General features: G+C 36.9%; 5 protein-coding genes across 10 annotated transcripts in view; 3 read left to right on the forward strand and 2 right to left on the reverse strand.

The window, feature by feature from the left end:
* Positions 1-2,375: 2,375 nt before the first annotated feature.
* Positions 2,376-18,043, forward strand: gpx9 (glutathione peroxidase 9). Its single transcript, XM_039772519.1, has 5 exons — positions 2,376-2,679; positions 8,620-8,713; positions 9,593-9,723; positions 14,259-14,389; positions 17,725-18,043. The coding sequence occupies exons 2-5, from the start codon at positions 8,641-8,643 to the stop codon at positions 17,804-17,806; spliced, it is 417 nt and encodes a 138-aa protein (XP_039628453.1). The 5' UTR covers positions 2,376-2,679; positions 8,620-8,640; the 3' UTR covers positions 17,807-18,043.
* Positions 18,044-20,143: 2,100 nt separating this feature from the next.
* Positions 20,144-48,291, reverse strand: hif1an (hypoxia inducible factor 1 subunit alpha inhibitor). The gene is made up of 8 exons (XM_039772533.1): positions 47,917-48,291; positions 30,829-31,079; positions 29,189-29,337; positions 28,067-28,212; positions 27,720-27,826; positions 27,335-27,398; positions 22,575-22,685; positions 20,144-22,212 (listed from the first exon to the last, which is right to left on the reverse strand). The coding sequence occupies exons 1-8, from the start codon at positions 48,073-48,075 to the stop codon at positions 22,156-22,158; spliced, it is 1,044 nt and encodes a 347-aa protein (XP_039628467.1). The 5' UTR covers positions 48,076-48,291; the 3' UTR covers positions 20,144-22,155.
* Positions 48,292-50,532: 2,241 nt separating this feature from the next.
* On the forward strand, positions 50,533-61,476 carry ndufb8 (NADH:ubiquinone oxidoreductase subunit B8). Its single transcript, XM_039772546.1, has 5 exons — positions 50,533-50,660; positions 51,496-51,622; positions 53,808-53,907; positions 54,133-54,288; positions 61,319-61,476. Exons 1-5 carry the CDS (start codon positions 50,573-50,575, stop codon positions 61,409-61,411), a joined length of 564 nt encoding a protein of 187 aa, XP_039628480.1. The 5' UTR covers positions 50,533-50,572; the 3' UTR covers positions 61,412-61,476.
* A 37,805-nt stretch (positions 61,477-99,281) lies between these two features.
* On the forward strand, positions 99,282-226,672 carry sec31b (SEC31 homolog B, COPII coat complex component). 6 transcript variants are annotated; one of them, XM_039772569.1, is made up of 27 exons: positions 99,284-99,417; positions 131,154-131,242; positions 139,554-139,677; positions 139,951-140,146; positions 140,967-141,062; positions 147,725-147,865; positions 150,049-150,191; positions 150,433-150,532; positions 150,638-150,799; positions 153,913-154,065; positions 154,151-154,384; positions 154,640-154,714; positions 154,996-155,088; positions 168,941-169,061; positions 170,852-171,030; positions 171,111-171,237; positions 174,506-174,651; positions 185,128-185,301; positions 185,566-185,724; positions 185,832-186,042; positions 189,626-190,012; positions 203,284-203,319; positions 212,705-212,763; positions 217,508-217,651; positions 217,869-217,988; positions 218,379-218,450; positions 226,400-226,672. In XM_039772569.1, exons 2-27 carry the CDS (start codon positions 131,164-131,166, stop codon positions 226,577-226,579), a joined length of 3,711 nt encoding a protein of 1,236 aa, XP_039628503.1. In that variant the 5' UTR covers positions 99,284-99,417; positions 131,154-131,163; the 3' UTR covers positions 226,580-226,672. The 6 variants fall into 6 exon arrangements, with proteins under 6 accessions (XP_039628536.1, XP_039628503.1, XP_039628494.1 ...); XM_039772560.1 differs by having other exon boundaries at positions 131,157-131,242; XM_039772577.1 differs by having other exon boundaries at positions 99,285-99,417; positions 131,157-131,242; positions 185,844-186,042.
* Positions 226,673-254,339: 27,667 nt separating this feature from the next.
* The window catches only part of wnt8b (wingless-type MMTV integration site family, member 8b), a 34,126-nt gene continuing 8,132 nt past the window's right edge, over positions 254,340-280,333 (reverse strand). Inside the window, exons 4-6 of the mRNA XM_039772615.1 lie at positions 268,227-268,352; positions 267,811-267,953; positions 254,340-255,715 (exon numbers count right to left, since the gene is read on the reverse strand). Coding sequence (XP_039628549.1) covers positions 255,155-255,715; positions 267,811-267,953; positions 268,227-268,352 — 830 coding nt within the window. The 3' untranslated portion in view covers positions 254,340-255,154. The remainder of the gene's footprint in view (positions 255,716-267,810; positions 267,954-268,226; positions 268,353-280,333) is intronic.

The following is a 280,333-nucleotide window of genomic DNA, read 5'->3' on the forward strand; positions in this document are numbered from 1 at the left end:
CATGTTCATAAACTAACATTTTGCATTGTCAGTGAGGCTTTGTGTTCACTTTTGCACTTCAGTGTATTCAGGCTGTATTTCAATGTAAATGTCCCCAACATTTAACGTGTGATGTCTCGCTTAAATATAACGTTTGTCATATAAGACTTGAATGAGAATCTATGCCGAATGCAATAATGTAAAAAATGTTTAAAGGTTGAACATCTACTGGATAAAACGAATTTTTTGTTAGACAACAAATATATAAAGGCCCACACTTTCAACGTTGCATTCATGTTCATAAATAAACATTTTGCATTGCCAGTGAGGCTTTGTGTTCACTTTTGCACTTCAGTGTAATCAGACTGTATTTCAATGTAAACGGGCCCAACATTTAACGGGTGATGTGTCATTTAACGCAAGCTATATAACCCTGATTTTTAAAGTGCATTTTATGGTATCGTTTTGGTGACGTTTGTGATCTAAATCCCGGGCTCACGAATACCCATGATGCAGCTGACATTTATCCTGCTTTAGTTTACTACGCTTACCCGTAAACATAGTAACCAATCACAACTCACAACAGATCTCGTGTAGTTGTTCGACTGTGCTGTACGGAAGTCTGCAATTAGATCGGTGGTCTGCGGCTTAGCCTACATGTCTCAAGGCACGTCTTACACGCATTTAAAATACTACGTGCACAAGTCATTACTCTGCACCCGACATGTTTAAAAGGTGGGAAATTACACCATAAGATAAGGATATGTGAATCACAGACAAATGACAAACGTCTGTATCACAGATGTACTGTACTATTTAATGGCAGGGACCGTCGGCTGACATAGAGCAACGTCACAATTATTGCAGGATCTTTATAGGAGTTCAGACAGGACACTTTATGAAGAAATCACTACTCCAGAAATGAAAGGTTATGTGGCTGGTATGTGAATGATCATGGAGCTGAAGTAGATCATACTGTACAATGGATGTACTGTACACTCATACTGTACAGTGGATGGATTCTGTGCTCTTTACATGGCTTTTTTGAGGTGGATCACTATCCTTAAAAATATTGCTCACCTTTTGAAACTCTAGTTGGAAAAGCACACGACTTTGCCATTTATATTGGCACGCCTGCTGCCACTGGTGATGTAATGGCAGCTGATACTGCATTTGGGTGGTTCATCCTTGGCTGGTAACTTGTCAGTGCCATTACACAGCCCTCCCACTGAAGTCTCTGTCCCCAGTGACTACTTCCGACAATGGTGTGTAAAGTTGTTGAAACAGCAGTGTGGTCTTCTTTCTCTTTGCAGTTGTGCAGCTGGTGACAAGGGCACATCACCAGGGATTGTGAGCGCTGTGTTCTCAAATGGCACATCTGAGATATTGAGTGCTGTGCTGTCATGCAGTGCAGCAGAGGCATTCAACACTGGTCAGGTGCAAGTAACCAGGCAAACCTCCTTGAAAGGCAGTGCGGATATACTGGATATGGAAGAAAAACCTGCATGGACACATAAAGTATACACAATCCATCCAGACTGAGATGTGAGCCAGGGGCCCCCCAGTTGAATTTTTTTCTTGCAGCCTTTCACACTCCATTTTAGCTGTACTGTGTTCACACAAGTCATCTTACAATCTACTCTCATCATATTGACTAAACTGTCTTGTTTTCAAAGAGGCTACAATATTTGGTTATCTCGCTTCTTTCTATCCTTACTAGTTTCACTGTATAAAAATGTAAAGAGCTGAATCACTCAATGATTTGACAAAGTGAATATAAAACATGCCTGATGAGACTTATTTCAAGTGAAACAGTCATAAGAAAATGTGACTTGAAAGACCATCTTAGATGGTGATTTTCTACATCCTGTATATTGTTGTCTTAAAGCAGTTGAAGACCCCTGGAATCATCCATCCTTCCTTTTTCTGGACTGGTTTAAGCAAATTAAATACTTGTGGGCAGGGGTCTAGCCAAGCTAGGTAGGAATCAGTCCAAGAAGGGAAGACACACTTATAATAGCACAGTTTCAAGTCAGCAGTCGACATAACCTGCCTGTCTTTCAGATGTGGAGAGAAAACCAAAGTAAGAGGAAAAAGAAGGCACAAATATAAGTGAAGAATGTGCAAATTCTGCACTGATGTGAACCCAGTTTGCTGCAACAGGAAGGCAGTAATACTAACTATTGCAACTTCTAAAAATTATGCTGTAGGCAACTTACTTTAGGATGTTCTCTATTAGAAGTAGACTGGATAACACAGTGCATCATTTAGTGATAACTGTTCGATTAGCATGTATACTGCCATGATTTTAATGTGCTTTGAATGTGTTGATGTAAATGTAGCAGAACACACTAGGTTTGCATATGCATGCAAAGGCTTATCCTAGAAATGTATAAGCAGCTTTACCTCTTTATAGACGCACAAAGGGAGCAGTGAGGCTGAACAAGTGCTGACCAAACTGCTGCAAATGCAAACATGAGAAAAGTAGCGGGTACAATCATTATCTGCATTGTGCTGGCAGGGATGGCACAGTCATCAGTAGCTCAGGGGCTGTCAGCTTGCTCTGTACCATCTGGGAAAACAATTTACGATTTCAACGTCCAGACTCTTCAAGGCGGCAATATCACTTTAGAAAGTTTCAGAGGCAAAGTGGTGGTCATCAGCAATGTGGCGACATTCTGAGGGTCCACGATCGACCAGGTGAGATCCTTTAGTTCTTATAAAGTAAAAGGAAATGACAGTATCATGTTGTAGTTCCTCACAAAGCAGACCAATTTTAAAATAACAGGCTGCAGCGGTTAAATGATATGCACAATATGTTATTCATAAGTGGAGTAGGCTAAACTAAAATTAGCATGTAAAAAGGAAACCGATCAACTGGAGATTCAACGCAGCCTTTACAGGACTGGATTGGCTTAGTGTTTTGTGGGTACTCTGGCTTTCCTACATCCCAAAGGCATGCATGTTAGGCTCATTAGCAATTCTAAAGTGGCTGAGTGAATGAGTGTGGAAGTGTGATAGACTGGCTTGGTTTTTTTCCTTGAACCTGATGCTACTGTTATTGTTTGACGAAGTGGTGGCTCTGAGGCTAGGGATCTGCACTGGCAATCGGAAGGTTGCTGGTTCGAATCCTGTAAATGCCAGCAGAGACTCTGCTCTGTTGGGCCCTTGAGCAAGTCCCTTAACCCACAATTGCCGAGTGCTTTGAGTAGTGAGAAAAGTGCTATATAAATGCAAAGAATTATTATTGCTACCAGCTCAGGTAAAGTGGCAACCATGATTTGCCTTTGCCCTTAAAGCAGACTGTCGAAGACAGTTTTCATGTTTAGGGAGAGACCTTGCCTTGTACTCATTACTACTGCATTAGATTTAGAGACTGATGGATACATTAGAAACATCCATCCACCAATTTTCAGACCTGCTTAATCCAGTTTAGCACTGTAGGGTCTGGATCATCATACAGAAGCCTCAGCCACAAGACAGGAGCCGGCCGTGGAGGGGGCCGATAGTCCATCAGGGCTCACTTTAATCCACCTGACCACACTCACCCATATGGGTTTAATTTGCCACTTAGGCTAACAAACTCCAGAACACGTTCTGTGTGCCCGCTGTAGCGTCACAAATTTATCTAAAGCGATTCGACAGCTGCCTTACTGCCTAAGCAAAAACAACTGATTATGTTGGGGAAAAGGTGTATTTTAACATGGCTAAACCTTTAAAATAGATATGCTTATTCATAGTGTAGAGATTTGCCACATATTGCTCAGTCAAATGTGATTTTTAAGAGTTGCATTAAAAACAGAAAGTAATTATTTGTTTAGTAAAGTGCTTTGTGATAGTGAGATGTGCTGTGTACAATATTTGTTACCACATGCCAGTTCTTTTGTCATTTTCTGGTGCTACGATTATAATTTTCCTATTTTTCAGAATCATTTAAATATATTTTGTTTATACTGACTTGCTTAAGATTATTAGCATTTGTTTAAATTAATAATTTGCCTGAACTGGGTGTGTATTTTGCAGGTTGTACACTCTGCCTGAGTTTTTTTATTTTTTATTGTAACTTGACTAACTGCCTAATCCTTTCATATTACATAAACATAGCACTTACTGTGGCTTGATGTTTAATGCTGCTTCATCTTTTTGGAACAACAATGGAGGCAGCATGTCAAACAAATAAAAATCTATGGCCCAGCATAACTAAGTTTCTTGCTTAGCTCTTCAGCTGTGTTCAAATGGCTTTGTTCAAAGGAAAAGTTCCAACATCTCAAAAGCTTGATGAATTCCAACAATACAGTTCTCGAGAGTTGAAGCCGCTGTTATAGATGGGTAGAAACGTTGCAAAAATAAGTCCTGTACTGTGGCTTTATGCACCAATTCTTGTTGCTTGTTTTTTTCAGTGACTAAAAACATTTTACCAATTACTGGTTTTGGTTTATATGAAATCATCTTGTGATTGGCATTCATCTTATTTTGCAGTTTGTTTCCAAATGTTTACACTTTAAAAAGGCATTTCAGCTAAAAAAATATGCTTCCTTAAATTATATTTTTTCTAGTAAAATCTAAATACTTGAATGTATGTTCAAATAAATATGTAAATATGGCAAAAACAGAGCATATGCAGTAAGTCAGCACAATCATTTAAAACATACATGACATATTGTATGACAAGGAAGCAAACCCACCTCAGAAATGAGAGCTGCTCTCAGTCAGTAGACCAATTAATCACTTTGGTCACATTAGTCACTTTCAGTGCTCCCTGTAATTTGGTCACATTAGTCACTTTCAGTGCTCCCTGTAATTCTTCTCACAGTGCAGGCCCAAGTTTACGTCCAGAGAGCCCACCTTATGAAGGGAGCACAGCCCAATACCACATATATACACATACATCCATACATACATCACATTCTAAAGCCCACTTAGTCCAGTTCAAGATTACAAGAACCCAAGCTTATCCTGAGAACATCAGATAAAAGTCTGGAAACACCCAATACAAAAAGCTAGTCCATTGTACTTAAGTCAAAAGTCACAAATCATCAGACAAAAAGCAACACAGACAACAACCGGTCATGGGATTTGAACCGAGGACGCAGGATCTGTGAGATAAGAAGGGCAAAATGAGCTAGAGGAGAAACTGTGATACCCCTCAGGGTGTAGAGTTTAGCCCCATCACTTGGTTATTCATAACAATAAAGTGACTGCATGTGTTGCATTTGCACTCATAAATGGTCACCCCCTGGAGCAGCCTGTCCAATTTTGTTCTGGATGAAAGCAGCGTTACTTCAATTCCTTCAGTTTCGCTCCTCCCTGCTTCATTTCTGTTGAGTTGTAGTGATCGCTTCTCCTTGCTCTTTCTCGCTCAAGTCCAACCAAACCAGTCCATTTCAGGTCCATTTTGACATCACCATGGAACACAATCCCTGTATTCTTAGTCGCAGATAACATGCATTCTGCTTCCTCTGCATCAACAGAGCTGGAGAAAACTCCTTTAGGCAGGCATTGTGGTGCAGTGGTTAAGGTGTTAGACTTCTAGCCCTGCAGTTGTGGGTTCAAATCCCACCACTGTGTGACTCTCAGCGAGTCACTTCACCTGCCTGTGCCCAAATTGGAAAAACAAAAGAAATATAACCAGTTGTAAGTCACTTTGGATAAAATTGTTGGCCAAATATGTAAATGAATACAGTACAGTATGTTACAATGTGAATAACACAAATCTTGGTTAGCAGATGATCAAATTACCTTACAGTATAGGTGTCATCAGCTTTTAAAATCAATTTATTTTCACACAGTACTTTATAATGTGGAGGACTGGCTCAGATTGCAGAGCAGATCACAAAGTATTGTGACAAATAGACACACTCGATTTATAAAGAAAACGCTTTTTCTTTTAATACTAGTAGAGTTGTACATTCGAGTAACTCGATCGCTACAAAACAGCAGTGTTCAAATTAAGCCTTCCATTTTTAGACTCATACGCCAAGCAGCATCGGTTACAGGTGGTAGGCAAACTTCACCCCCTTTAAACATTAATAAAACACTCCCATTGCCAAAAGCTATAAGCCAAAATTAAAAACACAACTGTTTGAAACTCAACATGAAATAAATCTTAATTGACAGTTTGATTTTAGGTGCAGCGCCGCAGTGCCTTCTGGGACGTCAGTGTATTCTGTATAATGCAATAAAGGGCATAACTGTTAACTAAGACACTTGCAGAAAATGTGATATAGAAATAAATGTTAAGTACAGTAAAACAAAAAAGTACATTAGGTAAACATCAGACTGACGTCTTTTCCACATGTTTCATTAAAGAATATTTGGGCAACTGCTGTGGGTTGGCACCCTGCCCAGGATTTGCTCCTGCCTTGTGCCCTGGGCTGGCTAGGATTGGCTCCAGCAGACCCCCGTGACCCTGTGTTAGGATATAGCGGGTTGGAGAATGGATGGATGGATGTTCTTAGGTAATTGTTCAAGACTATGGTAGTGATGGGTGAAATGAGAAGTGGTCTGTCTATAACTAATGTAAAGCTTCTCCTCTCTGCATCGATAAGGCGTCATACTGTATCAATCAGTTGTCTTCAGGAGTAGTGTGATAATGCAAATATAGAGCATGTCGTGTTCTTAAATTAAATTCTTGTACCTTGGGCAGGGTGTCAAGGTTAGGCTATCATGGCTCTGGAGAGTAGGAATATGTTGCATGTTGATCTGTCACATGAAAGTAGGAATTTCACTGTACTTTGTACAGGTGAAAATAAGACCCCTATAAACCTTTGTTTACATTTATTCTTGAATAAGCTGCCCGACTATATATCATGCACCATAACTGACCTCCAGGAGAAGATGAATACGGGAGTATATCAGTGAGAACCACTGATTTACTGAAACATTCACAACAACAACAACATTTACTTATATAGCACATTTTCATACAAAAAATGTAGCTCAAAGTGCTTTACAAAATGAAGAATAGAAAAATAAAAGACACAATAAGAAAATAAAATAAGTCAACATATAATTAACATAGAATAAGAGTAAGGTCCAAAGGTCAGGGTGGACAGAAAAAACAAAAAAAACTCCAGACGGCTGGAGAAAAAAATAAAATCTGTAGGGATTCCAGACCATGAGACCGCCCAGTCCCCTCTGGGCATTCTACCTAACATAAATGAAACAGTCCTGTTTGTAGTTAGGGTTCTCACGGAAGGATTTGATGATGATGGTCACGTAGACTTCTGGCTTCACAGGAATTGTAATGCATTTTATTGTTTCATTTTAGATGCTCATATGATTAAAGGAAAACGTAGTTAAATTTACTTTCTACAGTGCACTTCCTGAATAGGGTGGCATTAGGTTTGCCTCCATGCTCAAAGGAATCTGACTTTAAATATGTTACTATTAGTATTGAAGCTTGCATATTTGTTTCCAGTAATATCCCAAAAATGTGCAGGTTGAATTAATTGGATCCTCTAAATTAGTCCGGTGTGAGGAAGTGAGTCCTGTGGTGCCCTGTTCTTGCAGCTACCATGAACCTGTAATGTACAGCATATTGTTAGCAGCCAGCAGACAGAAGCACTTCGAGATCAGTCATTGTGAGACACCTGCAGTGTTTACTCAGGGGGACAGAACTTACAGACGATTACAATACAATATAATACAATACAGTTTATTTTTGTATAGCCCAAAATCACACAGGAAGTGGCGCAATGGGCTTTAATGGGCCCTGCCTCTTGACAGCCCCCCAGCCTTGACTCTCTTAGAAGACAGAGAAAAACTCCCAAAAATGTGTCCGATTGACAGCGGACTCCCTTGAAGCACCCCATCTTTTAAACAGATTTCCAAGAAGCACTGTCCAGGCCAAGGGCTGGGCACTCTGTGGCACGAGTGCTAAAATAGTAATTCTATGATTATCTGCAGGTGGGACAATCCAGAATTTCTGGTGAACGTAAGAAGCAGCCTTGTGAAAAAAAACATAACACAGGGTGGATGCCAGAAGCTGGGTGGAGAAGGCAAAGTTACACAGCTGTAGGAAGTTAGGAGAGAGACTGCGGGCAGCTTAGCGGTACCTGGAGCTGAAGGCAGTATCATGAGCCCCTAGGATTCAAGTGGGAGAGAGAAGACCCTGACGCAATCCGTGAGGTGTGCTATGAAGTCCACCCCACATTCATCACTAGTGTGTGTGTGGAGGGAACAAGAGGCGAATTGTCCCATTGTTTAGGAGTGTGCTTACTTTTTTGGTGGATCTTCATGTAGCTGCTAATACTGGGCAAGTTTGCATAAACAGGTTAGAGTTCAGCAATTTGCCTGTTCTGTTTTGTGAAGCAAAGCAATAAATAACATGAATGGTCTGAGGGCTTGACTTGCTCTTCCTGTGTGGTGACACTCTGTGTATGTGTATGTGTGTCGTTGTCTCTATTGTGCTCGTTACAACATTCAGAAAAGGGATTGTGTTTCAGATAGCAGCAACTCTGTGTGCTTCAATGTCATCTTGCTAGGAATTGTATTTAGATAAATAAACATTCATAGAAGGGTATGAACAATTTTGGTAGATATAGTACTGTATATGCATTAATCGTTTTTCATTTTTTAAGCCATAAGGAATATTTTACGGGTCTGCTTTTACAATTTATGTATTTTTTTAATGTGCAGTACCACAAACTGAATGCACTTATGGATAAGTTTACTGGGACCTCCTTCACTGTCCTTGGCTTCCCATGCAACCAATTTGGCCTTCAAGAGCCTGGTAAGAGTCACATTTCTGGCTATGTCAATGATACCATATGGGTGTTAAGAAAATGCACCAAATAGATATTCTGCACTTCTATATTTCTTATTTCTGTTGCACTCATGTAATGTACTTTGTTGAGAATCATCCACTTATTCATCCATCCATCTGTTTAGCCAGTTATTTAATCTGGTTTTAGGATCACAGGGCATCTTACTGTAGTAACATCAGGTGCAAGGCAAGAATCAGCCCAGGACAGGACAGTGGCATCACTCATGCCACCATTCACAGTGGACCCTTTCAGAGGCAGTCATTAACATAATAGCCATGATGTTTGGGAATTTGGGATACAAACCTACACAGGCTGGAATTTGAACCCAGCTGTGGTGAACTCTCTGGCACTGTGCAGTCCATAATCAACTATTTCAGTCTCACGTCAGGAATATCTTAGTAAGAACTATTCAAAAACACATCCTAACAAACTTTGCAGTATTACCTATCAAGGATTTCTGTGTGCTAAAACGGTGATTAGTGAGACTCCCCAACAGCTCCAGTTACCAGAGTCCAAATCCTTGCCTGTTTGCCTGGATGTTCTCTAATCACTCTGATTTTCTTTTGTGTGTGTATTTTAACCAATAGAAGACTTTAGATTGGCCAGCAGGCATGAGTGTGTTTTGCAAGTGGGGTTGGCATCCTGTCCTCATGCTAGAAGGATAGAATGTACAGTAACTAGAAGATGCCTGTACCTGGTGATGTTAGCAGAAATAGACTCGATTTTGTTGTCATAAACACAGGACACTTGCATCTTTATTGTTCCCACTCTTTCATGCACTACCAATTCTGTATGTTTCGGTTTTGTAATTTTTGATATTTTCCTCTTTTTTTTTTTTTACACAGAGGAAAACTATGAAACTTTAAATGTTCTTAAGTATGTACGACCCGGTGGTGGATTTATCCCTCGATTCCAGGTTTTTGGTAAACTTGAAGTCAATGGAGCAGATGAGCACCCACTCTTCACCTTTTTAAAAGTAAGTTGTTACTTTATACATTTTTAAGGCACATGAAAATTACCAGTTCAATTTGAAATTAAAATTTTGGTTTAAAAAAAAAAAAGCGGCGGAGTGGCTACTACAAGTACTACTGCCTCATATCTAGAGAGTCCTTCATTCATATTCAAGCCTGGTCACTCTCTGTGGGGACATCTGTATGTCCTCATGGTGTTCATGTAAGCATCCTGCCATATCCCAAAAAAGTGCCTGTTAGGGGAATGAGTGACTCTGGACTGGATTCCTGCCTTGTACCAGTACTGCCAGAATAGGCTCTGGCATCCACAACTCTGGGTTCAGGAAATTAATAAATTCATTCATTAAAAAGAAATCTGAAGCAGTGTTTTGGATGACTGGCAAAGTATCTTCATGTTACAGCCCTCAGAAGAATTCTAGATAGCAGTGAAAAGACCAACTTTAACTTTATTCTGATGTTGCGAGAGGTATTATGTTGTCTGGCTATTAACACATTCATGAATTAATGTTAATTATTATCATTTTTGTAAGTCATGTCAACAAAATGAGCATGTATGGCAAATAGCATTTTTTTCATTAACCCATTTGAACATTTCATTAAGCCTTTATAACATTAAGCCACTTTTTTAATGTGTTATTTACCAGGTTCTTAGAAATAACTCTGTCACCAAACCCAGGACATGTCATGGGTAACACTTCAGTTTAGGTACTGCAAAAGTGCAACTATTACTCACTGACTCTTATATAACAAGGCCTTAACAAAGGCTTTTTTTTGGTCCTCATAACACTTATAAAAGATCAGTAGATAGTATACCACACTGCACAGAGATGAAAAACCTGTCATGATGGTAAAATGACTTGTTAATATGAAGGACTCATAGGTCTTATACTAAATCTACTCTCTCTCTCTCTCTCTATATATATATATATATATATATATATACACACTCACCTAAAGGATTATTAGGAACACCTGTTCAATTTCTCATTAATGCAATCATCTAATCAACCAATCACATGGCAGTTGCTTCAATGCATTTAGGGGTGTGGTCCTGGTCAAGACAATCTCCTGAACTCCAAACTGAATGTCAGAATGGGAAAGAAAGGTGATTTAAACAATTTTGAGCGTGGCATGGTTGTTGGTGCCAGACGGGCGGTCTGAGTATTTCACAATCTGCTCAGTTACTGGGATTTTCATGCACAACCATTTCTAGGGTTTACAAAGAATGGTGTGAAAAGGGAAAAACATCCAGTATGCGGCAGTTCTGTGGGCGAAAATGCCTTGTTGATGCTAGAGGTCAGAGGAGAATGGGCCGACTGATTCAAGCTGATAGAAGAGCAACTTTGACTGAAATAACCACTCGTTACAACCGAGGTATGCAGCAAAGCATTTGTGAAGCCACAACACGCACAACTTTGAGGAGGATGGGCTACAACAGCAGAAGACCCCACCGGGTACCACTCATCTCCACTACAAATAGGAAAAAGAGGCTACAATTTGCACAAGCTCACCAAAATTGGACAGTTGAAGACTGGAAAAATGTTGCCTGGTCTGATGAGTCTCGATTTCTGTTGAGACATTCAAATGGTAGAGTCAGAATTTGCTGTAAACAGAATGAGAACATGGATCCATCATGCCTTGTTACCACTGTGCAGGCTGGTGGTGGTGGTGTAATGGTGTGGGGGATGTTTTCTTGGCACACTTTAGGCCCCTTAGTGCCAATTGGGCATCGTTTAAATGCCACGGGCTATCTGAGCATTGTTTCTGACCATGTCCATCCCTTCATGACCACCATGTACCCATCCTCTGATGGCTACTTCCAGCAGGATAATGCACCATGTCACAAAGCTCAAATCATTTCAAATTGGTTTCTTGAACATGACAATGAGTTCACTGTACTAAAACGGCACCCACAGTCACCAGATCTCAACCCAATAGAGCATCTTTGGGATGTGGTGGAACATGAGCTTCGTGCCCTGGATGTGCATCCCACAAATCTCCATCAACTGCAAGATGCTATCCTATCAATATGGGCCAACATTTCTAAAGAATGCTTTCAGCACCTTGTTGAATCAATGCCACGAAGAATTAAGGCAGTTCTGAAGGCGAAAGGGGGTCAAACACCGTATTAGTATGGTGTTCCTAATAATCCTTTAGGTGAGTGTACTGTATATATAAAATCCTAAGCCTAAAAGTGCAATGTTTTTGTGCAACGATTTAATGTGACATTTTTACGTCACGTTTTTTGCCAAGCTTTAAATCAGGCTTATTTTAAAAATGACATACATATGTTTGGTATTATTCTTTTCAGAATTTATTGAACTTTAATGTGATGTTGTTAGATTTTCAGATTTTTATTCTGTTTTTAAATTATAAACTAAAAAATATCAAGAACTTGCGTCCCACGAGACAAGAGTTTGTGCCAAAAGATTTAACCACGCCCAGGGCCGGAAATAAAAGACAAAGAGTAAGACAGCTGCTGTACAGGCTTTTAAATGTTTGAAGTGCCGCATAAGATGCAGATCACACAGCATGGAAGCAGCAGCAGCAAGCCAGAAGCTGATCAAGCAAAGAGGAGGTAAAAAAAAAATTGTTTTCCCATTGTATCACCATTTAAAAGGGGGTTTCGGAGGAGCGACTGCGTCTCCTTGGGGTGTGTTCAACCCCCCCAACACGAGCAGCAGAGACACAAATTGGCTGGCGTATTGTGCAGGCGGGGGTGACCCCCCTAGTATGTAATATTAAGAAAAATGTGTGTTAGTTAAGCCACCTCAGACCAATCCAAAGTGAAGCTTTGTTAGTAAGTCACACTGGACAGCTGAATAAGCACTGTTTGATGCATTGTATGTATAACAACCAGAGCAGTGAACAAGTGACCAATGAATAATAAAGGATTTTTAAAATCATAGCAGAAAAGCAATTTTACTGGTTTAGAAGGGGGCAGGTCTTTAGTATTGGGTAAAATCCCTATTTGGTTATTCTTTGGGAAGTTCTCAGAAGGCATTGAAATCAAGGAGCTATTCCTGTGAGATGGCAGCTGTGTGAAGACTATATTGACCTAATATTGCGTAGTCAAAAACAAGAAGCAGAGGTGGCCAGCCATGAAAGGTGACAGAAGTCATCCAAGGATTTGCTGTTCTGAAGGTGTGCCATTCAGAAATGTTATATGAGTTGCACACCATATTTATGTGTCCATTGAATTGTCATCAGTCTTAAAGAGAAGTGGTATTTATTACTGAAAATGGCTCCATCCCTGTTTAGGCACGAGCCTAATATTAGCAGAAACATAGCTGGCAACAGTGAATTGGTACTGATAGATATCATAAAGGACACCATACCATACCATACCATTTTTATTTGTTGAGCGCTTACAAACACAGCATTACAACTGACCAAAGCGCTGTACAGTTAAAAAGAAGCAAGACTAAAAACAAAATATTAAATACAAAAATTAAGAGAGAAATTAAAACAGATACTAAAAACAGGCCAGAGGACCCAATAAAATAGGGAAATAGGAAGAAACAAGTGGACATGAGACAGGTTAAGAAGTAAAAGCCAATGTGAAGAAGTGTGTTTTTAGGCGTGATTTAAATGAGGCGACTGAGGTGGCCTTTCTAACCACTAAAGGTAGGGAGTTCCGGAGCCTGGGAGCACAGACGGAAAAAGCCCTTTCACCACGAGCTTTAAAACGTGCTTTGGGAACAGTTAGGAGCAACTGATCTGCGGATCTAAGAACACGAAGAGGATTGTGAAGATGGAGCAAGACACTCAAATATGCGGAGGCTAGACCGTTTAGTGCCTTATAGGTTAAGAGGAGTATCTTAAAATAGAAGTTCCTTCTCCATGAGCCAACAATAGTTTAAATGTTCTGACAGCCTGTTCTACAATATGCAGGTCCTCGTGTGGTGTTATTTCCTACCTGACCCATGTTAGAGCAGTTTTTCAACCATTGTAGTCCACATTACCCCACTGTTACTGTACATATGGCCATTATGTACAAGCAGCTGGCAACTTAACTTCTTTCAAACTGCGCTGCCCATATATCTGATAAAGAGGTCAGGGGTATTTTTAATGTGATGCAGTTTTCAGTTGTCTTTTCATGGCAAAACTCGTGCGCTCTAGGGACAGTGGCTAGCATAACAGACACCTTAATTTAGCCATGCTAGTTGTTTTATGGAAGCTGGGCTACCGATTCTGGGTGCTGACATTTTCTATGTTTTCCTCACAGAATACATCTCGAGTCAAAAGATGTTCTTAAAAGCTTAATGTTAATGATGCTCAAAATGGCAGAAGTGGGCACATTAAATTTGTTCTTCCTGTTTTATGAAAATATATTTCAACAGTGAGGATCTCTGCCTTATTTTCACATCTTAAATGATGAAGCCTATTTCTGCTCACATTTTGCCACTGAATAAATGATATAAAAATGGTACTGCTTCTGCTCCTTCATAAGATGCATCTTTCTGAGAATATCTGTGTTTTTTCATTTAAGTTATTTAAACCAACCTCAAGCTAAACACCTTTGTTATGTTTTTTGTAGGAGTCATGTTCATTTGTAAACCCACTTATTGGAGATCCAAAGAGGCTATACTGGTCACCTATGAAAGTCAGCGACATACGGTGGAACTTTGAAAAATTCCTTATCCTGCCCAATGGTGTCCCATTTAAGCGGTAATCTTTATATATAATACGCTACCGTGGCTGTTCGTTTGTCTGTCCAGTATTTTAAATCACCTGTAGCTTGCAAACCGTTTGAACTGTTGACCTGATATTTGGTACACATATACTACGTGACATCTACTATCTACTTTCGAGGTGATGATCGACCTCCAGGGTTATTCCTATTTTGATTTTATTGTAGAATCAACTCTCAGCAGCAGCCAGCAGGGTGGCCGTGCAGAACGTGTGTACGGGCACCGTTCTCATCCCTGCCACCTTTGCTGTAACTTCCTCTACCTCTTCATATCTTAAATCATTGAGGCAGATTGAAGTGAAAAATTAAAGAAAACGTATTAAGCAATTGCAACACAAACACTGACTTAATCAGTTTTAATACGAAAAGATGCTGGCGAAAGAAGAGAAGAAGCGGGTCGCTAGGGTGGAGAAAAGAAGAGCTGCTCAGGAAGCAGCAAGCACATCAACCGCTGAGCAAATGAAGGCTACATGTACAGAGAAAAAGTAGGAAAACTAGGAATGCTCAAGTCAAGTGTAATTACTGCACGTTATATTGTGCAGTGCGGCATTACTGGTTTACTTTATGTTGAGGCAACAAGGCTACAAAACATTTTATAGCTCCTCAAGGAAATGTTTTCGTGGTTATTCAGCTTAAATAGATCCATTCAGAGCTAGAGGTGCACTACAGTGATCTACTAAATTGACTTTAAAAAACCTACTTTTGAGAAAGAAATGACAACATATGACTCTGTATGCAGTTAGTAAACGAAACACAGGCAAAAGATGCAATTAAAACTTTCAGTCAACGGTTTATTTCAAATTTAAAACAGATTGATTCATCTTGAGTTGGGTTTGTCTCATTCTTCACCAAATCCTGAATGGCACACTTTTTTCCAGTTTTCAGATTATACTTTGGTTTTCAAATTGAACATTTTGTCAAACAAAGCTAGACTGTGGCAGTGAGCAAGGAACTGCCATAATTCCAGCATTATTCATCCAATTACAACAACAGATTTTCCTACAACAGCGTACAAAATAAAAATAAGAACTGAATTTGTGCTGGGCATACTTTGACCACAAACCTTTACAGTGACTTAAGCTCAATTGTTTAGCGCCTATTAATTTGTACCCATCAGCTACTGTCTCAGGCTTAAGGCACCAACTAGCAAAGCAGCTATTCATAGGTTCTATTGATTTTCTTTTGGAGAAAGAAGCTAACCAAACACGGTGTCATTTGTGAAGAAGTGCAGAATTCTAAGGTAAAAGTAAATGGGATCAAAATCATTTGAATTATTATCAAACCACTATGATAGCTAGCACAAAAACAACTTCACACAAACTCAGACAACAGATAGCTAGATGTAATCATCTGATAAAATTGTCGTTTTTACTTAAAAATTTTAATTTTATTTGTTCATGTTACCGTCTGCACAATTTTTCTTTACCATATTCTAGTGTTCTGTAAAGCTTGGAACAGTGTCTGTTTTCACCTAGAATATAATTTACATTTTAGAAGGAAAGCATTAAGAGTTCTTCTGCAACTCTTCAAGAACACCACTGATCTCCAAAAAGAAATTTTAGGAAAATACCCAAAACCAGAACCTGAAAAACTACTGTTCAACTTGCAATAATAAAAAGCTTCAGCGTTTACATACATTTTCAGTTGTTGTCCCATACACTCAAAGGGTAAGGACAGAGTAATTAAAACTAATTATGGTATGTGACCTACAGTCCTCTTCAGAACTTGGGATGGGATCATTTAATTGTCTACCTTTGTTCATCCTTTGAAGTTTAGTGGCAGGACAAGTTCACTTCTTGTGGAACACCAAATGAGTAGTTACACAATTCAGTCTGTGGAATTAAAGATAATTTCAATAGAAAATCTGCAAGGGACTTCAGAAGAAGGACCTTATGAGAGAGTGCCAGAAGAAAGAAGCAGTTCTTGCTAAGAAAACAAATTTTTCTTCCAGAGTGTTAACTAGTGAATACAGCAGACACAGAGCAGAAACTCTGTTCTGAAGAGAGAGATTAGGAAACATTTGAAGTGAATGTCAAACACATTAACTACAAACCAACAGCACGTGTAGCTCAAATCAAACAACACCCCACTTCCACTTTAAAGTGGGGTGATAGCAGCAGAATGTAACCTGACCTCAAAAGAATATTAAGCTAGTTCTATAAATGGATAAACTGATGTGCATTCCCGGTATGTCACTGCTTCCCCTGACAGTGATCACAAATAACAGTTGTAAACGAATGCAATTAATGCTAAAGATTTATATTCTTTTATATATTTGTATTGCTCTTAATCCTTACTTTTTATAATGTGGTTTCTGTTTGTGAAGTAGGAAATACTTGTTATAAGCACATCACCTTCTTAAAGGTTTAGGTGTACCTCTCATTGCCAGTGAGTGGTTTTGTTCATCAGTGTGCAGATTGTTCCAGTATTAATATGATTGTTTGCATTAAGCAAGTCCAATCAAGCGGATTTTAAATATTTTTAGTAACAAGGAAGTTTTAGATTTAGTTCAAGAAATGTAGTCAAAAAGTGCAGTGGGATCATTTATCACAATTTCTAAAACTAAAACACTAAGCCCAAATCTGAAGTCCAACACAGGAAAAATAAAAAATAAAGACTGCTGTCCTTATGTGCTGTATTGATCATGTCTGGTCAAGTGGCTTGCCCAATGGTCCTCCTCTAGAGTATCACTAAGCACTCCATCTTTCACCTCCCCATTTCTCTCACACTACCCTGACCCCTGTTCTTTTGACCAATGTATCTTTGACTTAAACTCTATTGCTAACTTGAAACTGCTCTCAATCCACCCCTCTCTGAAGGGGACAGTTCCAGCCAGGCCTTTATAACCATTTTTGAATTTAGGTGTGGCATTGCCCCAGCCCCTTCAATAAACCATAAATGAGCTGGCTCTTCAAGGCAGCAACTCATGACCACACTGTTACCTCTGTTTCCCTGTAGTTGTTGATAGGTTTTCTGGCCAACTGCTAGACCTCCATACTGCCTCTTTCTTTTTGACTTGAAGCACTACTCATCCTATCCTGCATTGGTGCCCCTGCCTATTAACCTGCCAGGGCACCTTGCCTGTTACGGTTTACCATTTATTCTACAGTGGCATATATAGAGTCTCTCCTTTTGTGGAATCTCTCTATCTATCTGTGTCTCCTGGAGGTTTATTGTTGGGGTTTGCCCTTACCCTGTTCTATCCTGGCATCATTCCGTGACATATACAACAATCAGAACACTAATATGACAAAAATCACAACTTTACAGCCAAATTGTTATTTTAATTCAATTTTGTGTTTTACTTTTTCAGATATGACTTGAATTACCCCATTGAGATGCTAGAAAATGATATCTCAACACTGCTGGAAACAGTAGACGTACACGATCATTGAGCTGCTCATTGCCTTTCACACTAAAATGCCAACTGCTTAGCAAGAGAATTGATGAAGAACATTCAGTAAAGGCTGGAAAGCAGCTGAAAAGGTTTCTGATTATGGTGGTGGGAATACTCTGTTTCTTAGTGCATTCCAACAGAGTGATCTATCCATTGCTCTCTATTAAGCAGCTGGCAGACCTTGTGTCACTCTATGTCGTCTTCTCTTGTTTAATAAAGCATTCCAAAAATCTAACATGTGCCTCTGCTGGTTTGATTTTAAGAAGACATTATTCTTCAGTCTACTCCAAGCTTTGTTAATTTGTGCAGACACAATATTAAAGTAAAATTTTGGGTGTGTCAGTGGATCATCACGCACTATTGCTATCTCGGAACCTTGGACTACATTTTAAAATTCCCAGTTGTGTTCTCCTTTTTGTGGAGTTCTCCATTAAACATGGATTTCTTACATTAAAATTTCTTTAAGCTTGCATCACACTACATGTGTTTTTCAAGATTATTTAAACTTAACTTACACTATTTTTAAAGAAAGCTGATGCCTTTAAACAGCAAATAAACAAACATGTCATTCAACATCAATGTATGTGGTTCTTTAATTATAACAGTAAACACCTGCTAAACAAATATACAGTATTTAAATATTAACAACCATGAGTTGGAACAACTACATACTGACTTGATTTGAAGTTTTATTAATAATTTGTATTTTACAATGACCCTTTAACAAAAGGGTGCTTAATTAATAACTCCATTATAAAAATCAGTGCACAGTACAAAAAAAAATGAGAAGCATGAAAGAGAGAAGGAAAAAAAAAACAGACAAAAACACCCATTATTGAATGAGTAGCATGAAAAACTAAAATAAAACTGAAAGAAAATCTCTAGACATTTAAAGTTTTAACAAAAGGTACTCCAAATTCTAGTGGCAACCATCACTGCAATCTTCTTCCTATGTAACTGAAAGTTACCTTTACTTCTCCATACGAATAAAAAAAAAAGAATTAAAAAAAAATACAACTTCTACCTGGAGCAGCATGCTTTCAGAGGTAAATGGTTTGCTTGCTAAATAATTTAAGTTGCAGAAACCTATGGGGCAAGTAAAAAAACTGAAACTCACTGTAAGTTATTGATGAAGATGATACTGAATAACACATAGTACATATTTTAATAAACACAGGCTTTGCTTAGAATTCTGAAGCCTTTTTTTGTTATGCATTAGTTTTTTTTTCCCCCAAAAAATGCTTAAATGTTGACAGGCCTTACAATTCATATTTAAATTGTTTTAGGTACCTTTTTTTTAAAAAAAATCTCTTTCTAGTATCCTGTGCAGGCATTTCAGTCATGTCCACCTGGCCTAAGTACTCTGCAGCCCCCTTTGATGTTTGAAATGATAAGACCTGTAGAACTACAGTGTACACTCTAGAATACTTCATCATATGTACACCTTGTTGACTACTGAATGTCCAGGTGAAGCTGGTAGTCATTTGGCCTTGGAGCCCCTAGAGGTTTTCTTTCCCCTCTTCTCTTCTCCCATCTCTGGTCAACTCATCGTAGCATAAACTTGTCAAAACGGACAAAATTTTCCCCCCATTATAACCACAAGACACCCCAAAATGCCTAAAATTGTGTAATCACTTAAGTATTTTTGCTTTTACTTTTCAAATTGCAAATTCTCTTTTACTGTTCCTATAAAATGTGCTATACAAATAAATGTAGTTATTTGGAACTGCTGCTAAGAGGCCGGATTTGCCTAACATGAAAACACACAAAAGTGTACAGTCTCTATGATTTTTAACATTACATATGATTAACAACCACTGCTAATTCACAAAGTAATTGCATTTATATATGGAGTTCAGCTTTTGCATTCAGTATTGCTATGTTCACTTGCAACATAAAATAATTTCAGTAAGTATACATTTTCACATAAATACTTTGAAGGATGATAAAGATTGGCCAAAATAAATTCTGCCACCATACATTTTAAAAGTTTTGAAACATGTGCCATACAGCAATGAACTTCAAATCATAATGACTTCATCTGAAAATTACAAAAATTCAACACTGGTTGAACGCTCCATTGCCAACATTTTAAATCAGCAACAGACAACAGAATTATTTAACAAATGTTACACCTTAGATCATGAAGAAAAAAAAAAAAAAAAGTTTCCAGATTCTAACACTTCTTCATCACTTACTTACTCGATTTATTTAAAAACAGGTTTAAAGTGTTATTCTCAATTAATATCATTTTGTTTTACCCCCTGCATATAAATGAGCATGAAAGAATACAGCAGGAGAAAGTTGGACAGAATGTCTGCTGATCAACAAATGGTACAAGAAGGCATATAAAACAGCTTATTTTATTAAAAAATGGTGTCCATCAGTTATGTCAAATACAGGCCAACCAAACAGGAAACTGACCTCGACATTCTCACATGTATCTAGTTAGTCGACTTTTTATGGGAAACATAGTGCCATCAGAAATATTATCTGCCTCACAGAACTGTGAAATTAATTAACATGATACTATATCACTACCAGTGGTAAGGTAGTCTTTTTAAGGCTAGTATGTTATCACTGTATACAGAAAAAAATAATGATTTAATATTCTAATTCCTTAAAACAACATGCAATACATCTCCACCTTAATTGACTATTTGTGAACATAGTATTCCAAACACTGCCGCAATAAAAATATGCAGTCCTACATATAATAACACTCAGATAAATAAATTTTAAAACATTAACTTTCAGTTAAGGAGTGCACACTGTTCTTAAAAGCATCCATCCATTATAAATCATTTTCATAAGACAGCATTACAATTCTCAAACTCTTAATCATTTGCATAATGTAACATCCTTTAAGCAGTTGAGAAAAATTATGTACTATTAATTCTAAAATTTAAACAATAAAATTTGAAGCATTTGCTTGGAAATTCAAAACATAACAAACTGATGGGCGTATTTAAATATTTCTCTCTGCATGCTAAACAATATGATCTTTATAGACATAATGATTTAACAAGACTAGTCCTTTAATCCAATAACCTATTTTTGGTTAAAGCAGAGAGGACTAAATCCAGACTTTAAAAGATCACAGTGCCTGCTGGTTTTCATTGCAACTAATCTCTACATTTACTAGTTTGCACCGCCACTAATATGGAGGCTTTGGAAGTTTCCTTTGACACGTGTGTGCAAAGCATAGATGTAAACACTATTTTATCTTTCCCCACTCTTCTTTTTATTTACTAATTACACTTCTAAATAATGCTGACACTTTGTAATTAAAAGACAAGAATACTTAGGGCAAATATACACTGTTCCTGAGAAGAATACATTGTTATTCATAAATAGGTCTGTCTGCATTCAAGGAGGACTGGCTATGGAAGTACCCAAAATGGGCAACAGCTTAAAAATGCAGAAGAATCCTGATGAGATATTGGTACAGCCCTAAATGTTCATGATTTTTAAACGTACACACGCCATTTGTTACAACAGCCATGTAAATATGTAGTAAATAAGTAGTAAGTGTTAGAGCAGTGCATACAAAATGAGCAAGGTGACTAATTAAAGAAAAGGGGGTCTACATAATGCAAGATTAGAGACTGATTTGGAGAATACATTAACAGGAAATGTAGCTCCACTTAGATTTAGATTTGTGGATCTACTACAGTATTATTGTATACTATATACAGTTAACCTTGTCAGTAGCACAACAGAAACACAAATTTAGGGCATAGGGTTTCTCCAACAACAGCTATTCATTCAATGTGGAAAAATATCATCATAAACACATTTAAAGTTATAAAAATGTTTTTTTTTTTGTTTTTCTAATCACCAATATAACAAATCATACTTTAAAAAACACTAGTATATAATAATGGGAAGGAATTCAAAAAGGCAGAAAAAAGCTACAGGCACATGTTCATAAAGAAAAAAAAAATCTGTCATCATTTCATGGGATCAGATCCTTTTCATTATTTAATTTTCTTTATTACATGCAAAAAAATTGGAAAAAAAATCGAATTCATCCACCAAGTCTGTTCAGAGGTCTGAGAGGTAATTAGTAACTTCCCCAGATGTATATTACTTGAGCAAATTCAATGCAGACATGTCGAACATTGTCATCTTTAATGTTCCAAGTGATATAAATATGACAATACATTGTAGCAGTTAATGGATGAAAAGTGTCAAAGTGGAAGGGATGTCCAGGTGCTACCATGCAGAATAATTTTAAAGTTCACATATACACGCACACAGGCTCTCACACCAGTTTTGACCATTAGTTTTGTTTGCATTTCCACTTCATGTAAATGACTGAAAGAAAAAAAAAAATAGCAGCTACTAACTCAAATCTTGGTCATATCTTCCTTTGACCATCACATTTAATAATGGCCCAACCTGTGGAAAATAGTAAGATGAAAGTAGTTAAAAAACATTAGCTTCAAAAAAGAAACATTAGAATCAAAAAAGTTATTATTGTTCAGATTCTTAATAGTTCTAAGAAGTTTTAAACTTGACAATTAGCACACTTTCTCAAGTTTACACTTTAATACATTTCCTTACTGCTCATATAAAAAAACAAAGATGCAGAACAGTAGGAAAGTTGCCCACAGCCAAAACCTACGGCCTTCTTTAAATATTCTTATGAATACAGTATATGAATAAAGATATTCTGTTTAATTTTTTAGTCCTGTGTGTTTTTCTCTATTGCATTTTTATCAGTGGTTAAAAAAAAAAAAAAAAACCAAAACTTCCCATACCTCATGTGGATCACCTAAAGCTTCTCCAAGCATTTTCTCTATATTTCTCATAATAGCAACCTTTTGATGAGCTTTCAGGGGGTATTCTATCCTTTTTGGGGTGGGTGCACCCTGTAAAGCAATAAACAATATTGTATACTATAAATATACATTGTCACAAGTTATCAAGCAGCAGAAAAAAAACACAAAAAAGTGCACAAAACAGTTTAACAATGACTGCAACTCTTCCAAGTGTGCCTGAATAAATCTTGAAGACTTAAAATATAAATAAGTAAACTGCAAATCAATCAAAACTGATTGCAAGGTAAAAATAAATATTTGTTTTGCAAGCTGAAAAATAAATATTTAACCTATTTATAAAACACAGATCCTTTCAAAGTATACTTTTAACTTTTAAAATGTTTTTTTACTTTTGTGTATACAACAAAATGTAATCCATTTTAAACAACAGACATGAAAATGAAATTACATATTAAAACATTAATTGGAAGAGAGAGATGGGCACGTAAGTAAATCTTCTTCTCGGAGACTGTGATAAATGGAAAAACTCAAGACTTTAAGCAGCAACTTTAAATTGACCCTATATGAGCACGTCTGGGTGTGTACAAGAGGTTTTCTTTGTGAGAACATGTTCCAACCTTGCACAAGACACTACAGAGAAAGGCTCTAGCTCTCTTACTCTGAACTGGAATTTAAATTAAAATTTTAAAATATCGTCAGGATATTTATTTACCTTTAGTTGAGCACCATAAACCCAACTGCTGTGGCGAGTGGCTGGGGGTTGTACCCAGCCGGGACACCCAGGAGGACCAGAGGAGGCGCAAACCACAAGGGGGCGACCGTCCTGGTGGCTTTGGGGACCATGGGAACAGAGTTTGAAGCTCAACTCTATAGGGGCCCGTGGTCACCGCCAGGGGGTGCCCCAATGCCTGAGGAGCCCTGGTCCCCAGCACTTCTGCCACACCCGGAAGTGCTGAGGGGAAGAAGACCAGGGACACCCGGAGTGCTGACGGAAGATTATCAGGAGGCACCTGGAGCACATCCAGGTGACTATAAAAGGGGCCGCCTCCCACCGTTCAGGGGCTTGAGTTGGGAGCAGAAAAGGACGGAGCTTGGGAGGCGAGGAAAGGAGCTGGCCTGAAGAGAGTAAGGCATTTTGTGAGGCCTGGACTTTGGGGGAGTTTTGGGGTTGTGTGCACTTTACTGTATATAATATGAATAAACGTGTGTTGGGTGAACCATTGTTGTCCGCCTGTCTGTGTCCGGGCCATCTTCCACACTGCCTACATTGATTATCCTCTTGTCCTTGTTACTATCTGTGTAACATTTTAAGTACTCCTAGACCAATTCCATTCTGTGTGCATATATTCATTCTACCTAGCTGACAACTGTTACCTCTCATGAGGCAGCACAGCCACATAGCGCACTGGCAGTTAGTGAAAAAAGAGAAATTGTCAACGGTAAGTTACTGGCGAGTGGTTTATTTTAAAAAACACATTTTGATTTCCTTACATTTTTAACTTTATTAAAGTAGTTTTCCAGAATACAATTTAACTTTCAGTTTACTTTGCACTTAGACTTTGGTTTTCTTTTTATTTCTATTACTGAAATTCTTTTTTTAGTCATTGTAGTTATACTTTTCATTAGATAGAATAACCTTGATGCAAGCTTGACAGGGGGCTGTATATGAACTAAGGAAACAAAATTCATGAGGCAGCAGTAGGATTAACTACTTCATAGCCATGCTACCAAAAATGTAAATAATTAGAGATAAATTATTGCTACTCAGTGACTCTATAATTCTGTAATTCAGCAAAGCTAATGGGTTCACCAAAAAGGGGCACAAAAGAAAGATAGATTTGGGTTAACATGATTTACTATCACAAACATCATCTCCAGCCTATTTACCTGCCTTTCCTTTGGCAACAATGATTGTCTCATGACACTCCATCGAATGAACCACCATTAGTCAGCTACCACCATTAGTTCTATTAAGAACATCAAGGAACAATTGGAGGACAAGCTGAACTTTTTTCAGCCTCCAAAACAAGGGGTGGATGCAGCTTCAACACATCTAATGAAACGCTGGCAAGGAATGTGTGGGAAAGGCCAACTTCAATAATATCTTCCTTTTGAGCCAATGCACATAACATGATCTTGTCATAACTAATATCCTCTGAACAATATGGATATATCCTGGACTAAGAAAACATTTGTGTACATGAGCCAGGTACAGAACTGTGGATTGTGCAATCAGAAAAGCTAAAAATTCAATGCAGCCAAAGAAAAAATAAAACATCAGAGCCCAAGAAGTTTCCATGAAGAAGGCTGAACTTCAGAGACACCTCTGCTCAACTCAATGGCCTGAATTCCATCGACACTAATGTTAAGGGACTTACACATAAGTTTCAAGAGATTGCTAGCAAAATCTGTAATGATTGTGTGATTCTTATTAGACTGTACAACATGTACTTATGATATTACAGAGTATTAGAAAGGGGAGGGCAACAGGTTGTCCTTGGTCATCAAATGGTGACTTCTCTTTGATAACTGTTGGGGTTATCTTCCTTCCACCACTAGTAATATCTTTGCCCTGGTACTCATTAATAATGGGATTTTCTCAAGAAACAAAGTCCCTTTGTGGCTTTACATCATCCAAAGGCTCGACCAACAGGATAATTTACTGTAGCTAGGCAAATTGAACAAAATCCTGATGTAAATGCCCTTGACTTTATGAGCTGGAAAGTCCCTTAGGCTTAGATATCCTACCAAACTGATTGCTATACTGAAACGTTTACATAACCTGATGACTGAAACAGTCCTATGCAATGCAATGAACATAGACTCCTCCATCCAAGCAGGGATCAAATAGTTTTGTGTCATTATGGAAGCAATTTCCACTGTTTAGCTCCATATTACACTGCCTCTAATCTCAGACAACTCTACCTGTACTTTGAAACAATTTGTCAGTTTGAAGAGAAGCTTTGAAACCTATGAAACAATTACTAAAAAAACTTCAGTATTCAGACGTTTTTGCCCATTCTGCAAAAGAATGCCATAATACTCTTAATATCTTTGCTGAGACCTACAAGTGTCTAGGATTGTTCCCTCAACATTTAGAAAACAAAAGATTCTCTATCAAGGTATCCCTTGCTGGAAATCCACATCTCTGAGGGAAATCTGATTTTTTATTTTACCGTTTTCAAAACCTTGGTAGCCAGCTTTACTTTCCCAAAAGCCAGTCATCAAGGAGGAACACACCACATAATTTGTGTCAGCTTCTCCTTCAGGAGAATGAGTAATCAGGTCTTCAATAATTGTAAGCTTAAGAAGGAAATAAACCTAATGGTCAGTAAAGCCACTTGTGTTGCTACTATTCTTCATGTTAATGACACCTGGATTTCAACTGATATTACCTAAAGTCTCAATGGATTCTATCAGAACTACCTCCAGATGATCCTCTATATCTATAGAACCAACTCCGCTGCACTGCATAAGAATGCCTAATTCTTATCTTCTTAGGTTATCCAGGGTGGCTAGAGGAAATTATTTAAAAGATACTGTTAAGTCCTACCTTAAAAAAATGTCAAACCATCATCAACTGAGATAGCTTTGAAACAGGACCTTCTGCACTTAATAACCTATGACACGTGTTTCTACAACTAAGCTTTTCGGCTAAGGTCAAACATACTGTATAATCTTGATGGGAGTCATATTTATTTTAACCAACTGTTGAGAAAGAATATAGGCCTTCTGCTCTCACCAGTGGTCTACATGTATACTTCTTGGGTATAAACAAGTTATTTAAAATGAACTGGTGCAAGTGAGTCTCTGCTCATAATTGTGTGTGTTTGTGCGTGTGTGCGCACCCCGACTACGGTTTCATCTGGGACTGGGTCTTGCTATCTGTGAATTGTTTCTGTGGTTGATAAATGGATGAAACTTAGACACTACTGTATTTTAAAATACTATGTATTATGGTACCAAGCAGTATCCATATACTTTTGCCAGATACAGCATGAGATTACTACTAAACTGTTTTTTTTATGTAGGTTAAGTGGAAAACATTTGTAACTGCAGTATATATTAATGAAATAAAAACGCCTTGTGAGTGGGATTAAATAGAGCCAGCAGAAAATGAATGTGCCAAAAGCACCCTAATGAGAAAATGATCACAACTGTTTTAGAGGCAGAAAAGAAACACAGAATACGATTTTTCATCTCCTCATCCCAGCAGTGACTACAATATCATCTGCTGCCTAGTATATCCTAAATGTGTGAATCAATCTTCTCCTATCCCTGGTTGTTTAACCAGTTTAAACTCTAGTTTCATAAGTTACCTCTGATGAATGTGACTTCTGAAGTCAGAATTAACCTTTAGTGCAGATCCATATCCAACAATTTCTAAAAGTCAAAGTTTTGTTGTATGCTTTGCATGTGTTTTTGAGCCGTTTGCTTAAAAGAAAAAAATAAATGTTAATTGGTTGGTTTAAAAGGATCTTCCTTTAATGAGGCCATGCAGGCTGTTATTTCTGTTTATACTGTTTTTTCCATAATCTGACATGGGAGGTTTATTTAGTTAATAACTATTGAGATCTACTTCAGCCTTTAAGTAATCTAGTGGTCACACTGGCAAATTTTCAATCATCAGATATTTGCCCAGTCTAATATGGGATATTCTCCAATTATTCTCCATATTCTGTCAATGCTAAATTATCAACTTTAAAATATTTGCAAAAACAGTTTGATCATCAACATACCTTGTACCAAAAGTTTACTGTTATAGTTGTCCCTCCATTTAATAATGACTCAATATGATGCCACCTGTAATACAAAGATAATAAAAATTGTAATAGCAATAATATATACTCTATGTTGTACCACTGTGAAGTCTATAAGATCCATCCATCTAATCACATTTGTTTTCCTATTTGTGTTTCATTTTGGGACAAATCTAATCCAGAGCGGTTCCCTGTCCCTGTTGGCTTCTAGCAACCCGGAGAAGGACAAAGAATATTTAGGAAACTAAATAAGATGACGGCTTACAATGAACCAGAGGTAGTTACTATAATTCATTCCAAAACAAATAACTGAATGGGAAGTATTTTTTTCGTCCCAAAAGCAGAAAGCATTAAAATCTCTTACCAATACATTGGTATGTAAAGTACATCTCCTGGGCCCACTACAGCTTCATACCCAATAACATTTTTAAAATTAGGATATTTTTCATAATCTGGGTTCTCAAAATCAACCTGCAAAATAGAAATTGTAACTTCTTAGAAAAAACAACTTACTAAAAATGTATCAATGTTTATTGCATAAAAAAAAATATCTTCTTCATTAAAAACAAAGTACAATAATATTATACACTATTCAAGCAACCTACAAAAAGTGTGAAATATTAAGATATAATGAAAAGTGTACCATTTGACAAGGTTGCTAAATGTCGGATTGTTATATTCTGATAATTAGCTTTCTTATTAGAGTCTCACCTGGCTTTGCCGATCACAAGGATGATGAACTGGAAATGGATACAATCGGTCAAACTGATCCGGCGGAAAGAGTATGCATCTTTTGTAACCTTTAATTTGTGCAAAAAAATTCTGCTGCTCATCATAGTGAGCAGGTGTTACATTACCTAAAATAAAACATGGCAATAAAATTAATATGGCTAACATCAAGTCCTTAATTACTGCATGTGACTCAAAGCCGGTTTAGTTTTAGTAGATATATGCTAAAGTAATACTCTACCCAAAAATATTTATATGTTTACAGTATATGTTACCAAGTCTATATGTTACTTAACCCACATACTTTGTACTGATGGCTGAGAAAATTTTAAGTCTCACCCTTTTATGCAGAATGAAGTAAAAAGTTTCTAGTATAATGGAACATAATGACGACCCAAGCTGTCCAATGATAAATGTCAAAAATGTCCATGGAAAAAGAGAATCTGTCACTTTACTCATGTCAAAGAATCCACATGTTCGTTATCCAGTCAAATGCTCAAAAGCATGCAAAATGCATGCATTTTTTGCTAAATTACAATCACACCAATACTGGGTACAATGCAGAATTAAAATATGTATGGGCTACCAGTCTATTGCTAATGCACACACACCCATAATCCTACAGTACAACCTGATCAATTTAAGAGTTTTTAAATTAATCTTATATGCATAATGCTGGGAAGCTAAAAGGTCTAAAAGCATCCAGGAAGTACCCATGCAAACATAAGGATAATATGCCAGCTCCGCACAGCTCTACAGCAGTGTACCCCGGAGACAGCGGTAGTCCTGATTGAGAAATCAACTTTAAATATTAAAATAAAACAACATATATTAAGTAAATAAAAAACTGTCTCAGATACACTTAAGTTGTCTTGTAGGTAGACAATCTTTTGGAAAATTGAAATGTAATAGTTTTAACAGGGGATTTTAGGATGGGTAATACTGCATATCATTGTAATTAAACTTTAAACTGAATCAAATGTTGGTATTTCAGTATTTTAACAAAGTGATAAAAATAATTGTGCTCAAAAACACAGAGAAGTAAGCACAAAGTTTCATTTTCCAAGCAAGAAAATATAATGCTTAAAAACAAAACACAAATACCTTCCATGCCTATAAGAAGCAAATTAGATGTTAACTGTCCCCAGTTATGTTTTGCTTGCTGTTTATTAATCCAGTTCCAGTTAAATCCTAGAAAATCCACTACAATTTTTCGACCAACTGTGTCATTCAATGTTTGTTGTAAATATAATCTGAAATCATAGAAAGGACTTTATTAAACATTTACACATATAACCAAATTTTTGAAAATATTCCATACATCATGCATATATTTAATGCTGTGTAAAATAGCCTTTAGCAAAGATGGCACTTGAAATATAGCTCTGAGAGTCCTAAAACAATTAATTAATTGGCGCATTAATGCATACATCATTACAAGAGAAAATGTATTTCTTGAGGGAAAGTACCTGCATAGTTAAACAGTTTAATTAAATAGGATTCAAGTCTTCTACCAACTTAATGGAACTCAACAAGCACCATAATAAGTATTATGAGTTTGCTGTATGTTTCACATTTCAATGCAATTACATGTGGAGTTAAAATGTTTACATAATTTTACATAATACTGTTTTTTTGTTCCTCTCATACTTTGTTATATCTCCAAGATAAAACAGTTAAAATATAACTAATTATTACTGTGGTATGCCTGCATAGACACCTTTTTACAATATAAATGTATACATCTGAATGACACAACCTAATGGATATTCAAAACATGCATAATACCTGAGCTAAAATTTTAATGGCTGATAATAAAATAACAGAAATTATTATTCAAAATACATCAAAAAATGAACACAGGTAAAAAAAAATGTTCCTTCTTTCAAAATGAGCACCTCAAGCCTAACTTCTAATAATAGGAAGAATTTTTGTTTCCTTTTTCACCCCAAAGGCCATTTTGTATGATTAAGGAACCACAATTCTGATGCAAACAATGTAATAAAAACTTTAGACTGGATATTATGAAAATTCCTCAGTATCTGACATGTATCATTATCTGATACAACCATTCATCCCTTTATTTCCTGTACTCATGGAGTCCATTACAGGAATGTTGGAACTAGAAAGGACTGCCACAGTGTTAGGAACCAAGCAGGAATAAACTATGGACGGAGGTCAAATTCATCACAGAGATCACTTATTCAGACTTTCACAGTAGGTGAATCTACACACAACATTAATTAACCTAAAATGCATATATTTCAATTGTGGCTCAAAACCTGTAGTAATAGAAAAATCACTGGACAAGAAAAAAAATATACACACTCCACACAGATCAACACTGGAGCTATGAAGTAGCCATGCTATGCCTGCACCAGTGCAGCCTCACATTCATGATTAGTTATGCAGGTTTACAAGCATAATTTCCTCTTGTCTGCCATTAAAAAAAAGTGCACTGGCCTAGAATATTAACTACACTTCACCTACACTACAATAACAAAACAAAAAATATAGCCACTAAACAAGGTTAGATATTAAACAAACACATTAGGGAAAAAAGAGCCACAAAATACTATACTGTAGATACTTTTTCTTACTACTCTACAAAATGTGTTAAGTATAAACTATATATAGTAGTTCAACAGTTATGAAGTGACAAGGAAGAAAATGCAGCATTATTTTAGATAACATTTATTAAAAAATAAATCTAAAACTATTTAAAATTAGCTCATATAAAATACCTTTCTCCGTGTCCAGTTTCTTCTGCCCTTTGCATCCTTTCCACAAATTCACAAAACTTCATTTCCAGTCTCCGTGACATTGGAGTAAAGTTTTCAAAATTAGACATTTTTTTCTCATCATAGTACAAGAATTTGTGAGTCTTGGCACAATACACAGAAAAGTCCCCACCTCCAATGTTTTCTTGAAGATAGTCAATATCCCATTTTAGAGCTGGATATACAAGGTTGGTGTCTGTCAAAACAACCGGTTCCTGAAATTGAGTGTAAAAAATATTTAGAAATATAAGCAACAATCTTTAAAAGATCTGGGGCCTCATTTAAAATTTCTGTCTGTAGAATTCAAACTAAAACAAGGTGTACTGACAACACTCGAAATGTGCATACACAAAAAAAAAATCAGATGCATAAAACTGTGTGTAAGCAAGTTCCACGCATTCCCCCTTTATAAAACTCAATGAATGCTAATTTTAAAACACAAAATTTTGCATATTTGAATATGCAAATCAATATAAATAGCTACTTCCTTCAGTGTTTTGTTAAAAAAAGAACAGCAAAAGTATGTGGAAAAAAGAAGAATTTAAGAGTGTATGTCCTGCACAGTGAAGTATAAGGAAGGAAAAATGTACTATTGGTGGCTTTAATTTTGAAACCTCCACTTTAATTTCATAGTTTATTTTGTTATTAAAGTAGAACGTTGTTAACTTCATCTTAAAATCAATTTTTAATTAATTAGAGTTTCTCAAATACCACTGTAACTAAAGTAGCTTGTTAAATGCTTCGTATTCCAAGTGCTCCCTGACACAGTCGTTAAATCGGTACATGCTTCTTAAACAGGCTTTCTCTTATGCCAGTAGGAGCACACTGGCAGTATTTGGCACACAGAATACATTACATTCACCGCTCAGAAGAATATCCATTGAATTCTGAGTTTGTGTCCCTGACCACCAGCTCACAAACCCAATATTTACACATTATTTCAATTAAACCAGTGGGATACTCATTCATACAGTTAGCCTCTTGGAGCCTCATCACAACTGCATAAAATATTCTCTCCTTATTGAACGGATTGCTTTTTGCAATTGCTTTTTAGAGATATTTTGGCAAGGTGTCCTGGGAATTTAATGGATGTTCTCTTGATTAGCTTTCTTTATTCTTTATTTTAGCAGTATTGTCTCTGACAAAGACACCTCCCAACCCCCCCCCCAAAATCCTGTCCTTCCATTTTCTTTCTCCAGGCCACCAATCGTCACACAATAAACATCTTAGTATTTGCTACTGCTGGGCTACAGTGTCCCCACTGGTTTGATATATCATAAAAATGTGTACACAACATTTTCATACATGAGGCCCCTGATCAGCATAATCTTCTCTCTCTCTCTCAACATTATCATAATAGGAAACTTTCATCATAAATATCCTTCTACTGTCTCCTTATCTCATGTATTAGGATACATATTTGTAAATAATATAATATTCTCAGCCCAATTCAATCCAAATTAGTATCATGAGGGACCTTAGCCAATCTTGGCTGCATCACACACAAAGCAGTAACTAAATCCTGGAAGGGGCACCAGTTTATTACATGGTTCATTTGCACAAACATCAAACACCCATATGACACCAGTTTAGAATCATTAATTAACGTAACATGTACACATTTGGTACGCAAGACAAAAATGATGCTTGGAAAAAAACATATGTTAAGAGGAAGAACATAAAAACACCTCACAGGCAGCAGCCAAGTATGGGAATTAAACCTAGGATGCTGGATCCATGAGGCAGCACTAACCACTGCAACACCATCCTGCTCAATATAGGCCAAAAAGAAAAAAAATTAATATCACCATGTTTAGGACTATATAAACAAACACCTTATAAATCTTTCACTGCTTGGGATTCAGTAAACAGTTCCGGTCTGTGTTCCCATTCAGTGTTGAAGCCCTTGTTAAATTTACATTGATCAAACATGAATAACCACCCTTTAATATAATGTATAACCCACAGAGCAACATTATAAGAACAAAACTTATTTCACATGAGTGATCTATTTCAACTAAGTTGTGGTAAATGCGGTCGATGGTAGACTTCTTAGGCATGGTGTGCTCTCATGGAGTGCAAATGTGAATATCAGCATCGACTCAGTTGATTGAGCTGCACTGTGGGACATTCTGAGACTTCACAGGATCTCCCCAAAATTGCTGGATATGATGGATGGCCTGTACACTGGTACTGTAAGTGCTGTGCAGAATAATGGCAGAACCTCTGCATATTTCCAAGTTGATTCTGGGGATCGGGAGGGGTGCGTTCTTGCTCCTACTCTGTTCAAGTGTTTGCAAAGACTGGGTGTTGGGCATGCTCATATGGTCCAGCAGCTGTGGGGCATCTGTTGGTGAAGAGAGATTTACTGATATCAACTTTGTCAATGATGCTGTGATGTTCACGGAGTCAATGGAGGCACTGATTGGGGATCAGGAGATTGAGAAGAAGTCTCAGTGTCTGGTCTTGCTAGTTTCCTAGATAAAACCCAGGTCCAAGCCTTTAATGGCCTCTTGGGTGCATCCATCAGCAGCGTGCCTGTCAGCAGAGAGAGTTTCGACCTTTTCGAGAGGCTACTTCCCTTGGTAGTGGCATTAATGTGGTGTCCCTTCCTATGAAGTCAGTAGATGGATTGGAGCTGCATGGGGGGGGTCATGAGGTCGCTGGAAAGGTGTGTGTGTGGCGCTCCAGATATCTTTGCCAAAGGACGAAGGTCCAAGTTTTCAGAGTCCTGGTGCTTCCTGTTTTGCTATATGGTTGCGAGACATGGACGCTATCCAGTGACCTGAGATGAAGACCGGACTCCTTTGGTACTGTGTCTCTTTCAAGAATCCTTGGTTACCGCTGGTTTGACTTTGTGTCATATGAGCAGTTGCTCATGGAGTCCCAAGTGAGGCACATTATCTGCATTGTGAGGGAATGACGGTTACGGCACACTACGACCAAGTGGTGCATTTCCCTGAGGGGGATTCGGCTTGCAGCATCTTCATTGTTGAGGACCTGAGTGGCTGGATCAGGCCAAAGGGACGCCCACGTAACCCCTCTGCGGCAGATAGTTGGTCATTTTCAGGGGGTGGGACTGGACCATGTGTTTGCCTGGGGGGAGCTGTTCTGTTGTGTGGAAGGTGCAGGAATGCACTGTACCCCGCTGCTTCACCCAACCTGACCTAACCTGTGGTAAATAAAGGTTTTTACTAATTAACTCTGAATATAATAAAACAAATGTAATCACCAATGTGAGAATATACAAAAATGTGAAATACAGAGGTACAAATAATAAATCCTTCAGGCTTAAAATGCCAAATGAGGTAACATTCATGTGCCTTAAGTCTTAAAGAATGTTTATACCATCATCATTTTTTTTTTATAAATTTACATCAATACATGCAAGTATACACTAGATTTGGGTTTACTTTGTAAAGCTCATTATGAATACTGACATTTTGCAAGGTATCATATACAGTAAACACTGATGGGTAGATTTATTTTTGCTTTAAAATATACAGCACCAGTGCCTAACAATCATTAAAGAGCAGAGTTAAGTACATCCAATCCTGAAAATTTGATAAAGTTTCACACTTTGCAGTCATTGAATATGAAGAATGTCCAGAAAAGTTCAGAACTACTGGTTTGCAGAGTCTACTAGGAATTGCTGCCCAAGTATTCTACAGCTGGAGACACTGACAGAGAAAGGAGAATTGTGGTAAGACTGATAAACTAAATATGTGTTTATGGTAGCAGTAAAGCCTCAAACCTTTGCTGACTGGCTAGCACTTTAGTGATATGCTTAACAAAGAACATCACAAAGCCATTTACTTAACATCATCAACTCCTAAATTTCAGATGGTAGTATAAAATGATTAGCAAGATTCTTTAGAAGAAACCAAGATGGTACAAAGTACAGACAGTCCCCGGGTTACATTCAAGATAGGGACTGTAGGTTTGTACTTAAGTTGAATTTGTATGTAAGTCGGAACAAGTACATTATTTTAATAAATGCTATTGTTGACCGACTGTAACCAAGTGCTCTTCCAATGACTGATGAAGGTTCACCTCTCTCTGACCTTTTTATTATTTCTACTTTATTTTCAATGGTGATGGTTTTTCTCTTCTTTACTTTATCACCAGCACTTACATCAGATTTGTGTTTCAGAGACATTTTTTAAGGGTGAAGACAAAAGGTTAAGATGAGCTCTTCTGCACAGCACTGTACACGCTATCACAGCAGGAAGGCACCCGTCGTCAGCACTTCTGATATATTGACGAGAGACAACTTTCTGCTATGTATGTAATAGTCAAGCAGACTTGCTATTGAGAATGAATGGGGTCGGCGAGGGGCAGTTCACCACCTGCCCACCACACAGTCACCTCCACTGCAGTATGCTGCCTGCAGCGTCCGCTCACCGAGAATGAACAGGGTGCGGCCAAAGGCGGGTAGTGAATCGCTCACCACTGCCCCCATTCAACAGGTAGCCACCCGAGGCACACTACAATGCTGCCCAGTTCACCCTCAATGGCATCCACTCAGCCACAACCAGGTCACCGCTTACAGTATCACCAGCCGCCCACCAAGAACGAACAAGGCAGCCGTGTGTGGTGGGCGGGCAGTGAAATGCACCATTTCCCCTCCCCATCCAGCTTCCGTCCAGTCAGGAGCAGTAGCTGCGGTGGCATGGTGGGCGGTCAGCCAATTGCCCCATCAAGCCTTTGTCCTGCACACGAGCGGTAGATGTGGCCCCAGGGACTATGGATCCCGGGTCACCACTTGCCACCCACTGAAAATGAATGGGGTGCGGCAAACACCACCCCATACATCAACCGGAGCCGCCCGAGGAACACTACACTGTGCGAGCGGCGAAATCTCACCCCTCCATCCAGCCAATGCTTGCAGCATCCCCAGGCCGAAGATGACGGAGCGGCAGTTACTGAGGCACCTGCGTTGCGTCCCCCAGAAAGGAGCAGCTGCAGCCCCGTTCGTAAGTCCGTAACTTGAGGACAACCTGTACTGCAGAGTTTAAGCACAGAAAGCAAGCTGTCTGTCCCATAGTATTTGGCACCTGTATAATGTCAGATCTGAACTACTGTAAACAAGTTAATTGTCTTGGTAAAGAAACTCTGTTATTCTCCATGTTTTCTGTTCATGCTGGTTAACAAAAATGTTTAATAAATAAAAATCCTACAGGTCAAATTAGAGTAGAGATGAAGATAAGAAAATTAAATTACAGACTGTGAAGGCTACTTTGCCTCCTACTGACAAGTTAAGCACTTTTTCCTCATCGGTTTTGAAAAAGCATTTTTGAGAATGAATGCTTTTGGGTCTTTGAGCAAAATAGATTATTAGATAAACAGCACCTGAATGAACAAACAACATGATTTTTTTTAATATAACTTTTTCTTCTGGCTGCTTCTGTTAGGGATCGCCACAGCGGATCATCTTCTTCCATATCTCTCGGTTCTCTTTTCCTCTTGCTTGGCAGCTCTATCTTTAACATCCTTTTCCCAATATACCCAGAATCTCTCTTCTGCACATGTCCAAACCAATGCAATCTCGCCTTTCTGACTTTGTCTCCCAACTGTTCAACTTGAGCTGACCCACTAATGTACAAATACCAATTTATCCAGTCAAGTTTGAGAAAAAAAAAAATCTGATTGATCCCTTAAAATGAAAGGGACAATTCAAGTTAGCTAATTGAACACTGACAGTTTTGATTGCAGCCAGCCCCACTTAATATAAACCTCACTTTTTTGACCCTTGCCAGTCATGTTGCCAACACGAAGGTTTAATAAGGATATAATGCCATTTTTTAAAGGAAATTCCCAAATAGACTAGGGAAAAAACTGCTGATACCATACAAGATGTACCAATCTGGAAAAAGATAGAAAAACACATTTTTAAGTCTTTGGTACTCCAATTAGCCAATGTAACAGCCATAATCTTCAAATGGATGATGCTTTGAACAGTACTGAAACTGTTGTGGAGGGCACTGCCAAAATAATTGTTTTCAATGTAGATTCACACAAAGATACTTTAAAAAATAAGAAAGCAAGATAGCAAGAACTCCATTCTTCTGTCCTTTCAGTAAAAGTTTTAATTACCCTCCTATCGGGTAGACACTAATCAAAAATTGGCATCACTGGAAAGTAACAAGGCAGGGAACTACTGCTAACCAAAAACAACATAAATGTCCATCTTCCACTGACCAGGGAACACTTGCATAATCCCAATACCTTGTGGGAGAAAGTTTTATGGGTAGAGGAGACGAAAGTGTATATTTTTGTATGACTCATAGTAGAAGCACACATCAGCAGTTAAAATGTTGAGGTAATTTGATGGTGTGGGACACTTTGCATCAAGACAATAACACAACATACAAAAGCAAATTTACATTTAAGAAGGGATTATAAAAAAAAGCATAATTTTGGACTAGCCTAGTCAAAGCCTAGACTTATACATAATAGTGATGCTGTGGCAACACCTGAAAATTAAGCACTTTATGCTCAACAATATTGAGGGGTATTCCTGCCATTCCAAATAAAACAAATTGTGTTATTTTGCAAACATTGATGGAGAAATTAAACACATGGGTAAATTGCAATCAAGTGACAACAAATGAACAAAAATGTATAGGTATACATTTAATTTTAATCATGTTAAAGTTTAGTACAGAAGTTTGAACATTGGCATAGTGATAGTGCAGAGCTACTGTAGCATTCCTGCCACAATGTGCCAGGGTCTGCATCAAATTTGCATGTTCTCACCTTGAAATTCTAGATTAATCAGAATTACTGAGTCTGCTTAACTCCATATAATTATTTGCTTTAGCGATGAATATTAAAAATGTGTCAGTAATATTTCTCAATTAAGAAATTATCTTTAGGCCTTTAGGTTCTGTGAAGTAAATAACATCCACACCCTCCCTCACCCCCCTCACCCAATCCAAGCCACTCAAGAATAGAGGTCTGAACATTAGCTGCTGTGCCACCAGATCACATTGTTTCAAAATACTTGCAAATAACTGGATTAAAACTAAACTTTACTTATGGGTCTCTGACACTTGATCACACACTGCACATATAGAAAAGTATATTCTTAAAGTTGAAGATTTGCAAATATTCAAAGGGAATCGTGAGCATATAAAATAAGCATTATATCTTAGTGCATGTTAGTATATTAAGTGTTAAATCACCAAAGTCTATGCCTGTATATTTTATATATTTTTCTTAGCAAACTAGAAATCACCAATATTTCATAAGTCAAGCTCAGGTATGCAGAGAGGGGCTGAAAGGCAACACCCCCCAGTTAACAGGTGAACCTCAGCAAAGGACTGAAAATAATTTAGGCAGGTACTTGTCGGAAGCAAGGAGAGGAGAGGCTCTGTTAAGTTGGCATGATGGTTAGAATAGAGTGCTACACTCTTTAGGCTGGGAAATACTCGTGGAGCGAATTAGAGACAGAACCAAGGCAATGGAATGTTTGGAGTCAGATGATGGTGACAAATGAGCTAAGTGAGGTAAGCTCTCGATAAGAATTGTATGTGCATTGCACAATAAAGATTGATTCTGCTGCCTATCCTGAGACTCTGAGTGCCTTCTTTGGGTGGGGTCACCAAGTAATCTGTCGAAGCGGAGATGGGTACACTTAGCATGCTCTGGCTGTCTAGAGACAGCTATTGAGGGAGAAGTTAAGCAAATATGTAGCATATAATCAAGAGACAAGGACTGACACAAAGTCAGATATACATTCAATCCAGCATGAGTTGAAGGGTAAATTTAATCTGCCCAGTTTAGGGTCAGAGAGAACCAGTGATTATGACAACAACACTAGGTTGAAGGCAAGGAGCAAATGTGGTGGACAGTATTTATAGGCTGCAAAGGATCGCCATAAAGTATCTATTTAAATTTTAATCCAGCTACTTACAAACAGATATTCTGAAACAATGTGATCTGGTGGCGCAGCAGCTATTGTTCAGACCTTCAATGCTCAGGGGCTAAGGTTGGGGGTGGAAAAAATGAATGGACATTGTCTACCTCTCAAGCACATGAAGGACTAAATGTAATTTGAAAATTGATTAAGTATTACTGACTTATTTCCAGTGTTCCGCATTTAAACAGGTAATCATTTGCTGTAAAGCACACTTACCAATATTGATTAATCCCAAAATTCATGCATACCCTATTCAGACCATTGTGATGTGAGACAGAAATGCTTGATCTATTACTCTGCCTACAGTATTTAAAAATACCTGCACTAAACTTTAATACGATTAAACCTAACTATATGGAAACAGCTTTTGTTCAGTTCTTGTAACTTGATTGCAAACCACACACATACAATAACAGCAGCAACAGGCAATACTTTAGCAAAATAACACCATAGTTATTGATTAATAATCTGACGCTATTGCGGGATAAGAAATTTTTTTTTTGAGTGATGAAAATAGGTTTCTGTACAACAACCTACCATATTTCTAAATATGAGCAGTTTTAATTGGGAAGAATAGGCCAAAATTCTTTTGTAATGGTGTGCAATACCTGTATTGATTTTTTGCAGTAATTGTCACAGTGGTAGGCGCTGCAGCCTCACAGTATTATGGGATCATGGGTTCACGTCCCGGGTCCTCCCTGTATGGAGAGCGCTTTAAGTAGAGAGAAAAGCGCTACACAAATGTTAGGAATTATTATTATTATTATAAAGATGTTTCCACTTGTAACAGCTAGGAAGGGGGCGATTACTTTTTCTAACAGTGCCAGTTGGTGCTGGAATCCTTCATGACTTGTAATCTGGCTGACGGCCTCAAAAAAAGTGTCAAAAATCAGCGTTAAGAAAATCTGCACGCAGGCCAATACTTTTTCAAAGCACTCAATGTACAGTGACTGTACATATTTATACTTTTAGTGGAAAAGCTTTCCGAAATTTGTTCTAATATTATAGTTTATAGTGGTAGAGTTTATACACAGCTCAGGTGCATCAACCATTAATAACACTATCAGCTGTTACTAAAAGCTTAATTCTGTCGTCAGATACACAATGTAGTACAGAGTGAAAGCACTGACAAACGGGATGGATTTCGGGCCACGGATTGGGGCTAATTGTGGACAATCAGCCAACACATCAACAATTTGGATACAAGATGCACGCATTTCCGACTAACTAAACAAATAACCCCAATCTTTAAAAGTAATTAGAACATTGCCCAAAGATAAATGTCAGACGATACACAAAAGCAAGTGTACATTTCCGATATTATAATAGATAACATTCTAAATGACAAAAAGCAGTTATTTAGCTGCATACCATTATATTTTTCAACTAATAACTTTGAACTCTCTCCCAACCTCCTCCTCCAATAACAAAATAACGCTATTCATCTATGACCCCTTTATGTCCAAACAATTGCACAAGATGCTCTCGCAGGAGTTGGACAAGTACGCATGCGCAATCTGGCAAGCAACGCTACGTGACTGTAGCAGCGTACATCACAGTTGACACGTGCGCTAGATCCCCGCTCTCAGCTCTCTTACCGAGACTGAAGTGGATACTGATTAGGCGGAAGGGTGATGTGTGTATGCCCAGCCAACAATATGCTTATAAACGACTCAACTTCCACTTTATGGACGGAAATTCGGAATGTATCACCAGCCGAAAGGAATTGCACAACGTGAGGCAGGTTTCGCTATGCATGCAAATAACTGTTTACGATTTGGATTTCATTTCTAAGAGCAAAACAAAAGCCACTAATTTCATAATCTTTATTTAAAAATATTAATGATCATTTTATAGGAATATAATTTAAAACTAAATTATAAATTCATGTACCATTTCCATTATAAAAAAATATACCAAAAACAGACTAAAGTAAATTTTACGTTGCTAAATAAAATGTTAGGGAAAAATAGGTTAAACCCTTAGGAGGTTAACCCCTTAATTATTCTTGAATTATGAATAAAGTCCATGAGATGAAACGACGCGTTTATACCGTCCCATTAATACATTAAATTATATACATTTGTTGTCTTTTAAGTAACTGCACTCACTGAAAACAATTACCGGGTGCAAGTTACAGAAAATGTGTATGAGAAAAGAGAAAATGACAAAAGAGAGAGAGAGAAAAAAAACAAAGATACAAATAACGCATTATGTGGTGTCATTTTCGATCGGGAATGAAACCAGTAAACTGATAATATCAAACAAAACGTTTAATTTAAAGTAGTAATTTTTTGTTTGTATTTGCACGAAAATAATAATAGGTCCAATAGGAAATTAACGAATTCCAAAATGTCAGTCGTGTTTTTAGCCATTTTACCTACTATCTGTCACCGTGGGTATCAGCAAATTAATTTGATGAGTTAAACTCAAGCAGTTTAATCGCAAGTGTGCATTTTATGCAGGATATAACAAAAAACACATTCTACAAAAATAATCAGTGCTTATCCAAGCATAACCGTTTTAAGGAACATTTTAAAATCGATAAAAATTCAAATGTGAACATGATAATCAGAAGAAAAGCGGTCAATACTCGCTTTTTCATAAAAACTTGGCTAAAATAATTTCTTAAGTTGAAGAAATACATTTATTTAATATAGTGTAGTTTGTCTGCTTGCTGTACTGTATTTTAAGATGTATACTATATAGATAATACAGCATTCTGCATTAATCAATTTTGTCTTAGCTTTGTTGAAAGCAGCCTCACAAAAAATAAATGTAATTTGTTAAAATTTCAAAAATGTAATTTTTAGTAGACATCCTGCATTATCAGAAAATATCTTGAATTCATAAGAAAAATTTGTAAAGACTGGTTTTGAATAATGTTCACACGGTGAAACTTATTTTTTCAAGATATGTGTAACTCGTATTTAAATCATGTTTTAAGACTTTCTCCATTCATTGCACCCACATTAATGCAAGTTCTTTAATGGTCTTTAAATCACGTGTCAGACCTTTGCATATACTTTCTCAGTTTTTTTTTTTTTTTTCGTTTTTGCTCGTAATATACCAGCTTTTCCACCAACAGTCTTCAAGGCCATTCAGGATTGCCGATCTCTAATGCCCTGAATTGTGTGCCATTTTCCGGGCACACATGCTTTTTTCTCTTTGCCTATGCAAACAATATCCAGAATTTACTGAATATCATTAAATGTTTTAGTCCCTAACGAAATGTTGCCTAACCAAAAACGTTGAACACTCACCATTATATGTTATACTTTAATTTCATTCATCACATACTCATTTGCATAGAACACTTTTCATGGAAGCTGGTTCAAAGATAGCCATGGTGGCATCAGAGGTTGAGGGTATCAGGTGCCAAGTAAAACTAAAGTATAACATCAGAATTTAATAGTAAAAGCACTACAGTATAATATAATTTGTTATTGAACCACTTCTTGTAAAACTAGGGTGCTTAGTTATGATCACAGTGGCCCTTCATTTTTAGCCCAAACATTTTATTCTCTTACTTGGATTCCTGTCTCAGTTAAATATGCGGTTTTTGAAAGTTCATACCTTCACTTTAACAAAAATAAATAATTACAACCTTGTATTAAAAATATTGCTTGATAAAGATCAAACAAGTAGAAATAACAGATATAGGTGCTGCTCACAAACTACAGATAAGGTGAATTAGAAAAACAAAAAAGATGATACATACAAAAAATGCATAATGTAGTGTTACTGTAAATAGAGAATGAAAACAGATAAAGGTTATAATAGCAAACAATGTTTTAATTAAAAGTAGTAATGTTTAGTTTTGCACAAATTCATACAGCACAACTGCAGGCAAACAGCATATTAACAAATTCAAAAATGTCAACTGCATGATAATTATCAGGCAAGGGCCTAAATAACCAATATATTAAAAACAAAAACAAAAAAAAAAGTATAAATCGGGGAAACTAAGATATTCTTGTATTAATCTTAAAATATTAAATTCCTATTACGTGAATAAACCCTTTTGAGTTCTTTTGTTGTAGTAGTTGAATCACTAATGGTAGAATTATAAAAAGTGTACATAGTACAGGAAAATTCTTATTTGAAAGTGTATTGGCACTGTAATTGTATAAAGAAAGAACAAACCACATGTAGAATAAAGAATTGGCTGGACATAAAGCCTAAAGCCACTATGGCCATCAACAACCAGGGCTGAACACCTTCTGTAACTCTGAGACTATGCACTTAAGAATTTCCAGTTAATTATCCAGCAGTAGGATAATTAGTAGTAAGTCTGGGCCTCAAGTACCCATGTGGCTACAGGCATTCTTTTAAATCAATTTAATTGCCAAAAGGAAATTCCTGCTGGTAATGCCTAAAAAGGTTAATTCAATATTTAAATGTACTTATCATCGGACTGAACATTTTGTATTATTTGTTTTCATAGCAATTATTTTTATGGATTACATTTATTCTGCAAATATGAATATTCCCATTTTCCTAAACTGCACAACCTTTGGTCATAGTTGCTTCTTATTTTTATAACTAATATTTATATTTGTTTTTAATTTATATATTAAAAGTAATAGTGTTGTAGCTACTGCACTTAAAGAATGTCCTATGCCGTTTTCTAATGACATGAATGAAACTAACAGTAGTGTTTCATTTTTCTGTAAGCTAAACATATATATGGTAGTATATTTAAGGTAACATTCACAATTACAGTCATTTTAATTTATTTAGGGTGTAGGACAACAGTATTAGTGCTGCACATATAACTTACTCTGATACAATCTATTAGATACCATGTCACTTGTCAAAATGTAGCAAAGAAAAACAGCCAGATATCTATTTTCTGCATCAGCTTAAATACAATTAGGATCACTGAATAAGTGTTAAACTAAAAATTTGTTTGTACAGTACCTTTCTTTCACAAGTATTCCAAGTATAATATAAAGAGGAGTCTTTAAAACAGGGCAAAAAAATCATGTTATACAGCATATTTTATATACAGTATTGCCAGAAAACAAGTGAGTATTCCGGGATGATAAACAGCAAATTGTCACATATCTGTAATCAGTTGTTGAAAGAAGGCTGATCTCTACTGTATGTGATGGTAGCACATTAAGAACTTTTATGACTGGTTTTCATCAGTCAGCCCATGTCAAGTGGTTTCTTCCCCACCTAGATTACTCATCTGTTCCATATCAGTTTCGGTTTCATGTATGCCAACGTTTTCATTCTACAATTACAATGAACCAACTGACACATTTACAACATTTAAGTGTATTATAGCATGTGAAAGTAAAGCTAGCTGTAGTTATAACAGTATTCTGACAGGTAATTGAATTAAACAATGTATTAGGAAAATGTGTGCAGTAACTAAAAGTTCTATGCAAAATAAAGACCAACTTGTGGAGTACACAACAAGTAAACAAGATAAAAAAGAAAATAAATAAGAGAAAAGACATGTTTGGTTTAAATTCCAAACTTAAGTTAGTGTAAGGCATACACATAAAGCTACCCACCTGTAACAAAATTTCTGATTATTGTTGTTTATAATGTAATAAAGAAAACAACCATTTAAAGTTTCTTTACAAAAACCGTACTAGTTTTATTAAATGTAAAATTCAAATGAAATTCTAGTTTCTGATGCACTTGTTCTCATAAGATAAAAATATTTCATAAAGATGCACATACAACTACATAATCCACATTCAAGGTAACTGCACAAGGTGGTAAAAACAAAAGAAGCTTGAAGATTGAATAAGTTAATAGTGACATGTATTACATCATTTCTGGAGACTTGGTCATCTTAGGTTTTCTGTGCAGGATGGTACAAGAAGAATAGCTTACAGAACGGGTGTCTCCTTTCCATTTAAAATGCCCGAGCAATGAACAACTCACTGTGCTTTTTAAATTTAGAAATTAAATACAGTTTCCTAAAGACAGTGTACCACTGAGTGACTATATAACATATGACAGGTCAAAACCTGGCCTTGGAACAGAAAATCGTGTTTCTTATTCCAATCTTTATGTTTTAAGGTTAAGCTTGCTGTTACTCTCCTTGCAGTTCCTTTCAGTTTTACATAAACCCAGGACTTAACAATACTGTTTTTAATATCATGGTTGGACTTTAATGTAAAATGAATAAAAAAAATAAGACAAGGAACTACAGTAGTATTACTGGAACCTATTGACATGCCAATGCCACCTTTACACTGTAAGAGAATGGCACATTGTCAAAAATATTAAATACTTGCAAAACTATACTAACATTTTAAAATGAAACTTTAGGCCATATACATCAAAAAGTTTGGTTACATATTGTAAAAATCATTCTTGACAACACCAAGGGAAATTAAGGAGACGTGCGATTAACAGAGAAGACAGGAAGTACTTATTCACAGAGAAGGTAAAGGGAATCTGGAATAAACTAGTTTTCTATATCTATAGCAAAAACACTGACAAAATTTTTAATGTAGAATGGTTTAAAATATAACACAATTACAGACGACAGCCTAATACACGCTTAATTTTTCTTTTACATTTCTAGCAACAATTGTCTTACATCTTCAAAGAGTCAGAGTTTAAGGACAGAAGAATACAATTAATACAAGATAAAAATAAAAAAAAAATACTAAAATGTAATACGTTTCAACAAATTCAAAAAGGATGGGATTTAACATCAGGCGTTGAAATCTAGCTTGCATTGTTAATGTAAACAGAAGCAAATGTTTGGTAGACCATATATAGAAATAATACAGCTAGACAGAATTTAACAATTCTTTATTAAGTCAAGAGAAACTATGCAGAATTTTATAAAATAAAATTATTACTTATTTCAGATTAAAAACACCTTTATTTAATCAACTCAGACTAGTTTATTTGCCACATATGTTCTCTAATAGCATAAATAAATGCATCACCAGTGTTTCTGCAAAAGTCTTCAGCCAAGATCTAAAAGATACATTAGATACACTTGTAAGAGAATATGGATTTGTGCAACACAGTGATGGACTCTGTGTGCCCCTTGCTTAAATTAAGGAAGTATAGAAATTAAGTTATTACCAGTAAAGGTCAATTGTATACACTTTATTAATTTTAGTTACTCATGGAATTTGAGTGCAGAGAACCATGACACCAACAAAAACTAAAGAAGGAAGAACCATCCCTGTACATAATGCCAGTTATGAAACAAAGGACCAAAATGAGAAAACTAAAACAACTTAACAGTCTGTAATCAACACCTAATGAAAAATAAGAATATGACTCTTATTGATAAAAGGTTTATATTTGTTTTAAAGAAGGGTTACCTGACAAGAGATGCTGAGTGAAATTGTACTAAAAATAAAAAAATGACACTTAGCTGTTTTGTATATTACAATAACAAGAAATCTGATTAAGGATCCAGCAGCCATTGACAAAATTAGTTAAAAAAAATACTATAAACGAGAAGTAAAAAAAAAAAAAAAAAGATATTAAATATTGCTTTTAAAGATTTTTCTAGAGGCAGACAAACATTGTTATATGTTAAAGGATAAAAGCTAGTATCATGTGTGTGCCAGATATAATAAAATACCTGTTGAACACATTAATCTTAAAAGGTAATCTAGGAGATAGCAGTTGCAAAGTATTAATGGCTTATGTAGGACTTATAAACTTAAAAAAAACTAACTTTAAATATAACTTAAGTTGAGTCATGTTGAAACATAATTCTTATATCTTATCCACAACACTAAAATTGGCAAATCTCTCTGTCTGAAAGCGAAAGCACAATTCAGAATTTAACTTACATTTTTCTAGTTAGGATTTAATGCACATTTGAGATATCTTTCTACAGTTTAACTGCATTCCGTTTTATAAAAACTACTTATTTTTGGTAATTCCATAGATGTCGATATCTTGAGGCTCAGCAATGTGGCCTTGTGGCAAACACATATGGAATAGAATTATTCTCTGTCCTGAAACATGACCCTCATTAGGATAAACTCTTGAGGAAAATATTTTGGAAAACTTTGTGCCCACAGGGAAGAGAAAAACAGTCACACAAGCAGATCAGTTTTAAATACTAGTATTTGCAATGGAACTGAGTAAAGTGTCATTAGGTCAAGTGGAAATTTCAATCATATTGTATAGAATGCTGTCCAGACGCAGAAAACAATGATCAAATGCTTGTGAAGATGCTGCAAAGTGAACGAATGCATAACACTGACCCGACAGACTTCATTACTGTATTTACTTTTAAACTAACAAAGGAAATCTAAACGACCCTCCATTTAAGCAATCGTTATTTGACAGCGCGTTAGAAACTGTCAACAGGCTAAAATTGTAATACTAGTTACATATCTTGTATAAATACAAATACAAGACATGATTAAAATAATCCCTATTTACCAAAATGCGCGTGAAACAAACAGCAAATATAAAGTTGTGTATAATTAGCTAAACCGCGGCGAACGTTTTCTACTGTTCAATGTTTCAGAAAAACTTCGTTTTTGCTGCTGTTGTCATTAGTTTGTACAGAATCTGTCATATAAAGTATACTTGAAATGGAAAAACTTGCAAAGTGTTCGGACGGTTAAATATGATTAAACGTTTTAACATAAACAGCACATCCACTCAATAACCTTTGGATTGTTACCGACATGCACAGAACGCTAGTCATGCAGTGATCTTTTTTCTTTGATAATTTATCAGAAGAATAATTTACAAAATGCTGCATCCCTTTTGCGCACCAGGATTTTTTTCTGTTCTAGTTCTACTAATGCCAGAGACATACAACAGCTGGTGGGGACGATACAATACATCTGCATGATCAATCGAAACCATTCAGTGGCCGGTAGCCAATGAATAATCAAAAGTTTGATTCACAAATGTAAACACACTAGAAACAGTCACGGATATCATCCCAGATCCTAAACTGTCCGTTTACGTTTCCAAAGCAGCGCATCTAACAAACTTTGGAAATTCCATATGGAAATTTATATTTTAATAAAACTTACCCAAAAATCAAACTAATATTATGTTGTGACACTTTTAACACAAGCTATACTTTTCTAAAGTGCACATTCAGGGAAACCAATGCATATTAAACTCATAGAAGGGATACGTAATTAATCACTCACCTCATTATCTATTAACATCTCTGCCCGAGGGTCTGTATAAGACAGCCTGGGGATTTGTTTGGTGTGAAAGGGGTACTTGCGAAGCTGAGATTCTGTCCAACCCGAACACTGACTCTCTGAGAAATCGCCACTCGCTCCATCATTTACTGCGGCTGCCATAGCAATGCAGACAGGTGCTTCTTCGTACTCAAAACAATAAAGCAAAAAGAAGGCCTGCTGAAATGAAGTTCCGCGTAAGTTACTGTACACAGAACGAAACCATACTGCAACTACAAATATAAAAAAACGATATGCGCTCTACTGCAATCCTGATGTGGAAGCTAGACTGTCAACACAACCCAAAACAGAGGAAAGTGTTTATGCCATAAGAGTAAGGTCGCAAAATCCGTGCCCTGCGCTCTTTAAAAAACAGTACCACCTAGCGATGAGGAGGAGCACTAGTTGATACTGAAATCTCAGAATTGCTTTATTAAAGTATACTTTGTGATAGATTTTTATGAATCTTGAAATCTGTTATAAGTCTCGAATGCAATACACTAAAACACACAGAAAAGTGCAAAAATAAACTGAAAGGCCGGTTGATTTTTACGAAAAAACTGGCAATTGGTGTATTGATACCTGTTACCCGTGGACTTTTTACCCCTTTGATTTGACGCAGGCGCATAACGCATTTATTTATTTTTAATTTAACTTGATCCATTTGTCAGACGTCGCGATGCCCGTCAGTAACGCGTGCTCGATTTCACTTGTTTCTTTCTTTTACTCGACTGATCGATTGATGGATCTGAAAAAGACTGTTAAATCAAACTGCGGGTTAATTCTTCTTTTAAGGTTTTACATGTATGCAATTAATTCTTACATTATGTATTTACTAATTTGATATTATTTGATTATAACTCAATATGATCTTAAAGGTTTTGATGCAATAATCCATACACCCAAGGTTCTACCGCGACCACTAATCTTGTTCAGGGTAACCATGACGAGAACCTTTCTTATATTATTTATATTGTAAAAAATACTTCATCTGTTATATAACCACTTGGAGGGCATCATGACTCACTTTAATCTATTAAGTTTTTAACATCATCAAGACCCACCTTCTTGAGGAGGAGACTCTTATAAAGGATTTTAATTTGGAATTCAATTTGATACGATGACTGATTTGATTTTTCTTAACAGACAGGACTCGAAGAGTGAAAGTTAACGTTTTTTGTTTGATATGCTGTGCTCATTCACAGGATCCCAACAAGGCGGTATTCTTTCACCACTTTTGTACATCTACTATACAAATAGTTGTCACAGTAAATTTGAAAATAGGTTAATTTAAAAATTTGCTGATGACGCATTGATTGTTAGCCTACTAAATGAGAATGAAACCAGTTATGATTCTGTGGTAGATTATTTTGTTAACTGGTGTGATAAGTCTTTTCCATACCTGAACTTTACAAAAACTAAAAACTTATAATTGATTTCAGAAGAAACACCATTCACCCACAAAACAATATCGTCATTTTATGCGGGCCCTACCATTATGTCACTCTATTATAAATCTTGTATTGAGTCTTTCTTTACTTAAGTTTTGCAGACAAGGTTTGGAAATTTTAATGTCTTCAACAAAACAAATTAAATCAACTTGTAAAATGGAGCAAAACAAAGTAACAACATCTCAACAGCCCAATCTAACAAACCTGTTTAACAACAAAGTATTATGGAAAGCAGAGTGTATTCTGTGAGACAGGATTCACCCACTACATTTCCACTTTCATTTGTTGCAATTAGGTCACAGGTTCCAAGCATACAAAGTAACCGGTACTGTTTTATTCCAACAGCTGATAGTCTTCTAAATAAGTTAAATTTTAATAAACATCCGCTGGGTTAAATCACAAGATGAACAATTAGTATTTGTGCCACTCATCAGTCAAATCTAAATGTTGGTTTAATTTTCACGTCTACTTTGTTTGATGTAATGTTTGACCATAACTATTATGCTCATTGTGTATTTATTTGCTCTAAGTTTATTTTTAATGGAGGTGTTCTTTGTGTTGTGTTTTAATGTTATGACATGGTGTATCTGTAAAGCCTGTTGACCAACCAGACTTACCTTCTTGGGACAACAAAACTGAACTGAAATTAAATTGAAATGAAATCTGAAAAATACTCGGGATAGCCTGATTAAGTGCATTACTCCACGAGAGGTGGTTAATAGCATAAATCCATTGATGGTGGCCTACATCAATGTTTTGCAAGATAATCCCTCCTATAAAGCTATAAAGTTATATGTATAAGTAGAAAGATTTGTTTATCCTGTAATGAGAAAATATTTTAATCATAAAAATGAATATCACGCATGTGAAAATTAGTTCTAGTTTTGTGAGTAAATCTTTATAAAATTAATGCTTTTAGTGTTTTATATTTGGGATATCAAGAAAATATGATCGCCCAGCGACAGACTGGTGCTCTATGCTTGCTGGGATAGGCTCCGACGACCCTTCGACCATTTTCACAATGAAGCGAAATTAGAAAACGGATGGATGATAGCCTGCGTTCTTTCTTTCTTTCATATAAATTTTGGCCTTAGGCCGACCCGTAAATCACCTCGCAATTACTTTTGCACATGCGCGTCCTTTAGTCCCGCCCATCAATCACTACCAGTATGGCGGCCCTCAGAAACAGACTGTTTCAGACGTTTTTACGCAAGAATGTCACTGGGGTTACATCGTTCTTGTCAAGGGCTAGAGCAGGTCAGTTATCATTCAAAGTATTTATAATTCTTAAATCGTTCAGTATAACTAAATTTTCATTAGAACCACAATTTATGCATAGATGATATTGTTTGCTTTAACCTTGGAAAGGTTTGCATTACGGAAAGGAAAATAACAAAATAACATTGTTAAAAAAACCAATACAAAACAGCAAGTTGATAACTTTAGTCTTATTAATGTGGTGGTTACTATTTATAAATACTATTTGATCTGAAAATAATAGAAAATTGGAATTCGTGTTTGTTGTTGATTTCAAACATGTACGATGGGTAATGCAATTGACATTTCTGGTCTATTATATTATACTGTTTATTATCTTGACTGGGATTGGAAATTTTAAAGATTTTGAAATGTGCATGCTGAAAAAGAGAATGTCTATCATTTTTGTTTGTAAGAACATTTGTTAGTGTAAATAGTCTAGATTAGTGTAACCCTCTGTTATTTGTGTTGATAAGAAATGTAGTGAGTAAAAGTACATAACCGATAAGAATAGTTGAAATGGCATAAAACGACACTCCACATGCCCTCAATACAGATCGCCATTTTTTCGAAGTTGTGTGAAAAGGAGTAACTTTGACCCCTCGTATGCCGTTGGGGGGTGAACCTCTGGGGTTAGTTGATGTGGCTTGCAGTTATTTCTGATCAGGTTTGCTAAATAGACCTATTTACGATATCTTGTATAACTAGACATCAAGACGCAATTAACAGTATATCATATATGGGGTTTTTCCTCGTAGCAGTGGAAATGATTTCAGAGTGTTCGTGTGAGTCTTATGAGCGTATAATGTCGTTTTTCAATGTTTATTTTTTCCAGCCTCTGGTGTGTCCAAGAGTATGCTCCCTGGACCATACCCCAAAACGCCGGAGGAGAGAGCAGCTGCTGCTAAAAAGTACAATATGAGGGTGGAAGACTATGAGCCTTATCCAGATGATGGAATGGGGTATGTGTTTTTTAATGCAGTCATTGTGCCATTGTAGAAAATTTTCGATTGGAAGGTAATAGTTAATCAGATAAAACAATTTGACACTGCCTTTAATTTGAAAGGTGTAATATTTAGTAAATTAAGTGTACTATTATTTTGTGCTACAATGTCTGCCTTATCATAAAATGTATTTTAAATGTGTATATGTTTATTTGTAGTTACCCAATATCATTTATTATTTAAATACAATTATCTGCTTTAATGATTAGTACTACATATTGCAGGAAATGTTTTACTTTCAGTGCAGCTCACTGAAAAGTCGTCAGTTAGTAATTCAGTTTCTTTGTTTATTGTCCTAATACTGTTTTTAAAAAGTGTCTGTATTATAATGAGATAGTGTTCAGCCCTGCCAGTCTCATACACTGTACTTTTGAATATGACAAAACCATAATGAAAGTAGACATTGTAAATAAATAGCACAGAGCATAAAAACTTAAAGCCATTTCTAAAAAAAGTTGAGCAGTTAAAGTTATTGCAAGTACATTATGCAAATAAAAGTGCAAAACCCTATTTCATAATGATTAGAAGACTTCTGTTTAGTATTTTTTCAATTCTATATCTCATTTTTATGCATTTCACTGTCCTTATTCATGTAATTATTTTATAATTCCTATTTTATTTATTTAATTTGGCCAAGACTGTATTCCATTGCCCACATCCTCCTTCAGTCTTACATTTTAGCTTTGTTCTCAAGTCTTTCCTTATTTGCATCAAGTTTTAATTCCACTTGGCCAAATAACAAAAAGTATAAACCGTTCTTTTTTTTGTAAGCCTTAAATTGGGAAATTTTAGCTGTTTTAATTGCATATATACCTTACAAATGTGAAACCTTAGAATAATGTCATAGTACATTTTTGATAATTTAAGTACGCCTCGCTTTGATAGCTGTGGTGACTTGATTGTTACACTGAGCACTTAGGAAAACTAGGATAAATATTCATAAGTGGTTCTTATGTGGATTTATTCATTTGAATTACCAGGAATACTTTGGTAAATATTCAGACAACAAAAATGGACACCCATAAGTATTGCTTAAAATTTTTCAGTTTATTAAGTAACCCTGCCATTTCTGTAGAAGGGACAAACTGGGTGACATATGCAGTTAATACATTATACATCCACTGTCATAAATAGTTATAATATCCTTTAAGAAAGTTTGTGTTTAGCTGTAGATAAAATAGTCTTCATTAATTTGTGTTGAGCAGGGTGAAGTCATCTCAGAATTGCATGTTACACACATTTCTCTTCAAAATATTCCTGAACCAAGACTGTATGATGAGGCACCTGTCTCACTCAGTCAGATTTTTTGGGGATCTATCACACTCAGACTATAATGGAATACATTTTTTCTCTTAGTTATAAGATGACAGGTTTGGATTCACAATAATCCCTAATTCTCTAACATTACACCCCATTACTGCTTAATAAACAATCTGTTGTGGTAACTTGCGTTTATAGCACGTTGCCTTATTTTACTCAGCTAGAAGAATTTAACCCACCTAACTTAACAAAGTGGGAAATGATTACAAGAAAGGAAATTCACTTTATGAGGAACAGTTCAAAACATATTCAGAATTTGCCAGACATTTTATTAACAATGGCTTAAATTAAGTATGCTGAACCTCTGGTAAACTTCAAGATGCATCATTGTTTAGTCAATGATTAGTTTCTATTCAATCTCATTATTTATTTGCTTTCTATATGGTAAGGAGTAGGAATGTCATATTTAATTTAAACAAGAATTAACATATATCTGCATGTCTCATAACATATTGATTGTGATTTAACCTACTGTATCTATAAAACCAGTTCAAAAAATTAAAAGAGTTAAAATGAAAATTAGTCTACAGTATGTTTGTTGTTGCTGTTAAATTTCTTGAATTATGCTGTTTTTTTAATCAGGTCATGTTGAACTTTAATCTTTGGTGAAGGGGATCTGAATTGAAGAATCTTTATATGTGTTCTGTAATTGGACAATAAGTGGGACCACCATTGGTTTTATACTTCTACCACTTTCGTTTTTTTCTGTAATACTTTAAATCAGTAAATAATAGTTGATGAAACCTGTATAATGTGTTATTTTTTATGCAGGATGCTAGTATTTAAGCAACACATATGGATAAGATATGTATTTATTTCCAAGGTATGGAGACTACCCAAAACTTCCAGATAAATCACAGCAAGAAAGAGATCCATGGTATTCGTGGGATCATCCAGATCTAAGGAGAAACTGGGGAGAACCGGTATTTATTTGAGAGCTTAATATTAATATAATTAAAAACTCGCATATAAAACTTTTAATTTTGTGATTAGTTTAATACCATGCATTAGAACTGTCCATTAAAGTTACTTAGAAGGATATTCATATGCGGCCCCCTTTTATATCTACAGGTTGGTTTAAAATTTTATATTAGTATTTAAGTCTTTTTCACAAGCTTAGCTAAAAAAGTATTCTATTTTATTTACAGATGCATTGGCATTTTGACATGTACATTAGAAACAGAGTTGATACATCACCTAGTCCTGTCCCTTGGAACAAAATGTGTATGCAGTTATTTGGATTCATTGGGATTATGCTCTTCATGTTCTGGCTTGGTGAAAAATTTCCAGCATATCAGCCTGTGGTAAGTATTTATTATGTAAATATATAAAATTTTAATATGATATGCTATCTGCTGTCTTTTCACGTGTCATTTTCTATTGGAATAATTTGCAAAAACAACTTGAGTAAAACATTTTGAAATTGAAATCTTAAATAATTAACAAAGCATATACATATGGTTTTATTAATAATAGTCAGGAGGTGGGTATAATTGTTTACCATATTTTGTTAAAGAGATAGGCTCACCCCTTAACATCAAAGGGACTAACTCAATACAAAGACTGGAGAACTGCTCATAAAAAATAAATAATTTGGGTGCTGAAAGAAAATAATTTAGTCAGAACCACAGGACTGAAAGTAGGCATAGTAAAATTAACTATTTGGATTGACTTCAGAAAGGTGTAAATCTCGGGTATCCTTGGCAAATGGTAAAAACTTAGTTGACTACAGCAAAAAATATTGCAGTTGATGATAAATGATAAAAAGAGAATGGTCTGAATCAAATTTGCTTTACAGTGCTGAGCTAGTAGAATTCATTAACAGAGTGTTGTGAACAGAGGATAAACATACTGTAAACCTTTACCAAAGTGATGGTAAGATATAAGTGTGAAGAAAGGAGCAAAGTACAGATGATCTAAAATATGGGTGTCTGATCTACTTGTTTTAAATTGTCATTAAGATGCAACGAAGGGGGAAAAACTGCACAGAGAAAGGGCAAAGTATAATCAAAAAAAGACAGTTAAGCATTTAAATCTATAGCAGAAGAAGATAAATATCTTATAAATGTAAAAATCATGCTGCTATGCTTTTCTGAATGTCAAATAAAAGAAAAAAAATACTTGCTAATTAAATGAGATCAGTGCTATCAGATGTTGTCACTGATTAGGAATGTGGTTGGAACAAAAACCTGCTGCCACAGTGTTCCCCCCAGGAGTTTGGGAAAGACTGGTATAAAGACATAGAGTTTCATATTAGATATATTTGTGTTTTATTATTTCATTCATCTGAGAAGAATTTATTTTAGTATTCTTTACGTAAAGGACTATAAATTTGTGTTTTTATGAAGTATGTTCTAAAACTGCAGTGTATAACTGTGTCTTTGTTCAAATGTATTCTTCTTTAACCAATAGATAGAGAATTCCTGAAATGATTACTTTCTTTTGTATTGAGAAAGCGTTCCATTTTTTAAAGGATAACTCCACCCAAAAGTTATATACTGTGTGTGTGTGTGTATATATATATATATATATATATATATATATATATATATATATATATATATATATATATATATATATATATATATATATATATAATACTTACTAATAAAAGGCAAAGCCCTCACTGACTCAACACTAATTCTCCAAGTTCCCGTGTAGGTAGAAGGCTGAAGTGTGGCAGGCTCATTCCTTACAAAAGTTGGGCAGGTTTCATTTCGAAATTCTACGCATGATGGTCATAACTGGAAGCTATTTTTCTCCATTTACTGTAATGGAGTTGAGCTTGAAAGCCATGGAGGGCAGAGTTTCGTGTGACATCATCACGCCTCCCACGTAATCACGTGAACTGACTATCAACGCAGTGCGTAGAAAACCAGGAAGAGCTCCAAAAAGCACTGAAGAAAACATGCATTATACAATTGAGAAGGCAGTGAAACAATAAGAAGCGAGCGAATAACATATACAACCATATTCATGACTGCTGCTACCTCGGAAAGAAAGCAAGGTGTAAACCTAAAGTTTAAATTAAGTTCATAGACAGGCTGCCGCTGGCGTTTGTCATGCCCACGGGTAATGTGGGATACAAGTTTAATGAGAGGACGCAGGATATAAACGAGAGTTTTGATCACTTTGTAACTAAGTTAAAATTGCACGTGAAGGGCTGTGCTTATGCAAATTCCGAGACTGTGTTCGTGGGGGATTGACAGTTAAGGCGGGTGGGGGAGTCACGTCATCATCTCCCCTCCCTTTCACCTCATTTTGCTCTGAGCTGAGCTCTGCAGCTAACGCACGCAGTGTTAGGGAAGCAACTTTGTGACGCTGCCACCAAATACTCACAGAAAAATCCACAGGTTAATACACACGCTGTCTCTAGAGTTTCTCCACACTGAATCCTCCAGGCACTACTTACAAAAGGTTACATTGACAATCGTGTTACGTTATTTTTAAAATGTTTCCTTTTCTTAGCACAAGCACAGCTGAGAAGCTTTGATGCATGTGTTCCATTACGCGTTAAAAAATCACGCATTTAATCACACTTTGCATTCCAAGCAAAGGGGAACTTCTCTCAATGCACGATTTCCTAGTACACCGATTACATTGATCAGCGCTTCCCGATTCATTTTAACCTCGCACTCCCTTGGTTTGAGAAGAAGTATGAAAAAATATGAGGTTAACACAGAAAAACAGATCACCAATTGAAGCTTTTTGAATAATCGATTCGCCATCAATAATTGTTTTGATAAAGTGATACTCAGTGTAATCCTCCTTCCATCTTATAATTTTTCCGCCACTAGCCATGATTAAATGAACGGTAAAAAAGTAAGAGCGAAGCGAGGGTGACTTATTCAGGCAGGCAGGCACGGCTCAATAGCTCGAATTTGGATATAAGTAGGTTCTATTTAGTCGCCAGAAATATCTTTGTTAGGAATGGAAGTTGAATTTAGTCTTTAAATTTCTATGGTAAAGAAAAAGTTATGCAATGATGACTACATTTAACTATATAAAGTCAGCGTCGGAATATATAAAGTAAGCGCTGCAATATATAAAGTCAAAACTTCAATATATAAAGTCAGTGTCGGAATATATAAAGTAAGCGCTGGAATATCCATCCATTTCCCAACCCGTTGAATCCGACCACAGGGTCACGGGGGTCTGCTGGAGCCAATCCCAGCCAACACTGGGCGCAAGCCAGGAACCAATCCTGGGCAGGGCACATGCATCATTTTCAAAACATTAACAGAACAGTGTTTTTTTAATTTATTTTTCTGAATACATTTTTGTTCACTTAATTCAGTTCAAAATCATTTCAATCAATAGATTTTGACTTTGACTTTATATATTCAGGAATGAGTTTATATACTCCGATGTTGACTTTATATAATCAGGAATGACTTTATAAATTCCGACGCTGACTTTATATATTCAGTTTTTGACTTTATATATTCCAGCAATGACTTTATATATTCAACTTTTGACTTTATATATTCAGAAACAAGTTTGACTTTATATATACCGACGCTGACTTTCTATATTCTGACGCCGACTTTATATATTCACAAAATCCATTTATTTGCCTGTTTGCCACCCCATAGTATATATGTGTGTGCATATATGTACACGTGTGTGTATATATATGTACACGTGTGTATATATATGTGTGTGTGTGTGTGTGTGTGTCTATATATATATATATATATGCCAGCAACACTAATGACAAAACAATTACATTGTCAATCATGTTACGTTATTATTAAAATGTTTCCTTTTCTTTTTACTTCTCCGCTGCCAAGCACGGGTATTTTGCTAGATATATATATATTGTCAGGGATGCCAGGGGCAACGACCCGGCCGGGACGCTGTGAGGGACCGGATGTGGGTCTGTGCCCACCCTGGATCCATGAGGGCATGGAAGCCCCACCCTGCAGGGGCCCGTGGTCATCGCCTGGAGGCGCCCCAATGCCTTGGGGACCTATTACCTCAGCACTTCCGCCACACCAGGAAGTGCTGGGGGGAAGATTAAGGAGCACACCCGGTGAGCTGCCAGGAGAACAGCCGGCACTTCCGCCACGCTGGGGCGTGGCCAACGAAGGAGTGTCGGGAATCACCTGGAGCTCATCTGGGAGGATATAAAAGGGGCCGTCTCCCTTCATTCAGGGCTAGAGTCAGGTGGAAGTAGGACGAGGCACGAGGAGAGTGTGGAGGCGGCCCGAAGAGAAGGCATTTGTGGCCAGGACTGAGTATTGGGGTGTTTTTGTGCACAAGTGACTGGGGTGACCACTACTTTGTATATATATGAAAAACATATCCGCCTGTTTCTTTATCATATATATATCTTTATACACATCTTTCCTTTTCTTTTCATAATTTCTTTAACACACTCTTCTCGCTGCGCTGGTATTCTGCTAGTGTGTGTGTATATATATATATATATATATATATATATATATATATATATATATATATATATATAGTGCAGACTTGCCCGTACACCACCAGTCGGACACCACAACTTTATAAAAGTCACACGTTTATTATTCATTAAATAAACACAGTCCACAAACACCACACAATGTACAAATCAATAATTACCCCAATATTCCTCTTCCTGTCAGTCCTTGGCCGGCAATCTCCTCCTGGGAGCTTCGTCCTGCTCCCTCACCCGACTCTAGCTCCCCGATTGCTGGAAGGCGGCCCCTTTTATTCCTGCCCGGATGTGCTCCAGGTGGCTGATGACGTCCATCCGGCAGCACTTCCTGGTGTGGTGGAAGTGCTGCCTTTTGCACCGGAAGCACTCCGGCCGTCCCTGGAAGGTTCCTCCGCCGTCTTGCAGAGTGTGGCAGAAGTAACTATTTCCAGGTCCCACAAGGTTTAAGGTGCCCTCTGGCGATGGCCACAGGTCCCAACGAGTTATAATCTTTTCTCTCTTTTCCCGTGGTCCTTTTCTGTTCCAGGGCGGTTGCCCCCTCATGGCCCGGAAGCTATTCTTACCCCCTTCCGGTCCTTTTAGGCGTCCCGGCCGGGTAAGAACCCCAGCCGTCTGTGACAAAATATATATTATACACTTTTTAACTTGTGCCACATTTAGTTTGTATTGGTGGTTGAGAATTTTTTAAACCAATGTTTTCATGCAAAACACGAGAAAACATGACAAAGGCAAACAGTGTAAAAAGTGTCCATGGAGGGAAAAAAAAATTCTCGCAGCTAATGTTGCCTAATCCATATGTCTGTTGTCCATGCTCAAAATGCATGATGCATGAATTTTTTTTTTTTTTTGCCGTACTCCTAATACTATCTGTTTGAATTAAAGACTGGAGTCTTGACCAGTGAATGATTGGGAGAGCCGGATCTTCAGTTCAAATGCACAGTATTATGGGAATGTCTTTACTGTTTATATTGTATGATGAACTTGGCAAAAGTAAATATTATGTTAGAAAAATAATGCATTAATTTTGCACATTTTGAGCATATAAGGGGATAACAGGCATTGTTTGTTACACGAGTTACGTAAGGATTTATTTTATTTTATGTTTTTCACATCTTTTGATCATTTGCCTTTGGACAGAACAGTGTCACCATTGCATTATCTTATACTAGCCAACCCGCGGCGTAGCATATGCCGCATAATTATGTATTGATGGGTGAACATTTCCTGAAAGACACAGTTGTCCAAATGGGGGTGGTTTTGAGGATACGATTGTAGGTGAATGAAAAGATGTAACTCTGGAGAGGGCAACATACAATACAGCATTTTACACGCTGCATACAGCTATTCACATTTGCGACAAATATGATTCTTCTTAGATGATGCTGTCGTGTCCACCCATGCTCTCGAAGCATACACACTGCCTGGTCATGTGCCCGCTTGCAAGTGCAACTGACAGAGACCCACCCGCCCACCAACTCTAAGACCATGGGAAACCCCTCGGAAACTGTTTTACACGCTGCATACAGCGATTCACATCCGTGACAAACATGCCTGTTTTTAGATAGTCCTGCCGTGTCCACCCTCGTTCTCAAAGCATACACACCGCCTGGTCATGTGCCCGCCTGCAAGAGAAAATCACGGAGACCTGCCCATCAGCTGCCTGTGTGTGTGCCTCTGTCTGTGGCGCTGCCTGTGTGTGTGTGCGGCTTTCTCTCGCGCCACCTCTGTGTGAACCGGTCAAGCACAGAGAAGGTCAGCTGCTGAGAGAGCATCTTGACTGTTGCAGGGCCTGCATTGGTGAAGCAGGTGAGACGGTAACGAAACAGAGGCACAGGGCTTATTGGTTTTTAAAGACTGCTTCCTTCATTGTGTTCTAACCTCCGTTTTTAAAGGATTGTTTTAAGGAACCCTTGGGATACCCCTCGCAAACTGTTTTACACGCTGCATATAGCGATTCACTTCCGCGAGAAACATGCCTCTAAGAACAGTCAATGTGGCTCAGAGGTGCATGTGGACTCTACGACAGACGAACATAAATGACACCATTTTTCCTGTGTCATCGCATCTGAGTTGCTAGGCATGGTTCTGCGAGTTGTCGTCATATCCAATGGTGTTAGAGTTGGTGGGCGTGGCTCCTTCCTGTGTGCGCCATGGGCGTCTTACTTGTCGGTGGCTTAGTGAATCCTCTCCCCTTCCGGCGTGCTTTCCATGGGTGTCTTGCCTTAGTGAATTTAATTTTATTTATATATATATATATATATTTAATATATATATATTTATCTATCTATCTATTTATTTATTTATTTATTATTTATTTATATATTTATTTATTTATTTATATATATATATTTATTTATTTATATATATATATATTTATTTATATATATATATTTATATATATTTATTTTTATATATATATATATATATATATATATATATATATATAAACTGCTTTATCTTGTTTTGCATGGAAAATATGAAATTGAAATTTTTTTCTTAACACTACAAACTACGTGAATTAAGTAACATATAAAAATATTTTTGGGTGGAGTATTCTTTTACATAAGGATTACAGGGTCCTATTTCTCTATTCCCATTGTCATTGGAAGTAAGCTGTGTTTTATGTTTATGTGTATAGCTTTCTCTCTATTTTATACTAATTTTTTTCTCTTTGTATATTTCACAAATACTGTAAATACTGTATTGTGTCTCTTAACTCCTGATTTGCCATTGTATAAATGCAATAAACATTTAGGTTTGAAGACAGCAATGGAAATGAAAAACTAAATGCAATAGTTTGATCCAGAATAAAACCGCACTGTTGCAATTTTAATTTTTTCTTTTAGCTCTTTGGGGTTTTTTTTTCTCCTCTCTTTGTAATACTATTTTTCTTTGTTTCTTCATAGGCTCCCAAACAGTATCCTTATAATAATCTGTATCTTGAAAGAGGTGGCGACCCAAACAAAGAGCCAGAAGAAGTGAAACATTATGAAATCTGATATGACAGATCATTAGTTGTATTACTCTGTATTAAAAAATAAATTATTAGAATGAAGATAAATCATGACTGTTGTATGGATATGTTTATGGATGACATCAGAAAAAAACTTTTATAAGTGCATTTAATCTCATATTGAGTAAACTAAGCAGGATCATTCTTCTTTGAATATGAATTCCTTCACTTAACCAGAAACAAAACCAAATAAGCCAAATGAAACCTACTGTGTCCCTGCGTTACCACTGAGTACATATTAGAGCTCTTTTTAGCACACTACTACTACTGCACGTGCTATACAGTACTAGCAGTATGACTGACACATTATTGACTTGTTTCTTGAGAGTTTTGCAATTCCTTACAAGCTGACCTAACGATATACAATATAGCTACTGCAAAATTGGTTCTTCTGCGTTTTATATCAGTGTGCTGAAGATTAAAAAACATCCAAGAAATGCCATTGTTCAAGTAGTACTGCAGAAGAGTTTCAGTGTCTGCTGTTTTTGGAATGTTAAAGGGGTTTCATATTTTTTCTCAGGAATGTCATAATTAGTACATTCCTTCTGCTATGGTGAATTTTGTCATCTATTGTTTGTTATTATTTAACATTCATTGTTTTGTTGGTTATGGAATGTATCTTTGTATTGAAGCAAACTAAAAACTGCGTTTTGCATAACGCTACAATGTAAGGTATGCAGTGCAATTGTGTGGCTTTTTCATTTGGCATGTAAGATGTCTTATTAAGCAATGTCTTGTTTTATTGAAATGATCTGTTGCATAAAGAAGCAATATGCTGTACAATAGGTGACCTATAAATAATCAAAAAAAGAAGTAGTTCATACAGGAAAATTACAATATATACAGCGTGTGTGTGTATATGTATGTATGTATACTGCTCAAAAGAATTAAAGAAACACTTTTTAATCAGAGTATAGCATAAAGTCAATGAAACTTATGGAATATTAATCTGGTCAGTTAAGTAGCAGAGGGGGTTGTTAATCAGTTTCAGCTGCTGTGGTGTTAATGAAATTAACAACAGATGCACTAGAGGGGCAACAATGAGATGACCCCCAAAACAGGAATGGTTTAACAGGTGGAGGCCACTGACATTTTTCCCTCCTCATCTTTTCTGACTGTTTCTTCACTAGTTTTGCATTTGGCTACAGTCAGTGTCACTACTGGTAGCATGAGGCGATACCTGGACCCTACAGAGGTTGTACAGGTAGTCCAACTTCTCCAGGATGGCACATCAATACGTGTCATTGCCAGAAGGTTTGCTGTCTCCCTGCACAGTCTCAAGGGCATGGAGGAGATTCTAGGAGACAAGCAGTTACTCTAGGAGAGCTGGAGAGGGCCATAGAAGGTCCATAACCCATCAGCAGGACCAGTATCTGCTCCTTTGGGCAAGGAGGAACAGGATGAGCACTGCCAGAGCCCTACAAAATGACCTCCAGCAGGCCACTGGTGTGAATGTCTCTGACCAAACAACCAGAAAGACTTCATGAGGGTGACCCAAGGGCCCCATGTCCTCTAATGGGCCCTGAGCTCACTGCCCAGCAGCATGCAGCTCGATTGGCATTCGCCATAGAATACCAGAATTGGCAGATGCACCACTGGTGCCCTGTGCTTTTTACAGATGAGAGCAGGCTCACCTTGAGCACGTGACAGAAGTGAAAGGGTCTGGAGAAGCCATGGAGAACATTATGCTGCCTGTAACATCATTCAACATGAGCAGTTTGGTGGTGGGTTAATGATTGTCTGGGGAGGCATATCCATGGAGGGTCACACAGACCGCTACAGGCTTGACAAAGGTACCTTGCCTGCCATTAGGTATCAGGATGAAATCCTTGGACCCATTGTCAGACCCTATCTGGTACAGTGGCTCCTGGTGCACGACAATTCCTGGCCTCATGTGGTGAGAGTATGCAGGCAGTTCCTGGAGGATGAAGGAATTGATACCATTGACTGGCCACCACACTTTCCTGACCTAAATCCAATAGAACATCTCTGGGACATTGTTTTGGTCCATCCAATGCCACCAGGTTGCACCTCAGACTGTCCATTAGCTCAGTGATGCCCTGGTCCAGATCTGGGAGGAGATCCCCCACAGCACCATCTGTCATCTCATTAGAAGCATGCACCGATGTTGTCAGGCATGTATACAAGAACACAAAGTGCTGCGTACAATTTTGAGTTGCTGCAATTAAATTTTGGCAAAATGGACTAGCCTGCCACATAATTTTTTCACTCTGATTTTTGGGCGTCTTTGAATTCAGGGCTCTGTAGGTTGATCATTTTCATTTCCATCAAACGATGTGGCATCCTTTCATTCCTAACACATTACCCAGTCTATATCAGTATAGATATCCAGGAGGATTTCTTTTTTCCCATTGAGATCTGATGTGTTTTCAAAGTGTTCCTTTAATTTTTTGAGCAGTATATATATATATATATATATATATATATATATATATATATATATATATGAGAGAGATATGTACAGTGGGTACGGAAAGTGTTGCTGTGGGGGTGTTTTTCAGCTGCAGGGACAGGACGACTGGTTGCAATCGAGGGAAAGATGAAGGCGCCCAAGTACAGGGATATCCTGGACAAAAACCTTCTCCAGAGTACTAAGGACCTCAGACTGGGCCGAAGGTTTACCTTCCAACAAGACAATGACCCCAATTACACAGCTAAAATAATGAAGGAGTGGCTTCACAACAACTCTGTGACTGTTCTTGAATGGCCGGGTGTGAAAAACTTGTTGAATCTTTCCCAAGAAGACTCATGGCTGTATTAGGTCAAAAGGTCAAAGAAAAAAACGCTTTTAGTACACCCAGTGGACATTGGCAATACAGGGTCCTTCCTTTTGGCTTGCACGGGGCACCAGCTACCTTCCAACGTCTGGTAGACACACTGCTAAGGCCCCACAATTCATATAGTGCTGCCTACTTAGATGATGTGGTCATTTATTCCAGCACGTGGAAGGATCATGTATGGCAGGGTAAAACAATACTCTCAAGCTAGCGTCTGCTGGTCTTCGAATTAATCCGAAGAAATGTTTTTTTGGATTAAGAGAAGCCAAATATTTGGGCTACCTAGTAGGAGGGGGTGTTGTTAAACCACAATGTTCCAAAATTGATGCCATTCTAAATTGGCCCCGTCCGATTAATAAGCGGCAGGTACAAGCATTTTTGGGATTGGCAGGTTACTATCGTCGTTTTGTACCGCATTTCTCAGAAGTTGCTGCGCCCTTATCTAATTTAACAAGGAAACGAGCACCTTTAAAAGTGGCATGGGATATTTCGGTTGAGAAAGCATTCAGTGACTTAAAATTGGCCCTTACTTCAGCACCTGTTTTAAGATCTCCTGATTTTTCTGTTCCTTTCATCCTCCAGACCGACACATCGGCCACAGGTTTGGGTGACGTGCTGAGCCAATGCGTTGATGGTGCTGAACACCCTGTTATGTACCTGAGCCAGAAACTGCTGGACCGGGAGACCAAGCATGCTGCGGTGGAGCGAGAAGCCTTGGCGATTAAGTGGGCTGTCACGTCTTTGAGGTACTACCTACTGGGGCGTGAGTTTACTCTGGTCACGGATCATGCTGCTTTACAGTGGATGTCCCTTCATCGGGAGTCTAACCCTCGCATCACTAGGTGGTTTTTGAATCTTCAGCCTTATCGTTTCAGTGTCATTTATCGTAAGGGTTCCTTGCAGGCCAACGCAGATGCTCTCTCTCGTGTCCACGACCTCTCGGTGCAGGTCGCCCGACCCGAGGGGTCTGGGCTGAGGAGGGGGGGTTCATGTCACACATGTGCAATTAGGAGGCTAAATAAATAAAGGGTCTGAATACTTAGGACCATGTGATATTTCAGTTTTTCTTTTTTAATAAATCTACAACAATTTCAAAAATTATTTTTTTTTGTCTGTCAATATGGGGTGCTGTGTGTACATTAATGAGGGAAAAAATTAATTTAAATGATTTTAGCAAATGGCTGCAATATAACAAAGAGTGAAAAATTGAAGGGGGTCTGAATACTTTCCATACCCACTGTAGAAATATAGATATAGATAGATATATATAGATATAGATATACTGTATATAGATATAGATAGATATAGATATATACATAAAGATATTTGCTAAAGTAAAAATAACAAAAAGGAACAATAAGAGGAAATATGATTTAATTAGGATTTACAAACAGAATGGAAAAGCCTGAACTATGTAGTTGTTAAATTTGTTTTTTATGGTCTGTGAAACAGTCTGGCAAATTTTAAATTGCCTCAGCATTTATAATAACAGTTTGATATTAGTTGTTTGCCAGATGTGTTTAACCACAGTCACTTTGTACTTCAAGTTGGGCTACATCTGATAGTTACAATAATCAAAGAAGTGTAATTGGTCCCACATATTGGACTAAACTGTCCTACCAGAAACAAGAGTTCTTTCATGTAAATATTCAGTGGTCATCGTTTAATCAGATCCTGCTATATTCAAATGATACAATTATCCAATAGTTTACTTATGTATTAACTAGTTTTGCCACCGATCTAAAATAAATTGAAATCTAAAGAATACAGTAGTACTGTAAAGAGTACAGTTTTACACTGCAAAAGGTTTTGGCAGTGACACAAATGTTGTGTTTTGCAAAACTTACGGCTTCTGTGTTTGTGGTGGCAATTCAAATTCTTTTTATTATATTGTGCAGAATGATCAGATGCATTTTAATTAATTGCGAAGAGCTTTATTAACATAAGTTAACTTTATCACAAAAACCCATTTTCACTTATTTTGGCCCTAGCAGAAAATGATCAGCTAAAAGTGTCCAGCAAGCGCCAGGACTGTCTCCTCCTGAGGAGTCAGTAACAGAATTGTGTTGCCACTAGAGCAGAGCTTGCTCAGTATTGGTAGTAGGTGGGTGTGAATCTATCTGCACGCACAGTGAAGCAAAGACTTCTGGGCAATGGCCTTGTGTCAGAAAAGGGCAGCAAAGAAGCCACTTCTTTCCAAGTAAACCATCAAGGTCAGACTGAAATTCTGCAGGAAGAGCAAGGATTGGACAGCAGAAGACTGGTGCAGAGTTATTTTTTCTGATGAATCCTCCTTCCAAATGTTTGGGACGTCTGGAAAATTGATTGTCTAGAGAAGGAAAAGTTCTGTGTCATACCATCAATCAATGTATGGGATTACTTCTCAATCAAGGGAGTGGGCCCACTCATTATTCTGCCCAAGAACACTGCCATAAATAAAAGAATGGTATCAAAATGTCCTCCAAGGCCAACTTCTCCCAACAATGCAGGCACAATTTGGTGATGATCTGTGTATTTTTCATTATGATGGAGCACCATGTCACAAGACAAAAGTGATAACAAAGTGGCCCGGATATCATTACATTGAAAGTTTGGACCCATAGCCAGGAAACCTCCCAGATCTTAATCCCATTGAGAACATGCAGTCATTCCCCAAAAAGTGGGTGGACAAGCAGAAGCCCACAAATTATGATCAACTCCAAGCACTAAAAATACAAGAATGGATCACCATTCAGGATTTGCCCCAGGAGCTGATATCCATCATGCCAAAGTAAATTGCAGAATGTATGAAGAAGGGTTAATACTGTAAATATTGACTCTTTACATTAATTTGATATATTTACTAATAAAAGCCTTTCAAACTTGTGAAATGTTTATAATTGTTCTTCAGTATACCATAGAAACGTAAAAAAAATAATCTGAAAATGCTGAAGCAGCAAAATTTGCAAAACATATTTGTGTCACTACCAAAACGTTTGGCTACTACTGTAGACCACAGCGTTAACATTTGCAGTGCACCATGCAATGCATATTTCTTTGTTATATGCCATTTGGCGTGGGATTTGATGTGCCATCTTTTGGAATGCCAGAGACATAACAACCAGTTGAACATACAGACAGATACACAGACACTTGCCTTTTATTAAGGTGGATAAACATGGAACAACCAAATTGTGGCTTCTAATGCATATTATTATCTACCGCATTGTCTTTAAAAAATATGTATGCTTTCACATGCAATGTAAAAGTGTTTAGGAGACAACATACAGTATTACATTGAGCAGTCCAGTGATGTTCCTTTTGTGATGATTATTCTTCTTCAAAAGAATGCTACACAATACAAAACAAAGTTTTGGGGACCGTCCCCATATATTGTCGTCCAGACAATTAAAGAAAAGAATGATTCAAAGTCTCAAAACAAAAACAATGAACAGTTTTCTTGAGTCAAAATGGCGAATTTATACAGGAAAGGATTATGGGACAGGAAATGGTTGGCAAGAAGTGACGTTGAAAACAGGAACCGGAAACAACGTCATCATGATGGGACGGAAGTGAGGTGGATTGATGGAGCCGGAAGTGACGTCATCATGGTGGGCCGGAAGTGGCGTCGTCGCAGCCATTTTGGAATCCTGGAAGTGGAGGAATTATTTTTCTTCAAGTTTTCTGTTGAGCAAAAGAGATTCAGGTAAGTACCACGTGACAACCCTCTATCTCGCGATGTTTCACTCACCTTTAGGCTCTTTGACTGCCTCCTAATCGCACATGTGTGACATGACCCCCTCAGCCCAGACCCTCGGGTCGGGCGACCTGCACCGAGAGGTCGTGGACACGAGAGAGAGCATCTGCGTTGGCCTGCAAGGAACCTTACGATAAATGACACTGAAACGATAAGGCTGAAGATTCAAAAACCACCTAGTGATGCGAGGTTAGACTCCCGATGAAGGGACATCCACTGTAAAGCAGCATGATCCGTCACCAGAGTAAACTCACGCCCCAGTAGGTAGTACCTCAAAGACGTGACAGCCCACTTAATCGCCAAGGCTTCTCGCTCCACCGCAGCATACTTGGTCTCCCGGTCCAGCAGTTTCCGGCTCAGGTACATAACAGGGTGTTCAGCACCATCAACGCATTGGCTCAGCACGGCACCCAAACCTGTGGCCGATGCGTCGGTCTGGAGGATGAAAGGAACAGAAAAATCAGGAGATCTTAAAACAGGTGCTGAAGTAAGGGCCAATTTTAAGTCACTGAATGCTTTCTCAACCGAAATATCCCATACCACTTTTAAAGGTGCTCGTTTCCTTGTTAAATTAGATAAGGCGCAGCAATTTCTGAGAAATGCGGTACAAAGCGACGATAGTAACCTGCCAATCCCAAAATGCTTGTACCTGCCGCTTATTCATCGGACGGGCCAATTAAGAATGGCATCAATTTTGGAACATTGTGGTTTAACAACCCCCCTCCTACTAGGTAGCCTAAATATTTGGCTTCTCTTAATCCAAAAAAACATTTTTTAGGATTAATTCGAAGACCAGCAGACGCTAGCTTGGAGAGTATTGTTTTAACCTGCCATACATGATCCTTCCACGTGCTGGAATAAATGACGTCATCTAAGTAGGCAGCACTATATGAATTGTGGGGCCTTAGCAGTGTGTCTACCAGGCGTTGGAAGGTAGCTGGTGCCCGTGCAAGCCAAAAGGAAGGACCCTGTATTGCCAATGTCCACTGGGTGTACTAAAAGCGTTTTTTTCTTTGGCGGAGTCCGCTAAGGGAATTTGCCAATACCCTTCGTCATGTCAAGAGTAGTTAGGAATTGAGCGTTCCCCAACCGATCAAGTAAATCATCCACCCGGCATGGGATACGCATCAAATTTAGAGACCTGATTAAGTCGAAAGTCATTACAAAACCTCCACGACCCATCAGGTTTAGAAACTAAGACAATTGGACTAGACCAAGGGCTATGACTCTCCTCAATAACCCCTAATTCTAGCATTGTCTAATTTCCAACTCTACTTCCGCTTTCTTTGCCTCCGGGAGCCTATAAGGTCTCTCTCTGACAATCACTCCAGGGTTAGTAATAATATCGTGAACAATCAACGCAGTACGTCCCGGTATCTCATCCACAACTTTAGGGACAGACAAGATAGCCGCCTCGAGATCTTGTCGTTGTTTGGATGTCAAATCGGGCCAAAATTAAGATGGGCACATGACATAAAAGAGAACGAGGCTGATTGGACGAGGGATCAGGTTCCCTGTCCTTCCATGGTTTCAGCAAATTAATATGATATACTCGTTCAGTAGGTCGCCGATTAGGTTGTTTAACCAAATAATCAACGAGACCTTTTCTTTCTTTAATTTCATAAGGGCCTTGCCAATGTGCTAACAACTTTGAATGAGAAGTTGGGACGAGTACCATCACACGATCACCCGGGACAAATTCCCGAATGGTGGTGTTTCGGTTATAATAACGGGACTGCGCTGCTTGTGCCTTTTCCAAATTTTCTTTTAGAATAGGTCTGATTTTCTCTAGTCTATCGCGTAATTGCGCGATATATTCAAGAATATTTGAAGTTGGGAGGACCTCCTCTTCCCATCCTTCTTTAACATATCCAAAAGCCCTCTGGGTTGTCTTCCATATAATAATTCAAAGGAGAGAAACCAGTAGAGGTCTGAGGACTTCCGATAAGCAAACAAAACGAGAGGAAGCAACTGATCCCAGTTTCTTCCATCCTCGTTAACTACCTTGCGTAACATCTGTTTCAAAGTTTGATTGAAACGCTCCACCAACCCGTCAGTTTGGGGATGATAGACAGACGTTTTCAGATGTTTTATTCGGAGTAATTTGGCTACTTCCCTGAACGTCTCCAAGTGAAAGGAGTCCCTTGGTCCGTTAAAACCTCTTTGGGATCCCAACACGGCGAATATCCCTACTAATTCCGTGCGATGTTTTTGTATTAGCTGAGCGCAATGGAACAGCTTCCAAAGCGAGTGGCATAATCTACTAGCACCAAAATATATTTAAAACCTTTTAACGAGGGTTCCAATGGTCCCTACGAGATCGATACCGACTCGTTCAAAAGGGATATCAATAAGGGGAAGGGGAACGAGAGGAGCTCGCGTCCTTCTAGGAATCTGGCGAAGTTGACACTCAGGACAGGAAGAGCAAAATCGCCGGACCTCCTCGTTAATTCCCGGCCAATAGAATCGGAGCTTTATTCTCTCTAACGTTTTTTCGGAGCCTAAGTGGGCTCCTAGAAGGTGAGCGTGTGCTAATTCACACACCTTTCGCCGAAAAGTGCGTGGAATTAACAACAACGTTCGCACTTCTCCCTCGTGTTCTGCCACTCTATATAATAATTCATTTTTAAGTACAAAGAACGGCATCGGTGGCATGGGATCCAGAGTTGTATAACCCTCAGTAGATACTACTGCATTCCTAATATTTTTTAAGGAATCATCGTTCCATTGTTCTCTTTTAAAAGACGATGGTGTTAATAGAAATTGGGCAGTTAAATCTTGTATTGGGTCTTGTGCGACCTTAAGGGGTGTGGTTTCTGTCTCCACGTCTTCTACGTTAACTGCACTAGTTCCGAGAGGTCGATGGGACATCAATTTCTTCACATTGGGTACCCGTATGGGTCCGTGCTACTGTGGGACATGGCGTGGAGGCAGTCGGAGCAGTATTCTCCATTACTAAGCCTAAATGTTTCTTAGGTACAGTTACGTTATTACCGCTGGTAATTTTATTCCAGTCTCTACCCAATATAACTGGAAAAGGGGGATCCGGTAATACAGCCATGGCCATGCTTGTTAGGTGATGATTCACTGATATCACACATCTGGCCGTTTTATAATACCAGATATCCCCATGAATACATTTTAGACTAGTTTTTATCCTAGTCCACTGTTGCGGTAAAACGAAACGGGTGGCAACAATGGAAATGTTACTCCCGGAATCAAACATTGCTCTTACCTTCCTGCCATTTATAATAACTGCACCTGTATATGGAAGAGATAAAGGATTAGTCACAGTGGCACAATACCTTTCTCCCTTAACTAATGAGCAATCCATGGGCTCGATGGTACAGTTGGGGGACAGATGTCCAATCTCCCCACACTTGAAACAGCGGGGAAGACTAGCACCTCTGTCCCGTTTACGGACGGCAGGCTCGGGAGCTTGTCGGGTGGGCTCAGGAGTTGCCCCACGTGCCTGTTGGGTTCGGCGGGAGAACCGTTCTGATTTCCCTGATTTGCAAGCCGCCCAGTGACGCTCTGTGATCTGGATTAAGGAGTCCATGTCCTCAAAATTATGTTTCCGTACTTGCTGGGCGATATGGTCAGGGAGGGCATGCACAAAAGTTTCACACGCTAGTAGCTCGGCCATACGAATGATTTAGCACCGGGTTCCCCACGAACGTGCGGTGCGAAAGAGGAAGAGGGCGGCTACTCATCGGGCAGCTCCCGGCCCGTCTCGGAATGGCACTCCGCGCTGGTCCGCCCCCACAGGGAGGGCGGCCTCCGGCTATCCCTGGCCCACCGAGGGTTCAGAGTCAGGTCGTCTACGAATCTGTTAATGTAGCGGTAGCAATAGGTGGTGGCCGAGCGACCTCCGTCCGTACACCTGCAGCAGCAGCAGCAGCACAAGCGTTGGCTTCTGCTACTTGGGTCCTTGTCTCACCCATCTGTATTTTCAGGGTTTGCAGATCGCCCATGATGGTGCTCAGAACGTTGTTAAGGTCCTGTTCCTCCGACATCTTTAAACAGACGAAAAACAATCCTGCTGATTACGCCAATTGTGATGATTATTCTTCTTCAAAAGAATGCTACACAATACAAAACAAAGTTTTGGGGACCGTCCCCATATATTGTCGTCCAGACAATTAAAGAAAAGAATGATTCAAAGTCTCAAAACAAAAACAGTGAACAGTTTTCTTGAGTCAAAATGGTGAATTTATACAGGAAAGGATTATGGGACAGGAAATGGTTGGCAAGAAGTGACATTGAAAACAGGAACCGGAAACAATGTCATCATGATGGGACGGAAGTGAGGTGGATTGATGGAGCCGGAAGTGACGTCATCATGGTGGGCCGGAAGTGGCGTCGTCGCAGCCATTTTGGAATCTGCAAGTGGAGGAATTATTTTTCTTCAAGTTTTCTGTTGAGCAAAAGAGATTCAGGTAAGTACCACGTGACAACCCTCTATCTCTCGATGTTTCACTCACCTTTAGGCTCTTTGACTGCCTCCTAATCGCACATGTGTGACACTTTCTATAGTACTGAAGAAGAGTGATGGTAGCTTTAATGGGCTAGCAAAGTTTCACTTTCTGCAGGGAAAGTTACTTGCATTTCTACCTTAAGTCTAGTTTATAAGACAAAGTTCTGCAAGGGACCCATCACTTTGGTAGCAATGCACAAACCTTTTACACTAAATATATTGTACATATAAATGGCAAACAGGACTAAATATTTTTTTCCACAATTAGAATCTAAATAATCACAATAATTATTTCAATGTTTTCTTTATTTGTGTACTTTATTTGTATAAAATATATACACATGGATATATATTTGTGAATGAGTATTATACTGCTGTAAAAGGATGGACCTGATTAGCAGTCAATTCCCCAAGAGCCATTTGAATGTTGCTATACTGTCATGAAAGGACAAAGCAAATCATTGCACTGCAATTTTCAGATTCCATTGTTGCCACCTAAAATGATATGAGGATTTCATCATGTAATGGTCCTCAACAGGTATTTGTTTGAACCTTTACCAATGTTATGTTTCTGCTGTGATACCAATGCACTTCTTTGTTGTCCTCTGAGGGGACAGGAACTTGTCTCATCAATTAGTATAATTCATTCAAGACAAGTGCAGTATATGGTATTTTCTCTTATGCCTTCTTTGGCATCCTAAATTGATGTATTGAGTAGTTAGTCCTACTATAAATGATCAATCAGCCCTGTTCATCAGTGGTGTGCTTCTGACCACTGGATTGTCATTGTTTGCATTTTTTAAGTAGTGGCCAATTCTCAGATATATATGTGCATTAAATAGATGTGTGTAAATTAAAAATCCAGAACAGATGCTGTTCCTTGTATTGTTACTGCATCCAGTGCTCATTTCCATGTCTCGGTCTAGTAACATTAAGTCTTTAGTCTTTGAACACTTCTAAACAGTCAACCAATCCATGCCCACTTTAAAAACAAAGTTGGCAACTCTTAATTGCGTTTCTGGCATATGCGTATTACCCAAAGAGACTTAAGAGGTGGGTCCTCCCTGCATGGAGTTTGCATGTTCTCCCCGTGTCTGCATGGGTTTCCTCCGGGTGCTCCGATTTCCTCCCACAGTCCAAAGACATGCAGGTTAGGTGCACTGGCGATCCTAAATTGTCCCGTGTGTGTGTGTGTGTGTCTGTCCTGTGGTGGACTGGTGCCCAGCCTGGGATTTTTTCCTGCCTAGTGCCCTGTGTTGGCTGGGATTGGCTCCAGTAGATCTGCGTGACCCTGTGTTAGGATATAGCGGGTTCGACAATGGGTGGATGGATGGACTTGAGAGATTTTGGAGTATAGGCAGATTAGATTGTCAGGGTCATAAAGTCAGATGTGGGAATTATCTGTCATCCTTGTGATTTAATTTCCCATCCCTTAGCCACTAGCCAACTGCACCACCCTATGTATAATTGGAAAATCTATTCAAGTTCTAGCCAGGCAAACCTTGATCTTGCTCTTTTTTATTTCCATCTTTTTTTTTTATTGAAAAACATGTTAACTGTTATAGTGAAGTGCAGAATAGTATAGTTGATGTAGGCACAAGGCAGGAAACCATTGGTAGAAGTGATGCCAGTCAATCTATCACAGGCCAGTCTCATACATAAACACTCTAGACCAGTTTGTATTTTTCAGTTAAATTTGAGCATTCAGGCCTATAGGAGGAAATGGGAATGCTCAGTGGAAACCTGTAGTAACAGCAAAAGAAAATAAATCCCCAATACAATACAATACAGTTTATTTTTGTATAGCCCAAAATCACACAGGAAGTGCCACAATGGGCTTTAACAGGCCCTGCCTTTTGACAGCCCCCCAGCCTTGACTCTCTGAGAAGACAAGGAAAAACTCCCAATAAAACCTTGTAGGAAAATGGAAGAAACCTCGGGAAAGGCAGTTCAAAGAGAGACCCCTTTCCAGGTAGGTTGGGCGTGCAGTGGGTGTCAAAAGTAGGGGGTCAATACAATACAATATACAGAACAGAACAATTCCTTAAGACAGCATAATAATAAAAATTTTAGAATTACGGTTTAACAGTAGATGATATGACATAATTAGGATCTTGATATTTTTAGAGTCCTGGAGACCTCATCCATCTAGCTGCCTCCCCATTTGGCCATGCCACGGCTGAAACGTTGCTCCGATGAAAGGACCCCTCTTTCCCATGATTCCTGTGATCCTCCATCAGGGATGACTTTACCATAGGCAGGCAAACAACTTGGCAATACAAAAAAGGAAACCTGTCCAAAACCACCCCCACAAGATTAATAAGCTATAATGTTGTCACAAAGGTGAGATTAGAGCCCAAAATGCCTCTTTTCCAAATCAGCCCAAGACATGCATGCACCTATGTAATACTTCTGCTTCAGGTAAGCAACAGCCATACTCAACTATGCCACATTTCCTTTCCTTTGACTTAGGCTGGTTTACATGTAACAGCCCAATCAGTTTAGATTCAGGGCCCTTATTTAGAGAACCAAGGATAGTTAGTTATTTAAAATCAATTAAGCAAGAACATGAAGATCTTAAAATTAAAAAAGAAAATTAAAACTATGAGAATTGAGTATAAATATAGCATTTGTTCAGCACTAGCGTTCACCAGATTTGATCCGGAAATTGTCCAAATAACAAAGTGTCCGACAGAAGAGCTGTTAATTTACTTTAGCAGCGGTAGCGATACTGCCTTGCAGTAAAGAGAACATAGGGTCACGTCCCGGGTCCCCCCTGCGTGGTAGTGCTTTGAGTAGTGAGAAAATTATTATTATTATTATTTTATTATTATTATTGCTATTTATTAAGTTCTCATCTGTGTGCTCATCATCAAATTGTGACTTTAATAAAAAAGGCAAAGTGAAAAAAAATCAGTGCGGCTTCTTTTAGTGAAAAACTTATTTTTATATTTCTGTCATTGAATATTTGAAGAGTTCACAGCATATGGACAAGTTTGACAATGTACGCACGGCGTAATGTTCAGGTGCGTTCGGCAAACAAGTTAACTGATACAAAATTCGAAGTATTTCCCATCTTTTTTTTACTTTATCCAAGAGTCAGTCATTACATTCATGATTATTAAATAGTTTTGTAATAATGGGTCATATTCAAAAATAATAAACGGTAACAGAATGCAATTACGTATATGTGTTGGTTGATTATATACTGTAAAAAAAAAGTAAAATTTATGGTAAAAAACCGGCAGCTGGGGTTGCCAGTATTTTACCGTAAAAAAGAAGGTAACAATGTTTTCTGGTCTACGGTACACTTTAAAAAATGTTAAATTTACGGTAAAATACTGGCAGCTGGATTGCCAAAATTTTACTGTAATAAATAAGGTGACAATATTTTTAGATCTACAGTATAATTTTGTAGTAAAAACTATTTGGTCTTTGCAACAAATTCCAACAGAAGAAAATGTTTAACCATAACCAGAAATTCATGTTGTGTAATAAATATGACAAAAAATAAATAATATGCACTAGCAGGGTCAAACCCCAGTACATAGTTTGCATCAGTTTGTTAACAACAACCAATAGCAAGCATATGCCATTTAATTATACACATTGAAAACAATTCAACATTTAAGGAAGTTATGGTACTTGCCTGGTATAGGGAAGTAAAGTTTTTTCTTTTGTGGTGTATGGTGTCCTACTTATCGAATACAAGCCACCATAAATCAGCTTCCATAACCTCAAAAAACCTTCAGCACGTGGGGAAAAATAAGTCTGCTAGCTTAGGTTAAGTTTTTTTCCCTACTATTCAAAGGTATGCGGTTCACCAGGAACAATATTGTAAAAAGGGGCGTGTCGTTAAGCAAATATCGTAACCAGTTTTACTGAAACAGTGATTTACCGTTTTACATTTTACGGTTGTTTACCTTCGTTATTTAACAGTTTTACACTGTAAAATTAACAGATTTTTTCAGTATAACTGTAATGCATCAATAAACGGTATTTAGCATATTTTGAAGGTAGAAAAATATTGATTTTACAGAACTTGGCTGTAAAAAATAATGAAATTTATTGTTTAAGATATACAGGTAATTTTCGGTAGAACATAATGTAACTTTCCTTTTTTTCAGAAAAGGTCTTTTACCTTCACCATTTACAGTATTTGTAACGTTAAATTTATTGACATTTTTTACAGTGCATTTAAACACGTGCTTTTTTAGCAGCACTTTACTATGGAGTTACAAACGGAGTTCAACGGGCTTGTGGTGGCTCAATAGCATTCATACACAGCAGGAATTACAAACAGCATTGAATGATATATGTTAGTGCTGGAGGGTCTGTGTCTTGTTCAATTTTCTTAAACATAATTTTTGAAAGTATACCCAACAGAGTACTATCCAATTTCCACCAATTGAAAAATATCTATTAATACAAAATGACCAGTACCAGCATAAAATTAGAATCAGTTATTACCCTATGAAAGGAAAACGATGAACTGAAATCATTTCCCCATCTAGCTGTTATTATTAGTTAAAACAAAGGAATTTGTTAAAATTATATATAAAAAGCAAGAACTTGGAGAGGAACTGATTTACTGTATAACGGTAATACGAATAGGACACCCTGGGCAAGATATGGGGCTTGCCCCGATCGTTATTGTGTATCTGAGACAAAAAGATCAGGAGCTGGGCGCTAGAAATCAGGGTCTTAAGTAACTGGAAAGTAACTGGAATCTCCCACCTCCCGACTCCAATGTCCATGTTTAAATCAGTCCTTTATCAGTTAGGACAGCGACGCCTTTGCCGTGTTATTAATTAGCTCAAACACCATTTAACTGCAGGCTAATAACGTCGGTTCTTCACAATAATAATCTGCAGTTAACATTCTCCCATTAATTCAGTCTTATATATACTTACCTAATTACTTTTCCTTCTTCCATCTATTTCTAGAAAAGTGGTTTTGTCGCCTATTAGTGAACTTATCTGAAGCAGCAGACGGCGCTGCTGTGCCTGCGGATTGCGCACGCGCAAAATTCCGGGCGTTTCATTGACTTGTATTGGGCATCCGAAACTAGCAATACAGGAAAATATACAAAATATAGAATTTCAAGGAAGCAGTTTCACGGTAAAACTGATACAAGGAAACGAATTCCTGAGTTGAAGTCGCACAGAACATTTCTCTGGTTTAAAATTGTCAAGCTGTTAAATTCACCATTGCTTTCCAATTGAAATTTTTGAAATTTCAAGCCTTCTTAAAGTGCGATCTGTCAGTGATATCTGAACAAAAATTAAACAATCTAGACACATTTCTCTGATAAACAAATGTGCCACATTTCAACAAAATTAGTCCACAAAGGGGTCGGGATTTGTTGGCGGAGAGACGGTAAGAGACAGGCTTTTGCAATAGATGCTAAACCTAAAAAGGGTTGTGACAAGTCAAGTATAATGACACCTTTTATTGGGTAACTAAAAAGATTACAATATGCAAGCTTTCGAGACAACTCAGGCCCTTCTTCAGGCAAGATGTAATGAAATTAATGAAAATGAAAAATTAATGAAAATTAAATCCTAAAAAGGGTCTAAATCCAGCATGGATATTTACTCTGATACTTTATCTTTCTATGAGGCACTTGCTTTTTATAATTTAGGAAGCTCCCATTATTGCTGGGTTATCTTTGTTAAAACATTTAAGTCATATTCCTTAATAAAATTATCACCATACTTTTAGATTTGTTATATATACCAATCACAGATTTAATATGAAAACAAAATGTCAGTTAAGGCAGTCCTGTTACCATTGAACATCTTCAGTGGTTGATTAGACCACTTCCGGAAAAAGTTCAGGGTTTGAGCTATATAGAAAGGGTGAAGGAGTTGAATTAAGGTGATACAATGGAAGTATTTAAAATTATGAATAGTAAGCAATCATTCCATACAAATCAATCAATTTTACAAAAAGTAGAATTGAGAACAAGTTGAGAGAGAGAGCAAGGCAACGAGTAAAATTTAAGGCTTGTAAACATCCTAATTTGAAGATAGTGAAAGAAATTGCTTCCTCTGTGCTTTAAGAGCTTATTTTAAAATATTACTGATTAGATCCTGCCATGTTAAATTTGGAATGTAATTGTTTTCATAGGATGCAAAGACGTTGTCTATATAAAGATCTCTAAGCAAGTTAATTTGGTGCAGGCCCAGAACATGTCCAAATTTTTCCAGATATTGGAGAAAACTGCATATGTTTGCATATGGAAGTGGTTGAAAGAGGTGGTTCTCTTGCAGAGAGGTGCTACAGATAAAAGCTTCTCCATCTTAAAATGCTTTCATAGGATACATTGGTTCCATATTCTAAGTGAGTGATAAAAGCACAATTGCTTTCTACATTGGTTCCATATTCTATTAGCACAATTGGGTTATTAGATATTGCCGATAACTTGATTTATTGGGGCACAGAGCAGGGAATATAAAGAAGTACTGCAGGATTTTACTTCTATTGTGGACCAAGTCTGTGTATGTTATTCTATTTGTGTCCAGGTTTTTATAGCTTGTATACTTGCTGCCCAGTAATAAAACTGGAAGTTAGGTAGAGCCATGCCACCTTCTGCCTTTTGTCTTTGTAGGGTCGCTCTTTGATCGTGGATGTTTTGAGTTCCAAATAAATGAGGTTATTGTTGAATCTAATTGCTTAAAAATGATTTATTGATGTATATTGGAATGTTTTGAAATAAAAAGGAGCTTAGGAAGAATATTCATCTTAACAGTGTTAATTCTTCCAGCTAGAGTGAGATGAAGGGTTGACCATCTATGCAAGTCTTGCTTAATTTTTTCCATGCAGGCGAAATTTTGTTGATAAAGAGCTTTATGTTTACTTGTGATGTTTACCCAGGTATTTAAACTGTTCTGCAATGATAAAAGGTAGGGTGTCTAATCTAATATTATATGCTTGAGAATTCACTGGAAAGAGTACACTTTTATTCAGATTAATTCTGAGACCAGAGATCTTTTGAAATTCTGTGAGTGCTGTTAAGACTGCAGGCACAGAATTTTCTGGGTCTGATATATACAGTACCATATCATCTGCATATAGAGAATTTTCTGTTCCAGTCCTTCTCTGATAATCCCCTTTATCTGATCAGTATTTCGACAATGTATTGCCAGTGGTTCAATGGTAATTGCAAACAGTAGCGGTGACAAGGGCATCCTTGTCTGGTACCACGTTCTAGTTTAAAGTAGTCTGAACAAATGTTGTTGATACAAACTGAAGCTTCTGGATTGGTATACAGTAATTTGATCCATGCACAAATGTTCGGGCCAAACCCAAATTTCTCCAATGTAGTAAAAAGGTATTTCCATTCAATCATGTCAAATGCTTTTTCTGCATCCAATGATAATAATATTTCTGGGGTGTTTGATTTAGTTGGTGAGTATATTACATTAAACAGGTCGAAGATTTGAAGATAAGTGTCGCCCCTGATAAATCCAGTTTGGTCTTGTGATATACCGAGGGAGCACTTTCTCCATCCTTCTAGCTATGATTTTTGAGAGTATTTTAACGTCATTATTCAAAGTGAAATTGGTCTGTATGAAGCACATTGTAATAAGTCCTTATTTTGTTTTGGAAAAACGGTGATTAATGCTTGGTGAAAAGTTTGAGGAAGAGTTTGATTGTCTCTGGCTTCTGTAAATGTTGCTAATAGGAGGGGAGCTAGCTGAGTGGAGAATTTCTTATAAAATTCTGCAGGGTAGCCATCAGGGCCTGCTGCTTTCCCGCCTTGAAGTGACTTTATAGCATCTAGTAATTCTGATAATGCCAGAGGTTTATCGAGTTCCTCCACACTAAAAGTGTCTATTTGTGGTATCTGTAATGTATCCAGAAATGCATTAGATTGTGTATTGTCTTCTTTAAACTCAGTAGAATATAAGGATTTATAGTAGTCTCTGAATGTGTGCATTATATTTTTGTGGTCGATGATTTTGTCTCCTTTCAAGTTGGTGATTACTGGGATTGCATTGCAGACTTCTTGCTTGTGAATTTGTTGAGCTAAAAGCTTATTAGCTTTCTCTCCATGTTCATAGTAATGATGTCTGGATTTATAAATTAGTTGTTCAGTTTCTTTAGTTGTCAAGAGGTTTAGTTCTGAATGCAGAGCCTGCCTTTTCCTATGTAGAGCCTCGCTTGGAAGCCTGGCATGTTCTTCATCTATTCTAGTAATTTTGCTTTTTAGCTCTGCTACTTTCTTGGTTTCTAATTTATTTCTGTGGGAAAGATATGAGATAATCTGTCCTCTTAAGAAGGCCTTAAGAGTTTCCCAGAGTATTCCTGCAGAAATCTCTGAGGATGTATTTGTCTCTAGGAAGAAACTTATTTGTTTGGATATAAATTCTGTACAATTCTCATCTGCTAATAGAAGCGGGTTGAGACGCCATCTGCGAGGTGAGTGTGTGGGGCATAGTAACTTTAGCTCCAAGATCAGAGGTGCATGGTCAGAAATAACAATAGCATTGTATTTGCAAGATTTATTCAAAGGCAAGAAATTATCTATAAAGAAATAATCAATTCTTGAGTAGCAATGATGTACTGGTGAGTAGAAAGAATATGTTCTTGAGTTTGGGTTTAAAAACCTCCAGGGGTTTGATAAGTTGTGATCAGTTATAAACTTTGTAATTATCTTTGCAGTGTTAGATGTCGTCCCCCCCAACATTAGGTGCATAAGCATTTATCAAAATCACTTTACAGTTAGACAAGTCTCCCATGACCATCACATATCTCCCTTCAGGATCCAATACTACATCTGATGCTACAAATGAGACTGTTCTATGTATGAGAATTCCCACACCTCTAGTTTTCTTTGTAAAGCTAGAATGGAACATTTGGCCAATCCAGTCCTTTTGCAGCCGGAACTGATCCTTGCTTAGTAAGTGGGTCTCCTGTAAAAATACTATTTTAGCATTTAAACCTGTTAGGTGAGAGAGTACTTTCTTTCTCTTTGATTCGTGATTCAGGCCTTTAACATTCCAGCTCACCAAGTTAACTGTCCCATCATGGAGACATTGATTCTGAATTTTTGATGTCATTTTATAGTCTTATCTGGAAGTGAGACAGCTTCAGCCTTAATTTCCTATTTCCCCAAGAGTTATTGCCATGCAGCTTATTATTATGTTCGTAGTTATAAAGATTAAAAGGATAGATTAGGTGTAGATATAGCCTGCTCTCTTTCTCTTTCTCTCTTTGCTCCCCACCCTCCCATTTTGCCTCCCCACATGAGGCTAGACCCCACTTCACACAGTCCCGGTACTCTGACATACCCAGAGACAGAGCACGTCCAAAGCAAAACAAGCCCCTAAGCAGCGGCGTTTTAGGATTAAAAAATAGAGATATCTATTACCAATATAGTTTAAATACTATATGCCTGAAATTTAATCATTAACAAACTATGAACTTAAAATATATATAATCTTCAGCAATCTTAATGTATTAAGATAATACACCCGGATAATAAACCCGGGGAATGGTGTTAGGAAGTGGTCCAGAATAAGCATAATAAGTCTTAATGCAATAATAGCCATAACGATAAACCAAGGGTATGGTGTTGAACAGTCTTGTTTAGGGTAGAGAAAAAATAATTAGATAAGAGAAAAAGAAAAAAAAAGTAATTAACCACAAACGTCTATAACTGTAATTAAAACATAAACAGATAGCGTCCGAGTAATAATGAGTAATAATGAGGATATATAATGATAAAAACCCGTATCTTAACAAAAAGATCAGACAGTAGGTTATTTATCCTTGCCACATCATGAACGGCTATGACTCACTATTATGTTTCAGAATGGTGCCGGGATCAGCTTTCTTAATTCCTTTTCTGTTTCTTCCTTGCTAGCGAAGACATAGAATTGACCATGAAATTCCACTTTCAGTTTGGCAGGATACAAGAGGCTGTATTTGATATTGGCTTGCCGTAACCGCTGTTTAATGTTGTAGAAGGCTGCGTGTTAATAGATGTTGCTGGAGAAAAATCAGGGAAGATACGAATGTGGTTATTTTCATATATAATCTCTTGCTTGTGTCTGAAGAGTGCCATCACCTCTAGCTTAAATAATAATTTCTCAAAGCGAATAATAAAACATCTAGGTCTAACGGTATTTGATCCGCGTAAGCGATAAGCCGCTGCTATCTCAGAATCTTCTTTAAAGTCCTCTCCTATTATTTAGAAAATAGTTCGGCTGCGAATTTCACTGGGTTTGGACTTTCTCAATTCTCAGGAAAACCTTCAGTTCTGATATTATTCCTTCAGTTTCCATCTTCCAAAGCAGCAAATCTTTCTCTGAGTTTTTTGCATTCAGAGTTGGCTGCTGTTGCTTTTTCTTCAGCAGTGGCAGCTAGATTTTTGGCTGTTTCAGTTCAAGTCGTGAATGTCTCCTTGACATCCTCCAGTTGATCAGCCAGTGTGCTCAGTTTAAATAAGGTTTCCTGAATGTGCTCTTCAATTTTACCCAGCATATCTTTAAAGACTTTATTGTCCTGCTGCCGCTCCTGTCGCAGCTCTTGTCGCAGCTTCTCATTTGCCTTTTCCCTTACCTTCTCATTTGCCTTCTCGCTTTTCTTTAGATCTTTCTTTATCTCTTGCACGAGCTCAGCGATCATCACCTTCAGTTCAGACAGATCAGTTCTTCTTTCGTGCACCGTAGGTGAGGCGGCAGGCTCTATTGTAGTTGGTGTTCCCGATGTTATCGGCTCGCGTGCAGTACTTGAAACCGCGGACTGCAAGGCCTTTTCCACTTTCAGGTGATCTTCTCCAATCGCAGAGCTATTGAGACCTGCTTCACTCACGCTCGTACATTTGCTCCCCATTTCGCTCTTAGCCGTAAACAATGTGGCGAACCACGGTCCCGAGGAGTCTGGGCTTTCGCCCATCTGATCCAGGTCAGTCTTTGAACATGGGCTTACCGATCTTAGCTTGGATGTAGCTTTATTTTTCGTTTCTTTCAGTCCCCCTTTCTTGTTGGCCATGCTTATACATGCTTGCATATACTGTAGTAGTACCCCTCAGGTTGGATAAATACAGGATATCTCAGGATAATAAGCAATAATATGAAAAATAACACCGCTGCTAGTGGAGCTCTGCTTCAGACGTCCATCTCTCTCAACGGACGAGACCAAAATTTGTTTTAAAGTGTATAAGACGACGGCTAAATGCAAACTTTACACAAATGTTAGGAAAAATTCTTTGACAGAGAGGACCGTGTGTATGCTGAACAAATTACAAAGCAATATAGTTGAAATTTATTAATTTGGGACATTTCATATCTTGATATAATGTAATTATATACATCCATCCATCCATTCATTATCCAACCCGCTATATCCTAACTACAGGGTCACGGGGGTCTGCTGGAGTCAATCCCAGCCAACACAGGGCACAAGCCAGGAAACAAACCCTGGGCAGGGCGCCAGCCCACCGCAGTAAATATATACATGTTAGGTGGATAACAAATGTCATTTGGGTAGAATAATCTGGGGTTCTTTTGTACACGAATATCTTGTTTTATACCTTTTGGTATAGGTAATTATATATTATGCTTAAACCGGCCTGCTAGACTGTTTCAATAAAAGTGTTGTTAAGTGGTACTTGCTACCCAAGCCCTATTCAGCGAAGAAACTATTAGCACTACACTCAACATTTTGAACTTTGTTGTGGCATTTAACACACTTTGCAGACAATTGTTGACCCATCCATCATTTTTTAAGTCCTCTATTTCCAAATAAGAGCAGCTACAGCTTATCCCAGCAGCATCAGACACAAAGCAGGATTCAGCTCCATGTGGGACAAAATATAATTGCATGTCAGCACACCTATTCACTTGTAAAAGCCCAATTTAGATTTATCTATTAATTTAGCACAAACAACAGGAGAGGGTAAGTGGAATACATAAAGAACACGGACATTTGCTGACAGAAGATTGATAGCCACCCCCACAAGATTAATATGTTATAATGTTGTCACAAAGGTGAGATTAGAGCTCAAAATGCTCCTCTTCCAAATCAGCCCAAGACATGAATGCACCTATGTAATACTTCTGCTTCAGGTAAGCAACAGAAAAGTGTATGGAGGGAATATAATTTAATTAAAAAAATGTCAGACAGAAGCTGAAACTATATATATATACTTTATATATATTTGTCATGTTGTATTAGGGTGCTGTACCGTGTTAGCCATTATGGAAGTAGTGAGAAGTTAAGACGGAAAGACCTGAATTGCCTCGAAAGCTTGCATAAAAGGTGTCATTTTGCTTAACTTCTCACTATATGTACATCATTTAAGTATACCTGAATTATTTCTTCAGGTTATCAACAGTGCAGGGTCACAGCTCTCCTATTTTGTCGATTTGGCTATGCTGCCCTCTATTGCCAAACATAGTGTATTACACCAGCGATTTTCAAGTTTGGTTACATTTCTTATTTTGCATTCAGAAAACCTCAGAAGTGGGAGATTTACAATTACATATTCAAATTCTGGAATAAATAACTTTTTCAGAGCCCTGTCAAGGGTTTGTTCCTGTTCCTTATGGCAGCCTGGATATGCTCTCACACACCCTGCGAACCTGTTCAGGAATCAGGACAAAGCTGTTTAGAAAATGACTGACCGTCTGATTGACAAAATACCTTTTTTCTTTTCCACCAAAAATCAGTCAAATGGGCCAGAATGGATAAGTAGCATTGAGTATAGTGTTGTTTCTTCAGTTACTTTTTGCTTATTTTAGTAAATATCACCTTCAAGTAAACAACTAAAAACCAGCCCTAGCTGTCACCTTATTTGCACCTCATTGTTAATGAGCTGATGGTTAACAAAATAAAAGGCTATATCTCAGAAACTGTTCAAGAGTATGAGCTAAACAAAAGCAAACAAGCACATGCTTAATGCTGTTTTAGAGCCAAAGGTAGCTGAAACCTATTCTGGCAGCACTGGGTACAAGGCAAGAAGTAACCCTGCTTGAGATTGTCACAGAGCAGGTTCACAGTCACCATACACACATCTTGGGCAGAAAACCTAACCAGACAGAGTGATGCCATCAGGCATCACACAGATAGTCAAAGTGCCAGAATTTGATCCCTGGTCTTGAGATTTGTGAGGTAGCATCAGTAACCTGATTCTTTTTATTTCAAAATCAGTGCAAATCATACATTTAGAGAAAGAGACCTAGGTTCATGTCCTGGGTCCTCTCTGTGGTTTCCTGTGGGTGCTCTGGTTTCCTCTCACTGTCCAAACACAGTCAGTTTAGGTAAATTGGCAATGCTAAATTGGCCCTGGTATGTGTGTGTGTGTTCACCCTGCGATAGACTGGCACCCTGACTGGGGTTTGTCCTTGTCTTGCACCGTTTCCTAGCTCTAATCGACTCCATTTCCAATGACCTTGGACTGAACTAAGCAAGTTAGAAAACAACCTGATATGTTAAAATCCTCCTTTAACACATAGTTCTTTATATATACTGCATATATGTGTGTGTGTATACACCGTCCACATAGTAGTGAAACAGGACAAACTTTAAAAATCAATAAACAAAATTAAAACAATGTAATAATTTGTAATAACAAGAATTTATATTGATAGCTTTCATATCTGAGGGCCTCTTGATATACAATATATTTGGTTTTGCTATCAGGGGTGAGAATGTAGCTGTGATTTCTTTGCCAAAAATGTAAAAAGTTGGCAAGGTATCTCTGGCCATGCGGAAGGTAGGTACACTCCAACGTCAAACATTGCCACTGTATCTGATCGTGTTCAGCTCTGATGGGAAAGCATCCCCCGTGTGGGGAGAAGAGCATGTGACCGTGATATCTCTGCCAATGAGCAGGTACCCTCTAAAACACACATAGCTGTGATCTCTCTCTCAAAAATATCAAACATTACTCTTTAACAATCTCTAGATGATGATGTCTGTTGAACAAACAGGTGTTGCTAGCTAAGCAGAGGCAAGGTGCATTCCAACATGTGTCGAGAGGTAGTGCGACTTGAATGTAAGCTGGCGCATGAGTGAGGATGGCACCACCCAGCTCCCTACTGAGGTCCCGCCTCTCCCTCCCCTTGGCCCTGTCTCTCAGATTGGCACAAATACATCAGTGCTGCAAACAAACTATAATACTTAGTACGATGAGAGAAGTCAGAAAATCAGCTGGAATGTTGAAGCAAATTATAGAAAAAAACCCGATCTAAATCCGTTAAGTAGTTCTCTTGTGAAAAGCGGACAGACATACACATTGGATTTTATATATATATATATATATAGATACACACACACATATATATATATATATATATATATATATATATATAGATACACACACACATATATATATATATATATATATATATATGCAGTATGCAGTATATATATAAATAGATATTTGTCATGAATTTAACAAAGTGCAGGAAATATTTTGGACTATGCTAACTTGATATCATCAAGCACTTTTTGCAGATTTTTAAGGCACATGCTGTACTTCTTATTACAAATTTCCTGTCTGGCCTCATTCCAAAGATTCTTCATTGAATTCACATTGGAGGGGTGTGGTGTACAGTCCATTGGACAATGAAGTTGCCCAAGAAGATGTGTACATGTTGCACTATTCTGTTAAAAGTATTCTTTTGAAAAAGTTGACAACAATGCACAAGTACACTGAGGCATTTAAATGATGCCCAGCTGGTGTTAAGAAGGCTAATGTATCTAAGAAAGCATTCCCCACACTATTTCATTAAGAAAACCAGCCTCTGCTGTTGAAAGACTGGAGCAATAAATTTGTGCTTTCTGTGTCAAATTCAGACCCTCCATCTGCTTGTCACAGCAAAAACTGAGATTCAGCACACCAGGAGACTTTTTTCCAATCTTCTGTCATACAGTTTTGGAAATTACATGCCGAGTGTAATGACAATAGGAGTTAATCCCAGAGTAGACATTTGCTGCTGTAGTCCATCCACTCTAAGGATTGACATGATGTACTGGACTGTTGTATTTGTATGTTTGTGGACTTTCTGTTAGGTTGAAAAACTCTGGTCATTAACAAGGCTTGTAGGAAGAGCAAAGGGTTGAGGACTATAGGAGAGATCTTTGTATGCCTAGAATGCTTTTGTTGACTTTTTGAGAAGGACTACCTTTTTTATGTTTTTTTGTCACTCCTAACATCCGCCAATTGTCTGAATTAAAGTCATTTCTTGTTCATCCTAATATATATTCTAAGTTGTGATGCATTAAATAATTAGATTAATTAAAAAGATGAGCAGTCAGGTCACAATGAAATTTAGGAGGCTGTGCTCCTAAGGTCTGAAAGACTTCATTGTGCTTCATTTCAGTCATGATCTGAAATTACAGTCCTTCATCAAATTAACTTGTGTTTTAAATAATTAAGAAAAAATATTCTTATTCTCTGCGGTGGGCTGGCGACCTACGCAGGGTTTGTTTCCTGCCTTGCGCCCTGTGTTGGCTGGGATTGGCTCCAGCAGACCCCGTGACCCTGTAGTTAGGATATAGTGGGTTGGATAATGGATGGATGAATGGATATTCTTACTCTGCAGGCAAAGCAAGTTTTAATAGTTTTTTAATGTTTACTGTTTAAAGGTCAGGATAAAGAAAGTTAATTTTAAAGTTTGCAGCTGGTCAAACATTATATAATTTTATATAACACAAATATGTCTCTGTAAAGATCATGTGAGTATGTGTGAATATGTTCTATGATGAACTGGTTCCTGCCTTGTATGAAGTACTACTAGGATAGGCTTCAGCCTCCATATTCTGAATTTTATAAGTGGTTACGGAGAATGAATAGATGATTGGAACTTTTATAACATTTCAAGAATTTAATTAATAGCATTATAGGACAAGAAGTCAGATGTTCACACCTCAGCTAAGACATAGTGAGATGAATATGGCATAGAAATTGCATGATAGCATGCATAATAGGAATTGTAAGGGGCATATAGGGAAAGGCAATAGCAAACCTTTTCTCTCATTCAAGTGTGAATGATAAGGGTGGACCTCTTGTGTTGTTCCCAAACAATTCATGTGCTGATTCCTATTTACAATGTGCCCACCACGGTACCACATAAATGGATAGCCATCTCACCTCCCATACATCTGTGTAGAATCAAGTTTCTCTTCTTTTAGCCAATCAAGTGCCTCCTATCAGTTCAGGTCCCACCTCTTCACTTTCTGGACTTCTGACCAGGTAGTGGCTTTGAACCACTTTGCTGTGTCACTTCTATTTTAGCACACCAGTGTCACTGGTGGTTGTATATTTGCAATAGGCACACTGAGCTAGAGATCTGCCTTGCAACCCCTGGTGTTTGGTGAAAATGGCTAAGACCCCAGGAAAGCTTTGCTACCTATGTTGTCTGGAGGACGTTATAGTCTATTCCATGTGTTCTGTCACTGTTAAGATGTGTGGCCAGGTCTGGTATTTTGTCTCTTTTTATCCTGACAGTTTCCCCGTCTAAAATAATTCCAGGATACTCAGCACAAATGTGAGGCTTATTGTCCCTTGATAGTTTACATGCTACTATTCTGGCATGCATGTGTGTGCTTATCTAAAACCTTGTATATCTCTGCCCTATCCTGCCTGCAGTCCCAGTTGTGACTACATCCCTTTCTGTACTAGCAACAAGCTTGTATCTGTGTTTACAGTATATGCAACAGGATTTATGCATTCCCCAGACTACTTAGTGAAATACCAATGTACATGCTATAGAAATCTCCCTAAATCCACCAATATATGATGAACACACACATATTTTACAAGTATCTTTTAATGCTACTGACTTCTGATGCCATTGTATACTGACATGATATACTGACATATGCAGTAGGTAGGTAGAACAACTTGTGTACACATGAAAAGGCCTACAGAGTGATCTTCCTGTCTACAAGTAGTGAACAGCCAACACCTGTCTGACAACAATGGGCACAACATACCTTGGACGGGGTACCCATCAGTCACGGGAAACACACACTCATCTACCTTCTTCTATATTAAGCCAATTTAGAGTCACCAGTTAACCCAACCTGAGTTAATTTCAAAAATAAAACACAAGATGCTCCAAAAACTGAGAAATTTCAAGGAAACAAACATAGAAGGTTCAACATACAGGGGTCCTCAATTTCATTCCCAAGGGTTCTGCAGGTTTCTGTTCCTACACAATTTTATAAATCCCATTTATTGCGGCTGAAGCAATTGTTGCACAAGTAACACTTTCTGCTCCAAATTAGTTTGATTGTTTGCTAAGTTTGCCAACACTTAATTGCTTCATTTCATTATAAGCAGCTGCATGCTCTGTTTATAATTGCTTCTTGTTTTCCTATCCAGATGCCAATTAACAATGAGATAAAAAATGATAAAGGAACCAAAAGTGCAACATTTACCTAAGTCCCATGACAGATTTGTGTGTTCATGGCAAAGTATCTGTCATAAAAATATTTGGAAAGAATTTGAAGACACAACTGAGAATTACTAATATGTTCCAGCCCACAAATCATTTGGATGATATTCTTGAAAAATAAAAATCTACAATATAAAAATGAGTTGAAATAACAAGCCATAAAGCTAACAAAGAAATTATGTTATCCAAAAGGACTGGGTTCTAATTTAGCAAATGGATTGGAATAGAAACCTGCAATTATTGCGTCCTTCCAGGACTGAACTTCAGGACTCAGAACTATATAGGTCTGGATGAACTGATTGCAACTGGAACTTGGGGTAAATTTAAAATATAAGTTAACAATATACTAGAACCTAAATCAATTAAGTTGATATATAAAGTTCAAATTAGAAAATATACTAAGGGACAATCTACTAACATGGAAGCAAAAAGAGGTATATTTTAAGGAATGAGACCACTGATGGAGCTTCATAAATAGACCTAGGTAGAGAATGTAACTAATTGAATGTTGTGGCTTTTGATTGATACAGATAATTAATGGAATTCCAGTCTGGCTATCTGAACTTTTTTCTTGTTCTAGCTCTCTCTGTGCATTCTTAGAAAATAATGTGACTTCTTTTTGAAATAAATAAAGATGATTACTGCTGCTTGATTTTAATGCCATTAATCTCATAATTGTTTACCTCTTTTGCTTAATGTGAAGAATTCAAACGTCTTTATTGTTTCTTTCAATTTATCAGAAAATAACCATAACTTGGACAATAACTAATCAGGTAAATTGCTATCATTCTAGCAATCTATCATTCATCTTAGTTGTATTAATTGTTAAGTCACTACTCAAAAAGAGTAAAAAAAAGAATACAAAATTAAAGGGTTAAGAGATTCTAATCCTGCCAGGTCCATTTTGTTGATTTTACGCAGAAAAATTAATTTCAGACACAGCATAACAACAAGTATAAGGAGTGAAATGTCTGCTTAAACAGCATGCTGCATAACCTAAAAGCAGCAGCTATTTAATTAAGGAAGTAGATGTTACAAAATCCTTCAGCCAATGTTTTCTTACTTGAGCTGAACCCACAACCCTTATTTATTTAAACAGTAGTACTAGGGTGTTGTACCGTGTTAGCCATTATGGATATAGTGAGAAGTCAAGCAAAATGACACCTTTTTAGTTAGCCAATAAAAGGTGTAATTTTGCTCGACTTATTTAAACAGTGTAATACAGTAGATGTTTTTACTCTGCCCTATAGTGGTAGCGTAATGTAATTAGTTTGATTCTGGCATGAGAACATTCCATTTAGTGAAACAGACTTGGTCAATCCTATTTACCTGGGGCCTCATGTATAACGCCGTGCGTAGAACTCGCACTATAACATGGCGTAAGCACAAAAGCCGAAATGTGCTTACGCACAGAAAAATCCAGATGCAGGAATCTGTGCGTACTCCAACTTCCACGTTCTTCCGTTACATAAATCCCGATCAGCGTGAAAACTAACGCTCGTGCACGCGCATTTTGTAACGCCCCAAATCCTCCCAGAATTACGCCTATTTGAATATGCAAATCAATATAAATCGCCCTTAAGCGCAGCCTTCTGTGAAAAGACAATGGGAAAAGCACGGGAAAATATAAGAATTTCAGCGAATACCAAGTGGAGGCAAAGGAAAAACATACTATTTGTTCAAATAAACCGTGGTATAATCAACAAAATGAAGTTGATCGAGTGACATAGCGTGTTGGAGAAACTTGAAAGCTCACATTCACAAAATCGCACAGTGCCGGAAATAAAAAAGAAGTCACATATCAAAGTTGCCGTGAAAAGAAGAGTTGTAAGCCCACTGTTTGAGTGTCATATGAAAGTTTATTAGGGTACAGAGAAAAAGGCACACGGTGGGGAAAAAGCACGAAATGTCAACTTCAATCTCGACATTTCCACTTTAATCACGTAGTTTATTTTGTCATTTAGTAGAACATTATAAACTTCATCTTAAAATCGTTTAATTAACCAGTTTCTCAAATCACATCGTAATTAAAGTAGCACGTTAAATGCTTTGTTTTGTATTTGATCTTCTACTCGTATGTGATCTATGTGTGTGAATCACTACTTGCTTCTTAAACTGGCTCTCTTCCTCCAACTGGACACAGAGTCCATTACATTCGTGATATTACAGCTCTCTGAATAACTAAAATACTGAGATGTATACGTGATGTCATTTTCATGATGATAGGAGCTAAAGCACATTATTAAACATGTGTTTCATGAGCCTCGTGCTCATGACAAGCATTATCTTTTGTCGAAATGTGTCGCTGCGTTTTTAGCTGTGTTGTTATTTTCTCTTTCTGTTTTATATTCAATATATATTGGCGTAGCCGTCACTGCAGTCAGTGCTTTTCTTTCCCCAAGTAACCGATCGCCACACAATCAGCTCTGTAATAGACGTTAAGCCATCTGTAAGCTTAGCGCCGATTCTTCAAAACGTTTAAGGAACATTGAAATATCTTCGTAGTACATGTTTAATTATTCTATCCTTCACGACACTCCCAGTGAAGAATATAGATTATTTAAATGAAGTTAAAGTTTTATGTGTATAATTTAACAAACATATTTTGCTGCATTTCACCTTAAAAATGATATCGTCATCATATGTAAATACGAGCTTTATAAAGTGTCTCAGGTTGTGAGATATTATAACTGTAGTGCAAGTTTACAGTGGGGTGATTGTACTTATAAATACAAACAGTTCTACAAGGAGCAATTGATTGAGTGCATTTAAAGTTCTTGGGATTAAACTGTTTCTGAACCGCGAGGTCCGTACAGGAAAGGCTTTAAAACGTTTTGCAGTGGCTGACACAGCGTGTCCTTAAAGCTGTATACCGATAATTCTCTTTCCGATCAGCTGCTGTGATTCACACTCAGATACAGTGATATAAATACTCCGAGTCGTGCAGTGAGAGTAATATGGAAAAAGATGATCCGCTGTGGCAACTCCTAACGGGAGGAGCTGAAAGAAGAAGAAGAAGAAGAAGGTGCAGTGAGAGTAACAACGCTAAAGCAGTTATGGTATTTGGAATACTACTATGGCTGTTCCTGGACCATTATATTGTTACGAGTTAATTACAATCAGATGCATTACACTAATAAACAATATGCGGTTAGTTTCAGTGTATTTATAAAGCCGCGTCATGAAAATAATGAGTAATCACACAGGAACAGTAGCATTGCTTTGACGCTGGGTGCCGCCAGTTTGCAAAACCGAGCGGAGAACTTGCGTACGACAAGGCATGAGGTACCGTGGAAAAGTGCGTGGCTTTACGCCAAGTGTAGGTTTTATACATCGCGATTTGAACGTGGAAAAGTTCTTACGCAACATTTCTGTGCGTACGCACCGTTTATACATGAGGCCCTGGTCTTTCCGAAACAACACTAAATTGAGTTTTGAAGGTCCCTAAAATCCTATTCCCTACCACCATACTATGTAATGTGTAACATTTATGCATATTTGACCCATAAAGTCACTGTGGCCTTGTTGAACAATTCATTTTAAAATAACAGTTTGGATACACTGTACTAATTTCATTTGTGTTTTTCCTTACATATATATAGGGTTATGTCTGTGTGTGTGTGTGTCTACTGTTTAAAAAATTAAGGGAGCACTTAATCATTACAATCTAACACCAAGTCAATTAAGCTCCAGGGATATCAATTTGTCCAGTTATATATATATATATATATATATATATATATATATATATATATATATATATATATATATATATATATATATATATATATATATATATATATGCATATATATATGCATATATATGCATATATGCATATATATATGCATATACGTGTTTGAATAAATCGGTTTAGATACATACATTGGTTCTGATATCCATTCCATTCAGATACTGTGCATATATATTGGTTGAGAAACATCACTTTGGTTAAACAGTATAGGTCGGTTTAGATACTGTAAATACACTGGTTTGAATAGAACGACTGGTATTTACGGGCAGGCTTGGCGCAGCCACCTAGGTTTTTATTATTGTGCATATTTTATACAGTTAGCATATGCCTGTCGGTCGCGTTTTATTTCCTAACTGTTTGGGGCTCCTCCATACCAAGGCACTTTTCTTTCTTTCATTATTTAAAACAGTCGCACAGATACTTGCCTCCTTGCCCCGCTACGTCCCGCCCCGCCTCGTTGCGCCCACCTTACTCGCTCCCTCAGTCACTCTCACGACAGATTTTTTTTCAAAAGCTGAGTTATCAGAAAGGATCCAAACGCAGTATGCCCCATTTTTGTACCTAATGAAATGTTTGTCTATCATTGACCGAAAGCCGGTGATTTCTGATATTCCGTAAGGGCAGCTTTCATTGAAGGGCAGTCTACGTCAGGAAGGGTAAGAGTGATTTTTGCTGAAAGGACGATCATCATTATAGAAGAAAACCATGGAGCTGCGCGGTGCTGATCAAGGATCAGAATATTATTCCTTCACAAATAACTGATGTTTAACTCTGTTTATAGTAAAATTGACAAAACCACAAGCTCAAACTCACTTATATGGTCTGTCGCACATACTACTGATTAATCGTTACTGTCAGGGGCGATATTTTTTTCACCCATCAGATGTTAGTTTATCATTGACAGAAAGCACCACGGTGATTTCTGTTATTCCTTATTGGCATCATTTCAAGGGCGATCTGCGTCAGGAAGGAAAACAGTCCCATTTGCTGAAAGGATATTAAGACATGCAGGTTAGGTGGATTGGCGATTCTAAATTGGCCCTAGTGTGTGCTTGGTGTGTGGGTGTGTTTGTGTGTGTCCTGCGGTGGGTTGGCACCCTGCCCAGGATTGGTTCCTGCCTTGTGCCCTGTGTTGGCTGGGATTGGCTCCAGCAGACCCCCGTGACCCTGTGTTCGGATTCAGCGGGTTGGAAAATGGATGGATGGATGGATATTATGGGGGAAAACACTGGAATTCCGCTGTTTTTTTCTGAATGGTGATCAGGGACCAGAATAACCAGAATATTCCTGCTTCACAAATAACTTAAGTTTAACTCTTTTTTTATAGTAAAACAGACAAAACCACATACACAAACACACACCCTCAAAGTCACAAATCATTGGTTGTACATACTACTGATTAAGTGTATCTGTCGGAACGATCATTTTTTTCGCCCCATAAAACATGCAGATGCGATTCTTTGCACACCGTTGATCTCCTAGCCTTTGCGATATTTGCACAAAATACCATACTGTGATTTAACGCATATTCTGCGCAAAATACCACTCCCTAATGTTTCCTCACGCATAACAATGTCATGATGTCTGTATTCTAAGGTTGCAGGTGTATTACATGCTATTTTCGTTTTACCGGAGTGCTCTGTGATTAACGGTGGACAGTAAACTTTATTAAAATGGTATCAAAAAATGCCATTCGTTTCAGTCATTTTGACGTGCTTACTACATGTTCTGTTACCAATAAATTAAACAAGGAGAGCTCATCAACAAAGAAAAATGGAAAATAAGATTTAGTAAAATATTATTATTCATCACCCAATTAGTCTGTACAAAGACATTCAAAAGAGAAATTGTTAAAATAAATGTAGTAACCCTTTGTCACGCTATAAATTATAGTTTGCTCTTAAACATTTACACAGGTAGCTGTTCCTAGGGATACAAAAAGGAAAACAAAATCCATGGCAAAGGCTTTATTGTTGAATGCAAATGTAGCCTCTGCCATATGAGTGATTAAAACCATTTGAATGAAATACTTTAATTTCTATCAAACTTATGTATCTTCCAGTAGCAGGGGACACTCACTTCCATGGCTGGAGCAGAGCAGTATGTGTACCCTCTGACTGTTGATTACTAAATGAACACTGATTTTAAAAGATGTTAAAAGATTGTTGATAGTCTTCTATATAATTTCCTTCTCCACTATGCTACTGCATCTTATCCACTGGAGTGAACACTCATTTCCACATCTTGAGCAGAGCCAATGGCTTGTGTGCACTCTGTCTGTTGCTTTCAAAATTAACCCTGGATAAGCAACATTGTCTAAAATCCATTTTAAAAGATTGATGACAATTTCCTACATCACTGTCAAGTCTAATGTGCCCCATTGTCCTCTCCACTTGAATGGACACTCATTTCTACAGGTGAGCCTCAAAGTTGTGCGCCCCTTATTGATGCTTACAAAATGAATACTAGACAGCTAAAATTGTTGTTGTTGTTTTTCATTATATAATAACATTAATTTATTTATTCATTGTGCTTCTGTAAAAAAGCAAAATTTCCCTTTGAGGACACATAAACTATCTATCTATTATCTATCTATCTATCTGAAATATGTGAGGCTTTGAAACATTCATTTCATTTGTCAAATGATGTACCAAACATTTACTGATGCACATTTGTATAACAAGTCAAGTAAAGGTCCAATAGACAAACAGACACCCAGATGTTAAACATTTAATTGAATCTGTTTTGACAATTATAATCTTTAAAAAAATAAAAAATGATTACAATTACCAGAAAACTTAACCATTTTCATGTCAACATAAAAATCAGGACAGAAATGCCAGTCTAGTGCTTTCCACACTGACACTCACTCACAGTACTACAGTTTAAACGTGCCACCCAACCTGATGCCAAGTCTTTCAGATGAGTAGTAAAACCCAGGAAATGAGTTAATGGAAACAGGAAAAAGGTAAAAAGACTTACTCTTACAGTGACCAAGTTAGGAATTGATGTTAGCTCCTTAATTCTATGAAGTGGCAGTAAAAATCCAAAATTATTTTTAAAATTTAATTATAAAAAAATATTAAGAAACCTCAAAAGATGTAATGAGTAATTTATGAGAACTCCATAGAATAGATTGTTTTTCCTTCTACAGTCTTGCTAATTTCAGAATTTGTGTTTTATTTCAAACTGTGGACATATTGGAGTTGTTGGATGAAAAACGCAAGCACCTGGGTAAATAAATAATTGTCAGCAGTTACAATGTAAATGTATATTTGCAATATACACTGTATCTTGTAATGCAAAATTAGAAATGAGAGGATGATGAAAAAATATATTTTCCTTAATATACTTTACGCAAACTGATCGCAAAATCTCCTAATCAGTTTTACTTCTTTGGTACCCTACAGAGGCACATATCTTGCAAGAAGTCTTGTCAGCTTTATTTGGATTTAAGAAAATCTGACATAAAATAATATTAATAATGCTTACATTTATATAACATTTTTCTCGCTACTCAAAGCGCTTTTCAGAAACATAGTTAAAAAAGACTGTGGAAGTGCTTGTTTTTTTTTTTATTAAAATTGTTCAATATTGTTTTACTTTTCAGAACAGAAATAGAATTCTAAAGGTTAGCTCCGGTCATGGTAATGAGTATCCCTCCCAGCTGACACAAAAATGGAGCACAATGGAAAGGTAAGCGATACTAAAGAGTGCCTGTGAACATTTAAAAGGGATTTTGAACAATTTTGCAATTCTAGTGTTCATTTTAAAAGCAGCACATTTGTACAGCTCTGCTCCGGCTATGGAAATGAGTGTCACCTCCATTAGAAGGTACAGAGCACCACCATGAAAGTGATATAAAATTGTTCAAATACATGCTGAACAATTTTAGAAGCCTAGTGTTTTATTTTGTCAGCAGCAGTCAAGGGGCACATATTTCTATGGCTAAGGCTCAGTCAAGGAAATGAATGTCCCTGCCAGTGGATGAGACATAAAGGCACAGAAGACAGGAAAGTGATATAGAAGACTTCCTTCAATTTTTTAATAAAATCTTGGACAATTTTATAATTACAATATTCATTTTGCAAACAGAAGACAGGGAGCACACATTTCTACAGCAAAGACCAAGCTGTGAAAATGAGTGTCTCCTCTGGTGGAAGGACACACTAGATATGAAAGTGCTATAGAAGACTGCCTGATAGACTTATTAAAGAAACTGTACATAATTTAACTACCCAGTGTTCATTTTGCAAGAGACCACAGTAGATAAGAAGAAGCATTTCTGGTGGTGTTAGTTCAATTGATGTTATCACCTGAGTCTTCCAGATGCTCCCTTTTAAGTAACAAAAGCACAGTAATTAAAAAGGTCATATCTTCTAAAACAAATGTCAGAGTTTTCCTCTCTGCAGCTCAGACTTGATACTTTCATCCACCACTACAAATTCCAAATGAATGGCAGCCATCCTGAAGCTTATAAATATTTCTGTGCTGACTTTTCCCACTCCTCAAGCAACTGAATCCATTGTGTGATTACTTTTTACACATGTCTTTTTAATGACAGTCAATTTTTAATTGCTGAGGACCACTTCATTGTTAGTTTGTCAAAAGTACTTCACAGTGTCCCTAATTTTATTCTCTGTGGCCCCAATACTGTTCCATTCCAGCTTGAAGGTGGATGGATGTGCTTTCTTTTTTCACAAGACTCTTTATCTAAATGGCATTTTTGTAGCTCTTAGAAAGCTCCAACTCCTTGCCTGCCAGAAAAAGAATGTACTAGATCAGTGGTTCTCAAGCTCAGTCCCGGGGTCCCAATGTGGCTGCAGGTTTGTGGTCAGACCACTTTCAGAATCAGTTCTCTAATTGAAAATATTATTACATGGGCTTTAATTCTCTTCTTTCATCCTACATTCAAGAAAAGCAACACAGTATGATTTTTGAATTTATAAATATTTAGATTTTTGATTTATCGTTGAATGCTTAACTCTCTTTGTTGTTTTCCTGTTAATATGCCTTCTGAGTAGTTTTCTCCCTTGATTGTATTCTAATAATGACAATAACGAGCAGATCAGACACCCGAGCAAAGTTCACTGAATGATAAAAGACTGAAACTGCTTCAGTAAATAATGGACTAACCCTTGGAAAAGCAGAATGAAAATCATGATGATGATGAAAATATGAAAAACCAAGTTAAAAAAAACAAACAGTAAACTGACTCCACGTAACATACATTAAATGTCGAGTGCATTCTAATAAAAAATTCAATGTAATGTCTACATTGACCCCAAAACACAAAATTAGGGAAATAACGAGTTGCTTAATTAGGCTAAGAGTCCAATTGAAAACAGCATTTGGTTGGAACACAAACCTTCAGCCACATGGAGTCCCCAGGACTGCGTCCGAGAACCACTGTTCTAGATTCGAAAGGCAAGCCATCCGATCTGCTTCAGGTGGCAGGAGACGCCTGCTCTAAAGTGCAGCTCCCAGTGCTTGGCTGGCACGTTCGAGAATATTATGATGTTTCACTGTTATTTATTATCGCATGTCTGATGTTTCTTTAGTGGCAGGCGGATTGTTAGTGGAATGTAGTTGTATGGCAAAAAAAATCGCCCCCTCGCAGAACTGTGATTTTTTTTTTTATCTGCGTTTTTATTGCAGTGGTTCAAGAACATGTTTGGACTACGGCGGCCACCGTAGCGGTGAAGTTAAAAAAAGGAAAAAAAACACAAGCCTGTGCAGTGGCTGGGAGTGTCACTTTTTCAGACTTAATATTAAAAGAAAAACGCCACAAACTCCAACGGTAAATACGGTAAGGGCCGAATTGTTAATTTTGAATTTAATGGAAACAAAATACGAGCCGGAGTTTAGCGCGGTTGGGGGAGAAGAAGGGCCTGCGTGAGCTCTCACTTTTGCAGCATGGAAGAGTGCTGATTCGACCTAAATGGTTCTCAGTACCTAAAACGGCTGTTAGAGCCAAAACAAAGTGTTCACAAGGATGCCAAGGCGTCTTCTTCATGCCCTGTATATAGCGCATAAGTATCCTTTTGGATATTAGGTTGACAGCGTTCAATATGAGTTGCTTGGGTATCTTTTGTTAAACTGCACGCTGTACAGCATATTCCACACAAGGCTCAAAATACGTAAAAAGGCAACATGCTGTTGATAGAACGAGACCAGTAAAACAAGGCAAAGATAGTTTATTTAGAGTTTCTCACGTTTCAGCTTCCGATCACAATAAGTAAGTAGTAATTCTAGTTACTGTATAGCGCAGCTTAGTGTAAGAAGTGACCTTAAAGTTTGCTTTATGATTTAAAGTTTCATCTTGCTGATTGATCAATAACAATGTGGTGCAAAGGACTTTAAATGTCGTTACTGTCGGTAGCTTTTAAAATATTTGGTATTGATTAAAGAGTTAACATAATTATACATTATGAAGCATAACAGAAGGTAAAATTAGCACATCTTAACATTTGAAATTTAACCTGATTGATTTTGGAGACTTAAAATAATATGAAAAAACATACAATTTACATTTTAGTAGAATGATAAAGTTTTGATATTCTGTATTAAAAGAAACATGCCACAAAAGTTCTATTCAGTTCTTCAGAGAAAATGAGGTGTGGCAACAGTAGTTTTATTGCCACGATCGGGCATATATATTAAATGAAATGCAAGGAGTGCCTACTATACATTTAATACGTTGTGAAAAGAGTGTCAGGCAGAGTAAAGATCATGAATCTGGAAATTGGAGGTGTGATGATGAGTGTTATTAGTGCATATGCACCGTAAGTTGGGTGTGCAATAGGTGAGAGAGAAGATTTTTGGAGTGAGTTGGATGAAGTGATGAACAGTGTACCCAAGGGACAGAAAGTGGTGATTTGAGCGGATTTCAATGGACATGTTGGTGAAGGGAACAGAGGAGACGAGGAGGTGATGGGTAGGTATGGTGTCAAGGAGAGGAAAGAAGGACAGAGGATAGTGGATTTTGCCAAAAGGATGGACATGGCTGTGGTGAATACGTATTTTAAGAAGAGGGAGGAACAGAGGGTGACGTACAAGAGTGGAGGAAGATGCACACAGGTAGATTACATCCTATGCAGAAGAGTCAACCAGAAGGAGATTGAAGACTGCAAAGTGGTGGCAGGGGAAAGTGTAGTTAAGCAGCATAGGGTGGTGGTCTGTAGGATGACGTTGGAGATCAGGAAGAGAGTGAGGGCAGAGCCAAGGATCAAATGGTGGAAGTTGAAAAAGGAAGACTGCAAGGTTGAGTTTAGGGAGGAGGTGAGACAGGCACTGGGTGGTAGCGAAGAGTTACCAGATAGCTAGGAAACTACAGCAGATGTAGTAAGGGTGACAGCAAGAAAGGTGCTTGGCGTGACATCTGGAAAGAGAAGGGAGGAAAAGGAAACCAGGTGGTGGAATAAGGAAATACAGGAGAGTATACGGAGGAAGAGGATGGCAGAGAGATGCAGAAAGTAGACAAGAGTACAAGGAGATAAGGCGCAAGGTGAAGAGAGAGGTGGTGAAGGCTAAAGAAAAGGCATATGATGAGTTGTATGAGAGGTTGGACACTAAGGAGGGAGAAAAGGACGTGTACTGATTGGCTAGACAGAGGGACCGAGCTGTGAAAGATGTGCAGCAGGTTAGGGTGATAAAGGACAATGATGGAAACATACTCACAAGCGAGGAGAGTGTGTTGAGCTGATGGAAAGAGTACTTTGAGAGGCTGATCAAAGAAAAGAACAAGAGAGAGAGAAGGTTGGATGATGTGGAAATAGCGAATCAGGAAGTGCAACGGATTAGCAAGGAGGAAGTAAGGACAGCTATGAAAAGGATTAAAAATGGAAAGGCTGTTGGTCCAGATGACATAGTTGTGGAAGCATGGAGGTGTTTAGGAGAGATGGAAGTGGAGTTTTTAACCAGATTGTTTAATGGAATCTTGGAAAGTAAGAGGATGCTTGAGGAATGGAGAAGAAGTGTACTCGTGCCGATATTTAAGAATAAGGGGATGTGCAGGACTACAGTAACTACAGGGGAATAAAATTGATGAGCCATAGTATGAGGTTATGGGAATGAGTAGTGGAAGCTAGGTTAAGAAGTGAGGTGACGATTAGTGAGCAGCAGTATGGTTTCATGCCAAGAAAGAGCACCACCGATGCAATGTTTGCTCTGAGGATCAGAGGTGGGTAGTAACGAGTTATATTTACTCCGTTACATTTATTTAAGTAACTTTTTAAAAAAATTGTACTTCTAAGAGTAGTTTTACTGCACCATACTTTTTACTTTTACTTGAGTACATTTGTGAAGAAGAAACGCTACTCTTACTTTGGGCAACATTGGGCAACACTCATCGTTACTTTTTTTCCATTTGATAGTGTGCTATATTTTTGCCAGAGAGAATCCGCCAGTGGATCTACTGCATGACTTTCACCAATCAGACGTAGCAACAATAATCACATGGCTCCGTTTCACAAATCAGTTGTAGCCATGCAGTCACATGACCCCAAACAAACTGTTGTGTCCTAGCGGCACAAATTCCTCACAGACAGCGGACAGGGAAAGAAAGAATACTGTACATGAAAAATGAGACAGCTCCTGCTGAAGCTTAACTATCACTTCACTGAGTGAAGAACAAACACGTTTTAACCAAATGTGCACAGACACAGACAGTCAAGGTGAAGTGAGACTTCTTGTACGTGCACAAGCTTCCTTGTTCTAATGTTATTTTCTATCAGCTGTGCTATTTGGAGGGTAAGTGAATATGCAGTATTATACTGTCAATGTACAGCAGTGGTGCCCACACTGTTTTCAGCTTGCGAGTTACTTTTGAAATGACCAGGTTGAAATTAACTACCTACATTAAAAATTATATATATATATATATATATACATATACACACACACACACACACATAGGTGCCGGTCATAAAATTAGAATATCATGACAAAGTTGATTTATTTCAGTAATTCCATTCAAAAAGTGAAACTTGTATAATATATTCATTCATTACACACAGACTGATGTATTTCAAATGTTTATTTCTTTTAATTTTGATGATTATAACTGACAACTAATGAAAGTCCCAAATTCAGTATCTCGGGAAAATTAGAATATTGTGAAAAGGTTCAATATTGAAGACACCTGGTGACACACTCTAATCAGCTAATTAACTCAAAACACCTGCAAAAGTCTTTAAATGGTCTCTCAGTCTAGTTCTGTAGGCTACACAATCATGGGGAAGACTGCTGACTTGACAGTTGTCCAAAAGACGACCATTGACACCTTGCACAAGGAGGGCAAGACACAAAAGGTCATTGCTAAAGAGGCTGACTATTCACAGAGCTCTGTGTCCAAGCACATTAATAGAGAGGCGAAGGGAAGGACAAGATGTGGTAGAAAAAAGTGTACAAGCAATAGGGATAACCGCACCCTGGAGAGGATTGTGAAACAAAACCCATTCAAAACTGTGGGGGGGATTCACAAAGAGTGGACTGCAGCTGGAGTCAGTGCTTCAAGAACCACCACGCACAGACGTATGCAAGACATGGGTTTCAGCTGTCACATTCCTTGTGTCAAGCCACTCTTGAACAAGAGACAGCGTCAGAAGTGTCTTGCCTGGGCTAAAGACAAAGCTGCTGCTGAGTGGTCCAAAGTAATGTTCTCTGATGAAAGTAAATTTTGCATTTCCTTTGGAAATCAAGGTCCCAGGGTCTGGAGGAAGAGAGGAGAGGCACAGAATCCACGCTGCTTGAGGTCCAGTGTAAAGTTTCCACAGTCAGTGATGGTTTGAGGTGCCATGTCATCTGCTGGTGTTGGTCCATTGTGTTTTCTGAGGTCCAAGGTCAACGCAGCCATCTACCAGGAAGTTTTAGAGCACTTCATGCTTCCTGCTGCTGAAGAACTTTGTGGAGATGCAGATTTCATTTTCCAACGGGACCTGGCACCTGCACAAAGTGCCATACCTACCAGTACCTGGTTTAAGGACCATGGTATCCCTGTTCTTGTTTGGCCAGCAAACTCACCTGACCTTAACCCCATAGAAAATCTATGGGGTATTGTGAAGAGGAAGATGCAATACGCCAGACCCAACAATTCAGAAGAGCTGAAGGCCACAATCAGAGCAACATGGGCTCTCATAACACCTGAGCAGTGCCACAGACTGATCGACTCCATGCCACGCCACATTGCTGCAGTAATCCAGGCCAAAGGAGCCCCAACTAAATATTGAGTGCTGTACATGCTTATACTTTTCATGTTCATACCTTTCATTTGGCCAACATTTCTAAAAATCCTTTTTTTGCATTGGTCTTAATTGATATTCTAATTTTCCGAGATACTGAATTTGGGACTTTCATTAGTTGTCAGTTATAATCATCAAAATTAAAAAAAATAAACATTTGAAATACATCAGTCTGTGTGTAATGAATGAATCTAATATACAAGTTTCACTTTTTGAATGGAATTACTGAAATAAATCAACTTTGTCATGGTATTCTAATTTTATGATGGGCGCATATATATATACACACTGAGTATACTTTATACATAAAATATATGTTGTCGTACCTTGCATAACTGAATAACCCTTATGGCACAATAACAATTCAATATATTTATGGTCACTACAGTATTTGGATTTAATAATCTTCATGTGGGAAAAGGCTGACTTAGTAGAGCCGAATAATGCAGTCAAGGAGGTAGCACATTTCCTCATGTTTGGGTACTGTTCCTCTGTGAGTAAGTTCCAAAACTGTCCATGAGACCCATACTTCAGCTGAATGTCATCCTGTAGTGTCAAAATCTCATCCTCCACTGTAGAGGAGTTTTAGGTAAAACAGTGTTGCAATTTTTGATGCGGGTGAATCACCCTCAACATCTTCCCTAAATGGATAGCACTTAAATGTAACAATTGGCACAAGTAAAGCTGAGTCTTGAAACTGTCTATCAAAGTCTGACAGGCAATTTTCAATCTGCTCTGTGTAGTGTATGCTGTCAAGTTGCGGACACGTCTTCCATTGCGTTTCCAGCTCTGACGAGAGGTTTTGGATGTTCCCCAAATCAAGGCGCTGCAGCTTTGAGGACAGATGTTGCATTTTTTGTTTGAAAGCATTAACTAAGCTAATCATATTGAACATGGTTTTCTCTTTTCCTTGCAGCTGTAAATTAAGCTCATTCAACATGTTGGTCAGATTGGAAAAAAAATGCCAAGTCTAGAGGCCATTGATTGTTATTAAGTTGCTTGTATTCTGCATGTTTAATGACAAGGAGAAACTCCTTCTTCTCCTGCCAGGGGTCTTGAAATCTCAGCAGTAATTTCTCCCTAGTCAGCTGCCTCAACAAAGGCATCTTTTATCGTCTCTCCATCTTGGAAGAACTTCTTATGCTTAATGATTGAGTGACTCACCCGGAACGATGCTTCGGTGTGTCTGCCTTTGCTTTTGAATTCAGCCGAGTGAAAAATTACGGCTGTCCGATTAACTGCGATTTTAGTTCCCTCTCCTCTCTCTTTCTCGGATCGCTTTTCGGAAGGAAGTCAGTTTGGTAGTTTTTATGAACAGTTCGAAGTGCCCTTCCACATTTTCCTTCTTTGGAATAGCAATAATAGATTGACAGTTCGGACAAACGCACATCGATTGTGACATTGTGAGAGAAAAAAAATTCTCTTCCAATTCCACATCCAGCCCATAACCAACAAATTTTTTTTAAATCCCTTCTGGATTGGAAATTGGAAAGCTAACTAGATCACTTAGATAGCCGGAATTTTGCAGTAGCTCACGCGTTTGATTGTGCATGTGGGATGACCAGTGTGTTAGAAGAAAAGAGATCTCAGACTGGCCGCCCTGTATGTCAATCAAGTGGGATGACCAGTGTGTTAGAAGAAAAGAGATCTCAAACTGGCCGCCCTGTATGTCAATCAAGTGGTAAATGCCATAGGGAAGATATATGATAGACTAACATTTAAAAAAAAAACAAAACATTTTTTTTGAATGCAATGCGATCTACCTGCGCTACCTTTTCCGATCGCGATCGACGTATTGGGCACCCCTAGTGTACAGTATATCTTTTCACTGTAAGTAGTTTGCACTGTTCACTCATACATGTTACCTACTGTAGGTATTGGCTTCAAAAGCGTTGTTGTGAAGAACTGATTTAGAACTTTGTGTTATTTGTGCATCTTTATTTTGTAAATATATTGTTATTTATTTTTACTCATTTTTTATTTTATTATTTGGAAATAACAGAATTTGCACATTATTTTATATTTCTGTCTGTCTTATTACAACATTTCTAAAAAATAATTTAGTATGATCAAACAGTCACTCAGTACTTGAGTAGTCCTTTCACCAAGTACTTTTTTACTCTTACTTAAGTAATTTTTTTGGATGACTACTTTTTACTTCTACTTGAGTAATATTATTTTGAAGTAGCACTACTCTTCCGTGAGTACAATTTTTGGCTACTCTATGCACCTCTGCTGAGGATGTTGATGGAGAAGTTTAGAGTAGGCCAGAAGGAGTTGCATTGCGTCTTTGTGGGCCTGGAGAAAGCATATGACAGGGTGTCTCGAGAGTAGCTGTGGTATTGTATGAGGAAGTCGGGAGTGGCAGAGAAGGATGTAAGAGTTGTACGGGATATGTGCGAGGGAAGTATGACAGTGGTGAGGTCTGCAGTAGGAGCGATGGATGCATTCAACGTGGAGGTGGGATTATATCAGGGATCATCTCTGAGCCCTTCTTTACAATGGTGATGGACAGGTTGACAGACGAGATTAGACAGGAATCCCCATGGACTATGATGTTTGCTGATGACATTGATCTGTTGCGATAGTAGGGAGCAGGTTGAGGATACCCTGGAGAGGTGGAGATATGCTGTAGAGAGGAGAGGAATGAAGGTCAGTAGGAACAAGACAGAATACGTGTGTGTAAATGAGAGGGAGGTCAGTGGAATGGTGAGGATGCAGGGAGTAGAGTTGGCGAAGGTGGAGTACTGAGTAATGGGGATTGTGGAAGAGAGGTAAAGAAGAGAGTGTTGACAGGGTGGAATGGGTGGAGAAGTGTGTCAGGAGTAATTTGTGACAACGGGTATCAGCAAGAGTGAAAGGGAAGGTCTACAGGACAATAGTGAGACCAGCTATGTTATATGGGTTGGAGACGGTGGCACTAACCAGAATGCAGGAGAAAGAGCTGAAGGTGGCAGCGTTAAAGATGCTAAGATTTGCATTGGGTGTGACGAGGATGGATAGGATTAGAAATGAGTACATTAGAGGGTCAGTTCAAGATGGACGGTTGGGAGACAAAGTCAGGGAGGCGAGATTGCGTTGGTTTGGACATGTGCAGAGGAGAGATGCTGGTTATATTGGGAGAAGGATGCTAAGGATAGAGCTGCCTGGGAAGAGGAAAAGAGGAAGGCCTAAGAGAAGGTTTATGGATGTGATAAGAGAGGGTATGCAGGTGGTGGATGTGACAGAGCAGGATGCAGAAGACAGGAAGATATGGAAGAAGATGATCCGCTGTGGCAACCCCTAACAGGAGCAGCCGAAAGAAAAAGAATACATACATATCTTCGGGGTAATAGTGAAGAATAAAATGTAATAAAACTGAATGCAGTTATGAACAGTGCTGCACATCATCTCTCTGACACAGTAACAGTAACCCAGAGTGCTTTCCTCTAACAAATTAAGAAACACCACTGGGGTTCCTTTACACCAACCGCAATACGCCTGCATAGTGCCTTACTGTGACTATGACTGCCAAGTCAGAAGTTTTCTTTCTCTTGTAATTCAGATGTATATTTGAGAAGGATCTGTTGTTAATCAAAATATAATATAACTAGCCAACCCGCGGCATACCATACGCCGCATATTTAGGCCGGTTTTTTAATTATCTTTAAGCACAGGGAGAAAATTAACATTTGAAAATTCGGTAATGTAATAAATCAGCAAGAAAAGCAACATTGTAACAATGCATGGAACGAACCAACACACAAATGTCCGTGACTGAAAACTGGCGGACCACCATCGCTCATGTGCCCACCTCCAATTCGTCACTTGAGTCGTTGTTGTCTTTGCACAGTCCAGATGCACCTTTGACTCACATGGACTTTCCGTGTTACTGCAGGAGCATCTAAGAAGACGCACGTTTGTCGCGGATGCGAATTGCTGTATGTAGTGTGTAAAAAAAGTTTGCTATGGTGCACACGGTCATGCGTCGTAACCAAAAACTCGTTTTTTTAAAGACTGCTTACTTCATTGTGTTTTAACCTCAGTTGTAAAGGATTGTTTTAAGGATCCCATGAGATACCCCTCGGAAACCGTTTTACACGCTACATATGGCGATTCACCTCCGCGAGAAACATGCCTCTATGAACAGTCAACGTGGCTCGGAGGTGCCAGGAGTTGGTGGGCGTGGCTCCTTCCTGCGTGCGCCATAGGTGTCTTCTTACTTGTCCAATTGTATCTGGCTGCTCAGTGAATCCACGCCCCTTCCAGTGTGCTTTCCATGGTTGTCTTGCCTTAGTGAATTATATATATAGATGTATGTATTTGTTTATTGTTGAACTATTGTATTGTAATCTTTTCACAGATGCGTTCTCAAAGTTTTTTTTATTTTTGCTTATGAATTTGTTTTACTAGATACTAGTCTTGATTAGATTTGATTAGGCTTCTGGTTTGTCACTAATATTAGCCACTAAATGTATTTTAGAATTGTTGCAAAATTTCCTCCTGGGGACAAATAAAGATCTACCTACCTACCTACCTACCTAAATGACTGGTTCTGTCAAGCAAGTAACATTCATCTTGCTGTGTTTAACATTAATTTATTTCTTCCCTTGCTTATTCTGTTATACGGTTTTTGGTGGTTGAGCATTTTGTGCAAGGCATCAACCAACCTTGCCCTGGTGCCAGCAAATTACAGAATACACTTGCACATGCAGGGCGAGTTTTTGTGTGGCTAATCCACCCTTGTGAAGTGGGAGGATATTTTCATGTACACAGGGAGAATGTGCTACCTGAGATATCATTTAAAACCAGAATCCTACATCTTTAAGGTTGCACCTTTAATCATTATACTACCTAGCTGCCAACTTTTCAATAAAATGGTTGAATATTTTAGAAGTGCATATCTTTAAAAATGAAGAACCACTCAGCTAGTGATGCTAAGTTTATTTTTAAAAATAAGTTGCTTTAAATCTTTTTGTCATAATTTTTTGTTTAGCTTTAGATCTCAGCAGTGGAGTTGTTTTGCTTAGTTGCGTCAGTTACTTAGTTAACTTAATGAAAATAGAAGCATGTGCAGCTATGAAGGTGGTAAGCAAGGATGGAATGTGTGTGAAAGTACTTTTGGGAGTTGTAAAGGAAATTCTCAAAGTCACTGGGGAAAAATAAAGCTTTCTTAGGGATTTTATAAAGTGTAGTAAAATATGGACTTTAAAATTGAAATAAGAATGATCAGATGGATGGTTGTATGAAGCTTCGAGAAAGAAAGACAAGTTCACAGTTGAAGAGACTGGCACATGGGGGATAAGGCATATACAGTGGAACCTCGGTTCATGAATGTCTGTGAACACGTACAAATCGGGTTACGACCAAAAACTTGGCCAAACATTTGCATCTGTTCACGACCACACGCTCGGTTGACGAACAAGCAAGTTTCCCTTCTGGTTCGTACGCGCCAATGATTTCCGCACATGTTCAGTCTCTCCCTGTGCATTTGCTGTGAACTCTTTGTGTTCTGTTTGGTTTCCGTTCTGGTTCATACTCGCCGATGATTTCTGCATGCGTTCAGTCTCTCCCTGTACTGTACATTGTTCTCTGTGCATCACACAGAGGGACTCTCCCTCAAAACTGTAACCTCCTCTTAACCCAGCTTCTTCCTGTGGTATAGTGGTTCCACAGCTCCTGTCAAAAAGGTCTGTTTTAATAAATAATCACTGCACTCGCGGCGTGGTGGTGTGTGGCCGATGCGGTTCCTGAGGAGTTTGTGATGTGGGTGTTTCTCACGTAAGTGCACAGGTGAGAAGCGGTCTGCATCTGTAATTGTTCCCAGGAGCTGCTGATTGCCACGACTACCACGCCTCTTCATAAGTAGAAGCGTGAGTCGGCTAAAGGAAAAATGAAGAGAACAGGAAAGAACGGGAGGTTGCAGGAGAAGGCAGGAAGCAGGAGGAGAAAGCTGGTGCAGGAGAGAGCGAGCGCAGGCTCGCGTGCAGCTGAGAGCGAGCGAGCTGCTGAGCAGGGAGCCTGGGTGTTTTGTCTCAGTGTTATTCAATGTTTTTACATTTAATTTACTATTACACTGTGCATTCTATGGTATAATTAACTATTTTTGTGCTTAAAAATCTTTAAAGAAAATATATTTACATACAGTTCGTACGGTCTGGAACGGATTAATTTTATTTACATACTGTACATTCCTATAGGGGAAATTACTTCGAGGTTCCACTGTATAGGCATAGAAAAATAGACTGATATTCTTTGGCCACATGGCACAAAGCACACAAATTGACCAAGTAAAGAGGTGCAGAGTTGATGGAGGTAGGGGTTGTATGTATGGGGTGACGACCTTATTCGTGATAGGAAAATCTACTTTCTTACATTAAGTGATATGTGGTTTACCTCTGGTGGTGCTGCAGTTTTAGTTGAAATTGCACTTCCAATTTACAGCTTTACTCATGTGTTTCGCCAAGGCAAAAAAAGGTGGCATTTTAGCAAATATTTACTCAACCTGATTAAAGTGTAAAGGTGTCGACTTTGATACCTTCACATTTTTTGAGTATCTTGCCATTGTTATTCAAGGTGTGTCCCAGTCACTCGTATTGTCCTTCTATAGACCTCCTAAATATAATCCATCTTTCACTGAGGAATTCTCAGAGTTCGTATCTATAATATTTAACATTGATAGGTTCCTAATTATTGGCGATTTTAACTTTCCTGTTTATTGCCAGTGTGACTGGAAAGTAAGAGATTTCATGAACCTCCTGCACTCATTTAATGTCAGCCAGCACATCAACCAGCCCACACATAAGGGAGGACCCACACTGGATTTAGGCATTGCAAAAGGTTTAACAGTTGACGTGAGGAAGGTCGTGGATATTGATACATCAGACCACTTTTTCATATTATTTAATGTAGAAATACTGAAAACAACAACTAATGAGAGGCATATTGTAAAAAAATGTTACTTTGATACATCTGCAGCTTTAAAGTTTGCTAATATTCTAAACAATTAGTCCATTTGTAGTGAATATATCAAAAATGCTAATAATGTTAATAGCAAGGTGGAATATTTTTATGCTAATGTAAGTGCTGCAGCTGTCACCCCTGAAAAGACAGTTAAGAAATCATCCCTTAACTATTATACCCAGGAAAACCCAAAGATTATCTGATTTAAAGAGAACACGTCAGCGAGTTAAGCATGGAGAAAAACTAAATTGATAGTCCATTATGAAATATTGAAGGCTAAAGTAACTGAATATAACAACCTAGTCTGCCTTGAGAGGCAGTCCTATATCTCTAAAATTATAAATGAAAATGCTAGCAGTCCAAGAGTTTTATTCTCAACTATTGATGGTCTTCTAAACCCATCTCACTCAATTGAATGCTTCTTAAAAACTACTAACACAACTTGTGAGGCTTTCACTATATTTTTTAAACACAAATTAATGACATTGGAGGAATGTACTATATTATCTCTAATGTTAATCCAGCTGAATCCTAGTATTCCATTTACAGCAAGTTAAATTTATTTCATCAGAATAGATCTATCCAAAATAAGTAGAATAATTTCTCAACTGAAATCCTCCACCTATGTCCTTAAACCAATCCCAACAGGCTTTATCAAAAAAGTCTCTGTTGTGCTAATTGACAGTATGCTTAATATGGTGAAGTCATCATTAGATATGGTGGGGGTCTTCCCTAATTGTGTTAAGACTGCAGTTGTCAAACCCCTGCTCAAGAAAAAATAATCTCAGCTCCTCTGTTTTTGACAATTTTAGACCAATATCTAACCTGATATTTTTAAGTAAAGTTCTAAAAAAAGGCAGTCATTACACAGCTAAATGATTACTTGAATAAAAATTCTGTTCTTGACAAGTTTCAGTCAGTTTTTATAACAAATCACAGTACAGAAACTGCACTGGTTAAAATAGTAAATGATTTGCAGGTTAATGATGACAGGAGAGAGGTGGTGTATGTGTTGCTGTTCTCTTAGACTTGAGTGCAGAATTTAACACCATTGATCACAGTATTCTTATTAACCACCTTAGTCAATCTGTGGGCCTTTCACTTAAGAAATATAGCTGAAGTTAGACCTCTTATAACTTTATAAGATGCTGAAAAATTAGTTAATGCTTTTGTTTTCAGTTAACTATATTACTGTAACGCACTCCTTACAGGACTACCTAAGAAAAACATCAATCGGTTTCAGTTAGTGCAGAATACAGCAGCAGGAATCTTAACTAGAAAAATAAAATCTGAGTATATTTTACCAGGTTTTGCATCGCTACTTTGGTTACTTGTGTTATTTAGAATTGACTTTAAAATACTACTAATAGTTTACAAAGCCTTAAATCTCACCCTGTCATGCATTTTGGAAAGTCTGTCCCTTTACACTCTTAAGTCATAACCTCAGATCTTCAAATGATGGTCGGTTTATAAATCCAAGATCCAATCTGAAAGAAGTGGTGAGGTGGCCTTTTGCTGTTATGTACCTAAAATTTTGAATACTTTACCAGTAAAAATTTGCCAGGCTAATACTGTAGAACAATTTAAAAACATGCTAAAAACCCATTATTTTAAAAATGGCTTTTTCATAGCTACATTTTAGTTGTATCCCTATTAGTCTATATGGGCATTGAATTATCATTTTCCTCTGTGTTCTGCAATTCCATACCATTCTGTACTATTCTTTGCTGTCTTTTCCGGTTCTTCTGTGATGGCGATCTGTGGCACCACCACCTCATCATCAAAGTACCATGCTGCCCCCTGCATTTATGGATTGAATGGCGGGTGTCCCAGATGTCCACATGACCATCATCATCAAATTCTTTCGTGTAAAGCCTGTAAACCATGAGGACTGATTTAGGCCATTTGTGTTAGGTAAACTTTTTGGTCGTGTCATCGGACTTGCGGCCACATGTCTTGGACACTCGGGTGAAGAGAGGGGCGGAGCTGTCAACTGATCACCACCTGGTGGTGAGTTGGCTTCGATGGTGGGGGAGGATGCCGGTTAGGCCTGGTAGGCCCAAATGTGTTGTGAGGGTCTGCTGGGAACGGCTGGCAGAGTCCTATGTCAGAAGTAGCTTCAACTCCCACCTTCGGCAGAACTTCGACCACATCCCGAGGGAGGTGGGGTACATTGAGTCCGAATGGGTCATGTTTCGTGCCTCTAATGTTGAGGCGGCTGACCGGAGCAGTGGCTGTAAAGTGGTCGGTGCCTGTCGTGGCGGCAATCCCCGAACCCGTTAGTGGACACTGGCGGTGAGGGATGCTGTGAAGCTGAAGAAGGAGTCCTATAGGACCTTTTTGTCCTGTGGGCCTCTGGAGGCAGCTGATAGGTACCGGTAGTCCAAGCGGAATGCAGCTTCGGTGGTTGCTGAGGCAAAAACTCGGGCGTGGGAGGAGTTTGGGGAGACCATGGAGAACGACTTTCTGATGGCTTCGAGGAGATTCTGGTCCACCGTCCGGCGTCTCAGGAGGGGGAAGCAGTGCAGTGTCAACACCGTGATATGGTGGAGATGGTGCTCTGCTGACCTCACTCGGACGTGTGGGTCGGTGGGGAGTACTTCAAGACCTCCTCAATCCCACTAACATGCCTTCCAATGAGGAAGCAGAGCCTGGGGACTCTGAGGTGGGCTGTCCCATCTCTGGGACTGAGGTCACCGAGGTGGTCAAAAAACTCCTTGGTGGCAGGGCCCCGGGGGTGGATGAGATACCGAGTTCCTCAAGGCTCTGGATGTTGTAGGACTGTCTTGGTTGACACGTCTCTGCAACATCGCATGGACATCGGGGACAGTGCCTCTGGATTGGCAGACCGAGGTGGTGGTCCCCCTCTTTAAAAAGGGGGACCGGAGGGTGTGTTCCAACTACTGAGGGATCACTCTCCTCAGCCTCCCTGGAAAAGTCTATTCGGGGGATCTGGAGAGGAGGGTCCGTCGGATAGTCAAACCTCGGATTCAGGGGGAACAGTGTGGTTTTCGTCCTGGTCGCGGAACAGTGGACCAGCTCTACACCCTTGGCAGAGTCCTGGGGCCTCATGTATAACGTTGTGCGTAGAACTCGCACTATAACATGGCGTAAGCATAAAGCGAAATGTGCTTACGCACAGAAAAATCCAGATGCAGGAATCTGTGTGTACTCCAACTTCCACGCTCTTCCGCTACATAAATCCCGACCTGCGCGGAAAACTAACGCTCGTGCACGCGCATTATGTAACGCCCCAAATCCTCCCAGAATTACGCCTATTTGAATATGCAAATCAATATAAATCGCCCTTAAGCGCAGCCTTCTGTGAAAAGACAATGGAAAAAGCACGGGGAAAATATAAGAATTTCAGCGAATACAAAGTGGAGGCAAAGGAAAAACATACTATTTGTTCAAATAAACCGTGGTATAATCAACAAAATGAAGTTGATCGAGTGACATAGCGTGTTGGAGAAACTTGAAAGCTCACATTCACAAAATCGCACAGTGCCGGAAATAAAAAGAAGTCACATATCAAAGTTGCCTTGAAAAGAAGAGTTGTAAGCCCACTGTCTGAGTGTCATATGAAAGTTTATTAGGGTACAGAGAAAAAAGGCACACGGTGGAGAAAAGCACTAAATGTCAACTTCAATCTCGACATTTCCACTTTAATCACGTAGTTTATTTTGTCATTTAGTAGAACATTATAAACTTCATCTTAAAATCGTTTAATCAACCAGTTTCTCAAATCACATCGTAATTAAAGTAGCACGCTAAACGCTTTGTTTTGTATTTGATCTTCTACTCAGATGTGATCTATGTGTGTGAATCACTACTTGCTTCTTAAACTGGCTCTCTTCCTCCAACTGGACACAGAGTCCATTACATTTGTGATATTACAGCTCTCTGAATAACTAAAATACTGAGATGTATACTTGATGTCATTTTCATGATGATAGGAGCTAAAGCACATTATTAAACATGTGTTTCATGAGCCTCGTGCTCATGACAAGCATTTATCTTTTGTCGAAATTTGTCGCATGCGTTTTTAGCTGTGTTGTTATTTTCTTTCTGTTTTATATTCAGTATATATTGCGTGGCCGCCCAAGAGTGCTTTTCTTTCCCAAGTAACCGATCGCCATACAATCAGCTCTGTAATAGACGTTAAGCCATCTGTAAGCTTAGCTACCGATTCTTCAAAACGCTTAAAGAACATTGAAATATCTTCGTAGTACATGTTTAATTATTCTATCCTTCACGACACTCCCAGTGAAGAATATAGATTATTTAAATGAAGTTAAAGTTTTATGTGTATAATTTAACAAACATATTTTGCTGCATTTCACCTTAAAAATATGTAAATACGCGCTTTATAAAGTGGCCCAGGTTGTGAGATATTATAACTGTAGTACAAGTTTACAGTGGGGTGATTGTACTTATAAGTACAAACCGTTCTACAAGGAGCAATTGATTGAGTGCATTTAAAGTTCTTGGGATTAAACTGTTTCTGAACCGCGAGGTCTGTACAGGAAAGGCTTTAAAACGCGTTTTGCAGTGGCTGAGACAGCGTGTCCTTAAAGCTGTATACCGATAATTTCTTCCGATCAGCTGCTGCTGTGATTTACACTCAGATACAGTGATATAAATACTCCGAGTCGTGCAGTGAGAGTAATATGGAAAAAGATGATCCGCTGTGGCAACTCCTAACGGGAGGAGCTGAAAGAAGAAGAAGAAGAAGAGGAAGGTGCAGTGAGAGTAACAACGCTAAAGCAGTTATGGTATTTAGAATACTATGGCTATTCCCTGGACCATTATATTGTTACAAGTTAATTACAATCAGATGCATTACACTAATAAACAATATGCGGTTAGTTTCTGTGTATTTATAAAGCCGTCATGAAAATAATGAGTAATCACACAAGAACAGTACCATTGCTTTGACGCTGGGTGCCGCCAGTTTGCAAAACCGAGCGTAGAACTTGCATTTACAAGGCATGAGGTACCGTGGAAAAGTGCGTGGCTTTACGCCAAGTGTAGGTTTTATACATCGCGATTTGAACGTGGAAAAGTTCTTACGCAACATTTCTGTGCGTACGCACCGTTTATTCATGAGGCCCCTGGAGGGTGCATGGGAGTTTGCCCAACCAGTCTACATGTGTTTTGTGGACTTGGAAAAGGCGTTCGACTGTGACCCTCCGGGAAGCCTGTGGGGGGTGCTCCGGAAGTATGGGGTACCGGACCCCCTGATAAGAGCTGTTTGGTCCCTGTACAACTGGTGTCAGAGCTTGGTCCGCATTGCCGGCAGTAAGTCGAGACCGTTTCCAGTGAGAGTTGGACTCCGCCAGGGCTGCCCTTTGTCACTGATTCTGTTCATAACTTTTATGGACCGAATTTCTAGTTGCACCCAGGGTGTTGAAGGGGTCCGGTTTGGTGGACTCAGGGTTGGGTCACTGCTTTTTGCAGATGATGTTGTCCTGTTTGCTTAATCAGGCCGTGATTTTCAGCTCTCTCTGGATCGGTTCGCAGCGGAGTGTGAAGCGGCTGGGATGAGAATCAGCACCTCCAAATCTGAGACTATGGTCCTCAGCCGGAAAAGGGTGGAGTGCCCTCTCAGGGTTGGGGGAGAGATCCTGCCCCAAGTGGAGGAGTTCAAGTATTTCGGGGTCTTGTTCACGAGTGAGGGAAGAATGGACCGTGAGATCGACGGGCGGATCGGTGCGGCATCCACAGTGATGCGGGCTTTACATCGGTCTGTCGTGGTGAAAAAAGAGCTGAGCTGTAAGGCAAAGCTCTCAATTTACCAGTCGATCTACATTCCTACCCTCACCTATGGTCATGAGCTATGGGTAGTGACCGAAAGAACGAGATCGTGAATACAAGCGGCTGAAATGAGTTTTCTCTGCAGGGTGTCTGGGCTTTTCCTTATAGATAGGGTGAGAAGCTCAGTTATCCGGGAGGGGTTCAGAGTAGAGCCACTACTCCTCCGCATCGAGAGGAGTCAGATGAGGTGGCTCGGGCATCTGATGAGGATGCCTCCTGGGCGCGTCCCTGGTGAGGTGTTTTGGGCACATCCAACCGGGAGGAGGCCCTGGGGAAGACCCAGGACACGCTGGAGGGACTATGTCTCCAGGCTGGCCTGGGAACGCCTTGGGATTCTCCCGGAAGTGCTGGAAGAAGTGGCTGGGGAGAGGGAAGTCTGGGCCTCACTGCTCAAGCTGCTGCCCCCGCGACCTGATCCCGGATAAGTGGAAGAGGATGGATGGATGGATGAATGGGTGTTAGGTAGAATGCCCAGTGGAGGCTGGGTGGTCTTTTGGCCTTGGAACCCCTGCAGTTTTTTCCCTCTAGCCTAACTAGAGGTGTGTTACCCCCCCCTTCACCCAACCCCGTCCTCATGGCCATTATTATTGCCTAAACTTGTTTGTTTATGTTTTATATATTCCTTTTTATTTCATCTTGTAAAACACCTTGAACTACAGTGTTTGTATTAAAATGTGCTATATAAATTAATGTTACTGTTGAAAAAACATTAATTCCAAACTGGTGAAATTTCTAAGTTAAACACACAAATAATCCTCACCCTGTTATTCTCGATGCAATTTACTGTATATGGCTATAAGTAGCTTAGGTCAGTGATTTTGTTTTTTAATGCAGCTTGTGAACTTTACTCCTTTCGTGTAATACAATTTAACAAAGATGTTAACAGGTTGTCTTCATAAATGTAAATGGTCAAATCCTACTAAATTCTTGAGATGTTTAACTGAATGATATTTCAATTCTGTTTATGAAAGTTCTTATGGTAGGCTTGGTAGCTATTAAAACAAATATTTTCTTTAGAAAAGTCTACATAAGGTGTTTTTGTAACTTCAATTATTAATCCAAAATTAAAACTATAGAAGCAAGTTCATAGCACTTTTGAATTCCTTGTCAAATTCCATGGCTTTTATAAACTCTGTTTGTTGAACTGTATAGTACTGTGTATGTGCAGTTTCCAACTTTAAATAGAAACAAACACACACTAAATACAACTTTACATTCAAATTAAAAGTTAAAACATGCATTTATTTATGCTTTAATGCATTTATAAAACAAATAAACAAATTAATTCTCTTGGGGATATTCTTGCATTGATATTTGTATTATAACAGGGATGACTCTGGTGTCTGACTGAATGTAGCTAGTGAATTTACAACATGATTGTTTGAAATGTTAGTAAATATTCAAGGGAAATCTGTTTGGAGAAAAAAAATACATTTTTTGAATAATTAGTAAAAGCTGTGCAGACTTGTTGAAATATAGTACGGTAAATCAGATCTTTCATTCCATCATGTAGATCTGGGAGGGTGAGTAATTTTGATTTAAAACCTTACACTAAACTAGTAATATAACTTGGGCCTACTGTACATTTTGCTTTCTATACATTAGTGTAATATACATTTCCCTTTCTAAACTCCCTAATTATCTGATAAAAATACCTTAGAACAGCAAGCTTTATGTTGCACTGGTGAGCATTGTTTTATTGAATTGTAAGGAGGGGGAGCAAAAACCCTTTGAACACATTTTAAAAAAAATAAGTATTTGCACTTGGTTTTATTATTTATCACACAAATTAAAGTATGCTGTATTGTTTTCCATATGGTTTTATATGCTGTTACTCGGTGTTACCCCTAAGCTGTGGGATGATCATTTTACAAAATACTATTGGATCACAAATATTTTAAATACAATGAAATAGTATGACATTTTTAAAGGTTTAATTTTGTAATGAGTAATGGTGCAGTTTTTTTATTGGAATGTTTATTGGAATTGTTAACATATCATGTCATTAACATATTAATATGAGAAGAAAGTTTTATTACTTATCGTTGTGAATTGATCCTCTCTTTGTTCTCAGGGCAGCATGGGTATTAACTTGACAAGGATTTGGAACTATGAAGCCCATGCAATTTCCACTGTGTTTTAGATTAGCTGAACTGTTATTTCTGTTCTTTGCCACAGGTTGTTATATGGTGACTGAGTAAATAACTGACTAGCGGAATTTTCAGTCATGTTATCCAAGCCATTGCAGAGCTTTTGTTATTGTGTAGATGCATCACATTATTTTCTTGAAAAATCCAATTTAAAGATGGCTGCATGATCAAAGTGATATTTCAATATCCTATGACATTCAAAAGTTAAACTACTTCTATTACGAAAAATGGGTTGGGTAAACGCATCTTATATGATTGTGCTGCCACCACCTACATTATATTGTTAAAGACTAAAGAGATCATCAATCAGTGTAAATTGCCAGGGACTAGATACTCATCAGATCAGGAAATATTTTTATATTCTTTAGGGTTTGAGTACCTTGGACTCAATTGCAAATTGTACCCAATTCTTTCTACTGACAAAATATAAATAATTAAAAATGTAAATATTTTAGACTGTTAGTTACCACTTTAAATCTTTTAAAAGTATGGTGAGTTATGGGTTCTTTTATGACTTGCGTCACATTACTTTTGTACTGTATAAGTTAACTGACTGTAGCCCTAGCACATGTTCTTTTGCCATCTCCTTTTGACAACAATGAAATTCTTAATAAAATGTCACCACTTGCTGAGCGTTTTTTGGATTATGGCCTAGTCTTGATATGACATTAACATAACATTTAATATTCTTGATAGCTGCATGCCTGTGCATGGGACTCCCAGTACAATATCTTTTTCATAGCCACTTTAGTCTCCACCACTTTTCCCTTGAATTGCACACATTCAAAGTTTGTTGATGCCTGCCAATCTGGAATGAACTGAATTTTCTGTATATATGATGTCTCTGAATGAGCAGTGTCTTACACTGTGTCAGAAAGGATGATGTAGCTGTTAAAGTTTCCACTTAGTACATACTGCATTACAGGAGTCATCTGTAAACTGTAGTTGCATGGTTTGTTTAGAAAGTATTGTTTTTTTTTTTTATTTATTATTTATTAATTTTATTACAATCAATACATAGCAATCAAGTTTTTACAAAAAAAAAGAATTATGCTAAGAACAGATCGATCCCCACCCCTGAGAGAGAGAGCAAGCCAAACGGTGTAAAATTTAAGGCTTGTAAAAATACCTAAATCAACAAATTCTCTGTGCTTTATAAAATCATTTCAAAATATTACTGATTAGATCCTGCCATGTTTTGAAAAAAGTCTGCACAGATCCTCTAACTGAGTATTTGATTTTTTCCAATTTTAAATAATATAACACATCAGTTTCCCACTGACTTAAAAGAGGAGAGTTTGGGTTCTTCCAGTTTATCAGAATAAGTCTGCGTGCCAACAGTGTAGTGAATGCAATCACAATTTGTTTGTCTTTCTCCACCTTAACACTAGAATTACCAGAGCCTACGAAAAAACTCATAATTCCGTCCCACCTTAAACTGCTTCTTAAATCCCTTCACACCTCTCCAGCGCCCTTTGTCTTCTAAATGTGCTGATAAGAGAAGTCGGCTATTCCATCCCCCCACCAATTTAGAACGTGTACGAACTTCTCTCAGCTCATGCCTTGATTGAGTATCTGGGAGTGAAGTGGAGTTTTAGAGTGGAAATAATAGATCATTGTTTGGAACACACGCATTTCATGTCTGTTCCGTTTCTACAGTAATCTGTGTCAACACATTGTTAAAACAGAAACTTTTTTATATTCTAGTAGTAGATGACAAAATGTAGGCATAAACTATATAATGTATACAATACAATACAGTTTATTTTTGTATAGCCCAAAATCACACAGGAAGTGCCGCAATGGGCTTTAACAGGCCCTGCCTTTTGACAGCCCCCAGCCTTGACTCTCTGAGAAGACAAGGAAAAACTCCCAATAAAACCTTGTAGGGAAAATGGAAGAAACCTCGGGAAAGGCAGTTCAAAGAGAGACCCCTTTCCAGGTAGGTTGGGTGCAGTAGGTGTCAAAAGTAGGGGTCAATACAATACAATATACACAACAGAACAATTCCTTAAGACAGCATAATAAAAATTTTAGAATTACGGTTTAACAGTAGATGATATGACATAATTAGGTTTCGATATTTTAGAGTCCTGGAGACCTCATCCATCTAGCTGCATCTCCATTTGGCCATGCCACGGCTGAAACATTGCTCCGATGAAAGGACCTCTCTTTCCCATGATTCCTGTGATCCTCCATCAGGGATGACTTTACCATAGGCAGGCAAACAACTTGGCAGGTGGGCGTGGCACCAATGGCCACATTTGGGTACCGAGAAAAGAAACAGAATAGGTGAGGGTTAGTATTCAAATATAATTATCATGTTACTTATGTTATAGTGCTAATGACTAACAACAGAGATGCAGTATGTACAGTTAATCAGCAGCTCTAGTCAGGATATGCTAAACTGAAGTAGTGAGTCTTCAGCCGGGATTTAAAGGCTGAGACCGAGGGGGCATCTCTTATGGAAGCAGGAAGACCATTCCACAGTTTAGGGGCCCTGTAACTAAAAGCTCGACCTCCCACTGTTATTTTATTAATCCTTGGAATCCTAAGCAGACCGGCATCTTGAGATCTTAATGTGCGCTCAGGTTTGTAAGTCATGATAAGTTCAGACAAGTAAGCGGACCTTGGCGTTTAATGCTTTATATGTTAAAAGGAGGATTTTGAAATCTGCCTAAATTTAACTGGGAGCCAGTGTAAAGATTTAAGAACTGGGGTTATGTGTTCATATTTTCTTGTTCTTGTAATAATTCTTGCAGCGGCATTTTGGATTAACTGGAGGCTGTATAGAGAACAGTTTGAACAGCCAGTGAACACCGCATGTATGAAGCCTGAAGTCCAAAGAGCAAAGAAACATTTTCACAAGAATAACACAATTGCACTTTTATTCAAACATATAACTGCAGAAACAAAAAGCCGCCTTAACATGCGACATTGACAACAGTTTACCGTAACTGACACCGTGGCTCAATAGACTCAGCCCCCGCTTGGGAATCAAGGGGTCGCGGGTTCGATCCTGCGCCCCTCCGTTTGAGAAGTAAACTGCTCTTGTCTTACTGTTTTAGAATAAAAGCATACATTTGATTTCAGTCTGTAACAGCCGGTGCAGTTTATGATCCTTGTAAAGGTTAGCTTTTTTTTTTTATTCACTTTTCATTCGCGTTCAGAATCAATCCATACAACCCCATCTGACACGGCTGTTTTCACTAAAGACGCGCTATAGCTCTGCAGTGTACCACGATGCATACTAACGCACAATCACAACCCCGCCGGTTCTGACACACAACGCTGGTGAAGCTGCCTCTTCAGTATCTCACCGTCACTTGCTTTTCGTTTTATTGAGTGTTCCTGCCAGTCCCCGCATGTTGCTGTATGCTTTTTCTTTTGTACTACAGGACATGCAGAGGAAAGAATGGTAAAGACCAGTAACTTCGGCTATATGCAATCATCAGACACTCCCCATCTGCCCGTGTCGTTCAAACACAGGAACATATATTGGTGTAAAAGTATAACAAAAGTGCACTTTTATTCAAGTGCACTTTTTCCATCGCCTTTTCCTGTAAGAAGCAGTGTACACACTTCTCTCTATCCAGCATACAGCAACATGCAGGGACTGGCAGGAACACTCAATAAAACTGAATAAAAAGAAAATCAAGTGGACGGTGAGATACGAAGAAGGCAGCTTCGCCAGCGCCTGTGTCAGAACCGGTGGGGGCGTTAGTATGCATCGTGGTACAGCACAGAGCTATAGCGCCTGTATTCTGTTTCTTTTGTACTCCAGGGCACGCAGAGGAGAGAATAGTAAAGGGCAGTAAGTTTGGCGCTATATGCAATCATCAGACACTCCCCATCTGCCCGTTGTTTTGTTATACTTTTCAATACTTTTTATACTGCTCAAACTGGCATGCTCAAAAATACACGTGTAATGCCACGAAAAGTGCACGCAGACACTTCATTTTCTAAACAAAACAAGTGCACTTTTATTCAAAACTACCTGTATAACTGAAGAAAAAAGAAAGCAAGTTACAGTAGGCGATTGATAACGACAGCTTGCATGGTGCAATGCTAAGAAGTGCAGATTTTCATTCCGTGCTATATGAAATCATCACATTCAAATATTAACAGTTCCACACACCCAAGGACCGCCCTTCCTACATCTACGACACGTGTACTTGTTGCCGTGTACACACCTCTCTGTGCTATGGTTTCTATTACACTGAATGAGCTCCTGACACTGTACTTTCTTCCCTGGGGGAAGGTCCCGCATCAGAGAATTTCCAGTTCCTGCATAAATTGACACCCGATCTGACGCTGTTCGTTTTCAAATAATATTGCATTAGTGCGATTATATTTTCACATGTATTGTCTCTTTCTTTCAGGTGTGTAATAGAAACCACAGCATAGAGAAGTGTGTACACTGCTTCTTACAGGAAAAGCGATGGAAAAAGTGCACTTGAATAAAAGTGCACTTTTGTTATACTTTACACCAATATATGTTCCTGTGTTTGAACGACACGGGCAGATGGGGAGTGTCTGATGATTGCATATAGTGCCGAAGTTACTGGTCTTTACCATTCTTTCCTCTGCATGTCCTGTAGTACAAAAGAAAAAGCATACAGCAACATGCGGGGACTGGCAGGAACACTCAATAAAACGAAAAGCAAGTGACGGTGAGATACGAAGAAGGCAGCTTCGCCAGCGTTTGTGTGTTAGAACCGGGGGGGGGGGGGTGTGATTGTGCTAGTATGCATCGTGGTACACTGCAGAGCTATAGCGTCTTTAGTGAAACAGCCGTGTCAGATGGGGTTGTATGGATTGATTCTGAACGCCACTGAGAGAGTGAAAAGTGAATAAAAAAAGCTAACCTTTACAAGGATCATAAACTGCACCGCTGTTACAGACTGAAATCAAATGTATGCTTTTATTCTAAAACAGTAAGACAAGAGCAGTTTACTTCTCAAAACGGAGGGGCGCAGGATCGAACCCGCGACCCCTTAATTCCCAAGCATGGGCTGAGTCTATTGAGCCACGGTGTCAGTTACGGTAAACTAGTGTCAATGTCGCATGTTAAGGCGGCTTTTTGTTTCTGCAGTTATATGTTTGAATAAAAGTGCAATTGTGTTATTCTTGTGAAAATGTTTCTTTGCTCTTTGGACTTCAGGCTTCATACATTATATAGTTTATGCCTACATTTTGTCATCTACTACTAGAATATAAAAAGTTTCTGTTTTAACAATGTGTTGACACAGATTACTGTAGAAACGGAACAGACATGAAATGCGTGTGTTCCAAACAACGATCTATTATTTCCACTCTAAAACTCCACTTCACTCCCAGATACTCAATCAAGGCATGAGCTGAGAGAAGTTCGTGCACGTTCTAAATTGGTGGGGGGATGGAATAGCCGACTTCTCTTTATCAGCACATTTAGAAGACAAAGGGCGCTGGCGGAGAGGTGTGAAGGGATTTAAGAAGCAGTTTAAGGTGGGACGGAATTACGAGTTTTTTCGTAGGCTCTGGTAATTCTAGTGTTAAGGTGGAGAAAGACAAACAAATTGTGATTGCATTCACTACACTGTTGGCACGTAGACTTATTCTGATAAACTGGAAGAACCCAAACTCTCCTCTTTAAGTCAGTGGAAACTGACGTGTTATATTATTTAAAAATTGGAAAAAATCAAATACTCAGTTAGAGGATCTGTGCAGACTTTTTTCAAAACATGGCAGGATCTAATCAGTAATATTTTGAAATGATTTTATAAAGCACAGAGAATTTGTTGATTTAGGTATTTTTACAAGCCTTAAATTTTACACCGTTTGGCTTGCTCTCTCTCTCAGGGGTGGGGATCGATCTGTTCTTAGCATAATTATTTTTTTTTGTAAAAACTTGATTGCTATGTATTGATTGTAATAAAATTAATAAATAATAAATAAAAAAAAAAAACAATACTTTCTAAACAAACCATGCAACTACAGTTTACTGGTAATTCTAGTGTTAAGACCCTCTGGAAGAACCTCAAACACAGCTGTTAATGGGTTAGGAGGGATTGTGAGTCCAAGACTGTCTGAGAGGTAATTAAAATTTTTTGTCCAGAATAATGTTAATTTGGAGCAGGCCCAGAACATGTGACCTAGTGAGGCTGGGGCTTGGTTGCAACGTTCGCAGGTTGGATCATGCCCTGGAAACATTTTGAGAGTTTTAGTCGAGACAGATGTGCTCGATATATAATTTTGAGTTGTATAATTGTATGCTTTGCGCATATGGAGCTTGAGTGAATTCTCTGCATTGCTACTTTCCACTCCTTTTCTGATATATTAATTGAGAGGTCATTTTCCCAGTGTCCTCTTGGATCTTTGAAAGGAAGGGATTGTAAAAGGATTTTATATATTGTAGAGATGGAGTCTAACTCCTTGAAATTGAGCAATAATTTTTCCAGCGTGGATGAGGGTGCAAGATGAGGAAAATCTGGAAGGTTCTGTTTAACAAAGTTCCTGATTTGAAGATAGTGAAAGAAATTTGTAGCTGGAATGTTAAATTTGGAATGTAATTGTTCATAGGATGCAAAGACGTTGTCTATATAAAGATCTCTAAGCAAGTTAATTCCAAATTTTTTCCAGATATTAAAACTGCATATGTTTGTGAGGGTTGAAAGAGGTGGTTCTTTTGCAGGGTGCCACAGAAAGAAGCTTCTCCGTCTTAAAATGCTTTCTACATTGGTTCCAGATTCTAAGTGAGTGGAGCACAATTGGGTTATTAGTGTATTGCCGATAGCGTGTGTTTATTGGAGCACAAAGCAAGGAATACAAAGAAGTACTGCAGGATTTTACTTCTATTGCGGTCCATGCCTGTGTATGTTCTTCTATTTGTGTCCAGGTTCTTATCGACTGTATATTTGCCCAGTAATAAAACTGGAAGTTAGGTAGAGCCATGCCGCCTTCTGCCTTTTGTCTTTGTAGGGTCGCTCTTTTGATGCGTGGATGTTTAGAATTCCAAATAAATGAGGTTATTGTTGAATCTAATTGCTTAAAGAACGATTTATTAATGTATATTGGTATGTTTTGAAATAAAAAGGAGCTTAGGAAGAATATTCATCTTAACAGTGTTAATTCTTCCAGCTAGTGTGAGATGAAGGGTTGACCATCTATGCAAGTCTTGTTTAATTTTTTCCATGCAGACACGAAATTTTGTTGATAAAGAGCTTTATGTTTACTTGTGATGTTTACCCGAGGTATTTAAACTGTTCTGCAATGATAAAAGGAAGGGTGTCTAATCTAATATTATATGCTTGCGAATTCACCGGAAAGAGTACACTTTTATTCAGATTAATTCTGAGACCAGAGAGCTTTTGAAATTCTGTGAGTGCTGCTAAGACTGCAGGCACAGAATTTTCTGGGTCCGATATATACAGTACCATGTCATCTGCATATAATGAGATTTTCTGTTCCAGTCCTTCTCTGCTAATCCCCTTTATCTGATCAGTATTTCGACAATGTATTGCCAGTGGTTCAATGGCAATTGCAAACAGCAGTGGTGACAAAGGGCATCCTTGTCTTGTGCCACGTTCTAGTTTAAAGTAGTCTGAGCAAATGTTATTGATGCAAACTGAAGCTTCTGGGTTAGTATACAGTAATTTAATCCATGCACAAATGTTGGGCCAAACCCAAACTTCTCCAAAATAGTAAAAAGGTATTTCCATTCAATCATGTCGAATGCTTTTTCTGCATCCAATGATAATAATATTTCTGGGGTGTTTGATTTAGTTGGTGAGTATATTACATTAAACAGGTCGAAGATTTGAAGATAAGTGTCGGCCCCTAATAAATCCAGTTTGGTCTTGTGATATTACTGAGGGAGCACTTTCTCCATCCTTCTAGCTATGATTTTAGAGAGTATTTTAACGTCGTTATTCAGAAGTGAAATTGGTCTGTATGATGCACATTGTAATAAGTCCTTATTTTGTTTTGGAAAGACAGTGATTAGTGCTTGGCGAAAGGTTTGTGGAAGAGATTGGTTATCTCTGGCTTCTGTAAATGTTGCTAATAGGAGGGAGCTAGCTGAGCGGAGAATTTCTTGTAAAACTCTGCAGGGTAGCCATCAGGGCCTGCTGCTTTTCCACCTTGGAGTGACTTTATAGCATCCAGTAATTCTGATAATGACAGAGGTTTATCGAGCTCCTCCACACTAAAAGCGCCAATTTGTGGTATCTGTAATTTATCCAGAAATGCATTAGATTGTATATTGTCTTCTTTAAACTCAGTAGTATATAGGGATTTATAGTAGTCTCTAAAAGTGTACATTATATTTTTGTGTTCGATGATTTTATCTCCATTCGTGTTAGTAATTACGAGATTGCTTGCACATCTTGCTTGTGAATTTGTTGCGCTAAAAGCTTATTAGCTTTCTCTCCATGTTCATAATAATGATGTCTGGATTTGTAAATTAGTTGTTCGGTTTCTTTAGTTGTCAAGAGGTTTAATTCTGAATGTAGAGCCTGCCTCCTCTTATGTAGAGTCTCGCTTGGTAGTCTGGCATGTTCTTCATCTATTTTAGTAATTTCGCTTTTTATCTCTGCTACTTTCTTCGCGGATTTATTTCTGTGGGAAAGATATGAGATAATCTGTCCTCTTAAGAAGGCCTTAAGAGTTTCCCAGAGTATTCCTGCAGAGATCTCAGGGGATGTATTTGTCTCTAGAAAGAATTCAATTTGTTTGGATATAAATTCAGTACAATTCTCGTCAGCTAATAGAAGCGGATTGAGACGCCATCTGCGGGTGAGTGTATGGGGCTTAGTAATTTCAGCTCCAAGATCATCGGAGCATGGTCTGAAATAACAATAGCATCGTATTTACAAGATTTAATCTTAGGCAAGAAGTTATTATCTATAAAGAAGTAATCAATCCTTGAGTAGCAATGATGTACTGGTGAGTAGAAAGAATATGTTCTTGAATTTGGGTTTAAAACCTCCAGGGATCTGATAAGTTGTGATCAGTTATAAACTTTGTAATTATCTTTGCGGTGTTAGTTGCGTTCCCCTGTGGAGGAAGTCTTATCTAAAAGTGGATTTAGAACACAATTAAAGTCCCCAGCCATTATAAGTTTATGAGTGTTCAGATTGGGAATGGATGCAAATAAATTTTGTATAAATTCCTTATCATCAACATTAGGTGCATAAACATTTATCAAAATCATTTTACAGTTAGATAAGTCTCCCATGACCATCACATATCTCCCTTCAGGATCCAATACTACATCTGATGCTACAAATGGTACTGTTCTATGTATGAGAATTCCCACCCCTCTAGTTTTCTTTGTAAAACTAGAATGGAACATTTGGCCAGTCCAGTCTTTTGCAGCGGAACTGATCCTTACTTAGTAAGTGGGTTTCCTGTAAAAAATACTATTTTAGCATTTAGACCTGTTAGGTGAGAAAGTACTTTCTTTCTCTTTAATTCGTGATTCAGGCCTTTAACATTCCAGCTTACGAAGTTAACTGTCCCATCATGGAGACACTGATTCTGAGTTTTTGGTGTCATATTATAGTCTTAACTGGAAGTGAAATAGTTTAGGTCTTAATTTCCTATTCCCCCAAGAGTTGTTGCCATGCAGCTTATTATTACGTTGATAGTTATAATTATAAAGATTGAGATGATAGATTAGATATAGATCAAGCCTGCTCTCTTTCTCTTCCCCCCTTAACCCCCCACCCTCCCTTTTTGCCTCCCCAGGTGAGGCTAAAACCCACTTCATGCAGTCCCAGTCCTCTGACATACCCAGAGACAGAGCACGCCCAAAGCACATCAAGCCCCCATGCAGTGGCGCTTTAAGGTTAAAAGATAGAGATATCTGTTACCAATATAGTCTTTAAAAGAGGAAAAAAAAAAAAGAAAAGAATTTTGCACTATATATATATATATATATATATATATATATATATATATATATATATATATATATATATATATATATATATATATATACATATAATCTTCATCAATTTTAGTGCATTAAGATGATATCCCCAGATAATAAACCCAGGTGATGGTGTTAAAGATGTGTCCAAAACAAGCATAACAAGTCTTAATGCAGTAATAGCAATAACAGCAAACCAAGGGTATGATATTGAACAGTCTCATTTAGGGTACACATGAAATAATTAGAAAAGAAAAAAGAGGAGGAAAACGTAATTAAGCACAATAAAACATAAACATTTAGCCCTAGTAATACTAAGTAATGATAAGTAATAAGTAAGTAATAATAATATAAGAATATGAGAATATATGCTGATAAAAACCCGTATTTTAAAACAAATAGATCAGACAGTAGATTATTAATCCTAGCTTTATCATTTACCGCCATGACTCACAATTATGTATCAGAATAGTCCCGGATCAGCTTTCTTAACTCATTTTCTGCCTCCTCCTTGCTAGCGAAAACATAGAAATGACCCTGCCATTCCACTTTCAGTTTTGCCGGATACAGGAGGCCGATTTGACATTGGCTTGCCGTAGCGCTGTTTAATATTATAGAAGGCGGCGTTTGATAGCTGTTGCTGGAGAGAAGTCAGGGAAGACGCGAATGTGGCAATCTTCATATATAATATCTTCCTTTTTTCCTGAGGAGTTCCATCACCTCTAACTTAAATGATAATCGTTCAAAACGAACTATAAAAGATCTTGGTCGGGTCTGACGGTGTTTGATCAGCGTGACGCGTAAGCCGCTGCTATCTCAGATTCTGCTTTAAAGTCGCCCCGATTATTTTAGAAAAAGTTCAGTTGCGAATTTCACGGGTTTAAACTTTCTCGATTCTCCGCAGGCCTTCAATTCTGACATTATACCTTCTATTCCCATCTTCTAAAGCAGCCAGTCTGTCTCCAAGTTTTTCTCCGAGTTTTTTACATTCCGAACTGACATTTACTGCTCTTTCCTCGGCACTGGCAGCTAGATGTTCGCTATTTCGATCCGATTCGTGAATGTCTCACTAAGATGCTCCAATCGATCAGCAAGCGTGCTCAGTTTAGCGAGTTTTTCTCAATGCGCTCTTCAATTTTACCCAGCACCTGTCGAAGTTCAAGTTGTACTTCTTGACGCAGCCTTTCATTTGCCTGTTGGATTTCCTGTTGGATTTCCTGTCGCAGACATTCATTGGCCTGTTTCATCTCCTGTTTTAATTCCTGTTTCAGTCTCTCAAGTGCCTTTGCCGTTGCTTTCTCATTAGCCTTCTCGCTTTTCTTTATATCTTGCCTGAGCTCAGCGAGCAACACTTTCAGTTCAGATAGCTCAAATGTGCCTTCTTGTACCGTAGATGAAGCAGCAGACTCTGCTGAAGCCGGTGTCCCGCTGCTCCAGTCCCGCGATTGCGTAACTGAAGCCGCGGACCTCCCGGCCTTTTCCAGTTTCAGGTAATCCTCTCCAATCGGCGAGCTATCCACATCTGCACTCATGCTCGCACCTTCGCTCCCCTTTTCGCTCTCAGCCGGCGACGATGTAGCGGACCATGGTCCCGAGGAGTCTGTACTTTCGCCCATCTGATCCAGGTCTGTCTCTGAGAGGCCGTATCTCGAACTAGGGCTTGCTGATCGCAGCTTGGATGTAGCTTTAGTCTTCGATTCTTTCGGACCCTCCTTCTTGTTGGCCATGTTTATATGTGTTTACATATACTGTAGCGGTCCCTCTCGGGTTGAATAAATACAGGATATCTCAGAATAATAAGCAAATAATATGAAAAATAGCACCACTGCTAGCGGAGCTCCACTTCAGACGTCCATCTCTCGCATCGGACAAGACCAACTCGTATTGTAAGTACGTAAGTATTGTTACAGTAAAAAGAACTAGCACCGTTTATGTGATACATCTCACATATGAAATTACAAAATGATCCAGGCTATTGTGAAAATGAGGTAAATGAGATGTTGCCGATAACTGCAGTTTGCATACCAGGAGAAGGTGGGAGCGGAGGATGCCATCATCTATATGCTACACCGAACCCTCTCCCACTTGGTCAGAGGCAGTGAGGCAGTGGTGCTGTAAGAATTATGTTTTTGGACTTCTCTAGCGCCTTCAACACCATCCATCCTCTGCTCCTTTTGTCCCTGTCCTTCTCCCCCACACTATGCGACTCTTCAATTCCACCTGGGGGAGTAAATGCTAACATTATTCAAAGCTATTGTCTGCTTTTTTATTTTTTTTAATTTTTCATTTTTATTACTATTTAATTTAATATATTTTTTTTTGTATCAGTATACTGCTGCTGGATTATGTGAATTTCCCCTTGGGATTAATAAAGTATCTATCTGTCTGTCTGTCTGGAATAACAGTGATTTTTTTTTTTTTTTGTTAGTAAATCAAGTCATCTGCACCACCTGCTTTTATAGCATTTATCTTATTTTTTTAGCAGATTCACAATGAAGCTTAAAGAAATCCTGAGGACAGCCAATCAAGCATGGAGTTCTTCATTACAACATCCAGTATATTTGGCAACAGGTATTTTTGGCAAATTAATGAACAAATTTAAGTTGTTGCTTTACTATTTGATGGTGACGTGAAAGCATAAATGTATTATAAAATTAGTTAGCATGCATAATTGTATGTAGAATACATGAGTGGCTATATTTGCAATTTAAACAAGCATTAATTTTTAACACATTTGCAGGCTACACTTTATTAGTATCATTAAGTATTTAAGCGGCCCCCCACACGACCATAATCATGGCATGGTGGACAGACTTACTATATATGTTCTAGTAATGCTCCTTTAATCCTTGGAGGTATGGTTTTGGGAGTCTTGCGTGCCTAGTTGTTCAATGTAGTTTTCTCAGGGCAGAGGCAGTGGAGGGTTTTAAGTGGTTCTGGGCACTGACACAGTAGGAAAGTGGAAGAGAGAGACAAGCAGTGGTTGGTGGGTTTATGTGTTTCTTCAGATCCCTTGGTGCTGTTCACCCATATTTTCTAAAAAAAAAACATTAGCTGGAGACTTTGGTTTTCAGCTGGCCCCATGACTTTGGTCATCATGCTTACCTTCTTTACTCTGCTCGTTTGGATATTTAAGTTATTTCTCACTTAGAAATGATTGCTGTTTTGAATGTGTTTATTGTTTAGTTTGTTTAAATAAATTAAAGGCAAATAACATTTAGTTAAGGTACTGTACAAAATAGATACTGTACTATAATTTTGAATCTGAAATGCTGAAAGGGAATGTGTGCCAGCTGATGTCCTTGCACCAAGCCCAGTGCAAATTATCAGCAGTGCCCAGGAAACACTCGATGCTTACACCCACAATAGCCAGTTTGGGATTACGAATGAACATAGTGGGAATTTGGTTAAAAATCTGTCATTATTTTTCATATAAGACATACAGTATTAGATAATAATCACTTGTAATGTAATACAGCAATGAAGTTAACTCAAAGACATTTAAAATCAGAAACTTGCATTTAAAATGGGGATTTAAAAAGCACAGTAACACAGTAGGAAAGGGGTGCATCAAGAACCCATAAATTTAGTGCATATGCTTGTCACTTTGCAAGTGGGTGGGCAGCCAGCATAGGCACATGAAGAATGTTGCTAACTTATGCAGACAATGGGTAGATGAGGCAGATGATTTAAAATGGAATTAAAAAGTCCAGGATTGAAACGGCATTTAAATTTCCTTTCAAAACAGTGATTTTTGGGTGAGTTCTTACTTTAACAGCCCATGTGTATTTTGTGAATCCTTTTTTTCACTTGTAACAACCGGTTTTCATAATATTTATTTCATAATATTTATAGTTTTCAAATATTTCTTTTCTTTGCATCCTAATAAAGTTATGAGGACTGCTGTTTTAAATTTGTTCACGAGCCTATGTTGATGTATGTGTGAGTGAGGTTTGTGATTGTAGTATTACATGTTACAGGCTTTTTGGGATATATTTTATGATTTATTTTATTTTCAGGCCATTTGTTTGCACGATACAGAGTCCCATCAGGTGTCTGACATATTGGTGCCTTTAGCAGACGTTCCACTTTAAATATGATGAAGACTCTGTGTGGTGTTATTCCCTAGTTGGATAAAATTCAATCTTTAGAGAGAGTTACTTTGCTTACCAAGTAGGCCAAATGCTATATTTCATTTTGGGCTTTTGATCCACTTTTTGTCTTGCCCAATACTTTGTTCACTCATGTATCTTTTTGATCTTCTGTGTTTTGACCCTGCCTGACCTGTGTTTGATTTGCATCTTGTGTTATTGTCTCTTGATTCTTTTAGTCACAGTAATTGCAGCAGACCTTGTCTCATAACAATTACCTTGTGCCCAATACAGCCAACGTCAAGTCTGCCCCTCAACTCTTGATTGGAATAAGCATTGTGGAATTGTTCAACTCTCAATCTATGCATATGTCAGTGTGTGTTAACTAGGCTAAGAAGAGACAAAATGTGTGTTGTTATTTACTGTATCAGGTGGAGTGGGGAGTTCTGGGTGGATTCCATTTACTTCAGAGTATTAGTAATAACACTTTGCAGATGAGGAGGCCTGGGGATTCTCTTTCCTCCTGTGATTGAACTACTGTATTGTTTAGGCCCCACCTAGCTGTACTGAGGGAACTTTGGAGAACTATTATATAATATCAAAGCTTAGGGCTAGCTTAGATTTGAGTAGCCCATACACAAGATCAAGATAGATGATCAGCAAAGTATGAGTATATTCAATAGATGTGTGGGTATTGACTGGGAAGGGCGAGATGTCCGAGTGGCGACAATCTAGGTACGTTATTTAAATTAGGAGGGTTTGAGAAATAGGATGGAGACTTTCTTAGGAAATGTATAAATCAGAAACAGGTAGGTGCTAGTGCTTGACTTTATGGGGCATTGTCTGAGTAATGATGAAGAATGTAATGGCAATTGCTGATCCCATGATACCAGCAGTGTTCTGGTTTGGAACACCAATAGGCTGGCCATTATTCAAAATAGTTCTATTGAGTTCATATCCTTTGTAGTGGCATTTCCTGTGACCCCAAAAAAGTAGTAAAGTAAAATCATCTATGTAAAAAACATTTTTGTAAACATTATTGAGATGAAAAAGCAAAACTTTCAAGATAGCTAAAAAGGCTTAACTGAAATAAAACTAAAATTATTTTAAATTAGCAACAGATGGTGTGTCCAACTCCAGTTCTGGTGGGCCACGGTGGCTGCAAGTTTTTATTCTAACCATCTTCTTAATTAGTGAGCTATTTTGATGCTGATTAACTTGTTTTGCCTTAGTTTTAATTGACATGACTCGGACACATTATTTCTTTCCCTAATGAGCAGCCAAACAATAATGAGACACAAAACAAAGCCAACCCATGACCAGCTAACTTGAAAATCAACAATTGTGTTGGTCTCTACAGTGCAAATAAAACACTTCATGATAAAAATATGTAATTAGTCACTAGCTTAAACATTCATTTTTTTATGTAGCAGAAAAGGCATGTTGCTGTGGTGGAATATTGTAGTGGTCAGATATTTTCATGATGCTTTGTCAGTAAATCATTACTTTCATAGAAAAAAAAAATTTAAATATAATTATAATTGTTATTTATCATCAAAACCTAATATTTTGTTCAAAATATCTACAAGTAGTTAATTTTTTAAAAATAGTTTTCTGAAAATTTTATACAAACCTGTTTTTTGGTGAAAAGTTCCATTTCATGCACTTAAATCATTTAATTTCAAATGAAAATAAGAAATCTTTTTAATTTTTATTTTTTTTTGCAGTCTAACTAATCGATTAATCAACAAAATAACTAATAATAGATTATCAAAATATTTGTTAGTTGTAGTCCTAATCCCAGGGCCCCCTCCCATGCTTCACCCCAAGTGTTTATCATTGTGTATGCCAGAACGCTGTAGAATCAATTTTTCTTTAGTTTTTCTTTGTACTGAAAATGACAAAGCCTTTGAAAGTGTCAATAATAAATGCATTCTCTTAGAATGTGGCATGTTGTGTACTGTACAGATTAATGGTTAAAATGCCACAAACTGTAAAGTTTACCTACAGAGTTGTTACACATTGGCTTAGGGCCTGTTTCTGAGCAAAGAAAAAGAAGGTTTGAAAAGCGGCACTAATCTGAGTGCACATCAAGTTCACATAATACAAGAGAGCTAATGTTAGCATCATGTTTGTAAAGGGGAGAAGCTTAGGTGACAGACTAACATAAAAAACAAGGGAAAGCACATGATAATATAAAAAGTTTATTGAAACTGGTGTGTCTACAAGGATATGTAACATGCTGTCATATTTCTTCTTCTTTTGACCCCACATTTAACATTCTACGTGCTACATGAGTGAATATTAAGATGGGAATGTAGAAAAGTGAATTGTACAATGGAGAAAAACATTCTTCTCTTTTCTGTTTTTACAATACTTTGGCCTTTGTTTTTTGCTTTACTCTAGTTAAATTGGAATTGATAACTTTCTTCCAAAAGTACATTTTATTCACCATGAATGATCAAACAATAGAATCATCTTAAAATAGTTCATTTTCAGTATCTGGTTTTGTTTTTGCTTGTTTTTATTGAGGCATACTTCTAGGTCTCTACTAACATTAATTGGTTTGAATGTAATATTTGTTTTAAGTCTACAGCTTTGTTTGCTTGCAACACAAAACTTGACTCTGTAATATCTTGTTCACCATGCTTTAGTTTCAATTTAGTTGTTCAAATATGCGGTTGGAAACACAAGGTGCATTTTTGATTGTACTGATAATTGAAATTAATAATCGCAATTATATCAAAGGCAATTATCAATTATTTTCTTTGTCATAACTGTGTGTCCCAATTAAAACATTCAGTTGATTGTATACATCATGTAAATGTGCAGCCTGTAATTGTCAATGATTCAATGTGTATTGCTTTTGATCTAACCCTCCAAAACTTTGTAATGGTACAAGACTACAGATCAAAACGTTAAATTCATATTTGATTGAAGCTACCATTAGGGTGATATTACATTTATACCTGAAATTCCCGTTATTCCTCCTAATTATGTGTTTCAGTTCAAAATAATACATTGTCATGTAAAATTTTTTTTTTGCAGTGACCATTAACAAAAGCAAAGATCAGCCTCTAAGAAAAGTAGGAACTGATCTGCGGCAGAAGTGTTTACTCATGGCCAGTTGTATCTAGCATATCCCAGAGCTCCAATTGACTAACAATATATATAATGGTGTGCTGGGCTGGCCCACTGAATCAACAAGATAATTAAAAGGGCAAGCTCAGTTATAGGATGCACTCTGGACCCCATGGAGGTAGTAGCGAAGGATAGATAAAACAAAACTGAATGTCAATATGAACAATGCTACACATTCTCTCTCTGACACACTTTCAGCCAACAAATTATTCATCAGAAGTGTGTCAAGAAACGCTACTGTGGCTCCTTTATACCAACAGCTATACATCTGCATAATGTCTCACTGTGACTGTGACAGCTAAGTCAAAACTTTTCTTTCCAGTTTGTATTCAGAACAAAGTGTGTGTGTGTGTACATATCTATCTGATTTATTTATTTATTTATTTATTTATTTATTACTTCTCCATCTATTTATGTATTCATTTAAACTAACCTGATTTCCTTCTGGGAGATCTAATGTTCTGTCTGTCTCCATCCATCCAAACATACTGCAAGTTATTTAGCGCTGCTCGATCACCATTTTTATATAATGGGGTAATATTAGCTATTTTCCAGTCGTTAGGAATTTCCGAAGTACACAATAACTTGAAAAATGTGTCAATTTTTTATATATGCACTCCTTAAGTACTCTAGGATAAAAGTCATCTGGTCCTTTTTTGTTTGATTTTGTATTTGTTCTGAGCAGTACTTATACAATTTGAAAATTATTAAGTTCCTCCTTAGTAGTCCCTAAATGCGGGTCACCAGGGATTGAACCAGGAAAACGTCTTGTTTACGAAGCAGCAGTTCTGACCTCTGCACCAGGCAAGCAGATATTTCTGAGACGGATGCATTTCCACTGTGAAACATGCAAAAGTATGCATGCAGATGTCTTTACTTTGTATCGATTGATATTTGGGTTTCAGTTTTCACACTTTGACAGCAACATGTAAATTGAACAATCTCTTTTTCTTTGGTTTTATTCTTGAATTAAAGCACACTTGTTTTGTTATACCTTTTGTGAAAGTGTTAATTTGATATTTGGATTTCAGACACATTATGCACTTCTCATCAACATTTTGTTGTTATTACTATAACATATGAAGAAGTTTTCTGTTTTATTTGTGTTCAGTGCTTCTTGCCTCACATTTACTGTTGTCCCACATTTACAAAGTGTTGTAGACACGGATCACACGTGAAATGTATGTATTTCAAATAACTGTTATTTTCCTATACAATTCCAGGCTCCTCTGTCCCAGATAAACAGACTTTAGCCGTGAGAATTTTGTGTTTGACTTCAGCTGATTCAGTGGGGGATAGGATAGCAGGCTGCCTGCTTGAGGCCAACTGACACATTTGTAAAACAAAAGTGCATATTGGTGTACAGTTGGCAGAGCTACAGATGTAAAGTCCTTGGTGCCTGTCGCGTTGGTAATCTCCAAACTTGGTGATGGACTGTATTGGTAAAGGGAGGTTTCAGACTAAAGAAGGATGCCTTTCGAGCTTGGTTAGCTTGTGGGAGTCCTGAGCCAGTTGACAGGTACCAATAGGTGAAGTGGAGCATGACAGTGTGGTAGTTGCGGATGCAAAAATTTTGGACAAGGGAGGAGTTTTGGCAGGGCAATAGAAAATTATGGATTGCTGCTAATGTCACCTGGGGATATAGTCAGGCAGTGGAAAGAGAACTTCAGGGACCTACTAAATCCCACAGACACACCTTCCTTTGAGGAAATAGGGTCAGGGGACTTGGAGGAGGACATGCCCATCACTGGAGCAGAGGTCACTTGAGGTAGTGATGTTTCATATCTTGGTATTTTAAAAAAACACATACACACAAAATAATATTTAAACTTACAATAATTAAACTTCTGGGAAGAATTGCAATGTATGTTCCAATATTCATCATGCTTGTACTGATTCATTTTATACCTGCAGTACATTCATATAATCCAGAATTAGGTTAACTATACTGTATGCCCATGTAGCAGCCAGTCAGAACACAGACAAAAGAGCAGTTTCCTGTCATTCAGAAAGTTACATGTAGCTTGCTATGAAGCTGCATGTTGGTGGTGACAGTACAAAGAGGTACATTAAATGAAAAAGTACTTTACTTTAAAAGGCATTTTTAAACCCATTAAAAGGCCAGGTAAATGCCAGTTATTTTGTTGATAAGAAATCAACTGCTGTTTGTTTGCTTCAATGGATGCTTCAGTTTTAGCATATAATAGCATCAAGTCCAGCATCTCAAGACTTAGAATGTTACTCATTAATCGTTATCAAAGGACAAACTAAACTGACATTTATAACCCAAAAGTGTCAAGTGACTAAATATCAAAAAAGTATGGATTGTATGTGTTAGAATATTCAGCAATATAACCTGGCCTCTGGCAAAGGTTTTATTCAGTTTATTTTGGACTTGATTGACAGTATGTGCCAGGGATGAAACCGGAGTTCTTTGGGAGTTGTAGAGCTTGACTTGAAAGTGTGTGGCATGGGAATTAAGTTGTAGCTCTTCAGGTTGGGTATGGTAGCCTTGAAGTACAATGCACAAAAAAAACTTAAATAATGCTAAATCATGCCAAAATGAATCAGAAAACACAAAACCATATTGAAAGTACAAACACAATTTTAAAAATGTGAGAACAAATTGAATATACAAAAACACATTGAATGTGTAAAAGCAAATAAGAATGTGCAAAAAATATTGGAAATGCAAAAAAAACCCAAATTGAATATGATATAATCAAAAGCAAATGAGAGAACAGAAAAACAAATGAGAAAGCACAGAAACATTTCAGAAAAGCAAAAACAAATTAAAATATGCAAAAAAAAATCAAACGGCAAATGGAACAGCATGCAAATAAAATGGTGACTGTGCAAACAAATTGAGAAGCATGAAAACTAAAGAGCAGCGAATAACCAATTGAGGTGGAAAAAACAGTGAAAGCTAAACATACATCATGATCAAATCCCAGCTATTCAGTGAGTGGTGTAATGGAAGCGAAAACGTTGAAAGGTAAAAGAGATCTTGTATATGTATTTTTAAATACAGAAATGATAACATTTGCTTAAAATCAAACGGTCTCATCCAAAGCAGTGCAGAGCCAACCGGGGTTTCATCAGTTTTTTTTTTTTTGTTTGTGTGCTGCTTAATTTGTATTTGTTGTTTCTGATTTGTTTTTGTGTATTCAATATGTTTTTGCATTTTCTGATTTGTTTTTGCATATTAAATTTGTTTTTCTGTTTTATGATTTGTGTTTGTGTTTCCAATTAGTTTTTGCATGATTTGTTTTTGTGCATTGCACTGTTGGACTGAAATAAGTTTTATGTTCAAGTGGGTGAAGGCAGAATTAAACCATCAGAACACTGGTGAGAGCGGTATTAAAATATCAGTTTTGTGCAGGCCAGTAGTTTTTATAATATGTTCAGTGTGTGTATATATTGTACAGTATATATTACTATTTAAATCACTCTTTGATAAAGAAACCAGAGCGAAGTTTTATTTTATTTCCACAAAATGCATAACATTGCTTGCTGTTTTGTTTTTTTTTCCCATCTACAATATTATGTTAAAAGTAAAAATATAATACTTAATACTTATTTAGGCATTACTATTTGGGATTTTTGTAGTATGTGTCTTTTATGGCTTCTTATTTTATTGTTTTGTATAGGTACTTCAGCACAGCAGCTAGATGCCTCTTTCAGCACAACTTCAGCCCTGGAGATTTTTGAGTTGGATTTTTCAGACCCATCACTTGACATGAAGCCCAGAGGATCCCTTTCCATTACAAATAGGTATGAAAAATGCTGTAACTAATAAAGTTCTTGTAGAGGTAGAATATAACTGATTTTTTGTCCTATTAACGATGGAAAAAATAAATCTGACATATAGTGCTTTTCATTCATTTATCTCCAGCAATTTTTTTATTCTATGTTTTTTTGAACACTAACCAAGCATTTTCGAAAAACACAAATTTACTCTTATGATTATTTAAACTGAAATCCACAGGTGTTAAATATTATTTCTTTAAAATTTTAACACATGATATGTATGCTTTCTGTTTGTAGGTTTCACAGTCTGATCTGGGTTAATTATGACATGGACAAAGCTGAAGCTCCTGGATTGCTTATAGGTGGAGGAGATAATGGTGTAGTCACTGTGTACAACCCCTCAAAAATTTTGGCAACAGAAAAGGACACCATTGTAGGGCAATGCGAAAAACACAAAGGACCTGTAAGGGCTCTTGACTTTAATCCCTTTCAGGTGAGAATACTGGAATTAATTTGAACAACATGAAAGAGTTCCTTATTTGCTTTAAAAAGCAATTGAAGAACATGTCTTTACCATCTAAGATATGAAACCTCTTATGTTATGGATAAACTAGTATACCAATAACATCTTTGCACTACTTGAGCAGTTCTGTTCTATAAATCTTTTGCAAGATGCAAAACTTTTAGAGCCTATTCCTTGAACTGTTTTGCACCAAAACTATAGTGTTCTTTGCCTCCTTTACTTCATCAAATTTAGTTATTTGACTTATTTAAATGTAAATTAAAGATTTCATTTTTTGATCAAGCATTTTGCTTGTTTCCACCAATATATATTTATGATCTATTTACAAATATATATTTAGTATATTTAATATAATGTTGTTTTATGTAATTAAATGTAAAACATTATTATCTATATTTGTTTTTATGTACTTCATTGTAATAGTTTTTATTTATTGTTTTATTTAAGTATAATATATGTAAAGAGCTATGATACCATTATGTAAATAGGCACTTAAATAAAATCCTTGAGTTCCTTGTATTTCAGTCGGCAGTTACTAGTAGTAGTAGTTACTAGTAATCGCTTCATTTATTGTTAATCAAACTAACTGTTTCACAAACTTTTTATCCATTTTATTAATCCTGGATTATCAATTTATTGTTATTAATAATAAAAATCTTCATTTTTTTTTCTAATCTATTGTACCACAGTTCTGAATTAGCATAAGAAGTAGGAGATAAACAAACATTGAGGGAAAATTTGTGAATTAGCCAAGTTGTGTAAAATCAAATACATTTTTTTTTTTAAACAGAATAACCTTTTGGCTTCTGGAGCAAATGATTCTGAGATCTACATTTGGGATTTAAACAATTTCTGCAACCCAATGACACCTGGAGCAAAATCACAGGTGGATATACTTTGATTATATTTCCTCAAAAAAAAAAAAAGTTCCTACAACAGACTGTTTTCTTTTGTGTGTATTTCATCTGAATAAGAATAACTAGTAAGTAGTTATTACTTGGCTTGTAACAATACCAGTTTTCTAGAATGTAAAATACTGATAACAATATGTTATGTTCCATAACAATTTTGTCTTACCTGCTACGTAGTATTGTACATAATAAGTCTTTGAGAAAAGTCTATGAATTAGTCCAAATCTTCTGTTTTATGTAAGATTGTAGTTTCTCTTTGTATGCTTGCATATATTTTCAGTTTGAGGAGAAAAAAATTAATTTTCAATAATATATTTTAAAATTCAAATAACTTTTTAAGAAATTATTTTTCTCTGACTTCCAATGAATCTGTACTTGAGAGGCCGGTTCAGAAAATGGATGAGTGAATGGATAAGGAAATATGTCGGGTCAGATTATGTTAATTTTTGTTTAGCTTTTTTTGGATAAAGTAGTAGACAGACTTTATTTAGACACTGAGAATATAGACTAACCAATGTTGCAGATAATTGTAATTTGAACTGATAGCTCCCAACTGTTTTTATGCCTTTTGTGTTCTATTTTTTTGATTTAAGAATTGTGGCGGACGGTCGGGAACCATGCCTGGCCGGGATGCCCCTTTTTCACTAGATCCAGGGGAGTAGCCATGGGAGCCATGCTACGTCCCTCGGAAACCTTTGTTGGCAGCCCCCCTGGGTTGCGTTGGGCCAGCTTTCATGGAACACCGGAGCTCATCTTGGTTGGGCTCCGTGGCCTCCACCAGGGGGAGCTGCATAGAGCTGCACGGCTTAACAAGCCCGTCTGGGCGGGAGTGCAGCCAGAAGTAGGTCAACGAGCACCTGCAGCACTTCCGGGTGGGCTGTAAGAGGAGCCTGCAGCCACTAGTCAGGGTGCCAGAGTTGGGAGGAGGTGGACGAAGCTGCCCTGGGAGGAGTGGAAGAAGAGTGTGATTTGGGGTGATTTTTCTTTGCATTTTGGGACTGTGTTGTGCCTGTGGGGTTCATGGGGAAGACGTGCCCCACAGGTGAAGAAGAAAAATTTAATCTTTTTGTTTGTTTTGCCTGTGCCTCTGGTGTCAGTCTGTCTGGTCGGCACCAACCAAGCGCCTATCTCACAGAATACATTACTCTATTAAAGGGAATGTGTTTTAAAGATCTGGCTAAGCTATGCACAGCTATATTTCTTCTGTTTGGCTTATATACTTGGCCATCTCGATTTTCACATTTTGTCATTTTAAGGTGATGGGTTTTTCTTAAATTACTACAATATGACATAAAACAGTGAATTTCTAATGTGGCTCCTCTTGCCAGCTTTTCTGTTTTAACTAAGTTAAAGTTTGCTTGCTTACACTGATATTTTGCTGAAATATTTTTCTTTACAAATCATCCTATGCAAAATGAAAACAAGATTTTTAACATTTTCAACTTTACAACTTTTTGAAAAGTTTAATTTTATTTAGAGGTAATTTTGTTCCATTTGAAATATGTTATCTTAATTCAAACAGCCTGTAGCTTTTATTTATATTTTATTTCTTTTTTTGTATTTTAACTGTATTAGAACATTATATTTTAAAATACAAATATATATAAGAATATTCTGTAACATAATCTTTAATTGATGTTAATCTTTTAATAAAATGTCTAAACTTTTCCGATTCATGGCAAAAAGTCCTGCATTACTCAAAATATTAAGTTATAGCTGGAAAATGTTTACTAATTCTCTGTCTGTAACATGAAGATATATAATGTACATTTTTACATGAATAATAACATTTCTAAATTACATATTGCCTGATCCTATTTTAAAAATATAGTCTCATGCTCTGTTTCTTGCACAATGCTAAGATAGTGGCAGGAAACATGGTTCTGATGTCTGAGTGGCTGAAGTTTTTATTTCAACAGATCAGATAAATAGAAGGTAAATTATGTAGAGTAAATTAACCTTTTACTTATGCCATGTTTACTATCTAGATTATTATTAAAGACCCAAAAATGTGCACAAGGTGTAGATACGTGTATCCGTCACAAGATTAAAGTGCGCTGTATGCTGGGAAAACTTCACTTTTCCATTGAATTGGACAATCTATTCATTTACAGCAGTGGCATAGTTTTATACTGTTTTCTGCATTCATTTGAGCCCTGTAAAAAGCTGGCAGGAACTCCTCTTCCCTGGCCGGTCTATCCTTAGCAACCTTCTCCCAATATACCCAGCATCTCTCCTCTGCGCATGTCCAAACCAACGCAATCTCGCTTCTCTGACTTTGTCTCCCAACCGTCCAATTTGAGCTGACCCTCTAATGTACTCATTTCTAATCCTATCCATCCTCATCACACCCTCTACAACTCTTACCATCTTTAACTCTGCCACCTCCAGCTCTGTCTCCTGCTTTTTGGTCAGTGCCACCGTCCCCAACCCATATAACATAGCTGGTCTCACTATTGTCCTGTAGACCTTCCCTTTCACTCTTGCTGATACTCGTCTGTCACAAATTACTCTTGACACTCTTCTCCACCCATTCCACCCTGCCTGCACTCTTTTTCACCTCTCTTCCACAATCCCCATTACTCTGTACTGTTGATCCCAAATATTTAAACTCATCCACCTTTGCCAACTGTACTCCCTGCATCCTCACCATTCCACTGACCTCTCTCTCATTTACACACATGTATTCTGTCTGACCTGACCTTCATTCCTCTCCTCTCTAGAGCATATCTCCACCTCTCCAGGGTCTCCTCAACCCGCTCCCTACTATTGCTACAGACCACAATGTCATCAGCAAACATCATAGTCCACGGGGACCTCTGTCTAATTTTGTCTGTAAACCTGTCCATCACCATTGCAAATAAGAAAGGGCTCAGAGCCGATCCCTGATGTAATCCCACCTCCAACTTGAATGCATTTGTCGCTCCTACCGCAGACCTCACCACTGTCACACTTCCCTCGTACATATCCTGTACAACTCTTATGTACTTCTCTGCCACTTCCAACTTCCTCATACAATACCACAACTCTTTTTGAGGCACCCTATCATATGCTTTCTCCAGGTCCACAAAGACGCAATGCAACTCCTTCTGGCCTTCTCTTAACTTCTCCATCAACATCCTCAGAGCAAACATTGCATCTGTGGTGCTTTTTCTTGGCATGAAACCATACTGCTGCTCACTAATCATCACCTCACTTCTTAACCTAGCTTCCACTACTCTTTCCCATAACTTCATGCTGTGGCTCATCAATTTTATTCCCCTGTAGTTACTGCAGTCCTGCACATACCCCTTATTCTTAAATATCGCCACCAGTAAACTTCTCCACTCCTCAAGCATCCTCTCACTTTCCAATATTCCATTAAACAATGTGGTTAAAAACGCCACTGCCATCTCTACTAGTCACCTCCATGCTTCCATAGGTATGTCATCTGGACCAACGGCCTTTCCATTTTTCATCCTCTTCGTAGCTGTCCTTACTTCCTCCTTGCTAATTTGTTGCATTTCCTGATTCAATATCTCCTCATCATCCAATCTCTTCTCTCTCTCGTTCTCTTCATTCATCAGCCTCTCAAAGTACTCCTTTCATCTGCTCAACACACTCTCCTTGCTTGTGAGTACGTTTCCATCTTTAACCTTTATCACCCTAACCTGCTGCACATCTTTCCCAGCTTGGTCCCTCTGTCTAGCCAATCAGTACAGGTCCTTTTCTCCCTTCTTAGTGTCCAACCTCTCATACAACTCATAATACACCTTTTCTTTAGCCTTCGCCACCTCTCTCTTCACCTTGCACCCTATCTTCTTGTACTCTTGTCTGCTTTCTGCATCTCTCCGACTATCCCACTTCTTGTTTGCCATCCTCTTCCTCTGTATACTCTCCTGTATTTCCTCATTCCACCACCAGGTTTCCTTTTCCTACTTCCTTTTTCCAGATGTCATGCCAAACACCCTTTTTGCTGTCACCCTTGCTACATCTGCTGTAGTTTCCCAGCTGTCAGGTAACTTTTAAATGTATCCATTTAAAAATTAAATTTACATTACAATGAAGTGGGCAGAAAATGTAGGGGTCTGAATCCACTGTATGTCCCATACATTTGCTTTGATTTACTGTCAGGACTCATAAGTGGAAAATAAATTGAGCTAGTGCAAGGGGACAGTATAATCTCGCCTCTCTCTCATTAAAATATTTCTTTATATTGAAATAGGGACCCTTGAGTATGGAGCTGTTGTAGATTGTTATAGTTACGGTTTTTAAGTCAAATAAATAATGTTTAGAAAGTGATATAGCTGGCTGACATCAGAGGAGTAAGGAAAGGACTTGTCCCTCATAGATGACAAATGTGAATTAGTGCAAACAAGCACAATTATTTTTATAGCTCTGTTCTGCATTTTGTGTATAGAAAGATATTGCAGTGAATTTATTATTTAAAGAATTGTTAAATAATTTTGCTAGAGGGTAGGAATGTCAGCTGTAACCAACTGTGCGATAGCTGTTCTCCCTAGTTCTTATTTATTGAATTTTCTGTTAGAAATGCCTTCTGCATGTTGGTAGTCTTTGGATTTTTTTTATTAGTCAGCATGGAAAATGCAAGCAATCAACAATCACGTCAGCCTCTGTTTAGCTGAATGATAATACTGGTAGATATATCTGAGATCGGCAGATATCTGCCATGAACTGTCTAAAGGAACAAATAACTTCACTTTTGAGTTTTTTTTATTTACTAAATCATAATTTTAACTTTCCAGGCTATAATAAAGCACATTTTCAAGATGATAATGACACAATCTCTTATAGTCATGCATTAAATAGTTAAAAAAAAAACAAAAAAAAACATTTAAGTATCTTTTAATCATGGGCCATTGTTAATTATTTTAGATTTGTAGGGACAGTTCCTAGATTACATTTACTTGCTGTGAAGCATTCGGGAAGAGACTGATCTATGTGGTTAGTTGCAGTAGATATTTGGACATCTACTTAACAAATGTAATACTACCCAAGTTGTAATACAAAGTGGCAGATGCATTACACAGATATATTGTCTCATGAATGAACACAAAGTAAAAATAGATTGGCTATTATATTCCAAGAATGAGATGCATCATAGTTTACCCCATTTGTGATGCAGAAAATCCCTTATTACATAGCTCCAGCTGAAAGACATCAGAGTAGATTACGCTGCATTTTGATCCCCAGTGTGCTGTCTATGTTATAAAGATAAAATTTAACGATAACAACAGATTCAAGATTTTCCAAGTTCTCTTTTAGGACAACATTATCGCCAAAACAAAAAACAAATTTCCACAAATGTTGACAGAATTTTGTCTTAGTCTATTTTATGTTATTTTGTTCATTATTGATTGCATTGGTCAGAGAAAAAAAAATACTAGGTGTTAGAAGGACAGTAAGGGCATTTGTATACAGTAATGATTCTGGTAAACACATAAGGTCATCAGACAGATGTTCATCTCATTGGCAGAATGGGTGCAGAGTATAGTGTTATACAGATCCTTTTTTTCCCCACATGAACCTCTGATTTCATAAAGCTATGCACTAAACGTTAAGTACTTACTATGTGAGGGAAAAGTGAGTGCATATAAACCCCATGCAGTTAATATACATTCCCACATATGTTCCATTAACTAACACATGCACTGCAGAGATATTGTTCATCTTCCACATATTGGTGACACACTATAGTGTAGACATACCACAGTCTCACTTTGCATTGTCAGTATTGACTGCACAAACAAAGAAAGGAATTCTTTATACTAGGTAAAGTGATAAACAGATCCATTGTTTATTGTGTGCTGTCATGATAGATACTATAGGTTTATGCACCAATAAGAAAATGTCCTACTTGTTGGATCAACCTTATGCTCACTTAGTTGACGTCCTGGAAGAGATAGTATCAAGATAAGGGAATTGTACGTTATATAGTAGATGACTGCAAGAGAGCATAAGAATACTGAACTATAAACATGTTTGTGTTAAGGATCTCCAGTCAGCTATCTGAAAACTTATCTTTGTTTGTATTAGCTAAACCTTTCCTGTTATTTTACTCTGTGGTGTTTTTTCTATAAATCAAAGTCATCCTAATATTTTTACTTTGGATTATTCCTGTATCAGCCATATGATGAAGACCGTTTTTTTCCGCAAATTGGTAAAACTGGAGTTACATCAATCTTCAGATTAGAATGAACATTAATAGATAATTCCCCAGAGCTGGATGATATTTTTCCTGCTATGTTTCAGGGGGAAGTTGAAATAAAAATAAAAGTACTGAAGAAAAATTAAGGTTGATGTCTTTTTTTAATATTATGTTTTAGCAGCTTTGTATCAAATCTTTGCAGGATTAGAGAATATGAACTTCCCATTTAAGCAATAGTCTCAATTTGTCACTTTGCCATTTGCCTGGTTAGTTAATTTTTCCACTGTATGGTTTTTCTACTACCCTTCTGCATTGATCATTGTTTCAGTTCTTCATATATGGTGATGTACATCCCTTTCTAATTCAATATACTATGAAAGCAAAATGCAGAAAATATGTTAAATAAATAAAATAGTTATGTATGCCTGTGTTGTTAAATTTCATATTATATTACTGTAAAAATAACATTTTTGTGTATCTTTATACTAGCCTTATGAAGATGTCAGTGTTGTTGCCTGGAACAGGCAGGTGCAGCACATCTTGGCATCAGCCCATCCTAGTGGTAAGGCTGTTGTTTGGGACCTCAGAAAAAATGAACCAATAATTAAAATCAGTGACCACAGCAACAAAGTAAGTGGCTGAACTGAAGTTTCAAATTAACATTTTTTTAAGTAATTATCAATAAAGTTTGTGTCATGTACAAAAATCTGTAGCAAATTAAATATGCGCATAAAATGTGGCATGTGCAAAAATTTGGGTCCAGTTGAAATAAGTCCAGTTATTGCAAAGTATTGGGAATCTAATGGGGGTTTATTTTGTGCAGGAATGCTGTTAAGAGGAGTTCTTGTTGGTTTGTCAGCTGGACTATTTTTTCCTGGTGGCTGGATTTTCTGTTGGCATGATGTATGTTTCATTTAACCCTGAGTTAATTGAACTCTGTATTATTAGTTCATGTTTATCAGTCCTTTTGTTTCCAAATGGACTGATTTTTCCACTAAAAAATATTTCTTGTACCATAGTTTCATGTCCTTTTTTTATTCAAGAGTTAATGCATCTCTCTGAAACTATTCACCTAAATCTGAAATATTTATTAATGTTAATCTTGCCTCATTATGTATGTTTGAGTTCCAGGTTTGTATTTGCAAGTAAAGTGTTATGTGTATTGTCACTAATAACAATTCACTAAATCAGAATGTTTTAATACAGAATTAATTTATCGAATAACTGATTTTATGTACTTGGCAAGGGCTTGTCATCTAAAACAGTGATAGAAAAAAAAAATTCTTCATAGTACATAGCAGAAGCATTAAACAAATTACAGTTGTTGAGCAAAGTGTCTTTGTGATCATCCAATTTCTTTGAATAATTAGGTGATAAGATACATTTCCAAAGTTATTTTTTATACATTTGCTTAATGACAAAAGTACAGTAGTTATATTTACTGTATATAGAACAAATGCCTAAATCAGCCACCTATTTAAAAAATGTTTATGTACCAGGCACCTAGACCTTACTAACTGCAGTTGTTGAATTGGAAATAACGGCTTCCTCTTTAACTCTTGAACACTATTTTACTGATTCTTGAATCAATATATTTTTTATCAATAATATTTATAGGGATAAACAAACACAACTGAGTTTGCTTCACCGTGAGTTTGGCAGAAGCACTGAAGTGTTCAGGAACTTCACAAAACTATATATACGGTATACTATATTGCACTCACAGAGTTCCAGCTTTGGGTCACACATTAGACATGCCACGAAGCGACCACATAGGACTGGCTCATTCAATTGTTTAAAGTCAGGGCTCTGGGCATAGCTCTAATGTCTTCTTTGTTTTCAATCTATCAGTGCAAGTACTTTGCACATTTTTCTTCCATTAAGAAGTTAGAAATTCCTTGTAAACTGTAATCCACCCTTATCCACATTATTATTATTTCACAGGACCTCGTTTCGACTGGAGGAGGGAGATAAGGAGGGTTTCTTTAAGTCTTGTTTTAACTTACAAGGGCAGAACGAGGCTAGTTATACATGCAAATCAGCCATGTGGTGCTGACAAGAATCAGTGTCATTGTGGCAGTAGTCATCATAATCTCATTATTGTCAGCTATTGTACCCTTCAAAAAAATATATTGCAAGTCCCATGTGGGTTCAAATCTAGCTGGATAGGGTTGTGACATCATGCATGCCTAAAGCAGATCAGGCAGGTATCATACCATAAGCATGCGTGAAAGTTTGTGCATAACTGATACAGCTCTATGATGTCATGCTGGCCTCACCAAGCATCATGGTGGTTCTTGTCTAAGCTGCCTGCATAGTGAATATCCAGTAATGCTTTGGCGAATTTTACTGATCAATGCAAAATATTTGTTTGTTGTATATTCAGGTGTCCTTTACTTTTTAAGTAATTGTTTGTTACAATATATAAAGATTTAAAACACTGGGAAAGAAAACAAATCATTACTTTTAAGAAAAACAAAAACACAATTTATTCAAATATCAGTACAGCATGGAGAACAGTCAGACTGCGGTCTGATCATTAGGAATGTATATTTGATGCTTGCGTTACATCTTAAATTTAAACGTTTTGTTATTTTGGCTAAATCAAAGTATCCTGAATATATGAAAGCAGTAATTATAATGAGGTATTGTTCAGAAGAATTTATATAATAAATATTTTAGAAAAAATATTACTTCATAGTGTTAAATCAAGCCCAATACCTTAAGTTCCTGGTGAAATTTGCATTTATTATATATTTAGTTTTGTATTATTTCTTTGTAAGTCGTAAAAAGTGTAAAATTGCACATTGTAGATGCATTGTTCAGGAATGTTATGGCACCCTGAAGTTGCAACACAATTGGTCTTAGCATCTGAAGATGATCGGTTGCCAGTTATTCAGATATGGGATCTGAGATTTGCCACTTCACCTCTCAAAGTGTTGGAAAACCACACTAGGTAATAAAACATTTTTATTAAGCTTAAATGGCATAATTTTCCTTCTTTTAGGTAAAACTAGAAGTAGTTTCATCAGTATGTATCTCTGAAAAAGGCTTCAGTTTGAAAGGGGTATATAAACATTGATTGATTAAATGAGCATAAATTATTGTTATTCAATAAATATTTTTCCTATTTAATTTTACTTGCGGCATTAATATGTTTGCATTTTATAATTTTTTTTTTGGCTGTTTTTTTGAAGGGGAATCCTTTCTATTTCTTGGAGCAATGCTGATCCAGAATTACTCCTAAGCAGTGCAAAAGACAACAGAATATTATGTTGGAATCCAAACACAGGAGAGGTTAGATAACTAATCATTTATGGATTTCAATATGAGATGTGTAATATCTAATTTATACATAACTGTCTTACTTTTATTCTCATCAAAGTATGTATATATTAACAGGTTATTTATGAGCTTCCAACAAGTAGCCAGTGGTGTTTTGATGTCCAGTGGTGTCCTAGGAATCCTGCCATTCTTTCTGCTGCTTCATTTGATGGTCGGATCAGCATTTATTCTGTAATGGGTGGCTGTCTTATGGCCCAAGAACAAAGCAGTTCAGATAAGGTGTCTGTAATAATGTTTCTGTTTATTCCTAATTTGATCAATTTCAATTGTAACATTATTTAATGTAGTATAATTATGAATTTCATTATTGTAATAATCATTTTAGCAATGTTGAACTTATACAGTGTTAAAATCCTTTCTGTGTTTTGCTCATTTCAATATTAGTTTTGGCTAGTTTATGAAGAGGCCATTTAATATTTTATTTATCATAAGTACTGCCAACTGACCTATCTTTTTTTTTTTGTATAGTTTCTTTTCCAGTAGCAGTTATAATTGCATGTAATAGAGACAAGTAAAAAAGAAAGAAAAAAAAATGCTGACAGCAAATGAACTTGGAGACTGAAGAAAGCAAAAGACACCGCTTTGTTTTGAAATCATTTTTTGTGGAAGAAGGATTACAAGAGATTACTGAATGCATACATACCATGGCAAATGTTCGTATGTTTAGTTCTAAGGCTAAAAAGTAGGCGTGAGAGATGTTTTCGAGCAGAATATAGCTATAGCCTCTAATTTACCCTCAGATATGAATTTGTACAGTGGGCCAGTTTACTAAGACATCAGTGTCTTGTAGCGTAATAGGTTGTGAGTACATTCATTTTTTAACTATTAGCCTTTAAAGTTAAAATTGCTGCATGTAATTTGAAAATACCTATATGCTAGAGTATAATGTAAATGATGGAGAACAAGCACATAGTAAAAATATGCAAAATAAGCTACTACTACTACTACTACTACAGATTTATAGTGTTCCATATGAAAATAAGACTTAATCATATGATACCACTCCAATTTGATGTTTCCTTAAAAGTATACTCTCAGTCATTGATCAGTAAGTGAGAGATTTCCAAAGCAGCAGTGAACATGGGAGGATAAAGCTTAACTGCTTTTAAAACCAGTTAATTCAGCTTAATGTCATATATAACCTTCCCTGACAGTCCATTCAGCTCCTAACCCACTTCCATTACATGGGCAAATTGGAGCATATGGTTTACCCTGAACAAGATACCAATCTATGATGGAGAAAACTTATCCATAAACCCTTACTCACTTTTACTGAATCAGTTAAATTAACTTGCATATATTGGAGTACATTTTGTAAACCCTTGATGCTATAGTGAGGATATGTGCACTCTACAGTGATGATGACCAGTCCCGTAGTCAAACCCTGCAGTATCAGGACAGTGCACCGTGATAGATATTTGATTAATTGATAATGTAAAATCTGAATGTTTCTATTTTATATTCAAGCCTCAGCTATTTTCCTAGTACATAACAGGTTATGCTTCATTACAACCAAAAACAATCAGCATCTGTCATTTTAAACACTCATTAATTTATTCTGTATCCTGAATGAAAAAGGGTTTGTTGTTTTTAAACTAATTCACAGTCACAATTTTTTTGAACATTTAGTTGTTTTGATGGTGTGACAGCTAATGTAATTTATGTTGTGCACTATGATATGGTAATGACATACAGTACCCAATAAAAAGTACATTATGAGCAAAAGGCATATTGGCTCTCCAGTCTCGGGAGTTTTGTGTTTTTTATTTTTCCTCTTCTAAACTTTGTTCAGTTTTGTAAATTCTACAGTTTATCTTAAACTAGTCGTCACCCAGCTTTGACTGGGAATTTTTTTAAAGTCTGTGGGCCTAAGTTATGATGCCATTGGTTACTTAGATGTATCAGAAGTAGTGTGTAATTCAGTACTTTTCTGTGTACAATACTTGTGTTTTTCTTTGTACTGGGGCTAATATTATTAGTTCACTTAAGCTACTGTTGAGCATGCTACACACAGTCCTTGGTGGTGTTTGTGTGAAAGAGATTGCACCAGATCTCCCTGTTAAAGTGGTATTCAGTAATGTTATAAAGGTGATTTAAAGTTGAGCCATTTAAACTGCTAAAAATCTTGACTCTTCTTTAGCATCTAAGCCTAAAATTAGTACAGTAGATATGAATAAATACTGTATATACCAACCAAAAAAAACAAACGTTACTAATTACTTTAACTCACTCAAAAGCACTGTCTTGTTCACTTCTTATCACATTCTAAAGAACAGTATTTCCATCAGTATAAAACAAGTCATGCTTCATTCTTTTCAGTGCATGATGGAAATTGTAGTCCCCACTTCGGTATTTGCACAAGGTTCTACATAAGATGGTGTTGGGGTGGGTTATATATATTAAATACCTTTCCTACTGGTTCAGTTGAGTGAAATTGACTGTACTCACAACAAACACGTATTCTTTGTACTTTGCCTAGCGTAGTTCCTTTTACTTTGCTTTTATAGATGGCTTTTATTTGCATATACCAGCACACCCCCTTTCTCTGTGTGATTGCTGCCATGCTGTGGCGATAAGCGGGACATGGTGTTTTAGAATTTCCCACTTGCTACAGCATTAATAACAACAAATATAAAAAGTGTCATTTTTTTTTTAATTCAATGCCAGAAAATTTATATCAAATTTATTAAGGCTTTTTTTGAAATTTTGGTGTGTTTAGTTTTTCTATTGATGTGGTGTGGGTAGGGGCGGCATTGGTTACCCCTTAAATACCTACTGCCCTTGATGTTCCATCCTGCCAGATTTCAGCTTTTTAGCTAAACAGGACATAGTGTTGTTGATAAGATAGTCAGTCAACATTTAATTGTATTTATATAAATTATTAATATTACAAATTTGAAAATGTTGTAAAATAGATCAGCTGTACACTTGCATCGAAAATACAAACACTTTAATTTGCTACCTTTATATCTAATCTATACATTTTTGTTTGCTAGATAGACATCATAAGACAGTTAATTTTGCATTTTTAACATACAACTATTTAATTATTATTTAAATTATTTATGAATTATGGTCTAAATTAGTTAATTTAATGTATACATTAAATAAATAAATTTCAATATTCTTATGGAAGCTTTTGTTTATTCTTAAACTTAAAATTCTTAAACAGTGAAATGTTGGTTCCAATACTTAAAATTATTACTTTCAGCATACAGTATTAGTTTAATTTTTTTTTTTTGGTTTTTCTCCTGTTGCATTCTTATATTGTCTGTACCAAGTGATGTTTTTGTTAAAAATATATATATATATATATATATTTTTTTTTTCAGATTTCTTCATCTTTTAGTACAACAGATCACCTTGGAACTGGCCTCTCTCTGCCACCATTACAGATTCCACAGAAGGTGACACATTCAACAGTTATCCCACCATTGAAGAAACCTCCAAAATGGATTAGAAGGCCAGTTGGAGCTGTTTTTGCTGTATGTTTGTTACTTGGAACAATAAAGTTAGTAGGGCATTATTAATACTTTTTCTAAGATGTATTTTTATACTGTGTTGTTTCAGTTTGGTGGGAAGCTGATAACCTTTGAAAATCCTAAAGTTTTACAGCACCAGCAGGCCCAGACTTCTGTTCCACATCATGTGTGCATTAGCCAGATCACAACAGAAACTGAGTTTCTTCAACAAGCCAGTGACTTGCAAACTGCACTTCGTACTGGCAGCTTCTCAAGTTTTTGCCAAGGCAAGATTCATAGTGCAACAACCGATTCCGAACAAAGCGTTTGGAGTTTCCTAAAGGTAGAAACACAAAAATTATTTAAATATAATGACCCCTTGTTAAAAGCAAAAAATTAAGCATAATTGAGATACTTTGTTTCCATGCAAATCTTCTTTCAGATAAAATATGTATTTTTGTTTATATGTGGACTAAGTAAGAGACACAATTTTGATTTTAATAGGAATTTACCATATACAGAAAGTTTTTAATTGGACAAAACTTTTCAAACCTAATGTTATGTAGACAATTCTTTTTTTTTTCCTTTCTTAAAATAGGTCAATTTTGAAGATAATCCTAGAACTAAATTCTTGAAGCTTTTAGGCTACAGCAGAGAAGAACTTGATAAAAAGGTGAATAGTTTTAATCAACATTATTTGATTTTTAACAGTTTAAATATATATATATATATATATATATATATATATATATATATATATATATATATATATATATATATATATATATATATATATAGTATGAAATAGGGAAAATCTGAAAATCTTCTTAATAATTTTTGGGATATTTAAGTTCCTTAAAACATGTTCAATTAACATTCCATTTTAAAACTGATGCAATTTAAAAAGGAAAATGTTTATTCAAGAGAAAAATAAACTGTGTTTTTTTTCTTGAGATTTCAATGTGTTTAGGAAAATCTTTGCATCTAACTAGTCATGGAATTGATGCGAATGACTTGGCTGAAAAGATCCAGGTTTTATCTGCCCAGGTATGTAATTTTTATGAGTTGCTAAATTTAGCTTATTTTTGTGTTTTCCTTTCTCCACCAATAATTCATATAAAGCACTAACTTAAAAAGTTTTAATTATTAAATTTCCAGCTGTTTCTTTTATTAGAAAACAAAAATACATTTTTAATTTATCCAAGTAATTAATAAAAATAAACCTGCATAACTGAGTAAGATTAAAGTACAGTCCATAAGAGTTCAGGGTGGTCCAGATTTCATTATGCAGATCCAGATCGTCTGGATGACTTTGATTTATGCGGGGACAATTCCAGTTCGGCACGAAGAAAATTGCATAATTAGATCTGGACCACCCTATATTAATATTTACAAAGAGAAGCTTGCAGTATTCCAAAATAGGTGTAGTGGTACTGACTTTCAGATGACAAAAGAGCTTTTAATCATGTTGACATTTGGCAAGTATAATCTGCACAGCATCAGCAAACTGAAGCAAATTTTCAGAAACTGGAAATCTTGTGGTTGTGCTGCGCTCCCTCAGATCTCTCTATTATAAAAAAAAAAAAAGAAACTTGCAATGAGGCTTTTTCCCGGGGATGAGACGTGATCTTTTGAAGAGAGACAGAGACACTTTCACTTGCCGCGAGACAGACAAGTCCTGTCATACTTGCAACCTTCCAAAGCAAGTCCGGTGATACGCATGCAGAGCAGGTTAGAGATAATGGAAGTAGGAAAATTCGAAAGTCTCAAAAAATAAGAGTAAAGATTGCATTACCGCAAACAAACTGAAAATATTACTCTGGAATAACGGAACAGCCAAAAGAGAGATTCAGGTGCTGTACAAGCTTTTAAACATTCAAAGCGATGCACAAAATGCAGATCATGTGGCACACAGCAGCAGCAGCAGCAAGCCAGCAGCTGCTCGAGCAAAGAGGAGGTAAAAAAAACACCTGTTACTTGTTTCCCAATGTATCCCCGTTTAAGAGGAGTTTTGGAGGAGCAGCCACGTCTCCTTGAGGAACGTTCAGCCACCCTCTAAAACAATGGCGCCTACCACTGGCAATGGGGGGGAAGGGGTAGGCAAGCAAATTACAGATCACACGTGGCGGCAGCAGCACGCAAGCAGCTGCTCAAACAAAGAGGAGTTAAGCCAAAAAAAAAAAAGTATTTGTTTCTCATTGTATCACCGTTTAAGAGGGGTTTCGGAGAAGTAGCCGCTGGCGTGGTGGGGTGGAGGGTTTGGCGAGTGAAGCGAGCAGGGAACGATTCCCCGTAGTACTTACTAAAAAATAAAAAATGCAGGTGCAGTTGGAACAGGTATGTTTTCAAACAAAAAGTGTTGTTGATTATTGTTGATCTGAAGTTCTTATAGTGTACAAGTACTGTTAGGTGCATACAGCACTATGTCAGCTGCTGGTTGTGTGCCATCAATATAAAGTCATTGTAAGAGAATGCAACACCAGGTTTTAGGAGCCATATGAGTACGGCAGTGAGGCGAATTACACTCGCCATCACAATTTTCAGTAAGAAGCTTTTTGCGGCTGTCAAGGAAATTAATGCATTACTCAGAAGGTGAGGCCAAAAACCTTCCAGTCGTCAATATTCTTGTACAGAAAATAACTGCTAAATACACCAAATATACCAATATATATTAACAAATATGCAGAGATTTTAGAAATGGTTGTGTGCTAAATGCACTTCTCTTATGCATCATACATTGAAGAGAACATCTTTTTTAAAATAATACTGCGTTTAATCATAGCTTATCCTTTTGGACAACTTTGCATTGCTTCTTCTGCAGCAATATGTGGCTATCAGCATTTTACTGTGGTAATTTTCAGCTATGATTTTTATCATTTATGCTGTATTATTTTAAAAACCCTGCTAGTTTAAAAAATTAGCTTACTTCCATGTGTATGCAGGTAACTCTACCAAATATATAATAATACTGATCCTGCTGCGTGCTGATTTTATATGCTGGCTGAATGCATACGCAGTTAACCATGCAGCCAAAAAAACAAACCTTAAAGGAGCCCTTCCTGTCCCGCTCCCTGTGTCAGAAAACACTTAGGAACCTGTGAAATAATAATTATAACACAAGATTAACTATTTACTTGGCATTTCCATCTTCTGGATGGAAGAAAAAACTATGAAACATCTGTACAGATAGAACAGAAAGAAAAAGGATATGCCAGGTGCATGGACAGTCCCTCACCATGTGGCTAATGCTGGCTGAAGTGCAACTTCAAACAATGCAGTATGCCGTAGCCAGTCAATGTCAGGAAGATTCAAATTCTATATTTTTGCACTTCTTCTTGCATTGTTTGTTGCTTAAGGAGTGGTGATGCAGTGGTTAGCACTGTTACCTCACAGCTCATGTCACATTTTTGTCCACAGTAATCTTTCCAGCATAGTTGGCAGACATTTCCCTAGCCCACTGCACCATTATAATCCACTAGAAACTAGTTATTTTCCTCCATCCCCATTGACTTTAGTGTATTTCACCAAGTTTGCCAACATTCCCAAACATTTCCAGAATGTCTCTGGAATGTATCTGAACTCACGGTGAAGCAAACTCCGCAGGGTTTGCTCCCCATTAGTACTCATCCACCTTGAAAAAGTAAGAGTAGAAGTTATATAATTTTTTTAAACAGTTTACATTTAAAAGTACTTTTATAATCATATAATCATTAATTATATAATATATAATAATTATAATAATTAATTCCCTGTATAATTACTTAAGTGGAGCAACAAAAGTAAATTTTGTTACTTTACACTACTGCTTTTAATACTATGCCTTCAAAATTTAAAGTACAGTACTTACTCTATTCTATTAGTAGTCATTTTGTCATTTATTTTGAATTTTAGAATACTGGTTTATGGCATTTCAAGACTATATAGATATATAGCCAGGATTCTCATACTTTTGAAATGTTAACCTTGAAAAATTGGTTCAAAAGGAGAGATGATAGTGCTCTTTGGTCCTCATCAGACTATGTTTTGGTGTGCTGTGGAAAGTTTGCAATGCAGTGTCATGCAGTAAAGAAGATAATAAATACCTTCAGACTTATGGTCATCATTCAGTTCTAGAAAAGAGTGGATTGCTCTCTGCATGTCTTGAAAATAGGTGACGTAACAACATCTTTAGAAACATTCTACTCCACGCTGATGTAAAGTGGGAATCACTGCAAGTCCTCAGATGACTGACTGAACAGCAAAGTCATTATGTCTCCTTTTATATATTAAAAAAATATTATTGCTTCTGTGATGGTGACTCTCAAGGGTATTATAGTTTTGCCTTTTAATATTAGTTTTTATTTCTGTATTTTTTTTTTTCTGATCTTGGAAATTCAGTTTAATTTTCACAATGTATGTTTAGTTTTAATTTAGTTTTTATTTCGCAAAGACTGTTTTTTTCTGTTTTTATATATATATTATATATATATATATATATATATATATATATATATATATATATATATATATATATATATATTGTGACAGATTAGGGTTTTCTCGCACCCTTGTACCCTCAGACACCAGATGAAAAGTCCAGTTATTATTTATTATTATAATAATGTGCACAAAGCACACTCCACAATACTCAATTAACAATACAATTCTCAAATAAACCAATCCTCCACTTTCAGACGCTTAGCCACCCTGCCTCCCAACTCAGCTCGTCCGTCTGGGATTTCCCACAGTCCTTTATACTCCTTGACCCGGAAGCGTTTCACCCTCTCTGTCCATGTGACCTGGAACACTTCCGGGACAGATAAAAATCCTTCTTTTCTTCACCCAGGAAGCACATCGTTCCCTTTGTCCACGTGACTATGACGTACTTCCTGGGCGTAAGGCAAATAGTCTCTGGGCCTCCATGCAGTGACTCCTGGCGGCCCCCATGATATCCAGCAGGGCTGTGCATTAAAAGTTCATAGTCCAGAATTCCCTGCTGGCATTCGGGGCACCTCTATGCTGAAAGGAAGGCTCCATCTGGTGGCCTGGGGGTATTGGCCGGGATGAACAGCTGGCCATGTACCACAATATATATATATATACTAGCAAAATACCAGCTTGCATGAGAAGTAGTGTTAAAGAAGCAATGAAAAAGAAAAGGAAACAGTTTGAAAATAACGTAACATGATTGTCAATGTAATTGTTTTGTCACTGTTGTGAGCGATGAGTGTTGTTGTCATATATATATATATATTTACACACACACATAAACATAAATATATATATATATATATATATATATATATATATATATATATATATATCTATACATATACACATATATACATATATATATCTACATATATACACATACATATACACACACACATAAATACATACACACATACATACATACACACACAAATACATATATATATACATACATACACACACATATATAAACATATATATACATATACATACATATCTACATATATACACACACAGCTATTTCGTATCAGTGCAATACGCTGCTTGTTAAAACGGATAACTCCGCTCTTACGTGCAAGTCTGCGTGGATATTATGAACTATCGTATTTGTTCAAGTTCTATTTAAATTTTAAATAGAAGGAATTTTTATTTAGTCGACAGAAATATCTTTGGTAGGAATGGTAAAACAGACAGGAATATTATTCGTGAATAAATCAACTCAAACCTTAAACAACTTATAATATTTTGCTCTCCATAAAAATTTATCCTGTCTAAATTATACAAGTTAGAAATAAAGTAAACGTTAAAAGAACAAACATTCACATTTCTTTACTCTTATGTAATTTTATATAAAAATAAACTTAGATTTTAAATATCCCAAAAGATTTTGCTCTCCATAAAAATATATCCTGTCAAAATTATACAAATTCAAATATGAACATGCTGCATAACAAAACCTGAAATATAAATAAAATGTGCTCCTTTCAGCAATAACAAATCAAATCATTCAGTTGTCTTTGCTCATATGTCATTTTAGAGCTGGGCGCCTGGCATCTTTTTGGCCACAGGTTCGTTTATGTTTGGTGTGAGGTTCTGTGTTGTGGAGATTCTCAGGATGGATTGCAGGTGCTCATCAGTGAGGCGACTCCTGTGTGCTGTTTTGTTAGTCTTTATCACTGAGAAGAGCTTCTCACACAGATATGTGCTACCAAACATGCACAAGGTTCGAGCCGCATGTAGACGGACTTTTTTTGTTCTTCAAAGTCACCAAAGCGCCGTGCGCTCAGTTTATCAGCAAAGTGCGTATTTGGGAACACCGTAGTGACGACTTGGTTTAACATTACTTGGCAACAGGGAAAGTGGGGCAAATTGCACTGGTGCATTTGTGTCTCCCATAAAAGCAGCTTCACTTGAAATCACTTTGTGATTGTGCACGGTTAAAACGTCCGCTGAAGTGTCAGATTCTTATTTAATTATGCTGCTTTCTGTATCTTCTGCATTGCATTCAGGTTAACCTGATGTTTTGTCTCATAGTGCCGTCTTAGATTAAATTCTGTAATTACAGCCACATTAGCTCCACAAATGAGACACACGGGTTCAGTAAACATATACTCAGCCTCCCATCGGTTTTAAAGGCTCTATTTTCAGAATCAACTTTTCTCTTCAGCATCGTGTGAGCTAGCTTCGCAATAACTTGCAGCATCATAAGGTAGACTTGATTAACGCGGTAAGTGTTCGGCAAGGCAGCTGAAGCGCTGCATTATGGGATCTGTAGTTTATTGTGTTACCAGCGCTTCATATACCGGGCTTTAATAACAATAATACAGTATATAAAATGATCTGCGGGCGGATATAATTACGCCGGGCGGATGTGGCCCGCTGCCCTTGAGTTTGACACATATGGACTAAATAGAACTTGAAAAGATATATTTTTCAAATGTGATCGCGCAATTCAGATAGAGTTGGCGCACTACAGCCTGCATGCCTCAATAAGTCATCCTCCCTCACTCTTACTTTTTACCGTTCATCTAATGAATACACTGAGTATGGCTTTACCAAAACAATCATTGATGGCGAATAAAGTATCCATTATTCGAGTATGTAGATCGGGTTATATATATATACCGCGTATCGCAGCGGAGAAGTAGTGTGTTAAAAAGCTATGAAAAAGAAAAGGGAACATTTTAAAAATACCGTAACATGACTGTCAATATACAGTATTTGTTTTGTGAGTGTTACTGAGTGTTGCTGTCATCAAGGATTTGATTATCATTATTTCTTTCAATCAGGTTCGTATTTGTAGGATGTGTTGTGTTCAAGTTACATTCCGTGTTTGTCAATCGTTGTAAAGATGACAGGTTTCATTCATCGATTCGTTTCTTACTGCATCAATAAACAGCTCGTCTTCTTCTTTATCTGAGACCTGACACACTGCATGCACGGGTTTTTTTACACTGTCTTCCTTTAGCGGGACATTGACTTTTCCAACGTGTGCTTTGTTTTGGATTTATGAATATGCTTGTATGTATCAGCGCTTCATATTTTTGCTGCCTTTTCAATTGTGTAATTCGGTTTTGTTCAGCTCTTTGGAACTGTTGCTTTTTATCTGTGCACTGCGTCAGTTCACGTGAGCCGCTCGGTGTACATGCATGAAGGTTCCCAGCTGTGCTGGTGCCATCTCGTGCTATGTCCATGGCTGTATTTAATGTTACCTTAGTCCTGACACTTAAAACTTTCTCGCGTTTAGCTGAGTTTGTACCAAACACCACCCTGACCATCTCATCTTCCTCTGCATAAGCACAGTCCTTAACCCGTGAATATTTAGTGGGAGTTTGCTATTGGATTGCCGCTGACGGACGGCCTTATATGGGCAGGCACTAAATTACAAACGCCAGCGGCAGCCTGTCTATGAACTTAATTTAAAGTGTAGGTTTACATCGTGCTTTTTTCCGAAGTAGCAGAACTCATGAATATGGTTGTATATGTCACTCGCTCGCTTCTTATTGTTTCGCTGCCTTCTCAATTATATAATGCATGTTTTCTTCAGCGCTTTTTGAGGTCTTCCTGGTTTTCTATGTACTGCGTGATTACGTGGGAGGCGTGATGATGTCACACGAAACTCCGCCCCCACGGCGTTGAAGCTCATCTCCATTACAGTAAATGGAGAAAAACTGCTTCCAGTTATGACCATTACGCGTAGAATTTCGATATAAAACCTGCCCAACTTTTGTAAGGAAGCTGTAAGGAATGAACCTGCCAAATTTCAGCCTTCCACCCACACGGGAAGTTGGAGAATTAGTGATGAGTCAGTGAGTGAGTGAGTGAGGGAGGGCTTTGCCTTTTATTAGTATAGATTTATATTATTTTTAGTAATTGTGATGTGGTTAAAGTGTTACTGTGGAGTTTAGCTTTGTGTCACAATCAGAACTGTATACTTAACGGGTTTGAATATGATATGAGTTTAATGTTAGTGTAAGCTTACTGCACTACATTTACATGGTTTGCTATCTAGTCTTGTTTTTGTCTGATAAAAACATGCATAATAAAAAACAGATTCTGAATATGAATGGTTTTATTCAATTGTATAAAAATGTTTAAAATATTTTCTATGTCATTTATGCTGAATGAATGTGTACTGACTTTGACACTTTTCATCTTTTTGTTTTATTGTCCAGAATTAGCCAATTTATAATGACATTTAGGTGAATTTTAAGGCGTGAGAGTTTTTTTTACTCTAAATGTCTACAGCACACAACATATCCTGCATCAAAACAATGTGCTTAAAATGAGTGTCTTCAATATTGCATTCAAAAATCTCCTATACTGTTCTTTGTTATTTTCTACCAGCCATATTGATCTCTGATTCCATCTCACCCATCTCTGATTTGCAACCTGCAAGCCTGAAAAGATATCTAAAAGCAGAAAATAGATTATACTGTGTTCTGACAGTTATGATCATGAAAATCATGGGGGCTTAGGAAAAACAGGGCTCTTAGGCTTGAATCAGTGTGCAGACCCCACCTGCCTCTACTGAGGGAAACAAAGAAAAACAATCATGTAATGCCAAGGGTAGTGGCAGTGAGACTTAAATAGTCTACACACAAGAACAGTAAACCCTTAATGAGCAGAGTAATAGCAGGTAATAGGAGAATGGACAGCATCTGAGATTAGGAACAATATATACATTTTCTAAACCCATATATCCAGAGCAGGATCACAGGAAACCTGGAGCCTACCCCAGCAGCTTTGGATGCAAGCCAGGAAAAATCCCTGGTATTTAACATGTATGATATGGCTGATGTTAACAACAAAAAGAATATGATATTTCAATTATCCCTTTTGAGAGGGTATAATTGAAGAAAGGGGTCATATATTTTAAAAACTAATTCTACTACTGGATTATTTTCACAATATCTGGTATTTTGAGAAAAATTTATAAATACAGAAGAAATACAGAAACACATTGGTATGTTTAGTTTTTCAGCAGGTAGCAGACTTTCTTCACCTTACGTACCTGTAGTTCAGTAGAGACATTGCCAACTCAGGGATTTTAGAAGGTTTGTATCTCTTCATTTTTTAAATGACCTTTTTAAAGCAAAAGTGACAGGTCAGCAACAATATGCTGATCTTGTATGTTGACATCATTCTCTCAATCAGTGCCATTTTATTTTCAAAATGGATTTCTCCTGTGCAAAGTTGCAGGTGAATTATTGTCAACAAAATGTCCATATGGTAAACATTGAATCAAAAGGAAAATGATACTTAATAAGAAGGATAGGGTTATTTATTTTAACAGCAGGTCTTTAATCATACATTGAGCAAACCAGCCAGTGGGGTCACTAGGGGAGGATTTCTGGAGTTTTAACTCCTGATCTACAAGAGCCCTTCCATCCATCTTTTCAATGGTACACTTTGTGCTCACTCCTGTTTAAATAACAAGCAAAATGTACTACAGTAATAGGTTTGCCTGTGGATAAACCTGACCTGTATGGAAGTATCTGTGGTACGTTTTAGCATTCGTTTTGCAATTTAATATATTTAATAAATTACATTTCAGAAAGTTATTTGTGTTGTATTAAATGACTAGTGATGCAAAGGGCATATTTAGAGAACTTGGATCATGCAGAATTTATTTCTTTTTAGGTTGCAAGTGTAGTACTTCATGACTTGTTAAGAAATAATATACTGCTGCACATGGATTTATGCAGTATCTGTAGACCTCCATTAGAAATACAAACTGGCTGCGATCAAGTAACTTGAACCCTTCATATAAGGGGGCAAGTAAATGTTTTTCATAAAAAAAGATTGCTTTTTTGCCAGTTTTTAGTTGTTAAAGTAGTGGAGTGTTTTAGTTGCAGCTTAAAAAAGTACATAAGAGAATAAAAAAAATAAATAAATCCTACTTTAGTTAGAAGGTGCATGTGTTTTGCTCCATAATGAAAAATAATGCAATATCTGACCTATATGCTGTAAAAATATAAAAGTATATGATGAAAAAAAAAATTAATTTACAGAGGTTTTACAATGGTCTATGTGATACCAAACACTGTAACTTAGAAACATAATTAACATGATTGTCTGCAGACTTACATTTTTACAATTTAATTAAAAAAAAAAAAAGTTTTCAAATGCATTTGTGCCAGTCATACAATTCATAAAGTTCATGCAAAATGTTCATGTTGCATTATAGTATATTGAAAAAGGAATTCACCTTTTGAACAAATGCAAACATGCACAATAATTGACCTTATCAGCAGTATATGTATTATTTACTTATTTTATTCGATCATATGAAAATATAAAATATATTGTAATATATAACATTTCTTCAGTGTTTTCATCTATTAAATTCATATCCTTAAATTATTCTCCGGCCTTCCTTGGAAGTAACTACTCTCGCAGACATTATAAAGTTAAAGAAAACATAGAGACCAACTGAAGAGAAGCCTCCTTTACACCACACTCAGTGCAATTATAAAAAGCTGTTGTTTGCTGTTAAGTACTGTATGAACAAATGCAGTGTCAATGTGTTAATTCGATCATAATGATAGTATAGGGCTACAATCTCAAATCATTCATACAAACTCACTCAACATTCAAGCTACCCACATTTTTTTTGTATTTTATTTTCAAATGTTAAATATCCCCTATTCCATATTGGTTTTTATACAGTATCTTTAATCTGCAAAGCACTGGAAAACCAGTTGCCTTCAATCTGCTGTACCCACTTTTCATAGCATTCACCGTTCTTTTAAGAATATGAACCGAAACACTTTGTAATAAACATTAGGTGTAGATGATGATGTGATCCAATCCCCAAATTTTGTGGACCACCCCATGGTGATACAGAGTATGGCAATGTTCACACCATTGCCATCAATAAATTGAGTTCACAGTCACATGCACTTTGTGAAGTGTTCTTCCTGCATGGTAGTTAAGGGAGTTTGAGCTTGATCTTCTTCACAAAGCTTTATGGTCCCTTTGTGAAATTGTTACTGAGATGCATGCAGTGCATCAGTTTTGGTGATTTTGGGAAGAGAAGAGTATTCACTGATGGAGGCATAGTTCGGGGTAGCTCAGAGTTGTTAGTGCTTATCTGTATCAGAATAAATGCCCTCAGTCAAACTTTAGAACCACTATCACATCAGAACTGTCCACTCAGAACATATGTAGTCATCTGCTTGAAGCAGAATTGTGGCCATGTATTTCTTTGGCATGAATGATATTCACTCATAGTCACCACAAGGCATGATGCGGGGGTGCCTCAAATGAAGCTGATTCGAGCAAGGAGCAACAGACTGTTGTCTTCAGTGATTTAGCTGTGATTGAATGATAGTCGCATACATGTCCGATGAATACATCATAAGTGGTTGTATCTATTCTGTATACTCCTGACACACAAGGCCCACAGTGAGTGTCATGGTTTGGGGTGTTTTCAGGTAGTGTTTTGTTCAGATCGGATGTTTGTGTTGGGGGACATGGACCAAGCACTACTTAAGTCAGTGACATCATCCTGTCAGTCCTGATCACATTTCAGCAAGGCCATGCCCACCCACATTCCACTTGTAGAATCTATTGTGCTCTGAAGGCTGTCCTGACCAGCACACTCATCAGATCTCTCCCTGATTTAGCATGTATGGGACTAGATTAGATGTTGTGTTTCCTTTACCCAGACACCAGAGATGAACAATGACCAATTATTTGCATACCAGGGTACAGAAATGCATTAGGAGGTTACACCCAATATTAATATAAGTATGCAGTGACAGTTCACACTTTGCAAGAAAGAATGGGCAAAAATCACCCAGTCCAGATATGTCAAACTGATAGACTCTTACCCAAAAAGACTGAGTGTTGTAATACAATCAAAAGGCCCTTCCCCAAAGTATTAGTTAAAGGAGGTATGCACACTAATGCAATCTGTTTTTTGTTGGATTTTTTTTCCTTTTTTCACTAAACAGTTTGTGATCTGTTTTCTTCCTCTTTGCATAGATTGCAATTTTGCAGTAAAGGTGCAATAAGTTCTGACAGGATTTATCTTGGTTTCATTTTTTTATTTTACAAAATCTGCGATTTTGGCAGAGTTGTGTAGATTTTTTTACTACTACTGCATCATAGCATGAGCAGCAGCTGCTTTATCCAATGCATAGATGGCAGAACTGATTTTGCATCTACAGTGGGAGAAAATGACCCGTATGCATTGTATGAGGAAATAATTCTACACAAATTGCAACACTGAGAATAGATATTGTACAATTACTAATGTTTCTAATGTTGCTGAAGCATAAGCAGCACACAAAGGTTATCATAGTTTAATAAAGAAAGCAGATGTATTGGATTCAGATGATCTCTTCATTATTTAAACCTGTTCATAACTGACTGCATGCAAGACATAATTGTGACTGAGAGCAACAACCATGGAACCATAACTCTTACAAAACCCCTTACTGAAACCCAGTTACAAGGTGAATGTGCACACTTAAGTCAGACTTAACTAGCCACTAGCTTGGAAGCTCTAAAAAGAAATGTGGTTAACAACAACATGACACATCTTATCTTAGCATATTTTTGTTTTTTTTTATCTTGTCACTAAAGTTTTTTTCCCCCTTTTCTTCACAAGTTGGGACATATTTGATTTTGTTAAAAATAAATGGTTTCAGAAAACCTTTTATCTGTCAGTGGTGTAGGGGTTAAAGGCATACCTTCATACCCCTTCATTGTTATGCTCTGGGAATTTTAAACACAATGTAATGCATATTTAATAATGCAGATCAGACTAATTGGCAGCAAGATAAAAGTTGTGCATTTGGGGCAGATGAAGCCAGAGGTAACATGGGTACATCAGGTTGAATAGGTACACTGAGGAGGATCTCATATCTCAGTCTTACACTTTAGAAGTAGTCCTTGATTTCCCCTCAAGCTTGAGCTACAATAAAAAGTCATGACTATTGAAGGTATGAAGGAAAGTCCATTGGGAAGTGGAAATCTTCAGAAATTCACACAATTCACTGAAATAGAACTACATACCCAAAGTGAGTATATTGTTCAGGAGGGTGAGGCACAGGAAGTGGACAGATAGACAGACAACTGAAATATTTGGCTAAACAGTGAATGGTAGCTACAGCTGCATTGCATGACATTTCAGAATACCCAGTTCAAGGGAAGGGCTGTCTGAGTCAGCTAAGATTTAGAGATGACCTTGATCAACAAACTGAAAAAACAGTGGAAGAACAGTTCCAGAAATAGAAAAAAAAATATGTAAGTATGGTATGTGATGAACAATAAGGTAGTTCAGGAGAGGAAGAGATCATTTGACATTTCTCTCTGATTCTGTTGTTATTAATGGGAAGAGAGGGTGAGATTGACGCCAGTAAAGTGGTACAAAACCTTCATATTAAACAATGGGTGTAATACAGAAGTTGTCCACACAGAACATACAGAAGTTTATGGAGGTTATCCTGTAAAAACAGCCTGACTGCACAGATTTCAGGAATGTTTTGCATTTGGTTGAGCTCATGTGTGTGCTACCCATATTAGCTACACAATGTCAACAAGGCTTTTTCTGCAAAAAAACAGAATAAAATCAAAACTACACAATTCACTTAATGTCTTAGCATTGAAGGATTTAATCAGGATATCCTCAGAAGGTCCTTCATCTTTTTTTGAGCCGAGCCAAGTTCAAATGAACAGGTGTATATTTTTTGCTCTGTGATACAGGCTGAGATTCTGATGAATAGACTGTCAGTTTTTGACTGTACTTAGTTTTGGTGTTCCAGCAAAAGAGTACTTAATTTCAAAGTCTGAACAAAAGACCAATCAGCATTTAGCCATGATGGAGGATTGCAAGAATCTGACAATAAAAGGGCATAGAGCTCTACAGTTACAGAATAGTGGACACAGTCTTTTTTTATGTTAATACAAGCTATTTTGTTTCTAATATATGTAGACTAAAAAAGTTATTGGGCTTCTAAATGTTTTAATTTTAGAAGCCAATGGTTCCCAAGTAATTTTTTTAGTGGATGTGGTGTGGATGGCATCTTAGTGCACTCATTAGTGTAGCTGCCTCACAACTTCAGACAACGGAGTACAGATATAAGGCTTTTATCTGGGTACCCCATTAATTTTCATAAGAGTGCACCTGGCTATTCAGTGGCACCCTGCTCAAGATTGTGTCCTCCCTGGCGCCTGATTCTGTCTGGATAGGCCCTTGCTCCAGCATCCAAAATATTAGATTGCACAATTAAAAAAAAATAAGGTAGATACAATATTGTTTCAGCTCTGATATGAGAACAATTTAGTATGTTGTTTACAACTCCTCTGTGTGTTTTAGTATTAAAGAAAGCAGCTTTCATAGAAATCTGAAAGAGCCAATGATAATAAACTTTACTCAAACATACATCGTTGGTAATTTTTTTTTTGTTTAATGCAGCAATTAGATGAATCAAGTTCAACAGGAGATACCCTGTCTTCCCCTGCATCATCATCACCTTCAGATTTTTATGGAAGTTTTCCCAATGATAAGACAAAGTTTCAAATTCCCATTACTTCAGGTACCCCATACTGTGTTTTATCAAATTTAACATAAGATGTGCAATACTGCTTTTAAATATGTCACCCACTACTAATTATTGGACTAATAGTAAAAATTGTCTCATAATTTTGTAGTACAACATTTGTTGATGGCTGCAATTGGCATAAATTATGTAGCTTTTATCAGATATTTAAAATAAATTTATTAGCACTTGTTTTATTTAGCTTTTTCTTTACTTCTTTACCATATACAGTGCATTCAGAAAGTTTTCAGACCCCTTCAATGTAATTTATTGTGCTGCAGATATAAATATAAGTGAATAAATTTGCTTTTTTCCATCAATCTATACTCAACAACCCATATAATAAGTAATTGAAAACATGTTTACAGAAATGTTTTCAGATTTGTTAAAAATGAAAAACAAAAATCTCTCATTCATATAAGTATTTAGACCCTTAATTCAGCACTTTGTTAAAGCCTCTTTGAGTGCAGTTGAGGTTTCTGGTCTTCTTGGGTAAGTCTCTTCCAGTCTTGCACACTTGTATTTAGGTTTAACCTATTCTTCATGGCAGATCCTCTCTAGCTTTTTTAGATTGGGTAGTAAGATTGTATACTTTGGGTCATTGTTGTGCTGAAAGGTGAATCATAGCCCTAGTCTTAAGCTGCATGGACTCTGGACCAGGTTTTCTACAAGGACCACCTATTATTTCTCTTAATTCGTCCTTCCATCAATTCTCAATCTCCCTGTCTCTGATGCTGAAAAGCACTCACATAGCTTAATATTGCCTTCACCACTCTTCACCACAGGGAATGTATTAGGTAGATGTTAAGAATTGCCAGGCATAGTACTTGGAGTATTGCCTAATGAGTTGAATTTTTATCTCATCAGACCAGAGAATCTTTTTCCTCATACACTTAGAGTAATTTAAATAACAATTAGTAAAGTCTAAGTGGGAATTAGCTGCTGTACCCTAAACACCTGATTGATGGACTGCTGCTGATACAATCCTTCTTCCGACAGATTCTCCCATCTTCAGCAGAGGTTTTCTTAAGCTCTATTGAGAGTGAAAATTGGGCTCTTGGTCACCTCCCTGACCAAGGCTCTTCTTCCACATTTACTCAGTTTGGCTGGACTGGCAACTCTAGAAAGAGTCCTGGTGGTTCTAGACTTATTCAGCTTGTTCTTGGGAACACTCAAAGCTTTAAAATTGTTTTATGCCCTTGCCCTGATCTGTGCCACACCACACTTTGAACGTAGATGTCTTTGGAGAGTGCCTAGGACTTCATGGCTTCGTATATTTTTCTCACATGCAGTGTGAATTGAAGGACCTTATTTAAACAAATGTGTGCCTTTTTAAACTATGTCCAATCAATTCAATTTGCCAGATGTGGATTCCAGTCAAGTTCTAGACACACATCTCTAGGATAATTAAACCAAACAGGATGCACCTCCCCACAATTTCGAATGCCATAGCAAAGGCACTGATTATTTGAATAAATGAAAGATTTCAGTTTTTGATTTTTAGTAAATTTGCAAATCTTTCTAAAAGCATGTTTTCACTTTGTCATTATAGGTTATTGAATGTAGACTGTTGGGGAACAATGGCAAATTCATCAATTTAAATTAAATCTACAGCAAAGTATGCTGAAAGTTAAGGAGTCTGAATACTTTCTTAATTCACTGTATGTTCTTAATACATACTTTTTGTTTATTAATATTACCCAGAACATGCCAAAATGCTATTTTTAATGAATTTTAATAATAAATACATTTTGGAAATGTACTTAATTTTAACTGTTTTTCTATAGATACAGATGGGTTAATCAGCCAAGCCCTTTTGATTGGTAACTTTGAAGGAGCAGTGGAGCTCTGCTTGAATGATGGCAGATATGCAGATGCAATCATCTTGGCAATAAGTGGAGGGGAAGAACTGCTGAGGAAGACACAAAAGAGATACTTAGCCAAGCAGAAGAACAGCATTTCAATGGTAACCAAAGACATTACAAGTCACACTTTGATCTGATTGTTTTGTTTATTTTTGAATTAATATATATTGTGTTTTTGAAGCTCATGTCTACTGTAGTTAATCAGAACTGGACAGACATAGTACAGTTATGTGACTTACAGAACTGGAAAGAAGCTTTGGCTGCATTGCTAACCTATGCTCGTCCAGATGAATTCTCGAAACTGTGTGGTAAGAATACGCATCAGAATCAATTTTTAATCTTCATTTACTCTACTAACAGTATAACTATTCCTTTAACATATTGATATTTCTTTCTTAAAATAGTAAAGATTATATTTTGAGTAAGATTCTTGTATGTCATATATTTATAGTATAGTATTTATTTATAGTATAGTATTTATCAATTACTTTATGAAGACTGTGATTGGTATACCCATTCCACAACTTCCCAGTAACTGATGAAATTCCATGTAATCTATGGTATATTCATTATCTGCATATGCTGTCTGTATGCATTCCCATGACCTCCTTAATCCCACTAACTCAACTAACCTCAACATGCTTAACTCTGTACTCCATAAACACAACACAAATGCTGTTTGTATTTATTTTTGTTATACAGTAGTCTTTTTTGCTTGCAATTTTGGTCATATGTTAAAGTGACAATTTGTATGTGCTTGTTCTTATAGTTGTTTTTCAAGAATGCACTATATTCTTACAGAAATAGTATAGTTTACTGATGTAGTGGAAGAATTTGTTTACATTCTTCATAGCAATTGATATATTACTTTGGTATGTTTCTAGACATGTATGGAACAAGTTTGTTTTATCTAAATATTACACATTTCTCAGAATGCATTACTCGGATATATTCTATGCTAGAAGTCTGAAATTGGACCAATATAAAGTTGAATTACAGTTCAGAGATGAAAATGCAGGGGTGGTCACTATGGAAAATGTCAGAACTGCACTGTAGTATATAATGCGTTTTGCAGCCCTTTTGTTTAACTGTGGCTTTCAGAGAAGCTTGACTGATTGGAGAAGATATATCCTTATAAGACAAATTTGGATATTCTGTATTTTCTTAGTAATTTGCATCGTGGACAACGTAATATGAAATACGGCCCCGTTTGCAAAAACCTTAGGTCAGATAAAATATAAATAAAGAAGAATACAATGATTTGCAAATCATTTAAACCCATATTTAACTGAAATAGAACAAACATAATATAGCAGATGATGAATCTGTGAAAGTGTAGCGTTTTGTGAAAAAATATGTGCTCATTTTGAGTTTGATGCCAGCAAGGTGTTTAAAAAATGACAGGGTCAACAAAAGACTGGAAAAGTTGTATGGTGCTAAAAAACACCTGGTGAAATATCTAACAGTTAATTAGGTTAATTGGAACATAATTGATTATAAAAAGATGTGTTTTTGTGGAAAGGTCTTGCTTGTTTCAAAGAGATAGTGCCAAGGCACATTCTGCACGTATTACAACAGCATGGCCCCGTAGTAAGAGTCTGGATGCTAAACTGCCCTGTCTGCAGTCCAGACTTGTCACCCATTGAAAACATTTGTTGCATTATAAAAGGAAAAATACAACAAAGGAGATCCTGAACCGCTGAACAGCTGAAGTTTTATATCGTGCACAGATGGGTCAACATTTCACTTTCAAAACTAAAGAACTTGGTCTCCTCAGAGTGTTGTTAAAAGAAATGGCGTAGTAAAGAGTGTAGTAAAGTACAGTGGTAACCATGACCATTCTTTACTTTTTTGAAATGTGTTGATGGCATCAAATTCCCAATGAGCATATATTAAAAAATACATTTCTCAGTTTCATTATTTGATATGTTGTCTTTGTACTGTTTTCATTTAAATATATTGTTTCCATGTTTTGCAAATCATCTCAAATTAAAAAAAAAAAAAAAAGTACAGTACTCCATAATAATGTCCCCTCGTTCCTTTCAGGGCGTGTCAATCTAATGACTCTTCAACTTAGATAGTTTATTTGTCTCAAATTTAAACACATTTTAAATATTTAAAATGTCTGGTTTTGAACCTCCCCCCAACCCGCTGCTTGTTTTGAACTGTCATAGATAAAATTTCCTCTTGTTTTTAAGAGTTTCTGTGAAAAAAAAAATGTTCTATATAACATTTTACACAGGAAACTTACAAACCCAGGTGAGATTTGTGCAACTCAAGCCAAATGCATTAAAGATGAGTACTTTTTAAAACCTAACTAAAAACTAAATTAGCATTAGAAATCTATTAAAATTTATTGGCATTACTGAACGTTTATTATTAGACATGAGAAGAATATTGTGTATATTACTTCATGGATTCTGTTTATTTTAATTGAACAAGAAATCAAGAAATTCAGTGTTAGGTAATTTTAAAAGTAAAAAGGCATTTTTATTAATATTTGCAAGCTGAAGTTATAAATCAGGTTTAAATGTAATAATATAAGAATAGCAACAATCACCTTGCTTTATTAAAGCTTCCCTACCAAAAAATAAGTCGCAACTATGTATTCTTCATGAATTTCTTTGAAAGTGTATGTGAAGTTTCAAATGGTGGTTATGCTTAATACTTACAGAAGTTTAGATTGCTCATGTAAAAACAATTTAGTTGCTAATTATCAATAGTTGTATACTGTAAATTAAAGTAAAAGTTTCATTGATATAACCAGATTCTTAGATCTAACTATATGTGTTTGAAACAAACACAAGCCCAGTTGTTTTTTGGGTAGAATTTATGCTGATATGAATATTAGTCTGTCTTTTTCTTTCTTTTTTATTTTTTCCTGAATTTCTCATGTAGGTCTCAAAGTTTAGCATGGGGATGACACCTCCATCATGTCCAGTCCTTTCTAATAGCTATCACAGGGGATCTTGTGATGCATCTTTAGTTGGAATAGATTTTTCCCTCTTATCATCTTGTATGTCATTACTTTGTCATCCTAGTTGTGCATTTTTGAAACCTTGAAGAATGGATGACTAGACTGATTGATTGAGTTGTGTTTTTTTTTTTTTTTTTCGTTTTTTTAATCTCTTCAGTATCTACTTAAATAGCATATACTGCAGTGGTGGATATCATTTGGAATGTCAGCTGCCATACACCATATATGACAATGATTGATAAGCTGTGCATTATGATATAGTGTACCTCTTTTTGCTCTACTTTTTATTGATTTCCCATGGCCCATCTGTTGCTATACATATGCCATCCCTTGCTTCATTACTACTTTTCAACATTGGTCTGTCTCTGACTATAGGACCATCATTCATGCTTGCTTGCTTTGTACACAGCATTCTGTCACTAAGTGAACAGTCACTAGTATGGAAAGATGAGTATCTGATAAAATGGCTACTGATTAAATAATATTCCTAATAGGTGTCCTCTGTTATATTAAATTAACATACAGTTAGCTTAAATTTTCTGATACACTTTCTTTAAATTTTTAGTAAACAATTAGATGTGTGCTCTGTATATTTACAGATACCTTGGGATCTCGCTTGGAATTTGAGGGAGAAAATTCAATGTGCCTTGAGGCATGTTTGTGCTATATCTGCTCTGGAAATGTTGAGAAACTAGTTGAATGCTGGGTTCAGAAACAAGAATGTTTGTCACCACTTGCTTTAGAGGTAAGTGGAGACTCGTTTCTTGGCTTGGAAATACACAAAACATTTCAAATATTTAATGTTTTTGTTGGCAAGTTAATTGTAGGAATATTGGCTTTGTATATTCCATATGACAAAGCTTGGGTTAAGAAGTTGTCTGGTGATACCAATAAGTAACAGTGATAGCAAGTGTTTAAAGCATCATGTCATGAATCTTTCACGAGGCACCAGACATTTTTCTTAATCTTACTAAATTAAAATGATATAATTAACATATCAACAGACTTAGTCAGTCAGTCATTGTCCAACCTGCTATATCCTAACACAGGGTCATGGTTAGCAGCCTTAGCTAATAAATAAAAATATTCACTGATCTATATACGTTTAATTGTGTTTTTGATCAGATTTGTCCTGTAGTTGTAAAACTCACGATTAAGTTTATTTTTATCTGTGATTTGCCTCTTGCATGTGTGAGTAGCTGTGGTTGATTAACAGTTTGCACGTGCACCTTCTGGTTCTCATTACTGAAGGGTTTGCCTCCAGTGCAGTGTTTTTGACATTTTGTTCAGGTGTTTATTTTTTCTGCCTTTGGGGTAGTGTTTTGGACACTGGAGCTTCATGGTTCTGTATTTTTCTAGTGTTTTAGACATATGCTTACATGTTCTTGCTTTCTCATGCATTGAACTCCTGCTTCCATTTTAATTATTCTTTTTGGATTTTTTTTTTTAAAAAACTTAGCTTCTCTTGACAGAGCTGCACAATCTTTTTCCATCTGCATAGACCAGGGGTGCCCAATACGTCGATCGCAAAGGTAGTGCAGGTAGATCGCGTTGCATTCAAAAAAAATTTTTTTTAAATGTTAGTCTATCATATATCCTCCCTATGGCATTTGCCACTTGATTGACATACAGGGCGGCCAGTCTGAGATCTCTTTTCTTCTAACACACTGGTCATCCTGCACGCACAATCAAACGCGAAAGCTACTTCAAAACTCCGGCTATCTAAGTGATCTAGTTAGCCTTCCAATTTATATCGACTAAAGAAGGGATTAAAAAAAATTTGTTGGGTATGGGCTCTATGTGGAATTGGAAGAGGATTTTTTTCTCTCACAATGTCACAATCGAAGTGCGTTTGTCTGATCTGTCAATCTATCATTGCTATTCCAAAGAAGGAAAATGTGGAAAGGCACTTTCGAACTGTTCATAAAAACTGCGAAACTGACTTCCTTCTGAGAAAGGAGAGCGAACTAAAATCGCAGTTAATCGGACAGCCGTCATTTTTTACTCGGCTGAATTCAAAAGCAAAGGCAGACACACCGAAGCATCGTTCCAGGTGAGTCACTCAATCATTAAGCATAAGAAGTCCTTCCAAGATGGAGAGATGATAAAAGATGCCTTTGTTGAGGCAGATGGCTAGGGAGAAATTCCTGCTAAGATTTCAAGACCCCTTGCCAGAGAAAAAGGCGTTTCTCCTTGTCATTAAACATGCAGAATACAAGTAACTTAATAACGATCAATGGCCGCTAGACTTGGCATTTTTTTCCGATCTGACCAACATGTTGAATGAGCTTAATTTACAGCTGCAAGGAAAAGAGAAAACCATGGTCAATATGATTAGCTTATTTAATGCTTTCAAATGAAAAATGCAACATCTGTCCTCAAAGCTGCAGCGCCTTGATTTGGGGAACATCCAAAACCTTGCGTGATAGCTGGAGACGCAATGGAAGGTGTGTGTGCAACTTGACAGCATACACTACACAGAGCAGATTGAAAATTGTCTGTCAGACTTTATCTAATGGGGAAAAAAAGTAACAATTTGAGTGTTGGCCAATGTAGTGGAGTAAGCGTAGCGTTTCTTCTTCACAAATGTACTCAAGTAAAAGTAAAAAGTATGGTGCAGTAAAACTACTCTTAGAAGTACAATTTTTTTAAAAAGTTACTGAAGTTAATGTAACAGAGTAAATGTAACTTGTTACAACCCACCTCTGATACTCAGTATGTGTGTATATATATATATATATATATATATATATATATATACTAGCAGAATACCAAGCCAGAGGAGAAGTAGTGTTTTAAGGAAGGTACGAAAAAGAAAAGGAAAAATTTTAAAAATAACGTAACATGATTGTTAATGTAATTGTTTTGTCATTGATATGAGTGTTGTTCACCTATCTATCTATCTATCTATCTATCTATCTATCTCTATCTATCTATCTATCTAGCAAAATACCCGCGCTTGGCAGCGGAGAAGTAGTGTATTAAAGAAGGAAAGAGAAAGAAAAGGAAACATTTTGAAAATAACGTAACATGATTGTCAATGTAATTGTTTTGTCACTGTTATGAGTGTCGCTGTGATATATATATATAGCAAAATACCCGCGCTTCGCAGCGATGTCATGCGTTAAAGAAGTTATGAAAAAAAAAGGAAACATTTTAAAAATAATGTAACATGATTGTCAAAGTAATTGTTTTGTGTATTTGGTGGCAGCGTCACAAAGTTGTTTTCGTAGCTGCATCAGAAAATGTACCACGACGTCTGACACGCCTCCTTTTTACTGTTTTCTCACAGCTTGGATTGCTGCTGTCATATATATACACACACACATACATACATACATATATATATAATATACATATATATATATATACACATACATATCTACATATCTATATACATATCTACACACACAAATTATATGTATGTATGTATGTGTGTGTGTGTGTGTGTGTGTGTGTATATATACATATACATACATATACTTGTGTGTATGTTTGTATGTATATGTCTATATGTGTGTGTATAGCTTTGGTCACTGAGTGCAAGGGAAAAATAATGAAATATAGTCTATAAGTTATTAAACAGTAAAACATTAACGTTTTAAGAAGTACAGGTACATTGAGCACTACTGGAGTGGTTATGGGTAAACTACATTTTAAAGACTGTGTAACAAAACAGGTAAGTAACTAACAGCAGCTAAAATGTATATGGATCATCTCTCGGTAGTAGATCCCTTTTGAAAGGCGCTACACGACGGCTGTGGTATAGAAATTACATTTTCTATGTGAACGTTCAAATTTGTGCCTCTGGTAATGTGCCTTACCGGCAATTAAAGAAAATTATTTTTGTGTCCTCTGCCGTGTTAAGAGAGAAAGGCTTTGGTTTGGGATAAAAGGAAAAAAGGTGTAAAGAAAGGAAAGTTGCCTTTTTCTTTTATATAGTATAGAGAGATGTGTTCGCTGACGTTATGATCGCCTTTTGGGGACAGTCGCGGTGGGTCTTTTGTAGACTGGTGAGACGTCCCCGCCATTATTCGGCTGTGATGGCACTGTGAGTCCTCCACTCGTATGCGTGTGTTCATAATCCGAGCTGAGGACCTGATAATCGTATATCGTGCAAAAGAAAGTGTGAATCGCCTTAATATTATTTTGCCGTGGTGTAGAAAAGGGGTCCCGTGTTTGCACTTGTCTGGGCTATAGGTCAGGGGGCGGATGAAAAAAATTAAAAGTGCTCACTTTGACTTAAGGCAGAAGCGCAGTCAGTGTCTCAAAGGCCGGCACAGCTATGCACGCGCTGGCTGCTCGACTTTTGCTGGGCAGGAGACCCCTTTGTACACACGCTCATGATATCAAAAGTCTCAGCGCTCTTTGGAGGTAATTCATATATCTATACTAATAAAAGGCAAAGCCCTCACTCACTCACTCACTGACTATTATTATGCATGTTTTTATCAGACAAAAACAAGACTAGATAGCAAACCATGTAAATGTAGTGCAGTAAGCTTACACTAACATTAAACTCATATCATATTCAAACCCGTTAAGTATACAGTTCTGATTGTGACACAAAGCTAAACTCCACAGTAACACTTTAACCACATCACAATTACTAAAAATAATATAAATCTATACTAATAAAAGGCAAAGCCCTCCCTCACTCACTCACTGACTCATCACTAATTCTCCAACTTCCCGTGTGGGTGGAAGGCTGAAATTTGGCAGGTTCATTCCTTACAGCTTCCTTACAAAAGTTGGGCAGGTTTTATATCGAAATTCTACGCGTAATGGTCATAACTGGAAGCAGTTTTTCTCCATTTACTGTAATGGAGATGAGCTTCAACGCCGTGGGGGCGGAGTTTCGTGTGACATCATCACGCCTCCCACGTAATCACGCAGTACATAGAAAACCAGGAAGACCTCATAAAAGCGCTGAAGGAAACATGCATTATATAATTGAGAAGGCAGCGAAACAATAAGAAGCGAGCGAGTGACATATACAACCATATTCATGAGTTCTGCTACTTCGGAAACAAAGCACGATGTAAACCTACACTTTAAATTAAGTTCATAGACAGGCTGCGCTGGCGTTGTAATTTAGTGCCTGCCCATATAAGGCCGTCCGTCAGCGGCAATCCAATAGCAAACTGCCACGGGTAAATATTCACGGGTGAAGGACTGTGCTTATGGAGAGGAAGATGAGATGGTCAGGGTGGTGTTTGACGCAAACTCAGCGAAACTGCGAGAGAAAGTTTTAAGTGCCTGGACTAAGGTAACATTAAATACAGCCATGGACATAGCACGAGATGGCACCAGCACAGCTGGGAACCTTCGATGCATGTACACCGAGCGGCTCACGTGAACTGACGCTGTGCACAGATAAAAAGCAAAAGTTCCAAATAGCGCTGAACAAAAACCGAATTACACAATTCAAAAGGCAGCAAAAAATATGAAGCGTCTGATACATACAAGCATATTCATAAATCCAACTACTGCGGAAACAAAGCACACGTTGGAAAAAGTCAATGTCCCGCTAAAGGAAGACAGTGTAAAAAAAACCCGTGCATGCAGTGTGTCAGGTCTCGGATAAAGAAGAAGACGAGCTGTCATCTTTACAACGATTGACAAACACGGAATGTAACTTGAACACAACACATCCTACAAATACGAACCTGATTGAAAGAAATAATGATAATCAAATCCTTGATGACAGCAACACTCAGTAACACTCACAAAACAAATACTGTATATTGACAGTCATGTTACGTTATTTTTAAAATGTTCCCTTTTCTTTTTCTAGCTTTTTTAACACACTACTTCTCCGATGCGATATATATATATATATATATATATATATATATATATATATATATATATATATATATATATATCCCGATTTACATACTCGAATAATGGATACTTTATTCGCCATCAATGATTGTTTTGGTAAAGCCATACTCGGTGTATTCATTAGATGAACGGTAAAAAAGTAAGAGCGAGGGAGGATGACTTATTGAGGCATGCAGGCTGTAGTGCGCCAACTCTATCTGAATTGCGATCACATTTGAAAAATATATCTTTTCAAGTTCTATTTAGTCCATATGTGTCAAACTCAAGGGCGCGGGCCACATCCGCCCGCGTGTAATTATATTCGCCCCGAGATCATTTTATATACTGTATTATTGTTATTAAAGCCCGGGTATATGAAGCGCTGGTAACACAATAAACTACATATCCCATAATGCAGCGCTTCAGCTGCCTTGCCGAACACTTACCGTGTTAATCAAGTCTACCTTCTGATGCTGCAAGTTATTGCGGCTAGCTCACACGATGCTGAAGAGAAAAGTTAATTCTGAAAATAGAGCCTTTAAAAACCGATGGGAGGCGGAGTATATGTTTACTGAACCCGTGTGTCTCATTTGTGGAGCTAATGTGGCTGTAATTACAGAATTTAATCTAAGACGGCACTATGAGACAAAACATCACGGTAACCTGAATGCAATGCAGAAGATACAGAAAGCAGCATAATTAAATAAGAATCTGACACTTCAGCAGACGTTTTAACCCGTGCACAATCACAAAGTGTTTTCAAGTGAAGCTGCTTTTATGGGAGACACAAATGCACCAGTGCACCTTGCCTCACTTTCCCTGTTGCCAAGTAATGTTAAACCAAGTCGTCACTACGGTGTTCCCAAATACGCACTTTGCTGATAAACTGAGCGCACTGCGCACTGAGTTTGCACGGAGCTTTGGTGACTTTGAAGAACAAAAAAAGTCCGTCTACATGCGGCTCGAACCTTGTGCATGTTTGGTAGCACATATCTGTGTGAGAAGCTCTTCTCAGTGATAAAGACTAACAAAACAGCACACAGGAGTCGCCTCACTGATGAGCACCTGCAATCCATCCTGAGAATCTCCACAACACAGAACCTCACACCAAACATAAACGAACCTGTGGCCAAAAAAAGATGCCAGGCGTCCAGCTCTAAAATGACATATGAGCAAAGAAAACTGAATGATTTGATTTGTTATTGCTGAAAGGAACACATTTCATTTATATTTCTAGGTTTTGTTATGCAGCATGTTCATATTTGAATTTGTATCATTTTGACAGGATATATTTTTATGGAGAGCAAAATCTTTTGGGATATTTAAAATCTAAGTTTATTTTTTATATAAAATTACATAAGAGTATAGAAATGTGAATGTTTGTTCTTTTAACGTTTACTTTATTTCTAACTTGTATAATTTAGACAGGATAAATTTTTATGGAGAGCAAAATATTATAAGTTGTTTAAGGTTTGAGTTGATTTATTCACGAATAATATTCCTGTCTGTTTTTACCATTCCTACCAAAGATATTTCTGTCGACTAAATAAAAATTCCTTCTATTTAAAATTTAAATAGAACTTGAACAAATACGATAGTTCATAATATCCACGCAGACTTGCACGTAAGAGCGGAGTTATCCGTTTTAACAAGCAGCGTATTGCACTGATACGAAATAGCTGTGTGTGTATATATGTAGATATGTATGTATATGTATATATATGTTTATATATATATGTGTGTGTGTATGTATGTATATATATATATATGTGTGTGTGTATGTATGTATATATATATGTATTTGTGTGTGTGTGTATGTATGTGTGTATGTATTTATTTGTGTGTGTATATGTATGTGTATATATGTAGATATATATATATGTGTATATGTATAGATATGTATATATATGTGTTTGTGTGTGTGTGTAAATATATATATATATATATATATATGACAACAACACTCATCACTCACAACAGTGACAAAACAATTACATTGACAATCATGTTACGTTATTTTCAAAATGTTTCCTTTTCTTTTTCATTGCTTCTTTAACACACTACTTCTCCGCTGTAAGCTGGTATTTTTTAGTATATATATATATATATATATATATATATATATATATATATATATATATATATATATATATAATACAGTATATATAATGATATATATATATATAATGATATATATATATATATATATATATATATATATATATATATATATATATATATATATATATATATATAATGATATATATAATGAAGCATTTTTAATGTAGGTAGATAATTTTGAACTAGTCATTTTAAAAGTAGCTTGCAAGCCGAAAAATTGTGGGCACCCCGGCATAGACCATGTTCCTCAATTTCAAAGCTGATACCAGATCTAGTTCGAGTCAGTCGGTGGAAGCGTGAAACAAAAAAGCTAAAAAGCAAATTAACAATTTATGAAATTGTAGGGATTGATTTTTTTTTTATCACTATTTTACTACAATATTTTTTTCTTTTTTTGGTGTATATACAAAAGTGTACCTTTCATCTGCTATTTAAATCTTGTTTATTAGTAATGGAGAACAGTTATTATTCATTCATTTTGTTACTTTTGAAAGAGAAAGCTGAATCTTCTTTTGTTAAAATTAAATGTTTTACACATCAAAGTAGCATGTACAGAATAAATGTGATTATTTAAAGGAAACATTTAAAATGTTTTCATTTTTACCATGCAAGACCAATTGTAGTATTGGTTGTTATAATTGACATTTTTTGTTTTTTTACTTTGTTTTACAAAGACACTTAACTACTTAATTATCAAATTGATGTTTTTAGGACCTTGGTTTTACAGCTTGCTACTAGTTTTCATTGCAAATGTGCTGTTTATGTTACAAGGCACAAACAAAAGGTCTTCATAAATAACAGATAAACACTCTTGGCAATTTTTGGCTTTTGTGACAGTGAATCAAAATACAAATAAACAGATAAAGGTTTCAGTTGGAGTAAATGCTAGAGCCATATCTTTTCTTTAATTCATAAGTGTGTGGCAGCATAGATTTTTTTTGTCTGTTTTACATGTACTTATTGTATACTGGACTGATACCATTACAAGTTACATTCCAGTATATAACCCTTACAATACTTGCTTTATTAAGTTAGGCTGCGTTTAGTAATTTTTATTAATCTTGCACCCTCGCAAGTGGTTTTCATATGCATCAAGTAGAGCATTAGTCCAGACCAACAACACAAGCTTTAAAATATACTTAATGTGCTTACTTTAAAGCAGTATAGCACTTGATTTCATAAAACATGTCACCTGCAAATGCATATCAATAACAACAAAACAAAGTTGCTAATAACTTTATTTTTTGCAGTGTATTTTGCAAGGAAGTAGTACTTACTGTCAATTCACAGTGTCTAGATCGGGTGAACTTTTCATATGAACAAAATCACACAAAAGGGATTCTAGAGAGCAAATTCAGTGTCTAGGGTAATGGATTACAAATAATTCAGAAGTGGAATGCTAGCCTATAGTCTTATGGTTTGAAATTTCCCCGAAATGGTATGAATGTGGGAGTGTGCCTTGCAGTCAACTGGCTCAGTGTCTTGGCTTTGGTTGAGCCATCCAATTGATTGGGCCAGGATAGGTTTTGTTTCCTATACCACAGTTGTATTTGTTGACTTCAGTAAAGTAATAAATAGATTAATGTGATTTTATGCAGTATGTTTAACTTTCAAAATAGCATAATTGTGCCGGTAACAAGCACGTGTACAGTATGTGCATGAAAATGCTGTCTGATGGATTGGCATTCTTTGCACGGTTATCTCTTGTGGGTTCATTGAAACACTGTAAATATACAGTTTTGGAGAAGATGGTAGTCATTTTTCTTTTTTTATAAAATGCTGAATAATTATGTATGTATGGATTTGGACATTTGCATTAAAGTAGTTTTGGAGAAAGTAAAGTTTTGCGACTTAGTCAGATATGTTGAATGAACATGGAGTTCCTGACTCTTCAGTGCTTGTAAGGAGAAATCAATGCATGAAGGAAGTTCTTGAATCTGTTTTTTGTTCATATTCATAAAGGAGTCTCGCTTTCACTAAAGGAAAAAAGCTATACAAGCTATAATAGGACAGTTTTGAGTGATATGTAGCCAGTAGTGTTGAGCTGAATTTGCTTTGCTGTGAGTTTAGAGAAACGATGGAAATATTTGGGAACTTCGTCACACTCAGCAAAATGCATTCAAGTAAATGGAAAAGGAGATGCTGAACTTAGTGTTCAGTGGTATAAAATGGTGCAATGTGTCCCTGATGGCTAGGGAAACACCTGCTAACTATACCATAGAGCTTATTGTGGCAAGTACATAGCTTTAGCTGTTTAGTAGAAGTGCTAAACATTTCTCTACTGTGGCTCACAGGGATAAAATAAATAGAAATATCAGAACAGTAAAGTTACTTGTAGACAGGAAGAATGAACTCATTAAGGCTTGACCTTCACAAATTCAATTGCAGGTATTCAACTCTCAAACCAAAAATTACATTAACCCTTTTGCTTACCTCTATTACCAAATATGTGTAAAACGAAAGCACATGGATTTTTGACTCCTTTATGTTTGCATCAACTGCACAGTGCTAATGCTATTCGCAGAGTAGCCTGGCATATTACACACTTGTCACATATAGTACAAGTCCATGCAAAAAGTCATTACTAACACATTTTCAGTTTCCTTCTGCATGTGTCTTTTGTGTTTAAATGTATTTGTAAGTTTTATGCTATTTTGGGCCAATTGATTGAGCCAGCTTTTTTTTATTTTGGAGGCTGTCCCATCTAACATTAGCTGCTACTGTGGTGTCATGCTGATCTCACAAAGCATCCTGGGGCACTTGGGAGAAAAAAGTTCAACTAAGACAGCTGCAGGGCAAATTTCCAGGAAAATATTTAACAAACAAGGCCATCTGGTGAATACAGCAGATTTATGATGAAAAATGTTTTTACAAATTTCGTCAATCAACACTAGTAGCTACTAGCCAACAATAGTGGAGATATGAAATAAATTTAGAAGGAATAGTACCAGTAATGAGTAAGTACTTAACTGAAGAGAGACTGGTATAGGTGGTTTTTCGGTATAAGCAGAGAAAGGTAGGTAATGATTATGTGATAAGGTGCACTGGGTAATGCCATATAAAGGGTGTTGAACTAGTTGAAGCTGTATGATTTTCAATAAAATTCATTTAAAATTTCCCATAGTATGAATGTGTGATGCTGACACATGTTTAGAATTTGTCATGTTACTCCTCCTCATAGTAGCTTGAAAATGTTATCTTTAAGTATTTGTACTAGTTCTGCTGACTCTACTTACATACTTAAAACATATTCCTTCCCCTGTTTAATTTGCAGGGTGTGGTAGAGATGATGACAATTTTGCGCAAGTCTATAGAAAAGCTTCAAGGTAGTGATGTACCATTTCAAGGTCCAGTTCTTGCAGAGAAATTGACTCAGTATGCTCATCTTCTAGCAGCTCAGGGTAATCTTGCAGCAGCCTTGACCTTCCTGCCTACAGACTCAAGTTTAGTAAGTAAAAATTATAGTTTCAGAATGTTCAGTATACCATACTAATGACTTCATTGATTAAATGCACCTTTAAAGATTAAGATTAGCCTAATTCTATAAATTTGGATATGCTAATACTGTAAATCTTTTAGTCTAAAACACTGTATGTACTCTGGGTATGTGCAGTTAGTATTTTTTATTTTCCTACCTGTTTTAAAATATTGTATATTTAATTTTGCAGTTTAAATTATTCAGCATTCATAAAAAAATGTATTTTTTCCACAGATCTCAATAATGCAGTTGAGGGACAGGCTTTTTTATGCTCAGGGAGAGGCAGTTGCAGGACAGCAGCCACCTCCTTTCCCTTATAACCGAATCAATGTTACTGCAGTTAAACAGCCTGTAGATTCCACACAGAATACAAATCCAAAGACCAATATGCCGGTAAGATTTTTTTAAGACTTCAAAACAGTTACTATACCTTTTTAAGCAATTTTATATATAATATAAACATTTTAATTAGTTATTAGTTTGTTTGTTAAAATATTAAGGTGTCATTTCAGCCAACACCGATTTCTTTGGTGCCTGCGACCAGCCAGCCTTCACACCCTAAAGGTTTTAGTCAACAGTCAGTACAATCCCCTGTGGTACAGACTTTTCCACCAGTTGGAATACCTGCTGCTTCCCAGAGAGCTCCATCTGGCATGTATATAAAGCCTACAGCTTGCCCTATGTATCCACAACCTTCAATGTCCGCTTCAGGTAACATTTTGTGCTGTTCTTAACTTTATTCTAACATTTAGGTAATACTTTAGTGGGAGTTCAGAGTGATGCTTTTAGATAGGTGCAGAATTGGCTCAGATACAGGAAGCAGAAGATGATGGTGCGTGGAACCTTATCAGATTTGGCCAATGTTAAGAGTGATGTTCCACAGACGTCTGTGCTAGGGCTGCTGCTATTTTTAATATATATAAATGATTTAGATAGGAATATAAGTAACAAGCTGGTTAAGTTTGCTAATGATACCAAGATAGGTGGATTAGCAGATAATATGGAATCCATTATATCATTCCAGAAGAACTTGGATAACATACAGGTTTGGACAGATTTGTGGCAGATGAAATTTAATGTCAGTAAATGTAAAGAGTTGCACATAGGAAGTAAAAATGTTAGGTTTGAATACACAATAGGCAGTCTGAAAATCGAGAGTACACCTTATGAAAAGGACTTAGGAGTCATAGTGGACTCTAAGCTTCCCAACAGTCTTCAGAAGCCATTAAGAAGGCAAACAGAATTTTACGTTATATAGTGTGATGTGTGGAATACAAGTCCAAAGAAGTTATGCTCAAGCTTTATAACACCGTTGCATTGCTGCAATCAGGTCCTAATCTGGAATCTTGAGTTGGTTTGTCATGTGGTAGATGTGGCAATGCGCTGTATCAACGCATGCTCCTAACCTCTCCTCCTGTCTCCTTTATAACACACTGGTGTGGCCTCATTTTGAGTACTGTGTGCAGTTTTGGTCTCCAGGCTACAAAAAGGACATAGCAGTGCTAGAAAAAGTCCAGAGAAGAGCAACTGGGCTGATTCCAGGGCTACAAGGGATGGATTATGAGGAAAGATTTAAAGAGCTGAGCCTTCTCAGTTTAAGCGATTAAGAGGTGACATGTGTGAAGTGTTTAAAATTATGAAGGAAATTAGTACGGTGGATTGAGACTGTTATTTTAAAATGAGTTTATCAAGAACATGGGGGACACAGTTGGAAACTTGTTAAGGGTTGATTTCCCACAAACACAATTTTTCTTTTACAAAGAATGATAGACACTTGGAATAAGCTACCATGTAGTGTGGTAGACAGTAAGACTTTAGGGACTTTCAAAACTCAATTTGATGTTTTTTCGGAAGAAATAAGTGGATAGGACTGGCGAGCTTTGTTGGGCTGAATGTCATGTTCTCGTCTAAATTGTTTTAATGTTCTAATTAGTGAGAACAAAAATGTGCATCTTATTAATGCAAGCACTGAGCTCCTATAAATAATTGAGTTGATAATTTTGCAGCTTGTTACCATAGAAATTATATCATCATTTTCAACATATTGTACTGATAAACCTGCATCAGCACTGCATATGTTTATCCGTGTTTACACATTAAGGTCAACAACTTGTGTCTTTAATGCTTAAAAGCTGATTTTACAAACATAATTTTACCTTCCGAGTATTTCTTTGGGCACTTATGTATTTTCCACTACCATTTAAAATTTGATTTTATAATATGCATGGGGCTTCAAATTTTCTAAACTAGATTCATAAAAATATTCACTGATGGTTGCGCTTTTTCATTAAAGCAGCAACTTGTGCTTCTAAAACTAAAACATTTTAACCAGTTCTGTTTCTCACAATTACCAGTGGCAGGATAGGCTATTAAACAATCATCAACAACCTCCTTTCTGTATTTGATAAGGAATTGATGTTGGTTAAGGCTAAGGAAGACACAGGTCTTTTAGAATGAGGTATTAAAAATAAACGGCAGAAGGATTGATAGGCGGAAAAGATCCATATACAATTTCACCATTGAAAAGTAATTTCTGATTGACCTTTTTTATTATATTATTGAAAGAGATGAAGGGTTGATCTTATACAACCCAATGAATTCAGAAAGTGTGGTTTTAGCCAAGTTGTTTTACTAGAAGCCCTAAATTTTTAAAGGTAGTTCTAATAAAAATGGTCCATTTGGAAGCTCTCATTTCCCAACTGTTTGATAGCATGTGAATGCAGATCTGAACCAACAGTTCTGCGCGAGGAGAAAAAATATGCAGTACTATTACAGTATAAAGGAGATCTCATGCACATGTTGCAGGTACTGTTCATACTTTCCAGTTAATATCCACAGTGTCTGAAGTACTACATCAATAACAGTCCATGTTTGTAACCAAAAAGCAGGGTCTGGCATGTTTATTGCGGAGAATGACTATGTACCTTCTTTGTTGTTTTTGAGGTAATTATCATTGCTTGATTTGGTTATTCACTGCCAGTAATTTGTGGTAAAATTCTTTTCTTCATTTATATTACACAATCTTTTTTCTTATGGCTGTGTTATGACAATGTTAGGACAATTTTGGGAGCTTCATGAAAATATAGCTTTCTGACATGTTGGGCTGTTGTCTGACAGTGATTTGAAATGTTCTAACATTTGATAACAAAAATCAAGTATATCCCTTAGACTGAATACCTACTGCACAGTTATTCATGATGTGTCCTTTTTCTATACTGGGTGTAAATGCATCTATATTTGTATTGAGTTCAGTAACAAGCAGATTACCTAAATTGCATTTCAGTAGTTCTCCTCAAGGTGTCCCTATAAGCATCCCATATTCTCTGTGAAGATTTCATGATAAACTCATACATAAGACTAATTATTTAACTTGAAAGTAGTTAAAAGTTACCAGTTCAAAGAGTAAGAGATTAAAGAGTTGCAGGAAATTTAATTTATCACTTATTAGTTATATACAGTATTGCTTATTGCATATATATGCCAAATTTACTCTTAGGGGGCATCAATTCAAAGTAACTTATATCTCTTTCACTTGGTGACAAAGTGAACGAACCTTAAATTCAAGTCTATCTCAGACTTAATATTTACTTCATACTGTACCATAAGAAAAAAAAAACAAAATTAATAAGTTTAAAATGTAATTTTAATAATAATGTTTACTTATATTGGATATGCATATTGATCATCCAGAGAAAAATTCACAGTATGAGGGGTGGATTTAAGCAAAGTGGAAGCACCCTACAGAATATGAGGATTCTGACTTTTTTTCAGAAGAACCCTAATTCAGGTTTTATTTATTTAGCAAGAGTGTATTATCACATTATTCTCAGTATTAGCTTAATAAAAATAAGGGTTGCTGGGTATGCAACATTTCAGCCAGAGCTGTTTGCAGCTGCCTCCTCATACTTGAGCTTTTATACAAAAATCCCATTGGACTCCACATCCCTTCCAAGGTCCAGGAGGAGATGTTATGAAACTGAGAGTTGCATTCATATTGAACAGAGGCATTTGCTAATTATTCCCTGCACATCCTCAACACATTGACCCAATTTAAATTAAAAAATTTGCATTGAAGGAAAATATATTAAGAAGTGTACTAAATTGATGTTTAAAGGCACTGATGTTTTAAATGTGACACATTACACTACTTCTTAGTAAGAATTAGCAGTTTTCAGCTAAGTTTGATCAGACCTTAAAAAGTACCAGGAAAATTATATGGCTTAGGTGTGGATAACCACATTCAATCAAGATTTGTTTTTTTACATTTAAGCTGTTGTGTGATTTTATTTTGCAGGACTACCTCAGCCACCACCTTTCAGCCAGCCTAGAGATTTTCCAAGTGGACAACCGACCATTCCTGCTCAGCATCCATTAATGCCATCTGCTGTGCCTGCAGCTCCCTCGGGTAGCCTCATAGGATTGCCTAGCTCCAGTTTATCTGGACCAAGCTTCATTCCCCCATCATCTCTTCCTTCTTATCAGTTGTCTGGCCCTACGTTTCATTCATCCCAACTCCCTTGCACACAGCCTGTATTCCCAGGAAGTATCCATACCCCTGCCTCCATGGCAGCATCAGAGCCATCAGTCACTTATCCAGTTGGACCTGGCTTCCCATATGGTGGCCCTGGAGCTCCTGCTGCAAGTCCATTAGTACCAGCAACTCTTCCTCCACCACCTACAGGTACTCTGGGGTTGGGATTGATGTTGATTTCCGTTAATCTTTTTTCAGAAAAGAAATCCTATTATACTTAAAAATTATTGCAGAAAGAGGAGTATCTTTATGTCACAGTATGATAATTTAGAGTTTAGTTTCCCTGACTTATAACACTACAGCCTAGTCAACACTAGATTCATTATGTCATTTTATTTTCTTTTAAAACAACTGAAGGTAATTGTTTCAAAATGATGCAGCTTTTGTTTTAGTTTAGATTTGGTTAATTTAAAAGAGGATAAAGATGCCTGGTACTTGTAGCAATTTTGTACTTTGTAATTTATACTTACTTTATTGAATGTAACAAAGAAAAACTATTTTTGTGAGATGTACAGTAATTTCTCAACAGAGTAGTGGGGCATGATGAAGTGAAGAACAAACAAAAATATGTTGAACCAGTAAGTATTACCAATTTGCAGTATTTTCCATTTAATTTTAGACCAAATGCTTTACACAAGGAGTCTACATGTTCTCTTTGTGGTTTTATGGGTCTCCTCTCAGCCTTGTTGTTTCTACAAAAAAGAAATTGTCAGGTCATTTTGCAGATCTTAGTTGTCCTGCTCTGTCTGTGTGTATTATTTTGCTGTCTTTGCTCTTTTTTGGAAATGGCGCTGTATCCAGATTGTGGTTCTACCTTAAGCCTTTTTATTTGGTTTCAGCTTTGGTTTCCTGTATTGCTAGTTTAAATAAACTGGTCAGAAAGCAAATAAAAAATTTTGAAAAGGGTTTATAAACACACACAATTAAGATTTGAAAGAGAAATGTTATTTTTGAGCCATCTATGTGGCATGCAGTTTTGCAAAGAAAAGAACACAGCTCCTACAGGGGTGTTTAAAAATGCGGTGTTTACAACTTATTACTAATAGATGTAATCTGAGAGCCATTTTCAGCTTTTGGTAAAGCAGTGTGGACTAAAATGGTTACTTAAGTTGTGATTTCTCCACCTGTTCACATCACTCATTTATTTTGGGATCAGTTTTAAACAATTAAGGCAATAGAAATACTCCTGGTTATTTCAAGTGTTAAAAAAAAAAACTGTACTTGTTCTAGGGCAGTACCATAAATAAAATGTTCACTGTATTTAAATTAAGTAAAATTCATTCTCTTTACATGTTTCTGTTTTTAATTGTTTCATATATAATATTTATATCAGCATTGTTGCTCTCTCTTTGCCGCTCTCTCTTTGCCTATTATTTGAATATATTTGTTAAATATTCTGCCTTCACTCTATCTTTTCCAAATGTTTCATTTTATTTTTATATTTATTACAAAAGCATTTCAGAAGGACAAATAGCTAAATAGAATATTTTTTTTTTTACTTCCCTGCATGCTTATTTAATTTTTAAATCATTCTAGACAATGATTTGCTTTTATGTGTTAAAAAGAAAAAAGTAATGTTTTCTCTAATATTAATACATTAATTTAGAGGAGAAGTTTCAAAGTCATTTAAATGTGCAAGATTAATATTTTTTATTTGCTGTCAGGCTTCTTTCTTATTGAACTTACTCCTTCATCACCACATTAAAAATGTTTTTTTCTTTAACCAATCAAAAAGGGAATCTTCCTTCTGTGGTTAAAACCAAAGTTATCCTGGAGGAATTCTTTGCCAAACAGGTGGTTCTTGCCATCCATTCTTTGCATTTTCAAAAAAGGCAATGTTTTTGTTGTTCTTTACTAGCCATCCAAGTTTTTTCTGATTTTCTCTCTTTCTGCTTCATCATCTCCTTTTGAAGGATTTGTTTTCTATCTCTGCAGCTTTCATGCTGTCGTATTCTGGACACCATACTTAAATTGTAAAAGCCAAGTACATTGATAATCCTATATTGTGTGCAGAAAACCTTTACCTTTTGATCTCAAAAATTTTGTGGATTTATTCAACCTACTTGATCTTATCAAAGTCAAAAGCAAGATATGGTAGCTTAACATTTATTTGTGTTGCCAGTTTATGGTGTGTAGTTAAAGTTGTGGTTCCCAATCAAGGCATAGTTGTTGTTTCCCTTCTTCATATATCCATTTATGTTTTAATGTAACTTTCAGTTTAATAAGATATGTTGCTGTTTCTGTGCCTGAAATTTCTACTCAAGCATATTTTACTTTTTAAAGAAATTGAGTACGAAGATGTCTGTTTTAGATTATCATTTGTATTATAAAGCATTTGCTTCATTATAAACATGCACAAATACAAATACTGTAGTAGCAATATTATTTATTGCCTACTATGTAGTACAGTGTTTCTCAAACTCGGTCCTGGGGACTCCCTGTGGCTGCAGGTTTTTATTCCAACGAGATTCCCAATCAGTGACAATACCTGATAACACTGAGCTCATTTAATTATCTGGGTTTTTTTTCTTTTATTTGACATTCAGAAAAGCATAGCAGCATGATTTTACATTTATAAGACATTTAGAAATATTTCTGGTTTTGCTATATAAATGCATAACTTTCTTTTGTTGATTTCATTGTACAGTACTTTGGCCTTTCTCTGTGCAGTTTTTCCCCCTTCATTGTATCTTAATAATGACAATTAAAAATGAACAGAGCAGGCACGCTGGCAAACAGCACTGAATAATCAAAGGCTGCAACTACTTTAGCGTCAGACCCACTAATTAGTAAATAATGGATTAATTAAACAATTAGAACACCTAGAAAAGTAGAATGAAAATCAAGATGAAAATACTGTTAAAAAGAAAAAAAAATACATTATTCCTATATAACTGCTTGGTACATTTTAATATTTTGTTTTTTAAGCAAACTTAGTTTTCTAATTAATATGTTGTTCCCCAAACACAGAACTTGGGAAATATCAGTTCACTTAATTAGCCCAGGAGTTCAATTAAAAACAGAAGCTGGTTGGAACAAAAACCTGCAGCGGCAGGGGGTCCCCAGGACCGACGTTGAGAACGCCAGATGTAGAACAAGGAAGCAAATAACTTTAACAAGCAAATTTAATGTATTTTAAAGTTAAAAATATACACATACACAGTGGAGACTAAAGCAAAGCTACTATATAAATATTATTAGGAAATTAAAGCAAACACAACCTTATGTTTGTGGAACTACAAAAAGAAAGCTGAAACAGGCCATCTTGTTAAATGATTAAACCAGTTAACAGAAGAACTTACCTTTCTAGTTAATACATTATTTGGGGATAAAAAGACAGCAGTAAAAGAAGGCCCTCAGGCAAATGTTAAATAATGTTAAATTATATAGTGCAAATAAATAAGCAATATTTGAAAAAAATTTTTGTTGGCAAAATTTATTACTTGAGTTGATTCATGTGTAATAACTGTATTTTCAATTTAATATATTCTAACCACCCAGAGAACATACTTTTATTTTTAAATTGCCAAATATTATATAGTCTCTCTACAAATTGTCAAGTCAACATTATATTATTAAACCAGCATTCACCGGTAAAGGAAGGTGCAACAAAAATTTGAACCTTTACAATTAATAAAACTAATTGGGGCATATCACTGTAATAAAAATGTAAAGGATTTTCTTGTTCATGCCTCATGTAGTTTAAAAACTAAAAATTAGTTTGCATGGGATGTTCCTTTCAAAATTAAGACTGTCATTTATAATAAATGGTCCCATAAAGAACGGGCAAATAATATAATTCATTAGTTTTCCTTGAGAAATGTTTTTTCAGCACATTTTTACATTTTAATAATTCACATAAGCATTAATTTTAAAAAGTATTTATTGTTTTTTGCTATTTTTATTAATTTCCTATATTTAAGAGCCCAATTCTAAATTCTGAAGATGTTCTCTGGATTGAGGAGATCTCTCTCAGACCTGCAGCCTTATGAGGAATTTTCTCTGCACAGAGGCCTCTGAACATGCCAGCAGTGGATTTAATATGAATATATTTTAAGAAACTTAGCAGTTGGTAGTTGACCAACTCATCACCATTTCATTTAGCACAGTTCTCAGATTATGTTGGTACTCTCTAAAGTGATGTGCAGGAAGTTAAAGTTCATTAGAAAAAGATGACATCAGAGTTTAAAATCCTAATGGAATCAATAGGTTAGTAGATTAAGAGGCTGGAGGAATGGGCAGCATCACTCGGGACCAAACCTGCAGAGGTTTTTAATGTTTTAATTATGGGGTTATTGAAAATGCTGGAAATGTTATTAATTTTCTGAAGAAGCTATAGATAGTGATATTCTCATCATTGCACAAATTTTCTCCTATTGTGGAAATGTGCCACATGAGCTAGGAGGTGCACATCTCATGGCAATCCTTCCCATCCAAGGCCTTCAATATTCAAGTTTTTCAGTTGCATTGACTATCATACTGTTCTCTGTGAGAAATGGATAACTTATTTTTTTCAGTGATGGTTATTGAATGTTTTTCTTTTCTGATTATAGTTCAGCAATGCCCAGAGGGGACTGGGCGGTCTCATGGTCTGGAATCCCTACAGATTTTATTTTTTCTCCAGCCGTCTGGAGTTTTTTTGTTTTTTCTGTCCCCCCTGGCCATTGAACCTTACTCTTATTCGATGTTAATTAATGTTGATTTGTTTTGTTTTATAATTGTGTCTTTCATTTTTCTATTCTTTAATATGTAAAGCACTTTGAGCTACTGTTTGTATGAAAATGTGCTATATAAATAAATGTTGTTGTTGTTGTAGCAATAGATTAAAAAAGAAAGGTTATGGTAGCCACATGAAAAAGCTCTCGAAGAGGATTGCCATTATTTTTTCTTTATTCCAGCCTGTTTTATATTATTTTGTCTCTCTTTAAAATAGATGCTGCCAGATTTCTTTCTTTAATTACATTGTATTAGTTTAAGGAGTGGTTAGGGTTAGGAACTAGTTAAATCCTTCATTTATTTATATGATGAGGTCTGATATCTCCTTTACCAAACTGAACCTTCATTTATTTCAGACATGACTGCCCTCCTTGTAAAACAAGGTCAGGATTGTTCTATTGATCACTCAGTTTCTCTGATAAGTGCTGATATGAAACTTCTGGCAATGTTTCTTGCACAGTGTTCACAGATGATCATTCACAAATCATCCCAATAAGACACATTTCATTTGTTTGCGTCTTGCAGCAGATTACATCTGTTGTCTTCTACGTTTTAAAAGTATAGCCCCCCACTTTTTGCCAGCATTTTCTATTGTAATTTGATGCAAGTAAATCTTTTGATTGCTTGAACTGGCATTTTCTTTAATAGCTTTAGAACTCGCTGGTCTTTGTGAGGTTTGCATTAACATAACTAGACCATGACAGGATCACTGCTGTTGTTTGATGACTTTTTGTTACTTACAGTGCTCAGCATAAATGAGTACACCCCCTTTAAAAAGTATGAATTTAATCAGTAGCTCAATGAACAAAAGAACAATTTCCAAAATGTTCACAAGGCTGAGTTTTATTGAACACTTGTTTAACTCCATAACATGAAATTAAGGTTAATAATATAACTTAGAACACATAATCTTCAGTTTTACACAAATTGGTTGAAGCAAAAATGAATACACCCCATAACAGCACCGAGTCTTCTAGGCATGGAATGAACAAGTTGGCGACATATTGCAACATCTATCTTTTTCCATTCTTCAAGAATAACCTCTTTTAGAGCCTGGATGCTGGATGGAGAGTGATGCTCAACTTGTCGCTTCAGAATTCCCCACAGGTGTTCGATTGGGTTCAGATCAGGAGGCATACTTGGCCATTCAATCACCTTCACCCTGTTCTTCTTCAGAAATGCAACAGTAGCTTTAGATGTGTGTTTTGGATCATTGTCGTGTTGGAAAAGTGCACGACGACCAAGTGCACGGAGTGATGGCAGCATCTTCTCCTTCAGTATAGAGCTACTAGTACATTGTTGAGTTCATGATACCATCAATGAAATGCAGCTCCCCAACACCAGCAGCACTCATGCAGCCCCACATAAGGACACTGCCACCACCATGTTTCACTGTAGGCACCATGCATTTTTCTTTGAAATCCTCACCTTTACGACGTCATACAGTTTTGAAACCATTAATTCCAAAAACGGTGATCTTTGTCTCATCACTCCAGAGTATAGAGTCCCAGTAGTCTTCATCTTTTTCAGCATGGGCCCTAGCAAATTCTATGCGTGCTTTTTTGTGCATGGGCTTTAGGAGAGGCTTCCTTCGTGGACGATACCCATGCATGCCATTCCTCTGCAGTGTGCGCCGTATGGTGTCATGGGAAATGGTCACTCCAGTTTGGCTTTTTACTGCTTTTGCCAACTGCAGTAAACTTGCATGCCGATTTTTTCTTCAACCCTTCTCATCAGAAGACGCTCCTGTCGAGATGTTAACATCTGTGTACGGCCTGGACGTCTCTGTAAGATGGTTGCAATTCCATCTTTCTTAAACTTTTATATCACTTATGCTACAGTATTTTGACTGATATGTAAAGCTTTGCTGATCTTCTTGTAGCCCTCACCTTTTTTGTGTAATGATTTCCTATCTCAGATTTTTTGACATTTCTCTTCCATGTGGAGCCATTGCTGACAGCATGAAATGGGAAGGGCTTTTCTTTGTTAAGCAATGCCCTTTTATAGTCGCCTGTCTGCTGGACACCTCTTAAATGAATCATTAAACTCACCTGTGGTTGAATGCCTGTTAATTAGAATTTTGTAGTCTCAAGTTTGGCTTTTCTCCTAAGACTATAATTGGGGTGTACTCATTTTTTCAGCATGGGCTTGAATGAATTTGTTAGGAAAATCACTTTTTTCTGTGTGCAAATTAACAAATCTTGTTTACAATCAATGGCCCACATTTGTGGAAGTATTTTGTAGTACAGTATCTCATAGAAAATGTTGATAATGAAAGGAAACTAAAGGTTTTCTGACAAATGTAGTGGGTTGTACTCATTTATGCTGAGCACTGTATTTTGATGTTCTTGTTTGTGGTTTTTTTTTCTCTCTACATCAATTCACAAATGGATCCCAGGAAAATTTGCTACAATATATTGGCCCTTTGTCATGTTTCTCAGTCAGTGTATTTTTTCTAGTTGGCATAAAATGTTTTTTTTTTTTTATATATATGTATTCTTGTGTATGCACACAAACTGTGAATGCTTTTTAGTTATGGTTTTAACATTTTTCATCAACCAGATAAGCTTAAGCTTCCTTCCACATAAAGTATAAGTTCAGTATCTTGGGAGTTTGAGTTGCTATTTTCATATCAAAAGGAATGTGTTATAAGACGAATGGAAAGACAGTGAATGTCTAAAGATACTTTCTGGTGACAAGCAAGCACATAAACAGTGCGATTCAAAAAAACTTACCGTTAATGTGTGGTGAGAATAGTAAAGGTGACACTTATCAATTTATGCTGCATTGCAGAGGTTATATTAGGTTCTTTCAGTCAGACCCTTCATTATCAACGTATATGCACCATTTCCCCTATTTTTGATGTGTTTAATTGTTTTTGTATTTATTTTATCTGTGCACAAAGAATTGATACTTTTCCATCACAACTTTGGGTCCTGGATAAGAAGTGCATCAGTTTTACTGGTAATTGTTTTGAGCTTATGTTTAGTATCAGCTAATGTTTAGTAGTTATTGTTTATTCTGTTTATAGCTGCAGTTATGAGAATACAGTCAACATTTGACACTGCCTTGGTAAATCTACTTTTGTGTACCCTTAGTCAGTACTAATCTGCTGATAAAAACTCTGTAGAAACTAATTTATTTTAGCAATTTGTTGTCCTGCAATATGTTCTGAATTTAATTTTTATTTTATTTAAGCTGTAAAATAAGCTCATTGTAATTTTTGTGTTGTTTCAGCATCCTAAAGACCTTCCTAATGCAGTACAAAGTATAGGAATTAATCACCTTTTAGTTTGGTTGTTCTTTGCTCAGTTTGAGTCCTTCTGCCCCTGTTTCTGTCAGTTAATCAGTTTAGTTCAATAAAATTATAAATGTAGATTAGCAAATTGCAAATTCGTTTTTCACAGCTACTTTGTCGGGTTTGCCAGTGAACTTGTTTGCTATATTTTTTTCCTGAAAGTTCACCCTGTGGCCGAACTTTTTCTCCCAATCCCCCATAATGCTTTGCAAGGCCATCATAACATCACAGAGCTCTAGCAGCCAATGCTGGACCAGCCCCCTGACTAATATAACTCTGTTCTCTAACATCACAGGCTCACAGTCTGCCAATTGAAGCCATTCCTCATCTGCAGAATAGAGAGCAGAGGTTCACGCCTAGAAGAGGCTGGTGTATACCTCTTCCTCTTCTAAGTCCTCCTGTACTCCTCCTGTTAGCATACATCAGTGGTTCTCAAAAGTTTTTGTTCACAGTACCTCTATAAATAAGGAATAGACCACCGTACCCCTCTAGATACTTTGTTGAATATGGGTTTTATAGATTCTAGAAGAAACTGAAATAACATCTTTTGGAAAGATATTTCAGAGGAATGGAAATCAAAATAAAAAACTAAATAAACAAGATAAAAGGTTTTTTTTTTTTTAAACATAGAATAATTATTTTTTATTTAAATATGGACCACTGCATAGCGTCATTGCCAAAAGAATTAAAAAAAAAGAAATTGTCGTCTTTGTTTACAGTTGGGTACAGTACATCTCTTTTGAGTAAGTATCTTAATTGCCTCGAAAGGTGGTTTGAAAATATTGTCAGCAGTGACCTTTCTCACCTTATTTATTAAACCTCACAAGTGAGACCTTTCTCCAAATAAATAGTTATATAATATATTATGTAATGGTTGGAAAACTCTGCTCTACCTATACCTAGAGCTTCTGGCATGATAAAAAATATCTCTGTAGCTGTGCTCTTACTTAAAAACTGACACTGTGCATTACTTACTAGGTTATGTTGCGTTCTTTGCATAAATTAGTTAAGATACTGCAAACTTGAATCATGGGCATGGGTAGTCATTACACTTCTGTTTTGTAGATTTTTGTCATTATATCAGCACTGTAATCTGGCTGGCAGACTGGCGAGTTAAATACAGACATACTAGCAACTTATTTTGGTTATAGTGCCGCTGAAAAATAACTTATTTGGCACTTATGTGATATGACATTGATTTGATCTTCTTACAGAAACATGACATGAAATAAAAGAGAGATCGTAATTTGTACCTTTGCAACTTTTCTCTTGCATTGTACCAGGACTGCCATGAAGCCCCCCTGCCCCCCCCTTTCCTCCCTCTCTCCTGCTCCTATTCAGTTTATATAAATCAAGAAAATGAACACCAGTGCTATGTATTAACATGTAGTGTATCATTGTGAACCATGTAATACAAAATGTTAAACCTTTAAATGACAGTATTTCGTAATCTTTTTAAATGTAGTATATAAATACAGTACTGGATATAATTCTTTAAGTACACTTATTTGTATTATTGTGGCATAATTAAAAAAAAAAAAAATAGATGAAAATGCCACCCTGACCAAAGCACTACCTAAGTAGTTTGCCTTGTTGCCGGCCCTGCATGTGACAGTATATTTTTAATGCGTGTCACAATAATTGCAAAAATTAACTTGTTAACTTTCCCAAATCTTATGTACTGTTTATATGTGTGTGTGTATGTATGTACAGTATATATATAATATATAACGTGTGTGTGGGTGTGTAGTTTGGGAGCATACGCTGATTTTTACACCACACTGCCACAATATGTATATAATATATAGTACTGTATGTGTGTGTTTGTTGCGCATTTTAGCAGCTATCCAAAATTTGATTCCAGACTTGCTAGGTTTTGTTTCACTGCAAGAGAATGCAGATGATTTGCCATGTTTTCAGTGCCACAGCAGACATAACAATATATACAACCTCGTCATTTCAAAACATCGAATGTTTATGATATTATCGTGAGGGGGTGGGGTTTGAGAGATGGAAAGATACTTATGGATTACAAATAAAGTAGTGTCTACATTGGATGGTAAGGGGGTGATGCAGAGGTATTTTAGCTCAGAAAGCAGTAGTTTTGTTTTCTCATAAATAGCTGCAACACAGTACACACAGAGGTATTCGGTAATGTTATTAGGGTGATTCAAAGGATATTCATTCCAAGTTCATTCAACATTGCTACATATCACAATCCCATATTGGCATGAAACTCTAGAATTATATCTGCTTCATCATAAAATGGATTTGAAAAAAATGTCTACCAACAGGAATCTAGAAGTAACTAATTACTTTTACTAAATGAAACACAATGTCCTCAGTTGTTCTCCTTCTAGCATTGTCTAATCAAAAAAGTGTTTTGGTATGCATTATAAAGAAAAATGTACTTCACTGTGGCTTGGCTGTAGCACATATTTTGCCTTTTCTTATCGTGCTAGCAAATTAAATGCCGCCTAAAGGTGAGAGTTGGTTGGTATTGTGAGCTTGCAATATATGATGTGTACGCAGGAAGACAATGGTACTGGCTTTTTAAAAAAATATATAAGGCACTGCTTATACAGTATAATGTAATCAGTTTATTTCAGATGTATCATCTCATGTACACAGTACAGTTATATTGTATTGTCTCTGTGTGGACAGAGGAGAAAGATAGCTATACTGAAATCATATTTATTTTCTACTAAAAGACACATCATTTATGATCAAGTACCATGTTGCATTGGCCTTTTCATTTCTCAAATAAAACCCACCATTTATTCTCACATTTGCATTTATTCTCCAGTCGGCTGCATCTGTGAAAACATTGAAAGTGAGCTGCTGTCCTCCGCTGCGCTATTTGCTTGTGGCTCATTCACTCTGTCCAGTATGTGCCACTTCACATCTTCTCCCTTCCTCACATCAAATTTCATGCTGGCAGTGTATATCCTACTCCACAGTGTGTAAATAAATAAATAATTGCAATTGTATTTTTTTAACCTAGCTAAAATAACTGGAACACCAACTGTTTTCAGATTTTTTTCCCCTTCGTCTTGCATAGCGAAATGATTGATGAGTGATTGTTAAGTTTTTTTGTTGATTATTTCATAGTCTTAAGCCAGACAGCAATTCACTTCTGGGAATCAATGTTCAGTAATGCCGATAACATAGGAAGAAGTGGGTTTGTTGAGGTTAAAGGATATATAAATGCTCTCAGGTGCAAGCTAGAGAAGAGACACAGCAATTCACACCTAGAAACCAATGTTCAGTGGGTGTTGATTGTGGTGGGTCTTTTGTGTAAGGAGAAAAAAAATATCAATCATGCTTTCTGAATAGAATTTCACTATTGCAACAACATGGGCATTTGAAATGCAGCAATTTAGGAAAAGTTGAGGAAGGAAAAACGTGACATCCACACTGATGAAATAAAGATTTAAAGACACAGTGCCAATTAGAGTTGGCTATGGTGCTTCTGGTGTTAAATTATTTTGTCTCTACTTCTCAAGGCCCCTCAATGCACAGTTTGAGAGAATAGTTAGTTTAAAGAGCTGTCCCTATGCAGAGGAACAGAACTGCATGATGCACAAGGGTGGAATCTCCGACAGGGTAAGCAGATTGCATTACTGTGAGATATGAGATGTGTGAGTGAACACAGTTGATGTCAATGTCAAAAATATTTATACAGCACATTTAAAACAACATAGGAATGCTGTGGCCAAAGTGCTTTATAATAATAGAACATACAATTAACATGAATAACATAAATAGAAATAAATAATAAATAGAAGTAATGTTACATAATCACAATAAGGAAATCATCAATATTACTGAAGGTCACAGAATGCAAGTGAATAGAAATGAGTCTTTAATCTTGTTTTGAACAGTTCAATTGTAGACGACTCCTTTATGTAATGAGTTGATCCAGCATTACTGGATCTAGATGTGGACAACGCTGCCTGTCGTAATTTTATCTCTGGGAGGCACGGTGGTGCATTGGTTAGCACTGCTGCCTTACAGCTCAGGTTACATTTTTGGGCACAATAGTCAGTTCAGCACAGTTAGCAAGCTATTCACTGTCCCTGAGGGACACTTTAAGACATTGCACCATTATAATCCATTCACCACTAGTTAATTTTTCCCTTGCCATTGATCTAACTCTCTCCCTCATTCAGTGATTAAGAGATTTGTCTATAATTCATATCCATACCATTATAGGAATGACATCTTTCCTGCTTGCTTTGAATGCTGCTTTTCCAGAAAGTAACTTGTTACAAATGATTAGCAAAACATGCACATATTTAGCATGTTTTGGCCATACAAATGGGTTTTAGAAATGTGGATTTTACGACATATGAGTTATATGAGATTTCTATTTCTTTTCTCCATGCATATTTTTCGCACCATTTGCCTTTGTCATAGAATTGGTCACTGCAGAGCCCCTGGTATGTTTGAATACATAGTATGCAATTTCTCTCTCAAAATATGAGATATATAATTTTTCTCAGCCACCACTACAAACTACATGGGGGTAAGTAACATTTTAAAAAAAAAATGTAATTTTTGGGCAAAGTATTCCTTTAAGATCAATATGATGTTTGCAGGCTTTTGGTCATGGCGCCATTACATTATACTAAAAGGTAATTTAGTGTTTTGTAATAAAGTTCAATCAGTTATTCTTAGCACTTTACTTTGAGAGTGTTCAAGCAAACATATTAATGCAGTGCAGCAACATTTACAAGAATAAGCCCACATATCTATATAAATGAACATTAAAAAAGAGACCCATACATTTTATATGAAATGTTAGGCTGAAAATAAGCAATTTTTTTTTTTATTCCTAATAAACATTCTTGGACACCACCTTGATTAAGGGAACATACAGTATTTGGTAATAAACGTTGTTTTAGACTATCAATCACAGCTGCCTAAGCCCTCTTTATTCTTCAGTTTTTGTAATGTTGATTTACCTAGTAGTAGGTTGTGTGAAGCCAGAATCTATCTTAGCTGTAAAAGGATGTCTGTCAGTCCCTTCATTTTATTGTCCAACTTTGGAGACAAAGGGGCAGGTGATTAAGCATCTCCTGATTTCTCTTTGTGCATCCTGTAAGCAATTACCGTATTTCTGGATTTTAGTATATTTTTCATAGCATTTGGTGACCAGGTTAATTATACTTTCACATAGTAAAATGTATAATATGTGTTGTTGGTGGCAGACCTTTAAACAAAGTTTTTGTCATTTTTTTTTTTTATATATTTCTGTTCAATTATAGATTCTTTATTTACACATAAAATTTGCATTATGCAGTATTGGAAAAATGTTTGTTTGTGATTCTTGACAAAATCTTATTTCCACGTTTCATGGTAACTTTCTACGGATATGCTTTCTGTTTCTTTTTTTTTTTTTTAGGCTACTTCCCTTGGTTACAAAATCGTGATGAAGAAGGTGAAAGTGCTCAGAGCAACCTTATTATTTAAGAATTTAAACTTTGAGCTGACATTTTAATGCTAACTTAATTTGGTTTCTCCACGTTTTTCAAATTGGAAATATTTGATCTAGCAAAAATTTGTTGGTTAACATTATGACCATGGTTAACACTGGTTCCAAAACTCAGCTCTTAAAAATTAATGATTGTTGTATTAATTGCATAATGGATGTCTCAGATTTTTTTAGTGCTTTGTTTCTTGTAAAATGTGGAGAAAATCAGAATTTCAAACTGGTATGTTTTGAAACTAACAGTTTTCAAAGCTTTGCTTTATTAAGCAACAAGTCATTATTTCATATTATTGTATGTGATGTATTTAAGACAGATTTTTACTGTTACAAAAGCCGTGTTCATCCTGTTTTGCAGTAATTTATTATACTGTACAGTATGTGGCAGTGTTATGTGGAGACTTTATTAGGTGGCAGTGTAGACCATCTGAAAAAGTTTTTGAATTTTCAGCCAAAAAAGACAATATGTGAAACAAAAACAAGCCTTAGTTCTTCTGGTCAAAGCTAAAAGAGAAAATCACTCATTAAGTCTTTTATTTCAAAATCATGCAGCAGCATTCTCATGTATAAAAACAAAAAAGATCATCATCTTTATTAACTAGGAAAAGAGAGATGAGTGTTTAGTTTTAAATAAAGATAGCATTTATTAGATTAGCTGCAGTACAACACTAAACCCTTATATTTTCCTGCTAACACACAGTGTAAAATTCCATTATAAAGACAGCTTACTACTACTGTTGCAGCATTTAATGTAAATATACAGTAACTTTAGCTTATACTTCAGTTAATATCTGGTCTGTTTTTGTCCCTTAAAGAAATACACTGCTTTATGAATTTTCGAGGTCAAGTCATATTCCCTTAAAAAATTAATTAATAAAAGCCTTGAAGTCCGGAGTAGTTTGGCACTGAATGGAAGTAATACAGGAAGCAAAAACCTGAACAGCAGACTACTACTTCTTTCGGCTGCTCCTGTTAGGGGTTGCCGCATTGCATCATCTTCTTCCATAACGTCCTACCTTCTGCATGTTGCATGTCCTCTCTCACCACATCCATAAACCTCCTCTTAGGCCTTCCTCTTTTCCTTTTGCCTGGCAGCTCTATCGTTAACATCCTTTTCCCAATATACCCAGCATCTCTTCTCTGCACATGTCCAAACCAACGCAATCTCGCCTGTCTGAATTTGTCTCCCAACCATCCAACTTGAGCTGACCCTCTAATGTACTAATTTCTATTCCTATCCACCCAATGCAAATCTTAACATGTTTAACTCTGCTGTGTCTCCTGCTTTATGGTCAGTGCCACTGTCTCCCACCCATATAACATAGCTGGTTTCACTACTGTCCCGTAGACCTTCCCTTTCACCCTTGCTGATACCTGTCTGTCACAAATAACTCCTGACACTCTTCTCCACCCATTCCACCCTGCCTGCACTCTCTTTTTCACCTCTCTTCCACACTCCCCATTACTCTGTACTGTCGATCCCAAGTATTTAAACTCATCTACCTTCACCAACTGTACTCCCTGCATCCTCACCATTGCTCTGACCTTTCTCTTATTCACACACATGTATCCTGTCTTGTTCGTACTGACCTTCATTCTTCTCCTCTCCAGAGCATATCTCCACCTCTTGAGGGTCTCCTCAACCTGCTCCCTACTATCGCTACAGATCACAATGTCATCAGCAAACATCATCCGTCACTCCTACCGCAGACCTTACCACTGTCACGCTTCCCTCGTACATATCCTGTACAACTCTTACGTACTTAACTACCACTCCCGACTTCTTCATACAATACCACAACGTCTCTCAAGGCACCCTGTCATATGCTTTCTTCAGGTCCACAAAAATGTAATGCAGCTCCTTCTACCCTCTATTACTTGTCCATCTACATCCTTAGAGCAAACCACAGCAATGGAATATTTCTTGACATGAAACCATACTGCTACTCACTAATCGTAACCTCATTTCTTAACCTAGCTTCCACTACTCTTTCCCATAACTTCATGCTGTGGCTCATCAATTTTATTCCCCTGTAGTTACTGCAGTCGTGCACATACCCCTTATTCTTAAATATCGGCACCAGTACACTTCTTCTTCACTCCTCAAGCATCCTGTTACTTTTCAAGATTCCATTAAACAATCTGGTTAAAAAACTCCACTTCCATCTCTCCTAAACACCTCCATGCTTCCACAAGTATGTCATCTGGACCAACAGCCTTTCCATTTTTAATCCTTTTCATAGCTGTCCTTACTTCCTCCTTGCTAATCCGTTGCACTTCCTGATTCGCTATTTCCACATCATCCAACCTTCTCTCTCTCTTGTTCTTTTCTTTGATCAGCCTCTCAAAGTACTCTTTCCATCAGCTCAACACACTCTCCTCGCTTGTGAGTATGTTTCCATCATTATCCTTTATCACCCTAACCTGCTGCACATCTTTCACAGCTCGGTCCCTCTGTCTAGCCAGTCGGTACAGGTCCTTTTCTCCCTCTTTAGTGTCCAACCTCTCCTCCAACTCATCATACACCTTTTCTTTAGCCTTCGCCACCTCTCTCCTCACCTTGTGCCTTATCTCCTTGTACTCTTGTCTACTTTCTGCATCTCTAACTGTCCCAGTTCTTCTTTGACATCCTCTTCCTCTGTATACTCTCCTGTAGTTCCCCATTCCACCACCAACTGTCTGGTAACTCTTCACTGCCACCCAGTGCCTGTTTCATCTTCTCCCTAAACTCAACCTTGCCTTGCGTCTTCCTTTTTTCAGCTTCCACCATTTTGAACCTTGGCTCTGGCCTCATTTTCTTCCTCTTCTTGATCTCTAATATCATCATCCTATGCTGCTTAACTACACTTTCCCCTGCCACCACTTTGCAGTCTTCAATCTCCTTCAGATTGACTCTTCTGCATAGGATGTAATCTACCTGTGTGCATCTTCCTCCACTGTTGTACGTCACCCTATGTTCCTCCCTCTTCTTAAACTACGTATTCACCACAGCCATGTCTATCCTTTTCACAAAATCCACTATCATCTGACCTTCTTCATTCCTCTCCTTGACATATGCACGAACAACATTTATTGTCACCCCTCCAATTTCCCGCTTCCTAATCATTACTCTGTCTGACACTCTTTTCACCCTCAAAACTCTCTTGACATACTGCTCCTTCAGAAAAACCCTACCCCATTTCTCCTCCTATCCACACCATGATAGAATAATTTGAATCCACCTCCAAGCCTCTTGCCTTATGACCTGAACAGCAGACATTTACTTTATTTAGGGACTTGTATGTATGTGGGTTTCCAATGAACATACGTAACTTCACTCTTTGTAGTCAACCAGGTACCAAACACTAAGAAAATAAGTGCCAATTATACTTTTATATTGACACTTACACAAAGTCATTTTCCCATGGTATCTTAAGCCAGTGCTTTCTCTCCTTACAGTACCATTAAGATTATGTGTGTTTTAACTTTACCTGTAATTTTTTGCTAGTTTTGTGTTCTGTTTGTGAAACATTTTCTTAGGATATTTTTTTCTGTTTTAGCCAGTTACATGTATTCTGCATCTGTTTGTCCTCCTTTAACTTATATATAATAATTTAGTGGACAAATTTATTAAAAGCAGCCTTGATGTCTCAATGTGCTATTGTTTAAATATATCTTCAACTTGAACACTAGCTGGTTAAGTGATTTGATCAGTGTCGTACATTGAGTTATCAGTGGGAATTGAGCTGATTTTCACAATATTTAAAGCCAAGAGCATTAATTACCAGGCCATATTGTTTGTTCTTTCAGTTCTGGTTACATTAATCCACAAGCTACTGTAGTAGAGCACCATTTACTAGTATGTTTCTTTTTGAAGTACTTTTGATTGATGTTAATCTGGGCATGAATAAACAAGGTTGTACTGTATTTATTGTGCTTGATTACATTTAATTAAATCTTTTTAGTTATGATTAATACTGCTTATTGAGCATGTCCTTGTTAGCTTAGCTGTGAAAACATACATTGTATATACTGTACTTGAAAAATCAATTTTGTTCATAATGCACAGAAATGTGAGAGGAGATACTGGAGTAACTGGAGAAAACTCATGGTGACTGTCAACTAGCTAGGATACTAGATCCATGATAAATTGGTGTAACAGAAACAAAGTTAAGTGAAAGTTAAGCATAGTACAGCATTATTATTCTTTGAGAAATTAGATGTTTTCAAATTTTTTACATTGTATTAAACATATTCGATCATTGGGCATCAATGTTGAAGTGACTGTTTTTGTTTATAGTTTCATATCAGTTTGCATATCATTCAAGAGCATGTTTTTGTTATGGTTAATAGTCGTGCTACATGCTTAAAATACTGTATGTATATGCATGTATATGTATATATATATGTGTGTGTGTGTGTGTATATATATATATATATATATATATATATATATAATATGTATGTATGTATGTATGTATATCTATACTAATAAAAGGCAAAGCCCTCACTGACTCATCACTAATTCTCCAAGTTCCCGTATAGGTAGAAGGCTGATATTTGGCAGGCTCATTCCTTACAGCTTACTTACAAAAGTTGGGCAGGTTTCATTTTGAAATTCTACATGTAATGGTCATAACTGGAAGCTATTTTTCTCCATATACTGTAATGGAGTTGAGCTGGATTGCCGTGGGGGGCGGAGTTTCGTGTGACGTAATCACGTGAACTGACTATCAACGCAGTACATAGAAAACCAGGAAGAGCTCAAAAAAGCACTAAAGAAAACATGAATTATATAATTGAGAAGGCAGCGAAACAATAAGAAGCGAGCGGTTGACATATACAGGGAGTACAGAATTATTAGGCAAATGAGTATTTTGTCCACATCATCCTCTTTATGCATGTTGTCTTACTCCAAGCTGTATAGGCTCGAAAGCCTACTACCAATTAAGCATATTAGGTGATGTGCATCTCTGTAATGAGAAGGGGTGTGGTCTAATGACATCAACACCCTATATCAGGTGTGCATAATTATTAGGCAACTTCCATTCCTTTTGGCAAAATGGGTCAAAAGAAGGACTTGACAGGCTCAGAAAAGTCAAAAATAGTAAGATATCTTGCAGAGGGATGCAGCACTCTTAAAATTGCAAAGCTTCTGAAGCGTGATCATCGAACAATCAAGCGTTTCCATTCAAAACAGTCAACAGGGTCACAAGAAGCGTGTGGAAAAACCAAGGCGCAAAATAACTGCCCATGAACTGAGAAAAGTCAAGCGTGCAGCTGCCAAGATGCCACTTGCCACCAGTTTGGCCATATTTCAGAGCTGCAACATCACTGGAGTGCCCAAAAGCACAAGGTGTGCAATACTCAGAGACATGGCCAAGGTAAGAAAGGCTGAAAGATGACCACCACTGAACAAGACAAGACTGGGCCAAGAAATATCTCAAGACTGATTTTTCTAAGGTTTTATGGACTGATGAAATGAGAGTGAGTCTTGATGGGCCAGATGGATGGGCCCGTGGCTGGATTGGTAAAGGGCAGAGAGCTCCAGTCCGACTCAGACGCCAGCAAGGTGGAGGTGGAGTACTGGTTTGTGCTGGTATCATCAAAGATGAGCTTGTGGGGCCTTTTCGGGTTGAGGATGGAGTCAAGCTCAACTTCCAGTCCTATTGCCAGTTTCTGGAAGACACCTTCTTCAAGCAGTGGTACAGGAAGAAGTCTACATCCTTCAAGAAAAACCATGATTTTCATGCAGGACAATGCTCCATCACACGCGTCAAAGTACTCAACAGCGTGGCTGGCAAGAAAGGGTATAAAAGAAGAAAAACTAATGACATGGCCTCCTTGTTCACCTGATCTGAACCCCATTGAGAACCTGTTGTCCATCATCAAATGTGAGATTTACAAGGAGGGAAAACAGTACACCTCTCTGAACAGTGTCTGGGAGGCTGTGGTTGCTGCTGCACGCAATGTTGATGGTGAACAGATCAAAACACTGACAGAATCCATGGATGGCAGGCTTTTGAGTGTCCTTGCAAAGAAAGGTGGCTATATTGGTCACTGATTTGTTTTTGTTTTGTTTTTGAATGTCAGAAATGTATATTTGTGAATGTGGAGATGTTATATTGGTTTCACTGGTAAAAATAAATAATTGAAATTGGTATATATTTGTTTTTTGTTAAGTTGCCCAATAATTATGCACAGTAATAGTCACCTGCACACACAGATATCCCCCTAAAATAGCTAAAACTAAAAACAAACTAAAAACTACTTCCAAAAATATTCAGCTTTGATATTAATGAGTTTTTTGGGTTCATTGAGAACATGGTTGTTGTTCAATAATAAAATTATTCCTCAAAAATACAATTTGCCTAATAATTCTGCACTCCCTGTACAACCATATTCATGAGTGCTGCTACTTTGGAAACAAAGCACGGTGTAAACCTAAAGTTTAAATTAAGTTCATAGACAGGCTGCCGCTGATGATTGTAATTTAGTGCCTGCCCATATAAGGCCGTCCGTCAGCGGCAACCCAATAGAAACACTGCTGCTAAATATTCACGGGTGAAGGACTGTGCTTATGCAGAGGAAGATGAGATGGTCAGGGTGGTGTTTGGCACAAACTCAGGGAAACTGCGAGAGAAACTTTTAAGTGCCGGGTCTTAGCTGACATTACATACAGCCATGGACATCACACGAGATGGCACCAGCACAGCTGGGAACCTTCGATGCAAGAACACCAAACGGCTCACGTGAACTGACGCAGTGCACAGACAAAAAGCAACAGTTCCAAAGAGTGCTGAACAAAAGCCGAATTACACAATTGAGAAGGCAGCAAAAAAATATGAAGCGTCTGATACATACAAGCATATTCATAAGTTCAGCTACTGTGGAAACAAACCACACGGTGGAAAAAGTGAATGTCCCGCTAAAGGAAGACAGTGTAAAAAAAAAAACCCCGTGCATGCAGTGTGTCACATCTCAGATAAAGAGGAAGACGAGCTGTTTATTGATGCAGTAAGAAACGAATCGATGAATCGTACAAATACGACTCTGATTGAAACAAATAATGATAATCAAATCCTTGATGACAGCAACACTCAATAACACTCACAAAACAATTACTGTATATTGACAATCATGTTACGTTATTTTTAAAATGTTCCCTTTTCTTTTTCATAAGTTCTTTAACACACTACTTCTCCGCTGCGAATATATATATATATATACCCCGATCTACATACTCTCAAATAGACAAGCCACACGCTGTGGCGCAATTGTAGAGGCTTCGCCTCTAGCGCCGACATCCGAGGTTCGATTCCCGAGAGTGGATGTACTGAGTATGAATCGGGAAGCGCGCATACATTTTAACCTCGCATCTCCTTAGTTTGGGACGTATGAAAAAATATGCGGTTAATGCAGAATCATGTTACGTTATTTTTAAAATCTTTCCTTTTCTTAGCACAAGCACAGCTGAGAAGCTTCGATGCATTTAATCACACTTTCAATTCCAAGCAAAGGGGAACTTTTGTCAATGCATTATTTCCTGGTACATCGATTACACTGATGAGCGCATCACAGCTACAAAAATGTTAGAGTCGGAATGAAGCGCGTTCCTACGACTGATCGGAGGAAAATTTCATTTCAAAAACTACCCGAGCTAAGCCTTGATAAAAGCATGGTTTTGTGCACACTGAAAAGCAAGCAAAATTGGATGCATTACAGAAAGTGGACTTTGTGACTCTTACTGGGGATCATTGGACTTCCGTGACCGTTAGTAATTCTAATTACATCTAATTACAAAATGTTCAATGATTACACTGTTTAGCCTAATGTACAAAATAATTTTGGCTAAGGTTACTCAGAGTTTAAAGATTATGTTGGTCAAATTACCTTTTATGTTTCTGACTTATTTTTAAGAAGAAAAACTGCTCTTTATGTTGAAATTTTGGTTATTATTATTTAAAGACAATACCATTCTGAAAATGTACTTAAAGTACTTAAACTACCACATTATTTTTAAGTCTGCCCAATTTTAACCAGGGATGATATTTTTGTTTCTGTTTTGAATTCAAATGCAGTTTAAAAGCTTTTTTTTTTTTTTCAGAAATTAAAAGCGCTTGAGTTTACAGTATTCATGTCCATGTCTATTATTTGATTCTGTCGCCCACTAAAACCCTTTTAAACACCAGGTGAAAGTATAATAATTATTATTTTTAATATTATACCGTGCACCAAGCACCCTCCACTCCACACTCATAAATAACAAATAATAACCAATACTCTTTCCTCCTCGCCCAAACACTTCGCCCTCCTACCTCCCAGCTCAGCTCACTGTCTGGGCCTTCCCACAATCCTTTTATACACCCTGACCCAGAGGTGTTCCTGTCCAATCAGTCCACAATTCCTTATTCCTTCCGGGTCAGGGCAAACAGTCCTTTTCTTCACCCCGGGAGCACGCGCTTCTTCCGTCACATGACTATGACGTACTCCCGGGTTATAGGGCACATGCGAGCCTATGAGCCCCCCTACAGCGACGCCTGGTGGCCCCAAACACTACAAAGGCCATGATGCCCTGCTGGAACTTGGGGCATGATCATGTTGTGGTGAGGGCTGGAGTAACATGCTGGCAATCCACCACTATATATATATATATATATATATATATATATAGATATATAGATATAGATATATATATAGATATATATAGAGATATATATATATATATATATATAGATATATATATATATATATATATAGATATATATATAGATAGATATCTTACGTTATTTTTAAAATATTTCCTTTTCTTTTTCATAACTTCTTTAACACACTTCTTCTCCGCTGCGAAGCGCGGGTATTCTGCTAGTATTGTAATATGTAAAACCATTTAATTGACAGAAGGTGTACAAGTTTTAATTTGAATGCAGATATTACTGTTTCATAAAATACTAGTTTTAATATTTTTTTTGTATTTAAAACTTTAACAACTGCATGGTATGAACAAGTCATGTACATATTCTTATTGGTTGCCGTAATCAAAATTACAGTATCTCAATACCACATTGAGTATCAGAATTGCTTTTTAATGGCTCACATATGACATACTTATGAGACATGATGTATACCATAAAACATTTTCATGTTTTGGATATTCACTTCACAGTTCATTTCCCACTGGTTCCACATAATATATTTCCAAACTGTATAAAGCATTTTATAACATTTGTGTGTATTTTTATTCTGTTTTACAGAAAATATTGCTTTTGCTTTGGCATTTGCATCTTGTTTATTAGGAACCATATCTAATTAGATTTTTGCAAAAAATATTTATATTTATTTCATTTCGATATTGTAGGTTCTCAAGATGGATGGAATGATCCCCCGTCTGTGCACGGAGTGACAAGGAAAAAGAAGGTAATTTAAAATTTTTGAGGTTGTAGCTTTTATTCTATTCTTATAGACTTGAACGCATAATTTAATATTGATAAACAGTTTTAATAAATACACTTTGAAAACAACATACAAGATAAATGAAGTTTCAGCTATAGATTAGAAAAGGTGGTGTAAAATAGGTTATACTCACTTTAACTAATAATAATTAATAATAAATTAATAGTGGCTTGGATTTTTCAGTTGTGCACAAAGCTAACTGTAAGACAGGATCATCTTTCCAGTCTTAACACTGCATTGTGGCATATGTTAGTTGGGTTTCGTTGCATTCATTAGAACGTAAGTATACAATTACTGTAAATACATTGAGCTCTAACATTTGTTAAATTACTTAATAACTACAGTTACAAGTTTATTCTTTAAATTCATAAACTAGTAATTACAAGTATTAAATTGTTTTCATATCATAGTCATTAGCACCTAGCTGTTTGAACTTTCAGTAAGAATACATTAGAATATAAAGTGGGTAACATGATGAGAGTAAATGTGTAAGTGCGAAAAAATAACTAATGCATTTTAGTTACTCTCTTCTGTTCACATTTTGATCAAAAAAGTTGATTTAAATTTTAACCCATCTTGCCGTTACATTTAGGTACAGTTCTTAGCACTCCTGCCTGAATTTTGTGAGACCAGATTCCAATGCACGTTCTTGTCACTGTCTTTGTAGAGTTTGCTGCATGGGTATTACCCTGGGTGTTCTGGTCTTCCTCCCATATCCCAAAAGTGTATTTCAGATTAATTTAACCTATTAGTGAAAATGGATATTTGCGTTGGTGTCCTCTGCGCAGTGCACTAGTGCCTTAAACAGGGCTGGTTTCTGCTTTGTATATGCTTATGCTGGAATAGTCTCTTCCCGCAAACCTATAATCCCATTTACCATGTACAGTAAATTGTAGGATGGATATATTATCTGTAAACCAAATTACCCTATACTGAAACTGTAGTAAACTTGAATGCTTAGAATTTCTTACTTTATAAAGCATAAGTTCAGTACTTTTCAAGTTATTTCTTCACAATCTTGGTATATATTAATATGCCACATGAAACTAACTATTCTGAAGTGCAGCTTTTTTTTTTTTTTAAGAAAATTTAAAAAATACCTAGCCTGTTCTTGTACGTTATAAATATAAGTCATGGGGCTGGCATCTAAACATGAAAAAAGAAAGCTTTGAAATATACCAAATACATCAGTTTTTTAAGCAAAGAGTGTTGTTTTGAGTATTGATCCACATATTGAGATTGCAAGCATACTGCTCACATTTTAATTGGGACATATACATACTCAGATCAGATGATTTCAGGGCATACTGCGAGCATCATTTGTTACAAGTCATAGCAAAATATAACCATTAAAGAGTCACAGTGTTGTTTTCACATTTTGATCCTTGCCTAATGACTTTCATTTTAAAACACAAGAACAGGCTTCATGTATTTTTTCAATGTATGAAAAATAAAATGCTTCACTTTGTAAGATACATTTTTATGTGGCAAATAAATATGCGGGTCAAATTATATTAGAACAAGCTCGGTTTTAATGAAATCCTCTTTTTAACAATAATGTAAAAAAAAGTACATTTTATCTGCAAGGTTCATTACAACAAATTCACTTTCCATGGAAAAAGTAGCAAAACAAGCACATTTCCTCTGGCATTGGTCCATAAATTGCGACTCAGGGGCTCTGTTGAACAGTAAATTGGATTTCACGTCTATATCACTTAGTTTACTTGAAATTTGTCACACTCTTCCAACAAAGTGGCATGTGAGAAGATCATTGCAGCAGACTTGAGGACATTGTGGGTGGATCTAAGGGTAGGATAATGATCAAACAAATTTCACTTCAATGCAGTGGTCAGGGTGGAGGGTGGTCGTCATCAGCCAACCTGCAGTGCCGCCGCAGCAACCATGACCATGAAACCCACAAAAGTACAGATTTTCTAAAAACTTAATTGAATGATGAAAATTAGCATAAACTGCCGTGATTTAGGGTGTTTATAAGAAATGTAATGATATACTTCATAATGTAGAAGTACATAATATTTATAATTGTGTCAGTAGTACTAGGGTGTTGTATCCGTGTTAGCCATTATAAATGTAGAGACAAACCAAGCAAAATCAAACCTTTTATTGGCTAAGTAAATTTTAGTTAGCCAATAAAAGGTGTCATTTTGCTTGGCTTTTCTCTATAATTGTGTCAGATATTTGAAATGTTAAATTATTTCTCAGTTTAAATGTTTATGGTTTAAATACTATTGATTGTAAAATAAATGTTTAATTTTTCATCTTCTGATACAGATATATAAAGGGCTAGATCCCTACTAAAGGATGAAGATATAAAAAAAAAGTCTAAAACGATACCTCACATGCTTATGTGTAAAATTTGTCATTTTTAACCTTCTAGGAGTGGATCTTAGATTGCTAAAACCACTGGTAAAAACATCAAATATCAAAAAATATTATTTTTGTGACCAGTGGCTAAAAATAGCATAAAGCAATACTGCACATACCTATATTACCAATCACTTTTTTTTTTTTTTTTTTTTTTTTGATTTGGCCCTTTATATCCCATTTGGGTTTGAACCTCTGAGGTTGGCATGTACACCTTCAAGTCTTTTTTATCATTTTTGTTTGTGGCACCTATTGGTTTACTCTTTATTGTAAGGGTTGTAATTTAATTTCCTGCACAAGATAAGTTCAAAAAGTTGCCTAAATCCCCATGAAGTGGATTTTTTGAATGCTTTTTTTCTTCTAATAATGTGATATACAGTACTATGTTTTATATTAACCTGTTTTATAATATCTCCTGATACTTCAGTACATTTAATTGTTCGGTACCATCTCGGTCTAGGGGATTACAGATTATTTATAATTTTATTTTGAGTAATTAAAACTTTTCTTTGACATTTTTTCTCTTTTTTGTCTAACTTTTATTAAATTAGTTTCAGCGATAGAGATTTTTAATTAGAATAAAACTGAAAAATGTGTTTTATTTTAATCCTGAATGTTTAGCATTATATAAATCTATACACTTTAAACTTGTAGTTATTTCATTTTCAGAGTCATTTTTACCAAGATATATTTGAATGCATGTTTCTAAATATCAGATTAATTTTACATTTAAAATTTAAATGAAATATTAATACTACATTTTTTTAAATGATGACTGGTATTTAGCTGTTTTATCTGCCATTCTTGGTTTAATCTTGTGGTTTACCAGACCCCTGCTGCTGTAGTGTACCCAGAAGGCTTAAGCCTCAAATCCAATTAGCCAAGGGTTCTTGGAAGCATTATTTGTGTATGTATGCGTGTGTTTTCTTTATCATAAACCTTTGTCATTACCACATTTGAATTTTTTTTCCACAAGACAGGTTTGATTGGTTTTTAGCCTTTCATCACATTTATTCATGAATGTGTCATGGTTATATACTGTCAATGAAATAATCTTAATATTGTAATTATTTTCACGTTTTGTATTTTATGATGTAATATCTTAGTTGTCTTCAACGGTCTATATTTGGATCCTTATCTAAACAGACTTGATTGTACCAGTCAATTTATTATAGCAAATGAAAGCCCAATTTAAATGTCTGTGGTTCTGTTCAGAGTATATTCTTAGACCATTTTTACATACTTGTTATTTGTTGGATTATAGGTTTTTTTTTCTTTTCCTGGTCAAATGTCCTTTCACATATTTTATTATTAAATATTATGATATAGACTTAAAATTATTAAATCTCATTCCAAAGCTATATGTGCTTTTTATAGTAATTATTTTATCATGCTTTATGTGTTGTATTGGAAAATAATGTGCTTATGTGTTTGTCTTTTGATGATGAACTATTTTAAACTTCTTGTTTATTATTGTTAGGTGTAGCTCTGATCTGGTTTCATTCATTAACATTAAAGAACTGGTTTGACATTGCCTAATTAAGCTTTATTAGCATTCAATACTAGTGTTAAAGTTTTTCAGACACGTATATCTGTTGTCAGCATTGTTGCATCATTTCAGCAACTTGCTGTAATATATTGAATTTCTTTAAACACAAAGAACATTTAGGTTATTTTGCTTTACTTAATCTTTAAATAAACATTAAACTTAACAACAGAAAATTCATTTTTTAACTGTGACAAATGTGTTCAGAAGTGTGTGACATTCAGTGTCTGTACATGATGAACAGCAAGTCTGATGTTCCTGAAAGTACCCAAAGATCAAAACGTAAAAACAGTTTCTAAGATTTTCGACTAAGCAAGGAATTAGCTGTAGATCCTCCTTACAAGAATCGGATTAGTTTATTGTTAAAATCACTGTCTTTTATCTTTTCTTGCCTAATGAAATTAGTCCTGACTAAACAGTTAATGGTGTCACAGCAAAGTTTTTAAAAATAGCATCATGCGCTCTTTGAGTAAAACTCCCAGGTTCTTTAGTTTTTTTTTTTTTGTAGGGGCCTGACTATATTTGGAAGTTTGTCTATACTTTTTAAATATTTTAAACAATTTATTCTTGTGTTACAGCAAGGGTCAGATAGCATTGTAAATTGACATGTTTTCTTTTTTTATCTGTAGGTGACAATGATATGCCTGTTTTTTTTTTTATTACTGTTTAAAAGATTATATTAAGCAAGAGAGAAGCTCTTTTGTAATTTGTTTCTCATTTAAATAAAGTATATTGTATGCAGTTTTTTTATTTAAAAAGAAAAAAATATCTTTATAGCTACCTGAGAATTACACTCCACCAATGCCTATCACAGCACCTGTCATGAACCCTTCTGTGGAGCATCAGCCACTGCAGCCCAATACTTCATTACCTAGAGAAAGTCAAGCACCACCTGGAGCCCCTAAAGAATCTAATATCCAGGTACTGTATAATTTAAATTGATCAGTAAGTTTATAATGCTTAACTAGACTTCAATAAATTATCAGATTTAGATTTATTTTTGCTATATGAAGTTTATATTTTCACAAATGCATAACAGATGTTTCAAGGATAGCAGACATTTTTTTACTGAGAATTAGCCCAAATTATAATTTTGTATCCACATAAAATTGGTTGTTTTCTTTGCTTCTTGTTTCAGCCATTATTTCAGTTGCCTTCAGAAAAAATTGAGAGGAAGGACATTCCACAAGAACATATACTGTTGCAAACAAGTTTTGATAGTTTAGTTCAACGGTGTCTTCTAGCAGCTGGTGATCCGGTAATTGTTGTCTTTTTCAGCTATATAAGAGCAAAGTAATACATAAAAGTCAACAACATATGAGAAGCTCTTGATTAGTGAAAATTGCATAATCACAATTATTGGTTTAAAATATAATTAATAAAATATTAGTGCTTTAAACAGAAAAAAGTGTGAAGCTATTAGTTCAACTCATTTACTTCTGTTGCCATCCATGCATTTCCAATTTCACTTAGTCAAATATATGCACAAAAAACTTGCCTGTACTGACAGTGTTGTGATACTTTTTTTTTTTTTTGTGCTGGTATATTTTTTTTTTTTCTCCATTGCTAGAATTTTTAATGAGTTATATCAGTAGTGAATACTTTATTTTAAGGAAATGTTTTAATTTTAATTGCAAATATTTTGCAGCAAACCAAACGTAAACTTGATGATGCTTCCAAGCGACTGGAATTCCTTTATGACAAACTTAGAGAACAGTCGGTAAGTTCATAGAGCAAATCCCACTGATATATTCAGTTTGCATAGTTTTTCATTTTTATATCTCTCATTCAAAAAAGTAAGTGAAAGCAGACAACGGTGTAGACATAGGCAGCATACGGCCCAAAGTTGCTAGAGGCTTGATCAGAAGGCCAGTTCATGTACAATGGCCTAAATGTGAAGTTATGAATCAAACTGATATCTGTAGAATATGAGAAGAAACTGAGGTACCCACGGACAATTCACATAGAAAAAGGGAGCCGATACTAGTTCCACACAGAAAGATTCTGTGGAGGAGAGATTTGACTCATGAAGTCTGGAGCTGTGAGGTAACAGTGTAAAGCACTTTCCATGGTGTTGCCCTATTTAAAAACAATCAAAGAATATCAATTATTACTTTTAACTTTGGTAAAGTTCCAAGCTTTATTTATCAACACTTCAAGAAAAATTACTACAAGGATAGAAGAAGTTCACATACATTTAAATGTTAAAAACTGTATTCTTACCACTTCTCTTTCTGCACACTTTATTGTGTTGTAGATTAAATTTTAAATGGATTTGCCATTTTTACTTAACTGTCCATACTCAGTAAATCACAATGACAAAGTGAAAACATGTTTTCAGAAAGGTTTACAAATGTATTAAAAATCAAAAACTCAAATGTTTTATTTATATAAATATTCAGACCCTTTACTGTGGAACTCCAAATTGTGCCAAGGGCATTTTTTTTGGTGTACGTATCCTTGAGATGTGTCTAGAACTTCACTGGAGACTACCTGAATTGACTGGGCAAAGTTTAGTAAGACACATACCAATGTATATAAGATCTCACAATTAACACTGCAGGTCAGGACAAAGATCAAGTCATGAAGTCCAAGGAATTGTGGTGAAGCATAGATCAGGGCAAGGGTATAAAACCATTTCTAATGCCTTGAGTGTTTACGTGAGCACAGTGGTTCCATTAATTGTGCAATGGAAGGTGTTTGGGAACTCCCAAGAACTGGTCATCTAAACTAAGTAATGGGGAAAGAAGAGCCTTGGTCATGGAGGTAACCACATGGAGGTCCTCTGCTGAGATGGGAAAAACTTTTGGAAGGATGACCACCTCAGCTGTACCCCATTAATCAGGTATTTATGGTAGAGTGACTAGATGAAATCATTCTTGAGTAAAAGGCATACAAGAACTTCCTTGGAATTTGCCAAAAGGCATTTACAGAACTCTGAATACATAAGGAAAAAGATTCTCTGATCTGATGAAACAAAAATGTAACTCTTTGGGCAAATCTCCAAGCACTACATATGTCTAGTGAAGACCAGGCACTGCTTATCAGCTGCCTAATACCGTCCCTATGATGAAGCATGGTGGTAGCAGCATTATGCTGTGGGGTTTTTTCTCAGTGGCAGGGACAGGGCAACTGGTCAAAAATGAGAGAGGGGTAAGTGCAACCAAATACAGGAAGGACTGTCTATTAAACACAAACTGATGATAAGAAATGGCAAATGTATCCATTTAAAATGAAATCTACAACACAATAAAGTACACAGAAAGTGAAGGGGTCTGAATGCTTTCTGAATCAACTGTATGTGCTTGGTTGTTAGTCTGATGCAATTAAAAAAAGAATAATACATTTTTCACTTTAGTAGTGTGGTGATTGGTGTGGCATACCGAGAATAAATGTAGAAAAGGACAAAAAGTATGCAAAATGGTGAATTTATACTATACTAGCAAAATACCCGCGCTTCGCAGCGGAGAAGTAGTGTGTTAAAGAAGTTATGAAAAAGAAAAGGAAACATTTTAAAAATAACGTAACATGATTGTCAATGTAATTTTTTTGTCACTGTTATGAGTGTTATATATATATATATATATATATATATATATATATATATATATATATATATATATATATATATACACATACACATACACATATATATGCATATATGCATAGGAGAAAAGCAATGATGGCTCAAATCAATGGCAACCTTTAGTAGGGTCTGTCCCTGAGACTTATTAATTGTCATCGTGAAGCAGAGCCTTACTGGAAATTTGAGGCATTTGAATTGAAATGGGAGATCAGAAGGTATAACGGTGATGCGAGGAATACATTCAGAGTGTGGCGCTCTGCTGTTTTTTTGTGTAGCTGCCTTCACATAGCTTCTCCGCTGCTTTATAAACGAATGCCATATAAGGCCGTCGTTTCTCTTTGCTTCGTGGTTCTGTACTGTTTTATTGTTTGTTTATTACGATTGTTATAGTTATTGTGTAGCTATTTCAGACTTACTTTACTGTTCAGGTATCCATTTCCTTTATTTAATCAGCGGCTTGTATGCTATTTTTTGTACCTTTATTACGATTATAGATATTTATTGATTCCCTTCTTTAGCTGACTGTCTGCTCATATAAAGCGCTCTGCTGGTTTTTAGTGAAGCAGCCTTTACACAGCTGCTCCGCTGTTTTATAAAAGAACAACATATAAGGCCATCCTTTTTCCTTGCTTCGCCAAGGATACTACCTTTTTATTTAATCCACGGGTTCTCTGCTGTTTTATTGTTCGTTTATTACGATTGTTGTAGTTCTCTTTATATACCACATTGTCAGTTCAGCACTTCAGTTGTAATATGATTAAGCTGCACGAGCTCACTCTTGAGAGTGCAACGTATAGTTGTCCAGGAGAAAAGCAATCTTGCCTGAAATCAATGGCAACCTTTTGTATGGTCTGTCTCTGAGACTTATTACTTGTTATCACGAAGCAGAGCCTTACTGGAAATTGGAGGCATTTGAATTGAAATGGGAGATCAGAGGGTATAATGGGGATGCGAGGAATACATTGAGTGTGGAGAAACTCTAGAGACCGCGTGTGTATTAACTTGTGAATTTTTCTGTGAGTATTTGGTGGCAGCGTGACGAAGTTGCTTCCGCAAGACTGCGTTAGCTGTGGAGCTCAGCTCGGAGCATATTCTTTTCCTACCTTGTCCATTGTGTAATGCGTTTTTTGAACAGGTTTGATGCATGGAAGTGATCACTCGTACTGCATTCAGTCAGTTAACGTGTGCTGCTCTCTTGTGTGATGTTGCGATGTCCACAACTTTATTTAATGTTAGCTAAGACCCGGCACTTAAAAGTTTCTTGCTACAGCAATTTTAACTCCGTTACAAAGTGATCCAAAGTCTTGTTTATACCTTGTGTCTTCTCATTAAACTTTTATCTTGTGAATAAAGTATTCGACGAAGACATGACAAACGGCAGCGGGAGCATGTCCATAAACTTAATTTAAACTTACGCTTTACACCGTGCTTTGTTTCCGCAGTAGCTGCACTTATGAATACGTTTGTATGCGTTTTTTTTGGAGCTCTTCCTTGTTTTCTACGTACTGCGTTCACAGTCCGTTCACGTGATTACGTGGGAGGCGTGATGATGTGACATGCAACTCTGCCCCCCATGGCCATCTAGCTAAAGTCCATTACAGTATATGGAGAAAAATAGGTTCCAGTTATGACCATTACGCGTAGAATTACGAAATGAAACCTGCCCATCTTTTGTAAGTAAGCTGTAAGTAATGAACCTGCCAAATTTCAGCCTTCTACCTACACGGGAAGTTGGAGAATTAGTGATGAGTGAGTGAGTGAGTCAGTCAGTGAGGACTTTGCTTTTTATTAGTATAGATAATTCACAATGGATGGTTCAATGCCAAGGTAACAATAGAGTCCAAATTTAGCAAAAGGAAAACTTTATTTCATGCCTGAGCCTTACAAAATAAATCCTTAAGCATTGTGTACTATTGGAATGGCTTACCTACTTGCATTGTCTTGCTTTCTCCTATCTCTCTCTCTGTGGTGCTCTGTTTGTTGCATCATCCTGCAAGGGTTCATTTGACCCAGCTAACGCACTGTCTTACAGTAGTCTTACGGAGCCAAAGGCTTTGTGGTGTTTTTAAATTCATTCACTGTTCCATTTTTGGCCGAGTCTGGGATCGCTTCCATGGTCAGAGGTGGGTCTTTTAAGTCTTAGGAGCATCACAGTATATCCTTTGGTGTTTCCTGAGGCAAATACATTCCTGATCCTTCTGTAGCCTGAATCCCTAGCACCTGCTGGGTGGGCAGCCTTTTACCATTCTGGATAAACATTGCAGTGTTTTCTTTCCCAATCACACTTTTCTCCCTTGTCTACCATGTAACCAGTCATGACACATTGTGGCTTGATGCACAAGAATGTGTACTTCTCATTCTCCCAAGAAGCTTACTATTATGCAAAAGCTTCTTATTAGCAGCACAAAACTAATTTAATGCTTCACTTGATCAAATATGCAGAAAGATTGTTGCTGTACAGTTATTCTGTTTCACTGACGTATGTTTTACTGGTTAATGGTTAAATAAAACACTTTGCCTGTTATACAACTTGAAGGATTTGTCCAAAATTCTGAATTAAAAGAGCAAACACTTTGCATTAAAAGCACATAGTTTTAGTGTTTTATTTTCTTTTTCTTGGTTATTCCTTTTTGCTACAGATCTCTTTGGGATCTAATGAAAGTGCCATATTTGCTGTTTAGAATGAATTTTTTAAATACATTAAGAACAAATTATAAGTAGTTTATGTATAATTTTTTGAGCACCTTTTATATACAACTAGACACACTGCCTGTCAAAGACTGGTAATAGTAGAATTTTAGAAATATTTACTGTCCTCCTCTTTGTGTACTTCTAAACATCTCTTCACAGGTGTGCCCTCTCTCAAGCTCGTTCCTGTAATGCATGCTTTTGTGGCTGTCATTATTTTTGAGACATCTTTTCCACCTCTTGTCCACATTTACAGTACCCTGTACTTCCTTACTTTTATACTAGACTCTCTCAGCATTTCTCCCATGCTGTTTCTATTCCTCCCATATGTCTCTTAACACTCACACTTCCTCTTTCAAATGCATCACCAAAGCCATATTGATCATATTTCACAGGACACACAAACAGACTGTGGTGTTTTATTATGTAGTAACAGACATTTTTAACCTGTTGTAGTCTCATAAAGTAAAAATACCCCAACGTACAGTGGGAGAAGGCAGCTATGTACTTTAACAGAATTTACTCTAGCGCCATATTCACAAAGCATTCGATTATTCAACTTGAAATTTCTTATCTAGCTTCACTAGGCCACATGTTTTGGGCATGTGCCAAATTAACATCATTCTGGACAAAAATTTTAAATGCCAATGAGACAGCCTTGGTGTCACAAGCACTCCTAATCCATTAATGGCTGTGTTTGTTGGACTCCCAAATGGCATTAAAGTGGAGAAGAACAAACAAACTATAGTTGCCTTTACTTCACTATCAGACTTATCTTGCTCAACTGGAAGAATCCTATCCCACCTCTGTAAAGTCAGTGGGTAACTGATGTCATGAAATTGATGAAAAAATCAAATTCTCTCCTAGAGAATCTGTTCAAAACTTTTCTAAAAGCTGATGGGATCTAATCAATAATATTTTAAAATAAGCACTTGTATTGGGGGAGAAAGACTCCTTTCCCTCTATACTACTCTTAAAAGTTTTAATCTGGCTCTTGGGTTTTCTCTGTTTCTCATGGGTGGGGGTTGAATTGAATTTATTTTTGTTAAGTTTGACTTGATTGTATGGAATGTTGCTTTAAATAAATTCAATAAAAACAGTTTATACGTACAGAATGGAGCAAAATTTGAGTCCTCTAGGATTTGTTGCACTCCTGATTTAAAATTACTTATTTAATCAGAATCCTAATAATCGTGCTGAGCAAATCATTCAAACTTGTCTACTTTGTCATGTTTACCTCCTTGTTTCAGTAGTTATTGTCTTCGTTGATAAAAATGTGAAAATATTAAATTTACAGGTATCAGCTGAAGACATTTTTATATGAATGTATTTATCAAACATTTCCTTTAACTATCAATTCATTCCGCTTTGCAGAACTGCTTTAACTTGGACATTTTTGGTTATCTTGCATAAACATACTACAATATCCCAGTTAGACTTAAACCTTGGCTTAAAAATATTCAGTCCATTTTACTTCAGTCATTAAGATCTGAACTGAGCTATCTGGCCATTCTTCTTGCATGCTTCCACTAATATGAATGCACTGATATTTTCCTGTAGAATTTTTTTTATAAAATCTAAATGTTATTCTTCCTGTAGTAAATCTTAGCTATTTGAGTCCTACTGCCATGCTTTACATTTTTTTTTGCTGGAATATATTGTTGAAGTTGTTTTTTCAAAATCATGGTATATGTTAACTTGGTACATTAAATTGTATTCTAAAGTGAAGTGTTTTTATTTATTTTTTTTAATACATTTTAAAAATGTTTTGTCTGTTCTTGTTTCTTACAATGAGGCTGAAGGGTGCGTGGGTCCATAGGTGATAGAAAAAACTTTAAAACTTACCAAATATTCCCAGTGTAAAGTGGCAAAAGTTTAAGTTTAAAAAAACATGCCTTCTGTTTTTATGGGGCATTCTTGTGATAATGAAAGGAAACTAGATCACAGATTAAGTCCCATTTTTCTAGAGGTGGGAATAAATTTCCAGTTGACTTGTCTGCCAGCTGATGCCACTTTCAGTGTGGTTTTAACAGTCCTTCACCAAGGTATATTAAACTTTCTATCCTACTATTGCTTCTGCTGTTCTGTTTCTTCAGCGGTTATGTTCTGCCGTGGCTTGTAAAAACATGATTATTAGTGGTGCTGTACTGCTGTTTTACATAGCCTACAGAGCAAGAATCACACCAAGAGGTGGCACTGTGAAAAGACTACATAGGAGTTTCATTGTAATGATTACACAGCACTGTGTAACAAATTAACTAAAGAGCAATACCTTATCTAATACTTCTTTTCATTTGTTTAATGTGGTAATTTCAGTTTTAGACTTGTGGGGAGCTGGTAGACCAGGCAGGGACCAATCCTCGATGATGTTCATTCCATTGCAAACAAACTAACCAGTCCAACTATACAAGTAGAATAATTAATAGTTTTAAAGCTGTACCTAAATTTAAATGCACATTGATGTATAATTGAAGTTGATGACTTTTAAGAGTGTAATTTACAGCATGAAATATTTTTCTGGCCAAAACAGAATACATGCTGGATTTCTTTTTAAGAAATGTGTTATTTTAAATAAGATCTAAGCAGACAACAGTTTTCTGTAAAATTTTGCTAACTAATTTTATGTTTAAAATCCTCCTAAAATTGTCAATAACTTTCAGATTTTTTCTATCAAATCCTTCCTATTAATTACATAATGGTATTGCCTAGGCAAATACTGCTGGTGAGCTTTTCAAAAATGTATTTTAAATAGGACCTAATGGACTGAGGAAGCAAGATGTTAATGATCTTGAATTTGACAGGAAATATTGTATCACATATAGTATTCTTAATTATTATTTACTAATTATGATGTGCTTACTGTAATGTATTCTTAATAAACTAATAAAGGGGATAAAAGAAGCTGTTAAATTTTATGTCAATGTCATTCTGGGAAGGCTGACAGCATTATTCGGTTAAGGACTAAAAACATTGTTTCATGAAACTCAAAACATATTTTAAGTTAAATTAATGTATGAATGCAGATAATTCTAGAGGATTGAGAAATGTTTTTCCACCAATAATTCAATGTATTTTGGTTGCTGATACCATCATATTTACACTCTAGCATAACTGATGGTTTTTATACAACTATCTTCCATTTAAGCAGCATCTTTTGAGAAGTTTGAAGGAAAAATTCAACACCTTTATACCTTCAGAAGAAATTAAATTTATATGAGGAGTAATTTTTCAAACTGGCATTTTAGAATAAAAATGTGTATCACTCATTAACAGTTATTTTAGAGGTTTAACTGAATGGCTATAATCCACAATAATATATATTTTGTAGAAAGTGTATCTGCTGAAATAAGATTTTTGTAAAAGGCTTTCATTCTTTGTTTTTCTTCTATCCATAGCTTTCTCCTAATATCCTTGGAGGACTTCATGAGATTAGACGTTGTATTGAAGTTCGCAACTATCAGCAAGCACTCTTAGTCCACACTCAGGTTGTCAGCAGCAACAACTTTAGTGAAATTTCTGCCTTCATGCCTGTTCTTAAAGTGGTAATGACAATTGCAAACAAACTTGCTGTCTAAGAATTTAGAAGCTCAGCAAACATGAATTGTAAAGCCCTCTTTCCTTTGAAAATGTCAGTGTTAAACATGGTTAAATTATATTTTTGAACCGGATGAAATTTGTTTTTGTGTCTGAATTATTTACTGTTGCACAATATTCAAGGTACACAATTGGAGTTGTTCTATAAATCACATTTTTTTCTTGCCACATCTTTTTTCCTTAAACATGGTTATTTTTTCAATTTATGAAAGGTTTGTATAGTACAAATGTTTATATACTGTTTATTTTGCAGAAAATACCCAGTCTTTATGAAGTTTATGGTAATATTTGAGATACTTTTTTTTGTTTTTTAGTGTTAGTTATTCAAGGAAATTCTTATGCTTTTTTTTAACACAAGACAGAAGATGCCTTATTGGAATTTGCTTCTAATATCAAAATATATACTACTTTTATTTTGACAAGTAGTCAGTAAATCACATGATGCTGAATTTGTGTTTGAAATACAAAGATTTATAATGGTTAGGCCATCTCAGCTAATTCCTTTAAGAGCAGTATTAACTGCATTATTGAGTTAGAACTAATTGTATTGTACAAATAAAAATGTATTTATTTAAGATACTTTTAATGCCTTCACAGTACGTATTTTTTTGTTGTTAAGCTAAATAATTATCCACTCAAAGTAATTTTTAAAAATTGACAATTAACAGTTACAAGCGAGCATTTTCAACTACATGTATCTGCAAATACAATAAATAAATTTTTTCCAAAAAAAAAAAACAAACAACAAATATGTGATGGGCTATTGTACATTCTTAGTTTTAGGCATATTTGTTTGAAGTGGTATTTTCATTTGTACCTAAAAAATGCAATTGAAAAAGATTTTGAAGTAAAGTCATGTGAAGTAGCTATATTGTCGTACCATCCATTGCAGCATACATTGTATCATACAGTGGCACGAAATAAGATTCCCCTGGAATGTGGTGCAACATACATACAGTATAAACACAGGAAAAGTGCAAGAAAGGTAAAAACTAAACTATAGACAAATAAATAAATAGGTAAGTGAATAGACAGTAATAATTTGAAATAAATAGTAATACATGACGACAACAACTAATAATAAAAAACAGTAGTAGTAACAACTGTAACAAATGTAGGTCATATAAATAAGCTACTAGGACCACATCTCAGGGCAGTGGGAAGCACAAGGTTTAGAGTCTGGACAGCTAATGGATATTAGCTGTTGCAGAACTAGTTCAGATGCTGCAGAACTTTCTGCCAGATGGAACTGGGACAAAGAGACCATGGGTAGTCCTTCACGATTGTATAGGCTTTGCAGAGGCATCGCTTTATAAAGATGTCATTAATGGAGGGCAGAGAGGTCAAAATGATCTTTTGTATCGTAGGACCTTATGGTGAGAGACACTGCAGTTCCCGAACCAGGCAGTGATGCAGCTGGTCAGAATGTGCTCAGTGATGCCCCTCTAGCGTGTGGTGAAAATGGGTGGAAGTAGGCTTGCCTCCTTCAGCCACCGAAGGTAGTGGAGATGCTGCTGAGCCTTTTTAGCTATGGAGGTGGTTTTTAAATAATTAAGTAAGGTCACCTATCAGGTGCACACCAATGAATTTGGTGCTTTTAAGTAATTCCACCGCAGACCCCCAATGTGAAATGTGGTGTGCATTTTTAAGATCCAGGTAAAGTTATTTTAAATATACCTCTGTGCATATTCCTGGACAATACAATAAGAAGTCATTCTTCAGATGCTCTAAAACATTTACTGCTTACAATATTTTAAAAAGGTTTTAGAGCACCTCAGTTTTTCTTCAGATGTAATCATTTGAAATGCAATGAATGAACTAAAGTGGTGAAAAGGTAAGCAGTAAACTGCCAGAGGTTTAAATTTAAAGTTTTGGATAGCAAAAATGAAAAAAGTAAATATCAGAATATTACAAATGGGCCTTCTTCCTGGAACAACTAGTAAGGTACAACCTACAGATGTTCAGCAGCAATTAAAGTAAATTAAGCCTTGTAAGATGTAGAAAACAATTTGCACAGATGCCTAACTTCTCTTGATAACTTAAAAACCCTCTGTCTGTCTCAAGGCAGAGTTGGAACAGACTGTTGCTACACCCTCTGAAGTACTTCTTGGACAATATTCCAGTGATAATAACAAGAAAACTGCAATTAACAAATGAAATGAGACAGAGCATTTTTACCCTTTGAAGTGTAGGCCTTTCATTTAGAGAAAAATAAAAAAAAATCAAAGTGTCAGTGAGTATAGTGTTCTGTACAGGGTGGTCCAGAAGTAATTATGCAATTATGAAAAGGCAAACGCATCGCACCCGCTGTTCGACTGACAACCGTCTCCCCACTATTTTGGAATGCAGGGCAGATGTTGCCATCTATTGGCAACAAAAAGATTTTTTTGTGAATTCTCTATGTAATAAACCTAATAAGTTATAGCGTAATGAAAATTGCATAATTAGATCTGGACCACCCTTATACAATTTAAATGCAACTTGAAACTGGAAGAAACTCTGATGGCAAGAGATCTGGCAGACCTAAAGTCACAAGCCAATCAGAAGACACGTTTCTGAGGGTCACCAGCTTGAGTGATAGGCACCTCACAGCACAACAGCTTCAAGCACAGCTTAACAGTGGTCGAAAAAACAAGTCTTAGTTTCTACTGTGAAGAGAAGACTGTCCAGCCGACCGTAGTCCACAACTGATTTTTCAAGGCCCAATTTTGTCCTTTAAGGAATGGCATTCTTACTGTCACACACCCTATCAGACCTGCACCACAAAGTCTCCTTTTCACTTGCTTTTTTCGACCACTTAAGCTGTGCTTGAAGCTGTCATCAATCCCAGCATTTCCCACTGGTGGCTTAAAAATCCTAGTAGTTCTCCACAGTGTATTAAATATATATCACAACAAAAAAATTGCAATTCTTTTTTGTATCAAACCTTTCCTCCTCACCTATAGCCATTACAATATCTGACTTGCCACTACTGTGTTTGTATTCTGTATCAAGAGTATATTGAATGGCATTCATTTTGGACAGTCCACCTCCAGCTCAGAGACACAGTCGCTAAGTATATCCTTAGTGAACACCTCTTTAGCTTCTTCCATTGGTAACACGTGTATGCAATCTCTGTTGACAGACATTGGCAGTAGAATGGGTTTTACTGATGAGATCAGTGACTTTAAATGTGACCCTTTCATAGCATGTAAATACTGTCTTATTCTCTTGCATCACTTACAACCAAGTTCCAAACTTCCTCTGGAAGAAACGTCAACATAAGATCTTTGTATTAGGATTTCCATGGCTGAGCAGCTGCCCATAAGCCCAAGATCACAATGCATAATATAAAGCATTGACTGGAGTGGTGTAAAGCACAGAACCATTGGACTGTGCAGCAGTGGAGACATGTTGTATGTAGTGATGAATCATGCTTTACTATTGGGCAGTCTGATGTACAAACCAGGCTTGGGCATACTGTATGTCAGGAGGACACTGCCTTCAGGACTTCGTAGTGCCTACAGTAAAGTTTGGTGAAGGAGGGATAATGGTTGTGGGCTGTTTTTCAGGGTCAGGGCTAGGCCTCTTGGTTACAGTCAAGAGCACTGTTAGTGCTAAGCATAAAAATGGGGAAGTGTGTGATTCCACAGTTGTGGCAACTGTTTGGGGAAGTTCCTTTTCTGTTCTAGTATGACTGTGTCCCTGTGCACACAACAGGGACACAGTCATTGAGTAACTCAAATGGCCTGCATGGAGCACTAACATCAACCCTATTAAACATCTTTGGTGTTATTGTAAACGCAAATGGCCAGAAGAGTGGAAGCTGTTAAGCTGCAAAGGGGGGCCAACTCCATTTTAAGACATATGATTTTAGAAATGGATGTATAATTTTTGACTGCTCATTCAAACTCAATAAATAGATACACTTTGCAGTTAAAAGCAGATTGTTACAGCTGAGACTTTTAGCTAAGGTAAAGGTTTTTCTTTCTTTTATTGATCTTGAAAATGCCAACTGTGCTTTTATAACATCTCGCTTGAACAATTCTTTGTATGTAGGTGTTGAGCAGGCCTTGTTACGACACCTACTATTCTAGAAAACTGCTAGTCGCTTGTCAACTCGCTCATGTAAGCGTGACCATATTTCACCAATGCTGACCTCGCTTCATTGGCTTCTGGTTCGTTTCAAAATAGATTTTAAAATTCTGTTTGAGTGGAGCAGCCCCATCTTACCTCTTAAAATTTCTTCACTTGTATGTGACAACAACAGCAATGCAGTCTACTAGCCAGATGCTTGTAGTTGTGCTGAGATTGAGGGTGAAGCAAAGGGGAATCGGGCTTTTGCGGTGGCTGCACCTATTCTCTGGAATGGCTTGCCTTATTATATTAGGTCTGCTCCAACACTGGCCATTTTTAAGTCATCATTAAAGTCTTACACCTTCCTGATGGTTATTTAACCCTGCAAGAGGATGACATTATGTTTGTATATGTTGGCTCATGTGCATTCTTGATTATAAACACTGTATATATGGGTGTTGGTATTTTCAGTTTATCATTTATGTAATTGTTGATTATGTTTGCAGTTTTGTGATATGTACCTATATATTTTATCTGCTTGTTTTACCCTTTCTTGGACAACACTTTAGTTCAGTTTTGAGTATTGTAAATGTGCTTTATAAGTAAAGCTTGCCTTGCCTTATAAAACATTATTTTAATGCATAACACTAAGAAGTGCAGATCTGAGACAATGAATTGCAAAGATGAAGTTGGACAATATTTAAAATGTAGAACTGGCATTGTATGTTGTATGTATGTATGTATGTATGTTGTGACATATGGCCAGGGCCCATTCCCGGCCGGGACACCCCTGCAGCATATTTTCCAGGGGGGCAAGCATGGGAAACGCAATATCTCTCCATGGATGCTAGATGGCAGCCTCCCTGAGTTGCAACGATGCCTTGGAGTCCCCCAGGGCTTCATAGGGGTTGGAGTGTTGTGCAGCTCTGTTGGGTTCCGCAGGCGCCACCAGGGGGAGCTGCAGCAGAAGCTGCTGGACCCTTCTGGGCACTGGTTTCGCCACACCCAGAAGTGCAGCCGGATGTCGGCAATCAAGCACCTGGAACACTTCTGGGTGCCCAATAAAAGGAGCAAGCATCCACCACTCAGCGGCCAGAGTCAGGTGGAGGAGGACAAGGTTGCCTGGGTGGAGTGTTGGTGCAGAGGAAGAGTGTGTTACTTTTGTGTGTTGGTGCTTTGGGGCTGTGTTGTGGCTGGGTGACACAGGGAAGATGTGCCCTCCACCTGAAGAAAAATAAAAGTTTATTTATTTTATACGTTTGCCTCTGTGTTGGGTGGGATATATATATATAATTTGCAGCTGGAGATCCAGAGAGGAAGAAAATGAATCACGTATCATAAAGTAGTTTTTATTCCTGAGCTTTCAACCCCTGCCAGGGGTCTTCATCAGAGGATAATGCTTAGACTTACAAGAATCAAAGTTAATATATAGCAACAGATTACGTGGGGGCAAAGTGGCTAAGTCACTGTGATCAGAAAGGGTATTGGTTGTAAAGTTTTATTTATTATGAACATGTTCTTCTTAAGTTTGCATATGCTGGATTTATGTCCAAGTGTCTGTTGATGGCATTCTCATTTGATAGCCAAGATTCAGCCAGCTCTCTTGCACTTTTAGTACTGGCTTTAAATGAAATATATAAATAAATATACCGGAAAATAACTTGTGGGATGCTGGGTAAAGCGTGACACATTGTGGTAGGCCGACGTCATCAATGGGGAAGCAGAGGGAAGAAAGAAACCCGGAAGTGTCCTCTTTGAGTTGTCCAGGTTGTTTTACGGTGGCAGACTGTATGTCTTTCTGAAGAAACAAAGAGAGAAAGGTTAGTACGCCGTCGTTGTCCCCCGACCAGACATGTCGCGATGCAAATCGGGTCCTTAAGCTGCTCCACAAGCGCTTGTGCATGACTATATATATAGTCCGGGTCCCAGCCCTTCGATGATGTCACTTCCGGGTCCCGCCTCTTCGATGACATAACTTCCTTTAAAGCTGCCATTTTCCACCAAAGAATCCGTTCTGTTTTGGACTCAGTATTGTGAACATCTGTCAATTTCAAAACTTTTTGTAGCCTGGGATATTATACGGGTGGCTGCCCCACACCTTTATATGAAGTCTGGTCTGTGTTTTTATCTCAGAGGCGTAGCCGGCATGATTTCATCCCAGAAGAAACCGGGACAGGACCTAAACTTCAGCCAGGTAGGAAAGTATTGGGGCCGAGTTTCTGGGTGGGGAGTTCATCCGGTAGTCAGGAAAGGCTTGGTACAGGCTCCGCTCCTTAAGTGCAATCCCAGGCTAGTATCTTACCAGAAGGAGAGTGTAAAGGAGACATACTGACAGGCTGGTTTTTGGGGATGAAACAAAAAGGGCTTATTATGTTCTCTCGGACGAGATAGCTGAGCCGCCCATTGGGACCAAGGACCCAGCTAAATAGGGAATAGCCCCAGACTAGCAGCCAAGGTGAATAAAAATTTGGAAATTCGATCCTAAGGGATCAGTTCGGGAGCAAGCTATGGCCCTCTGGGAACAGGTGTCATTATGGCTAAGGCCATTTGAATTAACCCATTTCAAATAGTGCAGCAAATAGCCTGCTTTATATTTTACAACGGCTTCCCCTGCACTTTGCCCAGCCGGTCTGGGAAGAATTCCATTCAATGGAAGAGCTGATATGGTGCTCAAAAAATACTAAGCCAGCCTCGAAATCTGGGAGAGCAGAACGGTCTTCTAGTGGATTCCCTAGAGATTACGTCCTACACCATAAGTCTCTTCCACATAAACCGGAGCCTTTTCCGAAGTCCACGGACCACTTGGTGGACAACTTCCATTTTTTCCCTATGTGGAGCCGTCCCGGACACAGACAGGCGGACATGTTGTTTTTCACCACCACACGTATTTATTATATACAATATTTACAAATATTGGTCACTCAGACCCAGTCCAAAATAGTGCATAAACCCCAACACAGTCCTGACCACTCAATGCCTTTCTTCGGGCTGCCTCCACTCTCCTCTCTCGTGCCTTGTCCTTCTTCCACCCGACTCCAGCACTCCTCCCAGACAAGCATCGTCTTCTTCCTCCCAACTCTGGCTCCTCGAGTAGTGGTGGCTGGGCCCTTTTATAGCCCACCCGGAAGTGTTCCAGGTGATTAACCACCTGGTCCTAATTGCACTTCTGGGTGGGACTGAAGACTCATGGCCGGGCTGTGAGAAACAGACAGCCCCCCCCTAGCAGCCACCCCGGGCCTCATCCAAGCTGTGGAGGACTCCATCTCCCATGGAGCCCTGCGGGCAGTTGAGGAATCACCGTCGGCCAGGGAGGCTGCCACCAAGTGTCCCGGGGGAGGTATTGGACTGCCCATGGTGGCTCCCCCGGAACATAAGCAGCAGGGGCGTCCCTGCCGGGCATGGGACCCGGCTGTCCTTCACACCTACAAGAGTTTTTTTGGGAGTTTTTCCTTGTCTTCTTAGGGAATCAAGGCTGTGGGGCTGTCAAGAGGCAGGGCCTGTTAAAGCCCAATGCGGCACTTCTTGTATGATTTTGTGCTATTCAAAAATAAATTGTATTGTACCATCAAAATGAAAAATCCACTGTCATGGCTATTCATCTGACTTGGAAGGCCCTAATACAAGGCATAAAAAACGTAATTGAAGAAAAACATTAAATACTGATATACAGTAATCTGTTGATAATGACTTAAAAAAAACAACAACAGAAATGGCAACACCCTGTGTTACATTTATAGATGGTAAAACCTGCCAATCAATAGAAAATGCAGGATTAACTCCGCTATTGAAATTTTATTTGAAAAGTTCTAACTCTAACAATCAGTATTCTTTGCAAGTTAAGTAGCCTAGTATCATTATTTTTAAATAAAACACACACACACATACACTACTGGCATAATTACCTGCATACTTTACAACATGAGGTTCATGGCTCTGAAGGTGAGGCTGCAGGACACTGTGGTCTCTCAGCTTTTGGCAAAGAGGGCGCTTAGACTCATTTGGATTTGTAATCAATGTTGGTTTTATATTCTCTGTGTATATGGAGAATTGTAGCTGTGGAAATCAAGACACATGTAATAAGAATTCAGCAGAAAGCACTATCATACTTTTATAAATATATAGCTGACTTAACTCTCCAACTACTGGAAAATTAAGTTAAATAAGATATCTAACAAATGTTAATAATGACATAAATGTCTTTTTATATTGTACACTAACATTGCAGATACACATCACATAGACAAGTCAAAAGGTTAATATAGATTAAGTAATAAGTCATTACTATTAAAATTAAATAATACAAGAAGTGAAAAAGAATCCATTTAAATGATACGTTTACAAATAAGATATCTAGCCAATGTCAGTGCTATATGTAATCATACATCTAATTAGTTTTGCTTAATGGCTCCATAGTTTCTTTAAATATAGAGCTTTTTATTCCGTTAATCCATACCTGATTCTGTTGTTCCCTTGTTCCGTATCAGAAAACATTTTCTGCTCCTTTTGTTTGTCAAATTGGGAAAAAAAGTACAACTTCTCTTTCTATTTCTATGGATTGTGGGAGGCTCTGGGGTGGAGTGTGGATGGCCGAGACTTCAACCTGCAGCCGAACCCTTCTCCCCTGCGTGGAGTTTATATGTTCTCCATGTGTTTGCATGGGTTTTCTCCAGATGTTTTGGTTTGCTATCACAGCCCAAAGACTTACAGGACAGGTGACTTGGTGTTGCTGAATTGGCTTGTATGTATCTGTTGTGTACATGTATCCCCTGTGATGGACTTGCGCCCTGTCCAGATGTTGTTCCTACCTTGTGCCCAATAATTGTTGCAATAGGGTCCACCTGCGTCGTGACCCAACCCAGGATAAGTGAATGGATGTATGGGTGCCAACTCGTTATATACATTACAGGGTGTGAGGCAAAAAAAATTAGGCTGCAGCTTTCTATAGGTTATAAGCCAGCAAAAAGAGCAATAATCATCTTCAAACTGGTGGAGCACTGGAGGCACAGACATGACAAATGAAAGTTAAATAATCAACTACAACTGCAGACTTTGAATGCATTGCTGATCTGATTCAAAGTAAAACCATGTCTCAAATGGAATTATATTAAAACTTGAATTCAAAGGCAGCAGATCCCATCCTCTGTTGTTCACCATCATCAATATCTTAATGATTATAATCTTCACAATTGCTGTGGCTCCCGGCATTTTAAAAAGTTCTCCATATCTGGAAAAACTGACACTGTGCATTGATTGGATGGTGATATTGCATTATTTGAATGTATTAATGAAGATACAGTAAACACAAGTCATGGCTGAATGTTTTGAGATAGTCATTATACTTTGATGTCATTGAATTTTGTGATTATGTTAATCAGTTTAGTTTAGTTACCTAAATATAATTCATATGGTTACAGTTTGCCAAAGCAAAAATTATAGTGATATTGTCCCCTTCACTGTAAGCTAACTGGTAGGCTGGTGGGTTAAATACAGAGCTATAACAATCAATTGCTGTTTTTACTGCTACTCGAATATAATTTATTTTTCGATCCTGTTAGAAAGATTCAGCATTTTCACAGAAATATGAAGTACCAAAGAAAGAAAGAAAGCTTGTCAGTACAGCCCAGAAGGTACATGTTTTCTGCAATGTCGTAACATATTTTTACAAGAGAGTCTTCAAAACAGATTTGGCAATAATGATTCCACTCGGAGCACCTTTGAGCATTTGCCATCGCAAGGTGAACAATTTACAGATGTTCTGCCCTGTAAATAATTTAAAGCAGTATGTACCTGGTGTTCATGTTTGTATAGTAGGTTCCATCTGTTTGATGAAATAATCTTTATTGATTTTGAAGATTCTGGATAGATATCGACATAAAGTCAACAGATCTGAATCACTTATAAGACCGAACTGTGACAATTTAAACTGCAGTCTGAGTGTAGCCTTAGTAGGCTGTAGTGTCCAACACTGACTGTGTGAATTTTTTCAACACATTTTTACCATTTCAACTTTTCTCCAGCATCCTTCCAAGATTGTCCACCTTCTTGATGGCATCTAAATGGATCTTTTAAATTTAGGAAAATCAACGAGTGGCTTTAAAAATATGTATACACTCAAACTGCTTTATGTAAAATTAGACATTTTTAAAATTATTTCACGCATTTTTAAAAAGTATTATTACCTTATTATAAGAATAAGGCACTGGATATTTGTGAAATTCTTAAGGTTCACACTTTTATATATTGTTATTTCATAATTTTGGAAAAAAATAACTAAAAATTTGCTATCCAGCCAATTATCTAAAATACAGGCTTCCCTGTTTTACAGAAATTCCTATGTACAGTGAATCTGGGATTATATTCAGATGTGCACCCTTATCTCTAGCACCCAACCATCTGTGGAAATGTTCCAAATGCACCTGACTACAGTCTGTAGAAGGGGGTGCTGCTGGATGCTGATGATACACAATCCCAGTCTCTGTTATTTCCAAGATAGCCTACTGAGTGGGGAAGGCCAGGATTTTTGTGGTAGGCAGTCCCAGAGTCTGTGCGTTTATGTGCTGAGGTTCATTCATCTTGTCATGTGTGTTGCTCGCATATCTTCTTACGTTATCCTGGGTAGCACAGGCCCAAACCGGATCATGAGCTAGTTGGAAAAGCCCAGGAAAAACAAAAAGGTCATTACATTCGATGTTCAACTAGAATTGATTAAGTCTTTTTTAAAGTGCTTTATTAAACATTAAATGATGAACAATGTCTTATTAGGGTTTATTTTGATAACTGTTATTAAGATAATACCATCAATTCCCATGTAGTTCGGTACTGTTTGAACAAGAATGGGGTCAGGAAACACTTTAAAATGTTTTCTATTTAAATCAATTGAAATTAGGTTATGAAAATTCAAGCGATTTGCAGCAATGGATTATAGATAGATAGATAGATACTTTATTAATCCCAAGGGGAAATTCACATAATCCAGCAGCAGTATACTGATACAAAGAAACAATATTAAATTAAATAATAATAAAAATGAAAAGAATTAAAATAAAATTAATGTTCGCATTTACTCCCCCGGGTGGAATTGAAGAGTCGCATAGTGTGGGGGAGGAACGATCTCCTCAGTCTGTCAGTGGAGCAAGACAGAGACAAAAGTCTGTCACTGAAGCTACTCCTCTGCCTGGAGATGACACTGTTAAGTGGATGCAGTGGATTATTCATGATTGACAGGAGTTTGCTTAGTGCCCGTCGCTCTGCCACAGATGTTAAACTGTCCAACTTTAATCCTACAATGGAGCCTGCCTTCTTAACAAGTTTGTCCAGGCGTGAGGCGTCTTTCATCTTTATGCTGCCACCCCAGCACACCACCGCGTAGAAGAGGGCACTCGCCACAACCATCTGGTAGAACATCTGCAGCATCTTACTGCAGATGTTGAAGGATGCCAACCTTCTCAGAAAGTATATTCTGCTCTGAGCTTTCTTACATAGAGCATCAGTATTGGCAGTCCAGTCCAATTTGTCATCCAGCTGCACTCCCAGATATTTATAGGTATGCACCCTCTGCACACAGTCACCTCTGATGATCACAGGGTCCATGAGGGGCCTAGGCCTCCTAAAATCCACCACCAGCTCCTTGGTCTTGCTGGTGTTAAGGTGTAAGTGGTTTGAGTCGCACCATTTAACAAAGTCCTTGATTAGGTTCCTGTACTCCTCCTCCTGCCCACTCCTGATGCAGCCCACGATAGCAGTGTCATCTGCGAACTTTTGCACGTGGCAGGACTCCGAGTCATATTGGAAGTCTGATGTATATAGATTGAACAGGACCGGAGAAAGTACAGTCCCTGCGGCGCCCTGTATTGCTGCACACAATGTCAGACCTGCAGTTCCCAAGACGCACATATTGAGGTCTGTCTGTAAGATAGTCCACAATCCATGCCACAAGGTGTGAATCTACTCCCATCTCAGTCAGCTTATCCCTATTAGCTCCTTCTTAAAGTGAGGGGATCTTCTACGCCCTTCCTATTAATATCCTGCCTAGGGAATTAGGACACAATTATTAAGATGTCTGCCCACGCTGAAAGTCACTGCTTCAAGTTGCAGTTACTTGGCTCCTACTTTAGTGATTGTAATACAAATCATACGCAAAAAGAAAGGTGCCTGAATTATTTTAAGTTTGTGAGAACTTTTTCTCACTGTATATAAAATACACAGTACAGTGGTTACGCACCAAGATTTAAGTTCTGGGTACCCCCTATGTGGAGTTTGCATGTTTTCCACATGTCTGTGTGGGTTTCCTCTGAGTGCTCCAATTTCTTCCCACAGTTCAAAGACATGTTGGTTTGTTGGACTGTCAATGCTAAATTGTCCCACTGTGTGTGATCAACTTACGATGGATGGCCACCCTGCCCAGGGATTGCTCTTGCTTTGCATCTGATGATTGCTGAAGATAGGATTCAGCTTCCCAGCAACCCAGCTATGGATAAACTTGTTTAAAAAATAGATTCATGTAAAACAGGGAGGAGTCCTACATTTACATGTACTTAAGTAAAATTAATATCAGATACTTTAAAACGTATGCTTAAGGACTTTTCTCATGGGCACATGTTACTTTTATTTGAGTAAATTCTCCGAAAGATAATTTTCACTTTTACTTAAATTTGGCTGTTGAGTACTATTTACAACACCACTTTTCACTGTGTACTCCAGTTTTTCCTCTCGTATCCTTAAGATATCTGTTGGCCTAGTGCAATGTGAGTGTGTTCTGTAATAAAGTGACCAGCGTTCATTCCTGTCATGTGCCTTGTGCTACTAGAATCGACTGGAGGTTTTCCACAACCCTGTAATGGACATAGCAGGTTCAGAAAATTTTTCCTCTTCATTATACATTAAAATCAAATCAATTTGCAGTCCTGTTACTGGAAATTAAGAAATAAATGCCTGGTGATACTATAATTTCTTACACCATTTTCTGTCATGCTTAGGAGGGGTGAAGCAATATTTTTTTATTATGGAGTTTCAAGATAAGAAATAGGGTTCAGTTCTATAGGCTGCAGCCTAGCAGGTTACTTGTGCATTAATAGTTCTATCCTTCAATCTACTATCAAACCAGCTTAATCAAGTTCAGGATCATGGGGCCAGATCCTGTCCTGGCAGAATACACTTGGGGCAGGACCCAAAGCTGATTGGGTCATCGGCCCACTGTAAGGCATACTCACACACAGACCCATACTCGCTGACAAGTGTGGCCAATTTGAATTAGTCAGTTAACCTGAAAAGTATGTTTTTGGGATGTGGAAGGAAAACCAGTGTAAACAAGGAGATAATGTACAAATTGCAATAGTTACTTTATAGCTTTCATTTTTAAATCTAAATTAATTTTGATTGGCATTCCTTTTTTACAGACAAAATTCATGAAAATCAAACTCAATTTTGCATTTATTATTTCAGCTAAGGGAAAGATTATAGATCATAATTGATTTTCATGAGGAGCAGAGAGGTTAATCTTGCCCTATTAAAGTATACCTTTATATACAAACATCAAACATAAAGTAGCTGGAGATATCTAAAGTTGCACTAATAAGTTTATAACAAGGTGCTGTGGTAAAGATTTTCAACTTTTCCTTTAATCTCACACAACTATGGTAATTCTTTCTATGCATTGCCATCCATTTTCTGTAAAGAAAGATTTCAAACCCCAGGGTAAAATCTTGTCATAATCAGATTTCCACAAGATAGCCACAAATGCAGCACTTTAACCCAGACATTTTTCTTGGTGGAGTTGTCCTCCTTTTTTTTCTTTTCCGCTTTTGCACTTTCTCTAGCTATTCCACTGTAGCATTATGGTAAATGACGTTCCTGGTTCCTATTCTTTCCATTTTACTTTTCTTCTTTGGCTCTGTCTTGGCTGTCTTGTGATAAAGTCAACCCCCCCGCAATTTGAACTTGATTGAGTTTATTTTCATTTGCTTGTACTCCACACTTTATTCTGCCATTTCACGTTCAATAGTATCTGAGCTGGTAAACATTTAAGCATTTGGAAGCTGTTTCTAGAGCAGAAGTGCTTTGTGTCTCTTGTAACTACAAGCTGTTGTTTAAAAGAGGAAGTTTTGATTTTCAGTTTATATTTCGCATGTCAATAAGATACTTCCTTATCGCTTTCTGGAAGGAGAAAAGGGCTATCCTAAAATCCACTACCCTGAGTCAATGAAACTTTAATCCCTTTTCAGATCACATCACATTTGGAGTGTTGAGTTTTTTGTCTTTCTGTGTTGCTGTGAGGTTGGAGTTTTTGCAGGTGGGGTGGTTGTTGGCAAGTATTTGTTTATAAAACCCACTTGTTTGGGTACAATACTTGAACTAACTTCTTTTCACGAAACAGTGTGAATCCGTGCAAAGCCTTTTCCCAAAGTCCTTTTGAAGGCATCAGGCCATTGAAAAAAGAGGAGAGAGGGGATTAGCTTGTTCAGCAGCTACGGATTTCAGAGGGGGATGATTAGCTCGCCATTCATTGTTAAATCGAGCAAAGGAAGCCCTAGAGGAGTGAAAAGAGCCAAATAGGTGGGCCAAAAAATAAAAAAAAAAAAAAAATCTGCAGGAAGCCCTGGGTAGACAAGGAGAAGTTTTCCCAACATTTTTTTTTTCTACATGGGGTGGTGTGAAAAGGAGATTAGCATAGAAAATGAAGAGGCAGGAGGATTCGAGGGCAACTTGTTTAATGTGTTTTTTTTTTCTTCAAATCCTTTCTCTGTCCTGACAAAGTTAATTAAACTTGTATTATACAGTAAGGCAATGTCTATTCTGCAGGTCGTTGGAATTTTCTTTGAGGATTATCATTAAAGAACAAAAAAAAAAGAAAAAAAAAACAACAAAACAAGGAATTTGTGCAAATGAAATTGAGAAAAGTGCCATAATTAAAGCCCTTTAGGGTTTCATGATTTTTTTTTTTTTGATAGCACATGTGGCTATGTTTGGGTGTATAATATAGACCTCTTTTTACATTGTATTTAAAGTTTATGTGCTGGGTGGAAATTGCCTTTTATAAGCAAATAGCCGAACCACTTGGCATTACGTAGTATATTTGTATAATGGCTTAAGGTAAGAAAGCAAATATTTATATGTTTTTAAAAAGTTGACACTGTTGTCATTGCTGGCTGAAATACAATTGTCTCATTTGCCACCTACACTACCTCAGTGGTAAGTATCAATCCTCTACTCTCATGAGTTAAGTTCTTTTTTTTTTGTATGATTGGATTACATAATTCTGTTAGCTCCTTGATGGGTTGGAACCATAAACACTACTTCCTGATTTATTGTGGTCTTTAATCACACATTAATAAACTGGCAGCTTGTTCAATTAATCGTTGATACATAATGTAACCTAGGCAAACTATCAGTGTTCATGTTGTCCCTTCTGTTGAACCCCTATTCATAATGAAACGTTTGAAACTCAATAAATTGTATATGTTAAGTTTTGTTAACTGTAACACACATGCAAAATTTCACCTGTTTTAAGTGGTAGTGGATTTCATGGTATTGGCCCTCCCAATAAAATCCTTAACACTCCACCAAACTTATATTTTAAATTACATGTATAATAATGTAAGTTAAAAAAATTTCCGACATAGCCATTTTTGAGTGATGCATGATTTTTGTTTTAGCCCCCCATCACACCTCACCCAGCCACCCCCAAGCAGTCATTTCCATTGAATCACTGATGTGGAATGCTGCCTTCGCTGTGCACAGAGCCAAACCTAAATGAGATGCCAAATTCCTTACCATCAGCTGAACTGTTTTGGTGTGATAATGTTTAGTTTTAGTTTTGCACAAGTCCCCCACTCGATTTCTCGATGTAACTTTTGAAAGACTTTGAAGTGTAGATTTTAAGTTGCATCAACAGTAATATGCCTGTACAATCTCTTGAACTTCAGCTCAGCTCTTTTAGAGTGATGCATTGTTTTGCATTCCCTTATTTTTAAGATGATTTAGCTTTATTAAGCTGCATTAAGATCAACTCAGATGTTTAGGAATAATAAGTTTTTGGGTTGCACCCTCATTACAACCCTCTTCCTTGATTACATTTTTGAAATGTTATAGTTCCTCTATTTTAAGTAGGACTAACAGTAACTCACATGCAAAATGTAGTGAAAATCAGTTTGATCTTTTTCGATTATTATTATTTATTATTCAGCTAAAACCTGTACCTAACATTTGAGATAAAATTGGTTACTTTTCTTTTGGTTTATGAATTGGAGCACAGACAGGTGAAGTGACTTACTTATGGTCACACTGTGTCACTTTAAGGATTTGAACCCAAGACCTCAAAGCCTTAACCACTGTGCCAAGAAATAAACACAAAAAAATTACAAGACTGAATCCGAAAATTGAAATGAGATCTTTAGCATGTGAAATGGATAAATAACCTTAAACAAAGCCGAAAAACTCAGACTACAGAGGGAATTATGATTTTATTTATATATATATATATAGTGTATATATATATATATAAGTGTAATTTCTGCATGTGCAAACAATAATTCAGAAATTGTAACCAAATGCCACTCATAAATGCCATTATTTGTTGATTTTTTTTTTCAGGGGAAAACATTAATCAGTTCTCACTTTTCTCTACCCAGATTGGAAATACATTTCCAATGGCAATTATTGTGCAATTTAGAAATGTGGCATTTACGTTTTGATTAAATTAAAGCCATTTTTTATTTTTTTAGACATACTTTATTTTCATGATCAGCTACATGTTCATTAAGTAAAATTTGAGGTTAAAGAAAAAAATATCTGATTAACAAACCTGTAACATTTTCATGTGTGCATATGGTAACATATACACTAGCTGTCCCCTGTGTAGTAGTGAAACAGGACAATCTTTAAAAATCAATAAACAAACAGGTATCATTAGCTAAGCGGAGGCAAGGTCTGCTCCAAAATGTATCCAGAGGTAGAGCGATTCGAAAGGAGGCTGGCACATAAGTGATGAAGGCCTACTCGGCTCCACACTCCTGACGTCACGCTTCCCCTCCTCTTGGTCCACAATCTCTGTCTCGAATTAGCATGAATAAATCACTCCTGCTAGTGAACTATGATGCTTGCCGCAATGAGGGAAGTCACAAAATCAACCGGAATGTTCACGCAAATAGAAAATATAGAAAAAAACCCAATCTGAATCCGTTAAGTAGTGAAAAGCAGACAGACAGACATTACATTATATATATATATATATATATATATATATATATATATATGTATGTATGTATGTATGTATGTATGTATGTGTGTGTGTGTATGTATATATATATATATATATATATATATATATATGTGTGTATGTATGTGTGTGTGTGTGTATTATATATAGATATATACACACAGATGCTTAATAGATAGATAGATAGATACTTTATTAATCCCAAGGGGAAATTCACATAATCCAGCAGCAGTATACTGATACAAAGAAACAATATTAAATTAAATAGTAATAAAAATGAAAAGAATTAAAATAAAATTAATGTTCGCATTTACTCCCCCGGGTGGAATTGAAGAGTCGCATAGTGTGGGGGAGGAACGATCTCCTCAGTCTGTCAGTGGAACAGGACAGTGACAAAAGTCTGTCACGGAAGCTACTCCTCTGCCTGGAGATGACACTGTTAAGTGGATGCAGTGGATTCTTCATGATTGACAAGAGTTTGCTTAGTGCCCGTCGCTCTGCCATGATAATGAAATACAGTATAAATTTACACAGTGATGTACCATCCAGAGTGTTGCTTCTTCAAAACCCGGCAGTTTTGGCTTTGAATGCTGACCTGAGCACTGACCTAAGTTGAGTTTCTACCTTCCTCCCATATTTGAATTGGTGCTCCAGTTTTCCTCTTGCATGACCAAGACATATGTGGAAAGTTAACTGAAGGCACAAATCTGGCCCAGCGTGAGTGTGTCCTCTAATAGATTATGAAGCATCAGATGTTACTGCTCTGGCCCCGTGACACTCACATGGATTATATTATGTATATATTAAATTTGGTAATCAAGTAATAGAAAACAATATCATTGCAGTGTGGTCATAATAAGGCTGTGTAGCTGAAAAATACACTACTGTTGCAGTTTACATCTGTGTGAGAATTGACTGTTGTAAAAGTTCCTGCAGACCCACAAAACACCCCATAACCTCTATTGTATTTTTAATATGCTTTATGTGTATTATTATTTTAAGTATGTATTGATTTATGCTCATTTACTATTTTTGATATTTCATTTATTCCTTCAGATAGTTATCTCAAATTAATTGTTTTTCTCTTCTTTTTTTTAAATTGTTTCTTTAACTTCTTGTAAAGCATCTTGAGCACAGTGCCTTCTATGAAAATCTGCTATAGAAATAAATGTTGGTGTTGTTTTTAAATTTTTCTCTCTACATCCTGTTTATTCATAGGCCAATCAGACATTTCGTATCTGCAAGGTTGCCCTCCATTTTCAGAATAATAAAATATTCCAGACTACAGATGATGAGGTATTTTATATCCTAGTGGGGATGAGCAGCTTATTTTGAGCACGGTATTGATCTGCAGTACTTTTAACACTGATTTTGGTTTTTAATATCTGCCACATATCAGACAATTTTAGATAACTAACTAGTAATGTTTAACTCTCTTATTAAGTTTAGTGGTATTTGTTTCACCAGCTCAAGCACAGATGGCCTACTAGTCCTTTGGTATATTTTGTAAAGGGGTGCCCACTCAGAACCAACAATGCAGGGTAGTGCTACTGCTACAACATATAGAAAGACTTCATGGGGGTCCTGATTATAAACAGTGGGTGGCAACTTTAATATGTATTGCCATCCTAACGGATGCAACGCTAGCAGGGGATAATATCGAAAAAAACAGTAGTGGGATGGGGTTTGTTTTTTAATTACAAGTTCTCTCAGTCAGTAGGAAAGCAGCAAGGGGATCATAAGGGTTAAATGTGAAACCTTGCTGCACACCCAGGTTGCTTTTGGGATAGCTGGGGTCCAGGACTGCAGGATCCCCACAACCACTAAAGAAATTTCTAAGAAGATGACCCTAAGTATTCCAAAACACATTCCTCACTCCTGAAATATTCCCAGGGATATACTTCCAACTTTGGGATGAGAGGTGTGGAGGGGTGAGTTAAAACTAATGTTGGACTGGTGGGAGGCTGAAAGTTCACAACTGAAGAGAAGTTTTGGAGTGTTGTGAGAAGTGCTTTAGCAATACTGACTTAGAAGAATAGGCAGCCATCCTAATGGATAGGCAGGGTTTTGCCTGTTTAGTTAGGCATAGAAAGATAGCAGTGTTTTCCTTTTTTTGTTGTTGCTTTTGCTCACTGTTTTTCCATTGATCTTCATATACTGGCCTCCTTTGTGTTATTTTGGTTAAGGAGATGGATTAGTTGCACCCCTTACCATCTACATCTTTATGTAGGCTGTCTGTGTAAGACCACCAGTTAGTAATAAGCCTCTCTGAGAAGTTTCAATTAAGCTTTCTGTGGTTACGTAAATATGCATTATGCTTAAAATGAATCTTAATCTTGTAATTATGTCATTTTCCCTTATCTTCATCAGTGTTATGCATGCATCCACCCATTTTTGTAATCAGATTAATCTTATTGGGAATTCTAAGGAAATTTAATGTAGAAAATAGGAAAACTGATCATTTGAACTGTTACAGACTTGGAGCAGGGGTAAGTTTGCCCGGTTTCCAAAGTGATGCAATAGTGCCTAATGTCAAAAAAAAAAATTATCAAACCTTTACATCCTAGTGAAAGTTTTTATAAACTCTTGAATATTTCTAAAGCATGTTTCACATGTAATATAGAATTAATGTTGTGGTTTACTTATAGAAAAAAAAAGAATTAACTAGGATCTCATACTGCTAGGAATTAACCTGTGGCTGAAACAGCCTACAGAAATGGTCACATAGACAATGAAAGATAATTAAGAATGTGATGACTTGGTTCACTGCCTTGCAGGAATTCATCGTGTCAGATGGACATTATCAAGCTGAGCTGCATGTTTCACAGTTTGATAGATGCACTGCTTACTTCTGTCCGGTGAAAAGGGGAAGCCTTGAGGTAATCCTATGTAACAGGATATCATGTGTATATATATATATATATATATATATATATATATATATATATATATATATATATATATATATATATATATATATATATATATATATATATATATATATATATATATATATATATATATATATATATATATATATGGACACCTCAAGGTAACTAAAAATGAATGTCAGTAAATATTAGACATGTTTTCAACAAATACATACTGTACACAAGGAATCTTCATTAGAAACAGTTCTTCCCAAATTGGTTCCCAACATCCAGTATCTGTGGAAAATCACAGACTTAATCAGTAAAGGAAGTGGGTTTGTAATTTTGCATGCACACACAAGCATATAGATTGAGTGAGTATTGATTGCATGGGTATGTGTTTATATGCCTGAGCTACATCAGTATATACTATACATAGGCATTCCTTCCCAAATGAAAGCAGTATTGTAACAAAAACTCAACACATCAATTTATGACGCCACACCTAATCTCTATATCTAACGTATTGCAATTACAACTGCTTGCACTGCAAAAAGTTGTGTCCATAATTAATTCATCTATCCATGTCTGAACCTGCTTGTGGGCTGCTGAAGCCTGTGTTGGCAGCATTGGCAAGAATCAGCCCTGGGTGGGGTGCCAGTCTATTACAAGGTTACGGCTGCCAACTCTGTTTCTCTTGAAATGAGGACATTTGGGTCGAATAATGAGGACTTTTGAGGACGCCTTTCCCTATGATACCATAATACGCCTTTATACCGTCTTATGGTTTGTTTTTTTTTAAAATGATATATACCTTTAGTAGCAGTTTAGCACTATAATTATGATATGATGCCACAATCACAGTCACTGACAAACTAAAATCCATTAAATATTCGGAATATGTCAAGCCTCTTAAATTAACAGACTTCCTTCGTTCCATTCTTATTGGGTTAGCTTAACTGTAAACCTGTAAACAATGATGCACATGGTAAATTCACTTCTAGTAAAATAAAAATGTTTACTCTTTTCAGTTTAGTGTATTTGCATTTGTCTACGTTCTTTTATATTTTTCCACTGAAGCTATTTTTCCTCACTAAATCTGATAATCTGATAAATGTGATAAAACAGAATATTTGCTGTTCAAGTAGTTTGTGTACTTGAACTTTCTTTTTGGCATACAGTGATGGGTATTCCTGAATTTATGTAAATTAAAGAATTATGAAAATATTAAATAAGTTGAAGAAGTGACTTATTACTTGATCAACTGATAACTAAAAAGATATTGCATTTATACGACAGAATAAATGTGTGATTTTTTTTTAATTAGCTGAAACTTTAATAGTTGACTCATTTATTTACAATTATAAATCCATTTTAGAATGTTTCTTATTAAAATAATACAAAGCAGTACTTACTCGCACTTAAATACGACAGACTGTACCTGGATGTATGTAATTTCCTGTTTAACCAAGCTGCTGAAATAAGAGTTGAAAATAAGATACAAAACGTGAAAATGTAATTTCGATTTTGAATAAACTCGCTTAGTTACAGTGAATTAAGATTATAAATAATTAAGGAAAGGAACAACATTTATAATGAACTGTCTACTCGCCAAGAAGATAAAACTGAATTCAAAAAATGAAGTGGAAAAAGCCAGGCTGGACAGAGATTGACTATTCTTGTGAATATCTGTGCTGTTTACTACCAGAATGGAAGTGAAGATTCTAGGGAAAAAGTGTGCGCACTACTTCTGCAAATGCTGATTGGTGTATGGCTTTCAAATTTTACCAATATATGGAGATTTTCAAATTTTAGGAGCCAATATCTCCAGACATTTTAAAAACTTTATAAATTCCTCCCTGACACTCCATGGTGCATTAAAAATGAGGACATTTCCAGGATAATGAGGACAGTTGACAGCCCAATACAAGGTACACAGACTCATGCCAGGTTAGTTGTGAGTCACCAAATAATGCAGCATGCATGTCTTTGGGATTTGAGAGGAAAACTCACAGCAGGCACAGGATGGGGCCTAGGAATTCTGCACTCATGGTATGTACTTGTATACACTAATACCTAATAAAATTAAGTGCTATAGACTTAAACTGTCTTTTTTTTTTAAGTCTACTACGTAAACCTTTTTAAACAACAGAATTACATGTTTTTGCTATTCTGACCATTCAAGCTATTGAATACCAGAATAATTTCTGTTTTGTAAAGAACGAACCATGGAATGTTGGGGTGCTTAGGTGGGGTGTTTAGGGATTTATTGTGAGGGATGGGGGAGTGTGTGTCTAATGTACATTGCTGCAAGTCAACACCAGCAGCAGTATTCTGTAATGTTATTAAGATAATTGAAGGGATATTTATTTAAATTTGATTTAAAACTGCTACAAATCACAACACTGTATCACCATCGGAATTTTTTAATATACAGTAAACGCCATTCTTTCCAAGTCAAAGTCACACATTTAACGACAAAGTATCTTGCAAAGAGAAACTAATTCAGTTTACTTGAAATGCTGCCTAATCACTAATAATGAGCTAAAAGTAGTCCAGACACATGCCCAGATTGCACCCTTGGGTCCACATCTATGTACTTTCCTGTCTTACCCAGTGTGTAACACACAACTAAATAGCAATTATTCACTAACAATAATGGAAATTGATGTCTATAACTAGAATGCATTGAATTTTTTTTTTTGCCTTCTCAAATGCAATTGTGTGGAAAAATAAGTTTCAGAAACTTATCTTCAATTTGATCCCTTTTTTTTTTTTTAGTAACTTTGCTCAACATACTTCTAGATCAGGCCTGCTGGAAGTACTGACCACACTCTGATCTCCATCTCAAGATCTCCTAATTAGGCCACTGGATCCTGTTGACACTGTTAATCTGAGTCCAAGTGACAGTACCTTATATGAATCAGTGGAACCCCATCCAGCCTAGTTAGTAGGCACCACCTTTACTATTGGAATTGACACTAGTCTGCAAAATCTTTCTAATTGTTTTAATTCATGAGAAAAAAAACCCTTTACAAAAATGTTATTGTAGCACTGCTGGACAAAAAAAAAATAGACTAATTTTTTTACCTAACACTGTTAAAATGAAGTTGTATAAGTAATAAGTCATTTGTTTAAAGGTTCCATTGCCTGTGGTTTGAGGATTGGTTGCAACCAGAGTTTAGTTTCATCATAGAATATGCAATCTTATGAAAGCAAATACTGCAAAATCCTGAGAAAACTAATGTGGTTATGGAAGACTGTGCAAAGTCCACAGAATGAGTGAGCTGGGACTCACTGTGATGCCTTATTTTTACAGCAATAAATCCATAATAGGAAGGAAGGATCACAGAATCTGGAATGTCCTTTAAATAAGCCACATCTATTCTAATAAAAGGCAAAGCCCTCACTGACTGACTGACTGACTGACTCACTCACTGACTGACTCACTGACTCATCACTAATTCTCCAACTTCCCGTGTAGGTAGAAGGCTAATATTTGGCAGGCTCATTCCTTACAGCTTACTTACAAAAGTTGGGCAGGTTTCATTTCGAAATTCTACTCGTAATGGTCATAACTGGAACTTATTTTTATCCATATACTGTAATAGACTGCAGCTCGATGGCTGTGGGAGGCGGAGTTGCGTCACACATCATCACACCTCCCACATAATCACGTGAACTGACTGTGAACACAGTACATAGAAAACAAGGAAGAGCTCCAAAGAGCGCTGAAGAAAAAACACATTACACAATTGAGAAGGCAGCGAAAGAATATGAAGCGAGTGACGCATTCAAGCATATTCATAAGTGCAGCTACTGCGGAAACAAAGCACGGTGTAAACCGTAAGTTTAAATTAAGTTTATAGACACGCTCCTGCTGCCGTTTGTCACGCCTACGACGAATAACATATTTGCGAGATACAAGTTTAATGAGAAGACACAAGTTATAAATGAGACTTTGGATCACTTTGTAACAGAGTTAAAATTGCTGTAGTGAGAAACTTTTAAGTGTCGGGTCTTAGCTAACATTAAATAAAGCCGTGGACATCGCAAGATCACACAAGAGAGCGGCTCACGTGAACTGACTGAACACAGTACGAGTGATCACTTCGATGAATCAAACCTGTTCAAAAAACGCATTACACAATTGAGAAGGTAGGAAAAGAATATGAAGCGAGTGACGCATACAGGCATATTCATGAGTGCAGCTACTTCGGAAACAAAGCACGGTGTAAACCTAAAGTTTAAATTAAGTTCATAGACAGGCTGCCGCTAGCATTTGTCATGCCCACGACTAATACGATATTCGCAAGATACAAGTTTAATGAGAGGACGCAGGGTATAAACGAGAGTTTTGTTCACTTTGTAACTAAGTTAAAATTGCTGGTGAAGGACTGTGCTTATGCAGATTCCAAGAGACTGTGTTTGTGGAGGGACTGACAGTTAAGGCGGGTTGGGGAGTCACGTCATCATCTCCCCTCCCATTCACCGCATTTCATTCACTTCATTTCACTCCGAGCTGAGCTCCGCACCTGACGCAGTCTTGCCGTTCTTTTTCCTTAGTGTTTAGTCCTCTCTCCTTTACTGATTTATATAAAGGAGAGTTGAGATCATCAGGGATAGAATAATGTTTGGCTCAAACTCAGCAAAAGTGCGAGAGAAACTTTTAAGTGCCGGGTCTGAGCTAACATTAAATAAAGCCGTGGACATCACAATCCGAGAGACTGTGTTTGTGGAGGGATGAACAGTTAAGGCGGGTGGAGGAGTCACGTCATCATCTCCCCTCCCATTCACCTCATTTCATTCACTTCATTTCGCTCCGAGCTGAGCTCCACAGCTAACGCGGTCTTGCAGAAGCAACTTTGTCATGCTGCCACCAAATACTCACAGAAAAATCCACAAGTTAATACACACCCTGTCTCTAGAGTTTCCCCACACTCTGAATGTATTCCTTGCATCACCGTTATACCCTCTGATCTCCCATTTCAATTCAAATGCCTCCAATTTCCAGTAAGGCTATGCTTCGCGATGACAATTAATAAGTCTCAGGGACAGAACCTACAAAAGGTTGCCATTGATTTGAGGCAAGATTGCTCCTGGACAACTATACTGTACGTTGCATTCTCAAGTGTAAGCTCGCACAGCTTGGTCATATTACAACTGGAGTGCTGAACTGACAATGTGGTATATGAAGAGATCCTTAACAGATAGTTATTGGTATATTTTCCCTCAGTTTAAAAAGGTTTACTTTTTTTCTTAATAAAAATTTAAAAGCAGTACTTCGCCGCTGCGAAGCACGGGGATTTTGCTATATATATATATATAAGAATGTATGTATGTGTGTGTATATGTATATATACATACAGTATATATATATGTAGGTGTGTGTGTGTATACACAGTATGTGTATATGTAGATATATATATATATATATATATATGTTTATATGTGTGTGTGTGTGTATATATATATATATATATATATATATATATATGACAGCAACACTCATAACAGTGACAAAACAATTACATTGACAATCATGTTATGTTATTTTTAAAATGTTTCCTTCAATGTTTCATAACTTCTTTAACACACTACTCTGCTGCAAAGCGCGGGTATTTTGCTAGTTAATAATAGATTCAACATAAATTTTGGGGAAGTGCTGCAAAGTATAGTATGATTTAATTTTGATTTATTCTTGCCCAGCAGCCAGCTGTTTACAAAATGGACAATTGTACACTTCATACCTGCCAGTTAGTAGTTATTAATGTCTAAATATATTGAAATAAAGTAAATTTAAAATGAAACCAAACACAGTAACAGATCATTCCTGCTGAGGTACATGTGAAAAAGAAAGAAACAGGTCCTTTGCGTGAAAAAGAAAGAAACAGGTCCTTTGCGTACAAATGAATGATTTGTTATTTTTATGTAACAAATTACTACACAAATACATTATTAAATCTAATAATGGAAAAATAAAGTATGCACATAAACCTCAGGATAATTGTGCAATAAATTAACAATTTACAAAGTGCTTAATTTTATATACAATTAAATATTTAAAGGGACTAAACCATTGATGTTTTAAAAAATAAAGAGACACTTCTTTTTGGAGATAGCTGCAATTACAATGTTCATAATATGGCATTTTAATGCAAATAGACTTGAGTGAATTTTTGTTTGTTGTTGGTCCTCATTCAGAATGAAAACTGAATGAAATAGCAATAGAAATTAAGTAAGCCATAGAAATGCGCCTTAAACAAAGAGTGCACCCTGAATGCTATAAATGATCAAATTCTAAAAGATCTGAATTCAGTTTGCAAGTTGTTGTGCATTTTCATTGGCCTTATCCTCCACTGCTATTAAACTCCTGGATGTATTTCCACTGACTGAGCTAGTTAAGTTAAAATGCACATATTTGGGAGGAAACCAAAAACACTTGTACTGGGAGAGGGTACAAACTCCAAAGTACATAACCTAGTTGGAAAATGAACAAAGCTTGTGTGTGTGTGTGTACGTATGTGTATATATTGGCTGGCCATTTCGCATTTTGGCTTCAAGGTGTGGCCAAAGTCCAAATTACTAGAAATGACCAGCATATATGCCACTTTGGCCAGCCATTTCGTGAAGTGGCGAGAACTCCCTGGCCAAAATCCAATGTGCTGATGTAAGACTGTCCACTGAAGTTGCGAAGATGCTTAAAAACTTTCAGGTGCAGATTCAGAAATGAGTTTTCCATTCTGCACAAGAAACTGCTCCAGGTGGGTCTTGTTCAGAAAGCGGACGCCACTTAAGACAGCCGATCCCCTCGCCCAGACGCTAACCTTAAGGTCAATAAAATAGGCCCCTGATGTTAAGTCACTATTTTAGGGCTAAAATGATAACAGAAATGTGAAACCTACTTATATACCTAATCTTAATTATTGTGAAACAACTAAGTGGGGTCTGGTTTCTGAACAAGAGCTGCCACGGCTACATTCGATACAATTGCACTACTAAGTGTGCAACAAATCGCTGCTCATGCCTTTTTTTCTTCCGACTTTGGCCAGTCGCCCCATGTCATTTCGTAAATTGGCTGGCCAAATCCCGAAATCAAGGAAAAGATCAGACATTGGCCATTATCCGATTTGGCCAGACACTTCCCATTTTGGCCAATTTCAGGTTTTGGCCGTAACACACATACATTATATATATACATACATACATACAGAGAGAGGATTTATATATATATATATATATATATATATATATATATATATATATATATATATATATATATATATATATATATATATATATGTGTGTGTCCACTTTTCATGAGAGGACTACTTAACGGATTTAGATCAGGTTTTTTTTTTATAATTTGCTTGAACATTCCAGTTGATTTTGCGACTTCTGTCGCGCTAAGTATCATGTTTTGCTCGCGGTACTGATTTATTTGCGCAAAACCGAGAGAGCGGCTGCGGGATGAGAAGAGGGGGGTGGGGACCTCCTCACCCACGTGCCAGCCTCCTTTCAAGTTGCTCTATCTCTCACCACGTGTTGGAGCATACCTTATCTTCACTTAGCTAGTGATACCTGTTTGTTCAACAGACATGATCATCTACAGATTGTTAAGGAGTAACGTTTGACATTTTTGAGAGAGATATCAGAGCTTTGTGTGTTTTAGAGGGTAGGTGCTGATTGCCAGAGGTATTACAGCCATGTGCTTTTCTCTCCACATGGGGGATGCTCTTCCGTCAGAGCTGAACACAATCAGATACAGTGCCAACATTTGACTTTGGAGTGTACCTACCTTCTGCATGGCCAGAATTACATTTTTAAACTTTGTCCTGTTTCACTACTAAGTGGGCAAAACCGCGGGGGACAGCTTGTGCGTGTGTGTATATATATATGTATATGTATGTATATATATATATATATATATATATATATATATATATATATATATATATATATATATATAGACAATTAGAATTGGCCTTAGTTTTCATTAATTGGTTCTTAAAACAAACTGCTGTAAAAAAAAAACATTTTTTCATTGTTGTGAGGAACATTGTTTAACCTACTGTATGTTGCCAAGAGATATTGTCCAGGTATTATCAGTAGTGAATGGCAGATGTACTTAATAAAAGGTACTTATGTAAAGTGACGTCTGTTCTGAGCTTTGAGCTCTGCTTGCTAATCACTGTATTATAACATTCCAAATTAAACTCAATAGTTGAGTCCCTTTTGTTTTTACGACAAACTTCTTTCAGTGCTGTTATGAAAGTTCCACCCAGTGGTGTACTATAAAGGTTCATCTATTGACAACCTAGGAGCCCCTGCAGATGATGCAGGCTCTTACAGAATCGTGGCTCTGCACTGTTCATGTCCTCCATGTTGACAAAAATGGATGTCGTTAGAAGTGTACTTTAGTGCTTCTTCTTTAACCTTATATTCTTCCTGCTTGTACTCTCATTCTTGGCTCTCCTCTCCCGTTTCACACAGAAATACTTGGTGACGGTTTTGCGGCATTGCTCACATTTGACTGCGCAGCACCAGTGGAACTTGCAGTTGCAGCTGGACACCATCTCGGCTTTTTGCTCATCTACAGCCAGGCCACACTCCCCACACAGCCTTTTGCAGCTTCGCTTCTCCCACTTGCTCAGATTCTTGCCTTTTTTGATGCACTCCCGGCCTTCAGTGCCTTGCAAGCCTAGAGTTTTATTTTCTAAGCAGTAGTTCGGCGAGTCCTCCAAGTGGACAAGCTCCTTCTTTGAGATGGCACTGAAGGTCTCTGCCACGGCCCCTCGGTTTGCTGCACTGTTGCCAGCTCCTCGGAGGAGGTCCACTTTCAGGGCTTTGTGGTATTTCTCCTTTAGGTAGTTGCCCACCTCTCTGAACTCTGGCAACTGAAGCCAGCAGGTTTGTGTTGTGCAGCTTCCAGACACCCCATGGCATTTGCATGTCCTTTTCATAGTGCCTTTCACTGCCTGTAGGGGAAAAAGGCATGCAGATGAGTATGTTATAATAGGAAAACAGTAATTATTTTAAAATTAGATTTTCATCTGATTATTTTTTACTAAGTCACCCAATTGAATGGGAGGATGTAAAATTAGGCCTTGCTGGCCGCATTCACAGACAAGTCGAGAGCTGTGCTACAATGAGTTTTTGAAGCTCCCCTTTGTTCAGGCACATGCTAAACTGTTCCATTCACATTTTACCCAGAAAGGAGAACAGATGATATTGTGGAAGGAAGAAAACATAGAAAGCAGAGCAAGCGGGAGCGCGCATGTGAGCAAGCGAGTAAGCACAGACAGAATGGGCTGAACTGAGGTTTTAATCTTTCAACCTTCTCAATATCTCTTGACTTTGCTAGAAACAAACAGCTGTTATTTCAAAAGGAACTCCTCTTTTTGTTGCAGTCCTTTGAAAGAGGGGAAAAGTTTCACATTGAGCAAGATTGTTCTGACCATGAAAAAAAGGAGAATTTATTTAGCGCAGCTATTGTTGTCGTGTTTTCTTCTGGCAGCTCAGAGAAGGCCAACTAGAAGTTCTTTTCAGGAGTGGTTGAAAAAGGGGGTTTCTTTGGTACATATTCTGCTACAATGATGCTCCAGGTGCCATGGAAATCAAACAAAACACAAGCAATGAGCACTGGCAATGAAAAAAATAAGTACTTAAACAGCATAGCAATGATCACCATGGGTTTCTTAAGTATTACAAAGGCCAAAGTAAAATGTAAGATCCCTAAAGCAAGAATAAAACTAAATACTTATAAAAGGACCTTTTAAATGTATGATGCACCGAGTCTTCTAATTAAGGATTGTGCCATTGGTCCCAAGAATACGTGGATGAAATACAAGTCATAAAAGACATTCAGGTCTTGTAATAGGCCCTTTTGGGCTTTCAGATTCAACCCTTCTGCTACAGTGAACACAGTGTTATGGGTAAGACTGGCGCATTACCAATCACAATGTGAATGGGAAGTCTGGGTGGCATAGCATGTTTGTTTGGTAAAGAAATAAAAAAGCCACTTGACATTCACCTCAGGGACCTAATATTGGTGGTCCAGTGAATTACTCCAACTTTATCATGATGGTGTAGAGAGCATCTGCTACAAAACTGTGTGCCTGCACTGTGGACTGCTTTCTGCTCTAAACCAATATAAGAAAGTTTAAACTTTAAAAAATATGTAAGTCTGTATTTTTTAACTATTAAAATTTGGTGAAAAATATTACTACACTGAATAATAAAGAAAGTTTGTCTAACTTTCTTTTTATTTTTATCTGTGACGTTCACTTTTATCACATTTCTTTTTTGTTTTGCTTGCTGACAGAACAATACCCTTTTATTATGTATAGATATTTATGGACAGGGTGGCATGATGGGTTAGCAGTTATCATTAGTGCCTCCTATTTTCTGGGTTCAAATACCAGTCTGGCTCCTGTCTGTGTGGAATTTGTGCATTGTCCTTGTGTAAAGTTTTTTTTTTCTTCCCAGGCACACAAATTTATTGCACATCCAGTATATCTGCATATCAGGACTCAATAATATAAGTGAATGTGCTGGGATATGCTGCACTTCCCTGTAACAGTAAAGGTGACAAACCCATCATGAAGAAATCGTCATTCTCAGGTTTTTATGAACCCGTCTTTTGTTAGGGCATAATGCACAACCCATTGAGAGCAACAGGCATGGAAACCTATTTACTCATATTTCTGGCCATACTGATTTCTGATGCCTCCATATTGATCTTCCGAATTTACTTTTTTGTCACAAAGTATATATAAACAGGTAATGAATTCTAGTATGAAAAATACAAAAAAGCTAAAAAAAAAAAAACAAGTTTAATCTAATAAGCATTTAGCAGATGAAATGTTGAACAATAAAAAATGTAGTGTTTCTGAAGTTTCTGTGTGGAAGCAATGTTTCTTCTTAGATATATACAATAAAAAACAAATTGTTAAGTAAAGATTAGCTTATAGTGGACTCAAAGTATTCAGATCCCTTGAACTGAGACAGTTTTGCAAAGATGAATGGTAAAAATTCTTAAAGCTGGACTAGGATTATTAACTATAGGTAATGTTTGGTTGCTGTAAAAAGAATTACTTGCCTTTGCATATACTTTTTACACATTTTGTTCTGTTAGCGTTATGCTAAAATCTTTTAAATTCATTTTTTTCCCCACATCAGGTAACAGCCAATTTCCCCGAATGACAAAGCAAAATCAGGATTTTTAGAAATTTTTACAAATGTATTAAAAATGAAAAACAAAAATATAAATACGGAGATCGACACAAGCATTCAGACCCTCTGCCGTGACACTTGAAATCTGGCTCTGGTGCATCCCATTCTAGTGATCATCATCGAGATGTCTCTACACCTTCTTTGCAGTTCACCTGTGGTCAGTTCATTTGACGGGACATAATCAGGAAAGACACACACCTGTGTATAGAATGTCCCACAGTTCATCATTTTTATCAAGACAAAAACCAAGCAAATAAGTTGAAGAAATTGCTTGTACAGCTTGGAATGAGGAATTTGTCAAGGCACAGATCTGAAGAAGTCTAAAAAAAAAATTCCTGCTGTATTAAAGGTCCCCAAGAACACAGTGGGCTCCATAATTCTCAAATAGAAGTCTGACACAACTTCGACTTTTCCCAGAGCTGGTTACTTGACCAAACTGAGCAATCATGGGAGAAGGGCCATGGTAAGAGAGGCGACTAAGAACCCAATAGTCACTTTAGCTGAGCTGTAGAGAATGTGTTTGGAGATGACAGAATCTTCTAGAAGGAGCAACCATCCCTACAATACTCCACTGAGTTTTATGGGAGTGTGGCGCGACAGAAGCATTTCCTCCATAAAAGGCACATCGAAGACTGCTTGGAGTTTTCAAAAAGGTACCTAATGAACTCTCAGACTATGAGAAACAAGTTTCCCTGGTGTGAGGAAACCAAGATTAGATTCATGTGTGGAGGAAACCACATACTGCTCGTCATCTGTGCTATACTATTCCAAAGGTGAAGCATGGTGTTGGCAGCATAACAATGTAGGGATATTTTCTCCATGGCAGGGACTGGAAAATTAGACAGGGTCGAGGGAACGCTGACCAGAGCAGAATACAGAGATGTCCTTGATGAAAACCTGTTCCAGGGTGCTCTGGGCTGAAGGTTTACCTTCCAACAAGACAATGACCCCAAGCACAAAGCAAAGACAACACAAGAGTAGGAGGCTTAGGGACAACTCTGGGAATGTCCTTGAGTTTCCCAGCCAGAGCCCACACTTGATAACAGATGACCTCTTTACAGAGACCTGAAAATATTTGTACACCAATGGAGCTTGAGAGAAAGAATGTTAAAAAATCCCCAAGTTCAGGTATGTAGGGCTTGTTATGTCTATTCATGGCGACCGGCAAAATAGTGCTTCAACTATTGAAGTATTAAAGGGACTAAATACTTGTATCAATGTAATATTTCAGGGTTTTTTTTATGAATTTTCAAAAAGTTTTACAATCCTCTTTTCTGCTTTGTCAATTTGAAGTATTGGGTGTTGTTTAATGTTGAAAAAAATTGCTTTGGCACAAGGCTGCAGCATAGCAAAATGTGACAAAAGTGAAGAGGTCCGAATCCACAGTATATGCAAAAGCAAGTAATCCTTTTCACAGCATCCAAACATTTCCCATCGTTAATCCTAGTCCTGCTTTTTCTCATTCACCTTCATAAAACTGCTTGAAATGCTACCGATTTATTGACTGTTTTGCATATACACCTCAATTCATGTCACATCTTCTTAATCCACTGTTTATTTTTGCTGGAATCTTTATGATTCTTATCATGCTATGAAGCTTGTTTTTACGTCACTGGTCAACTACTCTTTAAGATTATTTAAAATATACAGTAATTAAGAAAAAATAAAAGCTTGCATTTCAAGAATATTTGCTACATTTACTTTCATAAAACATAAAGAATTTGGGAGAAGACTCATGTAGCCCTTTATTGATGACTTTAGCTTCATTTGAAATATATGCAGCTTTTTTTTAATTCTTATTTTTTATTGGATAAAATTGAAAACAAATGCACTTTAGTTTTAATTTCCAAACAGTTTCTGTAGTAGTTACATGAGATTCATTCTCAAAATCTTAATAGCTCTGTGCATGAGCATATGAAAATGCCTGGCCTAGACATAGTTCAGCTAGCCTGTTTGGCTTGAGTTGCTGAGGGCACAAATGGCAGAAGGGCATAATTTGTGGTAAAATCGCAATTGGCAGGTTTCAAAACATAAAGGAAAAAAAAATAAATAAGATTGGGTATAAATAACAACCTTCAGTCATGATTTCAAGACTTCAGCGTAGGCACTAGCTAAGACCAAAGTCAAAGTGTGTTCATAGTATGTTTATTGTTTCATAAGAACAACATGGTATACTGTAAGTAGCTCTTATTGAGGCCGTATATATTATGAATTTATTATATACTTTATAAATCAGTGGATTTTAGATTCAGTCCAGGGTACTCATGTGGCTGCAGGTTTTTGTTTCAACCAGTTTCACAATCCGAGAGTCACTTTACCTCTGACTGGTCTCATGTAATTAGAGGGTCATTTTTTTTTTCCTGCATTCCAAAAAGGACACTAGTTTTATTTTTTACATTTATAAGACATTTACAAATATTTTAATTTTTTCTGTAGCTTTAAGTGTCAAACTCTCTTTGGTTGTTTTCCTATTAATTTGCCTTCTTATGTGTAGTTTGCTTCCTTAATTGAATCCGAATAATGATAATAACAAAGAGAAGAGTAGAGACCCAGGAAACAATGCTTAAAAGCTTCAAGCACTTCTGCCTTAGACCCCCTAATGTGCTCATTAATAAATAATCAACTAAATATCCAGAACACCTGGAAAAGTAGAATGAACATGGTAATGGAAATCTTAAAAAAAAAAAAACACCACCAAATTATTCCCATGCACTGTGTATAAATGCTTAGGTATATTCTAATAAAAACTGATCTAGATTTGTTTTGTAATTTCTTTATTGACCTCAAAACATAGAAACTGGACAATAACAGCCTTTTTTAATTCACTTAGTAGCCCAATTAAAAACAAAACTTGCAGCCCATGAATGGGTTTGAAGATCACTGTCCTAAATTAGTGACAGGAGTCGGCTTAGAAACTGAAAGACGTTCTCCACTATAAGAAAACGTACCTTCACTAACTCCAAAAATGATCTAAAAACAATAAAAGATACTACAGTATTTCCTGTTTGCAAGCACAGTAGGCATCTTTTAAACATAATCTGTTGACTTGGGACTTTTTCTTTTACATACTTCCCAAAGAGTTCAATAAAGTTTTCTGCTTTCCTTTAGTTCTCACTGTATTTGGAGTTTGCACAAATATTTTACATTTCTGGTATTTTTGTCTGTATAGTTTGTTATTTTGCAAGATGTTATGTTAAAAGACAGACTTTAATAATTTGCATAATGTGCAGGCTGATTCCTATATTGTCATTTCACAGCCCCCTACTTGTATCACCTTCTAGCTCTGTGTCTCACCTTAAGCCAAAGAGCAACTGCAGAGATATCTCTTACTGTATTTAAAACAACCTCTTATTGTCATTTTGACCTTTTCCTTTTTGTCTTCCAACTGTTAGGGTTATTCTTCCTTTAACAATACTGTCAACCGCTCTCACCTTTTTAAGGACGGTTCAGGCCTCTATGCTCCCATGCAGATACTTGAGGGTCCAGAGAATGTGCAGGAACATAACATTCATGTAATCTCTAGAGCTGCCGTCACTCTTGTTCACACTACATGTTTCTATTTCCACCGTGGTAACTGCTGTGGTCACATTCTTCAGTGATTCCCAATTGTAGAAGTCGAAAAGGCAGACTGTGCTGCACCATCTCTACAGACAGAAGGTCTGGCGCTGATGAATGAGCCCAAACCTAACAGCCTGATTGATCATCAAACAATTGCTTTAATCTTGATCTGCTACCTGCACTCTGGTTTTAATTTCACTATTCTGTTATCTTTCACATCACTGTGTCCATGTCACTATACTACAACCTCATGAGTAACACTAAAAGTAAACATGACAAAGTAACATAACAGTCTATAGTCAATAGCGGTAAAGAAAATAATAAACTTTTTCCCACATCTGAAAGTTTTACTCTCTGGACATATAAACTGTTCATTATTGCTCACTATAGGCTGTTAGACGTATCAACTGAAACAAAAGCAGCCTGGCAGGAGCTTCATTATCAGTTTGAGGCAAGTTATTTTTGAACATAAAAAGTGGCAAAAATGCAGTGCACCAGGCACTTAAATGTTCATCTGTCTACTGATCCTCCTCCAAGCCACCTTAATTCACTTCAGGGTCTCCGGCTGCCACACATTATTCTGCCTGCATTGCTCACAAGATAGATACCAACCCTAAGTGGGTTGCCAATCTACTGCAGAGACAAAGAAAAAAATTACATAAATAGCAAGTTGACAAATGGGGCCATAGACTGAAGTTTCTAGCATTCATGGACTCAACTGGCATCCCAGCTAGTTCTCCTTCCCTAGTTGCAGAAATTGATATGCCTGCCGCTTTTTCCCTTTGATTGAGATTTCAGTCACTGAACACCAGTGTTGTTCCTGAACTAAGGTCCAGTGGAGCCCAGGCCTAACAAATATTGTGTAAACTTAGCTTCTCTCTGTAATTTATCCTTAATATTCAGATGTTTATAACAACCCTCAGCTTTGTATTTTTAAGTAATTGTTCCAGATTTCTATCATATGCTCAATGTAATTACTTGTTTAGAAAAATATTTCTTCTTGTAGTATGAGAAACTGTCTTTGTAGTGGGTGCTGCAAGCCTGTTCATGGCTGACGGACTGGACTAGTCAGCCTTGCAGTGTTCTCTGTACCCTTGGGTGGGTGTGTGTGTGTGCTCATATCCACCCTGCATTTTCCAGTTTAGTAATGAGACTTGAAAGTCGTTTCCCATAATAAAATGAGGATTGCCTGTTATTGTTGTTATTTTTTTCAATTATGTTTACTCTTCTGTTTGAGCTTTTCCCAGTCCAGGCCATGTAGCACAGGACAGAGAAAAGAATCAAAATATTCAGCTACAGTATTTTGAAGAAAAAAAAAGCACAAAGAAGATCTAATTCAGGAATACTTTGTTCACAAGACATTCGTCTGCATCTTGATTTTCATACACCAAGTTTGCCTTTGTATGCACCTTCCGCTTAACTGTACAATGGAAAATAAGCCAGCAATATGATGCTCCTGTTCCAAAGAAGTGCATAAAAAGGTGTAGAAAGAGCAGGGGCCTCATGTATAAACGGTGCGTATGCACGAAAATGTTGCAAAAGAATGTTTCCACGTTCAAATCACGATGTATAAAACCTAAACTTGCCGTAAAGCCACACACATTTCCACGGTAGCTCATAACCTGGCATACGCAAGTTCTGCGCTCAGCTTTGCAGACTGGCGGCACCCAGTGTCAAAGCAGTGCTACTGTTCCTGTGTGGTTACCCTTTCTTTTTTAGATCCACATCCCTGACGCAGCTTTATAAATACACTGAAATTAACCGCATATTGTTTATTAGTTTAATGCATCTGATTATAATTAACTTGTAACAATATAATGGTCCACAGAATGGTCAGACTATTCTAAATACAATAGCTGCTTTAGTGTTGTTACTCTCACTGCACCTTCTTCTTCTTCTTTCAGTTGCTCCCACTAGGGGTTGCCACAGCAGATCATCTTTATCCATATTACTCTCACTGCACCACTCGGAGTATTTATATCACTGTATCTGAGTGGGGAATCACAGCAGCAGCTGATCAGAGAGGGAATTATCAGTATACAGCATCAAGCACATGCTGCCTCAGCCATGCTGTGTATTGAACTGCTCTCACACGGCAAACGCTTCAGAGCCTTTCCTGTACGGACCTCGCGGTTCAGAAACTGCTTCATTCTTAAGAACTCTAAATGCACTCAATCAGCTCCTTGTAGAACTGCTTGTACTTATAAGTACAATTACCTCACTGTAAACCTGCGATACAGTTATAATATTGCACAACCTGAGTCACTTTAAAAAAGCTTGTATTTACATATGATGACAATATAATTCTTGAGGTGAAATGCAGCAAAATATTTTTATTATATTATACAGATAAAACATTAACTTAATTTAAATAGTCTATATTGTTAATAATTAAACATGTGAGGATACGGTGCCGCAGTGCTAGCAAGGCGCTGGCGCTCCGTTCATGGATTGTTCCTACCTTGCGCTGTATTCTTGCTGGTGCTGGCGCAACATTGGAAGGATAGATGGATAGAATAATTAAACATGTACTACGAAGATATTTCAATGTTCCTTAAAAGTTTTGAAGAATTGGCGTTCTAAGCTTTCAGATGACTTAACGTCTATTACAGAGCTGATTGTGTGGCGATTGGGTATTTGGAGAAAGAAAAGTAAGGACAGGAATTGGGGGTTAGTACATTTGAAAGAGACAGTACTGCTGCAATAAATTATTTCATCGAAGGTTGCGAATGGCAAGCATCTTGCGTGAGACATGAACAATCACTTGCCACCATGTCCCCATGTTTAACATGCTTTAACTCCTATCATCATGAAAATGATATCAAGTATACATCTCAGTATTTTAATTTTTCAGAGAGCTATAATATCACGAATGTAATGGATTCTGTGTCATGTCAGAAGAATAGAAAGCCCAGAAGCACGTAGTGATTCACACACACAGAGCACATAGAAGATCAAATACAAAACAAAGCATTTAAAGTGCTACTTCAGTTACGATGGGATTTGAGAAACTAGTAAATTAAACGATTTTAAGATGAAGTTTATGATGTTCTACTTTAATGACAAGATAAAGTACGTGATTAAAGTGAAAATTTAGAGATTAAAGTTGACATTTCATGCTTTTTTCACACTGTGTGCCTTTCTTTTTTTCTCTGTACCCTAGTAAGCTTTCATATGACACTCAGATGATGGGCTACGACTCGCCTTTTCACGGCGACTTTGATATGTGACAACTTTTTTATTTTGGGCACTGTGCAATTTTGTGAACTTGAGCTTTCGAGTTTCTCCGACACACTATGTCACTCAATCAACTTCCTTTTGTTGTTTATACCACTGTTTTAAACCAACAAAGCTGAGCTTAAGGGCTATTTATATTGATTTGCATATTCAAAGAAGCGTAATTCTGGGAGGAGTTGGGGCGGGACAGCAGGCGCATGCACGTGCGTTACTTTTCATGCTGACCAGGATTTATGGAGCGGAAAAACATAGAAGTTGGCAAAAACATAGATTTATGCATCTGAATTATTTGTGCGTAAGTACATTTCCACTTTTGTCCACACGCCATGTTATAAAGTGAATTCTACACACGCTGTTATGGATGATGCCCCACATAGGTATTTATGTATGTATGTACTGTATGTATGCATGCAGAAATCATGTTTCCTATTGTTAGTAAACACCTGGCTACATTGCTTATACCAGACATGCAGTGTGTGTGGCCTGTTTGTCCTTTTTCATCTCAAAACCATTCACTTCTAACTTTGAGGTTTTGACAGAGGAGCTCATAGCCATCAGATTTTCCTGAACATAGTGTGATCACAAAGCCCTCACTTTACTTAATGTTTAAATTACATAAATGGCTGTATTTTGTCCAATGATCATGATGTCAAAGGGTATCACAATGATTTAATGCCAGTCAACAGCATCCTATTGTTTGATTGATTTTTTTGTGAAATGAAAAGTATGTGAACTTGCTTGTTTCTCTAGTCATTAGTAAAACAGGAACAGATCATTAGTTAGGTAAGTTAATGTTTACATTAGAGATGTCTGCAGACATACAGTATAGAAAAATTCTGGCATGGCCCCATCAGAATTTTCATGCCAGCACTACTCAAGGCACAAACAATAATTAGTACCGAGTAACTAGTAGTGATTTCACACTTAAGAAGAAAGCGCAGTCTGCAATGTTGAAGTTGTGTTAATCAGCACAGCCAGCTCAATGTCAGAGTTGCTATAAATACAAGAAACGTGTAGTAAATATAAATATTAAGAGGGCAGCATGGATATGATAGTTTTGAAAATGGGTGGGGTGGATAGAAATGTTAAATAATAAAAACATAAATAGATTTTTAGCTATCTACTCTTTTCACTACAAGTGTGGATGTAATTTTGCATTTCGTGTTATGGCATTGATGGTTTTATTTTTAAAACCCTTAGAAACAAAAAAAATGATCAGAAGCCATGTTAGAATTTTGAAAATGCCAGTATCAGCCACTACACTCTAAAATAAAGATGATCCAATAAACCCTTCAATGCTAAGGTCAGTTTGATCAAGACAACTGCTAGTGAAAGCATGCAGAATTCCTGGAGACCAAAGAAGTGAACATTTGTGATTATAAAACTATTAGTTTAAAGGTGAAATTGAATTGTCATTTTGGTTGAATTTCAGTTCATTCATTAAGCAGTCTTATGTCCTTAGTTCCGTGTTTGATTTACTTGATCCCATTAATTATTGATTAAAGCCGCCACTAAAACAGCGGCCATCAGTGTTATGTTTCTGTATTAAACAAGCGTCTCAGATTAGGTTAATGGTCCTAACTGGCTTAAAAATCTTCAAATGACACAAATTCGGTCCAACTTTTGGAGCTGAAGGAACAGAATTTTATCAGTGTTCCCAATTTAGGAAGCTACTCCTACCTTCACCAGGATTTACGAGAGCTTGTGAGCTGTCCTAATTTGCTAGGAGCTGCTGGAAAATGGTATTCCGGCAGAAATCAGCACATATATTCTGGGTAGACTGTTTTTGAAATGCTGGACATCATTGAACTTGTAACATATCAATTTGACAGATATGGAACAATATTCATAACAATTCTTGTACATGACACTCTATCTATATAAAGAAGGCATAAGATGTCAACCAAAATGGAATTGTTGGCTATGGATACAAACTGTATTGTAGTATTCAGCATATTACCCTGCAGAAAGGCGTGGCTGGATGGGTGAGTGATAGCAAAATGTCAAACTGAACTCTGCATTCCGTGAACTGCTGGAATACCGTATTCGCATTACTTTTTAGGAGCCTGGGAAGGTTCAAGACAGCAGGCAGAGACTTCAGGGGCATTAAATAAATTTAACCTTGCTAAAGATAATTGGGGACCATGAAGAGGGGCACAGCATGTGACTCGAAGACAACCAGGAACACTGGTAGAGTGAACACCACTTTAGTAATGCCACAAGAATAGCTGTGGCTACATTCAGTAACTGTTAATTTACAGGGTATTTCATGTGGCCTAAACAGCAGGAAGGTGATTCTTCTGGAAGTATAGCTGTGAATTATTTATTGTTAAATAAACACATCCATTATTAGGCTCTGTCATTTGATGTGTGTCTTGATCTTCCCATCTCAGTGCTAGTTACAGTGTTATTGTTGGTAAGTGGTCCGGTTCAATGCATGTCTTTGGAGTACTTTCTGAGAGTGGTATAAATCTTTTATATGAACATAATAACATCATTTTGAATATTATAATTATTATTATCTTTGTGGTGAAGCCTTAGTATCAGAAAACTACAAAGCATCATTATGATTTCCAGGGAAATTTCAGAACACCTTCATGAGTGCCATATTGCAGCTCATTGTGCCACAAAATCATGATATCATTCCTTCTCAAGCGTGAACTTCTACTTCTGACTGGGAGTGGGTGCAGGACTACTTCTCGTATCCTGCTCTGGGTTAGGAAAAATTCTTAGCCTTGTCAGATTTTTAGTGCAATTCCTAGGGATTCATTCACAGATGGTTGATAAATACGGGTCTAACCAGTTCATCTATAACTTCATTGGTTTTGTTAGGTCAATCTTAAGGCTTTAAAAGCATCTTTCTTTTTAAGCAAGATCAAAAACTGCTTTAGAGAAATTAATTAAGGACAACATTATTAAACAAAAAGGAGTCATTTAAACCAGAGGGACAGTATCAGCAAATGTGTCTAAAGACTAGGGAAGAATCAGAAAATGAAGCATTACTAGTGTACGTGGGTCTGCAGTGTCAAATGCAGTCACTTACCTTCCTACCAGCCTCATTGTTGTGCAAATTCATAGCAGCTCGTGCATCTTGTCCTGTTTCCAGGGCATCGACAAATTGCTTTGAGATGGCCTCTCCAAAGCCAACGTTGTCACTGCAGCCACCCCAAAGCCAGCCTTGTCCCCCTAAAATGAACGTAGAACATTCGTGAACAGTGTGGGAAGCTAGTGATAGGACAGAAAATGTATTTAGAAATGTATCACAAGCTGATCACACAAAACTTCAAAAAACTTAAAAGATGAAAGTTCTCTTGTACTTTGTCGACATTTAACTCCTGCTTAACAAAACAGCAGTCCATTTAACAAAACCTTGTTTGAATATTTCATCTTTAATTACATGATTGATAAAAAAAATCAGGATAGTGATTTAAAAAGGAAAATAATGCCATGATAACTCACCTAGCTGCCCGTTTCTGGTGTCATCACAGCCACAGTTTTCAAAATCTCCTAAACTGCAGTTTCTAGTCAAAGTGTACATGACCCCCGCAGAACTGATAGCATGGACAAAAGCTGTCTCTCTGTTTGCTAAAATTTAAAAACAACACAAAGGCAAGATAGGGAAAAAAACAGATTCATATTGAACATCCAACATAACCAAATATGGATCCTAATCACATTCTGTTCTAATTCAGCTTTTCACTTAGCAAAAAAACAACCAAGTGTCCATGGTAAGAGCTGTGTTTTGTCCAGACATACACTAAACAAAAGAATTGTCTGCAAATATAATTCCCTGGCTAGTAAAATTCCCTACATAACCTTCCATGTATCCCTTGATCTGCCTTTAACTCGCTAATCATAGAGGCAGAGGAGTTTACAAAAGGCATGGTATTTATATAACCTGAAATTTCCCTTCCGACGGCAAATACTTGTGTGACCGTTTTCAATATACGTGGAGTGGATACTAAGTTGACAGTTGAAGTTAAAATATGTTGAAGTAAATTTTATTGCAAGTCCTTTTTGTTGATAACATTTGCATCTGTTCATCGAGCCTATGGATGTCTAATGGTGTCCTCTCATTGCTGCCTTTTGTTGCAGATGAATGTTAGGCTGATATTTGCTAGGCTGCTTTTATGTCATGTTTACTTCTTAACCTTTTTGTAAGAGAATAAATGTTTCCGGAGTTACTGGTAGCTGACTTTGTATACTTCTACAGTATATTCAACTTTTAAACATCAAGAAATCCTACAGGAAACAACTGAACAATGTAAATGATGACTGTAAGCATGCCAGTGTTCTTTACATTTGGCCTTATAAGCCTTTCTGTATATTTAGCCATTAAACACGAACACAAATGGTATTCATGAATTTGTGAAGTTCTAGATAAACCTTGATGGTTCATCCATTAGAAACATATGTCCATAGCAAAAAGAAAAAAAGATTTTTTCTATTATGTCGTAACCTTACAACTGCCAAAGCACAATTAATAAGATTGCTTTTTCAGAATCTATCTATCTATCTATCTATCTATCTAGAATTCTTGCACTAGGATGACTAATAAAATAATCTTTTTTTCCAAAAAATCAATAATAAAATAATAAAACCTGCTTTCTCCAGTTCAGAGTAATGCGACACAAGGCAAGAACCAGCTTTAGATGGGATTCCATCAACTACACTCATCGGCACTCATTTATATGGGGCCAGCTTAAAATCACCATTTATATCACAAATATATCTTTGAATGTGGGAATAAACAGTGTACCCTAAGAAAACCACCGCAAAAATGTGCAGATCCCACAGAGACATTGATCAGACTCAGAGTCAAACTCCATAACATTGGAGCTGTGTGGCAGCAGCCCAAACCACTGCACCACCATGCCACACTAATACCAAAATAATTAGACAGCTGAGCAGACTGTAGTTATTTATAAACTGCCTTTAAATAAGCATTTTATTACACTTGTTGAAATTGCTGTTAAAATTAGAGGTGATTATTTTTTTTTTTAGCATAACGCAAAAGACTCCAGTCACAAAATATACATTTTTAGCACACAGCCTGTAAATATTGAAGAAACAGTAAAAATATTTCTAAACAGAAGACTTTTTAAAATTCTTGTTTGTTCCTTATCTATACTAATAAGAGGCAAAGCCCTCACTGACTCACTCACTCACTCATCACTAATTCTCCAACTTCCTGTGTAGGTAGAAGGCTGAAATTTGGCAGGCTCATTCCTTACAGCTTACTTACAAAAGTTGGGCAGGTTTCATTTCAAATTCTACGCGTAATGGTCATAACTGGAACCTATTTTTCTCCATATACTGTAATGGACTGTAGCTCGATGGCCGTGGGGGGGGGGCGGAGCTGCGTGTGACATCATCACGCCTCCCACATAATCACGTGAACTGACTGTGAACACAGTACGTAGAAAACAAGGAAGAGCTCCCAAAGAGCGCTGAAGAAAAATGGTGAATACTTTACTCGCGAGATACAAGTTTAATGAGAAGACACGAGGTATAAACGAGACTTTGGATCACTTTGTAACGGAGTTAAAATTGATGTAGCGAGAAACTTTTAAGTGCCGGGTCTTAGCTAACATTAAATAAAGCCGTGGACATCACAACATCACACAAGAGAGCAGCTCACGTGAACTGACTGAACGCAGTACGAGTGATCACTTCCATGCATCAAACCTGTTCAAAAAACGCATTACACAATTGACAAGGTAGGAAATGAATATGCTCCGAGCTGAGCTCCACAGCTAACGCAGTCTTGCGGAAGCAACTTCGTCACGCTGCCACCAAATACTCACAAAAAATCCACAAGTTAATACACACGCTGTCTCTAGAGTTTCTCCACACTTAATGTATTCCTCAAATCCCCATTACACCCTCTGATCTCCCATTTCAATTCAGATGCCTCCAATTTCCAGCAAGGCTCTGCTTAATAAGTCTCAGGGACAGACCCTACAAAAGGTTGCCATTGATTTCAGGCAAGATTGCTTTTCTCCTGGACAACTATACGTTGCATTCTCAAGAGTGAGCTCGTGCATGTTCGTCATATTACAACCAGAGTGCTGAACTGACAACGTAATATATAAAGAGAACTATAATAATCGTAATAAACGAACAATAAAACAGTGGAGAACCCGTGGATTAAATAAAAAGGCAGCTTCCTTGGCAAAGCAAGGAAAAAGGATGGCTTTATATGTTGTTTGTTTATAAAACAGCAGAGAAGCTGTGTAAAGGCTGCTTCACAAAAAACCAGCGGAGCGCCTTATATGAGCAGACAGTCAGCTAAAGAAGGAAATCAATAAATATCTATAATCGTAATAAACAAACAAAAAATAGCGTACAAGCCGCAGATTAAATAAAGGAAATGGGTACCTGAACAGTAAAGTAAGTCTCAAATAGCTACACAATAACTATAAGAATCGTAATAAACGAACAATAAAACAGTACAGAACCGCGAAGCAAGGAGAAACGATGGCCTTATATGGCGTTCGTTTATAAAGCAGCGGAGAAGCTGTGTGAAGGCAGCTACACAAAAAAACATCAGAGCTCCACACTCTGAATGTATTTCTGGCATCACCGTTATACCCTCTGATCTTCCATTTCAATTGAAATGCCTCAAATTTCCAGTAAGGCTCTGCTTCGCGATGACAATTATTAAGTCTCAGGGACACACACTATAAAAGGTTGCCATTGATTTGAGGCAACATTGCTTTCCTCCTGGACAAAACTATACGTTGCATTCTCAAAAGTAATCTCAGTGCACAGCTTGGTCATATTACAACCGGAGTGCTGAACTGACAACGTGGTATGCAAAGAGATCCTTAACAGATAGTTATTGGTATATTTTCCCTCAGTTTAAAAAGGTTTTCGTTTCTTCTTAATAAAAATTTAAAAGCAGTTCTTCGTCGCTGCGAAGCACGGGAATTTTACTATATACAGTATATATATATATATATATATATATATATATATATATATGTATGTATGTATGTATGTATGTATGTATGTATGTATGTATGTATATATATATATATGTATGTATGTATGTATGTATATATATATATGTATGTATGTATGTATATATATATATGTATGTATGTATGTATGTATATGTAGATATGTATATATGTTTATATGTGTGTGTGTGTATGTGTATGTATATATATATATATATATATATATATATATATATATATATATATATATATATATATATATATATATGACAGCAACACTCATAACAGTGACAAAACAATTACATTGACAATCATGTTAACGTTATTTTTAAAATATTTCCTTTTCTTTTTCATAACTTCTTTAACACACTACTTCTCCGCTGCGAAGCGCGGGTATTTTGCTAGTTAAACATAAAATACAGAAATGACAGTTAACAATATTGGGTACCCATAGTGCATCTGTTAATCACTTATAGCCATTTTACAAGACATAAAGAAAGGTAGTGTTTATGTTAGATAGCGATAAGAGACTTACAGTGTCCAGTAGATGCACTACAGCAATTCCCTGAGGCCCTGTTTTAAAGCGTTACCCACTTTCTTTGCGTATTTGAAGCAAGTCCATAGCACTTTTGCTGGAGAGCCGACAATGTAAGGACTCTACTTTATTCCCATTGTTTCTTCAAATTGTATTCCTGTAAACTGTGGAATTACCTTGTGATAGGGTTCTCTGTTATATGAAACAAAGATTTACTGGTTATTAAAATGTTTTAATCATCTACCATGAGATTTCATATTGTCATTCCACTCTTTTAAAGGCTCCAAAAAAAAATTTGGATGTGAGCGCCAGTAGGCTTTGTGCCTTAGAAACCTAGTTACCCAGACTATTCTATAACATTTAATTATTTACAGTTCTGATGCTGATCCTTCTGATCATAGAATAGGTCATTACGATAGCAATTGACAAGAGGAATTCATAATCAATTGCAGAATTACGGTATTTAAGGGTTTCTCTGCAATGCCTCTTTCTCTTGCACAATTTGGCTCAAAATTTAATCAGCACCTTGTCATCTCATAACAGACTTCATTTTTGAGTTTGGTATTTTTCCATCCAGCCATTCAAGGTCTAGACTGTCCTTGAGAAACTGAGACACACAGGTAGACACACACTTATCACCAAGATATCAATGTTTTCGAGATCCATCGAAAACTGTAGATCGAAATTTTTGACGAATCTAAAACTTTCACTCCTCTCCCATAGATGATAGGTTATGGTTGGGGAGGGCACAACGCAAAAAATGGTTCCATAGGAGAAACTTTTTTTTTTTCTCAAATGAACCATCGACAAGAAGATTCCAGAAGCAGCATTTATTTAGATTCATAACAGGCTCCATAAATAGCCTTGACTAGATGATAATACATGTGTGCAAGCAATGCCAATGGGTTCAGAATTTTAAAAGGATTCTTGCTGCATACAGTCACACAGACTGAGCTCTGGTTTTCTTGATCTGTTAGTATCTTTCTAGAGAGGTTATAAATACATTTCTGTTTTGCCCATGTACTAAGAACTTTTTCAAAGCCTAAAGAACCAATTTCATACGAAGAAAACCCTTCCCTGAATCAAATGGTTCTTTTCAAGCAATGGCTCTATGAGACACCACACAACCTAGTAAAGTGCCATTTAGAACCCTTTAAGGTGAGGCATAACAGAAAATAATGTTCTCACCTAAAATGATCAAGACTACACAACAGTAACAAAGTTAACATTTAATATATAGAAGTTTTATAAATACTTCTTAGGTGGCATGGTGGCACAGTGGTGGTGCTGCTGCCTTGTTGTAAGAAGACCAGGGTTTGCGTCTGTCTGGAGTTTTCATGTTCCCCCCTGTGTCTGTTTGGGTTTCTTCTGGGTGCTGTGGTTTCCTCCCACTGTTTAAAAACATGCTGGTTAGGTGAAGTAGAGATGCTGTATCGGCCCTAGTGTGGCCTTGTTGTGTGGGTGAGTGTTTGCTCTGTGATGGACTGGCACCTGCCTTGTGCCCTGTGCTGGCTGGGACAGGCTCTGGATTAAGCAGGTTGCAAAATGACATGAAAAAAGTACTTTTCGAAAACATTTGTGGGGGCTGAAGTGTGTGTGTGTGTGTAGTCATTGCCTTTTTGATTGTTACAATACCCTAGTTAAAGCGTTATAGCAGAGCATAAAGATCAAAAGACTTCCAAACAAAAATCCATAAATCCAAAATAATACATTTAATTTTAAATTAAAACAAGCATACACTGTATAAAGTATTGAATTATGATTCTTAAAGTGCTATACAGAAAAGGAAAACTTTTTAAAGTTTTTTTTTTATTCAGTATACATAAAACAATATAAAAGTGTAGTTAGTAATTAAGTAATTATACAAAAGTTAAGGTAATGTTTTTATTTAGTCATGTTTACATAAGAAAACATAAAAATTCTCAGCTGCATTCAAAACTACTAGGAACAGCAAGGTTAAAAGTTACACAAAAATTCTGAAATATTCACATAATTTGAAAACAGCACTTGATAACTATTTCTAATGGATTAACAGTAGATTTTTAATTAGGCAGTTCCGCAGTGCATATTGTATGGCGAACTCTACAGATCCGTAACTTTTGTATTGCTCCTTATATTTCTTAGCAGAAGGTAAATGGCGCTGAGAACAAAGGGATTTCTGGAGTGGTTTGTGCAGATTTAAGTGATTGGGTTTACTGAAAGATAACTTCTGAATGTAATGGGTGCCTGTCATCAAATGATATGATTTCCAGGTTCTTTCACATTGCCCTCTGACACACATTTAATAAATCGTCCACATCGGCTCCAACAATTTTGGTTGTATGTTTGGTAAACCACCATTTTTTTTTTTATTTTGATTTGTCAGTCCACTAAACCTGGCAATGAAACTGAAAGTGGATTGGACAGATTGGATCACACTTTGATAATTCTTGAAAATAAAAATAAATTTTACCCAAATTATTTATTTGGAATTTGTATACTTTTACATATTTACACTAACTTTCATCAATAAGGAGCATTTAAGTCAGTAAGTACAAGTGAGTCAAGTCCTTAGGGACAGAGAGATTCAAACAATGTATAAACTTTAGAAAGGATTAAACCAACATTTTTTGGGCAATTCTTTTTTAACTTCCAGATGAAACACAATATTCACTGAAAAGATAGATGCTCAGTAATTTGTATATTGTATAAAATCGAATGGCTATAACTTTAGGGATGGCATGTTGGTATAGTGGTTTAGCACGCTGCTACACAGCCTTAGAGTCCTGGGTGTAAATCCTAGCCTAGTCAACTATCTATGTTGAGTTTGCTCCTTCTACCTGTGACCATGGAACTGTTTCTCTGGGTGCTCTGATTTTTTTTTTTTAGCCATATCTTATGGCATATGTGTTAACTGGCGACTCAGACTTGAAACATACCAGTTAATGGTTTAACTTGACTCATTTCCTAACACAGTTATCTATTTGTTGGGTTGTCACTGCCTGACCTTGCACACTCATGCATCATCTTGGTGTGGGTTTTTGCCTTGCAATTGAATTGCAGCCCATTAAAATGACATGAATAAGATAGATGAGCCTATTGGACTAAATGGCCTGTTCTTGCAAAAACTGTTCCAATATTTCAATTTCATTTGATTCTAAATTAGAAGTGTATTTAAAAATTGGCCTTCTAAACATTTTGAAGAACACCCAGAGTAGAAATATTATGTTTAAACTGCTAATAATATTTTAACAAATTAAAACCTCATCCTTCTGGATTGTGCCTGGTGCTGCTTGGATAGAATCCTTTAATCCTATAATTGGATTGGATGTAAAAATGGATATTTTTAAAGTTAAGAAATTGTTTACATTTTTAAATGCATTTTTGATATATAATGAATTTCATTTATGTAAAATGTAATTACTCCTTTAAACATGGCATAGGGGCGTCCTACAATGACACACATTATCTATATACATGATGTGTGCTTACCTTAAAGGCACATATGCATTATAACACTTCTTTGGGTTGCATTATCAGGCAAACTTAGATTGTGGAGCTGAAAGATCTACGAAGCTGTAAATGATTTGCTGGTATTTTAAGTTTGTGGTATAAATGGGATGGTGGTTTGACTGAAAACCACTCATTCTATTTGATTAAAACCTTAATCTCATAAAGACTACTTCTTCTCCCTTTCAGCTTTTAGCATTGTTGGAGTAATCATGTGTTAATTAAGAGACAGTAGTAGAGCGATACAGAACATCAGCTGAATAACACTGGACGCTTTAAAATTGTACTATCAGACACATCACACTTTATATGCATTCTTCTTCTTATCTAAACAGAATAGAGGAATTCTTATGCATGAGACTAAATAAGTGAATTTATTAATTAAAGAAAGTTTCACTGTTGTAGTCTCCTGATGATATTGGGTTTGATTTTTACCAAACTGATAAGTTTATTCATTCTTTAGTGCTACATGATCCAATAAATAAAAACTACACAGAAGGCACACAAAATTAAAATATAAGTCTATAAAATATATACATATTAAAATGTCTACATTTAAATTATAATTAACATTAAAATGACAGAAAAGATAGCCAAAAGCTTTTGCTGTACAATCTAATGACTACTGCTAATATAGACCACCAGTTGCACTTCCTCAAACACGTGCTGCTGAGAGTCATGTAGACAGGTGGGTGCTATTGATGCTGCAGCATTAGGCCCATTCCTGAAATAGACCCAGATGAAAACAGACGAGAATTTTCCGGAAGCTGAACAGTTTTCCTTTGCTATTTTAATCTCAAAATAATTCTTAGAATGAAATTTGGAGTCCGACTTTCGGACGCCTAGACACAGCGTTACTTATTATACAGTTACTGTTGTTCTTTGCGCTGTGACGTAACTATAACATCGTTGTGTTTATTGTTAACCGAAGATTTCATGTTAATGCTATCAATTTTACATTAAACAGTTTACTTAGTAATTTAGCTGCATTTTTTGCAATATCTTGGGGATTCTTTCCACTTTATTATTGTTCGGTAAGTGCCACGTAGTAAATTTTTCACCTTGAAAGTTAGTTGTACAGTAAAAATCGATGGCTATTTAAATGGTTATCTGTAAAGGTAAAACTAAAAGCTGGCCCGCGCGCCCGGCATGGATGTTTAGAATTTGTAAAATCCTCAACAGGATTCTGGTCTATTATGAAATTTAAATCGTGGACAAATTTTTACCCTCAAGAGCCTGAACTGAGTCACTTTGACCCAATGTCTCTGCAAATTCATTTTTTCTTACTCTGTTTCGTAAGAGAATTGCAAAATTTTGTGTATTTCATTGTTAGATTTTCTGCATTAAGTGCACTTTTCAGACTATTTCTTTTGAACATTGATGTTACATAGTTTTATGTTAATCTCGAGTTGTTACGATACTACGTCGTTATTATTATTCATATTCAATAAAGGCTGGCTGGTTGCATCGCAAGCAATTAAAGCTTCTTGGTCGGTCTGAGTGCACATGTACGGTGAGTGTCGAATGCACATGCACCAATGCCGAGAAAAAACAGGCCTTTTTTGCACTGCAGCATCAGGCCCAATTTCATCTTAATCCGGCCCTGCATGTAAAGGGCCAACAACCTGATCAATGTCTTATATCCATCTGCTTAAAATGATTGAATAATTTAGAGGGCAGCTAAAGCAAATATAATGTTATAAGTTGCTGATTGAAGTCTGAGTGCACTTCACTTAGTATTTAGCTGTATTTACATTTAGGAGCATTTCATAATCATATTAAACCCTTCCTGGTGATAGGACATAGTAGGCTCAATTACATCTGTCATTTTTTATCATCAGTAATGTGATAAAGCAGTAACTACATCCATGTCTTTGTCAATATCCTTGGGCAAAATAAAACTTGAATGTATATTTATAAAGTTTGTTTACCCACTTCCTGCACCTTTACTTTTCATTACAGAATGTTGAGAAGACAAATGTTATCCTGCTAGTAGGAGGCTCTAAGTAAATTCCACATGTGGATGGGACGGGCTGTTTATTGCATGGCACCTGCACTTAAACTTGACCCATTTAAAGTTGCCACTTGAGCTCACAGCATGACTTTGGACTGTGAGACTCACAGGCTGTCAGGATAGATGAAGAACAAAGGAAAACATTGCTGACTTAGCCTATACAGAGCATTCATTCAGTTTATTAGGTGAATGTTTCTATGTCATTAATTCATTATTAAAATACTTAAGTGGGAGCCTTGTCGATGGGTTAACTGACAGCTGTAAATTGACCCACTATAACTATGTGTGTGATTGACTGTACCCTTCAGTGGGTTGGCATCCCATCCAATAATGGCTCCTTCCTTGTCCTCGATGATGCCAAAATAGATCATACCTCTCCTGTTACACTGACCAGAAGCAAATGGACGTAGAGGGCTGATAGGAATTTACATTTGTAAGCAGATTGGTTTGTTATTTAAGCAATGACTTGCTTACCTGGTTATTGCTGCTGCAACCTCATTAAAAAGCTTTTAATAATATACACATTGACTTTTATGTTTTTTTAAGACATCTGGAAAATGGGAAAAAAAAAACAATCCTCCATCACTCCTGAGGTTTTTCCCTAAAGAAGGATAACTGAGCATGCGCTCAGTAGTTCATTATTGTACCAAGGACCCAGCATTTTTGATTTAATAAAAGTATATAAGTTGCTTTGGAAATGCATTGTGTAGGTTCACAACTTTTTGTAAGGCTATCTTTAAGTACAAGTTTATTAACATTTGTCCAGAAAGAATGAAATTCTCAACTTGCACATCCCCTGAGACTAGCAAAACGTGTACAATACCAATAACTGACAAAAAGGACAATAAAGAATACATTATGTAATGCAACATATATTTATATAAATAAACAATCATGCACTTGTCAGTATGAGTGGCTTTTAAGTAACATCGTGACCTGTGGATCTGCGGTGGGCTGGCACCCTGCCTGGGATTTGTTTCCTACCATGCGCCCTGTGTTGGCTGGGATTTGCTCCAGCACACCCCCGTGACCCTGTGTTAGGAAACGACGGGTTGAATGATGGATGGATGGATGACCTGTGGATATAAAGTACAGTGGTACCTCGGTATACGTCTGCTTTGGAATAAGTCCAACTTGGTATACGTCCTGTTTGGACACGAAGAATTTTGCTTGGTAAACGACCTTTGTTTGGAATACGACTCGCGTGCTATAACACCGAGTGCTACCCTTGTTTACCTCTCTCGAGACAAAGCCACGACTGCCCACGAGCATCGGTGCGGCAGTTGCTAGCATTCAGTGAACAACCCACGCTGTAACTCTCTGTGAATTTTCACGTGTGTGGTATAGCGGGTGCACAGCTCCTGTCAAAGGCCAGTTTTAAAATAAATAATCCCCACGCTCGTGGCTTGGTGAGGGGGCGTGGTGGTTATGTGGTGGAAGCGGCTCTCAGGGCGATTCGCAATGTGGGCGTTTCTCACCTAAGTGCACAGGTGAGAGACCATCCACATTCGTGATTGTTCCTGGGGCTGCTTATCTTGATAAATAGAAGCGCGAGTCGGCTAGAAGGGGAGGAAAAAGAAAGAATGGATGGGAGGTTGAGAGAGAGAGAGAGAGAGAGAGAGAACATATGAAGTAGCTGAAGTAGGCAGAGTTAAGGTCAGCTGCAAGTAGGGCGACTCCCCTGTTGAGAAGCAGGGTGCCCGCCAGGTAAAAAGGCACCGGGCTGCTTTGTTAGTTTTTTTTAATATATAAAGAATGCTTCCTGCTGTATTTTAACCTCGTTGTTTTTAAGAAGACTTTTTTCTATTGTTTTTAACCTCCACGTTTCACTTCTGATTTTATGGATTATTTATTGGAACTGTTTGCTGAGAACGACGGTATCTACGATTGTGAAAAACAAAGACGTTATTAAAAAGTAAAGCGAGGTTAAATTTTCACTTATTTCATGTAATTGCTTTTGTATTTATGTATTTTAGTATTAAGCAGTGTTTAAATTATTGTATAATATGCCAATAACAATAGGATTTTTTTTCATTGGAACGGATTAATCATTTTCCCATTATTTCTTATGGAAGAAATTAGTTTGGTATACGTCCTGTTTGGTACAAGTCAAAGGATCTGAAACGGATTAAGGACGTATACCGAGGTACCACTGTACTCCTAAATCTAGGGATACAAATGCTAAATATCCTTTACCATTTGCAAAAACAGTTGAGGGTGTGAAAAAGTGATACTGTTTGCCTTTCTAAGGCACTGTAATATTTATATGTGCTGAATAGAAGGGAACAGTGTGGCAGTAATATTTTCACCACTCTGTTTTGATCCTTAACTTCGCAGGTACAAGAATCTAATGTCAAAGTGAGTACAGACTCCACTGTGCTGCTGTGGAGTTTGGCGAGCAAAGATGTGGCCATCGAAAGGAAGCAAAGTCATGAGAGAAGCTTTCATGACCACAACCAAAATGTGCTTTGCCTGTGAAAGGTTGTCAGTGATTGTGACTTTTCAAAATTTTAAGTGGCTTACCCCTCTTCAGTCCCTCTCCTATATACATAGGATTGTGTCT

Source organism: Polypterus senegalus, chromosome 1 (genome assembly GCF_016835505.1).
Source record: "Polypterus senegalus isolate Bchr_013 chromosome 1, ASM1683550v1, whole genome shotgun sequence".
Taxonomy (NCBI): Eukaryota; Metazoa; Chordata; class Cladistia; order Polypteriformes; family Polypteridae; genus Polypterus; species Polypterus senegalus.

Bases quoted from the DNA above. Each gene is read 5' to 3' on its own strand.
- gpx9 (XM_039772519.1), top strand. From the start codon at position 8,641: ATGGATAAGTTTACTGGGACCTCCTTCACTGTCCTTGGCTTCCCATGC. The intron at 8,714-9,592 runs GTAAGAGTCACA...TTTTTTACACAG, and splicing joins ATTTGGCCTTCAAGAGCCTG to AGGAAAACTATGAAACTTTA. The intron at 9,724-14,258 runs GTAAGTTGTTAC...TGTTTTTTGTAG, and splicing joins CACTCTTCACCTTTTTAAAA to GAGTCATGTTCATTTGTAAA.
- hif1an (XM_039772533.1), bottom strand. From the start codon at position 48,075: ATGGCAGCCGCAGTAAATGATGGAGCGAGTGGCGATTTCTCAGAGAGT. The intron at 31,080-47,916 runs GTGAGTGATTAA...ACTCAATTTCAG, and splicing joins AGATGTTAATAGATAATGAG to GAACCGGTTGTTTTGACAGA. The intron at 27,827-28,066 runs GTGAGACTCTAA...TCTATTTTGCAG, and splicing joins CTTGTGATCGGCAAAGCCAG to GTTGATTTTGAGAACCCAGA.
- ndufb8 (XM_039772546.1), top strand. From the start codon at position 50,573: ATGGCGGCCCTCAGAAACAGACTGTTTCAGACGTTTTTACGCAAGAAT. The intron at 51,623-53,807 runs GTATGTGTTTTT...TTTATTTCCAAG, and splicing joins TATCCAGATGATGGAATGGG to GTATGGAGACTACCCAAAAC. The intron at 53,908-54,132 runs GTATTTATTTGA...TTTTATTTACAG, and splicing joins GGAGAAACTGGGGAGAACCG to ATGCATTGGCATTTTGACAT.
- sec31b (XM_039772569.1), top strand. From the start codon at position 131,164: ATGAAGCTTAAAGAAATCCTGAGGACAGCCAATCAAGCATGGAGTTCT. The intron at 155,089-168,940 runs GTATGTAATTTT...TGTTTAATGCAG, and splicing joins TCCAGGTTTTATCTGCCCAG to CAATTAGATGAATCAAGTTC. The intron at 212,764-217,507 runs GTAATTTAAAAT...ATATCTTTATAG, and splicing joins GAGTGACAAGGAAAAAGAAG to CTACCTGAGAATTACACTCC.